The sequence below is a fragment of the Protomyctophum bolini genome (assembly GCF_963924005.1).
Source record: "Protomyctophum bolini genome assembly, chromosome: 12".
NCBI lineage: Eukaryota > Metazoa > Chordata > Actinopteri > Myctophiformes > Myctophidae > Protomyctophum > Protomyctophum bolini.
Genome location: NC_137873.1, coordinates 5107387 through 5395744, shown reverse-complemented (window position 1 = coordinate 5395744; position 288358 = coordinate 5107387). Strand labels below are relative to the sequence as shown.

Below are 288358 nucleotides of genomic sequence, written 5' to 3'. Positions count from 1 at the left end.
GGAAAAGCCAGAAAACACCACATGGCCAGTTTGGAATTGGAAATGCATCACATTTGATGCTTTTTTAAAATCTCCCCTGAAATGTACACAATTTCAACCCATCACTAAGTTGAAAAATCTTTTTAGATCACACAAGGCAGAGCACATGAAATATGTGGCAAATCCAATCGCAAAAAACCTGCCGTTTAAGTAATGATGTTAACATGAACAGTGGCTGAGTTCTCTCTGCTTGGTTGGTCATTCAGAATGGGGAAAAAAATAAACCCGCTGTCCTGGTTTACCTCTGACTCACTGACTAAGAGCGCATACCACATAAATAAGGCTATGATTCTTTTGCAGCTGACCTTGGTTCGAATCTGACCTGGTGCGCAAGAAGTCACAATACTTTGCAACCACTACGTGCAATTGCTAGTTGACAATTTGTCATTAGTCATTTTTTAGTACACTTTAGGTTGGCCTGCCAGTATGATCATTTGTATTTGGAGAAGTGAGTACGTCTCTAGACGTTCTGATTACGGACATTCTGCATGTTTGCGTGTGTGAAATGTTTTGGTATAGACTCTGGCTTCTATAGGAAGAAACTTAAATGCTGTGGCGTTAATGTTTTCCTGCCACATGGATCGCTATTCAAAACAAGGTCATTCATTGCTTACCTTTTCTCACCTGTTGTTCCAGCCAGGTATTCAATCATTAGTGATAATTAAACCTCTTTATTTATTTTATTTATATTTGATTACTATTCTTGTTGTAAAACAAAAGCGAGACTGCGAGAGCAGCTGTTCATGCTATGAAGTTTCAGACTCTGTAAAGTAAAATTAAATAATTGCTAGAGATCAATTGATAGGTGTACACTGTAGTAGTTTCACTAGTTTGCGATATTAGCAGCAGGCAGGCAGACGGGCAACAGTGACACAGTGATTACCTTTGACCTGGCAAGGTCAAAGGTAATCACAGTGAATCACAATATGCCCTCTGGGCAAACCAAGTGCTTTTGCGACCAAGAAGCAGTGATACTGTACGTGTCTACAGTGTCTACAAGGCTGTCCTCTTCCAACACCTGGCCCGTTAGGATTATGGCTGGTTATGGCAGCATCATCCATATCATATGAATGTAACTTTGCAAATGCAAATTGGTTCACAGTTTGACTAACCGATCCTCACAGCACATGTCACCCATCTTAGATTTCTCTGGCATGCAAAGCCCATTACCCTCCACCACTAGAAATAGTTTATTTAATCATCTCTGAAGCAGATGTTTTACGATGTTTAGTTCAGTCTGCCAGGAATTTAAGGAACCTGCTTGAAAATGTGACTGCTTATTCTGCTGTGAAATAATGTTCCTTGTGTTATAAACAGGCCTTTGGCAATGCCAGGACTGCGAAGAACGACAACTCAAGCCGCTTTGGGAAGTTCATCCAAATCAACTATCTTGAGAGTGGTGTTGTCAGAGGGTGAGGCACTGTTTATTATTTTTCTTTCCAAAGCAAACCCATAGAGACTCATGCCTTTGTACCTACCCATCAGGAAGCATTGTAAAAAAAACAAAAAACAGATCATGGTTTTATCAATTATTTACATTGTTTATCTTGTCTTCCTCCTGTTTGTGTTCTTTCACAGGGCAGTGATTGATAAGTATCTGCTAGAAAAGTGTCGCCTGGTCTGCAGAATTCAGAATAAGAGGTATGAACAAAGACAACTAACCCATAAACCTATCTGCTGTTAAAAAAATTACATAAACTTTCCAGAATCAAAGCACTCACTGTGGCAATTAATTATTTACATGCTTCCTTCACTCTTATGAACTTGAACTAGTATAATGAGCTTGTCCTGCATGGAAAGCAGTGGTTCCACAGTCAATTTCATATCGCGATTATCACGCTATCCAGAAATATAAGTTGATCACATGATCTCATCTCCGTAAGTATCCCTGATTGATGACCACTTGTCCCCCTCTGTGACGTGTGTAGCAACTTCCATGTGTTCTACTACATGCTGGCGGGAGCATCCAAAGAGGAGCGCAAGGAGCTTCAGCTTCTACAGCCACAAGACTACTTCTACCTCAAGGAGGTACACTTGATCCTCACAAGTTACTGTAATCATCTACTGTAATCACCCCTTCTAATGGTTGCTGTCATCCCAGGATAGACTCCCTTCTGTACCATCGCTGAACGTAGAGTGCTAACCTTTTAACAAAATGTTTTGTTTTAACTTATCATACCTTTTTTTTTAATAAAGCATCAAAATCAGTTTAACCACTAACCCTTTTTTATACTTTGACTACGCATTGTGATGTGATATTTTCGAAACATTTAGAAAAATCTTGAATGATTTTAACACAAATCTTCTCTTCTGGAGAGGCTCTACAAAACCTTTTCAGATGGGGGGGGTCTGTAGCCAAATCCATTTCAATGTATGGGTGCTTAACTTGAACCAGTGGTCTATGTCAGGGGTTCTCAACGTTTTTGGCTGGGGACCCCCGGAAATGCTTCGGCAATGTCTTTGAAAACGATTCTATATACCGTTGCTTTCAGTGAAATGCACCAAGCTCTCACAGACGCATTCCTTGTATGTGCACATACAACATTCCTGCCAATAATTCTTTTCCTGATATGTCTCCACCCTCTTCGACTCTTGTCTGCTATGTCCTCGTCTCACAGGAGAACTTCCACTTGGAAAATGAGGAGAAACTCAGACATGCCTACAAGAAGCTCCACCAAGCTATGGAGATGGTTGGCTTCCTGGCCTCCACCAAGAAACAGTGCGTATACAGGTTTTGATGTGAAAAGGAATTGATGCGATGCATGTCTGGATGAAACCTCCTTGTAGTGCCCAAAGCCCTGTACTTCTGGCACTACTGGTTACTGACGGTTAGGAGGTTGTTCAGACCTGTGTAGAAGAACTGAAGTCCAAAACGTTCCCATTCAGTCGGTATTACCGCTAAATCATATTTAGTCCAAATATATACTTCATTCTAGAAATTAAATACAATGAAATAAACATAAACGGCCATTAACGCATACAGAGACCATCAGCCTAACAAACACAGTTTAAAATGGTGTGCCTCTGCCTGTCGGCAACACCTGTGCTCAATCAGGCACTAGGCTTAAATACCCTGGGTAACCATGGCAACTTTGGCCTCGCCCATGCCCTGCTGTGATGTCATCAATATATATCAGTAGACATCGTATGGCTCTTGCACTCCTTATTGCCTTTAGAAACAAGGTTACAAGAGATTGTGTGAAATGTTCATGAACTGTATACATTGTATCAGATAAATAATATCTGTAAATGCGTGTTATAACCACTTAATACCTCTATACTTTGTTAGTTGGTTATATTCTTTCTTTCGTCTACTCTAAGACCAAATCTCTCTTTTGGAGGAGAAATTAATTTGTATTCATATTTTCAAGTTGTTTTTATAACATACAACCACACAAAACTACAAAAAATAACAATGCAAAAAACACACCAAATGTTTTTTAGCGTTGTAGTTCAGCTATTGTGATTGGCCATGTTTGGCTGATGTTCCCCCCCCTCCCAGAATATGGATGCTGGGATTGAAGTGGTTCAAATAAGTATCGAGTAACCTCATTATGTCACACTGTGAGTGACAGCTGCTTGACAATACCCACACTGTCATGATGCAGTAAACACCCTCCTTATCTGGTTGTCCAAGAACGTTAAAACAATGTAATGAATCGTTTGCATGTCCCGCTTGTTGCAGTTCTAATACAATGCACATGACCCCCAAACGATCCTTGCGGTTCATCTGTTGGACATTGTTTACGAGCACGTTGCACAGGGGTGACAATTCCTACGAGCTGTGCTTAATCACCCGTGCAAAACGTAGCGGAACGATGTACTGTCTGTATTAAAATGTAACTGTCTCCCTGAAGTGCTCTTTCTACCCTCTCTGTTGGTGACAGCAGCAGGTCAGGGCTTGTCAAGTCAAACAGGAGAAATATGCACCAAGCATATCAGTGAGCCTCTGACTGCCTCAGGCCATGGTGTGTGTATTGGGGAATGCAGCGCATTGTTCCCTACTGTAGTTCTCACCCCTAATTGAGGAGCAGTGTTGAAGCCATTCGAATATTGTTGTGTGTGTGTGTGTGTGTGTGTGTGTGTGTGTGTGTGTGTGTGTGTGTGTGTGTGTGTGTGTGTGTGTGATTCAAGAGTGTTACCAGATTGGTTTAGTGATGCTTGCGATGTCTTTGCTAACATCCCAAATACACCTGATGTTTTCTTTGTTGACACCAGTCACAAGGAGGTCCTGATTCTGGAGGTGGACTAGGCATTCCAAGATAAACATTCTAAGTATCAACCATTACTTGGAAGTATAACAAACATGGGTTATCGCTGTAGATTTGCCATACTGATATTCGGAAGCTTGGGCCATGTGCATAAACTGACCATGAGTGGCCTAATAATAGCTGGCATGACAAAAAGCAAAGCCAAACAACTTGCCAAATACTGTTCTGTTTCGGCTGTTATAGGCAGTTTGTCTGTGTGGAGGAGGAGGAGGTGCCATGTGTATCCTTAAGTGAACATGAACTGTCAACCCTGTTATATTTGTCTCAAATTAATTGTAATTTGTGGATTCAAGTGTGTGTGTGTGTGTGTGTGTTGCAGGATATTCTCTGTCCTAGCTGCCATTCTGTACATCGGTAATGTAACGTACACGTCCGCAGAGGATGGTCACGTCCTGGCGGTTGGACCTGATGACGTTCTGTCCAAGCTCTCGGACCTGCTGCAGGTACTTTCACGAAAAGAAAATCGCCACACTTACATCCTATGTTACTGATCAAAAGTATACTAATTAAACTATTGCATATTGCATGATGTTGTATCATCTAGTTCAGGGATTCCCAACCTTTCTATTCTATCAACCACGTACCGGCTGAAAGTTCATAAAATGTTTGCGGACCGGCATGGCTGGGGGGTGGGGGGCAGCGGTGCGTTACGGTCGCGCATCATTGTACCAAAACACGGAAGACGGTTGTCTGACCTCAAGTGACCTATACCGCTGCTATATTATTATATCACAACATAATGTTATATCATTGTCATTGACCATGTCATTGATCCTGGTGATTCCCTTCCCGCGCACCAGTGGGACATGTCCCGCGTACCAGCACAGGTACACGTACCAGTGGTTGGGAACCTCTGATCTAGTTGGTGTACAGATTCATATGATGTGCAGTTGTGTACAGTACTGTGTGTATGTTTACTATTCAATGATGGGAAGCACTTTCACAGCTTGTAGTTAACCCAGGGGTTTCAGTAGCAGGTTGGTAGTCCTTCAAAATCACAATTTGTCATCAGTTCCTTTAATTAATTACAGGAACTTCATTGAACTCGATTTTTCTCACATCATCAAACTATGGTTTATTTCCCTCTAGGGTAGCTTTGCTTTTGGTGAACCTCTTTTTTTTTTATGTGTGAAGTAAATGGTGCTGTAGCATATGGAACTATGCTTTCCCCAACACTATATTTTTCTCTACTGTAGGATTCTTTAGACTGTGTCTCTGTATTGTAGGTCAAAAAGGAGATGCTGGTGGAAGCTTTGACCAAGACGAGAGTGAGCTTTTTTGATGAAAAGCTAGCTATGCCATACACACAAAACCAGGTACAAATTCTTAGTTAACCTGAATTTAAACTTATCACTGATGGAATGAATTTGCTCCTCTTGGGCAGTGCGGGATCAGACCAGAGTTTATATTCATTCGAAATGTGATTTGTTGTTACCCACAGATCACTGCAGCGCGAGACTCCTTGGCCAAGTCTTTGTACAGCGCTCTGTTTGATTGGATCGTCCTGCACATTAATCACGCCCTGCTTAATAGACGAGACATGGAGGAGTCTGTCTCTGTAAGTAACAATTCTAAAGCATGAGAATGTTCATTATCAACTGCTGCCATTTCCACCTTTGAAGATCTTGCGTTTTCTTTTCTAAGAAAGATGGCCTCTTAAATTTACTTTTTGAAATGAGTGCTGGCTGGTTTACAAATTAAGCTGCAATCATTTGCAGGATTTTCTCAAATCCTAAATCATTAGCACCCTAAAGCTTCAAAGTATTGGCATTTTCACTTGTTTTACCTGCCAACTGTGTGTGATATTATGTGATGTTTTGTGTGCTGAGAGACAATTAGACATTGAAATGAAATCATAATTTCCTTAACCACAAACGGTTATTATGGAATTTGCTTCCAAACGTAATAAGTACATTTACATTGACATGAATATCTTCATCTTTCAGCCATACTGCCCTGATTTATAGAGAACGATTAACACATGGCCATCAAATAATTGACTATGCTAGAAAAGTGTATGGAATAGAAATGTTACCCTACACCAGCATTGCTGCTTTTCCCATCAACTAAGGCCACATATCTTCCAACAACTGATCATGTATCATTGCCATAGCACGGCAGTGATAGTCTAATTTGTCGGGGAGCGTTGGTGGTCACTAATATGGTTGGTGATGGGATTTAATTCTGTTTTGTTCCAGTGTTTGTCAGTGGGCATCCTGGATATCTTTGGATTCGAGAACTTTGAGGAAAACATCTTTGAGCAGTTCTGCATCAACTATGCCAACGATAAACTACAGTATTACTTTAACCAGCATGTCTTCAGACTTGAGCAGGTGAGTTGACTTTCTGACCCATCTCATTAAAAGGACTTTCCACTCTAGTGTGGAAAGCCCTCAGCAACTATTTAGCCCCAGCACGTTGCATAGCTAAATCATTCAGACCTTTTTCTGTAAGGCTAAGTTTGAAGATGAGTAGCTGTCCATTATAGAGATGGGGTGGGGTTATAAATACCAGCTCAGTGGCCTTGTGGTTAGAGTGTCCGCCCTGAGACTGGGAGGTCGGGGTTCGATCCCCGGCCGGGTCATACCAAAGACTCTAAATAATGGGACCCAGTGCCTCCCTGCTTGACACTCCGCATCAAGGGTTGGATTGGGGGTGGGAAGTGAGGACGCTGGCGTCGACTGTTCGCCGCTTCACCTCCCAATGTATGAATGAATGAACCATTGTAAAGTGCTTTGAGCACTTGGAAAAGCCCTATAAAAATGCAATTCATTCATTATTCATTATAAACTGAAAGTAGTCTTTGCTACCCCATAGATGGGTTGGTGGAGGTCTGGCAACCCACAGCGATAATGTACCATTTCTTTGTTTGCCAATAGCCAAAGACGAAGGACAAGAGAGTTTCGAGACATCTATAATGTACCGTCTGCACCAGTGTCAGCTAGAGAAAGTCCTCCATTACAGTTTATCTGATGAATACATTTTAGCTGATGAATAAAGTGAATCTGGATTCTGATGAAGCGTCTGCCTGCGTTCTTTATCGTAGGAGGAGTACCAGGCAGAGGGCCTCACCTGGCATAATGTAAACTACACTGACAACCTGGGCTGTATTGAGCTGATCAGCAAGACACCGACTGGACTGTTCCACCTGCTGGATGAGGAGAGCAAGTATGTGTAGTTGAGGCTGGCTGCAGTGAATCTCTTCTGCCCCCTTCCTTTACTTAACATTTATGTAACATGTGGAAGGACTACACCCACATAAGACGCTTTGTAGATCACCCAGTCTTCCCTGCAGTCGTGAATATTTAAATGGCATAGAATGATTTGCATGCATAGTGTTGTACCTTTTTGTAACTGCGACCAAGATGCTAGTATAAGCCACTCTTGGTCGGTCCAAAACCTTCAAGCGCTGCCACAATACAAAATTATTGACGGATATTTCAGTGTTCTGATTGGTCAAGACAGCATGTTTTAAACCCTAGATCTAAATGTATATTGAAACACTTTTATTTATTACATATTGCAGTGATGATAGTGGTGTATATTTTCTTACAATCTCACGATAGATATGTATCACGATACAGAGGCCACAATGCAATATATCGAATCGATATATCTCGATTAAACGTTTATTCAAAATAATGACCATGTTGCACAAATGCAATGAAGCACTTTCAGGCCCACAGAGATATTTAGATTAAAATAAATGTCTAAACATCCTAACAAACAGTCTGGGAAGAGAGTGCATTGCGTTAAACAGAGGTACGTTTGGCAACACTGCGTCACCCAGACAATTCATGCCGTTTATTGCTGTATCGATACAGCAGCCTCTCGATCGATTCACCTATCGTTTGGATGTTCGATCGATATATTGCCACATCAATTAATTGAATGCACCACTAAGTGATGTAAATGTGTTTTCAATGTAATGGGTCCCAGGACCCAACGGGACTCTTTTAGACATTTTATGAGTCCTACTTCAACGACAGTATAGTACAGCATTGCATCGCATGACCCCCGGAGGATGACATGATTGCATCCTTTCTTTCTTTTCTTTTTTTAACACTTTATTTAGATTTTTATTGGTGAATAAATGAAAAAAACATGTGTACATTTTGTTGTATCTGACATGTAAATATCCCCCCCTCCCCCCATATCAAGGTCAGAACAAGACAAATAAAACAAAGACAGACAGTACAAGACAGTAAAAGTAATTAGTAAACTAGTTTTGAAAGTACTAATGTACATAGTAAGAAGAGAAAAAAAAACAGCATTTTCCATCAGGGTATGGTATCTAGGTTACATACATTGTATCCATCTTTCAGTTTAGATAGTAAATTGCTCTATATCCAACTGTCTACTTACTGAGGGCCTCTAACCAGAGGTCGCCCAATGTCAGGTTTGGTGTGAGGTATCAGATTGTACAGGGGAATATGGGTTTAAGTGAAAGGTATACTTTCTACAAACTCTATGAAAGGGGTCCAAGTCATAATGTATCTATCTTTAGAACCACTACGGTTGTACCTTAGTTTCTCTAGGGGAATGATTGCATCCTTTCTCAATTGATCGAACCAGGAACCTTCCAATTCTCAGATCACCAGCAAACGCTCTGAGCCTTAAGGTGGTTGCACACTGGGTGTGTTTTTCGGAAAACCCGATGGAGAAACGCTGCTAAAAATCCGAAGATCGCGCCCGGTGTCGGCGGTGTGTAGGGACCTTTAGCCTCCCATATGTAGCATAATCCTCCCTCTCTCTGCGTTCTATTATGATATTCATTAAACTGTTGAGTGAGAGCAATCAGTGGAAACACAATTTCTGTTGTTATTCCAAAAGGAAATTGAATAAACAGGATGTTTAAATAAGTGATTGTCAGAAAATTGTAAAACAAGCTCTGAGGAGGCCTACAGCAACACTCGGCATCTATATTGTATGAGACGCATTTCTCAACCTGTTGCACTGTGTATATATAGTGTATATACTTAAGACTCTAGAAGTGTAATATTGATCCAAGCTACAGAAGACTTTGTATACTATACTAAATATGGTGAAAGTGATATTGTGGTTCTCTTCTCATTTCCTTAGCCGTCCTCAGGCTGAAGATGGCACCCTGTTGGACAGGTTTAAACAGCAGCATCAAGACACCCCCTTCTTTGTGTCAACCACAAAGATGGAGCCTACCTTTGTCATCCAGCACTTTGCCGGGAAGGTCAAATATCAGATCAAGGTGGGGCTATTGGTGAACACTGGAGACATTTCTTGCCTAATGAAGGACGTGGTGGCAGATTAATCTGCTATAATTATGTTACGTACCAGCCTTTAGCTTTGGTATTTGCTCTCTGGACGACAACCTCAGTACAAATATAATTTATGAAAAGCTACTACAGTGAAGTCTGTTCACAGAAGTTGTTGTAGGATATGTGGGGATTATCTGACGAGGTACCATTTGAGTGGGCAACCTTACTGTACATATACTAAATAATACTAAATTGTTTATATGTTCAATATAAGTAAAAAATAATATAGCCTTTCCACAGGAGTATCTTTTTATAGTTTTCCAAAAAGAACAGCTAATAGCATAACACAAAGTTATCCCCCTCACTGGTGAAAATTCCGGGAGGAAAAACTGGCAAGCACCGGGGTGAGTTGTCCAGTATTCATTGTGAATACTGTATGTGTAACTGACTGAATTAAGCATGACTTGACACTATTTGACCGCTTACCCTGTTGGTGGCTGGCTATACTTCATGCTGCTTACTCTGCCGATCTCACACTTTTGTAAGTGTCATAGCCGACTCACCCAGTGCATATAATATTATTATGCTCAATACGTACTTGTTGTCTAGGCTTTTAGTTATGTCAGAACTTCATTTAGCTTAGCGTATCGGATACAGGCATATCTTATGTGGGGAAAATACCAGTTTTTTACAGCCTCAGTTGTACCCAGGCTACGGTGCCGCGAACCCTTAACGGCATCGGCCCACCTTGGCCAGCCCCGGTCTGTGGCTCTGACACATTTTGGCTTTCAATATATTGTTGAACAGTTAAGACAAACTCAAAACTAATTTTAATCAACCTTTAATAAACCTGCTTAGTTATGACCATAGCACAACCTGGTCTGTCCACTACTAGGCTCTACTGTGTTTCACTATTCTCTTTGCTAAATCATCTGTGAATGCAGTCAAGTGGAATACAGAGTTGACACCACAACTATAACGAGTACAATGGTGAACTATATAGTTATCGTTATAGTTCTCAGTGTGAACGGGAACCCTAACTCATGACATCACACAGGTAGCCCACATGACCCCCTCGACAATCCAGCTAAATGGAAATTTGATTCACTCGTTGCATAATTATCAGTCAACATAGAATCACATTCAGCTTTGTCAAATCACAGGTTCACAGGTGTAAATAAAAATAATTGTGTGCATTTTGTAAGAACATAGAGGGTAGGAAAAAAACAAGAATGACCTGTGTATCATTAACTGCCCCCCCCCCCCCCCCTTCGTTCGTTCAATCACTGTTTTGTAGCTCCAGTTAGCTCATAACATTAACCACTGTAGAGTTATACTGCCTGCCGTTGCCATAGTCGATTACACTTCGGCTTTGCAGCCTTTCAGGGGTTAGGAGGCACTCCCATTGGCTTAGGCGGCATTTCAGAGTATGGGTTCAGACTCGGGACAGCCAAACATGACTAGGTCCTCAAAGCCAACCCGAGCAAAAATAGGCCAGGCTTCACCTGGCAAAAAAAGTGAACATTGAGTTCAGATCTGCTGGTAACAAATCACTCTGGATAAGCATGTCTACTATGTGGCAAAATAGAGCATTATCTAAGCAAGCTTTCCCTGGATAATGTATGATTTAAAAACAAAACGTATACATGGAACATGTTATGCAAAGTCAAAGTCAAGTCTTCTCTCTTATAGGATTTCCGTGAGAAGAACACAGACCACATGCGTCCTGACATGGTGGTGCTGTTGCGAAGCAGCAAGCGGGCGTTCATCCGTCAGCTGGTTGGCTCCAGTCCGGTAGCGGCATTCCGCTGGGGCATCCTCAGAGCCACCATCCACATCATAGCGATCTTCAAGGAGATTGGTCGTCAAAGGGCAGAGTCAAGTAGGAGCCTCATGTTCAGGATTCTTCCTCCTTGTCTATTTACCTGGAATTCTGCTTTGTATTGTTCTTGGATGCTCACTAGACTAGGAGACTAAAATTAACAACGTGAATGTGTTTACTTTGTTGTGTGCTTCCCTTCATCATTACTCGTTTTTCCTTTCTCGTACTCCTCGCTTGTGTTCTTGAATTCTTAGGCATGCTTTGATGTCCAATTTCTCAACAGATGCAAGCAAACGCCGCAGCCGAAAGCTGGGTTCCATAAGGAAGAGCAGCATTGCAGTGGACAGGTTATCAAGGTACAATCAATACAACTTTTGCCTAAGGCTAAGCTGAGCCACCCAATATAATAGTTCAATTATACAATCAATTATACATGCACATTCACAACTCCTTGCCTTTCGTCCCATTCATGATCTCGTAGTTAATACATACAATTTATATAGCGCTTTCCAAGGTACTCAAAGTCGCTTTTCAGAACAGAAAAATACAAACTATTTTATTAGAAAAAGAAACTAGCTAAAAGGTTAAAGTTCAACTAGAAACCAAAAGGTAGACAAACAAGGTGTGTGGGGAGGGAGGGGGATTTATGTAAGTCTGAAAAGGTGGGTTTTGAGTGCTTTTGAACGTTTCGAAGGTGGGGGCAGCTCTGATGTGAGTTGGGCGTGAGTTCCACAGTGAAGGGGTGGCTACCGCAAAGGACCTGTCACCAAGTTCAATTACACGCCCCATGAAGCGTTTAATTTATGGAGATTATTTTAGTTCTTGACGCATTCCTAAGCCAATAATTTGATGACCGGCGGAGACTCAATGTAGACCCTGCATGTCTCAGCCGGATGCACCACAGTGGATTCGACCTCTTGTGGTGTTTGGCAGGGACGTACCACTGCGAGTGCAATTTATTTTAAATTATTTGATATTTTTTTGTTTGTTTTGAAGTAGTGAAATAGTGTTTCAAAGAAACCATAATCAGCTCATCAAGGTGTCTCTCTGATATCCACAGCACCAGCCTCCACCTGGATTTCTCCTTTGATCGCTCTGATGAACATCCTCTTGATGTTTTTGAAGACATCTTTGCCAGCTATGAGAAGAAGAAGTATGTGGAACATATGCTCCTGATATTCAGCTGTTGAAAACATTCATTTAGTGAATTTGATTGAGGTGATATGCCACATCTGTCTTTAGCCGCATCATTCCATCATTTCCACTCATTTTGCATTTGTTCCCCCATAGGAAGAACAGAGGCAGCCGACCGAAACAGCTCATCCCAAAGGTATGATATTTTGATAATATGCCCTGGAAGTATACGACAGGCTGTCACCAACAGCTGTTGGCTATGTTTATTGCCTTAGATATACAGACTTGTCCCAAAGTGCCATCAGCGTGAAAGAGACCTTGTTTATTCATCTTGCATACATTTAACGCTTTTTTTATGACATTGGAAGTCAATGTTTATGACCTTTGGAGTCATAAAGCTGAGAGCTGTTATCATGTTGTTTCTCCACAGAATCTCATGGACGTGCGCTCTGTCAAATATGTCATGGGTCTCACACAGCACAGCCAAACTGCCATGTCCCTCCTCTGTCCCCGCCAGTGCAAGAAGCCCCCAAGTATTAGTGCACAGTTTGAGGTTTGTCTTCCTCTCTACATTGACAGTGGAAATGTATATGCGGAAATAGAATGTTGCATAAGAAAAGGATTGGAGTCAGTACACTATTCAGTTCACCTAATTAAGACTATAAATTGAAAGAAAAGATTGCAACTATTTATTCATTGGATGTGGTCGTGTAATGTTCAAAGATAACTGGTTTTACAATGATGAAGCAAACTGTCAAGAAGCCACTATGAGCTGTAATATGTGTCTTTCAGGCTTCACTCAAAGTGCTGCTATTGACTGTTGGCAAAGCTGAGCCGTTCTTCATCGTCTGTATACGCTCCAATGCAGAAAAGGTAAACTGTTACTACCCTGAGCTACTTACAAACTGGATTTAACGTACTCTAGTGTAATGTGTTTCATCATATTCAGGAGTTGACTAAATGGACAAGTAGTGTTTTGGAATGGAACCCTTCAGAGTCAGACTATGTTTTCTTGCAGAAGGACATGCATTTTGATGATGAGTTGGTGTTGGAGCAAGTGAAGTACATGGGCATGCTGGAAACCATTCGCATCCGCAAGTCTGGCTACAGTGCCAAGTACACGTTTAAGGTGGGCGATGACTAATGTATTGTAATGGTAAAAATAACACTACAATGGGCTTAACCACCTACTCCATATGTGATTGTATCCGGTTTCTTTTGCTGACAAAGGAATTTGTTGCGATGTTCCGAATGTTGCTACCAAGAGGCGCTGCTGCAACACAAGAGGAAATAAGTAACTTGCTTCTGAAAATGAAACTGGATCCGACCACCTACCAAATAGGGAAAACCAAGGTAATGAACTGTGGCCAAACCAGTTGTAATTATGAAGAGTAAAAAGTGCTGTTTTCCTGTATAGCTCTATGGGCAGAGCATAGTAATAAAACTGAAAGATGGGGCTCACCTACGCTGAAAGTCTATTGTTCATCTTTGCAGGTTTTCCTCAAGGAAAGGGATAGACAGCGACTCCAAGAAATGCACAATAAGGAAGTGATGCGTAACATCATCATCCTGCAGCGCTGGTTCAGAGAATGTTTGATTAAGATGCACTTCATGCAAAAGAAAGATGCCGCCATGCTCATCCAGGTGATACTGAGATAAGCTCACAGCATGCTAATCCTAATTGATTATAGATACAATCATATTCAAATAAGTTTTGCTAGATAGAGGCAAGGAAGCAACCAAGGTGCTCAGGAGGTGTGCATTGAACCGTCATGTTTCGACCTACTGTATACAGTCTTCATCAGGGCTGATAAAGACTGTATAGGTCGAAACATGTCGGTTCAATAACGTTTTCCTCCTTTTACATCAAGTGTGCCCGGATCTCCACTTTGTTCTATATCGAAGTTTTGCTAGATATTGCCTGCAAAGGCCCAGAGTTGACAGATAAACGTTGTGAGTTTCAGAGATGCTGGCGTCAGTTCGCTGTAGAGAATAAGAGCCGAGCTGCCACAGTGATCCAGTCTGCGTGGCGGACTTCACTGAAGAGGAAAGAGTATATTGGTCAGCTGGATGATGTCAAGGGGATGTCTACAAATCGCCCTGGGCGACAGAGGTACGTCATAAGCTTCTGTCACCAGAAGAGTAGTCTCGCGTAGCCAGACAACAATTCCACAATCTCCGAATGCTATATATAGAGTCTGGAACTACACCTACAAAATATATTTTAAAATATCTTTGGAATATTTTGTATTTCCATTTCTGCTAAGCAGCAAGCTATATACAGTATGCTTAGATGATAATTATTAGGATAAATTGCACCACTTTAAAACCTCTTGAGCCCCATTGCCCCTGCCGGCGGGGGCAACGGCTCAGAACCTCCGAACAGCGCTCGGCGGGTCAATGGAGACCCATTTGGTCTCCGGTTCCAACTCCGATGTTGCGGATTTTCCCCCTGGACCCCCCCTGGGGTTTAAGAGGTAAAGACAAAACTGAAGTGGGGAGGAGTCTCCACTTCCACTTTATATTTTACTTAGCTTCCAGAAGCATTTGAAAATTGTGAGAGGCATCAGTCTGGCAACACGAGACTACCAGAACAGCCAATTCAATATGTGACACAATGTGTGAAGAACTGGAATGTATAGAATTATGAACTAGTGATTCCCACACCTGGAAAAGTATGGGCATTTTGTAAAATCATGGAGAAAGTATGGAATACTGAAAAGGCCAATAAAATAAACTCTGAGATGAGTTTTGTTTTCATTTCGAACAGACTTCTGGGAATCTCAGTACAGATAACTATCACTGGTCAGAATTTATTGAGATGATTTGACAGCCCCTTGAGATGCAGAATCTCTTTTTCCTGTCTGGGTGCTCCATGTTGACCCTCTGCCAAATCATTCAGCTAACATCCTGATTTGATCTGATCACAGACCGGGAGGTTGTGTAGAAAACGAACTGACCATCTTTTCAAAAGGGTAAACCGTGCTGTAGTGAGCCAAGTCATTTATTAGATTTGCTTGGTTACAGATTAGCTATACTAATGGTTGAAAATAGGGCAGCCTACTATGTTAAGACACTCTGATTTGTCGACAAAAAGGTCGACAAATCAGAATTTTTCTACTTATCAGAAAAGTCTGGAATTTTGAAGTGTGAATAGACTAGGGCAAGAACACTCTAGGCAAGTTCATACAGCGTGTTTCAAAAACTGTTTGCTTAAACTTGGTAGCCTCTGCCCTTAGGGCAGAGATTATTATATTAAACACAGGTGACTAAAAGTAAAATATGTGTGTAGGTATTGTTATACTGTATATATATGCTGTATATTATTGAATTAATTATGTGTATCAGAACACATGAACTAGGCCTACCCAACCTGAATCTAAAGTGTGAATCTAAATTTGAACCCTGGTCATTACATTGGGGCCTGATTTATTCTTAGTTGTGCACGGAAAATGGCAAAATGAAGTATATGAAGTACAAATCACCCACCCTAGAAGGTTAGGAGGGATGATGTAGCAGCTGAGTGGTACAGTAGATGTTTAGTTCACCCATGCTGGAGATCGACAATCTAATCCAAGTACACATGGCAATGATATTCTTATTGAAAGTCATAGGTGACATCCCATGTGGTTTGTATGCATGGTTACAGTCTGTTTAGCTTGATCACACACATTGCATAATGTTTTTCTTAAGGTATTGCTCAAGTTCTCTTATCAGCCTTAACACCCCCAAAAATATTTTTGCCATTGTTGGGCAACTCGATGTCCAGATGACATATTAGGACTATTACAGTCTTACAATTCCTTATTATTTTATCATTTTAGAGCAAAGCATTTTTCATGTCTAGTTTCTTCACCCCACAGGTCTTCCCTTCCAACTGACAAACTCTAGATATTTAAGTCTGTAATGTTCTCATAAATAAAACAAAATTAAAAAGGACAAAAAGTTATTAATCTAATGCAAAAAAACATACCCATGTGTCTTCATATATGGGCATGTGATGTGCCGATTTCCACTGATGTTAGGTAGGTGGTTGTTGCGAACGCAGTGAGCACTTACTATGAGACCTAGCAGATCATGTCTGTCTGTCTGTCTGTCTGTCTGTCTGTGTGTGTGTGTCCGTGTGTCCCCCCTTTGTGCCCATATATGGAGCTGAGTGATTTGTTTGTGATTGATGCAACACACTCCATATTTGGACGTATAGCTGCTTTGGGGACTCCTTATATGGTTATGGCTAAGTTAAAAACTTAACTTAAAAATAACTTAACTTAAAAGCCCGTCATTGCTGGGGTTATTGCGTTGCCCCATTATCTGTGTGGCGTGAGCCTGCACAGATAATGGCCAAAAAATGTAACTCTACATATTGTGTCTGTGTATTTATACCCTATGTGTGTAAAGTTTCCAATTTAATATTTATTAAGTCCTACACAGTAGACACTGTTACTGCAATCTCCATTACTGGTTCTCTGACCGCACACAGCGTGGAGAGGAAAGAGTTGAAGAGACAGTCGGGAGTAGAGCAGCACAGCCCCAGCAGGAGGGGGTCCCGGCAGGCCAGTGGATCCCCCATTCCGCTCCACAGACCTATGTCTGTGCCACTGGACTGCCTAGCTGGCTCCACCAGCCCCACTAGCCCCACTAGCCCCACTTCGCCCCAAAGCGGCTCCATCCAGCAGAGGAGGAGCGAGGGAGATCACTCTGATGACCCAAGTCCAGAGAGACGGCCACGGAGGGACAAGCGGTTGGAGGGGTTAAAGTAAGTTGTATTACTCACTGATTCTGCCCCCGTCTCTGCTTCATCAAGTCATCAAGTGTCACACTTTTCTGATCTGAGCTTATCTTGATGAAGAAAAAGGAACGTCCCTCGTCCTTATCTCATATCACTGTTATTTATTTGTCGGGGGACTTTTATCTCTACGATTGGCAACAATTGTTCTTTTATTTCACTTTGTGACACAGGAACAAAGGGAAGTCGATGTCTGTTGACGAACTGTCCAAGATCAGCTCTTCAAGCTCCGATAGCGCCCCGTCTGCATCGGAGGTACCCCCGTTTATCTAGTTATCGTTTATATGGTGTATCAGCAGAGAATCAATTCTAACTACATTCACTTTAGCTTACGCTAGGGCTTTCACTGATTTTTACTAGTTGCCTAGTTCACTAGACGACTAGTTGTTTAACTAGGCCTACCGATTATGTAAAAATGTAAATAGTATAAAAAAATTATTTATTTTTAATAATAGTTGTACATTAAAAAAAACTGTACATTGGTGACTATAACTATAATCTAGCGAATCTTGAGGCCTACAAAAACCTTCTCGTCAACTAGTCAACTAGTACCAAGAAGGTCGACTAGTGGATTTACTAGTCGACTAGTTGAATAGTCGACTAGCTGCTTAAAGCCCTAGCTCATGCTATTTCTAGAGTTATAACATTGAAGTGGTAAAACGGTGATATTAAATACTGTGATAAAAATTACGTTACAACTTTTGTATTCAAAATGTGTGTGTTTTGTCATTGGAATGGATTCTCTCTCAGTGTTGTCTGATATATGAAGCGTTATTTGTTATAAACTGTAAGCTTACATCCTGCCATTGACGAGTATGAATAGAGTGTCCACAGAGCTCAAACAATGAAGGTCTTCCAATCTGTGGCCTATGCCCTCTCCTGGCCCAAATAGGACGCGGTGCGCCTCCGCACGAAGCCCAGACGCAGGCGGCGATTAGCTTACGCCCGCAGCGGGCTGGTGGTTAACTTTAGTAAATCCAAGGAACTCCAAGGATACTGGAGTTTTCCTCTGCCTCCCATGAGCCCTGACGGCGATGGGACTTGCATGAAGACCTCGGCCAGTGCGGTGGACATCCGAGTCCTCAAGCCTCGGGTCAAGGTATACCGAGTCCGACCTGAGGCACGAACTCTTGAATAACTGAAGCTGTGCTCTCTATGCATGCACGCCTCGCATGTCGCATTGGCCGTGTACCGTATGGCCCAAATGGATGACTCTGTGATGTGCTGGGTATTTCCAGCTTCTGCTGTGCAACCCAGGATTCTGAGAAATGTTGCTGTTTTTTTGCTGACATGCAAAAAATGAAACAAGAATGCAAGGACGCGAGCGGTCTTTTCCACAGCTTGTTTCAGACCTTTTTTTTGACAACTGATAACAAAGATCGTAGGTTTTATAAATGTACCTTTGGTCACCTCAAACCAAACGAGAAGGTTGTTTGTTCCTTGTGGCTAAAATAATTTTAGACTATTACTAATACATCCTGTATGAGGAGCAAATCTCAGTTTTGAAATGGGGAGAACGGTGGTGGCGTGATTAAAACGACTTGCCTAACAACATTACTAACACGAGCATCCTTATTTTGGATAATGCTAGCCCATAATCAGAGCAGGACATAGTTAATGTGAAAACAAAATATAAAACTAAGTCTAAATGTAAGTGGTGGTGGGATAAAGTACTGTGTGCAAGGTTCAGTATCTGGTACAAATGGTGAAGTGGCTCATCTAATCATTCTAATGCCCGTTACTGGTTTAACATGGTGGTGGGAGAGACTGGGATTCATGGGTGTGTGGTCATTGCAAGGGACTCTGGTGCAGAATGTGGACACCATATATGGAACCATATAGTAATTATAGTATCAACAAGTGTACTTTGCTTCATCTGCAACTTCACTCACTGGATACGAAATATTGATATTTTGTCTTGACGTGAATTTTGCATCACACAGTTTCGCATACCGGATGAAACGGAGGGAAATAGGATCAGTCTACCAGCCTATCGGTCTAAGCCCATTAATGAGCCAGGCTCTTCTCCTTCAACACCTGAGAGGTAAACCCCCTCTAGCCAATGTCTTATAACAAACATTGTCTTTTTTTTTCTCAAATAATGTTATACATTTTTTTTTGCATGGGATTCATCAAGGTCATTTCTTTGTTCTCTACAGGGTTTGGTTTAATAAATTTCTGAAGAAAAGAACGCCCAGATTCTCTCCAACTGAGGAAAGAGGAGGTAGACCAAACATTTCCTAAATTATGATGAAGCTGTAAAACTTCTCTGTCAAGCCCTGGGTGTGTTACAAAAGGAAAAGCATCCACACTACTGCCATCTAGTGGCTAAGAGCTTATCAAACCTTTGAGAGGCTTTCATAGTGTTTTTTTTGTGTGATTCTAAGAGCTTTAGAGTCTCTGCTCATTCATAATAAAAAATAATCATAATACACCAAACATCTAGAGTTATTTAAACATATTGAATAACAACTTAATTAAAGCGATAGATTAAAATCATAATCAGAGCTGGTAGCTGACCAACTCGGACGATATAATTGCAATGTGGCTGGTTTGAATCAGGCTGTACTGTAGAGCTATGTTTCTTGTCCTTCGCCTCTCTCTGCCCTCAGTTTCATATCTCTCTTTACTATCTACATGCGAGGGCAGGGTAGAGAGGCTGCTTGGGGAACAGAAGGTCTCAGGTTCGATTCCCCCGCCTGGCTATGTATCAATTTGACCACCTGAGCAGCCATCAGCTGAGTGAAGATGAAACTGAATCTCCCCCCCCCCCCACAGGATTAATAATAGTAACACGCCTAAAAATATTAAAAGGGGAAAACGGCAATAATTTCAGACCCACCTGTTGTTAATTGAGTGCAATTAATCCTGACCATGTTCAAACTAATACTCTCTCACATGGTTTGCATGCAGGCACATTACCCAATTATAAACCACATCCCTACCGCAAGTCAACGGCACAGGACAACGGACGGCGTCGGAACCCCACCATTCGGATCAGTCGGGCCACTCGCGTCGAGCTGTGGAACTCCTCTCTGGAGCGGGAGATCACGGACACCAAGGAGCTCCGCGACCTAGATGAGTTCCTGGGCGTTCAAGTGAGCTCTTTACCTTGGGGTCAAATGGAGCAGTGCTTCCCAAACGTTTTAGCCCGTGACCCAAAAGAGAAATTAGACGTTTGGCCCGGGACCCAAACTATTGAAAATAGCCGATCTACAAGCTCACAACGCGGCGCGGCGTGAGCTTGTAGATCGGCTATTTTCACTACTTCCTAAACATTTGTTTTCTAATTTATGGAATTTATTAGATATTTTTTTGGTTTCTTCATGAAATTAGTGATTTCTTTTTTTTTTCTTTTTTGGTTTTACATTTTTTGAAATAATTTAAAACAAAATGTAAGAAACAAAAAAATAAAGGGACCCATAAAAATGTGTCCACGAACCACAAATGGGTCCCTGACCCAGTGTTTGGGAAACGGTGAAATGGACCAGACATGTAGTACAGATGAGCTCATTTACTATTTACAGTTAGTAGATCTACAAGCTCGTAGCGCGCTACGAGCTTGTAGATCTGCTTTTTTTTTTTTTATCAAACTGTCAGGATGTAGAAGACATTTTTAGAATCTGATCTCGGGTCAGAATGGGTTAATTAACACCTTCTAAAGACATGATCCTCTGTATTTTTGAGTGATCCTCCACACAACCCTCCTAGTTATAATTTGGAAGTAAGCTCTTCAGGCACTTAAGACACGTAGATTTCTGTTTTATCTGGTCATTGTGTTCCTCATCATGTCTTCATATCTGTGTTCCTCATCATGTCTTCATATCTGTGCTCCTTATCATGTCTTCATATCTGTGCTCCAAGGTGATTGAGCTTCGTAGCAGAACCAACGAGCTGTCGGCCACGGAGAGCATCTTCCTTACTGCCACCATGCAGTTCAGGGATACCATTAAAAGCATGTACTCTCTCTCGGTTAGTTCAGCCTTTCTCTCTCTCTCTCCATATTAGCATGTTTTCTTTCATTATATTAGTAAGAACTTCATGAATCGGGAGCTACAATGTCTTAAATGTCTTATTTCTCTTTATTGGGATACTTGCATTTAGTGGATGTACAGTACCTACAGTCCTTCGGGACTAAATTAATGGTAAATCAGTCGGCACCACATTGACCACTTTAAAAACCTGGTCTATGAATATTTCTCCCTACATTTACAGTACCAACTAGTACAAAAGGACCAACTTCTTAGACATGGAGGAAATGACAAAGTAATGAAGGTGAAGAGTGGAGGCAAGGTGGGGCAGCTAATAAGAGGATGACTGCTCCTGGCTTCTAAGTTTTCCGCAAAGCAAAGTGTTACACCAAACTGACATATTTCTCTGCTCATGCGAACTGGCACACAGAAGCCCCAAATTGCCTACAAGGACCTCATGAAGGGATACCAGAACAAAGTGAGCAGTCTGTCTGGGCCCAAGCAGAAGACGGATGATGTCCAGCTGGTGGTCAACCTGTTCCAGTCTGTGCTGGACGGCTTCATCAGGGGGCAGCTCAAATTAGCTGAGGCTGACCCAGTCAAGGTAGAGGGAGAACATTCCTGTGACTTCTATGAAGTTACATCTACATTTTTGTAGGAAATGCAACAAGCAACACAAGTCTAATATATTGTATATTCACTGATGGATGGAAGGCCATGGTCTCCAAAGTTTTATATTCGAGATATCTTGTGTGCAAAGTTTAGCAAGTTTGGCCTGATGATGGCACTAGAGACTACATCATGCAGCCCCCCCAAAGTGCAATGGTTAGGATTCAAGTTTCATCCCAATCGTCTCATACATTTTGAGATATCTTGTATAGAAGTGGAAAATATGGCTTTATTACAGAGTTACTAAAATGTAAAAGAATTATGCATGAAACCTTGCTTAATTCTTTAGAGAAGGGTCTCTAAAGAATTAAGCAAGGTTTCATGCATAATTGAAACCCTCTCATATAGTGTTTGTAATACGTAACATTGAGGCGTTTTTGGAGGTGGTTTCACTTTGCTCCGAAAGGTGTGTGCGCCTTGGATATATAATAGCATTTGTAAAAGTATATCATTTTTTCTTCTTGAAACTCCATATTGCAACTGCATTGTAATCATTTAACTTATCATCCTCTCCAACTTTGTTTTAGTCCACCAAGAAAACAAAGAAGAGGAGGAAAACAGAAAAATGTGTAAGTTCAGTTGAGATTAACCCATTTTGGGCGGGAACCCCTTTTGGTGTTAGCATTATGTCATGCTCTAGCTATTTAAAAATAGCAGATCTACAAGCTCATAGCGCGCCACCGAGTGGCGCGCTACGAGCTTGTAGGTCTGCTATTTTTTTTTAATCGAAGAACGACTGACATCGAAACACAGCTTTTTCAGAAAACTGTCAGGATGTAGGATGTAGAAGACATTTTTAGAATCTGATCTCGGGTCAGAATGGGTTTTAATCATTTCCCCGATGTGACCATTAGTTCTCTTAGAATGGTGGCAGGTAAATGATACATTCTGTCTGATCCCTGTCTGATCCCCTACAGCCCGACAACCCTCTGGACCACATGTTCAGCACGTACCAGGTGAACATCATGCAGTCCTGTGACTTGTGTGGCTCCTACATCTGGGGCATGGAGAAGGCCTACATGTGTAGCGGTGAGTTCAAGTCCCGCACAGCCCCACACCCCCCACTAATCTGTACGATCTACAAGCTCTTAGCGTGTGACTCGTTATGATCTTGTGTAGACCCTAGAATGGCTTTTGGGGTTTTTTTCATCGTGCCGTTATCTTTGTTTATGTGCTTCTTTGCAGCGTGCAAGTTAATATGCCACAAGAAATGCCTCTCCAAAATCATCACCGATTGCTCAACACGTTGTGCCAGGAAGGTAGGAATTAACATTCATGAGTGACTCCTATGATTATTACTGTTCAGTGTTTATGTATTTGAATAACTTAATCTAGAAATGGTGTATATGGCTCAAATAGGCCTTTACCTCCCAATGTGTTTGATGATACCTGATGGTGATTTCACTGACCAACATCATTACCTTCATCTTCAACAAAACAATACCTACCTCCAAAACAACTGTTAAAAAGTTAAAGCTCTATATTCTTAATAATCTTTGCTATCTTTACTCGGTAGTGTTTGTTCAGTGACTCTGCTATACAGTAGAGTCTACTGTATATAGCGGAGAAACTATGGAATGAACTTCCCATTGCAATCAGAACTGCAGACTCACTCCCAAGCTTCCATCGCAAGGCCGGTTCTAGGGGGGGGGCAGGGGTGGGCACAGCCCACCCAAACGTGCGTCCTGCCCACCCAATCAAAAGTTGTGGGGATCCTGATAATGACAAAATGAGAAAATACGTTTCAGTGATTTTTTTTCAGCGACCTGGTCCAGAGAGGCGACCGGGGCGACAGTTGATAGTATGCTGGTAGGTAAAATAGCCCTGGTCCAGGGCTTACAGCGAGTCTCTCTCTGACAGACTCGCTGTAAACCCTGGACCAGGGCTAGTAGGTAAAACAGCACTTGAAAAGAACCGGTACTATGGTAAAAGCATTGGAGATGTTATTAAGTTTCTCTGTGTTAACGAGTTGGGGCTCCGTGGAACAAAAGAAACCTTACGTGACCACACACACCACAGCGATGCTGATGACGATCATGATGACATTGCTTCTGGTCTTTTTTTATTTTTTTATTATTTGAGTACACCTTAGCGAAGGATAATAAGCTAGCTGCTATTGCTAAGAGCATGAATAACAATGCTACAGTACATACACATCTAAGGGTATTCAAAATGAAATAATTGCAACATTAGCCAGCATGGTTCTTGCAGAGATCCAGACAAAATATTCAAAAGCTGACTCTGCAGGATTCTTTGTATACTATTGTACTTATACTCACAATATTCATTTGAAAACTTTAGTTGCTAGTTACTTTGTAGATTTGGATTATTATTACAAAACATACATTACCCACTTCAGCCCTATATACATTTTGGGTATTTGAAAATAGCCAATCTACAACCTCACCATGTGTCACGATGCGACGGATTGTGAGTTTGTAGATTTGCTATTTTCAAAAGATTATTATCGACAGGGCCATTTCAGAAATGGAAAACAGATTCTCAAAGAAGAATTTAGACCTAATGACAGCCATATCAAGCCTTGTACCCTATTCTGAGAGATTTCTAGACTCCACCTTGTTGGAGCCTTTGCATGCTCTTACTAGAACTGGAACAGACTCATTGTTGCAAAGCCAATGTTGGTCAAGTTATGTTGTCCAAACGAAACAGACCTGTTTGTGTCTAAACACATGAAGACATACGAGAAAGCATTTCCTGTGTTGCACAAGTTGTCCCAAACCCGGGTAAATGCAGAGGGCAGTGTCAGGAAGGGCAATTGCGTTAGCATACGGTTGGTCAAAGAAGGAGAAGATAGATGAACTGATATGATGATAGCATAGTTTTCTATGCATTTCGGGGGTTTGACACTCCAAATTCTGTCTGCCCACCATAGTGGGGCTGGCTAAATCCGGCCCTGTTCCATCGTAGTCTGAAAACCCACCTCTTCAGACTCCATCTTAGCCCCTAGCACTTTCTGTGGCACTTGCCCTAGCCTCGACGACCTTACAGTCGTATGCAAAACTTTGGGAATTTAGACTCCTACTGTAGTTTAATTGTACAGATATTCTAATGTTAGACAGATGTTAGGTTCTTAGCTTACTTATGATTCCTGACTATTTCTTATGTATTTGATGTATTACCATGTGTTGTTCTTGCTTACTGTAATTTTCTCTGGATTAAGAGCGGCTGCTAAATGCCTAAATTGTAACTGTAAATATTGATGACATCGGTGTACTCAATATATGGGGATTTTCTGTTTAAAGAGCTGGAAAGACGTGGAGACCCCCGTTACTGAACAAACACTGTATAGCAATGAGTCACTACTACAGTATAAGAACATAGAGCTATTTATTGAATGCTTTACAAAATATTGCTTACATGACCGTTAAAACATGCATAAATCATGTTATAAATACGAGAGTAATCTGCAGTAGAGGAAATTAAGAATAATGGCTTCTCCTTGCATTGTGTCTCTGTTTGTGCGTCTCACGTATGTGATACAGGATGACAGCGTGCCCGGCTCTCTTCACTTCGGGGTGCACGTGTGTGTCCTCACCAGCAGTATCAACCCTGTGCCCATGGTGGTGGAGATGATGCTCATGCACGTGGAGATGAATGGCCTCTATATGGAGGGCATCTATCGCAAGTCTGGCTCCGCCTCTCGGGCCAGGGAACTGCACCAGATCCTGGAGACAGGTAAGACCAGCCTTTACTATCGGAACATTGAGCTATTTAAAGCCCTAACCACACCAATGGGTCGAGGCGGTTGTCCCTGCGATGCGATATGTCCTGTTGCATGTTGACGCGCATCGTCCCTAGTGATTCTACGCATGGAATTCAATGGCCCAAACCCCACCAAAGGGTCGAGGCGGTTTTAGCGTTAACGTGATATAACGAGAATTCAACAAATGATAACCTACTACCTACAAAATGTCTAGTAGTAGTTCAGCAGTAACAACAACGTGACTTCTCCTGATGTGACCCACCGACTGTTTGTTTGATTCATTGATTGATTTATTAACAGTTTGCAGAATTACAGTACATTTCACTCAATACAAAAACTGTTAGCTGTGAGTGGATGACACCATAAGGCATAAAGCATTAAACTTGTTTACAATAGGGCCCACCATTTTCAATTCATCAAAACATTTAGAGACGTACGAATATACACAACTATATAGTCAAAACAAGAAATACACAACTATATAGTCAAAACAAGAAATCATCATAGGAGGTAAAAAGGGAAAAGAAACATAATACAGTGAGGGGGAACAGGGGTGGGTGGGGGATTCAGAATTTATGGGAGCCAGTTTCGAATTGCAGACGGCCGTAGGTGCCCTTTGAGAGCAGTTTTGAAGGAGTCATGGGATTTGCATGTCTTAATGACTGTTGGTAGGGCGTTCCACATTTTGGTGGCATAGGAGTGAAATTAATTTAGTCCCTTTGTGCCGAATCTGGGTTGCACATGTTTTGTTGAACTCCCTCTGGTGTTGTGGGTGGGTGCTGCGCTACAGCTTATAGAATTGGTACATGTTATAATGAGTGTCTTATTTATTGTTCTCAGATCCTGAGGAAATAAATCTAGAGAACTACCCGATCCACACCATTGCAGGCCTGGTTAAACGTTGGCTTCGAGAGCTGCCAGACCCCCTTATGACCTTCAACCTCTACAATGACTTCCTGCATGCTGTGGGCAAGTACATTTTATTTTATTTTAATGGGGCTGGTTTGCTGACAATGCACACGTTTTTCACCAGCTATGTCACATTAATACAATTACAAGTTAGTTCTTTATCTTGAACTGCCTTGTTTAATGGCATTAGCTTATTCACTTTCCTGACCCAGACACTCCTACTGTACCCATCAAAGAGTTAAAGCTACAGACATCTTCATCACTTCTTCAAGCTTAAATGTAACATTCAGTTAAAGTACTGAATTAGCAATTTTGACTGTCTGACAAGTTGTTGCTTATATTTATATGCTTATTTGTTTGTATACAGAGCTGCCAGAGAAGCGTGAGCAAATGCGAGCCATCTATCAAAAGCTTGATGAACTTCCCTCTGCTAACTTCAATACATTGGAACGGCTCATTTTTCACCTTGTCAAGTACGGAATGATTACTCTCACATGTGCACATTGGCCCAGTTTGCAATGAATGACCCGTCTGAAAATGTTTTGTGTCAGGGGCCACCGGAAGAGATGCTTTGTGTAAAGAATTACTTACTACATTATTATTTGTATTGAACTCATTGCTGAATTTTCTTATTTTTAATTTTTGTTTTGCTGGTGAAAGTAGATGGAAAGCCCCCCTCCCGACTAACTGACACTCTTAAAGAGACAGACAAGCAGAATGGCTCTGCGAGTACAAAGCCATTGGCGGTCACATTATTATTGCGCCATCAATATGATGTGAGAGTAAATATTTGAATGGATTAAATGTCCTGCTATAACATGTTTCTTTTGCTTAATGTTTTATGTAAAGCACATTAAAATGTGCTATAAAAATAAACATGCATGTCTTTGCCTATAAAGACTCCTGTAGCGCTAGCGTATCAGTTTATTGTGGCTTCTGCCAAAGTTATTCTAATCCTGAGAGATCCTCACTGGAGTCTTTCTTCCCAGAGTGGCCAAGGAAGAGGAGCACAACAGGATGTCTTCAAATTCTCTTGCTATTGTGTTTGCCCCCTGCATCCTGCGCTCCCCTGACACCGACGACCCCTTTCTGGGCATGAAGGATGTAGGCAAGACCACAAAGTGAGTCCTATTTCACCCACCTTTATCTCCAGTATTCTTTATGGCGATTATGCCATCTAGAACAGTGCTTCTCAGCCTGTGGGCTTTTTATGACCTGGGGAAAAAGAAAGGAAAGAAAAAGATTACTGCATCAAATGTAATTAACAAACTATACTATAAAAACAGCCCAAACATTGGCCAAATTATCAAATAATATAAGAAAGAGACGCCTCACGGGTCAAACAAAATGTAATGCCTCAACTCCTACATTACAATTGTTTGTCAGGGTGGGGGGGTGCCCAAAACAAATATGATTATTGTGGGGGGTACCCAGTTCAAACATGATTATTCTGGGGGGGTCACTGATCAAATCGGAAACATCTCTGACCATGAAAGCCTGAAATTCCTGGTAAAGTGAAACTTATGCAAAGCATCAAATTGGGTAGTAGTTTGGTTGACATCGTAGTTATGTGCACAGTATTTAGAAACAAGCCTTGCCCCTTGTTGTCTACAGGTGTGTGGAAATCCTAATCACTGAGCAGTTCAGACGCTACACAGAAAAGATGCAGAATATTCAGCAACTGGAATATGCAGAGGCCCTGGCTATCAATCAGCTCAAATTGAGGAGACAGAACACGGTGAGAAAACACAAGTCCCCGCAGTAGTAGTATGTCAAAACACTATGCAACATATATTATGTTTAAATATTAGTTTGTATCAGAACAATTCAGATACTGGGCAGGCAGCTTTCGTCACAGTGAATAAATTTAATTTACTTTTAAATACTTTTAACATTACAGTTCACAGCACACTGTGAACTGTGTTTCTGTTCAGTGTGCTTCAACATTGTTTCTGTCATGAAACCGATTAATCTGACGCTATGAGACATTTAAAACAAACGCTAAGAGTTATTTACAAATGCACTTGATGAGAGACCTGTATTACAAAGCATGATTTGGGGTTCAGATTTATCCCTGGGTTTTCAACGTTAACGGTTGTCCACATCAACTCGTGCCATAATGGGACAATGATATTATATTAAGCAGCTTGCAGAAGAGCCTGTGTTGATCAAAGCGTACATTACATTACTGCTCTAAATGGGAGCTATTTGGGGTGCAGATCTTTAGGGTATTTTCAGTGTACTGGCACTTTTTTGTGATTGGGCATTATGCTGCAGTGCAAACACTTTCACGTGAAGGCAGTAGATTAGGAAATCCTGGGTTGAAATATTGAATTGATAACCATTGTTGTGTGAATGGTTAGTGTGTTTGCGGATGTTAGGGTTAGTTAATCCAGAAAAGATATCCCGGGTGTGTTGAACATTTCATATCATAGCAAACGTCCGATTGATTTAGTAATAACCGTTAACACAGCTGGCACTGACGAGTCTGTTCTGTGTAGATCGTTGAGAAACCTTCCAGGAAGCTGGATGTTCTGGATGTTCCCCGGCACATGGACTCTGATAATGAGACGGAGACTCTTATCGAGAGGATCAAGTCCATCAAGCAGGAGAAGTGAGTTGAATTATGTTTTTATTCAAACATTTTGGTACTGTCCAAATATTTACAGTTGATCAAAGAAAATATCTACAATATGTTTTGGAGAATAAAGAGCTAAAACATTGTTTGATCTATCATCCCGATTACATTTTATTGTTATATTTACGTTTATTGCATCGTGCAAGCTTTTCTGCTGAATACTAGAATGTTACCTTGTGCGCCTTACTTCTAGGGAGGACTTGGCGTTCCGGTTGCCTGAGCTGGAACAGGATCAGTCTGATAACGACAACTTGGACTCTGCTTCATCCATGAGCTCAGAGAGCCTCCTAGACGACCGCCTGGGGAGCCTCGATTCGGAAGGTCAGTAGAGAGGTATGATACTTTCACCTTGCTCTCGCTTTGAAGAAAGTTCTACATTTGTTTGTACATGATGTTTAAAAGAAACCAGATGGACAAAGGCATAATGACCAAAGATGTGGTGGAAGTGGTAGAGGAGTTGAGTTTCATGCAGAGGATCAGTACTAGGATATCTTCAATGACGTTGCGTTTCAGCATTCTGTGCCCACCCCACAGTCAGAGGTCAATAATAATAATCTTTATTGTCCCGAAGGATATTCATTTTCAATTTCATTGTCACGGTTATTGTTACTTTAACTCTATCTTTTAACCTTTTCTTTTTACATTTTTATCCTACAAATTGTATAACTCAATTTCACCCGGTGCTAATGCCTAAACTGTAATCCTGGGTGCTATTCTCCCTCTGCCAACCTAGGGAGAGACCCGAACTGAGCTCATGCTTCCTTCAATGCATGAGGAGTGAGCCGGCCGCTTCTTATCACCGCTTTTTTTGTGAGGGTACCTATCCTAGGGGGCATGGGGAGAACAACACCACCTAGGGTATGGACGCTGATAGCGGATGCGAATGTTATCACCCATAATCACCAGTATGTTCTTATCAAGACCAGTATGGACATTTCCTACATATTGACGTTGTTGTTGTTGTTGTTGTCAGCCATTGTCTGACGGCGCGTTTTCCGACTACTAACCCTAAACCCCAACCTCAGTCTTAACCAGCCACATAAGTAAACTTATGCGAAGTTGTTGTATAGCGCACTAGTACAATGTTTTCGCTTCGGTGGCAGTCATTTCACTTCCGCATTTCCTAGTCACCTAGCGGTAAGTAGTATGTAGGAAATGTCCATACTGGCTCCATTGCATGGTCTTGATAAGAACATACTGGTGATTATGGGTTGATAACATTCAAATCGGGTGGTTCTGATTACGCTGAGGAGAGAACACACCCCCAGCACCCACAGCGTCCCCAGCGGGAATTGAACCCTTTTAGCTGTGAGGTGACAGCACTACCGACTGCGCCACCATACCCCACCCCCCTTGTTAACATTTCATCATCACTTTACCGCCTTCATTTGGGTTCTAATTTGAATGAACATCATACAGAGGTGAGGGGTTCTACGCCGAAGGTCGAGGTCATTCTTTGATTGTAAGAATGGCAATGTACATAAATGAGGTACATGTGTTGTGGCCGGGGCATATGTATGTACCGGTACCTAATTCCTTCTTGTTTTTTTAACACCAGGAAGGGTCAATGTTCGATTGAAAACAAAGAAGCCTGACTGCCCCACTAAACCCCCTGACTTGGCAGAGAGAGTTACAAATCGCATAAGCCAGCTAGATGCGGAGAGGGCATGGACAACCAGCGAGATGTCATTAGATGTGACCCAATCACCAAGGATCAGCACTGACCAAGACAGTCCCTCAAGTGCCTTCACCCATTCCTCCCCCACGCCACAGCTTACTAGCAAGAGCTTTGTTGGAAGTTTTGATGACCTAGACATTCCTTTCATTGACGATGATGTCTAATGTGAGGGCAGAACACCACAGAGTGTATAAAATAGCAATTGCCAAAACTGGAATGGTGATTAGACGAACTGTGTTATGGCGACAGGAACTGTGCACTTTCACTTCTCCAATGTCATGATCAAAGCTGCTGTGGAAAAAACGTGTCTGTAGGAGTTATATTAATTTGATGCAAGATAAAATAAGGAAGGAAGATAAAATAATCTTCCTTCAGTGTTTATCTATACATACAGTAATGTGGTGAAACACAAATAGCCAAGACTTCTCTGTCCCTTACACACAACACGAGTATAGTGTATACATACACCCCAGATATACATAAATTATAAAGGTAAGTATTCCTGGATAACGTTTTTGTCTCATGATCAGTCATTTATGTTTTATGTAACATTTGAACAGACTTGTTTTTGATTCCTTTCTAATGGACAGGTTTAACACCACTATTGCTACTAATGGAAGGGGTGAGGATTTGGTCATGTCTGTCATGTCCAAGCTTTGCACAGAAACAGTTCTCCATTTTGTCTTCTGGATATTTTGTCCTATCATAGGGTGTGTCTTAGGGATTTATTTTGTATATTTGCCTCCATCTATTGTCCTGTGATATACAGTATATGATGATTATGTTGATGATGAATGGACTATTTCTTTAGTAGACCTATAAAGGAAGTGATGGTCTTTTTGACTGAAAAGATGTTTCCCATCATCACATGACTAGTTTTAGCAAGTAAACTTGTCTATGCATGCATCTTTGGATTTTTAAGCATGCACATTTTATAAGGGGTAAGACTTTTGTATAATTGTGTTTAACATCGTCAGAGTTTGACATTTTGTGTCGAACTTAAATAAATATATTATAATCACTTCTTGCTCATGCAATAGTAATGTTATACAATGAGTTGAACAATTCAAAAATGGGACCAGAGTACCAACGAGAGCGGACGTAGAATACGCACATCGACAGGCTGGGTGCTGGGCTAAAGAAACTTCAGTAGATATTGGATGGAGCCCGCACACCACAGGTACAAGAAAGACGTTATTTATTGAAAATTCTGACAACGTTTCGATCTATTTGATCTTCATCAGGTCATGACCTTTTATATAAAGACTGCCGTTTGGGCTGCTTTGAGGATGTTCTAGTTCCCGGCATCAGAGGGCCAAACCCCTGTGACATAAGCTCCCATGCCCTTGTGTTTGTTTATTGAGGGGCACTAGCTCCTCCTACATTCAGCTATTATTACATTAAATACCCACTGATAATGAATGGAGAATTGTACGTCATAGTGTCTGAGCAAATGGGCATAGTGTCTGTTTTACGCCATGTTTTATGTTAAATATACAGTTGCAACACCAACCATTGACAGCCCACATCCAACCTGATGCCCTGAGGGCGAGGTTGCATGCACGCATCCGCCTGGGTGACGGCAGACTGCTGGGTGAGCACTGGCTCTTTGGCATGGGGGTTCAGATCAACATATGGAATGAATTCTGTACTGGCCATATATTGAGCGTGTCTTGAGTGTATAGGGTTTGATGAGGTCAGATAAACCTATGGAATGAATTCTGTATTGGCCATATATGGAACGTGTCGCGAGGCGTGACTGACGGACGAACTAACGGGTTTTGCAGGTTTTCATAGTAAAGTGAAAGTATTAAACAAAGTTAAACGAAATGAAAGGTACACGGATTTACCCTGACCAAACAGGTGCTGATTTCCAATGTTTACAGACATTCAGAATAACAGGCCTGTGTTCTGTTGTTTCATTTTAGGTTTAAAAATAAAAAAGGGAAAAAGGTTATACGTTAGTACCCGGACCTATTGTGGGTGTGGACTTCGTTGACATTAAGGAAATATTTAGACTCTTGAGGACCAGACCCATTGCAAGATGCTGTACTCTGTCGTCAACCCTAAGCCATTCATTGAATATTGTATTTCCCCTGACTTATCATTATTGCCATACGTTTCTGATATATCGATAGACAGATACTTTATTTGTCCTTTCGGAAATTTGTTTTGTGCACAGCAGTCATCAGGATATGTATAAAACATATGCAAACAAAAAGATCACACAGTACATAGACAATAAAGAAACAATGCCAACAGAAGGCAACCAGTCATATTTCCAAGAGGCATCACATCACACTTTATGCACGGAACTGAGATGGGGCCTGCTTGTTCATAAGTCCTATAGGCCTACTTATGGGAACAAACGATCTTGAGGCCCTAGCCTGCAGGGAAGGCCTGATGGTAAAAGATGGTATTCGTGTGTGTGTGTGTGTGTGTGTGTGTGTGTGTGTGTGTGTGTGTGTGAGAGACACAACTTGGCCTGTTGTAGCGCCACCATGAGGCTGATTTGAAAACTGTCAAGTGGCATTTCTTCCTCAGCCTATAGTGGGAATATAAGGCATGCACCGATGCACGGTTTGGGAAGTCGTGGATATGCACGGCTTGGGATAATATGCACGGCTTTGGATACACTGCCATGTCTTCCTTCTCAGAATGCAATTTCTTTCATGTGGATTCCAAGGCCCTAGTAATAGCTTTCCCCTTCCTAAGTACCCGGGTCTCATACATTGAGGTCATACTTTCAAATCGTACCCCAGCTATTTCGCACGTTGATGATTTTATGGAGTTTGTTCTTATTAACCAATGATAATGAGCCATACCATGAAACAAAACAAAATGTCAATGCACTCTCCACAAAGGATCGATGAAAAAGTCAGCCTCTGCTGACCTTTCTTAATATAGATGGAATGAGTGTTGGAATTCCATGTCAGCTTGGAAGTTGGAATCAATCGTTGTACCCAAGTACTTGTATTCCTCCACAATCACTACCCCATCCCCACCAATGACTATTTCCTGGTGTGCATGAGCACCAGTCCTAAGGTAAAATATGACCTCCTTTATGACCTCCTTTTATATTCAGCTGAAAGAAGTTACTCCTGCACCAACCGGAAAACTTGTCCACTGTTCTTCGATAGCTTATCTCATCATCCTCAATCAGACCGACAATAGCTGTGTTGTCTCAGAATTTAACAATACAGGTGTTGTCAGACTCACTCCTACATCATATCTGTGAAATTCTGTTATTCGTTTACATAAAGTTTATCATGACCATTTTGCAAACACTTTACAATACCATGAGATTTGCATTACAATATCAAGACCTGCAGGCAGAAGGTAACTGAACACACATTTACTGTAAACACAACTGTGTGCTGTGCTCCATACAAGGAGCTTCCTCTTTGTTCCACTGAACTGAACCCGCGATGATGGCCACCAATAACATTAGGGCATCACTAATACAAACATTGTGCTATGCCAATCACACCCACCGTTTCTACTTCCGCCTACTCGTACTGTCCAATCACTGCACTTCCACCTTGCGTGGTCTCTATTTGCAACTGCCGCTCTGATCCGGTGTGTGTAGATCCCACCTAACTGTGTCCGGTCATTTGCACGTACATGAAGCAACATCCTATGGCTCTAACGAACATGTTAGACTACTGCACTTTCTTTAGACACCGTTTCCATATCCGCTCTAGACCCAGACCGGATCTGCAACCTGCAAAGCAAATGGACCCCAGTCTAACCAGTAAGGAAGCGATGTGCTGCCGGAGGGGCGGGATTAGCACACGCTGTTCAGGAAGATGGGTCACAGAGTGAGGTGGGGTGGGATGGATGGGGGTAGATCTGTGATCATCATTGCTAGTAGTACTAGCTCGGCTCGCTGCTAGGCTAGCTGGACCTGAATAACGAGGTGGCGACACACACACAACCCGAAGACAACAACAACATATTCTGGGCGAACACAACGATGCCTCTGTGACACCAAGCATGGACATAAGTTAACAATGACGGGGGAGAAGAAGAAGAAGAAGAGGCTGAACCGCAGCATTCTTCTTGCAAAGAAAATTATCATAAAAGATGGAGCCAGTGTGAGTTAAATATTTATTTATCTTCGCTAGCATTGCCAGTACACTCCGTTGTTTGGCTTTGTGTTTGACACAGTTGACGTGCTTTCTTTTCCGAACGTCTGACCAGTGTCTTGACACTTGCCCGCGGTTTGTTTTCCAGAACGGATCGTATTGACTTGTTAGCTGGGTGGTTCAGTGACCACATATCTGGAGCTAAAGAAGCTAGCTTTAGCCTACAAAGATTCCCAGGTTGCGACAGTGATGTCACATCTAGCGGAAGTGCTTCCTACTCCTTTTATTATTATTAGTAGTAGTAGTATTCGTGGGGCTGTTGCATTGTGTCACTTTATACGTAGTCGCGTGACCCATTCGTTATTCGTTAACGATTGAATTATAAATGAACTATAGCTATGAAAATAGCAGATTTACAAGCGGAGACATGTGAGCTTGCCTTGTAGTAGATGCTGTGCTGATATCTGCTATTTTCTAAATTTTTCGTTAGAGTAGAAGTTGTAACGAACGGATTACAACCATAGACTATTACAACATACAGTGCACAATTCAATTCAAATGGCTTTATTGGCATGAGAAAACAGACGTGTACATTGCCATAGCAAAAGCGGAACAATGCAATCAAAACAAAATGTATGTACAATTGAAAGTCAGGATATCAAATAAATCAATTTATATACACAGGTCACTCGATGTAGAGAGAGTGCAGGGTGATCAATATACACCCAACGATTAGTAGTCTTGAAGGTGGTCGTGTTCGTTTCAACACACTTCCTTTTTTGTCACTATAGTATCCTTTGTGTCCTCGTCCTAGGCTGTAGCCATCGTTAGCGGCCTATCCGTTTACACGTCAGCTCAGTCCAGGCAACGTTAGCGAGCTCATATTAACATTAACATAAAAACAATTTCCTGGAGGACAAAATGCAAATAACCTAACGTTGGATACTAACAAGCACTGCTACTCCCTTTATCTTATCCGTTGGTGTTCAACACCACTTCAAATGTGTTTATTGAAATGTTTTGTTTTATCCATCTAGCAAATTAGGACTGCCGCCGCGTCCACATAGAACTAGTATATCTAATCATTATGTAAATAGTAGATTTATCATCTAACTTTGACTATCCTAGTATGTAAAAGTTTTCATTCGTCTCTTGTTGTAAGTGAAATAGTTTAAAAGTTGGACGCGATGAAACCTTCAAGTCAACACGCCATGTAAATAACGTTGAATAAATCAACAAATGCTCTACCTCAGTTTGCTGGTCTAGTGTTCAGATTGAATTGCATCCGTCATGATGTTCTCTCAAAATCACATCGGAAAGTAGTTCCAATTCTTCAGGAAATGATTAGGGGATATATAGAAAGCCTATTGTTAGCAGTTAGGTCTGTCTATCAGTTGAAGCATGTTTACTATGAACGCAATTGTGCTAGTTATGTAAGGCGCTGGTAGTCAAGTTATGTCAAATATGTTATGAATTCAGGCGCTGGAAATTGACATGAATATATGACCAATGTATTTGTAACCAAATGTGCCCAATTTTTTACTCGAAAGGTGTTGTACAGCAATACAAACACTGATGACAGTCTTTGTGCCTGTAAATATAATTAAACAGTAAACACCTGCTGATGTGATCATTTCAGACAAGGCCTCTATTTAACATTGGTGTTGTTGCTTTCCTGTGGTCATATATAATCCCTGAGTTAGGGCAGCCAAATACCAGTCCTACGACTCCTACCTAAACTAGTTTGAATGAGATAGCCCTGCTACCAGATATCAGTTTGAGAGAGTATCCTTGCTAGATAGTAGATTCCAGTTTGGGGAGCCAGAGAGACTTAAGTTTAGCCTTTAATACCATCCACCCACTGCTTTTTAGATTATCCAATGTCATTTTCAGACAGCAGTTGAGTTAATTTAGCATACTCTAAAACAAATCAATTAATTAATATTTCTTTATAAAGAAAATTGCAACACAATTGTTGGTTGGTGAGTTCCTCATTGTTCTGTATTTCTTTGGTGAAGCAGGTACTGTGTAACGGAACCAAAACACGCACGTGGGACATAATAATCGCTGACATAATTATAGATGTAAAGGAATATAGCGCTGAAGAAGTCCTGACGTCACTCGCTCATCCCCTGGTTCCAAGGGGTTCGCAGAAGAACATGGGGTCATCTTAAAATTGTCTCGTATAAGAATTGTGGTCCAAAAATAAACAAACTGTCTCGGCAATATTGTCGGGGAGGTGTCTGTATCGTTGACATATTGTCATATTTGATACAGTCTGTTTCTAGCGAAAATGTAACTAATTCGGCAGCAGTAACATTATCGTTTTCTCCCAGTCAGTTGATTCTTCATATCCATATGAGTGAAACCGGTGGGATGATTTGTTTATTTTTCAAACACAGTTCTTATATGAGGCGATCTAAGATCCCCATTATGGGGATTACAAAGCAAATAAAAAAGTACACAAACCCGTGGACTTAGCATCCTCTAGCAATATTGATGTCAGACTTCAGTGCTCTATAGAACAGATGGGTCATCATAAGCAGCCTACTTCCGTGTTCTCAGTCACCGGTTTTGCTGGAGGACACAATGATGTTTATTGCTAGATTTGCTACCATAACAATGCAGCCATCTTCATAGCAAAACAAAGGCATCATGGAGAGGCCCCTGTGGATTGATTATTTCCTCTTCCTTGTTCATCTTGGAAGCACAGTGTTGCTATAAGGGAGGCCCAATGTGATTTGCTATGGGGAACTCCATTGGTAGCCGTTTCCCCATCCGTCACACTCGCACACTGATACATTTGAAACACACCAAATAGGGAAGTGACAAACCATTTTACAAGCCTATTTTACACTCGATCCGTTTTTCACCTTGCATTGGCTTCTGCCATGGCTTTGCTCGTCGCCCCCAATCACACTATCCTATCTATCATCTTACCTTTATAGATTTGTATGGACATTGGATTGTATTGACTTGTATGGATTTTATTGTGCAGAAAAAAGTGAGTGAATTGACTATCTATCTTGGGGGACTGGGTCACTGGGTTCATAATTAAGATGGGGAGAAAAACGAATTGACCCTCTCAAGTCCCACCCGTGGTCACACCCATTGGTTGCTGTTGCTTGGCTTGACAAAAATCCTGTGTCCACTGTGATTTGAAAACGTGTGTTCTTCTGTTGCCTTGCATTGATGTTTTATTTATTCAATTCTTAATTTAAACTTTAAACTCTCAGTGAAAAGGAACAATTTGGGTGCAGCATGGTTTGAGCATAGTTTTTTTTTCTCTCTCTCTCCAAAAACAGGATATTTTTCTACTAGTTTTTAGCAAACTCAACATAAGCAACAGAAAGGAGGCGGAACCAGGGCAGAACAAGGCGAGGAAAGCCTGCTGTTTAGTCAATCAGGGACCAATCAGAAAGCTGGCAAAGGGTTGATTGGGTTGTAGTCATTATAATAGGTTTAAGCCTATATAGGTGGAATAGTTACTAAGCTGTTGTACAGTATCTATCTATAGACACCAAAGCCCAGACAACCTAACTATTTTAAAACGTGTATTTCCCAATAACGTACATTTTTGATTGGCATACAGTCCAAGTACAGCATGTTAAATTTAACAGTTAAATTATAATAAATTATTGGTCACTGTTTGGATCATTGTCTTGTTAAGATTAAAATGAAATACTTGGCTCGGACGGTTAGCTTAACCGTCTGGGCACCTAAACCATACCAGCTGGACGGCGTGCCGCGGGTTCGACTCCCGAGCCCGACGGCCTTTGCCGCGAGTCAGTCCCCATCTCTCTCCCCCTTTCCTGTCTGACTACTGTTCCCTATCAATTAAAGGCATACAAAGCCCCAAAAAACTAATCTTAAAAATAAAAAAATATAAACTTTTTTGCTGGGTCTGCAACATTGACTGCAATTAATAAAAACACCAAACATCCATCACACTAGTACAAAAGTTCTGAGATTAAGGGCCGATTCATACTCCTATTTTAGAACCGAATAAAAGTCGGTTCGGCTCTGTAGAGCCTACAATGTGTCACGTCATTTGAGGTTCGGGGGGGCGGGTACCGTCCTAAAGTCGTCTCTTCGGTGATACTGAGAATTTCTGACGAGCCGAACGGCACTACAGCACCGAAACAGCGGTAAAATAGGAGTATGAATCGGCCCTTAGTCTTTGTATCTTAATTTTCTTTGTCTCTAATTTAGACAGCAGACCATGATGTTGGGGTGGCTATTGTAATGTAAATGTTATTAGATGCATGCTGTTTGTGAAATTGATTCTAGTTCACCATGTGATCGAATGTCATCTCCATAGCCTCTCAGCTAACCATTCTCTTTGTGTCTCTTTCTTCTCTCTCTCTCTCTCTCTCTCTCTACTCTATGTCTCTTGTCCCTTCAGCCTCAGGGAATCGGTGAGCCCAGCGTTTACCATGCTGTGGTGGTTATTTTCCTGGAGTTCTTTGCGTGGGGTCTCCTCACTACCCCCATGCTCGCGGTAAGCCACGTCAAACACAAACACAATTCCTGGCACCTGACCGCCCTATAATGTCATTATAGACCGAAAGTTTACAAAAAAATAGTGAAAACAGCAGATCTACATGTTCAAAGTGTGTCAAGTTGCGAAACGTTAGCTTGTAGATTAGCTATTTTCACCATACTACATTGTATAAAATTGGGCGTCAGTGGTTTACTAGTAGTGAGTGACAATGACATCACATTTATTCTGTATTCAGGCACCCACTCACCTGTTCTTTACGACTTTACTGTGAGCTTGCCCAGAAAGTGGCATTTCCCAAACTTTCCATTGACACGAAAAAGACCCGCCACCCTCCATGAATAATTTAATCACTAATCAAATGGCATAGGGCCTGCATGACACACGTGTTTTGTTTGTGAATTATTGTATGTGTGCGTGTGTGTATATATAGTGGCAGTCCTTTTCCCCAACAATAATGGACTAAGAAATATGAAAGGGCATCAAACGGCACATTGTCTGACCACTGGCTCTTTGTTGAGAGGCTTATCGGGTAGAGAGAAAGAGGGAGGTCAGTCGTTTGTTGGTCAGACCACGGCACAGATGTATGCTAGGCAACGACTGAACACACTCACCTCGCAGCAGTTATTGTTTTGGGCAAATGGTTGACACAGATGTGTGTATTTACTGGGTTTCTGTTTTTCTCCCCTTAGTATTACTAATATAATATAAGATAAGGGAAAGGGGAGTGCACTCGCATCCAAGTGCCCAGGTAAAGGGACAAACATCAATACATGAAATGAAATAAAAATAAGGTCCACTGTTAATGGCTAGTGTATAACTATCAATAAACAGTGGATTACAGGACAGGGGAAAGAAGTACAGTAGATTCAGCATGTTGGAGAGACATCACAGTCAGACACTTCTCGTTCACTCTCTGCACGATTTGTGCCTGCTGTTACATTGTCATTCTTGAATTGCATGAAGCCCGTCAGGCTTCTATCCCATATCTGTTGGTTGTGGTTTGGCAATCTAATAATTCAAGCTTATTTTCATATGTATTTTGCACTTGATATCATCACCATCGGCTAAATGTAATGTTAATCTCAAGTATACCAACACTGTTACTTTGGATGGAGCTCTTTATCATAAGCAAATTAACATCTGTGAGCCACATCACATTGTGCAGCCTATTTATAGTTTTAGTAGTGGTGTATGTGTGCAGTGGTTTTGTGTTAATTGCTAAGGCTTGCTGCCTTTTTAAATCCAAGGGCGACGAAGGCGGGATTTGCATTTCGGCTAATCGGAGAGCGACAGAGTAGCCTTGTGTATTAGTCTCGTCCCTCTCTGTTTTTTTCTGCAATGTCCCGCCCTATATTTGCATACTGGGCCCTGGGCCTTGTTGGTTATAGCCTGGTTCTAGACGAATCTGGTTGGCTCGTCACCACTTCGGTCGTGAAGTCCTCCCACAATTGAGGGGCCAGAATTAATCTGCCTGGGGCAATGCATTGCAAAGGCAGATGAAGGCTGGCTACAGGCGGCTAGCGCCGGAGTGCTTCACTGCTCCCAATAAGTCGGACACTTCATTGGTATCCAGCACAATATCCTACCACATTCGCAATCTGAATAGTGGGTATCAGAATCCCACGACACAGAGGAGTCACTAGCCAGCTTATTGCACAAACCCAAAACAACCCAGATTGTTTAACATTTAGATTTTAGGGCATTTGTTGACACTTTTCACTTCACCCAGTGTGATTTGAAATGAGTGTCCTGCGTAAGGACCAATGCAGAGCCTGCTGTAATGATCCAGCCTTGATTTCCTCTGTGTAGTGTTATGAAAGCCGCCGTACCACCTGTTTGTGGTTCAAATGCGTTTGGTGGGATATTGAGCAAGAGGTTTATATTCCTACACCGGTGTCAATGACATCTCTGCACGCTCATACCTCAGACTTTGAACTGAACAGCAAATTGATTTATGCATATGAATGTCCTGCGTTCTGAACTTTAAAACAACCAACCTTTCATTTGTTCCATTTGACTGGACAGCAACATTTTAGACTAAACAGCCTACAAGTTGCTTATCTGTCCCGGTGGCTCATGGGGAAAGACAAACATTTATCCGCATTGGCTGCTGTTGGTAATTTTCCACTCTTGAGTGCAATCAGCTGCCTGTGAGTGATTATGAAAGGTCATGAGTGTGAAGGATGTTCTCCTCCATGGCTTTCATAGAAGCTATCGGGGGGGAAATGAGCAGGTCACAGAGAGAGACTGAACAGACAACATCCTAAAAGACCACAGGATGGTGGATATCTTTCACGTCAAACTTCCAATGCTATTTTAATGTGTATTGTTGTTGTTCTTCATTGAGCTGCTGACCCAGTGCTCTCCAAGACACACCCCTGGTAAAGTGGCATAACTGTCTGGGCAGAGTCCCAGCAGTGGTATATAGGAACGGATTAATTGTAACCATCTATAGCAGAACAGGGCACGGAGAGGATAAAGGAGTACCAGTGATTGATTTTGGACATTTCTTGAACAAATTGATGACCTGGCCTCAGTGGCCTGGCAACTGAGGGGGAAGGGTGGGCTATATGTCTGTCTTTAAGAGGTCTGACTCTGTATGTGTGCCTGAGTGTGGCGGTATTTACAAGTTTTGGAGAAAGTCCATTGAATCATTAGATAAAAATGTAACCATGATAGTGAATGAAGACTGAAGCCTCACCCACTCGCACCCTCAAATTTTAACATTGACCTTCGCACTCAAGTCCTGCCAATGAACCAATTAAAAAAACGTGGTTACACGTATAGTGTAGAATAGAATTTTGTCTTTTTTAATATAAAGCCACATAGAGAACTGCAGAATAGTATCAATACAGTAATATGATCTGTTCTCAGCAAGTAAGTTCTCTGAAATATGTAGTGTGTAAACCATATTTATATATTGTTTTGCAAAATTGCTGTAAAATGTAATCTCAGCCGCAACACGGGTAGATTTGTGTACATTGTGGTCAGACTTGGCAGGCGGTCCGGCTGTGGCCGTCCGGCTGCCTTTATCAACGTTGCAGAGTGAAATTATCCTGCTGTAGGTCATTGTGGGACAGGTGTTGTGGCCTGTGTAAGGACACAAATGCCTTCATGATGTGGCGTTAACTGGCGTTTTTTTGTTCCCCAGACTTTGCACCAAACGTTCCCCCAGCACACATTCCTGATGAATGGGCTCATTCACGGAGTCAAGGTAAGCGATAATGCTGTAACACACAACCCATGTGGTCTCCTATGTTGGATGGTTGTGAACTCGGAACTCGGTAGATCTTGTGGTGTGACATCCTCCTCTCCTCAGTTAGTTTTGTTTTCCCTGAGTTTCACAACTGTAATTTAGCTAGGGTGTGGAAACCATTTCTCAGTGAGTCGACATAAGTTAGCCTTAAGGTTTACAGCCTGGTGAAACTATACATTCCGTATGTAGTTAATTAACTCTCAAGTTATCTATTTACAGTGCTCTGTCCACTTCTTCCTTTTGAAGAACTGAAGCTAACGACACATCAGTGCATCACATTGTTAGCATTGTTATTTTCTGTGAGCGTAACCATCACGTGACAAAGTATAAATTCGGTTTAGCTCCCTTTCTCCATGGTCTTCTCTTTGTCTCTCACACACATTCCGTATTCTCTCTCCCACTCTTTCCATGTGACTATAATTGTTTCCCTCTAAAACACTTTGTGGCGCTCACCCTGCATCTGCCTCTGTCTCTCTCTCTCTCTCTCTCTCTCTCTCTCTCCCTCCCTCAGGGCCTATTATCATTTCTCAGTGCTCCTCTGATTGGAGCATTGTCAGATGTATGGGGACGCAAGTCCTTCCTGCTGCTAACGGTGTTCTTCACATGTGCACCCATCCCACTGATGAAGATCAGCCCATGGTGAGCCCCCCACACCCACACACACACACACACACACACACACACACACACACAAAACACCATTCACCACATCAGCTGCACTCAACTAAAGTCACACACGGGAGGGATTAAGCTCATCTATGGTTAGGTTCAGTGTGGTCCTTTTCTGTGGTTCTATCATCTCTAGAACATAACTCCTTCACTCAAGGAACATTTAAGGCATAGTTATTCAACTGGTGGCACGCAGGACAATTATATAATTCCAATGTGTTTATAAAAAAAAAGGATGGTTTGTTTTTATATTATATGTTGCACCCATATTTCTGTCGTTGAACATGGTTTTTAACAAGAAATCTAAGCAAATACATGCCAATGAAGTTATAACAAGGGTGATTTGAGGGGCCGGTCACACTAATTTGCGCAGTGCTGCTGGTCACCTGCAGCTGCTGCGTGCCAATTCAGTGTAAGCTACAGCCTGTCAGTGAAAATACAATAATAAAAGCAAGGTTTGTGGGTACTAGAAAGGTTGTGAGAAATCACATCCAATATATACACCTCTATAAACCAGGTTACTGTATATCGTACTGCCCAGTGCCCCCCCCCCCCTGTTATGTAAATCGGCCATTTGAAGAAATCATCCAGCGCTTGAGGTCTGTGAGAACATGGAGAATGCAAAGTCAACTGTTTGGCTGAACATCCTTTGCGCCGTTCAACTGTCATTTTGTGGTTGAACGGTTTGTGGTCCGGAGGTGTTCAGTTGCGACGTGTGCTGGAGGAGTGACACGCGTGCAATTGAAGTGATTTGACCTACTTTTGTGCACTGGCTTGAAGCAGCTGTCTAGATTCCATAATATTTGACCAAATGTCGGTAAATGTAATCCTTGATGAGTAATCCAAACACTCTGTCTGGTATAGGTTTTTTGATTCCTGCAAAAATATTCGTTCAGATCATGGATTTATTGCAAAATATGGTGTTATATAGTGCTGTGAAGATGTTTTGAAATGAAACTCCCACAGCATTCACCTAACCATTTAACCAGTACAGTTTAGGTATGGTTAACCTAAACTGTACTGGTTTTTCACATTTTGTAAAGGTTTTGTTGATAGTCCTTTGACCCCCGGCCTCAATATACATTTTTTAAAATTGGCTAATTTAATTGAATACCCCTGATTTAAGAAGAGAGAGAATGCAATTAGCAGCTGCTATAAAAGCACAGTAGTCATACTATACTGCAGCTAGGGCTGTTTGTACAAGATCCTGTATCGCTACTCTGATTAGGTCACGTAGTGTTTCCTTTGCTAGCAGTGTTACTGTCGTGAAGTCTGACTTTCCTTTTGTCCTCCAGGTGGTACTTTGCAGTCATCTCCATGTCCGGTGTCTTCGCCGTCACCTTCTCTGTGATCTTTGCCTACGTGGCCGACATCACGCAGGAGCATGAGAGGAGCACAGCGTATGGTCTGGTAAGAACGAGCTGCCATCAGAGATATGGCTATCATTGTCTCCAGCTGAATGTTTGACAGAACATTTCCATCGTTTGTTTTTGTTTGTCCCCGGCATCCAGGTGTCTGCTACCTTCGCGGCTAGTCTGGTGACCAGCCCGGCCATCGGCGCCTACCTGTCGGCAACGTACGGCGACACCCTGGTGGTGATCCTGGCCACAATCATCGCCCTGCTGGACATCTGCTTCATCCTGGTCGCTGTGCCGGAGTCACTCCCCGAGAAGATGAGGCCCGCCTCCTGGGGAGCGCCCATCTCCTGGGAGCAGGCTGACCCCTTCGCTGTGAGCAGCTCTTCTACAATACATTTAGAGTATCTGAAAATCACTTGCCACGGGCAGGGAATGTACTAGAATGTCTTGGTATAAATTAAACATTGATGACCCATCTTATAGTGTAATTTATATGCAAATCACTTATTTATGAAAATCACTTGCAGAGGACAGGACATGTACAGAAAATGTCTTGATATAAAATAATGATGGCTATGCAAACCACTTATGCAAACCACTTAATTTGACAGCATAATGAATCAATAGAAATGTGACATTGTTCAAATGTAGACTTTATGGTGTAGTTGTCGCTTTTAATTACTTTTACTTTAAAGCATATTTGGCTCCATATAGTTAAATATATGTGAGGCCAGTGTTGTTTGTGCCATTACCAAATTGCACAGCACCATCATCTAATATCTCTAGGATACTCTGTCTAGCTGGAGGGATTTTATGACGTTTCTTTGTGAGGCAATCAATAATGGCCTCTTTTACATTTGCACTACTTTAGCATGCCAAAGTAATTAATGCTGTTTCACACTGAAAGACATCAACCAGTGGCTAAAGTCGTGTCTGTGCTGTCCTGTGTCGGTTTGTTTGTGTTTCAGTCTCTGCGTAAGGTGGGCCAGGACTCTACTGTGCTCCTCATCTGTATCACAGTGTTCCTCTCCTACCTCCCAGAGGCAGGCCAGTACTCCAGCTTCTTCCTCTATCTCAGACAGGTAACGTTGCCTTCCTCCTTGCCGCCCACACGCAGTCTCTTCACCCTCCATCACAAAGGCTATGTTGACGGCTGTCGACAATAAAGGGCAAACTCTTGAGTCAGACGCTGTTTTTGTTGTGTGGCCTGCCTTCATATTTCATCTACTGTTTTTACATTTTTTACTTGGGTTGTGTTAACCCATTTTGACCTGGGAACGATTCTGCAAATGTCTTCTAAATCTTGACTGTTTTCTTGAAAAAGCTATGTTTTTCTATGTCAGTCGTTCTCAAACACTTTCATGTCACTTTTCACGATTCTTCAAAAAGAGCTAGCATAATAATAACACCAAAAGGGGTTTCCGCTCAAAATGGTTTAAGACCGTTTCTATATGTTTGTTTGTGGCTCCATACTTGGCTATCGCTGTATTTATCTCTTTCGGAAAGACCCATTTTGCTGTTGACTGTAATGGATTGTTTGTCAACAGCAACAATATGTGTTTTCAGTCACCACATGTCATACCTGGTGCTACTACGATACAAGAACGATTCTTAATTATGTTTCTGGATGCTGTGCTGAATTTCTAAGAATAATTATCACGAGGGATTGATAGGTGTATAGCTTGACGTGATGGGCCCTGGGCTCTGCCATCTTTGTTTGCAGAAATAGCTGCTGAAAAAAAACTGATTTCTGTACACCACCAGGCACGAAAAGTTGCCGACCACACACTTTTCCCCCGTACCCCGTACCCTATTACGAGATTGGATCAGCAGGTCTTGTATTTCAGAACGTGAATAAGTAGAACAATTTAAATGGGTGGATCAGCAAAAAAAGAATAATACACATTTTCACAGCAGGAAAAAGCCAAATGCATTTCAAACTGCAGCGTCCGGAAAATAACCTGCTTCAGATGCTAATCCCCGGGTTCTGTCGTCTAGAGGGAGGTGGCTGCCTCAGAATTAACTGACATACTCTGTCTCCTGCTCGTCCAAACTGCCTGGATGTTCAGGGTTGTTGCATTTGTGTAAACACGGCCTTTTCCATGTGTAACTATGTCAAAACTAGTTGGACAGGTCTGACACACAAACGCCTGACACACAAACACACAGCCACATAATTCCCTGCTGCATAATTTTGTACTTATGATTGAAGCATTGGGGATATAGCATTTCCTACCACGCCCACCTGCTCTCTTTATCCCAAGTACTTTGTTGTCTATCCCTCGCTCCTCATTTGTTGTCATGAATAAACTCGCTTCACAACACCTTTGCCCTACTACCGTATGAAAGCGGATAAAGGGAGGGGGTGAGTGTACTTGACCTGGATACAACATGTTTTTTTGTTTTTCTTCAAGGATGTTGTAAGAAAGCAGAGAGCTACAAACACTCAAACGACACCAATGACACACCTCTCGTGTTTTTAGGAATGTGCTTGCATTATGGGAGATTATATTCTGCTTGAGATATGTGCCTGTTGCTGTTGCAAGGTGGCCGTGTCCTAACCTGCGTGGTATGAATGTGCTTTCTCTCACCTTCAGGTCATACACTTCACATCGGAGACGGTGGCTGCATTTATCGCAGTGGTGGGACTGCTCTCCATAGTGGCACAGGTATGAGAACAGACCACTTCCTTTGCCTCTCACCAGCAATGTGTTCTGTAGACTGCTGAGACTAAATGTCAGAAAAATATACCGCACAATGGCTTTGCACACGTTACCGTATAGTAGTGTTTTCGTGTATGTACGTGACACCACCCCATCACACACCCTATACACTCACAGGAGAGCGTGTGCTAGGGCTGAACGATATCATTATCAGCCCACTCAACCCCTCTTTCCTTGCATAGAAGGGCTGCCACAAAGGCCGCATAGCAAGCGGAAGGTCCCAGGTTCAGTACGCATGCATGAAGTGAATAGCAAAGTGAATAGCAAATCGAGTGGCAAAGTGCGTTTAATGTCGTTTAACATGGTTTAATGCAGTCAGAAATGACTTTTCTGTTTGGATGTATGGGCCGGCCAGGCCAGAAAGTAGTTTTTTTTGCCACTCTAGGCGTTCCCGCATATAACGTCCGGGTATGATGATGATGTCACACGCATGCCCTCTATTCCCAGCCGCAGATATAATAATGTGTTGAGGTGTCACTGTCCACGAGCATTCTATAGGGTTGACTAAGCAGCCATCACCTGGGTGAAGCTGAAGCTGCATTTCCACGGGGATTAAAAAGGTCTATGTAGAGCACATTTGTGTTTGGAACACGGAAAAATATTTCCTCTGTAGTAAGAGCTACGAGGTGACAATTGTTTGACAATTCCTAGTCTGTTCATTACGTCATAATAATTAATCCTGTGCTTCTGAAGTGTCAGCAAAAAGGGATATTATAGCGTGGCTCAAGTACTTATTATATGCTGAAACCATGCATCATTCTTGACTGCTTGGAGCTGTAATTGTTTTGCTATAAATCCCCTCAAAGAAATATTTATGGAGTTAACATTTTATGTCCAATAGCCAGCGTGTGAAATGTAAATCATTGACTATTTACTGTAGATGCGTAGTAGCTAACTATATTTTGGTTGTAACTAAACAATTCTTAAATAAATAAATTATGAGATCCAAGATTAGGTCCAGTCATAGACAGACAGAGAGGAACCTTCTTCTATCTAGATGGCTCACCGTTAAGAAGCCACCATTGTTCTTGTGACATTGTAATAGCGTGGTGCTAAGGGGTGAGTTGTCTAGAAGAGTGTTCGTCTCATCTGTCTGTACTGTATGTACTGTACTGTTCATCCCACTGTTTCTGGTCTCTAAAGCCAGTAAGCATTTTAAATTTGTGTGAGTCAACAGTCTGGCGCCAGTGGCTCGAGAGACCACTCCGCATCTAACATTTTGTGACTCACATTTTGAAATCAAATTTTGTGATTTCATAATCTCACATCCATCACCCTGCTGAACTTCACGTGGGCAAGACCCACGTCATCAAGATAACATCATTAACATTACCCCATCTTGTGCTTTTTTCAGCCATAGGAGAATGTACGTTTTTAACGATCTATGCATGCAGAATCTCTTTTTACGGCATATAGTTAGTTTGCTCTCAATGCTGCCAGGGAATGTGCATTAACACATTGCTTCTAGCGCTTGTGAACAGTGATTTCCCTCTGCATTGCTGGCTTCTTACTATTTGAAGAAAACCCAAGTGGTAACCATGGAAATTGTGTTTTGTTCTTTCAGACGGTTGTTCTGGGGATCTTGATGCGTTCCATAGGGAATAAGAACACTATCCTACTTGGCCTTGGCTTCCAGATCCTTCAGCTGGCCTGGTATGGGTTTGGCTCCCAGCCCTGGTCAGTAACAAACACTGCTTCTTATTCTTACATATACACACACCTTCCTCTACAGTCATTAATGGTCAGTCACTGCTGCACAATTGCCCTCAGTACTTGAAATATTCTGCATTTCCAGTAACACTCACAACATTGGACTTATGCCACTGGATAAACCTGTGTATTGAAAGCAACACTCAATAGAAACGTTCCCTGTATCGTTTGGAATTGGATTGTTACACCCTTGTAAGTAAAATATACATTGAGGAGATTGTGCTGCATTTACAGAGATGAATTTAGCGTTGACTGAGTGAGTGCAACCATTTATTTGATACACAGAAATAAAGCTCAAGTGAAAATGTATTCATCCAGTGGTGTCTCACAGGCGGTGTTGGGCAGGTTATTCAGGAAGATTAATACGTTGCTTAATAGTTACTTATTTCTCCTTTAAAAAAAATTACCGGTATATTACATTATGTGGTATCAAGAATAATAAGTGATGTTGCAAATCCAATCTCCACTGAAAAAGTGATGTACAATTGTACATACATTCTGTTTAGCCGGCTCCTTTTAGAACTGAATCCACTTTATTGGAACGATAATTGGAAGTCACAAATCAGCGTGTCAGCAAGTGCATAACTGTACACATTAATATAGGCTATATACAAATCAACAGCCTCCTGTTTATTAGTCCTCTAGTAGGACTATAGTCCTATACTATAGTCCTACTAGACCCCAGGAAATTACATCTGGCCACAAAAGATCACAGGATCTACTGAATGTGAAGGGGGGTACTATAGGGGGCTGCCATACAATATTGTAGGCTCAACATGTCAGTTTTAGATCCTGTGATCTTTTGTGGCCAGATGTAATTTCCTGGGGTCTAGTAGGACTATAGTAAATGTTCGAATGCCCCCGCCCCCCCTGTAAAAAAATAGCTAAAATCGCTAAAACTAAAGAAAGCGGCCAATGAAGAAAAATGAACCTAAAACATGTTTTTCTTTTGCTAATTACATGCATTAGCAGAATAATATATAAAAATTCTTTGAACATTCTACTTTTGATACATTGAAGATTCAACATTGCCATTTCAATGAGATTTGATTGGAATTTTTTTGATGTGAGCTCAGGAGACGCAACAACAATACAAACCGCAACACAACAGTATAAGAATATAATTTGGAAACAATTACTGGCTCCAGCACTGAAATCATCCTCCACTTCTTTTTAAGAGAACTTTAAACGCGCACAAGGGATCGACCGATTATCGGCAACGGACGATTATCGGCTTCGATATTCATAATTTGTATTAATATCTGTATTGGTGCAAAAATATAATAATCACAAACATGGTGCAACAGCCACTCTCATTGAAAAGTGTGTGTGTGTGTGTGTGTGTGTGTGTGTGTGTGTGTGTGTGTGTGTGTGTGTGTGCATTGTCAGTGTTTGTCTTAATTTCTAATTCATATTTAGTTGCCAATAATTTAACTGTAAGCCAGTGTTTTGAGACATATTGCCTTTTATTGTTATAAAATACAAATTCTACATGCAAAACAGTGGCCAGTGGTTACAATGGTGGCGCCAGTGATCTTGAAAGTGGCAAATGTCAGTGGTGGGAGTAAAAACAACAAGGTCACATGGCTTTGGGGAGTTTGAGCAGATCTACAAGCTCTCAACGTGTTATGCTGCAATGCATTGTGGGCTTGTAGATCACCTATTTTGATAAATATTGAAAAAATAAATAGTCTTTTCCCAGATTAATTTTCTTTTTTAAATGTTCGAACAAAGCTTTGAATATTCGATTTTTGGGGCGTCAGCCCTACTGTAAACACAGCCTGCACTTCATACAGTACCATGTTGAATATGCTGCTACAGTATATGTTTGCTCATAATATCGGCTATCGGGCTCTTTTGATCTCCACAGTCTCTACTAATCGGTAATCGGCCTAAAGACCATATCGGTAGATCACTAGCACACACACAACCTCTCTCTCGCCCTCAATACCTCATCAAATTGTTAATGTACTGCCCTAACTAACCACCAGAGGGCAGAAAATCCAAATGAAAAGCACTGCCAATGACAAATGTAAAGTCTATATGAAAACAATTATCAACTACAGTGTTACACAATGCTAATGTTGCAATGTAATTTTCTTGGGGAAAATTGCAATCAGTTAGTTTTTAATTAAATGCCTTGAAATTTCATAACATTCTTTGGTAAAACATCAGCTATAGCCTGCGGGAAGGAATCAACCCAGCTGCCCAATGCCCTTAGTTTCAGTATCATGTCTCAGGAAGCGTTCATTTGTCAGTGGCAGGTGTTAGTCAGTCAACAGGTGAGAGAAAGCAGCTCTTAACTAGATAAGTTCCATAGATGTGAATTGTGAACCATGATATTGGAGTTCTTTCCGGACTTGTTCAATAATCAGGATAGAAGCCTACATTGCGCTTCTGTGACTGTGTTATTTTAAGACCGGTTTATTTATGGTGCTTCATATGGAAAAACACCAATAACCTCATTACCTCAGTAAGCATGCTGCTATTGTTGCACATCTGTATGCAAAGCTCTTACTGTATGTTCTGACTGAGTATTGTTTGTACAGGATGATATGGGCGGCCGGATCAGTAGCGGCCATGTCCAGCATCACCTTCCCAGCCATCAGCGCCATCGTGTCCCGCAATGCCGACCCAGACCAGCAGGGTGAGCTCCTCAGCCACGTGTATCTCAGGCTTCTCAGCCCTGGATTGAAAAGACAAACCTGTTCGGTGTCTGACTAGAGCCTTAGACACAGGGTTTCTCCACGGTCATTTCCTGGAAAGGTTTTGAAATTTAATTGGAAATAATGTGTGTGTACCCTGTAGACACACTCACCCATCAGTAGTACCATCACACTCGCCAATCTCAATTCTCTATAAAGCCCAGTGTCTCTGATGTCATGGACACTGGGCTCACTTACTTCCTGGACTACATCAAGGACTATTTAAAAAGGACGGGAAGCGAAGACCGTACGGTGGACTCCATGTTGCTCCCTGGAAGGAAAGAAACATGCGCAGTTGAGACCAGGAAGTTGTACATGACAAGTCATAGATATGGCACAAATTGGCCCAGCAGACGGGGTGATGCCGTGACGTGTCGTGTCATTGCATTTTACCTTTTACATTAACGTTTTAACAGCAAGTGGATAAGTAAGTCACACAGACAGTAATGTTGGTCGGACGTGACATACTGTATGTACAAGCATCTCTCCTTTCAGTGGCATCACGCCGTCTGCTGGGCCATTTGTGCCATATCTATGATTTGTCATGTACAACTTCCTGGTCTCAACTGCGCACGTTTCTTTCCTTCCAGGGAGCATGGAGTCCACCGTACGGTCTTCACTTCCTGTCCCCTTTAAATAGTCCTTGGACTACATGTTGTCTCAGTAAGACCGCCCTCCCCCTAGGAGGAGCAGTGCACCAAAGCATTGTGGGAATTGTAGTCCAGGAAGTAAGTGAGCCCAGTGTCCATGACATCAGAGACACTGGGCTCACTGCTAAAAATCTAAAATATCTAAAACCACAAATTACACACAAAGACCCCCAGGAAAGTGTTCTAAATCTTCTAAACATCATTAACTTTTTTTTTGTTGCAAAAAGGGTGAAATGTCCCTTTAATATTATCCAGCAGCACCTGTGATCTGACAAGGCTGTTTGCATGTCTCTTATAATTATGTTCTCTCTGCAGGTGTGGTTCAGGGCATGATAACGGGGATCCGGGGGCTGTGTAACGGCTTGGGTCCGGCACTGTACGGCTTCGTCTTCTACCTGTTCCATGTCGAGCTGACTGACACGGACGGCTCCGAAAAAGGTGGCAAAGCCAACATGGCCAACCCCACCGACGAGGTGAGCACAGAGAAAACGATGATTCTTCACCGATTCAGTTTATAGAACTGGTGCTGATATTGTATGTGTAGTTCTCTTTCATTAGATTCAGTAATCATTAATCACGCGCGCACTCTATTAGTGACAACACTAAGCAACAAGAAATTATATTGTTTCGAGTTGCACATAAAATGCAAGTGACATTTTGGGGAATTATTGTCTTTTCTAATCTTGACATTATAATGCACACATATCAAGTAAAGTTGCATTCTTCCAGAAACCCTTTACTCTACTCTGACTGAACCGAATAGACATACAGTACTACCATGACACAACCAGCTCAGTGGCCTTGTGGTTAGAGTGTCCGCCCTGAGACTGGGAGGTCGGGGTTCAATCCCCGGCCGGGTCATACCAAAGACTCTAAAAATGGGACCCAGTGCCTCCCTGCTTGACACTCAAGGGTATTGGGGGTAAGTCCCTGCGACATACTTCCGTCATGTCCAGGGGGTGTCCTTGTACATCAAGCTGTCTCACGCTACAGAAACAGGAGATAGGCTCCTGCCCTATGGGCCTCATGGCTCGGCAAGGCTACTTACTACTACCATGACACCACTATGAACTTTTCATCCACTTCCAGAGTTCCATCATTCCTGGCCCCCCATTTCTGTTCGGAGCGTGCTCAGTGCTGCTGTCCCTGCTGGTGGCCCTGTTCATCCCAGAGCACACGGGGCCCGGTGCGCGGCCTGGAGCCTACAAGAAGCACAGTAACGGAGCACAGACCCACTCCCACAGTCCTCAAGGCAGCGGGGCCGAAGGCAAGGAGCCACTACTGGAGGACAGCAGTGTATAACCCCAGCCTCGGTGGGGGGGCGGGCCACCCACTCACCTCACACACACCTCAGAGCATTGGACAGATGCACACATAATACCACATATGCACACTCATGCCTCAGGCACACCACGTGGCCCCTGTGTGGATGTGAGATGTCCACAGCACAACATGTTGGCCGTCTTTTCCTTGTGCAGCCCAATTTTAAAGCAGGGTGGTGTGAAAACTTTGTTATGGCCCTTTGGGGAGGAGGGGGCTAGTTTGACGAGTTTATTTGGGACTGCTGTGGGAAGGGTGTGTGTGTGTTTGTGTGTGTGTGTTTGTGTGTGTGTGTGTGTGTTTGTGTGAGGGAGAGTGTGTGAGAGAGGAGTTACTTTGACTGTGCTGGACTCTCACCCTCCGTTTCTATGAGGCGGCAACAGGGTGGAGCATTAAACAGCTTCTCGGCTCCTGTGCAGAAACACACAACAATGAAGCACACCGATAAAAGTGACTTGCTAGAGTGTGTGTGGGTGATGTTATCATAATTGTTACTAAAATCCCTGTGTGAGTCTTCGTACTCCTCCGTAGCCCGTTAAGTGACGATCATGTCCTTGTTTGTCCAACGAGAGTGTAGCCAACAGTCGAGCATGTGTCTAATGGCCCATTCCTCAAGCTAACTTCTGTTGTGATGCTTGTCGTTGTGACTAAGGCTTTGTATGAAGCCTCACTTATACTCCGTCGTGCTGCACCGGCACTCGCTTGAATAACCTGCTTTTCAAGCGACATGCCACGAGTATAAATTAGGCTTAAGTGTTCGAGAAGGGGAACCGCAGGTCTTCGCTTGCAGCGTACCAACGGAGGGGGAAAAACAACTGTATGCCTACAAGAACGGCCTCCTCAAGTCCGTGTTGGAGAGGCTCTTCTATATCTAGAATTGGTTTAGTTGAGCCAGTTCTGAAACAAAGACCTCCTTTTCTTTTTTAATGGAGGGAATTTAGTCTACTTGAACAATTCTAAAGACCACAGATTTTGACAGATAACGCACTTCCAACGGACCGAGAAGTGTTCCAGAGAGAGAGAGAGAGAGAGAGAGAGACCACTTTATATTTAGCCGCGACCGTTTTCAATGTTTACCTGCCATTCTTAAGGTTAGCAGTACAGTTTGGGTTGTATATTTTTCCTCTGTTCAGACTGAAGGCTAGTTGTGATTCAAATTTGTATTCGAAAAACAAATGTTGCCTTGAAGTGACTTCAAATATATATTGATTGATATATATATTGATATTGATATATATATATATTGATATTATGCAACCTGTATGAAGACTGAGGTCTGAGTGGGCCATGTAATCCTTTGCTATTGCTCCCATCGGAGCATCAACATACATTTGATTCAATTTCCCCCTTCATATTAGTCTGTTTTTTATGACATTTCTAAGTTTAAACAAAGGCTGGCAGAATCATACTGTAGTTTTTGTTTCTTGTTAAAGTTTCTGGAAAACCCTTAAGCTATAGTTTATCAATTTTGGCACTGACTTTGAATACAGTGTCTTTGGAAAAATATCATTCGATATCGTGTGCTGCTTCAGTACAAAATCTAAACGGTAATAAACGTGATGTGGTATGATTAAAGCAAACGCTGCACATGGTATTTGGGCCGACAGTAAAAATGGATTTCCCTGAATCCCTTGACATTTAGGCTCCCTTGTAAGTGATTACTATTGGTCAGCTTGACATTTCCGACGCAATGTCAATCCGTGATGGCAGAACATTTTAAAATACTGTAGCTACCGGAATATTTTTGCTGTTGTAATTTTGAGTGATTGATTTTTTTGTAAATGCCTCAAGTGCATTGAAATAACCAAATCACACCCTGGCGTGAATTAGCTAATAGTGGGGTTTCATGCTGTATAATGTCTATCTAAACTGCAATGTATTTTTCACTCATTATTTTGTGCCAAATTTTATTTTGGTTTGCTTTTTCATACATTTGTTTTTGTGAGTGTTGGTGCTTGTGAAGCTGCTTTGGATTTATTTGTGTTTCTTTGGTCAGTTTCTCCTGTCTTAATTACTTTGAAGTTTGAACACATTTATTTCTTTTTTTTTTTTTTTTTTTAAATTGCTTTTTAACTTCCATTCATTTGTAGGATTATTTTCAACATTGTGGCTATTTTGGGGGGGATTATCAGATTTCCAATCTTTTGTTTCCAGTAATTTACACCGGCATTTCAGTGTTACAATTTCATGATGTTTTCCTTTTCATAACGGGTATCATTGAATGTTTCAAGCTGTACATGCTGACATATGTAGGAAACATACAATGCTATAAACCACACAATGCCTGCCATAGCATTTTTATCATTTTGGAGGGATTGACATTAGATAATGAGGCCAACATTGACTTTGACTTATGTTCTCAGTCTTTTTGTATTTACGCATATATTGGACCAACACATAAGCAAACCCATGCATTCAGATAAACAAATTGGTAAGATTCTGCACCAGCCCTGTGTGCACACACACAGGTTCCCAAGCAGATGACTGTAATGTACAAAATCACCTGTACATTCAGAAAATGTATATATGTATTGCTCAAGGAGATGGCCACTTATAGGTCTGTTTGGTTGTATGGTGCAATTAAATATTTCTCAAGACTTAACCTGCTCGCCACTCATATTTTTAGTACAATGTGGTTTGTGGCCTGAGCCCCTCTCTGTGTGCCTAAAATTAGCCAAGAAGTGAATATGGCAACATGAGTAAATGGTGGATATTATGTAAATATGGGAAACTAATGACAAACTATTTATTAAAGGTTTATTGTACATTGAGCTGTTTGAATTTGTGTCTGTGCGTTTGGGTGTGGGCGCCACATGTTTCTTCATTTCGCTCTCTCTCGCTCTCTTTAATGTTTGTTCCAAGACCAAGGGTGTGTCTCAGGAAAACAAACTCGGCAAGTAACCAACAAAAATGTAGATCCAGCAAAACTTCTGAAGTAATGTTAGATTTTTGTTCCCATGAGTAGAGCTCATTGGTTTTATGCAGTGGGAAATTCCAAACAACCTATAATAGCCACATGGAGGCAGTAGTAATGTTTGGTTGAAATCCCCAACAAGTGCTTTACTATATACAGTACTCTTAAAGCATGTCACAGTACATTAAGATGACCTGACGTGTACTCGATATCAAGGAGGATCCAATAAATTGATACTAAACTCTTGACAGAGCACATGTGAGTTACTCTTGTGAGTTATTCTTGCTGTTAACCAGTTCCCTTTGCTACTTAAACCTAACCTTTTCATTTACCCAGTGTGATTTGAGCAACATTTCGACTGGCCAAGCTTGGCAGCTTGTGGCTTTTGTCACCAGTAGTTTGTGAATGTGAATGCAGCATAAGTTACTTGATGAATTTTCCAGTTTTCACTTTTTTGTAAACTCAAGGGCATGCTTGATGCTAAATTAGCATTTAGCCAAATGCTAAATTAGCATTTGGCTTCCAGGTTCTATTGACCTTATGATTCCCATTTGTCCAACATTAGGAGGATGAACTTGGCAAATCATTGTTAGGCTACTGTCAATCAAAGCTCCTGTAAATCGAAGTACCAGTAAGCACTCTTCAATTAGAGCAGCAGGTCTTAAAGAGCGACCAAAGGATAGTAGACCTTAATCCATGTCCATTGTTTTCTAACCAGCTTTGCTGAATATGTCTTGAGAGAAGTTATGATAGACTCATCGTCAGCAAAATGGGGTCTCTTATTAAGCAATAGATAATCACTGACGCAATGCCTCCTCCTCCTCCTATGGTGTGTGCAGGATGCCCACCTCAGGGTGCTTTGTTCTTCAGGGAGAAGTTTTGTTTTCCGTTTACTCTTGAGTGAGATAATATTTTAGCTGTCGATGCCCATTTCTGCACAACAAATTAAGAAAATAATGCACAGTTTCCAGATTTTCATGAATAGGGGCACACACACTGAGATTAGTTTGACGGTTCCCTGGCAGTGAAAGGATGGGCCTGTTTTAACAGGTTCTACACAGCTTGGGGCTGTAGAGAAAGTGGGAGCTCAGATCAGTGAAGTGAGGTCAAAGAGAACCCCCCCACACACATGCGAGCGCACGCACACAAACACACACACACACACACACACAATGCTTTTTGCCTGTACTCGTGTCAACGATGAAAAAGGCCATGTGACTCTCTAGAGACCGAAATGGAATGTAGTGCGATGCAGAGAGAGCTTTTTGTAGCATTTGCTTCATTAGGGTCATAGATACAGTAGGTACACAAGTCTGTAATAATTGTTACATGCTCTGAATATGGGCTTCCTCAACATACTATTAGTTCATTAACCCATGAGAGCCATCCAATCAAGCCCTGCCTCTTTATCCAAAACTCTGTTGGGTACGCTGGTTATAGCAGGAAGGTATCTTTCATCAGGACAGATACCTGGGGCCCACACGCACTCTGGGAAGAGGAAGTCAGTCGAGTGGTGGAACGTCACACTCCGGCTCCAACAGACCCCTTTTCCTGCCATGGTGGCACGGAGCGTCGGAGCACAGTGGCGCCTTGGAAGAGCCCCGGGATGAATCACAGGGCGAACCTTATTGTTCTCCCTGTCAAACAGGCTTGTGTGAAAGGAGCATGGTCACTAACCTCTGCCACACTGCCTACTTTCCCATGTTCTATAATGTAAACCACCCATGATGAACACACGGTTGACCATTAACCTGTGGGATGGGTGTGGACCTGTGAGTGCTGCCTGTTTGACACAAGACCACCACCACCCCAAGGGTTGGACACATATCCCAGGCAGCAGTAATAGTTGAGCAAACAGCCAAATACTCAGAACACCTTTTATTTTGAATCCCCTGCCTCCACTGGCCATCTCCGATATCTCTGAAAGTCAATCACTTTACAGCACAGTGGAGTGACAAAACGAACCAAAACAGTATGTACGGTAATAAGGTAGTATTAGTCAGCACTCTGCTAGAGCTTTATCAGCCTGAACCCTGACCCTGTTGTTTTACTTGTCATGCTCAAACTGGGTGCTACCTACATACGTACATGTAGGGAATAATAAGGTGAGGGTCACATGGCTATGTGTGTGATTGTAGTACTGCCAAACACTTCTTTTGGCAGTACACTTCTTTTGAAATAGCCAATCTACAAGCTCACAGTGTGTGTGTCACGTCACAAAACCTTTGAAGATTTTATTTTTTTTTACATGTTGAGAAAATGTTTTTGAAAACCTTTGCCTATATAATGACATACCAAAATAGGGATGCTAGGGTTAATGTGGTTAAGAAGCCCCTATTCTCACATAGCTGGGTAGTTCCACACTTTGTCCAGCCATCTATCCATCCTGGGTAGTTCCACACTTTGTCCAGCCATCTATCCATCCTGGGTAGTTCCACACTTTGCCCAGCCATCTATCCATCCTGGGTAGTTCCACACTTTGCCCAGCCATCTATCCATCCTGGGTAGTTCCACACTTTTCCAACTTCTGGTTATTTGTTTTAGAGCTGTCATTCTGATAATCCAAAACAGTATAGATCCTCACTTTGTAAACTTTTGGGTCGTGTTCCCAGCAGTATATTATGTTTTTCACAGCAGTGAAAGTAAATATTTGTTCTATTTTTTTGTGAAACTTTGGTCCACTGGTCCAGAAGGTTTGTATTTTGGGACATGTAAGGAAAATACGGGTGTGATCTGCATTATTCACTGCATTTGAAGACAGTGTGCGGGTGTCCCCTGTAGGTGTGCAAAAGCTTTGCTTTTTAGCTGTTATAAATCCAAACATGCAAACATAACCGGCTTTAATTACTTCAGTCTAAATTAGTAGCTTAATGAGTATTAAAACGTTATTGTCTTTTTTTATGTCCAGTGCATTCGTATTTAGTTCATAAAGTTAGCATAACTATAATTCAATTAAAAAAATACTTTTCAGGATTGCAATGAAGAAATAGCAAAACATTATTTAGGATTTCTATTCAAATATAGCTAAAATAGCTGATCTACAAGTTCAAAACGCGTCGCAGTGTCACACGTTTTGAGCATATTTTTGCTACAACACTAATGTGCAATGTGGCCCTCTGGAGTGAATGTGGAAATATAGTGGCCCACTCCATCGTCAAAGTTGCCCAATCCTGACTTACAGCATATTGTTATGTCTGGTGTTATCTAAATGCAATGAATAGGCTAAAACTGTGTGGAAACCATTCTTGACCTTTTATTTTATTTTTTATAACAGCATCACACACAGAACCAATGCAAATACTTTAAGCGGTACTTCATTTTGGTATGGTAGCCTATATCAGGACTGGTTTACAAAGCAGTGAGTTGCTAGCAGCATATACAGCTGATCATTTCTTCTGCCATTCAAGCCTGTGTTGAATTTTGATTTCCCCAGCCTGCGTGTGTATCAGTATGTGACGTGTAGGTGGAGATATCTGATTGTCTGGCTATGGGACCCCTCCCCCCTGATAGATGATCATTCTCAAAGGCTTTTGAAGTTCACAGATACAGAAATCCATATCTCTTTTGTATACTCATTCGTATTTCTGTACACATGTACATTAGTAGACTCTGGGTGAAAAGTGTATGTGTTGTAATATGCCTGTGGCTTGGCCCACATCCCAGTATCTGGATTTATACTCTTAAGCTGTGCAAGCATATAGATATGTTTCTGTAGATACTGCATGTGTAATCATATTGATGTATATTTCTGACACTTGTGTTCTTCCTCTCTGTCAAGATACTGCACGCCCAATTCTACAGGATGTTACAGTTTAAGTAGGCTACTTAAACTGTTATCTGCTTTGTTGGTTACTTCTGCATCAGTTGTCTGATGTGTGAGAAGATGGTAGAAGAAGATTGAGGCTGTAACTGCCATACACTGCAGGGACAAGTTTGTTGGCTCCTTAGGCATCAATTAGGGATGGGCAATTAACAAAAACATATATATTTAGAACCAATAATCTAAATCTTACTTAATCATCTTGCTCATGTAGGTTAATCAAGAAGCTTTATCATTTGTTTAAATTGTTTTATTTCAAAATATTCTAAAAAACCTTTATAGTGGCTAATTCAATTGCTTTGATTAACAACATAACGCTGTATTATACTTCCCTGTACAATCGTGCCCAAAAATAGCTGAATATCTACATGCTAAGAATGCATCACATCATGTGTTGAGTTTGTAGATCTGCTATTTTCACGTATTTATATGAATTAATCGTAATTGAGGTAAAGGTTTGAAATAATCATGATATTGATTTGAAGTCATATCGCCACATCAATCACGAGGGTGTCCTCGTGACTTACCTAGGGGATCGAGGATGACTGGAGATGCTGCTGGAGTGCTCGTGGAAGATGGCCTAGACTTAGAGTAGAGAGATGTGTTTAATCAACTTCAGAAGAACATGATGTATGAACCTGCCTTCAACTTGTTATAGCACATGGCAATACATTTATTTTCATTGCTTCAAGTCTAGCTAATAATGCTAGATTTGATCAGTGTCAAGTCAGCTAGGACATATTATTTAAAATTAAATGAGTGTAACAGGCGGGTGAGGCACTGTAATCTCAAACATCTCAGAGCGGTTAGAAACAACCATCTGGCCACTGGAGAGCATTCCCAGAACATTACGTAGATAGTAGGCTTCCAACAAACCTTCATATAACACAGAGTGGAAATGGGATCAGGGATCATTTTTATTTTCTTTCCTTCTTTTGGTAATGTACATTTTATTGAAGGTATAGTCACAGTGATTGCTTTTTTTAATCAGACCACCATCAACTGAACACAGACGACTACACAGACACTTTCTTCAGAGATAAGCACAGCATTCCATTCTAAGCACTGTATTACCAAGTCGACCACTTAATTATGCATCGATCCAGTTTGTCACTCTCATAATATGCTTGTTGTAACCCATTCTTTCTGATGGGGCAGGCTGTTGTAAGAGCTCAAATAATCCATGTCTTTTCAAAGGACGTGAAATGATAATACTGGAGCTCAGTGGTTGAGCCTCTAAAGTTCCGCAATTTGGAACTTTATGGTTTACGAATTCGAAACATAATCCTCTGATATTATTCCACCAGTCTTTGAGCGTTGGACATGTCCAAAGTATAATGTAATATGGTGGCACCATACTGGTATTAAGTTCCATTGCTCAACACTGTGCTCAACACACATTTGGATCATGTGTTTGTAAGTAACTTGTTTTACGTCATCATAGCATCAATAGTAATACTGCAAAACAAGCTTTTGAAAGGACAAATTCATAGAAATGTGGTTGTTATTTTGCAAAATAAATCATACATTTCCCCGGAGTCTGTTGACCCCCCTGCCACCCCCCCACCCCCCCTCCCTATTGTTATGACTTTATTTTTACAGTACGCTGTCAAGTCAGCTCTCATAGGAACAGTGGAAATAGCCTTATTATGACGCATGCACGCACGCACGCACGCACGCACGCATGCACAACACACACACACACACACACACACACACACACACACACACACACACACACACACACACACACACACACACACACACTCTCTCTCTCTCTCTCTCTCTCTCTCTCTCTCTCTTACTTGAAATTTCTTCCCTGCAGGTTACAGAGGTATAACTACAGTGTATGATGCAGCCAGAGGAAAGATATACAGAGTTTACAGAGCAGACTGTAGTTACAGCTTTCTATGCAGGGAAGACCTGGGTTTGAATCCAGGTGGTTACACATACCGTACACTCATGCCTACAGGCTGCAGACTCAATATAGGATAATATAGTATAGGCCTAGACTATATTTTAATTTAAAGCTAGTCCTTGCGCTCAAAGTTTTATGGCCATTTGAAGTGTTAAACACTGCAGTTGTGTAATTTAGTCTGTGTGTGTGTTCTGCGGTGTCCGGATGTTACGTTTGTGACGTCCACCATCATCCACGGTCCAGGCGTCCACCCGCCATTAGGCAATTTTAATTTAGGATAATATAGGTGACAACCATCAACAGGAGGGTATAATTATTTTCTTTTGTCTGGTGGTTTTTAGCACCACTGAAGCCATCAAGTTTTATGTTAGCGTGCCAGCTTTTGGAAAACAGAAATGAAACTTAACCCTGCGATATCATAGAAGGCTGTGTCTCATCTCAGATATATCTGAGATATATCAAATATATCTGATCCACAGTTACAGTGTTTAAGGAAAAGGCAAATAAAGAGAGACATTTTTTTTAAAGGGATTGTGACATAAAACGTTTTTTTTGTAAAAAACAAAATCTCAATTGCACCCAAAACAATCTGAACTTTTAACATTCAGTAGATTTTCTGTGGTCTGGGGTTTTCTGGCTCAAACAAGTACTCTGATTTTCCTGCTGTTTGTGATGTCACAGCCTGCAAATCCCATATATGACTATGGGATTTGCCAGCAGATGTCACTGTTTTCACTGTTTTGCATTGCAGCTCAAAAGGCTCCCATCCCCCAGAGAAAACTCCAGACCACAGAAAATCCACTGAATGTTCAAAGTTCATTTCTTTTGGGTGTAATTGAGGTCATGAACCCTAAAAGAAAAACGTTTAAAGTAGCACATGACTATAGATAAACTGAGACAAGGAGGAGACAATTATCTGCTATAGTACTGTAGATCTCTGCATAAACAAGAGTCTAAAGTACGATTATACGATAGCATACAATGTAGTACAATAGCTGTGTGCATTTCAGTTCTACTCCATTCAGTCAGTCAGTCAGTCAGTCAGTCAGTCAGTTTTTAGGCCTATATGTTCTACTCTGTTCTTGTGATTGACAATAAACGTGGTCATTATTAAAAACCAAAGTGTGTAGTTAGTGGTCAGTTTATCAAATAGAACTTGATATTATAGCCTATAATAACAAATTCAATAATGAATGCCTGTGTGGTACTATTTTTAGTTGGATTGTTTATTAGATGTGAAAAAACGATATACACCTCAAATGTGCTTTAGCATAATATTGTATATTTGTCGCATAGTATTGTATATTTGTCTTAATTGTCTATCATTAAATGTTTCAATTAATTGAGTACAAAAGGACCCCAATGGAAACAAGCCATTCTTTCTTGGATAAATCCTTTTAGAAGACCATGTATTGTATTTTACTTCCCTGTGCTTGCATGCAAACTGTTAAAGTAGGCCTATTCAATAAATCAAAATAGTAGATATTTTTCACTGCTTTCTTTTACTTAATTACTTATAGTGTAATGTGAAAATGAACAAAGTATTTAAAATGCTGATTGAGTGCGGTTTAAAGGCTCAGTTGTGCAATCTTGCCTTTGGGGGGAGGTGTCACTCACTGTCGGTACAACTAAGCTGTTGTTACAGACATATCTTGTAAGGGAGTGTAGTTTTTGTGTTCCTGTAAAGATAGGGTTCTATTTTAGTTGATCTGACTACAGGACACGTTCATCTCCCACCAAACATGGTGCTGCCTTGAAGGGAAGGATGTAAACAGGTAGTGCGTTAGCAGTTGTAATGGAGATGGCATTGTAACATAAGTCCAAGGACCAGACATGGCAGGAAGAATAGTTTTAGACATTTCCCGCCTTCCGTTGCGATTGTACACTGAATCGTGTAGTGCGTAATTCTATCTGGGGGATTTTTTTTTCTCTTCCTTTTAAATAAATGTTGCTGCATTATCATGTCTGAGTGTGTGAGAAGTTCATGGTCAGGGGGTTGGGACACAGGAATGAGAGTCACATAGGAAGGTATATGGGTGGATACAGGTTAATTAACAACATGAATAATCTAGAAATAGACAGATATAGGTCTACTGTACTGTATTGTGCACGGAGAAGATGTTTGGTGAATCACTTGTAGGGAAGCAGCTATGTGGAATGACTAATGTTTTTAAAGAAACAATGGTTGGCTTCCTACAAACATCTACTCCCTCATCTTTTTCCTGCTTCTTAAAGGATTTATGGATATTCTTCCCCTTTGACCTTTTGATGGCACAGAGTCCACAGAGGTTCAGTCACGTTTTTGCTTTAAAAAGGTGGACATTTTCAAACAGGGCAAAGCATTTTCGGTAACACCTTAAAGGTTGGGTCCTTTAATCGCATATTTATAATATCATTTATAAGTGCATTATAATGCATTATAAATGTGGTTAATATATCATTAGATGATCGTAAATCAATCGTAAATCAATCATAAATCAAAGTAAGATATGACAAAATATGATTTATTGATGGAAATTCAGGGCAATTGTGTGTGCCCAGTATCTTTCCGATGATAAAATGGCCACCAACGTAATTAAAAAAGTCAACCAAAGATCAAGATTCCTATACAAGATTCCTGCCCACTTTGACAGGCTGGCTTAGGGTTGACGACAGAGTACAGCATCTTGCAATGGGTCTGGTCCAAAGGATTCGATACACCACCAAGATAGTAGATATACCCATGTACCTGTCTAAATACTTCCTTAATGTCAATGAAGTCCACACCCACAACACCACAGCAAGGGCAGAATCCAGAGGGAGTTCAACAAACCATGTGTAACCCAGATTCGGCACAAACAAGGGACTAAATTCAAATTAAAAAATGTGGAACACCCTACCAACTGTCATTAAGACATGTGAATCCCTTGACTCCTTCAAAACCGCTCTCAAAGGGCACCTACGGACGGCTGCAATTCGAAACTGGCCCGTGGCCCCCGTATAATCTGAATCCCCCACCCACCCCTTTTCCCTCACTGTATATGTTTTTCCCCCTTTTACCTATAGGCTCCTTGCTCCTTGATGATTTCCTGTTTTTGGCTATATAGAAATATTTGTAGGCTAGTCTCTAAATGTTATGATGAATTGAAAACGGTGGACCCTTTTGTAAACAAGTGTAATGCTTATGGTGTTGTCCACTCACAGGTTCAGTTTTTGTATTGAGTTGTGCTTGAAATGTACTGTAATTCTGCAAACTGTTAAATACTTCAATTAATCAATCAAGTGATTGTTTTTCACAGCAGCCGCACGCACGCACGCACACGCACGCGCGCACACACACACACACACACACACACACACACACCTTTTTCATTATGTGTCATGTGACATATAATGAAATAGTATTATGTGACCACTGACCACAGAGATGCTTTTTCTAATTCCTACTGAAGACCGTCATGCAAATTGCAAAACAAACTCACTGCGGTTGCAGTAAAGTAACTTTCTTCCAACTACTTGCTGTGCAAATCCAAGAAAATCCATTCCGTGTTTTCCCTCCACCCCATGATCTGGCTCACTGGCAGGTTTGTTTACTGGCGGAGGAGAAGCAGGGAACTGAGGGAAGAAGGGGATCCTTATGGGGACTTGCATGGAGACTGCATAATCTACCTCTAGTGGGGAACAGAAAAAGCCTACGTTTCAAACTTCAAATTTGGAATATTTTCCCATTAAAACAATCGTTCACGTTTCTTGTGAAAGTGTCGCATGAAACCCTCGGAGCAGCAGCAGCGCAGTTGGATTGGTTTCCCACACCGACAGAGAGCTGATGATGATCAGCCACGACGAAGTATGATGACAGAAGAACAACACTCATTCAAATCACAGCAGCCTTGAAGACTCCACGTACAAGAGTTTGTTTTGGAGCCGTGTCTCTGCGCTTCACCAGAGCGCTGCTATCAGATCAAGACCATCCATGCGCAACAAGAGAAATGTGCTTCTTGTTCTTGGTTTATTGACGGGGATTCCATTTTCATGCTGCCCGTGTGTGTGTGTGTGAGTGAAACGCAGTGAGTTTACTACGCCACGCTGCCTGCCACGACCCTCGGCTCGGATCAGCGAACTGGCATGGTGGTCGTGTCTGTCTGCACATCTTCATTGCAAACAACCCGACACTGCACAAAGAGGACACGCGAGGACCTTAACTGACACGTTCGTGATATATTAAACCGACATGTTCTTGAACTTGCAAGTAAGCTAGTACTGTGTACAACAACAAAACTTGCGCTGTGGCCTGTTCTGCTCCCCAGCAGCAGGTCGCGTCGGTCGCATATGACTTCTCCTTTTGTCTCTGTCTCATTAGAACAGCGCACCGATGCATCTAACCAGGAACGAACACATGACTGAATATTCATATCCGATGGGAGTGAATGAATTAATGAAATGAATGAATGCTGGTGGTGAATTTCCACCCGACAGCAATTAGCCATGACGTGGCTAACGTTAGCCATCTGACTGCTGAACACGTTGGACTCTCTCCTGCTTCCTTCCCTCCGCCCATTTTCCGGGGATGATGTGTTTATATTTTTGTTTACCTGTTGGTTCGTCCTGCGTGAAGTACACATAAAACCCATCACATCCCCTGGAGCCATTTCTTTGGCTAGTTTGAAGTGCGATCACAAGGATTATTCGCAACCAGCTCCGCAGAGGGGCTATAGCCGTTGGATGTTATTGACTTAACCTGAGTCAATATGTGGCTCCGGACTTTCTTTGTGGTTTTTGTGACCAGTGTCTTCATTGTGTGTATCAGTCACCAAACGGCCGGAGAGAGTAAGTATCGATCAACAAACACCACTTGTGTCCGTGTCACATTATGTGCATTTCAACTAGAATAACGGGATTGACAGCTGTCTCATAAGAATAATAATAATGGCAGGTATAGGCAGGCAGCAGTAGCGATGTGTTGAAGGTCTGAAGGGAGTCAAGGGACAAAGGTTGTCACTTATCGGCTGTTTGGCTCCACGAGAACTGTAAACAAAATGTGTTGTTCTGAAGTGCTGCGCTGAGAATGAACAAATTATAGCCATCATTGCTGCCAAGAACGAGATTTATTGCTGCGTGGCAGCATCAATGCCGATCCTTTTATTTTCTGTGCAACCCCGATCTACATACACACAAAATCATATTAAGAGTGTAGAAAAGGATGTATGTACTTATGCACTCTCGGGGACCCGGGGTTACCGCCTGTACTAAGGGTCAATTTGGTCAGTTAACCGAGGACCCCCTGCAGCCCCCATCAAAGACCCCTGGTCGTCCACAGATTCCACGTTGGAGTTCCAGTGGTTTAAAATAAACATTCTGCAGATAATTATGGTCCAGTTTTGTATAAGGAAAGACACACTACATAGTGATGTTTGATATCACAATTCGACCTACTGTCCCATATACCGAGTAGTAGGCGACACCATTTATCACAGCATATGATTGAGGGTTACTAGAGATTTTACAGTTCATAATTGACAGCCTTTCCACCCTGATGCATTTTCTGAACAATTTGGACTTTATGACATAGTTAAATTAAATGCTGTACAGTTCATTAGAAAAATATGACACTGCTTATCCTGCACTTATTTAAAAAAAAATATATTTCTAAATTGAATACCTTCTTTGCATTTGCATTTTCCGTGTGAAAGGTATTGTTCCTGAATTTGTGAACTGTGGGATCTTTTTGATCTTGGAAAGGCACTGTGGACTGAGACATACTGCATGGTACACTGCCTACTCTTCTCTGAGAGCAATGCTCTTGGCAAGGGTATTATCATTATGGCCAGGGCTTGAATTACTTTTGATCTGTCTGTAGTGTAAAGATTTATCTTATTTTGCAGGATAATTCTAGTAACTGCATTGTGCACAGTTGGCTTATATTTGTTTTCCAGCCAGATTAACAAGAATGGCCACTCTATTGTGCTATCTTTGAAGTCTGTACTTCACATTCTGTGCTTATAACCCAGCTCTCTCAAAGGGCTAAAACCCTAATATTGTTAATTTAAATTAATATTAATGAGTTTATAAAAAAACGGAGAGAGGGGAAATGGAAGTAAACTTTGAGGCAATGTCCTCAGATCAGTTTGTGTGAGATTCTAAATGCATACAGTACATCATAAACAAGTTGTGTAATTGTACCGCTGGGGCCCCCCCTCTTGCTCCTCTCAGACTAGAGAGTGAACCACGTAAGGGAAGAGTGCAACTGAGGCCTCACACTGGCGGGTTTCATAAGCTTGTCTGACCAGTGTCGAAGTCAGGGAATTCTCTTTATTTATTTTACTTCTTTGCAGCAGTCCAACTCAGCTGAAAGGAAAAATGTTGCTAGCTAAATGCAGCTTGACGTTAACAGTGTAGCCTATATAATTTGATTTCAGATTGATGTCAGCATCAGCAAGAAGTTCACAGCTGAGATAATTTCTCCTTATAGGACTAGTATTTGTGTGTGTGTGTGTGTGTGTGTGTTGCGCTATAACTATACGTTTCACAAAATTCCACAGCCTCTGTTGTGATGCATGTGTGCACACTAGTGCACACTGCAAATTCCTGAGTGCTACACTCTCTGAGTTAACTGAACACTTATGTGTATTTTGAATCTCTGGCCCCGGCTGCCATTGTGCCAGTGGGAGAGCTCAGTTCACTTCAGGTCGCGTTTCTCCTCTCAAGCGGTCATGTTGTCAAACCGGTAGCCTATCTTGCTCATAAATTTCAGTTACGATGCAGCTACATGTTAACAGACATCCCCTTTGTCACATGTGTCACCCAAGCGGCAAGCGAGGAGGATAATGTTGCGGGATTAAATGTGATGACACAACTTACAACTGGCTTGTGGTTAAATAGGTCTTCTTCTTGGTGTAAAGCAACAGCAAAAATGAACACCGATGCCCCTTGTGAAAGGAAATGCCTGTGTTATTGTGCTCTCACACTTTGGAGGTAATTATCAACAGTGGCCTTTCCTGACCTCAACAATGGCCAATATGGGCCCAGAATTTTCAATGAACTGGAAGCAACATAACCAACACAGAGAGTCTAAACCTGTTATTCTATCTATATTATATGGCATATGCTGTATTGCATGCATGGCATATAATGTAAATCTGAGTCTTGATTGAACTCACCACATGAATCCTAGTGTCCCTATTCCGTGCATGTCACAATAGCCAAATATTCTGCGAAATTAGCCAAACTTCAACCGTGTACTTTATTGTTGTTAATTGACGTACAACAAATTACATCAGAATTTTGCAGTAATATTCGGTTGCCTTAGGATAAAGCAACACATGACATCACCAAACCAATGTGAGATGACAATTTAAAGACGAATGATACGCCCATGAAAAAGTCGAATGATAAAAGTCATACCCTTTTCTTCCGTGTTGGGCGAGGGAAATGTGGAGATGAGAGCAGCGTATGGACAGGTGAATCACCAAACGATCTCGAGGGAGCCGTATCTTCACAGGGCATTGAGTCATAAGCCTGGAGGCAGAATTGTGGTTTGCAGTCTCTGGTTTTATTTTGGAGTGGACTTGCATCCACATCGGTGTCACATGTGGCTAGTGCTGCAGAGTGACTTGCACTAAGCAAAACATTCAACAACATTGTGTTATTGCATCATCAACAACAAAGGGGGAAAAAAGTTAAAGTTTGATTAACATACTTATTTGTACATTTCTTTTGAACGTCAAAAGTCAGAGAGATTGTATCACCTGTATCATTATTCTATGCTTGTGATGTCAGAGCAAACACATTTAGATAATATGCACTAGTTTAGATAAAAAATCTTTTTTTGCTTTTACACCACTCACATGAGCATTATTGCATCCACAACAGTCAACATACCTTTTTAACAAAGCTTTTGCTTAGTCTTTTTTTCCCCCCTTAGGTCTTTTACTCTATACCTTAATTAGTTTGACCTTAATCATTCTCCACCACCCAACTTTATTTTAAAACTAAAAGCCATATATAGGATAGCCTATAGTACAATTCAACATGGTTTCGACACTATTCCCAGATATTTACATCCCTGAAGTGACATCTCCCAACACTTAACTAAGCCTTTGCTTTCCAATAAATGAATAATGATATAACCAGGCAGGCAGTAACCACTCAATGTTCAATACAATTATATATACAGTACAATTCCCAGTCATTCAAAGTCGCAGGGTTATGTGTATCGAGTGTCCCATTACAAAAAACAACCTTGAAATTAACCTTGGTTAATTAATTGTAGACAAAATATCAACGGCACGCCTTCCCTGGTATATCCTCTCATCTTAGCATTATTTTACAGAAGATCAATAAAACGAAAGTACAAAATAAATGTTTCATGTTTGATTGTTTACACTTCGCAATATGCTGATGGACGAATCAACGATTAGCTTTTACAACCGCTTTTCGACGGGGATTACATCACAGCTGTAACGGCGAGCGTGTTCCTCAGTGACCTCGGCATTCTGCAGATTGTGGTTGGTTAGAGTCTAGGTTGGAAAACAACACACCAGTGAAACCTTGAAAAGGGAAGTGTCGCAAGAGTAGAGTGTTTGTGTTCATGCATGCCTCCTGGAGGCCCAGTGATAATGTTCAGCACGGCCAGTCCACCGACAAGTAGCACAGCCCCTACCTGCCTGCCTCCGTCACAAGATTGAGTCCCTGATTGCCGTGCTGTTGTACAGAAAGTATCGATGGAGCCCATGTTTAGGCCGGCTAAACGGGCAAGCAGAGCTCCTCAGAAAGTGGGATAGTCATTTTGATCAATTTTTTTTCTTTACTGCCTACCCCTATTGTGAACATGGGCAAATATGGTCATTGGAGGGCTTGGCCAAGACAGGGGCACCACAGAGGAAATCCAAATGTCCACTGCGGCGAGCAGGAACTTTACACCTATGGCGCTTTTATGTGTTTGCATTTCATAATGCTGAAAAAATATAAGTTAGACTGCTGAGTAATGCAGTCAGCTTGAATTCTGTGTTCAAAACCTCTGTGGAGAATTTTTGTGGAGTTAATTTTTATTTCTTTAACCTTTTGGATAAAATTTAGGACCAGCTTTGATTTTGATCTCTCTTATAGGTTGGTAATTAATATCACTATGTTTTTTGATGGGAAAAGACCCATTAAAGTGGCAGTTATAGCCAGTGAAGCATGTTGTTCCATGTTTGGGGTGCTTGGTTTTAAATGATTGATAATGGATGATACACTCATTTCACACAAACTCCCCATATCAGTGCTGTGGCGGAATCTGAGTTAATACTACATTTAATACACTTTATTTGTAACAGTTTCTTCAAATCAAAGTTACAAAGTCCTTTGCACAGAAGAAGGAATACAATTAAACAAGAGCTTAAGGGAAGCAGTTCTCTGTAAGGTCAGATATCAATCAATCGATACTGCATAAATCTCACTAACCTCTGAGTCATCTCGTCTTAGATTACCATTGAAAAGTTTAGTTATTTCCGACACAACACCTTGAAGAAATTGTCCATGATGCTTGTACCGTAAATCCTTTGATGCAATCTTAGATTAGTTTAGGCTTAAATCATCTGCGGAAATGCAACGATTTGCTTATTTGGACATTTGGACAAATTAACTGCAGTATAAATCATGATGCACTGATGCAGTCTTTCATCTTGACGATACATCTTGTCTCTTTTTAATATAGCTTTATTTTCTTTGGCACAATACATCGTGAAAGCCCATATCCACATAATTCTTTTGTTTACTGGCCTGGCCTGTCAAGTGTGTCTCTGGAGAGAGAGTTGATATTATTGGTCAATGGAAATCTGCTCTCCCTGTGATTCTAATTGGCACTCTGCAATCTGCATCTGTGCTAGACCTGACTTGGAGAAGTCCATGTTCTGCAAGCTAATAAAGAGTAGCCAGCCCGGTCACCATGGAAACCCTGTTTGCCTGTGACGTCCACCAACTGTTTTTTGTTTTTGTTTAGTTTTTACCTCTATTGGAAGTGCTTAAAGTCTACACAGTGTGTGGCTTGTTTCGGATTAACTGTGTTATCTCACTATGTATCACACAAGTATGTTTATTGCATGTGGGCTGTACTCTCCAACAAAGAAAACAAAGTTTGAGCTGAGTATATAGTCGATTATTTTGCGGACGTACCATACCACCTAGGAAAAGTGGGAACTTAGATCATAATGAGCACATGCAGGAAAAGCCAGTCAGCCTTGTCATTCCGTAGCCGTCCTCTCGCTCTCTGTTGCTCTAGAATTCCTCACGTACACACCAGGGCCTGCAGTGTTCCAGTTTCCGACGCTAGTAACCACTATTGGGTACGGAGTTGGAACAGAGTGTAATAGATTCTCAATTGGGAATGTGTTGCTAAAAATACTGGCCTGGCTGAAAGTGTACACTGATTGGAGGCTGGACCCGCTGCCCTGTGATGTGCTGCCGTCTCGGTGGGGTCACTCAGTACTCTTGTCTCTTACTGCCAGGATCTCCTGGCCTAGTCTACCACATGTTCTCACACTTCCGGTCTGGGCTCCTCCTTTATTAGGCCTGTGTGTGTGTGTGTGTGTGTGTGTGTGCGCCGCATGTCTCTGCATGCAGTATTTCTGTGTCTTTGTGTATTGTGTTCAAGTGAGAGTGCAAGCATAAGAGAAATAATACATGTGAGTGAGAGACAGCAACGTAGCCCTATTTATATTATGTGAAAATAGCCGGTCTACAAGCTCACATTACGAAAATGTGATGTGAACTTGTAGGTCTGCTACTATTTAGAAAACAATTGAAAACAAATTTCACCTCTAATGACATGCACAATATAGGGATTTTGGGGTTAATATGTTCAATTATACTTAACTGTAATCGAATTGCACAGCGGTGATAGTGTCGCTTGATGACAATAACAGATTTCCAGTGAGTGACACTGTCGTGCGATGCAGCACGCTTTAAATTAGGCTTATGAGACAAATGTGCTGTCAGAGGTTGAGTCCTCTTGATTAATGGATTCAGGCTCCAGTAGGCCAGACTCTCTTCGCAGTGCCCCGGCAAACTCCATGCTCAAGGGGAAGCATTTCATTTTGAGTAGGATGTGTTGAAATTACAGGTTTTTGCCGGGATTCCAGTCATGCTTGTGTTGTGATTGCGCGGCTATACGCTCCCTGGCTGTGATTGCACTATGCACCAGTCCAAATGAGGAGTTGTAGAACCAGAGTCCCCCAAAATATTTTTTTCATCTACTAATTAATCTCTGTCGAAAACGAAATAACCATCTACAAGCTCACTGCTTGTGATTGCACTACGCTCCCTGAGTCCAAATATATATTTTTCTTTTTGCCTTTTTTCATTTTAATCTGAAGCTGAAAGCTTAATTTCCCCCTTTCATGTGGTTAAATGCCAATGTGATTGAAATCAATGTTGAGAATCTGGCTTGTATTGAAAGAAATTGGGCTCAAAGCACTTGTTTTAGTATGTAAGTCTGCAATCTTTTTTTCTTCTCCCCTCTGGCTATAAAGGTCACGGTGTTAAAGGTTGTTGTTTGTCATCACAGAGCACACATAGTGATGGGACACTGGGTGTGCCGGTTGGCCCGTACTGTTATGCAACATGAGGTGTAAAATGACCTGCTACCATAAAGAGGCGTGTGCTGTGCTGTTATACCACTTCTCCACATGGCTGAGCGGTTCGTCTGAGGTGCATGGCACCTTGATGGTGGTTGCAGGGATTCCCATATATATATGCCAGCATGGGCTGCTACCTTCGTAAGAATAGACCATATATCAACCAAGAACTTTAATAATACTATGGTATTCTTGCATTGAATTTGCGACCAATCTGTGTTTTTCAAAACGTGATTCAGTGCTTAAGCACGGCATACTCCGGTCTGTAGCTTCAATAAAGAAGTAGACGGATAGCTAATGAGCCGAGCAGCACATTGATTGACCCACTTTGTTTCTCTTATTGTGTATGATCAGACTATGTCCGTATCAGACTGTTAGCAATAATTCGTAGTCTAGTATCACTATTTACTCACCAGGCAGCACTTCTCCAAATGCACCCATGACGTGTGGACTGTGAAATGGGGCCTGGAATGTTGTTACACACTGCACCTGTAAAAGAAAATGTTTCTTTTTTAGTTTTCATGGTTATGTCACACAAGAGGCATCTCCTTGAAAGAGCCTGGTTAATATCCGCGATTCAAGTGTGTTGGGGAGGTGGGCCTCATTACGGTCAACCTTTTTGAGGGCCCCAGCTTTGTGTGTTTGTGTGTACTACAGTTTGATTGATTTGATTGGCTGAGCATGTGATGTATGATGATAAGAGCGCCCCTCATCTCACACAAAATGTGATTTTGTTTTTATCTGCAAAAAACACTCCAGGCCTGTGCATCTACCTCCTTTATTATAACAGTTGGAAAGAGTTGAGATGGAAAAATGTGGGCAGTCTGAAGAGTGGCGTAGTTGTGACATTTCTTTCTTTGAACAGGATCATGTGTCTAGGTCATGGCAGGAAATGCCGCAAACCTGCTACATACTAATGTGATCCATGACCCTGAGCACTCGAATGGGCCCCCTACAGAAGCATATTTTTAATACATTAGCCAGTGTTATTAATGGTGTGAAGTTACAGGGGCAGTGATACAAACCACATAGGAGCAGCCTGTGATGAGCAAAACTTGACACTGGTGGTGGCTCTCCACATTTAAATGGGGGTAGCAGCCAGATATGTGGTTGCTAAACAAAATGTCAGCAAAAAGCGCCTGGTTTTCATCACAGATGGAGACATAACCACATATTTTTCAGTGAAATATGCCCTCTCAATACCAAGTGTGGTCTATTTTTTTCCTCTCACCAAAGCCATCTTTAGCTTCCCTTAAAACTGGCCTTCCAATTGATGGCTGCAGCACAGACGTCTTGTGTCATGTTAGCTTTATCATCATCTGGTCTGCTGTTACAATCAGTGGTTGTCTGGACAAGATAAATACTAACTTATAACTGTTTTCATTTTGGTTTGAGATAGTGTCAGAAGAAAATGGAAACACAATAGAACACAGTGTTTGTTTGAGGAACAGCAGTTTTACAGTACAGTACAGTACAGTACAGTACAGTACAGTACAGTACAGTACAGTACAGTACAGTACAGTACAGTACAGTACAGTACAGTACAGTTACAGTACAGTAACCTTTCACCTCCAGGTTTTTAGGCCAGCCCTACGATATTCGGAATGAAAGTGCTCAGTTGTTCCAAAGAGGAATGAACGGTATTTGTGTTTGTTTTCCTTTAGACCTAGTGTAAACTGAGAAAATCCCGACTATTAGTTGTGGAGCCTAACTAGCAATTACAGTGGCTTAATCTTGTTGATTTCCATGTTCTGAGATCTCTTTACTCCATGCATGAAAGAAACCAGTCTTTAAAAGTTTGTTCGCTCTCTCTGCTCTCCCTCCTCTTTCCTATTTCTTCTGCAGTATGCCCGAGCAAGGATATCCGCAACAATGTGACCAACCTCCAGTTACTGGCGAACTGCACTGTTATCGAAGGCCACTTGAAGATCCTGCTCATGTTCAAGACAAAGCCAGAAGACTTCCGCGGCCTCAGCTTCCCCAAGCTGACCGTTGTCACCGACTACCTGCTGCTCTTCAGGGTCTACGGCTTGGAGACACTCGGTGACCTCTTCCCTAATCTGACCGTCATCCGGGGAAACAATCTGTTTTTCAACTACGCCCTGGTGATGTTTGAGATGCTCCAGCTGAACGAGATCGGCCTCCACAGCCTGATGAACATCACCCGGGGAGCAGTGAGAATCGAGAAGAACCCGGACCTCTGCTACCTGTCGACATTGGACTGGTCCAAGATCCTGGATACAGTGGAAGACAACTACATAGTGGCCAACAAGAATGACCGGGAGTGCGGAGATGTTTGCCCCGGGGCGGCCAGAGGAAAGACCACCTGTCTGACGACCACCATCAACGGACACTGGAGCGAGCGGTGCTGGACGCAGAAACACTGTCAAAGAAGTAAGTCGTATTTAAAGAAAACATTTAAAGACGAGACAATTACCGTAAACCCCCAAATGCAACCACATAGACAAAATATTTTAATTCCCATCAACTATTTTATTGGTCTCAATCTCTAAAGCTACAATGCATTTAATGAAGTGTAACCCAATATCTTTGTCACTTGTGGGCCTGATTTGAAATGGCAACAGACAGTTTGGAGAATTTAGTCCAATAATTCTCAAATTGGGCAAAATAAAAGAACAAAGCCTTGCAATATTAGAGGCATCTTTTGCCTTGTTTGCAAAGACAGTCACTTGTGTCTCTCTTGGTGTTGAAATGTCGGAGCCAAGTCATGTGCTTAAGTTTAGTAAAGTAAGCCAACATTTGTGTTAAAGCAGTTTGAACTATACTCTTTGAATATGATGCAACACCTCGAGGCTGTTATGGTCTGTTTTCCACTCTGTTTTCCACAAACTTTCCAGTTTGGATTATTTTGTGATCTGTGAAGATTTCTGGGTGAGATAGATGATAATGACAGACGATGAGATGATGATGAGATTCAATTTATTGTCAATGTACAGTACAAGTACAGCACAGCGAAAAGTATTATGATGCCAAATGTAATGATGGCCCCCAAATTAAATATTCCTGGGAATAATGGAACAGATCGTTCTTCTCTGAAGTACCTATTGTTTTAAAATGACAAGCCCACCCATTTTCACAGCGCCAATGAGTTCAAGTTTGAGCACTGACAAGAATTTTTGCGTATGGGTGCCGTCTGAACCCCTTGGCTTGCACCGTTATGCAACACCTCATGTAACTGCTCTTTTGAACCAGTTTCTCCATTGTGCAGATCTGCTTTCTGAAGTACTTATTTTTGTGTTGAAGTGCTTGAATTTGTTGTGACAGTTGCAAGCAGCCAGTTTCTGTTGAGCTACCGTGGACCTGTGTAGCACACACTCGTTCCTTTACCGCGCTGTGTTTATTTATTTAACTAATGACCATACTTGCGATTTCTGCTCGTATTTGTTGTTGAATAGATCTGCTGAATAGATCTGTACTGTAGACCGTAGACCCAGTGGAGCTGTTGTCAAGTTGTGGTGAAAATGTTATGGAGGAAGTGGTCTAAAGTAGCAGAGATGGCTCTGAATTGAGTTAACGTCATACGTGTGCCATTCCCTCATACAAAGAACGAAGACCAGAAGCCGACAGTCAAGCGCTGATCTCCCAATCATGGGCTGCAGTCGACACAGGCAGGGCCTGTGGTCTTGTGGTCTGGGGCCTGTGGTTTTTGGCCTAGTTTCACTAAAGCATGAAAAGACCTGTTAAGCCCTAGCTCGAACCACAGAACAGAGTGCGAGGCATTCAGTGCTCAGTCCCATCTCTGTTGTTTGTAGTTTGTACACACACACACACACACACACACACACACACACACACACACACACACACACACACACACACACACACACACACACACACACACACACACACACACAATGACACACCAATCCTTTATTAAAATTCGCTAATGGGAGGGCCAGCGGGCGGACCACGGGTAAGTCACTTTGCCTCAGACATAACCATAAACAAACCTGATACTCACATATACACTGTAGGCAGGACCCACAGCGCCTATGTTTTAATTCCCACAAACAACAATGTATACACGTTCTGAATGCCCCTGCCGACAGATTCAGTAGCGGAATCTGTTCTTGAGAGATTATAGCAAACATAAGTTGGCACATCCCCATTAATGGCCCGGCAGTGAGAAAACTGTATCGGCGGTGCATTCCCTGTTGCAGAGAGTGCTGCCAGAGGTAACTGTGGGTCATACTCGGTTCCTCTGTAGTCTGTGCAGTGAACACCTGCAGAAAACAGAGCTGCGCAACCATAAGGCTTGGCTTAGCTCCCGTGTTTGGAGTCACAAACCATTTCCTTCCCCTACTTCTCTAACCAGGAGTAATTGGAGCTGCTCAGCGCCTCAGCCTCAGAGTGAGCCATTGCTAATCTCGGCATCCTTTTTTGCACTAAATTGTGTTTGTCCGTTTAGCAGAGTGGCAAGACATGGTTGCAGGAGATGCTCATTACCGGCAAAAGTGATTGATTTTTCTTACTCACTGCATACACATGCACACACTATCTCCATAAACGTCGAAATAATGGCAAATTAATGGCATTGGCAGTGTCATTATTTTGTGATGTATTTGTGTTATCTTCCCTGTTAAAGTAGGTCCTTGTGGGATGAGGTTCTGTTTGTATTCAAATAATTCCTTTTGAATTCATTTCATTATTTGTCTAAGGCAAGGATGCTTCAGACATGATGTTCAGCTTTATTTAAAAGTATAAGACAACCACATCGGATACAAGTCAAGATATAGTTCATATATCAAATATAATTATACATCATAATTTTTCATAAACATTTGTATTCTGTTTTTATCTCTGAATATTCAAATTCAATTGGAACCTAAGATTCTGAAAGTCAGTAAAATCTACAAAAAAAAACCAGCCCCATCAAATGTAAAAGCGCCTAAGTTGTAATTGTGATTCAACTTAGAAGAATCATTAACACTAACACTATTGTTAGCCTGAACTTTGAATGAAGTACTCCGTTTCACCGACACTAAAGTCTAAAGATAATGGCCATTTGATCAGGCTCCGTTAGGCTTGTTAGGATGTCAGCGCACCCTGCCTCCTGCCGGGGTAGAAGGTGACACTTATCGCTTGTGACTCAATTAACATCAAGAGTTCCCCTCTAGGGTTTCAATTTTTCCACTGTAGATGCACTGTAAAAGAAAACCTGAATAATATTTAAACTATTGGCTTCAGCTCATATGAAGTTTTGAGTCTGACATGAACATTTTGCCCGTTTCACTCAGCCTTTGAATGGATGCAAAGATACAATATCGGAAAATAGTGGATGAAACAATGTTCCTTATTCAGCTCGTTTCTGGGTGAACATTGTGAATGAAACTAGGTTCTTGTTTGTTTTTTATAATGATACTCATGACCGTAGTTACATTATTTGTAATCAGTGAAAGTTACACCAGATTGACAGACGTTTTCCCTTGTTTCATTAAAAAGAAGGCTAACACTTAATTTGGGCATATGCTGATGGCCATGCAGGTGTCATGACAACCAGTGTTGTCCTGACACCTGCATGAAAACTATTAATGAGTGTAATCTTATGAATGGAACAATAGATAACACTTTAGTAAACCCTCCATAACATTGTGTCAACAGCTGATGTCGAGTTATTTTGTTCTTCTGCCCTTGGTTCTTTTCAACCTGTCTTGCCTGGCCCACTACGTTACTGCATTTACATTATTGTTTTGTTGTCGGACAGAAACCTCCTATCTCCATATTATCTTGCCTACTTGATCATACTAGGACACACGGAACAACAATTTCACTTCAGTTTATTGTGTCATTTTGAAGCTGAACATGTCATCATAACATTTTAGTATGACGGTATCATGTCAACTTTTGTCACTTGACATATAGAGGATGATGTATGTTTGACATTGAAAGTGACAAAATAACCATTTATAACATTTATATATTTTGGGTTAGGTATTATCGTGTTGTGCTTAGTTGTGAGTGACTATGTCATGTGTCATGTATACCCTTTCAAATGAAGTGTTAATTCTAGGATTAAATCCATGATTATGGCATTCGTTATCTACTTTAACCCATTCTGACCTGGAACCCATTTTGGTGTTTAGCATCATGTCATGCTTTAGCTATTGAAAAATAGCAGACCTACAAGCTCATAGCGCGCCACCGAGTGGCGCGCTATGAGCTTGTAGGTCTGCTATTTTTTTTAAATCGAAGAACGACTGACATTTTTAGAATCTGATCTCAGGTCAGAATGGGTTCATCAGACCAGTGTGTGTCCCGTGGAAACCTCGTATGAATCTGATCTCAGGTCAGAATGGGTTCATCAGACCAGTGTGTGTCCCAGTGGAAACCTCGTATGAATCTGATCTCAGGTCAGAATGGGTTCATCAGACCAGTGTGTGTCCTAGTGGAAACCTCGTATGAATCTGATCTCAGGTCAGAATGGGTTAACCACCCTGGTGTCCCTATTTTGGGCATGCCATTATAAGCTAATATGTTCTTTTCTTTTTTTAAATTGCCAATCTACAGAATAAGCTGAGTAGCTGACAAACGTGTTGCAAGATTGCAGATTGGCAAATTAACGAACAGCGCATGACGGCAACGTACTACAAAGTATGAAATAAAGTGGTTAATACAGTTTTTGCCGTGTATGTTTATTATATGGAGTGTGGCCTCGGCCCCCAGGTTGAGATATTGTCTCTCTCTTTATCCTCGTCTTGGAACAAGCCCAACGGAGTGCTTGAAATGATGCAGACTAGAGCCTCTTGGACCACCTTCAAAATGCTTGCATTGACGGCCCATTTTAACCCATTTTGACCTGAGATCAGATTCTACAGTTTTCTGTCAGTCGTTCTTCGATTTTTCAAAAATAGCGGACTTACAAGCTCGTGGTGTACTGTGTAATCACTTCCACCAATCTTTTATTTTTGTTTTCGTAATCACATTTGGTCCTCTTTGTCGGAGCAAGTGCGACTTCCCAGCGCAGGGCACCTCGCCAGGCCCCAAGAAATAAGGCTCCAAGCGAACCTGGGTTTCCCAGGCAGCTTGTATTTTACACGCGTTCTAAAACGATCTTCATTTATTATCTGTCCTCCTGAGGAGATTAGGCACCCAGCTGAGAGGAGGAGGAGGAGGTTGGTGGAGCAAACTGCAGCACGTGTTTGAGTTTACGAAAATTTGGTACATATTTAATTAGCTGTAACAGCGGGCGGTGGGGTTATAGAATGGGATTTTGTATAGCCACCCCTAACCACTGATTGGTTGGCACTGCACACTCCGTGGTATGTGTGCCTGCCTGCCTCACTGCGTGAAGGGGGGGGGGGGGGGGGGGGGTACACTAACTGCTGTTATGCTATATGCAGGCTGTTAAAACTGGAGAGCTGCTGTGAATTGTGAGTCGGGTCAGGTGAATTATCCGCACCCTTCATATGGAGGGTCTTGGCCAGTCGTTTCCAAACGTGTTAATTTCAAGGACCCTCGTAATTCTGAGAGTATACACAAATGGAACCAAATGGAACCCGTTAAGAGTGGTTCCATTTGTTATTCACTCAGACAGAGTTACAGACCTGCAAGGGTCAATTTAGAACCCCCGCATGGACGAACGCTGGGGGTCCCTGCCTGGACCCCACCGGTCTCTTGGCGCAGTGGGGTCAGACGTCACAACGTCTGTCACCACGTATCACAAGACATGAGTTTGTGTGTGTGTTTATGTGTAGGGGACATGTAACTATGACTGCAGCCACAGACACTCTGCATATAAATCACACAGATAACCCCCCGCCCCCCCGCATGTGCGTGTGTGTGTGTGCGCATGTTTGCAGACGGAGCGGACGGCTATTGTTTAGTGTTGCTGCTAGGAAACAGGAGAGTAACACGGTGGTGTAATCGGGGATGTGAACCCCCCCCCCCCCACACACACACAAGCTAGCTCTGGTGGACAGCGGGGCAGGTCAGTGGCCACCATGGGGGGCGCATGCACACCTCAATGTTGACCTTGCTCTTTAGCCCTTTCCCCTATAGTGTCCTGCCCTGGCCCCCCCACAACGCCGTGGCACACTACTGGCGCCAAGTTCATCTTCCCGTTTCTAAAGTCGAAACAATAAGCTGTCGCAGAAGTTCACAGAGCAATCTTCCCGATTGTTTCCTGCCTTTGTTGGCCTGCTTCCTCCCAGAGGTTATGAATGGAGCCTCGGGGGCCTTAAAGTGGCGTCGCCGCTGCAGCGCCGACACTTTTACGAGACCAAAATACCAACAGGTAACCTGTGGAGGTCACCGAGGCATTAAGAGGACAAACTGAGCAGCTTGTGAAAAAAACACTCTGGAGAATCGCAACGCCAACAAATTATGTTTTACTTAGTGCAGCTTAGCATAACATTTAAATGAAGCGTGCGCGCGTGTGTGTGTGTGTGTGTGTGTGTGTGTGTGTGTGGCTAAATGCGGCCAAAACAAACGGCGACCGACAACAACGGGAGGTATGATTAAATCTAACGCTACTAGCGACTGGACAGCGGGGGGCATATGATCTTTTCTTAGAATTACTAGAATAGTTTACACTATAGCGGGCGGTGACAAAGCTACAAAATGACCAGGTGAGGTGTCGAGTCACTGCATGCTGCTCAAGCCATGCTGGTAAATGAAAAGGTTAGGATTAAATAACACACGGAACAGGTTAATGACAAGAATATGTTTTTCTTTCTTTTACGGCGCAGGAATTGTGGGGAGAGAAGGGGAGTGGAAGTGGTGAAACACTTGTGATTGACACTTCATTGACACGTCATTAGTACAAAATCGTTCAAAACTAGTCTTCGAACTCACAATGTGCTCACAATTGTGCGACACAAGTATAAAAATGAAGCCAAAACATTACGGTCCATTTGCATCAACGTTTACGCTGACAAATTGTATTGTGTATGTATGGTTTTGGGATAAGAGAAACTGTGGCATCATAAAACATTGAGGTTCCATCCCCCACTGGCCCAAGACAGGTCCCACATGTCATGTTGCCGGTGTGAATAAAGAATATCTTCATAGATGGATGCTCGCCATTGGCTTTACTGACTATGTATATACCAGCTTGTCCTAGACTACCTCAAGTCGTACCTTGTAGCCTTGTAGTTCTCCCATGAGACTGGACTATGGCATGAGGACAGTCAGGACACTGCTCTTTGATGTTGTTTGATGCTCTCTGACATGTTGAGTGTCGGTGTGAGCCAATTTCAACAGCCCTGCCAGGCTTGTGTATTCATTACCCATCGTGTTGCCCTCTAAAACTTGACACATGTTTGAAAGCCAAGTCATGCCCTGTTCTCCTGCCATTAAATGAATCACTCCTCTATTTCTGGGCGGCGGTGGCTCAGGGGTAGAGTGGCTGGATGGGAACCGCAAGGTTGCCAGTTCGAACCCAGGCTCCCCCAGAGTTAGTGTCGAAGTATCCTTGAGCATGACACTGAACCCCTAATTGCTCCCGAATGTGCAGGTTGGTGCCTTGTGTGGTTTCCTCTGGCATCGGTGTATGAATGTGTGTGTGAATGGGTGAATGTAATGCACAATCTATGTAAAGTACCTTGGATAAAAGCACTATAATACTGTAATGCACCATTTACCATTTTATTTCTAGTTCTGCCTCTGAGACCCTCCCCATTTATGTGCCTCTGGGTTAGGGTTAGATTCAATGGAAATATTTTAGCCCCATTAGCTCTAAGGATGTCCATGTCAGTCAGTTTGGTGCGTCCAACATTTTGGTCCCAACAAAACTAGTGTCTGGATTGCTGTGTACTGCACCTTTATGCTCCCCAGAGAATGAACCATACTGACTTTAGTGACCCCATGGCTTTCCCCTCGCACCGTCCTTAGGCCAAAATGTCCACTCGCACACGAGATATCTCATAAAATCTAAAGGGCAGATTGCCATGAGACTTGCTGAGGACGTTCATGATGAACCCTTGCCATTGACCTGGTGACCTTTCCTCCTTTTAGTCCAAATTGACAAGATTTCGTCATTTATTTAATTTATCTTAACGGTTAGATGGCAGGATGAACCCTAATGCTGCATTCACACTAGCAGCGACAAAACCATAAGCCACAAGTCATTTTCAATGGGCGCCAGGGACGTTAAGGGTGTGACACGCTATCAAAAAGTGTTGCTATTTCAGCGCTCCAATAGCCTCGGAGACCCAGGTGATTTAGTTTCAAAAGAAAAAAAGAGAGCCTGGGCAAACGACCCAGGAAATGTGGCATAGGAGTGGGAGTAATAATAATAACAATAATAATAATAATAAATAATAAAACTTTATTTGTATACCACCTTTCATGACAAGCAATACACTGTCCCGACCAAATAAACGAATAGAGTAAGTAGTAAAATACAGTAATCACAGTAATGCAATACAGTGAGGACATGAATAACAAGGAATTTAAAAGATCAACTAAAAGCATGTAGTGTAGAAGTAGGTCTTGAGCTGTGCTTTAAAAATGTCTACAGAGGCTTTATTTAGGCACAGCGAGCAGGCCAGCAGTGGAAGACCCGAGGGGGCGGTTTGGGACATATTTAGGCAGGCAGTCATGTAGGTAGGAAGGTGCAAGACCATTGAGTGCTTTATAAACAAGTATTTTTTTTTTTTTAATCAATCCTAAAAACAACCGGAAAGCCAATGCAGTGAAGCTAAAACTGCCGTATGTAGTAAACTGTAATATGTTCTCTCATCTTAGTTTTATTTAAAACTCTGGCTGCCGCATTTTGGACAAGTTGTAATCTGTCAGTTGTTCTGTTCTTTTGTAATCCAGAAAAAAGTGCATTGCAGTATAAATCAAGCCGAGAAAAAACAAAGGCATGGATCATCGTCCAATGACAAATTGGCTCCGATTCGTGCAGTATTTCGAAGGTGAAAAAAGGCAATTTTGGTATCATGATTAATGTGTGAGTGAATCTTGTATTTCCCTAACCAATAACCGTGCAGAGGGGCGTCACTCCAAATTTGATGACGTCCGTGTTCTCCACTTGTGTTCTACTGGGAAGGGGAGGCGAACACATAGTTACAGTGTGTTGGTGAACCAATAGGGAGCTTTAGGAGATGCTACCGGTTCATTGTGGGGTCTTCAAAATAAAATAAAAGACATACAGACTGAATCAATATTGGCAGTAAGTAACACAAAGCTACTAGAGCAACAAACGACGTTGCAGCAATGTGACCTCGCGTCAACAGGCTTAATTTCCACCTCGGAGGAAAGTCTGGTCTGTGTTCCAAAATCGCCGTGTGAACCGGTCTGGAGCGGATGGTAATTTAAATATTTTCACGATTTTTCAAAAATAGTAGATCTACAAGCTCATAATGAGCTTGTAGGTCTGCTATTTTTCAATAGCTAAATTATAACAATGTTTAAAGCACCAAAAGAGGTTCACGCCCCAAAATGGGCTAGGAGGATCAATAGCCCTACTCTGCTGGACTGTATCTCAGAGAATTTACTCGAATACAAAAAAGGTACAATTAATTGTAGGAAGTTCCATAACTAAACTGGCTCTTATCTAACCTCAAACCAATTAGTGCATGTTAAGTACAGGGCAATAACATATGAACTCAGTGCACTGGAGTAATGGCGGTATAAGTACTGCCTTTAGAGGCTTCATGTCAAGTTTCATTGAGCGCTACACCTACTGTGGTTAATGAACTGTTTTATTGACGGTTTCGGCTCCACTTCATTCGCACATACCACAAAACTTCTGGTGGGGGTGAAATCATGTCAGACATGATCAGACAGATGCATACAAGTCATAAAACCCTCGCCACATTGTTCATGGCCTGGGAGAGCACCGTGTCAGCTTGCTTCACAGCTCAGCACACAGAGTTCTACTAGCCTAAATCCAAATGTCAGTCAGCCTGCCCGCTTGGCCCTGGCCCCCGCCCCCTTCCCCATTCTCCTCTCTCTCTCTCTCTCTGCAAACGCCTTTTTCTTTTGCTGATTTAACTGCTCTGGCACTCGGTGCTGCGGCTTGTGAGCCTTCGCTCCGCAGTTTGCAACTGCCGGAGTCCTTCCACTGGAATCCCAGACATTTGAGGCATGTGTTAAAGCTCGGCAGACAGGCGTTTCTTTGCTGTCGTATGCGCTCGCACTCAGCTCAGGCATTCTATTTACAAGGGGCTTATCTGCTGTTTAGATTGGCCTCTCTGGGGGAAAAGCCTTGTTGTCTAACTTTTAAAATATCCTTTGATACCTAGATGTTGTTGTAACTTGTTTTTGTATTTTTTTTGTTTTATAAGTAATAATGGGTAATTGTCTTTACTTATTGATTACCTCAGACTTGGTATTGATAGTCTCTATTTTAATACTGATCTTGGAGAAACAAGCTGATATAGACAATGACATGTATTGACATCAGTACGGTAAAACGATAAGGCTGAATAATGCCTGAATCTCTGAACGACATGGATAATTTGTTTCTGTATGAATTGGTAAAAGTGCAGTGAGCAATTCGTTTGGACTACTTCTATTAACACACACGTTGTGGCAAGTGGCACGTCACTTTTCAAAAATATAGGAAATCTGTAAAGTACGTGTGTAATCTACGTAACTCGAGAACCGTTCGCCCCACCGACTTCAAATTCGACACACGCGTTCCACCCCACCACAGGGGTTGCAGTGGCCGATGTCGAGTCGGTCGGACCCACGGTTGTCCAGAACCACCCAAAAAAGGACATGGCCCCTGCCCAGTGTCCATATATGGAGCTGGCCTGTTCTGACATCATTCTGAAATCGGCATAGACTCCATATTTGGGCATGCCTAACAAAGAACTCCATATATGGGCATATAAGAGACACAGACAAAATAACTGGGTAGGGCATTCATTTCCAACTTGCATCGTTCCAAGTAGCCACTCTAGTAATAAAAAAGTACTTTCCAAGTCACAGAAAAGCTTTAAAAATAAATCACCAAGGTAGTCGCACCTGAGTGCTGGAAGGATGTGACGGTTTTCAATGTTCTGGGCTTAATTCATCTGCTTGTCAAAGTGAGCAGTGTTTTCATCATTTCCATTCCAGTCTCAGATGAGCTGGATATCCTGCCATTACACGACAGACAGCGGCACCAGGGGTACATCAAACGCAAAAAAAGAATGTCCTTCCATGTTGTTTGCGTGTTTTTGTTCTATTAATGGAGCCTGGTTAATGAAATTGTTTACAGTTCCTGTTCAGTTGTCTCAGCTGGGCCCCACTTCTGTTGAGTCAGACCGGCTGACAAGTGGATACCAGGAAAGAATAGAACAAAATAAGCCAAGGTCATTAGGGCTTTGTATAAAATCACATAAGAGCTGAAATCCGGATTGGGAAATGCGTTTCTCGATGTATCCTCTGACGCACTTCACTACTTAGCGTTGTTTTGGTGATTATTTTATTGATTAATTTACCAATTAATCAAATTATTGAGAAGCATTTGTTATATAGTATACGTGTATATCAACGAATCGATTAACCACTTGTGATTTTATACTCTGTCTCACAACAGTCGTGCAAAGATTGTGAAAATTAATAGCGGATCTACAAGCTCACATTGTGCTGTGATACGAAACATTTTGAGCCTATAATGACATGATCAAAATAGAGATATAAAATGATTTATTACAATGTTATAATGGATTAATCGATTAGTCCGATTAACTGTTAATTTCCCATTAGTCTGATGGAAAGCACAATGTTATTGTGTCTTCTTATATAGCTTGTTCAGTGCTCTGTGGTATGAGGGCATGCTGACCCTCTGATTTGGGTACGTAGGGATCCAAGGAAGGGATGAGATAAAGTTGCTGCTCAGACCAGGTGAATTCGATCAGGCTGCCATTTTATTCTCCAAATCAATGTCTAATGTGTCTGCAGGCGTGACAAAGGACAGCTCTGCTGGAAGATGTTCAGACAAAATCCAACCTAAACATTCGATTCAGTTAGTGTAGTGTACACGTTGTCTCCAATGGAACTTGGATGTTTAATTATTTATTCTACTTTTCTGTATCTTTCTCACTCTTTCATAGTGAAACAATCAGTAGATGCTCCCTCAACAGAATTGAAAGAATCGACCGACCGATCGATGTGTGTGTGTGTGTGTGTGTAGACAGTGTAGTAGAACGTGTGTGAGCTTTTTTTATATCAAGGTCAGCCTGATTTTATTGCAATACCAGGACTTGAGTTGGAATTGTAAAATTTGAAAATGAATTGGAAAATCTTTCCATAGCTTCGGAAAATCACACTGGGTGCAGTTATATTATCCACAATGGTGGCTTTGCAATCACTGCCAGTTTCTGGAGAGTTCTCATAAAAAAAAAAAAAAAGACTGATCTCAAAGAAGGGTATTTAGAATTCCACTTTAAAGGGACACTTCACCCTTTTTGCAAAAAAATATATGTTAATGACGTTTAGAAGCTTTAGATCACTTTCCTGGGGGTATTTATGTGTGTAATATGTGGTTTTAGCTATTTTAGATTGTAGCAGTGAGCCTGTTGTCTCTGATGTCATGGACACTGGTCTCACTACCTTCCTGGACTACAATTCCCATAATTCTTTGGTGCACTGCTCCTCCTTGTGGATAGGGGGAGAGCTGTCTTACTGAGACAACATGTAGTCCAGGAAGGAAGTGAGCCCAGTGTCCATGACATCAGAGACAACAGGCTCACTGCTACAATCCGAAATATCTAAAACCACATATTACACACATAAAGACCCCCAGGAAAGTGTTCTAAAGCTCCTAAACGTCATTAACATATATTTTTTTGCAAAAAGGGTGAAGTGTCCCTTTAAGGTTGAAGTCACCATTTGCCATATCTATCTACATTACTGTCCGTCTATCTACATTACTCTTGAAGTTAGGGGAGGGAGCTGCTGTAGGCTGCCATGCAAAATAGCGGTGTGGAACACATGTTCCTCACTAATGAAGACTAAACCAGGCGTCAGCCTATTAATGACAGACATCAAGTGCTATCTTTTGCCACCCCTTATCCCTAAACTTAGTTGTCTTTATATCTATACATATACTGGGGCTCTCCAGAGAAATGGGTGCATATGCCTAGTATTTAAAAACGGACCATTTAAATGAACTCAAGCCTTACAGCAGTCAAGCACCAGTGGTAGTGGTTAATGGGGAAGTTTGAAGCCCAATGCTACTGTACAATTGATGCCGTCTATATCAATTTCTGGTGATCAGTCCATGTAAGCTGTGTTTTTTTAAAGTTTCAATCCGGGACTTATTTTAATAAAACCATTATTTCAACCAACCTTGGTAGAGCACATCTGCACGTGGTTGAAGGTGGTCTCACTACTTCCATAGAGAAATGTCAGCCCTGGTGTTAGGTAAAACACTGGTTGACTGAATACAGTTATTTGAAGCAGATGGCGTGGCGCACCATATTAGACACTGAGATGCAGCACTACACTTATCGTTGCATTTAACTCTCTCTCTCCATCTGGAGAGAGAGTTAAATGCGGTCCTAATACGTACTTTTAAGGCAACATCATTTACTGTATGTGACCCAATTGTGTTCAGTTGGCAACTGTTCGGTAGGCTAATCTATTATTTGTTTGTGCAGAGAGTAGAGATTTAAGGACTGCCTGATCTACCTCTGGTGCCAGGATTTCATATTCCCTGTTACATTCAGTAACTGAAAATATTAGTGTAATCAGTTAAAATTAGCTTAGGTTATTGTGTGCAACATTTACAATGTAGAATAGTATACCCTTTACAGTATATGTGAAGAAAATGGACTCGGATCTGTTGGCACATTTTCAAAATGTAATAGGATCCTATAGGATTTAAAAAATCCTAATACAATCCTATAGGATTTTCCAAATTTATTATAGAATTCTATCTGATTCTATTGTAAATTTTGGACAATCCTATAGGATTTTCCAAAGTTCCATTAGGATCCTATAGGATTAGGAACATTTTAAAAGGTTCCAATGGAATAGAAGAAGAAAAAAATAAATGAATTAAAATGTAATAAGATTTTGCTATCAGAATCCTATAGGATTTTTTTGACTAGGGTTTGTACCTTTTTTTTCCTTCTTCTTCTTCTTCTTCCCCGACATGCAGTTCTGGCTTAACCGTGCCGTTTTCACGTATTGTTTGGCCCCTGTTATCGCTGCCTGCAGCTATATTTGTGGTTGTACTTGATTAATGCGTCTCATTTGTTCTTCCGATTCTTCTCGTCAGAGTCTTAAATGCAATAAATTCATTCACGAGCGACTAAAGGCTAGCCAACAAAGCAGTATGAAGGAAAACAAAACCTTCTGTTCATATCCACAACCAAGCAATGAGTAAATTCCTCATTGAGACTTGGAATTCATCTGGCTTGCTGTGACATCTCCGATCATTGAATAGTCATTATTATAGCTAGTCACTGACGCTAGTCACTGCCTGGCTAGCAGAGTAAATATGTTTCTTTGCTTCTCTTATTCAAGTTGGCATTACATTTACTGTAACGGAATGCATTAATCTCATTTACGTACCACACCGGATTGATATACTTTCTGTAAATATGACTATAAAGCTGTAAAAATCCATAGATTAGCCGCACCGTTGTATAGGCCGCAGGGTTCAAAGCATGGCGAAAAAGTAGCGGCTTAATAGTCCGGAAATTACGGTAGATAAATTGTTGTTTTTATCTCTCTTCCCCTTCCCCCTCTTCTTCTTCTTCTTCTTCCCTTTTTATTTATTTTATGGAAATAACGAAAATGACAGAGCTTGCAACAAAAATGAATGTCACCCCCTGTTTTACACAATGTAAACCTGTGATGTAACGATACCGTTGACTCTGACTCAACTCCCTCACACAGGGGTCTGTACAGTAGTTGACTCTGACTCAACTCCCTCACACAGGGGTCTGTACAGTAGTTGGCATCGCCGCGTTGGTTGGTTGGTTGCTGGTGGTGGTGGTGGTGGCGGCGGTGTTGTTGTTGTGCAGCATACTGGTGAGGTTATACACATTGTTATGGCTCTGTCCAACAGAGCCATAACAATGTGTAGACCTCGCCAGTGTCCCATTAATGAGATAAAGAGCCAGACATTCCTGACGCTTTATTCCCCGTAGCTTTTATGTGATCCGCTGCAGCTTTGCATGAGTGGACTGCATGACAGGAGGTCAGACAGGCATTGACCAGAAGTATACTGTACCACAGGAGCCTGTGAAGATGAGGCGTGCGCGTGCGCGCGCGCGCGTGCGTGTGCGTGTGTCTTTTTTTTGTTGTTGCTTGGCCTTTGTGCCTCACAGTATCTATGTACTCTGAGGTCAATCACAGCTTATTCTGCTATCGATTCATTGATTGAATACTTTATTCAACGGTTTGCACTGCAGTAAAAAGCACAGGGAAGTGCAGTTCAATACAAGGTCTGCGAAGATGATTTAAAACCCAAGAAAGCACTATGGCTTGTTTCCGTTGGGGTCCTTCGTTAATTCGGTTTTTTTGCTTGTGTAATTTTTTTTACATTTTGTATTGGTTTTTACATGAATGATGTCACGAAACAGGAACTTAACAGTAGTACCCACACACTCCTGGTGTAACTAACCTGAAGAAACATCACAGCACCACATGACACTGAAGCTAAAGATTTGTTTACCAAGACCATACCTGGTAATGTGCTATGAACAGCTAACGATTGGATAGAGAGGCAACTTTATTATTAGTCTCTATAACATCTAGTCTGAGGGTGGCTAATAATAATAATTAACCCATTTAGACCTGAGTTAAAAACATTCACTTTGAAAGAATATTATATTCAAAGATTTGCGCCACATTTTTACGATTTCTCAAAAATAGCAGACCTACAAGCACCTACAACCATTTTTCAATGGCTAAATTATAACATAATGTTTAAAACACCAAAAGGGGTTCCCGCCCAAAATAGGTTAAAAAAGAACATGCATTTACACTAGCACAAAGATAATTTTCCTGTTTTATATCATGTTTTTGCTCCTTGCGTGAGTCACTGCTTCTGTCTGTCTGTTTGTGTGCAGCTAATCTCGGACACCGCTGGCACAATCAGCGTGAAACGTTGCATGCACAGTGCACACTCCCAGTAGGCCAAAGAAGAACCTCGACCCCAGATTATTTAAATCGGCCTCATGGTGGTGCTATAACACATTGTGGGGCCTATATATAACTCAAGATCTTGCTTATCTTTGGATAATTCATTTTTGCTAACTACGCTTACAAATTGTATTATCTGTGGATTCCTGTGATCAAGATGTACATTTATTGGCCAAAGGTAAGCAAACCCAGCCTGGCGGAGACATGTGCTCTCAGGAGCGCACGTTTTGTAGTTGCATTCTGTTTCAATCAAAAAAATGATGGTATTTGATGATTTATATTTATATATTTCGTTAGTTTCTGCATGAAACCCAGATAAAACGGATCTGGGTATAATTATTGGCTAAACGGGGCCAGTCTGCTGCCTCAAACTAGAAGCCTCTTCTTCTTTGTCACCGGTTGTCAAATATTAGCGGTCAACCTGATCGACACTTTCCTTCCCCAAAAGGTCCACTGATAGCTTGTTGTCTAGCGATTGTATTGAGCTCCTGTGGAAGATAAGGAGCAGAGACGATGACAGGACCACATTCAAGCTGAGCATTGCTAATTGACCCAGATTGAGAAAAGACCAGAGCTTCTTGTGGCCCCCTGGATTGAACTGCCCGACAGAGGAGCTATAATAGAGGAAAAATGTTGGTACAGCCCTGACAAATTTGCATGTTTAAAGAAAGAAGCAGTCCCGCCAGCGTCTTCTGTGCTTGGGACATCAAAGTGTGCTTGGGTCGGCCTCACTCTCAAAGGTCCTCAGGGTCCTAACCTTGAAAGCATTGTGACACACACACAAGAAAGTCTATTGCCTTCAGTGTGGCCGCCAATTCTTCTGCTGTTGATTATTGAAGCTGCTGCTGTTGAGATGTTATGTCACTGAGAGGAAAATAAATCTACTTATCCACAGCCATAGTTCCACAGGTCACTTGACCTGTTTCAACCTTCTCCCTTCATAATAAGAATTGTTTTTGATGCTGGCGTGTTCTCTCCTGCGTCATCAGTGGCCTAGTACCCTAGGTGGGATTGGCAAAAGGCGTCCCTATGCCAATCAGGTGATTCTTGGTAAATGTTAGTAGCTGAATGTTGGTGAATGAAGCAACCTGAGGTGGTATTTAGTAAGACAGTGGACCCTTTTTAGACCGTGATGTAAAACATCAAGAAGGTGACCAACAAGTGGTCAGGAGGACGCACATCCCGGGCTAATTCAACGAACAGACTGCAAAAAAAATAATAAGTCTGCACACCGTTCAGTCTCCCCAAACACTTTATTTACCAAGGCGGGGGGAAAAACACAATGTATCGGCCTCTGTGGCCTTCGCCTGATATACAGTACCTGACGAAGGCCACAGAGGCCGAAACGTTTTTTTTTTTTTACCTGACATCAGATTCTAAAAATGTCTTCTACATCCTGACAGTTTTCTGAAAAAGCTATGTCAGTCGTTGAAAATAGCAGACCTACAAGCTCGTAGCGTGCCACTCGGTGGCGCGCTATGAGCTTGTAAATCTGCTATTTTTCAAAGCATAACGTAACGCTAACACCAAAAGGGGTTCCCGCCCCAAAATGGGTTAAACGGTGTGCAGACGTATTCTTTCTTTTGCAAAAAGACAAGTTCCCAATAACCTGGTAGGTATAGTAAGCAGTGACGTGTAGTCTAATGGTTGTACAACATCACAGACCTTGAACGGGTTGTGCTGCAGCGTTTGTTGTGCAACGGGTGCATTCTGCAGAGACGCCTAATGAGCTGTGGACGTGATGAGACATGATCCATTAGGTGATGTGCTCTTCAGCACAACTGTAACAAACACATGGGTCTGCAGGTACGTTTTGTACCCATTAACTACTGTCAACCTGGCATCCCTACTTTTTGCGCATGTCATTATAGATGCATTTTCAAAAAAATGAGTTTTTCAAAACTTTTTTTCCTAATTGCAATGAGACATTGTGAGCTTATAGATCTTTTTTTTTGCACAAGGCTATCAATGTACATAGACCGTGCAATAAATCAGAGTGAATATTAAATAGGTTAGGTAGTGGATTCCAGCTTAGCTCAGTTCAGCAAACCCAGCCTGTTACTATGTGACTCTCGTGTCGGTTTTTCGGGTTGGGGGGGGGGGGGGGGTGGCGTTGGACTCAAGTCCAGCTCGGCTCAGCAGACCCAGCCTGTTACTATGTGACTCTCGTGTCGGTTTTCCGCATGCCTCCCATTACCGCCTCTCTCTCTCTCTCTCTGTGCAATGCGGGCGGTAAGCAAGGAGTTAAACAGTGCACTGCTCTTCCTTGGAGATGGGAGAGGCCATTTGAATGGCTAGCTTCCACAGCCAGCCAACACATTGGTTAAAGCTGAGGGCGGTTCTACTGCTGGCCCTGTGCTCCGACATGGAGCACTAGAGGGGATCAGGAGTGCCTGTGTGCAGCCAGAGCAGTGGCGTTAGTTGTGTGTGTGTGTGTGTGTGTGTGTGTGTGTGTGTGTGTGTCTGTGTGTGTGTGTGTGTGTGTGTGTGTGTTGAATTCGTACGTGATTTGAGAGAAAATTAGTGTACATAATATAATTGGGCATAATTATGCAGAGGCAATACACTGTAGCGGCAGGGGACCTTTTTCGAGGAACAATACAACAGAATAGCATGACGGTCTATATCTGTGGTTGGTGCAGATTTTTGAGTTTCATTGCATCAGTCACTCAGGGCTTGTCTGCACTGGGTCACACCGAGGGAGAACAAACTTTGGTATAATCACTTGTTTCCCTAGTATTGTGCACCACACAGTCACACACACACAGTCACACACACACACACACACACACACACACACACACAGACACACACACACACACACACACACACACACACACACACACACACTCTTTTTTTTTTTTTTAGGTCAGGCATTTGAGAGGCTTACCTTTGGCAAGTGCACAAGGACCACGGGTCTGTGTTGTTTTGCTGCTTAAAGTGCCGACCCCTAAGTCACATGACTGGCTGTGACACTAATGAACCCCACGCGTTGCAGCGTGCTGCTCAACTGTAGCTAGGTGACACACGGAAGCACAACAGCTTACTTTTTGGTACGATTCACACAGTATCACTGAATTTTGGAATGGAACACAATGTCCTCAACACGCACACACGCACGCACACCCTCGCACACCCTGCCATTTAGTGAGCCCTTCTCTATTTAGAACGCCTCACAGCGGTGCGTACTTGCGTGGAACTGTAGATGAATGAATGTTCGTTCACGCACGCGCCGCACACACACACACACACACACACACACACACACACACACACACACACACACAGTCCTAAGGATCTGACCTGTGACCAACCCCTAGTAACCACACACAGCCCCTTGTTATCTCTTCTGCTGTGGGCTAATCGTAATCTGGTTCTGTGGGATGAGGAGCTAATCCCACTGGACAGGACAGTAAGGCACCCATTTACACTGGCAGCCTGAATCAAGACCTGAGCCACATCCAGATTAGAAACTGATTTGTTTAAATGAGTCATGTGACATGTTGGACTCATTGAACCCCTTTTGGTGATAGCATTATGTTATGCTTTAGCTATTGAACAATAGCAGTTCTACAAGCTCATAGCGCGCCACCGAGTGGCGCGCTACCAGTTTGTAGGTCTGCTATTTTTGAAAAATCGCAGAACGACTGACATAGAAACATAGCTTTTTCAGAAAACTGTCATTTTCAAACGGACATTTTTAGAATCTGATCTCAGGTCAAAATGGGTTAAACCAATCAGATTTCAATCTCGATGTGGCATGGATCTGATTCAGGCTAGAGCTGTCTGCCAGTGTAAACGGGGCCTAACTGCCATTATATAATGACATTCACCTGTGAGTGCACAAAGTGGCAATCTGAGAACCCATCGTCAAAAAATAAAGGAAAAACTGCGCCCTCCTTTCCTTGAATTTGACGTGAGTAGTCTTGAGAGACTACACAAGTCAAAACAAAGACTCAATGTAACCTGGTGTACAGAAGGTCTGTAATCACAAATTAAAGGCCTTTTTTTTTTCAACCAAGGTTCATATTTTAGGTTGTTATTAGAGAAATAAAAATATGAGTATATTATTATTATTATTTTCATTTGCTGCTTTCTTTTGTTTTAGCTATTTTTTCTAAGTTAAAAACTTAACTTAAAAATAACTTAACTTAAAAAAAAAATAACTTAAAAAAATATCTTAAAAAATGTACGAACTGCGTTTGCTTCCCGCGTTTGCGCGTCTTACTGGTTGTTATGGACATCAAAACCTCCTACTTTGTCCTACTAAACCCCAGGAAATTACATCTGGCCACAAAAGATCAGTAAATCTGAAGGGGGATACAAGGGCGATGCCATACTGTGTCGTAGGCTCAATATGTCACTTTGTCACCTCCCCCCTTCACATTCAGTAAATCTTGTGATCTTTTGTGACCAGATGTAATTGTGTCTAGTAGGACTATAGTCAATATTAATAAAGAAATCGCTGTAGAGTTTTGAATAAAAAACATATTTAGCCACTTGTGAATACCCCCAGCCCCGTGTCAAAAATAGCTAAAATCGTCAAAACGAAAGAAAGCAGCAAATTGAAAAGATTTAACACTCATCTTTTACTTTCTCTAATAACAACTTACTGTAAAAAAATTAACCTTAACCAATACAAAGTTGTCCTTCCCTCTGTCTTTCACACAGCTCGCTTGGTCAATTGTGTCGTTTGCCAACTGGTGGCACCCCTGCTGTTTGTATGTATTATGACAGTGGCCGAATAGCAGATGCTCTTCTGCCCTGCTAGCTGGAAACTATCATCGTGCATTAGCGAGGTTCTTTAGAGCAGTCTCACTGATGAGAGAAATGCATGGAACTGCACCGTGCTGGTGGTGGTGTGGGGGGGGGGGGGATATGATATGATGATGCCGTTAAGGGGATAAAGGCTATTTTACACATACAATACACCCCCCCATCTGTAAATGGTCAATTTATATAGCGCCTTTACCTAAGGCGCTTTACATAGATTGTGCATTACATTCACACACACGCATTCATACACCGATTGCGGCGGAAGCCATGCAAGGTACCAACCAGCAAATCGGGAGCAGCCGGAGGAGCCGGGATTCGAACCGCCGACCCATGGATCATTGGACAACCTGCTCTACCTCCTGAGCCACAGTCTCCTCATCTGTATCTGTAACTCTATCTCTCTGTCTCTCTCTCTCTCTCTCTCTTCCAGTGTGCCCTGTTCATTGTAAGCAGCGGGCCTGCACCAGGGACGACCAGTGTTGCCATGACCAGTGCCTGGGAGGCTGCCTCCAGCCCAACTCGGCCGGCCACTGCGTGGCCTGCCGCCAGCTCCAGCACCAGGGCACCTGCGTGGAGCGCTGCCCGGCCGACCACTACACCTTCAAGGGCTGGCGCTGCGTCCCCTTCGCCTTCTGCCGGGACCTCCACAACAAGTGCAGGCAGGAGAAGGGTCTGACCAAGAGCTCCGACTGCCACGAGTACGTCATCCACAACGGAGCCTGCATACCGGACTGTCCGTCTGGCTACACCACCGTCAACTCCTCCGCGTAAGTGGACACGCTGGGCCGCGGGGGGGGGGGGCATGGGTTCTCATTAGTCCGGCGGCCGCAGCGGTGTGAATCTGTGATCAGTGAAGTAGGCTTGTGATCACTGTCGGGTTTGGCTGCTGCAACTTGTAGTACCTGTGTACTGTGTGTTAGTGCTGATGTGCGCACCTGCGGTACTCACTCTGTTCCACTCGTCTTCCACTCCCCTGCGTTTTTTTTCTACCCTTTCAATCATCCATAATTTACCTTAAAAGCCCACAATAATGAGAAGTCACTTAGCATTAACCATCGCCAGATGCACTCGCATGCTTTCTCGCATGGCACTCCCAGGTATCGCACGGCAAGTCATTTGTTGTCTGAACCCTGTGACTCTAGAGATGGAGAACAAGTGGTGAATCATTGAGGTGAACAGGGACACAAGAGTGTGCATGTTATTGTTATATAGGAGTTTATATCCAATTAAGGGTGTAAAGTGCGTATATCTCTGCATGAGGATGGATGCTGGGTGGCGGGGGGGGGGGGGGGTGCACTGAGTGTTCTGCACTGTTCTGCCTTTGACGCACACTCTCCATCCTCCATTCTCACTGTGCTCCTCACCATGCTAACGGGTTGTTTACTCACCACCGCCCAGGTCTGCATCGAGCTACTGGCACAGAGAACATATTCACACGTTGAGGCTTTTTGTTCTCGCTTTGAACGTCTGCTGTTTTTGGCCTGCCTGTCACCTCCTCCATGCTAGCCGCACCAGTTCAGCAGGGAACCAACCGGCTTCTAGCGCCTCGCTCTTGTTGCAGAATGTCTGCATTTATTTTGGGCTGATTAATCGAGAAGCATGTTCTATTTTTACTTTTTATTATTAATATTATTATTATATTTTTTTATTATAATTAGTATATTTCAACAAATCAACACCAAACTGTCAAAAAACTAAACTAAAAAAGAAAGTATAACCGACTGAATTGGTTAATCTACTGTAACTGTTTCAGCCCTTTTGGAATTCATGTTCCATTTATGTACCGGTACTTAAAATGACGTATACACAACATAGGATGTATTTTATTTCTGTGTATTGTGTATGTTTATATTCAACTGAACATTATCTGTAGAAATCACAAGTACTGTACTAAAGCCTAAAAGCTATAATTCATAATAATCGGGGACAGACAACCTAAACCATCTGGCCTTAGTTAATGATGTTAACTAAACAATGCGTGTGTTTACTGTATGATAATTTCATTTCAATAGGCATTACGCATGCATATACATATCCACTCCTGTGACTTCATTTAAAAAGATATGTATAATCAATTAAAATGATTTGTTTAACTGTCGCAGCCCTAGTTTGTGATACATACTGTATAGCCTGTGCAAAGGCTGAAATAAGAAACTATTGGTAACCCTTCATTTTACCACGTCACCTCATTTATTTTTTCCTCCTTGGGAATAAACAAATTAACCCATTTTGGGCAGGAACCCCTTTTTGTGTTGGCATTATGTTATGCTTTAGCGATTGAAAAATAGCAGATCTACAAGCTCATAGCGCGCCACCGAGTGGCAAGTTACGAGTTTGTAGGTCTGCTATTTTTGAAAAAATCGAAGAACGACTGACATGGAAACATAGCTTTTTCAGAAACTGTCAGGATGTAGACATTTTTAGAATCTGATCTCAGGTCAAAATGGGTTAAAGTATGACTTGTGTGTGTGTGTGTGTGTGTGTGTGTGTGTGTGTGTGTGTGTTGTGTGTGTGGCGTGTGTTGTGTGGGCGGTGTGTATGTGTGTGGTGGGGGGGGTGTGTGTGTGTGTGGGGGGGGGGGGTGTGTGGGGGGGTGGGGGGGGGGAGGGGGGGGGGGGGGGGTTGTGTGGATGCGCTCATCCACAGCTGAACTTCATCTGCCCCATCCTAGACTCCCTCTGCCCAGTGGGAGACACACTAATCATCTGCTTAGACAGAGTTTTGAACACGGTTGGCTCATGTGAGATTCTGTTGCGGCATCATGGATGTCTAGCTGAATGCATGGCTATCTCAACCGATGACTATCAGTTGAAGTCCCCAGAGGACATGGAGAGAGAGGGGCGGAAAGGCATTTGGGAGAGGCTGCCAGTCCCCCCCCCCGCCCCCCCCCCCCCCCCCCCCCCCCCCCCCCCCTAGGGGGCCTCAGCTTCAGACCTGCCTGACAAATGGCTGCAACACACTTGTCCTTGGAGACTGCCGTGCTCTAGTGTAGCACATACCAAAAGAGATAGTGTTTGTGCGCACGTGTGTGTGTGTGTGTGTGTGTGTGTGTGTGTGTGTTTGTCTTTTATTTTAACCTTTTCTTTGTCCACATAATGTGTACTGAGCACAGCAGCACAGGTGCTCTATCTAGCTATATATCTTGTGTTGTGTTCATAGCAGACTCCTCACTCAAATGTGCACTTGCAGTTTTGGGCAACTCCAAAGCAAACTCTGTGTCGGATCTGTGGTTAGACTGGCATATTCGCAGATACCGCTATGACCCGATATGACGAATAACGGCCGATCCGATACTTTTCCCGATACAGATACAGTATCAGTCCTGATACACATTCTGACTGTTGCAAACCTTCACAGGGCAGGCAGGCCGTTCAGCTTCAGCCTCTGGTCTACTGATGGCTACTGAAAGGCACCAAACGGCGGTTGAGCCATGGCTCGGCTCACACAGTATAAATTTAGATTTATAGATACAGATAGTTTTGTGCCGGTGTCACACCACCGAAAAGAAGATCATTGTCACTGCACATAATTCTCCAGTCCCTGTCTGCAGGGAGTGTTACATTCAAATAATATATTTTATAATGTCTGAACTACAAGCTTGTAGATCTGCTTTTTCTTTTTTTGCTGAATGTTAGCCCCAGAATAATAATGCTAGGGTTGTTTAAATTGTCAATAAGCAAAAGGTCTGAACAAGAGCCGTCATTTGCTGGCTCTGGGTAATGGTGGGTGATCCAAAAGAACGGGTGCTTTGTCCTCTTGTCTATAAAGGTCTTTGCATTGTAAATGAAACTATCTGTTGTTTGAACCAACTATTGTCCCTTTTGTATCTGGTCCACAAGCTTGTCATTTGATGCGGGTGGTTTGTTTTGTAGTTATAAGCTATCATTATGAACGTCAAACTAATTGGCAAGTAAAACATGAACGGCAACAATCCATCAGCACATTCTGCCGGCATTTATCTGTACAGTTCACAGGTGCACATGTTGCATTGAAAACATGCACTGCATTAACTTTAGGGAAACAAAGAGAATGAATGCATCAAACCTTACGCGTCGTGTCGCCTTCGTTAATGCCATGGTCGTATAATCACTGACCAAAAAAACAGGTTGTCGCCACGCAATGCTGCGTTCCTCCCTAATTGTACAGCCACCTTACCAGACAGTTGGTAGACAACTCCATTCTCACCTCATAAACCTGCCAGCAGAAAAACAACTTCGACACATGTGGAACCCAGAACTCTGCTTTGACCTTATTAGACTTCTGTGCTTGATCCCATTATGAGTGTGAGGAATGTTCAGACAGGTTTTCAGGAAATGGGATAATATGCAAGCTTGTGAGCCTCATGCCTGTGCTTGTTACGAGAGGCTATTTTGCTATTATTGGAGAGGCATGTCCAAGCCATGTTACTCTAGAGTTGCTTTGAAGGTGAATGGGTTTGCAGGTCTTTAGGATCCATTCACAGTGCCCTTCGGTTTCTGACAATGTGCCTCCCTGAACAATTTAGTTGAATAGCCCTGCTGTAGGGTATAAGACATTCATGACGGGTTGGTGTCATGTACATGATGCCACAACTACTGTACATTATGCCAATGTGTGGTATATTTTTGAGTGGTGCAACCACTCCTATAGGGAGCTCTGTGTGTCTCTGGCTGGCTGTGTCCCTGGGTCCCTGTGTCCAAGCACGGAAATAGCGTTTGGTTGGGTTCATCACCAAGTGTCACTGTTGTGCAGCCACACACACACACACACACACACACACACACACACACACACACACACTCACATTAACTGTATATATGATGATTTTGGGTGTGACGGGACAGTACAGTATAGTAGTCCTCTACTCATTTCACCCTGGGCTCGTTCCTGTTCCGGGGTCTCCCTGGGGACCCCTACACGGAGTTGCACCACTCACTTCACACAGGTCTGATTTTTTTTGGACGTTTATAAACCAAGAACAACGGTGCGCTGAGACTGAATTGGCTCAGCTACTGTCATTTTTGTATCATTGAGTTTTTGTGGTATATTCCAAATAAGTGAAGCATTACAAATGACAGTACAGCCACTGTACTTGGCAAATAAACTGATTGTGATTGAGTATTCTCTTCTGTCCTATACAGGCTCAATTGTACTCCCTGTGCAGGGCTCTGTCCCAAGGTATGTATGGGGTTGAAAACTGTGGATTCTGTCACGGCCGCCCAGGATCTGAGAGGATGTACCGTCCTCAACGGAAGCCTGGTCATCAACCTCCGTGGAGGAAGTGAGTATCCTTGGAGTGTTCTCAACAAAAACCTAAAAGAACAAAACAAACACATTTGATTGGGGTATTTCAGTTCCAGATCGTGTGAGAGAATCCTGAGAAAAGTGTGAGAGAGGAAGTTCTTTTGTTTAGCTATTTAAAAAAAAAACACGGACACGCACAAGATATCTGTGACAAGACTGATTGTGACAATACAAGACAAAGATTGCAGACAATGATGAATTTTAAGACGGGAACAGCAAGTGACTTGCTAGTCAAGGACAACTGTAGGAATGTCTCTGTACTGACAGAACAGCGTTGTTGAACGAAAAGCTCAGGTTTATTAAAACTGTGTTAAGAATGAGCCAAATAAAGGTGCCGCTTTTGTCATGAAAATAAAATATATTATATACATCACATTTTCCCATTATATGAAACCTCACATCAAATCAAATTGAACGTAGGTTTTCTTATTTATATTATTTTGCGGTGTGTTGACGGCGGGTTGGTTCTCAGACAAAATGAGAGTGTGCTGGTGTGACAGAATGCCTGCAATGAGACAGTGAAATAATGAAGCATGCTGCTGCACCACCAATGGTCACTCACTCAGTGGTTTGTCACTTTGCTCCTCTCTCTCTAGACAACATAGCGGCCGAGCTGGAGGCCAGCCTGGGCCAGCTGGAGGAGATCACTGGCTACCTGACCGTACGGCGCTCGTATGCCCTTGTCTCCCTCTCCTTCTTCCGCAAGCTCCGTGTCATCCGCGGCGACGTCCAGGAAGTCGGGTGAGCCTCTTGAATCTCTTCCTTTGCCATGTTACAAAACCCTCGTCCTGTAATTATAAGTTAAAAGCAGAAAGAAACTGACCTTTTTCGAAATGGGCTCTTTGCGGCGGCTGTTTTTAGTACATCTTTTCCCAAATCACATATATGAGGGTTGTAGGTTTTTTAGATTTAGGTTGGACAGTAGAAACACATAAGCCGTTTTACACTGTAAAGCAACTGGGCTACAGATGTCCACATTATAAACCAAACCGTCTTGATGATTTGTGTTGTTTTGGATAATATGCTCTTTGCCACATGCAAGCTGAAATATGCCCTGATTTGGTATTAACCGGAATTCTAAACTACTGTACTACTATATTTGAACCAGTAACCTACTTACTAATCTTGCTCAATGTAGGTTGATCTAATCATCCAGAAGCAGGCTTTTTTTTGTGAGATATTTATTTTTAATATATCTTATATCAATGAATCGACACAAAACAAATTGGCTAAAGATTAGTCTGATTAAGGCACTTTATTACTTTTTATTTTTATGTAAAGTGATTTTGAGTAAAAATAGAGAAAATAGTCAATCCACAAGCTCACAACGTGACACATCGTGAGCTTGTAGATCAGCTATTTTCACTTTTATAATTGTTCATTATTAATTGTAACCAAGGCAAAAGTTTGAAATAATCGTGATATTGATTTGAAGCCATCACCCAACCCTCATTTGGTATTCATCTGGTGTTCATTCTTCTGGGCCCCTTCATCAGGAACTACTCGTTCTATGCCTTGGACAACCAAAATCTGCGTCAGCTGTGGGATTGGTCCAAGCACAAGCTGACCATCCTTCAGGGACGGATGTTCTTCCACTACAACTCCAAGCTCTGCATGGCTGAGATCCGCAAGATGGAGGAGGTCACGGGAACCAAGGAACGGCAGGTCAAGAACGACATTGCGTCCAAGACCAACGGAGACCAGACCTCATGTAAGAACCGAAAATCATGACAATTTTCTGAAAGATTTGAGGCACATTTTAACGATTTTTCAAAAATAGCAGACCTACAAGTTCATAGCGCGCCACTCTGTGGCGCGCTATGAGCTTGTAGATCTGCTATTTTTTAATAGTTAAATTATAACATAATGTATGTAACCACCAAAAGGGGTTCTCGCCTAAAATGGGTTAAGGCTGTCAAAATGATCGTGTTAACGGCGTTAATACATTTTATTAACGCAATTAACGCATGTGCAGTGTTCCCCCTAATGTGCGCCCGTGCGCGCGGCTCAGGAACGTCCAGCACATAACAAATCTGTCACCGTGTAGCGCACAGTCATGATTGAACAACACCAGAGACAGCTTGTGTATTGTAGTTGGGGTGCCATTGCCAAGTGGTTTGATTCTGTAACTCTGTTGCGTTACTTTAAGTCTGCCTAGCAAAATTCCCTTTGCATCATCATTCATTAAGCTACACACAGTCACACACACACGCCTCCTGCAGTCTTCCTCCTCCCTCCTCTGCACGCATGCACACACGCACACTACTAGTGTGTAGCTATCGCGCTGCAAGAATCACTCGCATGTTTTATAGTACCGTCGGGTCCGTCGCAACTTGTGGACAGTTTGAAAATGCGGGTCCTGTGTACATTAAGTACATTAAGTAGGCTATTACCAAAACAAACGCATGGTACTTTTGTGTCGCACATGCAAAGACTGAACTATTGTGAACAACACAATGGATATAAAGACAGTTTCCCGTGCTGCTGTGCACAGCGGAGATAATGCACAACTCCAGGTACAAGCGAAAACAGCTGATCATTCACGACTAACTATCTCCAGAGTCCTGCAGTCCCGCAATGAAGGAGAGACAATCTCGTCTCTCACTATAGTCCACTTCTCTACAATGCCATTCTAGCTTTAAAACCTACATTTATATATGTTATTCAATATATTACTTTAGCGCAAAATATAGGCTTTTCTAAACCAAGCCCCGTTTCAAAAATCGTTATGTGCCATGTTATTGTATTTTGTGAATTAACTAAAGTCCACAGTTTAACCCATTCATTCTCAGCCATTTTAATTTCAAGGACCCCCAAATTAAATTGATAGAGAGTAGCCTAGGACATTAAATTATGATTTTCATCTCTGGACTGGGACCTCAGTCTCCGTCCATCCATCCGCTTATCCGTAGTCGGGTCGCGGGGGCAACAGCTCCACCAGAGTGTTCCAGACTTCCCTCTCCAGAGCAACATTAGTGACTTCCTCCTGGGGGACCCAAGTTTGATAATCGCTACATTTACGGAAATGCCGCAAATTGCATTGCAGTGAACGAGAGCAAATCACAACTTACCCTGGGGGTGGTGACTCCGCCCTGAATACGCGTTGTCGTGTCAGTGTATGTAGGATACAGGATACACAAGTGAAATTGGAATTGATGTAAGAAAACAATGAGTAGACAAAGTAGGAACTGGAATAGCGTAAAATAGTAGAAAAATGAGAATAGTAGAAACATTTCATCCAAACTCCTGATTGGATAAAATTGGTGTCCCATTTGGCCTGAACATTTATTTTCTGTTTACTAGACCTGGAGAGAAGAGGACACCCCTGTTAACGTAACAATAGCTGATTAAAAATAGAAAAAAAAACGAACACAAGTGAATATGATGGAGACCTCGCACACACAAAGTCAATTAGTATCAGTCAGAATGATTTCCTACTGTGGTTGTGCAGCCTTTCCTCAGTACATAACCCAGCCCGCGGAGACCAAGCTGATGAAGTTAATGTGGTTACTGCAAAGTTGTGGTCCTTTATACCCGCGCATCTCAAACCACAATTACTATCCTCGATGAGAGATCATACCAGACTACATCCTTGCTCTGTGCGCAACTAACTATTTATAAAACAACACATAGAGTCAAGGGAAGAGCCTTTTATTTAAGAAACAGAAGCAATGATGGTATTTCACAAGTTAAAAGGCCTTTGATGGCTGTATGGATTGAATTCCTTACACATTTCTAACCAAGCTATTTCCAAAAGGGTATCTCACGAGTCACAATTCATTTGGGTTAGTACTTACTTTTTCTATGTCCTCCTCATTCCTCTAATTGCATGAATGAACGACGATAAAATACATAGACAATATTAGGTATATTCTTTTGAGTTATTGAAGAGAGTTTCTCTGTCCCTCAGGTGAGAACAAGGAGTTAAAGTTCACTCAGGTCCGCACCCTGAGCGACAAGATCATCATCAAGTGGGAGCCCTTCTGGCCTCCAGACTTCAGAGACCTCCTGGGATTCATGGTACTCTACAAAGAAGCGTAAGTGATTCAACCAGAGTATGAAACTAAACCATGAACCAGCCACTGTGACTAGTAGATTTAGACCTGTGCTGGCTTGTGTTTTTAGCTGTTAAAGTGGCTTGTGAAATAAAATAAAAAGACTGATCAAACACAGGGCTGGCTTCCTGCCAGACTGGGTAGTAAATCTACAAACGGGGCATGGAGTTAAGTCTTTGATCACTGTGGCAAGTGGATTGAATCATTCATTTGGAAATTATTATAATTTTTATTACATTTTTGCTGCTTTTTTTGCTAATAGTTTTTTGGAGTCAAAACATGTAGGCTATTTTTTATTGTTCTACGATTTCGATGAACTAGGATTTATAATTAACTCTTTTTGGAAGATGTGGCTTGGTTCTTTTCAACGGATCTGATCAAACATAATGTTTGTTCCCTGCTAAAATGGCTTATAAACTGGACTTAATGGGAACACATTTTGCATTCACCATTTGGCTGGGGGGCTAATTTCAAGCCATGCTGCCTTCTCAAGGCACTCACAGGTACTTCATTAGCCCTTCACTGACACTGTTGTTGCAGTGCTGGGTTTCTAGAGCACCATGTTCTTCTGTAGGTTGCGATTAGTCATGTCAAACTGACTGAAATGTAAGTCACATGTAAATTGACAGAATTACTGTACTCTAGTTTTGTCGTTGGCACTCATTGTACTGTATTTATCCAAAATTGGGCTGTCAGCATCATCATAAACGAGAACAGAACACTATAAAGAGAAAAAAAAGGGAAAAACGGAACATAAAATTCAGAAAACAATAGCAGAATCTTAGAATAATGTTCATCCCCTCATCAGACCCTTTAAGAACGTGACAGAGTTCGACGGCCAGGATGCCTGCGGCTCCAATAGCGGGTGGGTGATCGCAGACGTGGACCCTCCGCCCAGGGCCACCGAGGGCAGCAAGGAGAAGATGGAGCCTGGCCACCTCATCCTACCGCTGAAGCCCTGGACACAGTATGCCATCATGGTCAAGACCCAGCTGTTGGCCTCCGAAGAGAACCAGGTCCACGGCGCCAAGAGCAGGATCATCTACGTGCGCACTAACGCCACCAGTAAGTCTCATTTAACCCGTTTTGACAGGTCAAACAGGTCCATTTGGCTGTCTGAAGCAAGTTCATGGCAACGGGTCCATTTGGTTCCATTTGTACACTCTCAGAGTTAAATTAACTTTGATTTTACAATATAAGTTGGTAGTCTCGGAGATAGAAATGCCATTAAATGGGGGTCCGTAGACTAATGCATGTCAAACTGAGGGTCCTTGAAATTAAACGTGTTGAGAATCACTGCTAGAGCCGTACAAATCTTCTCTTATGGGGGTCCCTGGCATATCTTTTCAAATGGGGGTCTGCAGGGCTAATTAGTGTCCATTTGGGGGTCCTTGACATGAAAAAGTTTGGGAACCACTGGCCTAGTAGGCCTACAATCAACATTCTAAATGTCAGATTGGCTGCCACGGTGCCACCAGAAAGTCCTTGGCACAAGATCAAGGAAGCGGAAGGCAGATGGCACGATTTGCCCCAGGGCACCACCAACCTACAGGGTGCTGCTTCGTGCAAGGTGCCTCAGTTATAAATCTCTTCCCTGACATCTAATTGCACTCATCACCACCACCACCACCCTGTGTGTGTGTGTGTGTGTTGTGTGGTGTGTGTGTCGCGTCGCGTCGCATCGTGACCAATAGACCAATAAAAACCACATTGTCCTGTCTGACTGGCTTCCTATTCTACAGTACATGCGTGCGTCTTTCCTCCTAGATAGACCTCGTTAAACATTGCATCCCTCGCTCGCACGAAACGAGACACGAGCGCAAGGCTGCGCTTCACCGGGGTTCACGATCTGTGTCATGCCGAGCCTGTGTGAGAGAAGCTGTCATTAGACATAAATTGGTACTGGTGAAACTTAGTCTGACAATGCGGTCAGACCAGTGCGCTGTGCCTGTCAGGTTAACGTAATCTCAAAGTGACACACACACACACACACACACACACACATTCAAGCACACCTCCTCCGTACTTCTGCTGAACTCTTTCTAATTCATAAATCCCTCATAAATCCCTGACGTAATATCACCCTATACAAGTTGGTGGCTGATTTGTTTGTTTTTTAAACACGGAAGAGATGTGAAACTATGCGAACTCTGTTACCTTTAGTTTTACTGCCTGCGTCAAACATCTGATTCATGCGGTATGAATTAGCACCTGCTCTACTATGTCCATACTGTACCAGGCGTACATGCATGGTATGATGACACCTGGCAACAACGCTCGATTTTGTGTCATTTAAAAATAGTTGGCAGTCCAGTGAAATAAACATCATGAGAGCTGAGAGGGAGGTACAGGAGAGAGGGCTCTGTTGGGCATCTGGATTCTGTCCTGGCCTGCCAGCAGGGTCTTTGTGTGTGGTTCGTTTTAACTAGTACTTCTCCAACCGTCACCAATCATCCATCGATCGAAAGTCGATCCGATTCCGATCATTTGATTTTGAGACGTACCGATCTGATTTGATGATCAAACTGAGCATCAAATACAGAAATAACACCATGAACCATAAGGCACTTGCTTGGTTAGTACATTTGTAAAGTGTTTTTTGCATCACACAATTTGGTGTCAAGTTGGCTGTCTGTGCATTGCCACAAAGCCTTCAAAAATGGATTGATTGATGAGGAAATGATGGAGAAATTGCTGCAGAGTGCCGACCCCTCCTTCACGGGCGTGTTTAGTTGAATGCCAGCATACACTGCAGCACTGCAGCAAATGTAATTCTAATCAGTGTTTCTAGATTGGACAAAATGTGTACAAAATGACGAGCTATGTTAAGAGGGACGGCCAGGGGCATTCGTATTGGCTGATGGGCAAGTTAATACAGTGCTGTATTTATCTGTTTATATGTATTCATTGTCTTTTGTTTACTGATCTATGGTGGCCTGATGTAAATGTCATTAGTATTGTGATGTTAGTACACACATGTTCTTCTTATCATAATGCTGTAACTATTTATTTATATGGATCACAATGGAATTAAGTCCTCTGACTTTTTGTGCAATCCTGATAATTATGAGATGAGATATACTTTATTAATCCCCGAGGGGAAATTGAAGCGTTACAACAGCATAATGTGACACATAAAAAGCTAAAACTACTGGACAGACAGAAGAACACAAAACAGACACTGCTCTGAATTGTATCATGAATATATCAAATAAATCAAATCAAATCAAACACTGAGCACAGTAACACCATCTAGAAACACTGATTAGAAGTATATCTCCAGGGGATGATGCGTTGATAACCCCTTCTTCCCACTGGACTAAAACTCAAATTTGTAAAATTCTCAAAATACAAATTTGTTTCTTTTGTTTTCCTTTTTGAACAGTGTGTTGCGTTCATTTCATTAATCAATATAAATATAAATAATTGCCTCCAAGTTGCTAGCAAGAGTCCACACAGTCCCTGAGGGTGATACTGTATATCTTATCTTCTTCAATAGCTCCATTGTTGTGTCAGTGACACAAGTTGGGTTTGTGTGCCCTTTTCATCAATATGAACAGAGCAACAGATCGCACAGATAAACACCCACACGCTGTGCTTTATCATGGGAATTTAACCACAAAGGAATAACAGCACAATGGCCAAAAGAGCACAACATTTGAAGGAAGCCTCAAGTCTTCGCTTGGGGTCCGGGACTGGGTTCATTTAATCTCACCATAATTCAAATCACTTGAATTGCACACTAAAATGATTACAATGACAAAGCGTATGCTCAGCCATTCAATATAACCACCATGAATCTGTTTCTTATGTACAATTATAACATTTATACCAGGGGTTTTCAACAGGTGGTCCGTGGACCACTGGTGGTCCGTGAAGGTATTGCATGTGGTCCCTGACCATGCATTTAGTAATGTAGGAAAGTGAAGATTTTCTCTTCCACGGAACAGTGCACTAACCTTTGTGCACTGTTCCGTGGAAGTGCGTCACCGTCAATGTTATCAGCATTACAGGGAAGTCTGAGGTAAACAAATTCCACAGAAAAGGCAGTTAGAATCTCAAGAAGGGTAAGTGTAGCCTACCAGTTACCTGATTGAGTCAGGAAATGTGCCCATAATAATCATGTCATCATGTGCTACAGTATATCTCGCACGTATTATTACTATTTTTACTACTATTCAAATAGCCGATCTACAAGATCATAATGTGTGGATGTAGATCGGCTAGTTGAACTATTCTAAAATACTTTTCAAGATAGTAAAATTTGGCAAAAAAGTTTAGCGATAAAGGTTAAGGCACGCCCAAGATAGGGCCACACGTGTCAGTACTGTATATCAGTTAAGTCCGTGGACCATCGTTTGAGAATCAGTATTAGACATGGCATGCATTCCATAGCAAGTGTTCCAAAAGCACTAATCTTAGCCCATATCCCATTGCAACACAACAGTGGTCCCCAGGTTGATTCTTAGTCAAGGTGGTCACAGTCAGTTAAAAAACCGCTGATTTAGACTATGCTTTCAGGGTCTCTAGGACAGAGATATTTGAAATGGGGGGGTGGGCATGACCTAATGAAATTCAGTTTGGGGGTCTGTGATGTGAACATTTTCCAATACCCCTGAGCTAGACTTTGAATACTTCAATGATGTTCTTATTCATATTGATTACATTAGAGGTTCAATGTCTTGCTCAAGTACACTTTGAGACACACACACACACACACACACAGTACGTCACGGTTGATGGACACGTTACCTAGCAGTGATCAGCAGTGATCAAACTGTGTATATCGTTTGTGATACTACACTCTGTCCAGAGCAACAACCAGCTCTATTCATTAACGCTCATTGGTGTTCCTTCCTGTGGTGTCTCCGCAGAGCCCTCGGTGCCGCTGGACCCGATATCTTCCTCCAACTCCTCATCTCAGATCATCCTGAAGTGGAAACCTCCCAACGATCCGAATGGCAACATCACTCACTACCTGGTGTTCTGCCAGCGCCAGCCCGAGGCCAGCGAGCTCTACAAGTTTGACTACTGTCAGAAGGGTGAGTCAGGTCACGCAGCCAGGCAGCGTCTGCCTGCTCCTCGCGTGCATGTCTGTAATCTGCGTACTGTAGTGTGTCTGTGTGTGTGATACAGAGACTCACTCATCACAGCCAGCCTTCCATTAGCCAGACAGCTCTTCACATTCTTCATCCCCTCGAGGAAGCACTTCAACGCCACGGTTACCCCCAGAGACACTGACCTGTGGATGACCCCTTCCTTAGATCTGGCCTCCCTGAAGAAGAGTAATGCACGTTTAACCACTCTCAACTTGGCATCTCTATTTTTGGGCATTTTGTTATAGGTAAACTCTTCCGAAAAGTAGCGAAAATAGCAGGTCGTGCCGTGAACTTGTAGATTGGCTATTTTCGCAACGTGACACCACCGTACGACAAAGTGTACAGTAGGGCTTACTGTAAGTGGTTAGGCTACAGGATTTATTTGGGTTTTTCAGATGAGGTTAATTTAAAGTACTGAGTTTAGTTGCACATCAAAGCTCACCTGGGATCTCGCATCACTTAAACAACATGTGAACATGACTCGGGTGACTTTGATGTGCGGATGTGCGGGTGTCAAACCACTGACACGGTGTCACACCCTGACAGGTGGAACGCGGACAATGGGATCTGCTCGTTAAGTGGACTCAAGTTCATGAAAAGTTCAGACAAATGGAATGGTTACTGTCATAGCCTGACCCTCATGTGAACACCGCCAGTGTAGAACTCCTGTTTGTACAGTGTGTGTGTGTGTGTGTGTGTGTGTGTGTGTGTGTGTGTGTCTCCCTCAACTCCAAGATGGTAGGCAGTGGGGAGGTTGTGTTACTGCTAGTCAATCTCATTGGGAGGGAGGTGGAGACTGACATACCCCTCCGGATGTCTGTGCACATATCTGTCTGGCTTTGCAGACAGCGCCAAGGTCAATGCAATGGCTCCAGCCATATGTTTACACTTATGCTTGTAGATTCAGTTTACAACATAACAATTGGTCATGCCCATCCGGCTATCTGTGCGAATATCTCTCAGGCCTACGGTGTGTGTTCAGCTCAGTGGCCTTGTGGTTAGAGTGTCCGCCCTGAGACTGGGAGGTCAGGGTTCGATCCACGGCCGGGTCATACCAAAGCCTCAGTGCCTCCCTGCTTGACACTCAGCATCAAGGGTTGGATTGGGGGTAAGTCCCTGCGACATACTAGCGTCATGTCCAGGGGGTGTCCTTGTACATCAAGCTGCCTCAAGCTACAGAAACAGGAGATAGGCTCCTGCCCGGCTTGGCAAGGCTACTACGGTTCAGAGTTCGACTGTACTGTATGTTTCTGTCTATCTAGGAACCCATTGGCTATTGTCTGATGAGGATTTACTGTCCGGGGGTAAGGGCCAATGGTTCTGGGCTTCCGTTGTAGCCAGTGGATATCCGGGCCACGCCTTCCACTACCATGTGTCCGGTTGGAGTTGGGAGATGACTAGAAGTTTACACCGGGATAAAAGTTCATCTGGCGATATCGATGGGTTTCGAGCTGGTTTTGACTGGATTGTATTTCAGGAATTGCATTCCGCCTCTTTTTCTCGCCACATAGACTGTTTACCTGGATGCTAAAGTCGTGTTACCAAAGCCCGTTCAATTGTAATTGGTCAGTACTACTCAACGACTACAATCTGAAACCAGAACACTTCTGAAACCAAACATATTGCACCTCGCCTTTCATACTCTGAATTCATATCCAGGATATCTGTTTATAAAAATCTATATATGTATTGACTGACTTATGGTGCGTGGATGTGTGCACTGCACATACGATACGATAAATTATTATGGAACAGTGGATCGAAAGATATTATTATCTTCATTGTAAAACATGTTACAGTTGCCTCAACTTGAATCTGTATGATTGTTCTGAATAGACATGAGAAAATTGGACTATACCGGGCCATAAATATTACAATAAGTATTAATAATAAGTCATGTTGCGTGCACTCAGTGTCAACCCTTCCTGGTCTGCAGGGATGAAGCTGCCGTCGCGCGTGCCCACCCAGGTGGACAGTGACGAGGAGCACAAGTGGAACCAGACAGAGGAGTATGGACACGGGACTCGCTGCTGCTCCTGTCCCAAGACCGACAAGGAGCTGAAGAAGGAGAAAGAGGACTCGGAGTACCGCAAAACCTTTGAGAATTATCTCCACAACGAGGTCTTCGAGATAAAGTAAGTAAGACTTATGGAGCTCTCGTTTGCAAGGAACTGGAAGCTTGTGTAGGCAGTGGTTTTAGGATGTTTAGAGTTTTAGAGTTTTATTAGGATCCCCATTAGCTGGTGCATAGCAGCAGATAATCTTCCTGGGGTCCACATAGAACATAAAAACATGACATTCGACATGGACAATGATATATAAATATCATTGTATATCCGTATTGTATATCCGTATTGTATATCATTGTATATCCGCTATCATTGTATATCCATTGTATATCCGCATTGTATATCCGATATTCCGCTTACGACTCTCATTGCACCAGGAATATTAGATTCCTTCTTCATAATTGTCAAATCTTCAAGGAAATATCAATTGGTTCCCATAAGACTGTGCTTGATGGTGTATTTATTTTTTTACCTTCCTCTGCCTCACAGCTTATTCTTCCAAATACAACAAAATTACAAATGAAAGCAAACACGCTAAAACATCATCCATAAAGTTACGTTTTTAATTGTATGTCCAATCAACCGTATGTCAACATTGTCAGTTGGTCAGTTATCTTTTGCAAGAGGCATGGATGGTGCCAGGTGCGTGATAGATAGGCTTCATTACCATGGAAACCAGACACACAAGCTGTTATTTGTTGGTCACATATTGGACATATTTCCTTGTAATGAATGGTCATGCCTCTCTGGCTGTCTGTACACAAGAGTGAATACCATATATGGAAGTCAGAGCAAAAGCTTTGAACTGTTCTTTTTACCTGCTTTGAAAGTTTTTTAGAGTGTGCCAATCAATGTAAAGGTAGTATAAGTGATTAAGTATTAACTAGCTCCATATTCTGATAGTACTCATTGATGTTTGTTCAGTAACCATAACAGGGTCTCCCCGTCTCTCCAGCTCTATATTAAGCAGAACATGCATTTATACATCAGGATACCTATTGTATCTAATCGGGAAAGAGAACTCACACAGGTTCTAGATTTAACAAGTGATTATACGAAGAATTGACCAGACGAAATTGGAACTTGAACAATATAAAATTGAAGCTGATTTTCTGTTTATGGAAGAGCTGGAAAGATGGGTGGGGGGGACCCCTGTTGCTGAACAAACACTCTATACTCTATAGCAATGAGTACTACAGTATGAGAATAATTATAGCGCTTTAAGCTTTTAACAAAACATTTGACTTTGTGCTCTGGTCACATTCCCTTGTCAGTTAAGGCTCACATGCACCCTCTTGTGTTGAGTATTAAGATCCTCTACATAATGCCATTCATGGGCAACGTGCAATAGCTTTGTCTCTGTCTGGTGCACAAGTTATACGTAATTTACAAACCAGTCAATAGATTATCACACCCTATGCACGTTCAGGTGGTAATTGTATCCACAAAACACATTCGCAAGTCACTGTTTTGGCGTCTGGGTGGTTCCTGGCACCACCACAGACACTAGGGGCTGTATTTTGCGTGCTCTTTGGCCACTCAGAATAGCCAAATGGCATTGATCACGCCTCCAGGTCTTTAGTTTACTCAAGTTAGGGAATAAGACCTGGTACTTAAGACATGCAAAATACAGCCCTAAGGGTTCAATCTGGCTTGGGTACACAATTGAACGTGTTCACAGATGGGAAGTATTAATGACACTGAGATATCTCACGTCTCCTCTATAAAATTCTTAGGAGTTTTAGTGGATGAGAAACTCAGCTGGAAAGAACACATCAATCTAGTTTCCAACAAAGTTTCTTGATCGCTTGGTGTCATCAGAAAAATGAGTGGTCTGGTCAATCAAAACTGTTTGCTTACTTTATATTACAGCTTGATTTACCCACATTTAACATATTGCAATATGGTCTGGGCCAGCGCTTATGTCTCTTACCTCCACACCATTTACCTACTCCAGAAGACATTTGTTACTTTATCAAAACAACTCCATCACTCTGCTCCGTGCACTTTTCGAAATGCTCAACTTTTTCCAGATTAACACTTATTTACAAGCTTAAACATACCCCAACTCCATCCCCAGGCCTTTTAGTTAATTACTTTCAAACATTCTCAAGTCCACAAATACAACACTAGACAGGCTACTCATCTCCATCCCCCCCCCCTTTATCGTACTAGTCATGGTCAGTTTTCTATTGGATACAGAGGTACTACACTTTGGGACAAATATCCTACTGGTTTACAACTTTCTCCTCTGAACTTGTTTAAGAACAAACTGAAGGTGGTTCTGATTGACCAAATCACTTATCAAGATTCAAGTCGGGCAGAAAGGGTGAAATCTACAGGTTGTGCTGCAGGGAGCAGAACTGACAGGAATAGCATGTTCCTCTGCATACGTTAGTTCTCCCAATGAAACTCCTCTCTGTCTGTACAGTATTTGAGAGGAATTGCACAGAGTGTTTATTTTGCGACGAGCACGTGGAACACACGGGAGGGAGGGAGAGAGAGTGAGACGGGGGAGAGAGAGAGAGAAAGAGACTCTGTACCCAGGGGAAATAAGATCTGCGTTGGGACCTCTATGGGTACCACAGGTTCCCGCTGACTTCTACTCTCGCAGGGTTCTACTCTCGGTGATGAGGGATAATATCTTGCAGTGTGTGTGATCCCTTGTGTGAGACTCATCCCTGTGATCCCGTGTGTGAGACTTATGTACTAGTGTTGAAGTGCCTTTACGATCCGATGAATCCCCGGCGACTTTAAAAGTTGTACAGGGTGTACTAGCTGCTCTTAGTTTTGCATGTGTACATGTTTATTTCCGTGAGGTGACATTTAGCCCAGAAGCCAGCATGACACGACCGCTTCTCTCCCCACACCACAGACCCAACAGACAGCGGCGGTCAGCCATGGGCATCGCCAATCGTACCCTTCCGTTCCTCACCACCGCCCCGAGCACGCCAGAAGGCAGGACGCGCAGGCCCGGGGGAGACAAGGGGCAGGAGGACGTGGAGGAGGGGGAGGAGAGCTTTGAGAGCACCAAGTCGGTGGTGACGGTGGCGGCCAACGCCAAGGAGTCCACCGTCATCTCCAACCTGCGGCACTTCACCAGCTACCAGATAGAGGTCCACGCGTGCAACCACCCCACCGACCCCTTGCGCTGCAGCATGGCCGCCTATGTCAGCGCCCGTACCATGCCCGAGGGTAAAGACTCACCTTTATTTGCCATGTGCACAGTATGTACAAGGAGATACAGTATAAACAACACATCCAGTTAGTGCAAATATAACTAGGTTCATGCATTAGCACGAGCATTAGCATTTATTTACATTTTAAATTAACAATTTAGGCATTTGGCTTATCCACGGAGAAAGCAGTCAAGTAAACACTGTGCCAAGAAATGAATCCTATACCGTATTACAAATAGCAGGTAAACATCAAGCCTAGCATCTTGGGATGTCTAGCGTCCTCTTATAATCTCTATCAGGTAATGCACTCGGGATAAAGGCAGGACGGAATGTCTTTGTAAGTTGACTTATCTAATATTTTATGTGCACATCTAACCCTAGCTTACCCTCAGAGAATGACAGTGCATGTCCTTGAGCAAATGTTTGTTGAACTGAATCTGGATAATAAATAACCATAAATGTCATGGGTTTCAATCCAGGTCCTGACCGCTGATCTCTGTTCTATGTTTTATGTCCCTGGCCTTATATTCCTACGGCACCACTATACTCTGATCTAATAAAACCAAAAGATGAAATCAGATACCTTCCTTGAAAGAGCACCACAGGAATTGATATCCTCCACACGGGTAGAGAGAGAAATGCTGAAAGGTTATCGTATCATCGGTGTGAGGCTATTGTTCGCCAATACGTCTTTGCACCCTAGAGAGCCATTCATTTTGTCTTCCTTCAGACAAAGCTGATGACATCGTGGGGTCCATCGTCTACGAGGTGTCAGAGTACACGGTGCACATCAAATGGCAGGAGCCCAAAAGTCCCAATGGCATGATCATCCTGTATGAGGTCCAGTACAGGAGACTGGGGGATACTGAGGTGAGAGGAGGCACACGCACACGCACGCGCACGCACGCACGCACGCACGTGCACACGTACACACGTACACGTACTCACAAACACAAGTTTCTATTACTAGTAGCAAGTAGGGTTGGGCAGATAAAAAAACTTTTCATAATTGATTATTGCAGGAGAAAATATTGATTTAACTAAATATGAATTAATCATTTTTGCTATTACAAAATAAGTTTAAAGGTAGAGTCAGTGATTTCACTTAATTCAAATATCACTTATTTTTTTGTTTTGTTGTGATAATCCTCTCTACTATAGAGTGTGCTGACCATATAAGGAGTTCCTCCCTGTCCCCAGTTAACCCCTGGGGGTCAAAAAACCTTAGGTTTCGTTTTCGTTCTCTATCCTGATTGGATGAAAGCTTGTGTCCCACGGCAAAAACGAAACCTAAGGGTTTTTGACTGAAATCACTGACACCCCCTTTAAATACATAGGTGGTATCTCTACTGTTTGCTTTCCTGTGAGGCAAATATGCGAAGGGCACATACATAGATTTCACCCGTTTATTGAAGGATAAAAATAATAATAATAAGAGAAATGTCAAAATATATTAACATGCACACACATTTACGCCCCCAGAGAGAGAACACACACACACACACACACACACACACACACACACACACACACTTTTATTTGCATGCATCTATCAATTTAACCAAACAAAAACAAAAAAAACACACAAACCTAGTCATTTGAGAGTTGAGAGTATAATTGCACTCATTCCGACCATGAAACCACCCACACTGGTACATGCTGCAGCTGTTTGTTCCCACAGACACTTTTGCCAGGAACAAGATGTTGTTTTGAAACTGGACCATTTGGTTGATAATGGCCCTAATGGAGCGGTGGTTCTAGCACTGCTGCCTCCGCGCACGTCTTTTAGTTACCATGGCGAACGTTGCGTACTGTCTGACTTGTTCTTGCCGACTGTTATTTGCCCTAGCCTAGAAAAACAAAATTAAAAGAAAAACAACTTTGATTGTCCTTCTGTTAAAGCACATTATATATATATACTGTGTGTGTGTGTGTGTGTGTGTGTGTGTGTGTGTGTGTGTGTGTGTGTGTGTGTGTGTGTGTAATATGATGATCTCTCCCTATATATTCTTTCTTTTCTTTTACTATATCATCTGTTTTCATTTATTTTGGGGGTTTTCTTGATTTTATTTTGTTTGTTTGTTGTTTTGAATGTACTAATACATTTTAAATGTATCATGTCGTGTAAACGGTGAGGTTCTCTCATAAGCCCCTCTAGGGTTTCTTAACCTCACCGGCACAACAACTAAATGGCCTTCTTTCCTTTGGAAATAACTAGTATATCATGTATGTTGTGCAAATCAAATAAATCAAATCAAATACAGTACATATAATATGATGCATTATATAGTATGCTTATAATATGGGTTTTGTTTGTTTCCAGGATCTAAACTATTGCGTGTCGAGGAACATGTACAAAACGGCCAATGGCTGCTTGCTGAGAGTGGTGCACCCTGGGAACTACACGGTGAAGCTCCGGGCCACGTCGCTGGCGGGCAACGGCTCCTGGACCGAACCCACCCACTTCTACGTCCAGGACCTGAGTAAGTACATGAGGTCAAACCCACCCACTTCTACGTCCAGGACCTGAGTAAGTACATGAGGTCAAACCCACCCACTTCTACGTCCAGGACCTGAGTAAGTACATGAGGTCAAACCCACCCACTTCTACGTCCAGGACCTGAGTAAGTACATGAGGTCAAACCCACCCACTTCTACGTCCAGGACCTGAGTAAGTACATGAGGTCAAACCCACCCACTTCTACGTCCAGGACCTGAGTAAGTACATGAGGTCAAACCCACCCACTTCTACGTCCAGGACCTGAGTAAGTACATGAGGTCAAACCCACCCACTTCTACGTCCAGGACCTGAGTAAGTACATGAGGTCTAGCCTGGAACTCACCTATGCTTTTTATGGCATAGGCAGCTCCCGGCAGGATCCGCCGGGAGAATATATGCGCAGCTGCGCGACATGAGACTAATTACTTAGAGCGACAGAGAGAGAGAGGAGCGTGTGTGTACATGTGTGCGTGTGTATGTCAATTTTATAAAGGTGCAGACAATCAGAAATCAGCAGAGAGTGAGCAATGTTTGCGCTACTCTATGCCGAATTGAAGTGGACTCAGACCCAGACTTTTTTTTTCTCCCTGGAAATAAAAACGTCTGGGTTTCCGAGGCTACATGAGGTCAAACCTCACACAATGGAAATCCCTTTACAATCATTCCATGTGCAGGCTTCCATGGACAGCAGGATATATCATATGGAAAATGTATTTTTTATCTGTAACGGGTCTGCAAAATAATGTTTGTGATAAAAGGCAACGGCAATTGGACGAATTGAAGTATGGTACAAAATACTGCTATATAGTATCGATCTATACTGTTTATCTATCAATTGTATTACCAGTAAGACGCGCAAACGCGGGAAGTGAACGCAGCTGAGACCCTGCAGATCATGTCTGTCTGTCTGTCTGTCTGTCTGTGTGTCTGTCCCGCTGTTACTGTATATGTGGACCTGGCCCCTTTTGTGCCCATATATCTAGCTGTTATTTCACAGGCTGTGAGGTTCTTGTGAAGAATGTTCAACATACAATGCAAGCTTGTACATCACCTATTTTAGAAACATGTGGAAAATCCTTTCCTGCCCAAAATAGGGGACACTGGATTTAAAGGGCTGTATTTTGCCTGTCTCAAGTACCAGGTCTTATTCCCTAACTTGAGTAAACTAAAAGACCTGGAGGCGTGGTCAATGCTCTTTGGCCACTCAGAATAGCCAAATGGCATTGATCACGCCTCCAGGTCTTTAGTTTACTCAAGTTAGGGAATAAGACCTGGTACTTGAGACGCGCAAAATACAGCCCAAAGTGTGTAAATGCTGTGGGTTTCATTGGGGGATTTGTTTTTGTGTTGTGATAGGGGTGGACCCCACCAATGTGATGTGATGTGGGTTTCATTGGGGAATTTGTCTTTGTGTTGTGATAGGGGTGGACCCCACCAATGTGATGAGGGTTTCATTGGGGGATTTGTCTTTGTGTTGTGATAGGGGTGGACCCCACCAATGTGATGAGGGTTTCATTGGGGGATTTGTCTTTGTGTTGTGATAGGGGTGGACCCCACCAATGTGATGTGATGTGGGTTTCATTGGGGGATTTGTCTTTGTGTTGTGATAGGGGTGGACCCCACCAATGTGATGAAGATCGTCATTGGCCCCGTCATCTGCTTCGTCCTGCTGCTGTTTGTGGCGGGAGCAGGATTCATTATGTTTAAGAAGAAGTACGTTCCCCATGTTCTTTATTCACTTCATTGGCCTTAGTGTCATTTAGGTTCTAGCTCTACTGATAATTCACCATTTAACACATATTCCAGTACTTTCCCAAAAAGTGTTTGTGAACAGTGAACAATGGGGGGGGGGGCATAATTTGGAAGGCATAATTTGCTGTTTATTTGCGTATCTATAACTCACAACGTTGTAGTACATTTTCATATAATATTGTCATTGTTTGAATGGAAACATTTGCTAATGGGTTGACAGTCAATCATAAGTAGTCCGTCCTGTCTACTCCCTCTGATATAATGTTAAAACAATCCATTTTATAAGTAAATTGTAACAGAAACGGGTCTCCAGTACATAAAGCAATTTTTCATGTCGTTTTCTGCTGAAACACTGTGTTTTCCCCATCGTATTTTATGCATTTGCCATCGTTCAGTAGTAGCATTGCATTTGATTGTTTTTAATCTCCTTTTTTTACTCTCTTAGGCAAACTCAAGTGCCCAGTGGGCCCATCTACGCTTCTTCAAACCCAGAATATCTTAGTGCTAATGATGGTAAGTAATGAGATTAAACTTTTACCCTTGATAGGGAAGCTCTCGATGGGTTAATCACTCTGCTTGAAATGTTTACCTCTATGTGGAAGAGGACAGCGCGGAACACTGCCACTAAACTTTAGTCCGTGCACATGCATATAATTGCTGTCTGGTAGAAACCACATATCTCCATATTTCATGCAAAAGTAGCGGATATGAACATGTAGATGTGCTATTTTCATTATTTAAAATCGTAAGTGAAAACGAAAGGGGTTTATTCGGTCTGTGGGTTTTATAAATATTGAACCAGTGAAAAGTATTAACAAGAACTTAAATAACAAACTACGGTTGGATCCATTGGGACACCAGTTATTTTTTTCCCCCCATTTCTTGAAAAGTAACCATTTTGGTTTCCAACGACAATAACCCATTCTGAACGGGAACCCATTTTGGTGTTAGCATCATGTTATGTTTTAGCTATTGAAAAATAGCAGATCTACAAGCTCATAGCGCGCCACCGAGTGGCGCGCTACGAGCTTGTAGGTCTGCTATTTTTGAAAAATCAAAGAACGACTGACATTTTTAGAATCTGATCTCAGGTCAGAATGGGTTCATCAGACCAGTGTGTGTCCAGTGGAAACCTCGTATGAATCTGATCTCAGGTCAGAATGGGATAATACAGCAGCAATGTCTCCGCAGTGTATGAGCCAGATGAGTGGGAGGTGCCCCGGGAGAAGGTCAACATCCTCAGAGAGCTGGGCCAGGGCTCCTTCGGCATGGTGTACGAGGGCATCGCGAAGGACATAGTGAAGGGCGAGCCGGATTTGCGCGTGGCGGTCAAGACGGTCAACGAGTCGGCCAGCCTGAGAGAGAGGATCGAGTTCCTCAACGAGGCCTCGGTCATGAAGGCCTTCTCCTGTCACCACGTGGTAAGGAGAGACCACATCATCTGAACAGAGATGTGCTCTATACACAAACACTACTCAGACACATGCGGGAACATCTAAAATATGCCTTCTGTATATATATACCAGCTATGTTTATTCTGGTACGCGGTACTTGCGTTATGCATGTTACAAGTATATTGTTATTACTTGGGGTGCCATTTCACAGTCACCATTGCCAACGACATAATTGGCTATATTTGATTCGGGAATCTAAAAATACATGGTTTGGATGCTGGGGATGAGTTTTTTCCATCTATTTATATCTCAAACTTTGCTCTTGGACTGGTTCTTCAAGTTTTGTTTCTCCATTCCTTGCGGTCAGACTGATTGTTCTACCACATCACCTGTTACAAGGTCCAACCCCACAGTGCTACTGTAGAACCCGGTGGTTCTCAGAGTTCTCCTTGGGGGAACCCTGAGGGACCGGTCTGTATCTCTGAGAGTATACAAATGGAACCACAGGTCCATTTGGTTCCATTTGTACACTCTCAAAGGTATGGTGGTCGTTGAAATTAGAAACACACTCCACACACTGATGAAGGCTGGATAGACGAAATGTTTTTTTTACATTTTTTTTCATGTAGAAAATAAAAAGAGTTAAAACTCACTCTTACCACTGTGTGACCCAGTGCCTTTTGTTTATGATGATGGTCCTTGAAATTAAAAAGTTTGAGAACCACTGGTATATATAACCCATCAAACTGTGCCTCCTCCCCCGACCCTCAGGTCCGTCTACTGGGCGTGGTGTCTAAGGGTCAGCCAACCCTGGTGGTCATGGAGCTGATGACACACGGTGACCTCAAGAGCTTCCTGCGCATGCTGCGGCCCGACTCTGAGGTAGCGCACAGTCACCTCACACTCCATGATGACGGTTGATTACGCTTATTATCCCCCTTACTTTACTTGGAGGGATGGAATGATTACATTAAGAACACTCCTTCACAACAATGTAGGTCTGCTGCTAAAGTACAGGCATCATAACGTCAACACACAATATTCCATAATGCAGTCAACTCCCAACCGGTGCTCCACTAGTGGGCCGTGAGGGTGTTGTAAGTGAGCCCCTGAATAATTGGCAAAACACTTAAGATTTTAATGAAAACAATAACATTAATATGAACATAATAATGTAAAGAAATTGCTATTTTGTATCTTTTGGCTGCATTGCTGCCAAGTTAAGTGGTCAGATGGGTGGGCCACAATGGCTTTTGAGATTTAATGTTTTTACGACGCGCCTCATTACTATAGAACAACCCGGGCCGCCCACCGCCGACTCTCAAGGAAATGATTCAGATGGCGGCGGAGATCGCAGACGGCATGGCTTACCTCAACGCCAAGAAGTTTGTACACAGAGACCTGGCGGCCAGGAACTGCATGGTGGCTCACGACCTCACCTGCAAGATAGGAGGTACGGTCAAGATGGAGTCGCAAGAGTTGTGAATCTGTTCTGTCCAGTTCTCATATATATATATATAATATATATACTCAACTTACGGCAGAGTGTAAATGAGGTCTCAGGAAGTGGGATGTGTGAAACATTTACATCAATGAATGTTTTACGGAATAAATTATCTACATGTTAAATGAAGGTTTATATGAAATTACAGCTAGAAATGTGCAATATAGTAACTAGAAATGAATAACCATATCACTGAAATAAAGAGTACAGAATATTGTACATGCACAATACAGAGCAGACAAGGCAACTGCAGTCAGGATGGATGAATGATAACTGTGAACTAGCTACATTGTAACGTGCATTTCCGTCCCTATACACACAGACTTTGGTATGACCAGAGACATCTATGAGACTGATTACTATCGTAAAGGAGGGAAGGGACTGCTGCCTGTCAGGTGGATGGCACCGGAGTCCCTGAAGGATGGAGTCTTCACTGCACACTCAGACTGCTGGTCAGTACTCAGTACTCAGTTTCGTGTGTGTGTGTGTGTGTGTGTTGATTTTTGAAAGAGATTATTGATCATAATAATCTGATACTCCGATATCTCACGTTTGGCTCATTTTACATGAGTAGAACACCTACTGCAATCAAGTACTTAATGAGGAAATGTTTCATGAGAAAGTCTTTTTACAGGTCACCGGCACGTAAATGCAGATATGAAAATCAGTTGAAAGAACCAAGGCTCATCTTTATTTATATATTTTACTTACATTTTATTATATTTCCTGAAACAAGACATAAGACAAACAAGTAGACATCAAATATGTTGCCAGACATCATCTCATATAAAATAAAAAAGACAAATGTGGTTCTATTTTAATAGGAGATTGCACACAAAAACAGAAAAGGTTTAAAACGGAATAAAGATTTTTTTAGAGAGATTTGATCTACTTTTAGTCAGTCAAACACCAGTTTCAGTAATTTATTTTTTTCCATCCCATTTATAATAAAGGCTAGTTCATCTTGTGAACAATAAAAGCCGATGTTTTCAAGGTAAAGGGTATATAGAAAGGAAGACGTACGAAGATGTACTTGTACACCACATCGTACCATATACTGTAAATATGTACAGTCAATCTACAGTGAATATAGAGAGGAATATGCAACGTATCAATGATAAAACCGCTGCAAAAACGAAATTGTTCGGTCGTACTACTAGTTGAACATTTGGCTGCGGCTTTTGGGAGTTTTCTAAACGAGCAACTTCTAGCACAAATTTCATTTATTTATTGTCCACGCCTATCCTGCCAGTCTCAGATCCCTCCTCCTTCACCGTTGTTTACCAGCTCTCGATGCTGTCTCCATGTGTCCTGAAAGCCTTAAGTTGTGTAAAGAATTGTAAAAGTGGCATTCATGAAATTGCTGTCCTAAAATGCTGATGAAGTATAGTAATACGTGTGTGTGTGTCTGTCTGTGTGTGTGTGTGTGTGTGTGTGTGTGTGTGTGTGTGTGTGTGTGCACGTGTGCGTGTGCACGCTAGGTCATTTGGGGTGGTGCTGTGGGAGATCAGTACGCTGGCAGAGCAGCCCTACCAGGGTCTGTCCAATGAGCAAGTCCTCAAGTTTGTTATGGACGGAGGTTTCCTGGACCGGCCCGACAACTGCGCAGACAGACTGTGAGTACAGACTAGTGTGACTGTTGGCTAATATCACTACTGTTCTGCTACTGCAATCATCACTACTACTACTACTATTATTACTAATACAGACTTAGAGCACTCGATTACTGGCTGCTGACACAAACTAGCGCTAGGCAATATGACTTCAAATATATATATAATTAATAATATATATAATTGAAGAAGTTGAAGAATTTTTCAGAAGATAATTGATGGCTGTATATATTTTGGGACACAAACGATCTACAAGCTCATAACGTCTTGCGATGCACGACGCCTGTTGTGTTCGCACATCAGCAATGTGTGGCGTGGGACATCATCGCGCGACTAAGTATAAATCAAGCTTAAAACAATCCAGCATCAGAAAATGTCTGCATGATAAACTACAACACCCCCCTCCCTCCCTCCACTACCCTCCGCAGACACAGCCTGATGCAGATGTGCTGGCAGTACAACCCCAAGACGCGTCCCATGTTCAAGGAGATCATCGAGATGCTCCGCGAGGACCTGCACCCGTCCTTCCAGGACATGTCCTTCTTCTACAGCGAGGAGAACAAGCCCCCCGAGACGGAGGACTTTGACCTGGACATGGAGAACATGGAGAGCATCCCGCTGGACCCCTCGTCTTACTCGCAGCGGGAGCAGTGCTCCGACCGGGACGAGGGCTCCTCCGTGGGCCTGCGGGGCAGCTACGAGGAGCATCACATCCCCTACACACACATGAATGGGGGAAAGACTAACGGACGAATACTGGCCCTACCGCGGCCCAGTCCATCATAACATACTACTCGCGCACACACACACACACACACACACACACATGCACGCACACACGCCCACACACCTCCTCATCTCCAACACCAACACACAGATGCTAGATATAAATATATATGTATATGTTTTTTTGTTTTTTTTCGTTTTGTTTTCCGTAATTTTATATAGATCTCACTCATCACACTCTTCAGAGGCCCCTCGAAGCATATCTCAGGACATTATTTTTTTTCTTCTCAGATGCCACACACTAAACCAACACACTACTGTATTGTCCAACCATGGACACCAGAGTTTTTTTTTTTTTGTATTTAAAAGATGAACGATCTGCTTCTCTCTTGTCCACGATTGTAGTATTTTTTTATATATTGCCAAGTTTGTGCTAGACTGGGCGGATGATGGAATCAACTGTGAAACAAACTCTTTTTGACAAACAAGAAGGCTGCTAAAACTCATGGTCGCTTTTCTGACTCTTTAGACTTGTCCAGCCCCCCCCCCGACCCTTACTTTAACAAAATGACGTTACCCCATCCTGGGGTTTGAAAAAGGAAAAAAAGTGCCCTTCTATTTTGTCTGTGGCCTACATCAGCTGTCATGGGATTTGTGTCTGAAACTTTGTACTCACGATGTCAACAAAACACAAGAAGACTTTTATCAAGCAACAAAGCTTGTGAACTTGTTGGATGGTCTGAGATGGTCCATCGCTGAACAAACTGTTTATTCACTGGAGCAGGTTGGAAGTAACCTGCCTCCTCACACTCTGCAGTATTCCAAAACAGCACACGGATTAAAACACATTTATGTTGGGTTATGTATGTCCTCCCCTTTGTTCTGTCGTCGTGTCCCCCCCACCCCCCTCCCCCCGTTTCATATTTACAGCTGAAGGATATTTAAACTGTTTTCAAAAGCATTTTTGACAAAACGAGTTCCTCAGATTGACCAATAGCTGCTTCTTTGGTACTGTATATTTTAGTGGGTATAGAAGATTATAAATATATATAAATATATTATTGATGTTTTTTGTACATAGTTGACATGTCATTTATGAGGTATTTCAGGTCATAGAAAAGGTTTTTACATGTTTAGTCTCTTATGTTTAATTTTTTTTCTAATCCAGAAAATCATACTAATTATCATTTTTGGACTCTCGATCAACCAACTGCACTTGGTCCTTTTTTTTGCTATTGGATGCACAGGTGAAAAGTGTTGGCGTCTTTAGCTTCAGATGTCTGCCCCTAATATCAAGATCAAATCAAATTGAGCTGTAAATAAAGCAGCAAGGTGCATTCATGAAGTGGCAGGATTCTTATTTCTTATCACCTCATTTTACAGTACATGTCCTCTTTCTGCAGCACTATCATGTTGACATGATGGTAGGTTCAGTTACTGGATCTACATTTCAATTTGTGGATATGTTCTATCTGTGGCATGAAGGTGCCACCTGTTGGCCATCATTGGCAGTGTGTTGAGGTGTGTGGTTGGTTGGTTGGTTGGTTGGTTGGTTGGTTGTAACCTGGTTGTGTGGGTGTTTAGGTGCTACAGGGGTCAAGTTCCTTCCCACCAACACAGAAACTAGCTGTTTAAATGCTCCGTGGTGTCTCCGTCTTGGCTGGGCATTTCAGCAAAAAGAATTGGGGAACTAGAAGAATGACTAAATTGGTAGTCATTATTAAATATAATTGGAAATGATTTGTGTCGTAACTAGTAAGGATGACTCAGTCCAGACACAGTTCTGTATACAAGACGAATACAAGAACCCTCGCCCCAAAACACACTCGCCCCAGTAAAATCCGTCGACCTCGGAACGTTCGGACCCACAAATCTAGCACAATTTCTGTCTACTCACTGCGTCTCATTGGTGGTTAATGAACAGTTCTGAAACCTGCCTACCAGTGCATTCATTCATTGTTGCATTCAGCAATGGGGATTCCAATGTAATAGAAACTATACAGTAGCCTTTTCCTGTTTATTGTCACATCACAGTTTTACAAGTAAAAAAGTGGGGAAATTAGTTTCTGTGCATAGTTCCCATCGTGTTATATTGGGGGGGGGGGGGGTGTAAGGAGCTCTTTTTCCTCAAAAAAGTATGCATTTATTTATTTATTTTAAATTGTCAAAGCTGCTTGATGGATGGTGTCACTGGTTGTGATGTTTCTGAACTGTCTACGACCCACTTCAGAGTGACAAACGGTACCATCTTATGATGAGCATGAAGAAGGTTCCTCCAGCAGGAAAAGACCAAAACTTCCCTTTCGGTTTTTTTTCTGGGCCATGGTGGCCCGTATATATCTGAATGATCTGAGATATCAAGCAGTGATGTCTAGGAAACAGGTGAAAGTTCAAAACGAATCAAATCTCAAAATGTTTTTCTAGTTGTCATAACATGCCAAATGTGTTCCAAGTGCTAAATCTGTTTCTCGTTAATGTAGGCTAAGTACTATCAATTCTACTATTTTTCTATGTATGATCTTTGCATTACTGATACAGAATAAATAGTTTGGGTTTTTTATTGCCAAATATCATGACATTAAACTAATAAGTGGTGTGTTATTTGAGCAGCAGGTGATATATGGTGAAAACATCCAGATTACTCTTTGGACTACACAACTGTGAACCTTGTATAATCTATTACTAATCAGAATACACATCTGGAACCAATACTGTACAATACACCTACATCAAGCACCTCCCCAAAGTATGGATTGAAAGAAAAACCCTACATTAAACATTTCAAACACATTTGAGCAAAGAGTCATCGACAGCCTCAATTGATGAGTCAGGTGATACTGGATAGTATTGTGCTGGAAATTATTTTTCCACACACTCTGGAGTCCAGTGAATGCAGTCGGTTCAACCTTCTTTATATTTATGATGATAGGCCTAATAGTGCAGAAAGAGTGATGGCTTGGTAACAGTAATTCTCCCCTATACATCTGAACGTTTTAATTGTCTCCTTGGAATATTCCAAAAGACACAATGTATAGAATACAGAAATTACTCAAGATTTATTTCAATATGAATGTTGTACACAGTAGATTTATTTCAATATGAATGTTGTACACACTGTAACAGACAATGATGATAAGGCTCTGATAATGATTTTGTTGTTAGTAATTCTTTGACACTGTCACAAGAGGTCACTGTTGAGCAAATTAAAGTACCGCGGTAAGGCTTATGTTGCAGACAGACAGATGGGAGGAGGATGGCAGGTAAACTTAAGTTCACTTACATGAACATTAACTTAACTTGTCACTTAACTGACATTAATTTCATTTCATTCATCTTTAGGCTAATTATATCGAACAAGGAAGCAATTATTCTCATTCTTTGCCAGTTCTTCGCAGTTGACTGCAGTGACTCTCTGCAAATTGGCCAACGTTCAAAAGAGCGACATCTGTAGTCAAAGAATTCGATAGGATAACCGATTTCGGTGTAACTGCTTGAGTTGGAGGGGGCTGGTCTGGTAGGTCTGCTGTGCTTGTGTGCACTTGTTCCTTAGAAGCATCACCCCTGCAGCGGATTTCGGGTGGTTGCGGATATATAAATTGGATTAAGTCATTTATGCGGTGGGATAACAGGCGGATTATAAATATGCACACTCGGATTCGGGTGACAAAAAAGCTCATCCGCTGATCTCTGATTGACATGATCATGAATTGACATTGAATTTGAAAAAAAGGACACATTTACACAAAATATGTTTGACAATATAAACGCATAATATCCAGCTTGCCCAGAGACATCTTGAAAATATAGCAAATTCGTTCGATACAATTTGTTCCTGAATAACATGTAGTTGGTATCAAGTTCAACTGTGTGTGTGTGTGTGTGTGTGTGTGTGTGTGTGTGTGTGTACCTGCAATCTGAACCAGTCCAGTCTCATGCCTCTGAAGTCAAACACATCTCCATCCTCCACTATAAGGAACAAGCATGTGCAAAATTACCACAACACTGTGTTTGATGTTATTTTTAAAACAATATTCACACACATCACATCATCCTTCAATAATTATATTCCACAACACTGAGCTGACATGGACATAAGCATTTAATCTTTGATGTTTACTGTCTGCTGGCGTTTGGCTTATGAATGTTATTCTGTTGTACCAGGTTTTTCTTTTCCTTTTAGATTTTTTTGAGAGAGAGAAACCATGAAACAGTTTTTGGCATAATATAAACACAGTACATTCCAGTATCAACCCATTTTGCGCGGGAACCCCTTTTATGTTATACAAGATCTACAAGCTCACGCCGAGTGGCGCTCTACGAGCTTGTAGGTCTGCTATTTCTTTTAAATGGTGAAAATGTGCCTCACATCTTTGAATATATATTGTTACAGAGTGAACATTTTAACTCAATTCTTTGCTTCTGTGTTGGGGTCCCTGGAACAACATATTTTCATATTGGGGTCCTTTCCTTGACATGAAATATTGAGCACAACTGAAACAGAAACATTTCAGAAAGCCGTCAGGATTTTGAAGACTTTTTTTTTAATTTCGACCTCAGGCCTAAATGGGTTAATTGAACTGAAAGACTGTATAAAGAAAGAATGACCTGTTGCAATTGTACACTCTCAGGGTTAAATGATCATACATGATTACCTCAAACCATGATTTACAGTACAGTAGTTTATGTTTACCTTGTTTGACGCTGAGAGAGGTCATCGTGTTGACGAAGGAAGACATGATGATTGATTCATCTTCTGGACACACAGAGAGGTTCTAGCATAGAAAAAACAAGTTCCATTCTTACGGTGATTAATGTTATCGATGCATGTTCCTTTAGCCATTATTCATCATTGTCATACAAATAAATATTAGGAATATGAAACCATGGGTGGTAGGGGTAGTTTCAGTAACCCCATTCCCCCCGTTAATTAAGATTTGTCCCACTGACATTTTCAATGCTTGTGTGTGTGTGTGTGTGTGCGTGTGTGTGTGTGTGTGTGTGTGTGTGTGTGTGTGTGTGTGTGTGTGTACCTGCACCAGTTCGTTGAGCACCACAGCATCGAAACCAGATAGATACTGAACGTAGTACCTCTGCATGACTGGACCATACTTCCTCACATGGGCCCTCAGCTCCTCCATGTAGAAGATCAACTCTGCTATGTGTCTGTAACACACACACACACACACACACACACACACTTAACAAGAAATTCTTGAACACAAACAATAGTGGATGCGCAAACTTGGAAAACTCTACAACAAGTGCTTCAGGATACAGATCACGGGCATCGCCTTCTCCATATATGGCGACTGCCAATTATTGCAGACACTGAACAGAATTTTGCCGATGCCTGATCAGCTCTCAGCTTGGGCATGCCTGCAATCTGCAGGCACCTCACGACTGATTTATGGACATTACCAAGGCTTCCAAATATGAACACAAGTAGTTTACATTTGTAGCCAAGCTGTATAATAGCATCTTTAAGACGCTGGTACTTAAGCACCTTAAGCCTCTTCCAGACTGTGGTCAAATGTACATGCCACTTCCAAAATGGTCACTTCTCTACTGTCATCAACACCAACAATATCTGGTGTATTAGCTGTGACATCTGAAATCATCATAGACTCAAATACCACACGACAGTGTGATTTGAGTCTGGCTACATGAACATGGCAGTTAAAACATACGAGTGCTTATACATTTTGGCAGATGATGAAACATATGAACTTAGCTAATAGGTCAACAATTCTGTCGTGCCTAGCGATGTACATTCCATTATATACATAGCAACCAAACACACATTACTGTGTGCGATCATGTATCAGTGTGTGTGTATTATTGTGCGTGTGTGTGTGTGTTTGCTTACTTGTCTAAGTCATCTGTACTTTTCTTCTGGATGTTGTCGGCGTGACGAAGGAGCCAGATGATTTCATCACGGGCAAACGATAATGCCATGAACACAAACAGCGCCTGCAGGTGGAGAACACAGAGTAAAAGAGAGAAAGGTCTCTTTTTGAACACCTACTGTACAAAGAAAAAACACACTACTTTGGTATCATTATCTTCATCAGAACATTATAGGGCCAACTCATGCAGGTGTTAAATAGAAAGTAGAAAAGTTCATCTTAAATCATTATGTTTATAAGAAGACAGAGTCACACTAGTTATCAGAACATAATGTATTCCCTTAATAAACTGTGTGATAACGTATTCTGGCCCCGATTGAAAAGGCATTATCCCAATCCCACAATGCACAACTTGGAGTAAGGGACAAAGCGCTAAAGCATTGTGTGATTTCAAATGCCCAGATTTTGAGCTTGTATAAACTGGGTACCAGTACCAGATCAGGAATCACCATTATTATTATTCGCAGTACTAACGTTGTGGTCCTGTACTTCTGGCTCTCCACAGGAACTCCATAACATAGAATATACAAATATTGCAGCACGACTCTTTAACCCAGGCCTGACGTCGGAATAAATAAAAAACGTTCGCTCTGAAAGAATATATATTCAAAGATTTGTGCCTTACGATTTTTCAAAAATAGCAGACCTAAAATATGATCTGAAGTGGGACGTGTTCCTCAGTCATGTTGCAGGTCCCTTGGTGTGATCCATGGTCAGGCAATGCCCTCTTGATTGTTTATTGTATTACTACACATTATGATACGGTTGATGATGCTGCGTTTGGTCGTCTAAATAATGTAAACTATTTTCAATTTTTTCTTATCTATCTTGTCTGTCCATGAATACGTACTCTGCTGTTGTTGCTTGTGTCTGTATTTTAGGTTGTCTGTTGTATGCGTTTGTAAAAAATCTAAAATAAAGTACTGATCATAAAAATAAGAAAATAGCAGACCTACAAGCTCGTAGTGCGCCACTCGGTGGCACGCTATGAGCTTGTAGATCTGCTATTTTTCAATAGCTAAAGCATAACATAATGCTTAGTTAAAAACACCAAAAGGGGTTCCCACCCCAAGAATGGGTTAAGTTGACATTATATATTACCTTTGGGCCCAGGAGTCCAGGCTGGTCAGCAAGGACGGTAGCCAACTCCTTCAGAGCAGAGCGGAGAAACTTGCGTCTCTCTCTGTGCATGGAGCCTCTGCACATCAAACACATAGATGATGCCCAATGACACATCATTCAATTATATATTCTATCACCTTCGGGACAACATGGTAAGATGAGAGTACCACTGACAGAAGAGGAGAGAAGGCAGGTGGTTGAGCAGGGGAGGAATTAAATATTTTACCTTTACTAGTTCAATAACTGGTCATACTATATATTTTTTTTGTTTTTTGGTAGGGTCAGTAATGTCAGCCCATTGACATTGGCCAAAGAAACTGGCCCAGACAGCCAATAAGTGGAATGTTTCTCAATAGCATTTTTTCTTCCATCCCTTTTCTGGGGTGAACACACAGATATTATTAGTGTAGCGTGAAAACATCAGGGGGCGTAAAAGCATAAGGTTTAAGTGATTAAAAAGTGAAGGGATGCAGGACTAAAAGACTAATGGATGGAGGAATGAGTGGCCAATTAGAGAAAGTGGTTAAACAAGTGCAAAAGCATGCAAGATAAAAGGATAGCAGGTTGAGAAAGAGGGAAAGGCGAGAAGAGACAAAGACAAGAGAGAAGGATGTATGGATGGATAGATAGACAGATAGAGGCAGATTAAGAGATGGAGGGCAAAGAGAGATTAGGATACGTACGCATGAGACAGTGCTTGTTCCTTGCATTCTCTTATGTCGTTGATGCGTTTGTTGTATCTGAAACACACAAATTGAAGAGAGGCACTGATTGAAAACCCTGAACCCAGTGTGTGTGTGTGTGTGTGTGTGTGTGTGTGTGTGTGCGTGCGTGCGTGCGTGCGTGCGTGCGTGCGTGCTCGCTCACAAATTGTTTCCATTTTATTATTATCCTGTCTGTGTGTGAACTCCTGCAATTATAGCATTTGTCTACTACTTTTATTTCCTGAGATGGCAACACATACTGTAATGTCCAATTGTTTGTCTTATTGCTTTCTGTATGTCTTTGTCTATTCTTGTTCATGAAAAATTAATACATTTTAAGTTGAAAACAAAAGAAAACCCTAAACTCATGGCATGAAGGTGTTAAAGATTCCAATAAATTATTATTATTATACTAATAAAGACAAACAATTGTGTAATTGAGGATGTTAAGCAGAACAGTGACAATATAGAGACATTGAATATGTTATGAGTGTGTAAAAAATTCCTAAATCGGCAAAAGAGTTTTGACATAAAAATCACAAATGCTCAACATTCATAATGTAGCTTGTACACATCAAGTCACCAAATGTACATTATAAATCAGGCATAAATGTGTGTAGATGCTTCCTACGCACACGTGTGTGTGTGTGTGTGTGTGTGTGTGTGTGTGTGTGTGTGTGTGTGTGTGTGTGTGTCTGTGTGTGTGTGTGTGTGTGTGTGTGTGTGTGTGTGTGTGTGTGTGTGTGTGTGCGAGTGTGCACGCGCGCCTACCCTCTGATGTTAACAAACAGGTCCTCAGCTGCTTTGTGAATGTGGAAGACCTCATCTCTAAACAGGCAGAGACACGTGGAACTCTGCAGAGCCAACTTGCCAGTCTCAATAATAACATTCTGTTACATCACCTTTGGTGTCCCTATACATTTATGTTACCTGTCGTCACCTGCTTCCTGGTCATGTGACTTCAGTAACCAATACACGACAGCTATGTCCCACAAAACTCCCTTCAAAATAAAAGCATTTGGCTCAAAGGAAAACGACTTGTTTCACAATAAGATCATAATAACAATGTCTGTTCACCCAGAATATAGAAAAGTTCAGTAGAAAACGTGTTTGGGTTCTTTACAGTTACAGACACAGAGAGGGGGGAGGGGGGGCTAGAGAAAGCAATATGAGATATTTTATGATCTTGTGATTGCAGTACAATACTGTTAAATCAACAGCCTACAATGGTATAGAAGAGGAGACTGACTGGCTTGCTGGCTGACTGACTGGCTGACTGACTGACTGACTGACTGACTGGCTGGCTGGCTGGCTGGCTGGCTGGCTGGCTGGCTGGCTGGCTGGCTGGCTGGCTGGCTGGCTTGCTGGCTGGCTGACTGACTGTTAGACTCATATAGGTTGGAAGGAGATGGATTTTAAACTTTGTCATAGAACATCAAAGCCTTGATTGATTGATTGAAATATGTATTAACACTTTAACAGTTTGCAGAATTACAGTACATTTCAAACACAAACTCAATACAAAGACTTTAAGCAATTAAGCATTACACTTGTTTACAAGAGGGTCCACCTGTGTGTGTGTGTGTGTGTGTGTCAAGACATTTGATTAGCAACTACACACACCTGTTGCAAGGTGTCACTGTGAGCTCCTCTCCTCTCCTCTACTCTCCTCTCCTCTCCTCTCCTCTCCTCTCCTCTCCACAAACAGACCTTTAAAACATGTTTTTTAATGTTTTTCTACGTACACTAGACGTATTCTTCATATTTGGAGCATGCCGAATTCAATGGCGGCGGTCTCAAATTTCCACGACGTTTGCAAAGGTCAAAGGTCAGCCAAAAGACTGCAAAATCTGACCATTTTCTGGAATTAATCGCTCAAGATATTTTTTTAAAATCTGAAACTTCACTCAATCCATATTGAGAGTAAGCCGGATGTAATGGCACCGGGCCTGATTTTTTAGGCCACTGATAAAGGTCAAAGATCAGCAAAAAGACTGCAAAAGCGGGCAATCTTTCCCTCTCAATAACTCCACAACGATAAGGACTTGGGGTCTAATTTGTATATATGTTGTTCAGTTTTTCGAGACGATCAAGTGGATATCTTGTTTGTCCTGGTACGACACTTTTCAAAATTTCAGATCTTCCTTCAGTATGGTGTTAGGTTGTACACCTATATGTACCTTCCGAAAGTGGAGGAAGCCAACTTAGGAGTGGCGTACCGGGACAAACAAGATATCCCCTTGTTCGTCTAAAAAAACTGAACAACATATCTCGAAATCGGAATCCAACTTCTTATCGTTTTCGAGTTATTAAGCGAGATAGCGAACCTGTAACCCTAATCAATTAAGAGAACCGTATGTCCGTGTGGGAGGAAACTTATATTGGTGTTTTCAGAGCAACGAGCTGATCAAGAATCTGGTCTCGGTTTTGCTCTACGACCTCGGCAACCATAACCCTAACCCTAGCACGTTTTGGTGGCTGGGTTAGGGTTAGAGAACAGTAAGTCTGTGTGTGAGGAGATTTATATTGATGCGTTCAGGGCGACACGCTGATCAATAATCTGGTGTTTGATTTAGTTTTCGACCATTACTTTTCCCTGTAGATACATATTTATGATTATCTCTAAGACGATTTGACAAAACTTTACAATTCTGACATATGTCAGTCTACCCTCATAATTTATGAGTCTGTCAAAAAAGAAAGTAAGTCTCTAGCACATTCCTGTCAAAAGTTATGATTTTTTAAAGAAATATAAACCAAAATACTCATTCCCAGTTCTGAGCTAGTCTGATTGCTGTCAGCTGTGCTCAATTCAATGGATTGAATGGTGACGCATGTCCCCCCCCTCTCTCTCTGCTGTTGCATGTCAGAGTACTATATACTTCTCCAGTACAAGGGTCTATAGCCGAGGGACCATTCAGTTCACAGCTTATGCCGTTATTTTACTAGAGACTGTAATTTAACAGTAGAATGCAGTATTTTATGCAAAGCCACATGGAAATAGGCCACACCCAGGTTTTCCCTTCAAAGTTCAGTTGATTGTTGTTGGCCATGCAGTGAAGGAGCCTTCTGTAATCTTTTTAGCCAACAGTTTTTTGCCAAGCAAATTAACAAAACAACACAACAAAAGAAGAAGCAGAAAGAAGACTGATAATCTAAGAAGAAAATCAGACTGATATTAAGGTAAGCAAGTTGCCTACAGTCTATATTTGTAAGTTTTAAACATCTGCTAGCTGCTAGCAACATTGCTCAAGCTACACAACTTACTTTGCCCACTTTGGCAAATCTAACCTACTTTAACAATTTCTGAAACATCAATATGTGAGCAAGATGATATCATGTGATATGTGTACATATTCTTGCTTTGATATGTTAACGTGAGGCACATGAGGACCCACAGTTGCACACCCAATGCTTCTTTTAAGTGTGTTCATCCTGCAGATGTCAAAGACATTTCCAAACATACAGAACATTTAAAGTGTATAATTTTTCCCAGGGCTTGGATGGGGATTTGACTCTTGTAATTCAGCTTCTTACAACCCATTTAGGAGAAAGCCAAGATGGACTGCTGATTTTGGCTAATGTGAGTATTGATCAATTATTGTTCAATATTGTGATTGTACACATGCTACAACATTATTATTTTTGTCCTAATTTATTTTAACTTTTCAGTGGTCTAACACAAGTGCTGACGTCGAGAGACAATTCATCCTACCAGCCAGTCCTCGACTTGTTCTGCTTGGTATGTATTTTTGTGTAAAAAAAAAATGCCCTTTGTGTAAAATGAGGCAATCATAGAACCTTCATGTGAAGATGCCATGCCTTAATTGTATTTTAAGTGAAGATACATCTTGCTCAACTGAAACTGAAATGAAAAGTAGGGAGAGTCTTCTGTTCCATATGTATTTCCTGCCCTTCTACAGATCCACCTTGCAAACCAAGCAACTGCCATTTTTCATGTTTTTGAGAAATATTAAAATGTAATCAAATGAACGTGCATGATAGTAACTACTTCTGTAGTCTCAATCTAATTTCAAACTCTGTTTGTCATGGACTCATTCCCTGTAAATAGTAAATACAGCCAGTGGATGATCAGCGTTGAGGGGCACGTGATCTGTGAGGGCATTCGGGTCAGGAGTTGCTGCACTGTTTGCGGTGTTCTACATTTTCAACCTCAAGTACCAAGACGAGGCCTCCAGAACCCTGGAATTCATTCAAAGGTATCTATTGCTGGTGTAAACATCATAGGTAATCCAAGCTCAGATATATTGTATATATCTCTGCTGCCGGGAGGAAACCTCATAACTCCAAAATGTTCATTTTCCAGGAAATGGAAATTAAGAAAACCTTATATTTTTAAAACAAAGCAATACAGCCTCATCAAAGTTGGTGTTGTAACTGTATGTCAATTACTTCCATGAGAGGGGGAGAGGTGGTGGAGTTAGTTGCTTTAGCAGACATTTTGTGGGTCCAAAGAAGTTAAGAGTTTTTGTCCAAAGCACTTTTTACTACTAAACCTCAAAAATGGAGTTATGAGGTTTCCTCCCAACAGCAGTGGTAATGGTAAAGATTAGGGCTCTTCAATGATTTTCAGGCTAACAAAGGACCCGTAGCTGAGAGAGATGCAGGTACCCACGCACACTACATAAACTTCATTGAATAATATTGTGTTTCAGATTAAACCTTTATAGGTAGATTCATAGACTTGTTTCACAGCAGTATCATCAGTGTTGTGTAAAATGTTGTTTGTTTGGCTTTTTTTTATACCAAACCTCTAATGCATATATGCAATCTACACACTGACAGTACAAAACGCCACAGTGTGATGCATTGTAAGCTTGTAGATCTGCTATTTTATACTTTTATACTTCTGTAGTCTCAATCTAATTTCAAACCTTGTATTTACTATTTAACAGGGAATGAGTCCATGACAAACAGCCAGTGGATGATCAGTGTTGAGGGACACGTGATCTATGAGGGCATTCGGGTCAGGAGTTGCTGTTTTTGGTGTTTTCAACTTCAAGTACCAAGACGAGGCCTCCAGAACCCTGGAATTCATTCAAAGGTATCTATTGCTGGTGTAAACATCATAGGTAATCCAAGCTCAGATATATTGTATATATATCTGCTGCCGGGAGGAAACCACTTCTAAATGAAAAATATCCATTTTATAAATATTTAAAATATTATTTATCAATATACACCCAAATTGTGTACCTCCCCTACTGTGTACCACCCACACAAACAGCAGGTGAGTCTCATCACTCTTGAGGAGCTGGGAATTTGACATTCTAGAATATACAAGTATACCAGAATACACAATAGCCTTTTTAAAACCAGATGAATGGCCCTTTTAGATCTATAGGTTGGCACTTGTTACCTGACTGCAACATTGTCTGTAACTCTACACTACTGGTGTGCAACCTCTATTATATACCTCCTTTCAAAGTTTTTCATTTTGAACCTTTTTAAATGTATTTAGCAGCTACATTGTTTTGCTCAATATATATATATATTTTTTTACAGGCACTCCTGATTGAGCCACGCGATGCAAACCAAACCAAGCCAAGGCCTCTTCCTTTCTCCATCGCTTCCCAATGTCTCCCTTTCATGTTAAGTATTTGCACTTCAACTGTGATGCACTGCTGTTAAAATGATTGTATTGATGCTGCATATTAATATTGCGTATGACGCAGATGATGCTGTTACCTCATGTTAAGTATTTTGCATGTTGGCTAGACTGATACAATGCTGTTAAAATATTCTTATTGATGCTGCTGTATTAATATTGCATTATAATGCAGATGCCGTTTTTGCCATGTCCTGTCATTCAGGATTTTAAATGACAGTTTGTTAATTTAAACTGTTTATCTTTTATTTATTGTTTTTTTTGGGGGTTAATTGAGACTGTTTGCTCATTGTCTACCCATGCATGAGTCTGTCAGTCAGTCTGTCATTTATTATTGATTGCATTTAAAATAATAGAAAAAAGTTTTAATGGAGACTATTGTTGAATAGCAGCTTTAATAATAAACCAACTGTGTTGAATATCTATACCTGTGTGTTTTGTATTAGTTGTATATCAATAATTTAATTTTTATTACATTTTATTGAAAACATGCATACTGGAACATACTGTAAAATGACAGTAAAACCCATAGTTATACTGTATTTTTACTGCATTTCAAAATACTGTATGCTGTTAAATTACCATGAACCCACATTTAATTTAAAGTTATATACTGTAATTGAACAGATGATATGCTGTTAAATTACCATGAACAGACATTTAATTTACAGTTATATACTGTAATTGAAAAAAAAGTATGCTGTTTAATTACCATGAACCCACATTTAATTTACAGTTATGTACTGTAATTAAAAAACGGTATGCTGTTAAATTACCATAGGCCCACATTTAATTTACAGTTATATACAGCTTTAGAGACTTACGTCCTACGCTTATCTACTGTAAAATGAATTACAGTAGATGTACTGTAAAATAACAGTAAATTGCGGGCGTCAGTGCTGCCAGTAATTTACTGTAATAGTACAGTGAAATCTCTTACAGTGGCAGACAGCCAAAAGTAAAACATAAAACATAAATGTGTTTTGGCCATCCAATTATTTACCATGCACGCCATCAAATATGAATACACGGTTTTCAAATAATTGCAATGCATACTATTGAAGAATAGCCTACTATAAAACTTCATGTTCAAACACTGATCAAGACAAAAATGGGAAATGATGGATGGTTATTTCACTATATAAATAGGCCTATTCCTGTGGAACCGGGAGTCAAGCAAAAGGGAATGCATCCCAAGTTCTTGTCAGGGTCCCCAGTTCAAACGTTATTACGCTGTAGAGACCTACGTCCTGCGTTACGTCCTACGCTTGAGAGACCTACGTCCTACGCTGTAGAGACCTACGTTACGTCCTACGCTGTAGAGACCTACGTCCTGCGTTACGTCCTACGCTGTAGAGACCTACGTCCTACGCTTTAGAGACCTACGTCCTACGCTTTAGAGACCTACGTTACGTCCTACGCTGTAGAGACCTACGTCCTGCGTTACGTCCTACGCTTTAGAGACTTACGTCCTATGCTTTAGAGATCTACGTCCTACGCTTTAGAGACCTACGTCCTACGCTTTAGAGACCTACGTTACGTCCTACGCTGTAGAGACCTACGTCCTGCGTTACGTCCTACGCTGTAGAGACCTACGTCCTACGCTTTAGAGACCTACGTCCTACGCTTTAGAGACCTACATTACGTCCTACGCTGTAGAGACCTACGTCCTGCGTTACGTCCTACGCTTTAGAGACTTACGTCCTACGCTTTAGAGACCTACGTTACGTCCTACGCTGTAGAGACCTACGTCCTGCGTTACGTCCTACGCTGTAGAGACCTACGTCCTACGCTTTAGAGACCTACGACGTCCTACGCTTTAGAGACCTACGTCCTACGCTTTAGAGACCTACATTACGTCCTACGCTGTAGAGACCTACGTCCTGCGTTACGTCCTACGCTTTAGAGACTTACGTCCTACGCTTTAGAGATCTACGTTACGTCCTACGCTTTAGAGACCTACGTCCTGCGTTACGTCCTACGCTGTAGAGATCTACGTCCTACGCTGTAGAGACCTACGTCCTACGCTTTAGAGACCTACGTCCTACGCTGTAGAGACCTACGTCCTACGCTTTAGAGACCTACGTTACGTCCTACGCTGTAGAGACCTACGTCCTGCGTTACGTCCTACGCTGTAGAGACCTACGTCCTACGCTTTAGAGACCTACGTCCTACGCTTTAGAGACCTACGTCCTACGCTTTAGAGACCTACATTACGTCCTACGCTGTAGAGACCTACGTCCTGCGTTACGTCCTACGCTTTAGAGATCTACGTCCTATGCTGTAGAGACCTACGTCCTACGCTTTAGAGACCTACGTCCTACGCTTTAGAGACCTACATTACGTCCTACGCTGTAGAGACCTACGTCCTGCGTTACGTCCTACACTTTAGAGACTTACGTCCTACGCTTTAGAGATCTACGTTACGTCCTACGCTTTAGAGACCTACGTCCTGCGTTACGTCCTACGCTGTAGAGATCTACGTCCTACGCTGTAGAGACCTACGTCCTACGCTTTAGAGACCTACGTCCTACGCTGTAGAGACCTACGTCCTACGCTTTAGAGACCTACGTTACGTCCTACGCTGTAGAGACCTACGTCCTGCGTTACGTCCTACGCTGTAGAGGCCTACGTCCTACGCTTTAGAGACCTACGTCCTACGCTTTAGAGACCTACGTCCTACGCTTTAGAGACCTACATTACGTCCTACGCTGTAGAGACCTACGTCCTGCGTTACGTCCTACGCTTTAGAGATCTACGTCCTATGCTGTAGAGACCTACGTCCTACGCTTTAGAGACCTACGTTACGTCCTACGCTGTAGAGACCTACGTCCTGCGTTACGTCCTACGCAGTAGAGACCTACGTCCTACGCTTTAGAGACCTACGTCCTACGCTTTAGAGACCTACGTCCTACGCTTTAGAGACCTACGTCCTACGCTTTAGAGACCTACATTACGTCCTACGCTGTAGAGACCTACGTCCTGCGTTACGTCCTACGCTTTAGAGACTTACGTCCTACGCTTTAGAGATCTACGTTACGTCCTACGCTGTAGAGATCTACGTCCTACGCTGTAGAGACCTACGTCCTACGCTTTAGAGACCTACGTCCTACGCTGTAGAGACCTACGTCCTACGCTTTAGAGACCTACGTTACGTCCTACGCTGTAGAGACCTACGTCCTGCGTTACGTCCTACGCTGTAGAGACCTACGTCCTACGCTTTAGAGACCTACGTCCTACGCTTTAGAGACCTACATTACGTCCTACGCTGTAGAGACCTACGTCATGCGTTACGTCCTACGCTTTAGAGACTTACGTCCTACGCTGTAGAGACCTACGTCCTACGCTTTAGAGACCTACGTCCTACGCTTTAGAGACCTACGTTACGTCCTACGCTTTAGAGATCTACGTCCTACGCTGTAGAGACCTACGTCCTGCGTTACGTCCCACGCTTGAGAGACCTACGTCCTACGCTGTAGAGACCTACGTCCTACGCTTTAGAGACCTACGTTACGTCCTACGCTGTAGAGACCTACGTCCTGCGTTACGTCCTACGCTGTAGAGACCTACGTCCTACGCTTTAGAGACCTACGTCCTACGCTTTAGAGACCTACATTACGTCCTACGCTGTAGAGACCTACGTCCTGCGTTACGTCCTACGCTTTAGAGACTTACGTCCTACGCTTTAGAGATCTACGTCCTACGCTGTAGAGACCTACGTCCTACGCTTTAGAGACCTACGTTACGTCCTACGCTGTAGAGACCTACGTCCTGCGTTACGTCCTACGCTGTAGAGACTACGTCCTACGCTTTAGAGACCTACGTCCTACGCTTTAGAGACCTACGTCCTACGTTACGTCCTACGTTACGTCCTACGTTTTAGAGATCTACGTCCTACGCTACGTCCTGCGCTTTAGAGACTTACGTTATGTCCTACGCTTTAGAGACCTACGTCCTACGCTGTAGAGACCTACGTCCTACGCTTTAGAGACCTACATCCTACGCTTTAGAGACCTACGTTACGTCCTACGCTGTAGAGACCTACGTCCTGCGTTACGTCCTACGCTTTAGAGACTTACGTCCTACGCTGTAGAGACCTACATCCTGCGTTACGTCCTACGCTTTAGAGACCTACGTCCTACGCTGTAGAGACCTACGTCCTACGCTTTAGAGACCTACATCCTACGCTTTAGAGACCTACGTTACGTCCTACGCTGTAGAGACCTACGTCCTGCGTTACGTCCTACGCTTTAGAGACTTACGTCCTACGCTGTAGAGACCTACGTCCTGCGTTACGTCCTGCGCTTTAGAGACCTACGTTACGTCCTACGCTTTAGAGACCTACGTCCTACGCTGTAGAGACCTACGTCCTACGCTGTAGAGACCTACGTCCTACGCTGTAGAGACCTACGTCCCACGCTACGTCCTACGCTGTATTTCATAGGCGTGATTGGCGTGGTTTGTTTGTGGGTGTGGTTTGTTTGTTTGTGGGCGTGACTTGATTGTTTGTGGGTTAGGGTTAGGGTTAGGGTTAGGGTTAGTGGCTTTATTGTTTGTGGGTGTGGTTTGTTTGTTTGTGGGCGTGTCTTGATTGTGGGCGTAGCATGTTTGTTTGTGGGAGTGGCTTGTTTGTGGGTGTGGCTTGATTGTTTGTGGGTGTGGCTTGTTTGTTTGTGGGCGTGTCTTGATTGTGGGCGTAGCATGTTTGTTTGTGGGAGTTGCTTGTTTGTGGGTGTGGCTTGATTGTTTGTGGGTGTGGCTTGATTGTTTGTGGGTGTGGCTTGTTTGTTTGTGGGCGTAGCATGTTTGTTTGTGGGAGTGGCTTGTTTGTGGGTGTGGCTTGATTGTTTGTGGGTGTGGCTTGATTGTTTGTGGGTGTGGCTTGTTTGTTTGTGGGCGTAGCATGTTTGTTTGTGGGAGTTGCTTGTTTGTGGGTGTGGCTTGATTGTTTGTGGGTGTGGCTTGATTGTTTGTGGGCGTAGCATGTTTGTTTGTGGGAGTTGCTTGTTTGTGGGTGTGGCTTGATTGTTTGTGGGTGTGGCTTGATTGTTTGTGGGTGTGGCTTGTTTGTTTGTGTGCGTAGCATGTTTGTTTGTGGGAGTGGCTTGTTTGTGGGTGTGGCTTGTTTGTTTGTGGGTGTGGCTTTATTGTTTGTGTGGGAGTGGCTTGATTGTTTGTGGGTGTGGCTTGTTTGTTTGTGGGCGTGTCTTGATTGTGGGTGTGGCTTGATTAATTGTGGGTGTGGCTTGTTTGATTGTGGGTGTGGCTTGTTTGTTTGTGGGCGTGTCTTGATTGTGGGTGTGGCTTGATTGTTTGTGGGTGTGGCTTGTTTGATTGTGGGTGTGGCTTGTTTGTTTGTGTGCGTAGCATGTTTGTTTGTGGGAGTGGCTTGTTTGTGGGTGTGGCTTGTTTGTTTGTGGGCGTAGCATGTTTGTTTGTGGGAGTGGCTTGTTTGTGGGCGTGTCTTGATTGTGGGTGTGGCTTGATTGTTTGTGGGTGTGGCTTGTTTGATTGTGGGTGTGGCTTGTTTGTTTGTGTGCGTAGCATGTTTGTTTGTGGGAGTGGTTTGTTTGTGGGTGTGGCTTGTTTGTTTGTGGGCGTGTCTTGATTGTGGGCGTAGCATGTTTGTTTGTGGGAGTTGCTTGTTTGTGGGTGTGGCTTGATTGTTTGTGGGTGTGGCTTGTTTGTTTGTGTGCGTAGCATGTTTGTTTGTGGGAGTGGCTTGTTTGTGGGTGTGGCTTGTTTGTGGGTGTGGCTTGATTGTTTGTGGGTGTGGCTTGTTTGTTTGTGGGCGTGTCTTGATTGTGGGCGTAGCATGCTTGTTTGTGGGAGTGGCTTGTTTGTGGGTGTGGCTTGTTTGTTTGTGGGTGTGGCTTTATTGTTTGTGTGGGAGTGGCTTGATTGTTTGTGGGTGTGGCTTGATTGTTTGTGGGAGTGGCTTGATTGTTTGTGGGTGTGGCTTGTTTGTTTGTGGGCGTAGCATGTTTGTTTGTGGGAGTGGCTTGTTTGTGGGTGTGGCTTGTTTGTTTGTGGGTGTGGCTTTATTGTTTGTGTGGGAGTGGCTTGATTGTTTGTGGGTGTGGCTTGTTTGTTTGTGGGCGTGTCTTGATTGTGGGTGTGGCTTGATTGTTTGTGGGTGTGGCTTGTTTGATTGTGGGTGTGGCTTGTTTGTTTGTGTGCGTAGCATGTTTGTTTGTGGGAGTGGCTTGTTTGTGTGTGTGGCTTGTTTGTTTGTGGGCGTAGCATGTTTGTTTGTGGGAGTGGCTTGTTTGTGGGCGTGGCTTGATTGTGGGTGTGGCTTGATTGTTTGTGGGTGTGGCTTGTTTGATTGTGGGTGTGGCTTGTTTGTTTGTGTGCGTAGCATGTTTGTTTGTGGGAGTGGCTTGTTTGTGGGTGTGGCTTGTTTGTTTGTGGGCGTAGCATGTTTGTTTGTGGGAGTGGCTTGTTTGTGGGTGTGGCTTTATTGTTTGTGGGTGTGGTTTGTTTGTTTGTGGGCGTGTCTTGATTGTGGGCGTAGCATGTTTGTTTGTGGGAGTTGCTTGTTTGTGGGTGTGGCTTGATTGTTTGTGGGAGTGGCTTGATTGTTTGTGGGTGTGGCTTGTTTGTTTGTGGGCGTAGCATGTTTGTTTGTGGGAGTGGCTTGTTTGTGGGTGTGGCTTGTTTGTTTGTGGGTGTGGCTTTATTGTTTGTGTGGGAGTGGCTTGATTGTTTGTGGGTGTGGCTTGTTTGTTTGTGGGCGTGTCTTGATTGTGGGTGTGGCTTGATTGTTTGTGGGTGTGGCTTGTTTGATTGTGGGTGTGGCTTGTTTGTTTGTGTGCGTAGCATGTTTGTTTGTGGGAGTGGCTTGTTTGTGGGTGTGGCTTGTTTGTTTGTGGGTGTGGCTTGTTTGTTTGTGGGAGTTGCTTGTTTGTGGGTGTGGCTGATTGTTTGTGGGAGTGGCTTGATTGTTTGTGGGTGTGGCTTGTTTGTTTGTGGGCGTGTCTTGATTGTGGGTGTGGCTTGATTGTTTGTGGGTGTGGCTTGTTTGATTGTGGGTGTGGCTTGTTTGTTTGTGGGAGTTGCTTGTTTGTGGGTGTGGCTTGATTGTTTGTGGGAGTGGCTTGATTGTTTGTGGGTGTGGCTTGTTTGTTTGTGGGCGGGTCTTGTTTGTGGGTGTGGCTTGATTGTTTGTGGGTGTGGCTTGATTGTTTGTGGGTGTGGCTTGTTTGTTTGTGGGCGTAGCATGTTTGTTTGTGGGAGTGGCTTGTTTGTGGGTGTGGCTTGATTGTTTGTGGGTGTGGCTTGATTGATTGTGGGTGTGGCTTGTTTGTTTGTGTGCGTAGCATGTTTGTTTGTGGGAGTGGCTTGTTTGTGGGTGTGGCTTGTTTGTTTGTGGGCGTGTCTTGATTGTGGGTGTGGCTTGATTGTTTGTGGGTGTGGCTTGTTTGATTGTGGGTGTGGCTTGTTTGTTTGTGTGCGTAGCATGTTTGTTTGTGGGAGTGGCTTGTTTGTGGGTGTGGCTTGTTTGTTTGTGGGCGTAGCATGTTTGTTTGTGGGAGTGGCTTGTTTGTGGGTGTGGCTTTATTGTTTGTGGGTGTGGTTTGTTTGTTTGTGGGCGTGTCTTGATTGTGGGCGTAGCATGTTTGTTTGTGGGAGTTGCTTGTTTGTGGGTGTGGCTTGATTGTTTGTGGGAGTGGCTTGATTGTTTGTGGGTGTGGCTTGTTTGTTTGTGGGCGTAGCATGTTTGTTTGTGGGAGTGGCTTGTTTGTGGGTGTGGCTTGTTTGTTTGTGGGTGTGGCTTTATTGTTTGTGTGGGAGTGGCTTGATTGTTTGTGGGTGTGGCTTGTTTGTTTGTGGGCGTGTCTTGATTGTGGGTGTGGCTTGATTGTTTGTGGGTGTGGCTTGTTTGATTGTGGGTGTGGCTTGTTTGTTTGTGTGCGTAGCATGTTTGTTTGTGGGAGTGGCTTGTTTGTGTGTGTGGCTTGTTTGTTTGTGGGCGTAGCATGTTTGTTTGTGGGAGTGGCTTGTTTGTGGGCGTGGCTTGATTGTGGGTGTGGCTTGATTGTTTGTGGGTGTGGCTTGTTTGATTGTGGGTGTGGCTTGTTTGTTTGTGTGCGTAGCATGTTTGTTTGTGGGAGTGGCTTGTTTGTGGGTGTGGCTTGTTTGTTTGTGGGCGTAGCATGTTTGTTTGTGGGAGTGGCTTGTTTGTGGGTGTGGCTTTATTGTTTGTGGGTGTGGTTTGTTTGTTTGTGGGCGTGTCTTGATTGTGGGCGTAGCATGTTTGTTTGTGGGAGTTGCTTGTTTGTGGGTGTGGCTTGATTGTTTGTGGGAGTGGCTTGATTGTTTGTGGGTGTGGCTTGTTTGTTTGTGGGCGTAGCATGTTTGTTTGTGGGAGTGGCTTGTTTGTGGGTGTGGCTTGTTTGTTTGTGGGTGTGGCTTTATTGTTTGTGTGGGAGTGGCTTGATTGTTTGTGGGTGTGGCTTGTTTGTTTGTGGGCGTGTCTTGATTGTGGGTGTGGCTTGATTCTTTGTGGGTGTGGCTTGTTTGATTGTGGGTGTGGCTTGTTTGTTTGTGTGCGTAGCATGTTTGTTTGTGGGAGTGGCTTGTTTGTGGGTGTGGCTTGTTTGTTTGTGGGTGTGGCTTGTTTGTTTGTGGGAGTTGCTTGTTTGTGGGTGTGGCTGATTGTTTGTGGGAGTGGCTTGATTGTTTGTGGGTGTGGCTTGTTTGTTTGTGGGCGTGTCTTGATTGTGGGCGTAGCATGTTTGTTTGTGGGAGTTGCTTGTTTGTGGGTGTAGCATGTTTGTTTGTGGGAGTGGCTTGTTTGTGGGTGTGGCTTGATTGTTTGTGGGAGTGGCTTGATTGTTTGTGGGTGTGGCTTGTTTGTTTGTGGGCGTAGCATGTTTGTTTGTGGGAGTGGCTTGTTTGTGGGTGTGGCTTGTTTGTTTGTGGGCGTGTCTTGATTGTGGGCATAGCATGTTTGTTTGTGGGAGTTGCTTGTTTGTGGGTGTGGCTTGATTGTTTGTGGGAGTGGCTTGATTGTTTGTGGGTGTGGCTTGTTTGTTTGTGGGCGTAGCATGTTTGTTTGTGGGAGTGGCTTGTTTGTGGGTGTGGCTTGTTTGTTTGTGGGTGTGGCTTTATTGTTTGTGTGGGAGTGGCTTGATTGTTTGTGGGTGTGGCTTGTTTGTTTGTGGGCGTGTCTTGATTGTGGGTGTGGCTTGATTGTTTGTGGGTGTGGCTTGTTTGATTGTGGGTGTGGCTTGTTTGTTTGTGGGAGTTGCTTGTTTGTGGGTGTGGCTTGATTGTTTGTGGGAGTGGCTTGATTGTTTGTGGGAGTGGCTTGATTGTTTGTGGGTGTGGCTTGTTTGTTTGTGGGCGTGTCTTGATTGTGTGCGTAGCATGTTTGTTTGTGGGAGTGGCTTGTTTGTGGGTGTGGCTTGTTTGTTTGTGGGTGTGGCTTGTTTGTTTGTGTGCGTAGCATGTTTGTTTGTGGGAGTGGCTTGTTTGTGGGTGTGGCTTGTTTGATTGTGGGTGTGGCTTGTTTGTTTGTGTGCGTAGCATGTTTGTTTGTGGGAGTGGCTTGTTTGTGGGTGTGGCTTGTTTGTTTGTGGGTGTGGTTTGTTTGTTTGTGGGCGTGTCTTGATTGTGGGTGTGGCTTGTTTGTGGGTGTGGCTTGATTGTTTGTGGGGGTGGCTTGTTTGTGGGTGTGGCTTGTTTGTGGATTGTTTATTTGTGGGCAAACAATAGAGCCACACCCACAAACAAACAAGCCACACCCACAAACAATAAAGCCACACCCACAAACAACAAAGCCACACCCACAAACAATCAAGACACGCCCACAAACAATCAAGCCACACCCACAAACAATCAAGCCACACCCACAAACAAACAAGCCACTCCCACAAACAAACATGCTACGCCCACAAACAAACAAGCCACACCCACAAACAATAAAGCCACTCCCACAAACAATCAAGACACGCCCACAAACAATCAAGCCACACCCACAAACAACAAAGCCACTCCCACAAACAAACAAGTCACACCCACAAACAATCAAGCCACACCCACAAACAAACAAGCCACACCCACAAACAAACAAACCACACCCACAAACAATAAAGCCACTCCCACAAACAATCAAGCCACGCCCACAAACAAACCACACCCACAAACAATCAAGCCACACCCACAAACAATCAAGCCACTCCCACAAACAATCAAGCCACACCCACAAACAAGCCACTCCCACAAACAAACATGATACGCCCACAATCAAGACACGCCCACAAACAAACAAACCACACCCACAAACAATCAAGCCACACCCACAAACAATCAAGCCACACCCACAAACAATTAAGCCACACCCACAAACAAGCCACTCCCACAAACAATCAAGACACGCCCACAAACAATCAAGCCACACCCACAAACAATCAAGCCACACCCACAAACAATCAAGTCACGCCCACAAACAATCAAGCCACACCCACAAACAACAAAGCCACTCCCACAAACAAACAAGTCACACCCACAAACAATCAAGCCACACCCACAAACAAACAAGCCACACCCACAAACAAACAAACCACACCCACAAACAATTAAGCCACACCCACAAACAATCAAGCCACACCCACAAACAATCAAGACACGCCCACAAACAATCAAGCCACACCCACAAACAATCAAGCCACACCCACAAAAAACAAGCCACACCCACAAACAATCAAGCCACACCCGCAAACGCCACACCCACAAACAATCAAGCCACACCCACAAACAACAAAGCCACTCCCACAAACAAACAAGTCACACCCACAAACAATCAAGCCACACCCACAAACAAACAAGCCACACCCACAAACAAACAAACCACACCCACAAACAATAAAGCCACTCCCACAAACAATCAAGCCACGCCCACAAACAAACCACACCCACAAACAATTAAGCCACACCCACAAACAATCAAGCCACTCCCACAAACAATCAAGCCACACCCACAAACAAGCCACTCCCACAAACAAACATGATACGCCCACAATCAAGACACGCCCACAAACAAACAAACCACACCCACAAACAATCAAGCCACACCCACAAACAATCAAGCCACACCCACAAACAATTAAGCCACACCCACAAACAAGCCACTCCCACAAACAATCAAGACACGCCCACAAACAATCAAGCCACACCCACAAACAATCAAGCCACACCCACAAACAATCAAGACACGCCCACAAACAATCAAGCCACACCCACAAACAACAAAGCCACTCCCACAAACAAGCAAGTCACACCCACAAACAATCAAGCCACACCCACAAACAAACAAGCCACACCCACAAACAAACAAACCACACCCACAAACAATAAAGCCACTCCCACAAACAATCAAGCCACGCCCACAAACAAACCACACCCACAAACAATTAAGCCACACCCACAAACAATCAAGCCACACCCACAAACAATCAAGACACGCCCACAAACAATCAAGCCACACCCACAAACAATCAAGCCACACCCGCAAAAAACAAGCCACACCCACAAACAATCAAGCCACACCCGCAAACGCCACACCCACAAACAATCAAGCCACACCCACAAACAATCAAGCCACACCCGCAAACGCCACACCCACAAACAATAAAGCCACTCCCACAAACAATCAAGCCACGCCCACAAACAAACCACACCCACAAACAATCAAGCCACACCCACAAACAATCAAGCCACACCCACAAACAATCAAGCCACACCCACAAAAAACAAGACACGCCCACAAACAATCAAGCCACACCCACAAACAATCAAGCCACACCCACAAACAATCAAGCCACACCCACAAAAAACAAGCCACACCCACAAACAATCAAGCCACACCCGCAAACGCCACACCCACAAACAATCAAGCCACACCCACAAACAATCAAGCCACACCCGCAAACGCCACACCCACAAACAAACAAGCCACACCCACAAACAATCAAGCCACACCCGCAAACGCCACACCCACAAACAAACAAGCCACACCCACAAACAAACAAACCACACCCACAAACAATAAAGCCACTCCCACAAACAATCACGCCACGCCCACAAACAATTAAGCCACACCCACAAACAAACCACACCCACAAACAATAAAGCCACTCCCACAAACAATCAAGCCACGCCCACAAACAAACCACACCCACAAACAATCAAGCCACACCCACAAACAATCAAGCCACACCCACAAAAAACAAGCCACACCCACAAACAAACAAGCCACACCCACAAACAAGCCACACCCACAAACAATCAAGCCACACCCGCAAACGCCACACCCACAAACAAACAAGCCACACCCACAAACAAACAAACCACACCCACAAACAACAAAGCCACTCCCACAAACAAACAAGTCACACCCACAAACAATCAAGCCACACCCACAAACAAACAAACCACACCCACAAACAACAAAGCCACTCCCACAAACAAACAAGTCACACCCACAAACAATCAAGCCACACCCACAAACAATCAAGACACGCCCATAAACAATCAAGCCACACCCACAAACAAACAAAACACGCCCACAATCAATCAAGCCACACCCACAAACAAACAAACCACACCGACAATCAATATTTTCTTTCTTTCTTTCTTTATTCTTTTCTTTCTTTCTTTCTTTCTTTCTTTCTTTTTTTCTTTCTTTCTTCATTCATTCATTCTTTAATTTTGTTTAATTCATTATTTATTTATTTATTTATTCATTTATTCATTTATTCATTTATTCATTTATTCATTTATTCATTCTTTAATTCATTATTCATTCTTTAATTCATTATTTATTTATTTATTCTTTATTTATTCATTTATTCATTTATTCATTTATTCATTTATTCATTCTTTAATTCATTTATTCATTTATTAATTAATTCATTCATTCATTCTTTAATTCATTATTTATTTATTTATTCTTTCTTTCTTTCTTTATTCATTTATTCATTTATTCATTTATTCATTTATTCATTCTTTAATTCATTATTCATTCTTTAATTCATTATTTATTTATTTATTTATTCTTTCATTCTTTCTTTCTTTCTTTCTTTTTTCATTTATTCATTCTTTAATTCATTATTTATTCATTTATTCATTTATTAATTCATTAATTCATTCATTCTTTAATTCATTATTTATTTATTTATTCTTTCTTTCTTTCTTTATTCTTTTATTCATTTATTCATTTATTCATTTATTCATTTATTCATTTATTCATTTATTCATTCTTTAATTCATTATTCATTCTTTAATTCATTATTTATTTATTCTTTATTTATTCATTTATTCATTTATTCATTTATTCATTTATTCATTCTTTAATTCATTATTCATTATTTTTTTATTCTTTATTTATTCATTTATTCATATATTTATTCATTTATTCATTTATTCATTTATTCATTCATTCATTCATTCATTCATTCTTTAATTCATTATTTTTTTATTCTTTCATTCTTTCTTTCTTTCTTTCTTTCTTTCTTTCTTTTTTTATTCATTTATTCATTTATTCATTTATTCATTTATTCATTCTTTAATTAATTATTTATTCATTTATTCATTTATTAATTCATTCATTCATTCATTCTTTAATTCATTATTTATTTATTTATTCTTTCTTTCTTTCTTTATTCATTTATTCATTTATTCATTTATTCATTTATTCATTTATTCATTATTTAATTCATTATTCATTCTTTAATTCATTATTTATTTATTTATTTATTCATTTATTCATTTATTCATTTATTCATTCTTTCATTCATATATTCATATATTTCATATATATATATATATATTTCATATATATTCATATAATTCATTCTTTATTTATTTATTTATTCTTTATTTATTCATTTATTAATTTATTCATTTATTCATTTATTCATTCTTTAATTCATTTTTCATTCTTTAATTCATTATTTTTTTATTCTTTATTTATTCATTTATTCATATATTTATTCATTTATTCATTTATTCATTTATTCATTTATTCATTTATTCATTCATTCATTCATTCATTCTTTAATTCATTATTTTTTTATTCTTTCTTTCTTTCTTTCTTTCTTTCTTTCTTTCTTTCTTTATTCATTTATTCATTTATTCATTTATTCATTTATTCATTCTTTAATTCATTATTTATTCATTTATTCATTTATTTATTCATTCATTCATTCATTCATTATTTATTTATTCTTTCTTTCTTTCTTTCTTTCTTTATTCATTTATTCATTTATTCATTCTTTAATTCATTATTTATTCATTCATTCATTCATTCATTCATTCATTCATTCTTTAATTCATTATTTATTTATTTATTCTTTCTTTCTTTCTTTCTTTCTTTCTTTCTCTTTCTTTCTTTATTCATTTATTCATTTATTTATTCATTTATTCATTTATTCATTTATTCATTTATTCATTCATTCATTCATTCATTCTTTAATTCATTATTTATTCATTTATTCATTCATTCATTCATTCATTCATTCATTATTTTTTTATTTTTTTATTCTTTCATTCTTTCTTTCTTTCTTTCTTTCTTTCTTTCTTTCTTTCTTTATTAATTTATTCATTTATTCATTTATTCATTTATTCATTTATTCATTTATTCATTTATTCATTCTTTAATTCATTATTTATTCATTTATTCATTTTTTTATTCATTTATTCATTTATTCATTTATTCATTTATTCATTTATTCATTTATTCATTCTTTAATTCATTATTTATTCATTTATTCATTCATTCATTCATTCATTCATTCATTCATTCATTCATTCATTCATTCATTATTTTTTTATTTTTTTATTCTTTCATTCTTTCTTTCTTTCTTTCTTGCTTTCTTTCTTTATTAATTTATTAATTTATTCATTTATTAATTTATTCATTTATTCATTTATTCATTCTTTAATTCATTATTTATTCATTTATTCATTTTTTATTCATTTATTCATTTATTCATTTATTCATTCATTCATTCATTCATTCTTTAATTCATTATTTATTCATTTATTCATTCATTCATTCATTCATTCATTCATTCATTCATTCATTCATTCATTATTTTTTTATTTTTTTATTCTTTCATTCTTTCTTTCTTTCTTTCTTTCTTTCTTTATTAATTTATTCATTTATTCATTTATTCATTTATTCATTTATTCATTTATTCATTTATTCATTCTTTAATTCATTATTTATTCATTTATTAATTTTTTTATTCATTTATTCATTCATTCATTCATTCATTCATTCATTCATTATTTAATTCATTATTTATTTATTTATTCTTTCTTTCTTTCTTTCTTTCTTTCTCTTTCTTTCTTTCTTTCTTTCTTTATTAATTTATTAATTTATTCATTTATTTATTCATTTATTCATTTATTCATTCATTCATTCATTCATTCATTCATTATTTAATTATTCTTTCTTTCTTTCTTTCTTTCTCTTTCTTTCTTTCTTTCTTTCTTTATTCATTTATTCATTTATTCATTTATTTATTCATTTATTCATTTATTCATTTATTCATTCATTCATTCATTCATTCATTCATTCATTCCTTCATTCATTCATTCATTATTTAATTCATTATTTAATTCATTATTTATTTATTTATTCTTTCATTCTTTCTTTCTTTCTTTCGGACCAGAGACGGCCGAGATACGCCCGGGGACCCCTTCGCGACCCCCTGCGGACCCCCGCGGACCCCCACCCGGGCACGGGGCTGAGTCCCCGAGGGCGGCCCGGTCGCAACGAGATTCCCGATACGCCCGGGGACCCCTTCGCGGACCCCCGCGGACCCCCCGCGGACCCCCGGACCCACCCACTGAGCAAGCATTATGGTACACACATCACTCGCTCGCTCGCTCGCTCGCTCGCTCGCTCGCTCGCTCGCACTCACTCACGCACGCACGCACGCACGCACGCATTTTACATTTGACATGAAATGCATTCAGATGTATTTTTACAATGGTTTCTAACAGTATTCTTTTTAACATGTGATTGTATAGTGGTCACACATCACACGTGCACGCACGCACGCACGCACGCACGCACGCACGCACGCACGCACACACGCACAGATAGTGTGCATAACAGATAGTCAGGGGAGACATGCATGCAAATCAAGTTTACCCAGGATACTTCAGATACTTGTTTACAGCCAAGCCCTGTTCATAGAACATTTCATGTTAGTGGTTCAATGCCTTGTCCAAGGGCACTTCAACAGTTGTAATTTTAAAATGTCGGACCGCTGATTCGAACCGGCGACCTCCCAGTATCAGGCCACGGCTGCCACAGGCATATAGTTACAGAGGCAGTAACATCCGGGGACCACATGGTGGGGCCGTAGCCTAGCTATAGAGCACCCACCCTGTTACATATGCCTCTATGCATCTATGCATCTAGCTGTCGTCTGAGAGTTAGTTGGGATTCCCCGGAGCATTATGAGAGTCATGAGAGCAGCAGGAGGGACTAGTAAAAGAAAAACAATGGATGGATGGATTTTATTTCGGTTTTGCGTCTTCTTCAGAGTCAGAGAGTAAAATATATTTCTATATTGATCCTTAATCCTTGGTCCGCGGTCTCGTGTTCTTGACTGCGGCTGCGAACCCGGGCCGTTCAAACTCAAATGGGCTGCGTTAACCAGCAGACCAACGAGACTACAAAACCCAATGGAAATTTGGTAAGGTTGTTTTTATTTTTTTCCAGAGGGAGGTCAAAATATATTCTCAAATGTTAGGAAGGGACTACTGTTTGTTACTCTAAGCTACAAGTTCTGTGTCCCGATCTGAAACTGACAGGTGGGTAATATCTCTATCTCTCTAGTGGATTCGTTTTTAGATCCATCATGTTCATTGTGTACTGTTAAAACACAACATCACTATATTGTTGTAACTGCCGGGGACACTTGCTGGTTTTATTTGTTTATTTACATTGCTTTGGGATATTTTTATTTTGAAGTGCCCAGTGTAACAGAGTTAAATAGTTAGTTAAATTGAGTTGTTCATTTGCCCCTTATTGAGCAGTACCAGACATTGTTTTGTTGTTGCAAACTAAGATAATTTATATAGCACTTTGGTTCACTGCATATCACACTGTTTGTCCTAGTGGTGTTCCCGTAGCTGCCGCTCTGTATGTCCTAGTGGTGTTACCGTAGCTACCTCAGTGGATTCCGTGTTCCTATGAGGTGAGGCGGCTCTTTGAAAACGCTGTGATGTTATTTTATGTTTCTGTTATGAAAGAGTGTTCATTTCAGCTGTAAATTGAAGCATACAGTGTCTAATATACATATGACGTTGGGTCATTATGATAATATTATCTGAGAGCAATGAATCTTTTTGTAAACAGCTTTTGGTTTATCACGGGGACTAGTGATGACGTCACGCAGTGTTATTCTTTTTGCACGAAAATAAAGTGAGTTTACTGTTTGTGTTGTGTTAACCACAGACAGTCTGAGGAAGCAGTGGACCAGTTCCAACTACAAATATGTGTTTTATTCGTCTGTTCTTACAGGTATGTGCTATATATATATTGTACCAACTATAACTTGTTATAATTTAATGTTTTGATGGTAGTTCTTCTGTGATTGCAAACTCAATGTTGAGCCCAGTATGCTGCTATGGTATTCTTATTTCAATATTGTATTTGTATTAAAGACCTCTTATAATAAAATTAAAACATGTATTAGACAGAGGCTAATGTTATTGGTTAATAGGCAAAAAGTATTGGACAGATAAGCTACTGTTATTGGTCAGGTTAAAAAAAGAGTGTTCAATAGCAGACCTAAAAGCACTACAAGCTTGAAAAATAGCAGATCTACGAGCTTGTAGGTCTGCTATTTTTTTAAACTGTCAGGATTTAAGACATTTTTGGAATCTGATCTCAGGTCAAAATGCATTAAAGAACCACCATTCTTCCATGCGTATCATCTCTTTATAATAATACAAAATATATACAGGTTGGAAACAAAAACAACAAAAGGGGGAATTTACTCACGACCCATACAAATTGGTGTGCGACCCGCATATGGGTCCCTGTTTTGGGAAACTAAGGAATAGGGTTTGGGAAGCTCACTGACTTTAATGGAACATTAATGGAACATCTGCACTCTTAAGAGTGCAGATGGACCCATATCCATGTGTTCATGTGTACATTAACCTGTGAGGGTCCATTTGGTTCAAAACTATCACTCATTTTCCTTTCCTTTCCTTTCCTTTGTTTAAATAACTTAAGTCCATGCAGGATAACACATCGAAGAAGGTAAACTCATGAGCTACGTGTCCTCCTCTCTCCCTCTCACCAGACACGGAGACATGTGACTACGGATGGCACAAGTTCCAGGGTCACTGCTACGCTACTTCCCCACCAGGAAGAGCTGGGACGCGGCTGAGAGGGAGTGTCGTGTCCACGGGGCCCACCTGACCAGCCTGCTGTCCCACGAGGAGCAACACTACGTCAACCGTACGTCCCACAAACGCTAATATGGTATCCGTTTCGCATTCGGGTTCTTGGAAACGCCCCCCAGCCACTGCGCTAGTTTGACTGAGGTTAGGTTTAGGTATGCTTTACTGAGGTTAGGTTTAGGTATAGTTTTACTGAGGTTAGGGTTAGGTTTAGGTATAGTTTTACTGATGTTAAGGTTAGGGTTAGGTTTAGGTATAGTTTTACTGAGGTTAGGGTCAGGTTTAGGTTTAGGCATAGTTTTACTGAGGTTAAGGTTAGGGTTAGGTTTAGGTATAGTTTTACTGAGGTTAGGGTTAGGTTTAGGCATAGTTTTACTGAGGTTAGGGTTAGGTATAGTTTTACTGAGGTTAAGGTTAGGGTTAGGTTTAGGTGTAGGCTGTCAATCACAGCGACTGGCCAGTCACAGCGCACCATTTACTCAAATGCGAAACGGGAACCATATCAGCCCCACAAACAGTTGCTCTTTAAACCTTTGCATGCGTTGTCTTCGGGTCAAAAAGACTGGCCGCCAGCATGTTTACCATCAAAAGAATAAAAATAAATAGTCATGTTCTTTTGTAAATGAACTCCCTCCTTGATCATGCTATGGCTTCACGCGAAAGCATTAACCCATTTAGACCTGAGTTAAAAAACATTCACTTTGAAAGAATATATATACAAAGATTTGCGCCGCATTCTTATGATTTTTCAAAAGCAGCAGACCTACAAGCTATGAGCTTGTTGGTCTGCTATTTTTTCAATAGATAAATTATAACACAATGTTTAAAACACCAAAAGGCTACACACTCCTTCTGCAGTGTCAAACTACACGCTATGCACTCCCTCTGCCGTGTCAAACTACACGCTATGCACTCCCTCTGCAGTGTCATGTTATGTTTTAGCTGTTGAACCCATTTTGGTGTTGGCATCATGTTATGCTTTAGCTATTGAAAAATAGCAGACCTGCAAGCGCGTAGCGCGTCACTCGGTTTGCGCGCTATGAGCTTGTAGATCTGCTATTTTTCAATATCCTGGGTACCGCCCTGGGTACCAGATTCAAAAAATGTCTTCTACATCCTGACAGATGTTTTGAGTTGACCAATATTTTGTAAAAAGAAACAATCGATTTGAAAATTTGTTTCTATTTGAGAACCTATCATCTCTTTTGCCTATATAATAAATAACATAACCCAAAATAGGGACACCAGATTGAAAGTGGTCAAAATCAGGACACACCAGCTGCATTATTGCAGATACTGATGAATACAATAAAATAAAATCACACGTGTGTGTGTATTCTTAATTATTATACATCATCATCATACAGTACATCATCTCATAAACAACTGAATGTATGTGATTGGTTAGCCCATTTGCTCGTCTACATATGACGTGCATTTCTCCTTTCATTGTCAATGGCCAATATGAGACGTGTGAGGACAAAAGCTGTATATAGACGCCGCTAGACTGTATATAGACGCCGCTAGACTGTATATAGACGCCGCTAGACTGTATATAGACGCCGCTAGACTGTATATAGACGCCGCTAGACTGTATATAGACGCCGCTAGACTGTATATAGACGCCGCTAGACTGTATATAGACGCCGCTAGACTGTATATAGACGCCGCTAGACTGTATATAGACGCCGCTAGACTGTATATAGACGCCGCTAGACTGTATATAGACGCCGCTAGACTGTATATAGACGCCGCTAGACTGTATATAGACGCCGCTAGACTGTATATAGACCGTGCTAGACTGTATATAGACGCCGCTAGACTGTATATAGACGCCGCTAGACTGTATATAGACGCCGCTAGACTGTATATAGACGCCGCTAGACTGTATATAGACGCCGCTAGACTGTATATAGACGGTGCTAGACTGTATATAGACGCCGCTAGACTGTATATAGACCGTGCTAGACTGTATATAGACCGTGCTAGACTGTATATAGACGCCGCTAGACTGTATATAGACGCCGCTAGACTGTATATAGACGGTGCTAGACTGTATATAGACGGTGCTAGACTGTATATAGACGGTGCTAGACTGTATATAGACGGTGCTAGACTGTATATAGACGGTGCTAGACTGTATATAGACGGTGCTAGACTGTATATAGACGCCGCTAGACTGTATATAGACGCCGCTAGACTGTATATAGACGCCGCTAGACTGTATATAGACGCCGCTAGACTGTATATAGACGCCGCTAGACTGTATATAGACGCCGCTAGACTGTATATAGACGCCGCTAGACTGTATATAGACGCCGCTAGACTGTATATAGACGCCGCTAGACTGTATATAGACGTTGCTAGACTGTATATAGACGCCGCTAGACTGTATATAGACGCCGCTAGACTGTATATAGACGGTGCTAGACTGTATATAGACGGTGCTAGACTGTATATAGACGGTGCTAGACTGTATATAGACGCCGCTAGACTGTATATAGACGCCGCTAGACTGTATATAGACGCCGCTAGACTGTATATAGACGCCGCTAGACTGTATATAGACCGTGCTAGACTGTATATAGACCGTGCTAGACTGTATATAGACGCCGCTAGACTGTATATAGACGCCGCTAGACTGTATATAGACGCCGCTAGACTGTATATAGACGCCGCTAGACTGTATATAGACGGTGCTAGACTGTATATAGACGACGCTAGACTGTATATAGACGCCGCTAGACTGTATATAGACGCCGCTAGACTGTATATAGACGGTGCTAGACTGTATATAGACGGTGCTAGACTGTATATAGACGCCGCTAGACTGTATATAGACGCCGCTAGACTGTATATAGACGGTGCTAGACTGTATATAGACGCCGCTAGACTGTATATAGACGCCGCTAGACTGTATATAGACGCCGCTAGACTGTATATAGACGCCGCTAGACTGTATATAGACGGTGCTAGACTGTATATAGACGCCGCTAGACTGTATATAGACGGTGCTAGACTGTATATAGACGCCGCTAGACTGTATATAGACGCCGCTAGACTGTATATAGACGCCGCTAGACTGTATATAGACGCCGCTAGACTGTATATAGACCGTGCTAGACTGTATATAGACGCCGCTAGACTGTATATAGACGCCGCTAGACTGTATATAGGATGGATTGGGGGTAAGTCCCTGCGACATACTAGCGTCATGTCCAGGGGGTGTCCTTGTACATCAAGCTGCCTCAAGCTACAGAAACAGGAGATAGGCTCCTGCCCGGCTTGGCAAGGCTACTACGGTTCAGAGTTCGACTGTACTGTATGTTTCTGTCTATCTAGGAACCCATTGGCTATTGTCTGATGAGGATTTACTGTCCGGGGGTAAGGGCCAATGGTTCTGGGCTTCCGTTGTAGCCAGTGGATATCCGGGCCACGCCTTCCACTACCATGTGTCCGGTCGGAGTTGGGAGATGACTAGAAGTTTACACCGGGATAAAAGTTCATCTGGCGATATCGATGGGTTTCGAGCTGGTTTTGACTGGATTGTATTTCAGGAATTGCATTCCGCCTCTTTTTCTCGCCACATAGACCGTTTACCTGGATGCTAAAGTCGTGTTACCAAAGCCCGTTCAATTGTAATTGGTCAGTACTACTCAACGACTACAATCTGAAACCAGAACACTTCTGAAACCAAACATATTGCACCTCGCCTTTCATACTCTGAATTCATATCCAGGATATCTGTTTATAAAAATCTATATATGTATTGACTGACTTATGGTGCGTGGATGTGTGCACTGCACATACGATACGATAAATTATTATGGAACAGTGGATCGAAAGATATTATTATCTTCATTGTAAAACATGTTACAGTTGCCTCAACTTGAATCTGTACAAGTATGATTGTTCTGAATAGACATGAGAAAATTGGACTATACCGGGCCATAAATACTACAATAAGTATTAATAATAAGTAATGTTGCGTGCACTCAGTGTCAACCCTTCCTGGGCTGCAGGGATGAAGCTGCCGTCGCGCGTGCCCACCCAGGTGGACAGTGACGAGGAGCACAAGTGGAACCAGACAGAGGAGTATGGACACGGGACTCGCTGCTGCTCCTGTCCCAAGACCGACAAGGAGCTGAAGAAGGAGAAAGAGGACTCGGAGTACCGCAAAACCTTTGAGAATTATCTTCACAACGAGGTCTTCGAGATAAAGTAAGTAAGACTTATGGAGCTCTCGTTTGCAAGGAACTGGAAGCTTGTGTAGGCACAGTGGTTTTAGGATGTTTAGAGTTTTAGAGTTTTATTAGGATCCCCATTAGCTGGTGCATAGCAGCAGATAATCTTCCTGGGGTCCACATAGAACATAAAAACATGACATTCGACATGGACAATGATATATAAATATCATTGTATATCCGTATTGTATATCCGTATTGTATATCATTGTATATCCGCTATCATTGTATATCCATTGTATATCCGCATTGTATATCCGATATTCCGCTTACGACTCTCATTGCACCAGGAATATTAGATTCCTTCTTCATAATTGTCAAATCTTCAAGGAAATATCAATTGGTTCCCATAAGACTGTGCTTGATGGTGTATTTATTTTTTACCTTCCTCTGCCTCACAGCTTATTCTTCCAAATAAAACAAGATTACAAATGAAAGCAAACACGCTAAAACATCATCCATAAAGTTACGTTTTTAATTGTATGTCCAATCAACCGTATGTCAACATTGTCAGTTGGTCAGTTATCTTTTGCAAGAGGCATGGATGGTGCCAGGTGCGTGATAGATAGGCTTCATTACCATGGAAACCAGACACACAAGCTGTTATTTGTTGGTCACATATTGGACATATTTCCTTGTAATGAATGGTCATGCCTCTCTGGCTGTCTGTACACAAGAGTGAATACCATATATGGAAGTCAGAGCAAAAGCTTTGAACTGTTCTTTTTTACCTGCTTTGAAAGTTTTTTAAAGTGTGCCAATCAATGTAAAGGTAGTGTAAGTGATTAAGTATTAACTAGCTCCATATTCTGATAGTACTCATTGATGTTTGTTCAGTAACCATAACAGAGTCTCCCCGTCTCTCCAGCTCTATATTAAGCAGAACATGCATTTATACATCAGGATACCTATTGTATCTAATCGGGAAAGAGAACTCACACAGGTTCTAGATTTAACAAGTGATTATACGAAGAATTGACCAGACGAAATTGGAACTTGAACAATATAAAATTGAAGCTGATTTTCTGTTTATGGAAGAGCTGGAAAGATGGGGGGGGGGGACCCCTGTTGCTGAACAAACACTCTATACTCTATAGCAATGAGTACTACAGTATGAGAATAATTATAGCGCTTTAAGCTTTTAACAAAACATTTGACTTTGTGCTCTGGTCACATTCCCTTGTCAGTTAAGGCTCACATGCACCCTCTTGTGTTGAGTATTAAGATCCTCTACATAATGCCATTCATGGGCAACGTGCAATAGCTTTGTCTCTGTCTGGTGCACAAGTTATACGTAATTTACAAACCAGTCAATAGATTATCACACCCTATGCACGTTCAGGTGGTAATTGTATCCACAAAACACATTCGCAAGTCACTGTTTTGGCGTCTGGGTGGTTCCTGGCACCACCACAGACACTAGGGGCTGTATTTTGCGTGCTCTTTGGCCACTCAGAATAGCCAAATGGCATTGATCACGCCTCCAGGTCTTTAGTTTACTCAAGTTAGGGAATAAGACCTGGTACTTAAGACATGCAAAATACAGCCCTAAGGGTTCAATCTGGCTTGGGTACACAATTGAACGTGTTCACAGATGGGAAGTATTAATGACACTGAGATATCTCACGTCTCCTCTATAAAATTCTTAGGAGTTTTAGTGGATGAGAAACTCAGCTGGAAAGAACACATCAATCTAGTTTCCAACAAAGTTTCTTGATCGCTTGGTGTCATCAGAAAAATGAGTGGTCTGGTCAATCAAAACTGTTTGCTTACTTTATATTACAGCTTGATTTACCCACATTTAACATATTGCAATATGGTCTGGGCCAGCACTTATGTCTCTTACCTCCACACCATTTACCTACTCCAGAAGACATTTGTTACTTTATCAAAACAACTCCATCACTCTGCTCCGTGCACTTTTCAAAATGCTCAACTTTTTCCAGATTAACACTTATTTACAAGCTTAAACATACCCCAACTCCATCCCCAGGCCTTTTAGTTAATTACTTTCAAACATTCTCAAGTCCACAAATACAACACTAGACAGGCTACTCATCTCCATCCCCCCCCCTTTATCGTACTAGTCATGGTCAGTTTTCTATTGGATACAGAGGTACTACACTTTGGGACAAATATTCTACTGGTTTACAACTTTCTCCTCTGAACTCGTTTAAGAACAAACTGAAGGTGGTTCTGATTGACCAGATCACTTATCAAGATTCAAGTCGGGCAGAAAGGGTGAAATCTACAGGTTGTGCTGCAGGGAGCAGAACTGACAGGAATAGCATGTTCCTCTGCATACGTTAGTTCTCCCAATGAAACTCCTCTCTGTCTGTACAGTATTTGAGAGGAATTGCACAGAGTGTTTATTTTGCGACGAGCACGTGGAACACACGGGAGGGAGGGAGAGAGAGTGAGACGGGGGAGAGAGAGAGAGAAAGAGACTCTGTACCCAGGGGAAATAAGATCTGCGTTGGGACCTCTATGGGTACCACAGGTTCCCGCTGACTTCTACTCTCGCAGGGTTCTACTCTCGGTGATGAGGGATAATATCTTGCAGTGTGTGTGATCCCTTGTGTGAGACTCATCCCTGTGATCCCGTGTGTGAGACTCATGTACTAGTGTTGAAGTGCCTTTACGATCCGATGAATCCCTGGCGACTTTAAAAGTTGTACAGGGTGTACTCGCTGCTCTTAGTTTTGCATGTGTACATGTTTATTTCCGTGAGGTGACATTTAGCCCAGAGCCAGCATGACACGACCACGCTTCTCTCCCCACACCACAGACCCAACAGACAGCGGCGGTCAGCCATGGGCATCGCCAATCGTACCCTTCCGTTCCTCACCACCGCCCCGAGCACGCCAGAAGGCAGGACGCGCAGGCCCGGGGGAGACAAGGGGGAGGAGGACGTGGAGGAGGGGGAGGAGAGCTTTGAGAGCACCAAGTCGGTGGTGACGGTGGCGGCCAACGCCAAGGAGTCCACCGTCATCTCCAACCTGCGGCACTTCACCAGCTACCAGATAGAGGTCCACGCGTGCAACCACCCCACCGACCCCTTGCGCTGCAGCATGGCCGCCTATGTCAGCGCCCGTACCATGCCCGAGGGTAAAGACTCACCTTTATTTGCCATGTGCACAGTATGTACAAGGAGATACAGTATAAACAACACATCCAGTTAGTGCAAATATAACTAGGTTCATGCATTAGCACGAGCATTAGCATTTATTTACATTTTAAATGAACAATTTAGGCATTTAGCTTATCCACGGAGAAAGCAGTCAAGTAAACACTGTGCCAAGAAATGAATCCTATACCGTATTACAAATAGCAGGTAAACTGTAAATCAAGCCTAGCATCTTGGGATGTCTAGCGTCCTCTTATAATCTCTATAAGGGATTTTTCAGGTAATGCACTCGGGATAAAGGCAGGACGGAATGTCTTTGTAAGTTGACTTATCTAATATTTTATGTGCACATCTAACCCTAGCTTACCCTCAGAGAATGACAGTGCATGTCCTTGAGCAAATGTTTGTTGAACTGAATCTGGATAATAAATAACCATTCATACCATAAATGTCATGGGTTTCAATCCAGGTCCTGACCGCTGATCTCTGTTCTATGTTTTATGTCCCTGGCCTTATATTCCTATGGCACCACTATACTCTGATCTAATAAAACAAAAAGATGAAATCAGATACCTTCCTTGAAAGAGCACCGCAGGAATTGATATCCTCCACACGGGTAGAGAGAAATGCTGAAAGGTTATCGTATCATCGGTGTGAGGCTATTGTTCGCCAATACGTCTTTGCACCCTAGAGAGCCATTCATTTTCTCTTCCTTCAGACAAAGCTGATGACATCGTGGGGTCCATCGTCTACGAGGTGTCAGAGTACACGGTGCACATCAAATGGCAGGAGCCCAAAAGTCCCAATGGCATGATCATCCTGTATGAGGTCCAGTACAGGAGACTGGGGGATACTGAGGTGAGAGGAGGCGCACGCACGCACACACGCACGCACACGCACATGCACGCACGTGCACACGTACACGTACTCACAAACACAAGTTTCTATTACTAGTAGCAAGTAGGGTTGGGGCAGATAAAAAAACTTTTCATTATTGATTATTGCAGGAGAAAATATTGATTTAACTAAATATGAATTAATAATTTTTGCTATTACAAAATAAGTTTAAATACATGGGTGGTATCTCTACTGTTTGCTTTCCTGTGAGGCAAATATGCGAAGGGCACATACATAGATTTCACCCGTTTATTGAAGGATAAGTAAAAAAAAAAAGTGTCAAAAAATGTCAAAATATTAACATGCACACACATTTACGCCCCCAGAGAGAGAACACACACACACACACACACACACACACACACACACACACACACTTTTATTTGCATGCATCTATCAATTTAACCAAACAAAAACAAAAAAAAACACACAAACCTAGTCATTTGAGAGTTGAGAGTCTAATTGCACTCATTCAGACCATGAAACCACCCACACTGGTACATGCTGCAGCTGTTTGTTCCCACGGACACTTTTGCCAGGAACAAGATGTTGTTTTGAAACTGGACCATTTGGTTGATAATGGCCTTAATGGAGCGGTGGTTCTAGCACTGCTGCCTCCGTGCACGTCTTTTAGTTACCATGGCGAACGTTGCGTATTGTCTGACTTGTTCTTGCCGACTGTTATTTGCCCTAGCCTAGAAAAACAAAATTAAAAGAAAAACAACTTTGATTGTCCTTCTGTTAAAGCACATTATATATATATACTGTGTGTGTGTGTGTGTGTGTGTGTGTGTGTGTGTGTGTGTGTGTGTGTGTGTGTGTGTGTGTGTGTGTGTGTGTGTGTAATATGATGATCTCTCCCTATATGCAATATATATATATTTGTGTGTATGTATACATCCAGTAAATTCAGTACTCTTTTCATTTCCTTTCACAAGAGTAGTAGCATTATGTCGTTGCTTTTTCTGCTCAGTACAGTATGTACTTTTATATTTGCTTCGTCCAGTTTTCTTTCTTTTCTTTTACTATATCGTCTGTTTTCATTTATTTTGGGGTTTTCTTGATTTTATTTTGTTTGTTTGTTGTTTTTAATGTACTAATGTACACTAATAATGTATCATGTTCATGTAAACGGTGAGGTTCTCGCATAAGCCCCTCTAGGGTTTCTTAACCTCACCGGCACAACAACTAAATGGCCTTCTTTCCTTTGGAAATAACTAGTATATTATGTATGTTGTGCAAATCAAATAAATGAAATCAAATACAGTACATATAATATGATGCATTCTATATGCTTATAATATGGGTTTTGTTTGTTTCCAGGATCTAAACTATTGCGTGTCGAGGAACATGTACAAAACGGCCAATGGCTGCTTGCTGAGAGTGGTGCACCCTGGGAACTACACGGTGAAGCTCCGGGCCACGTCGCTGGCGGGCAACGGCTCCTGGACCGAACCCACCCACTTCTACGTCCAGGACCTGAGTAAGTACATGAGGTCAAACCCACCCACTTCTACGTCCAGGACCTGAGTAAGTACATGAGGTCAAACCCACCCACTTCTACGTCCAGGACCTGAGTAAGTACATGAGGTCAAACCCACCCACTTCTACGTCCAGGACCTGAGTAAGTACCATAGACTGTAAAAAATATGGACAAAGCGTTCCCCGGGTCTAACATGAACGTAAAATGAAGCCTGAAATCCCTTGCACTGTAAGTCGCCATCTTTCAAGATCCGTTTGAGCCCAGTTTGACCATTGGCTGGCCCAGACAACGAGGCGGGACTTCCCCCCTTCTTCTTCGTTGGTTTTTATTTTGACTCGAGTGGGAGGGGGATCCCGTTCATAGACTGTAACGGTAGCCACGCCCCTCAGAACATGCGCGACTTTATGGTCATTTTTCTAATAAATGGGACCATAATTTTCCAAAAAGAATATTATGACATTAGAAATGAGACTTTAAACTAGTGACTGGAAGCGAAAAGTATTCATGACCATGTTTATTAAGGTAATACAGTCTAGGTGAAGTTGGGCCCAAATACATGGACTTCTATGGGGCTATGGGTTTTTTTGAGCCCAATGAGAGCGCCACAACAGGCCATTATATGAACTTTCATTTCCTTAGTGGCTTCACAAAATATCCGTCTGACTTCCCCCCTGGTCAAACCTCACACAATGGAAATCCCTTTACAATCATTCCATGTGCAGGCTTCCATGGACAGCAGGATATCATATGGAAAATGTATTTTTTTTTATCTGTAACGGGTCTGCAAAATAATGTTTGTGATAAAAGGCAACGGCAATTGGACGAATTGAAGTATGGTACAAAATACTGCTATATAGTATCGATCTATACTGTTTATCTATCAATTGTATTACCAGTAAGACGCGCAAACGCGGGAAGCGAACGCAGCTGAGACCCTGCAGATCATGTCTGTCTGTCTGTCTGTCTGTCTGTCTGTCTGTGTGTCTGTCCCGCTGTTACTGTATATGTGGACCTGGCCCCTTTTGTGCCCATATATCTAGCTGTTATTTCACAGGCTGTGAGGTTCTTGTGAAGAATGTTCAACATACAATGCAAGCTTGTACATCACCTATTTTAGAAACATGTGGAAAATCCTTTCCTGCCCAAAATAGGGGACACTGGATTTAAAGGGCTGTATTTTGCCTGTCTCGAGTACCAGGTCTTATTCCCTAACTTGAGTAAACTAAAGACCTGGAGGCGTGGTCAATGCTCTTTTGGCCACTCAGAATAGCCAAATGGCATTGATCACGCCTCCAGGTCTTTAGTTTACTCAAGTTAGGGAATAAGACCTGGTACTTGAGAGTGAGACACGCAAAATACAGCCCAAAGTGTGTAAAATGCTGTGGGTTTCATTGGGGGATTTGTTTTTGTGTTGTGATAGGGGTGGACCCCACCAATGTGATGTGATGTGGGTTTCATTGGAGGATTTGTTTTTGTGTTGTGATAGGGGTGGACCCCACCAATGTGATGAGGGTTTCATTGGGGGATTTGTTTTTGTGTTGTGATAGGGGTGGACCCCACCAATGTGATGAGGGTTTCATTGGGGGATTTGTCTTTGTGTTGTGATAGGGGTGGACCCCACCAATGTGATGAGGGTTTCATTGGGGGATTTGTCTTTGTGTTGTGATAGGGGTGGACCCCACCAATGTGATGTGGGTTTCATTGGGGGATTTGTCTTTGTGTTGTGATAGGGGTGGACCCCACCAATGTGATGTGATGTGGGTTTCATTGGGGGATTTGTCTTTGTGTTGTGATAGGGGTGGACCCCACCAATGTGATGTGGGTTTCATTGGGGGATTTGTCTTTGTGTTGTGATAGGGGTGGACCCCACCAATGTGATGTGATGAGGGTTTCATTGGGGGATTTGTCTTTGTGTTGTGATAGGGGTGGACCCCACCAATGTGATGAGGGTTTCATTGGGGGATTTGTCTTTGTGTTGTGATAGGGGTGGACCCCACCAATGTGATGTGATGAGGGTTTCATTGGGGGATTTGTCTTTGTGTTGTGATAGGGGTGGACCCCACCAATGTGATGAGGGTTTCATTGGGGGATTTGTCTTTGTGTTGTGATAGGGGTGGACCCCACCAATGTGATGAGGGTTTCATTGGGGGATTTGTCTTTGTGTTGTGATAGGGGTGGACCCCACCAATGTGATGAAGATCGTCATTGGCCCCGTCATCTGCTTCGTCCTGCTGCTGTTTGTGGCGGGAGCAGGATTCATTATGTTTAAGAAGAAGTACGTCCCCCATGTTCTTTATTCACTTCATTGGCCTTAGTGTCATTTAGGTTCTAGCTCTACTGATAATTCACCATTTAACACATATTCCAGTACTTTCCCAAAAAGTGTTTGTGAACAGTGTGAACAATGGGGGGGGGGGCATAATTTGGAAGGCATAATTAGCTGTTTATTTGCGTATCTATAACTCAGAACGTTGTAGTACATTTTCATATAATATTGTCATTGTTTGAATGGAAACATTTGCTAATGGGTTGACAGTCAATCATAAGTAGTCCGTCCTGTCTACTCCCTCTGATATAATGTAAAAACAATCCATTTTATAAGTAAATTGTAACAGAAACGGGTCTCCAGTACATAAAGCAATTTTTCATGTCGTTTTCTGCTGAAACACTGTGTTCTCCACATCGTATTTTATGCATTTGCCATCGTTCAGTAGTAGCATTGCATTTGATTGCATTTTAATCTCCTTTTTTTACTCTCTTAGGCAAACTCAAGTGCCCAGTGGGCCCATCTACGCTTCTTCAAACCCAGAATATCTTAGTGCTAATGATGGTAAGTAATGAGATTAAACTTTTACCCTTGATAGGGAAGCTCTCGATGGGTTAATCACTCTGCTTGAAATGTTTACCTCTATGTGGAAGAGGACAGCGCGGGAACACTGCCACTAAACTTTAGTCAGTGCACATGCATATAATCGCTGTCTGGTAGAAACCACATATCTCCATATTTCATGCAAAAGTAGCGGATATGAACATGTAGATGTGCTATTTTCATTATTTAAAATCGTAAGTGAAAATGAAAAGGGGTTTATTCGGTCTGTGGGTTTTTATAAATATTGAACCAGTGAAAAGTATTAACAAGAACTTAAATAACAAACTACGGTTGGATCCATTGGGACACCAGTTATTTTTTTTCCCCCCCATTTCTTGAAAAGTAACCATTTTGGTTTCCAAAAACGACAATAATACAGCAGCAATAATGTCTCCACACAGTGTATGAGCCAGATGAGTGGGAGGTGCCCCGGGAGAAGGTCAACATCCTCAGAGAGCTGGGCCAGGGCTCCTTCGGCATGGTGTACGAGGGCATCGCGAAGGACATAGTGAAGGGCGAGCCGGATCTGCGCGTGGCGGTCAAGACGGTCAACGAGTCGGCCAGCCTGAGAGAGAGGATCGAGTTCCTCAACGAGGCCTCGGTCATGAAGGCCTTCTCCTGTCACCACGTGGTAAGGAGAGACCACATCATCTGAACAGAGATGTGCTCTATACACAAACACTACTCAGACACATGCGGGAACATCTAAAATATGCCTTCTGTATATATATACCAGCTATGTTTATTCTGGTACGCGGTACTTGCGTTATGCATGTTACAAGTATATTGTTATTACTTGGGGTGCCATTTCACAGTCACCATTGCCAACGACATAATTGGCTATATTTGATTTCGGAATCTAAAAATACATGGTTTGGATGCTGGGGATGAGTGTGCTACTGCCTTTTTTTTCCATCTATTTATATCTCAAACTTTGCTCTTGGACTGGTTCTTCAAGTTTTGTTTCTCCATTCCTTGCGGTCAGACTGATTGTTCTACCACATCACCTGTTACAAGGTCCAACCCCACAGTGCTACTGTAGAACCCGGTGGTTCTCAGAGTTCTCCTTGGGGGAACCCTGAGGGACCGGTCTGTATCTCTGAGAGTATACAAATGGAACCACAGGTCCATTTGGTTCCATTTGTACACTCTCAAAGGTATGGTGGTCGTTGAAATTAGAAAACACACTCCACACACTGATGAAGGCTGGATAGACGAAATGTTTTTTTTACATTTTTTTTCATGTAGAAAATAAAAAGAGTTAAAACTCACTCTTACCACTGTGTGACCCAGTGCCTTTTGTTTATGATGATGGTCCTTGAAATTAAAAAGTTTGAGAACCACTGGTATATATAACCCATCAAACTGTGCCTCCTCCCCCGACCCTCAGGTCCGTCTACTGGGCGTGGTGTCTAAGGGTCAGCCAACCCTGGTGGTCATGGAGCTGATGACACACGGTGACCTCAAGAGCTTCCTGCGCATGCTGCGGCCCGACTCTGAGGTAGCGCACAGTCACCTCACACTCCATGATGATGGTTGATTACGCTTATTATCCCCCTTACTTTACTTGGAGGGATGGAATGATTACATTAAGAACACTCCTTCACAACAATGTAGGTCTGCTGCTAAAGTACAGGCATCATAACGTCAACACACAATATTCCATAATGCAGTCAACTCCCAACCGGTGCTCCGCTAGTGGGCCGTGAGGGTGTTGTAAGTGAGCCCCCGAATAATTGGCAAAACACTTAAGATTTTAATGAAAACAATAACATTAATATGAACATAATAATGTAAAGAAATTGCTATTTTGGTATCTTTGGCTGCATTGCTGCCAAGTTAAGTGGTCAGATGGGTGGGCCACAATGTCTTTTGAGATTTAATGTTTTTACGACGCGCCTCATTACTATAGAACAACCCGGGCCGCCCACCGCCGACTCTCAAGGAAATGATTCAGATGGCGGCGGAGATCGCAGACGGCATGGCTTACCTCAACGCCAAGAAGTTTGTCCACAGAGACCTGGCGGCCAGGAACTGCATGGTGGCTCACGACCTCACCTGCAAGATAGGAGGTACGGTCAAGATGGAGTCGCAAGAGTTGTGAATCTGTTCTGTCCAGTTCTCATATATATATATATATTATATATATATATATACCGGTATATATATATATATAATATATACTCAACTTACGGCAGAGTGTAAATGAGGTCTCAGGAAGTGGGATGTGTGAAACATTTACATCAATGAATGTTTTACGGAATAAATTATCTACATGTTAAATTAAGGTTTATATGAAATTACAGCTAGAAATGTGCAATATAGTAACTAGAAATGAATAACCATATCACTGAAATAAAGAGTACAGAATATTTACATGCACAATACAGAGGAGACAAGGCAACTGCAGTCAGGATGGATGAATGATAACTGTGAACTAGCTACATTGTAACGTGCATTTCCGTCCCTACACACAGACTTTGGTATGACCAGAGACATCTATGAGACTGATTACTACCGTAAAGGAGGGAAGGGACTGCTGCCTGTCAGGTGGATGGCACCGGAGTCCCTGAAGGATGGAGTCTTCACTGCACACTCAGACTGCTGGTCAGTACTCAGTACTCAGTTTTGTGTGTGTGTGTGTGTGTGTGTGTGTGTGTGTGTGTGTGTGTGTGTGTGTGTGTGTGTGTGTGTGTGTGTGTGTGTGTGTGTGTGTGTGTGTGTGTGTGTGTGTGTGTGTGTGTGTGTGTGTGTGTGTGTGTGTGTGTGTGTGTGTGTGTGTGTGTGTGTGTGTGTGTGTGTGTGTGTGTGTGTGTGTGTGTGTGTGTGTGTATTGATCATAATAATCTGATACTCCGATATCTCACGTTTGGCTCATTTTACATGAGTTGAACACCTACTGCAATCAAGTACTTCATGAGGAAATGTTTCATGAGAAAGTCTTTTTACAGGTCACCGGCACGTAAATGCAGATATGAAAATCAGTTGAAAGAACCAAGGCTCATCTTCTAAAAGAAAGTTTTAAAAGCTTTTATTTATATATTTTACTTACATTTTATTATATTTCCTGAAACAAGACATACGACAAACAAGTAGACATCAAATATGTTGCCAGACATCATCTCATATAAAATAAAAAGACAAATGTGGTTCTATTTTAATAGGAGATTGCACACAAAAACAGAAAAGGTTTAAAACGGAATAAAGATTTTTTTAGAGAGATTTGATCTACTTTTAGTCAGTCAAACACCAGTTTCAGTCATTTCTTTTTTTCCATCCCATTTATAATAAAGGCTAGTTCATCTTGTGAACAATAAAAGCCGATGTTTTCAAGGTAAAGGGTATATAGAAAGGAAGACGTACGAAGATGTACTTGTACACCACATCGTACCATATACTGTAAATATGTACAGTCAATCTACAGTGAATATAGAGAGGAATATTGCAATGTATCAATGATAAAACCGCTGCAAAAACGAAATTGTTCGGTCGCACTACTAGTTGAACATTTGGCTGCGGCTTTTGGGAGTTTTCTAAACGAGCAACTTCTAGCACAAATTTCATTTATTTATTGTCCACGCCTATCCTGCCAGTCTCAGATCCCTCCTCCTTCACCGTTGTTTACCAGCTCTCGATGCTGTCTCAATGTGTCCTGAAAGCCTTAAGTTGTGTAAAGAATTGTAAAAGTGGCATTCATGAAATTGCTGTCCTAAAATGCTGATGAAGTATAGTAATACGTGTGTGTCTGTCTGTGTGTGTGTGTGTGTGTGTGTGTGTGTGTGTGTGTGTGTGTGTGTGTGTGTGTGTGTGTGTGTGTGTGTGTGTGTGTGTGTGTGTGTGTGTGTGTGCACGTGTGCGTGTGCACGCTAGGTCATTTGGGGTGGTGCTGTGGGAGATCAGTACGCTGGCAGAGCAGCCCTACCAGGGTCTGTCCAATGAGCAAGTCCTCAAGTTTGTTATGGACGGAGGTTTCCTGGACCGGCCCGACAACTGCGCAGACAGACTGTGAGTACAGACTAGTGTGACTGTTGGCTAATATCACTACTGTTCTGCTACTGCAATCATCACTACTACTACTATTATTACTAATACAGACTTAGAGCACTTGATTACTGGCTGCTGACACAAACTAGCGCTAGGCAATATGACTTCAAATATATATATAATTAATAATATATATAATTGAAGAAGTTGAAGAATTTTTCAGAAGATAATTGATGGCTGTATATATTTTGGGACACAAACGATCTACAAGCTCATAACGTCTTGCGATGCACGACGCCTGTTGTGTTCGTACATCAGCAATGTGTGGCGTGGGACATCATCGCGCGACTAAGTATAAATCAAGCTTAAAACAATCCAGCATCAGAAAATGTCTGCATGATAAACTACAACACCCCCCTCCCTCCCTCCACTACCCTCCGCAGACACAGCCTGATGCAGATGTGCTGGCAGTACAACCCCAAGACGCGTCCCATGTTCAAGGAGATCATCGAGATGCTCCGCGAGGACCTGCACCCGTCCTTCCAGGACATGTCCTTCTTCTACAGCGAGGAGAACAAGCCCCCCGAGACGGAGGACTTTGACCTGGACATGGAGAACATGGAGAGCATCCCGCTGGACCCCTCGTCTTACTCGCAGCGGGAGCAGTGCTCCGACCGGGACGAGGGCTCCTCTGTGGGCCTGCGGGGCAGCTACGAGGAGCATCACATCCCCTACACACACATGAATGGGGGAAAGACTAACGGACGAATACTGGCCCTACCGCGGCCCAGTCCATCATAACATACTACTCGCGCACACACACACACACACACACATGCACGCACACACGCCCACACACCTCCTCATCTCCAACACCAACACACAGATGCTAGATATAAATATATATGTATATGTTTTTGTTTTTTTTCCGTTTTGTTTTCCGTAATTTTATATAGATCTCACTCATCACACTCTTCAGAGGCCCCTCGAAGCATATCTCAGGACATTATTTTTTTTCTTCTCAGATGCCACACACTAAACCAACACACTACTGTATTGTCCAACCATGGACACCAGGGTTTGTTTTTTTTTGTATTTAAAAGATGAACGATCTGCTTCTCTCTTGTCCACGATTGTAGTATTTTTTTATATATTGCCAAGTTTGTGCTAGACTGGGCGGATGATGGAATCAACTGTGAAACAAACTCTTTTTGACAAACAAGAAGGCTGCTAAAACTCATGGTCGCTTTTCTGACTCTTTAGACTTGTCCAGCCCCCCCCCCGACCCTTACTTTAACAAAATGACGTTACCCCATCCTGGGGTTTGAAAAAGGAAAAAAAGTGCCCTTCTATTTTGTCTGTGGCCTACATCAGCTGTCATGGGATTTGTGTCTGAAACTTTGTACTCACGATGTCAACAAAACACAAGAAGACTTTTATCAAGCAACAAAGCTTGTGAACTTGTTGGATGGTCTGAGATGGTCCATCGCTGAACAAACTGTTTATTCACTGGAGCAGGTTGGAAGTAACCTGCCTCCTCACACTCTGCAGTATTCCAAAACAGCACACGGATTAAAACACATTTATGTTGGGTTATGTATGTCCTCCCCTTTGTTCTGTCGTCGTGTCCCCCCCACCCCCCTCCCCCCGTTTCATATTTACAGCTGAAGGATATTTAAACTGTTTTCAAAAGCATTTTTGACAAAACGAGTTCCTCAGATTGACCAATAGCTGCTTCTTTGGTACTGTATATTTTAGTGGGTATAGAAGATTATAAATATATATAAATATATTATTGATGTTTTTTGTACATAGTTGACATGTCATTTATGAGGTATTTCAGGTCATAGAAAAGGTTTTTACATGTTTAGTCTCTTATGTTTAATTTTTTTTCTAATCCAGAAAATCATACTAATTATCATTTTTGGACTCTCGATCAACCAACTGCACTTGGTCCTTTTTTTTGCTATTGGATGCACAGGTGAAAAGTGTTGGCGTCTTTAGCTTCAGATGTCTGCCCCTAATATCAAGATCAAATCAAATTGAGCTGTAAATAAAGCAGCAAGGTGCATTCATGAAGTGGCAGGATTCTTATTTCTTATCACCTCATTTTACAGTACATGTCCTCTTTCTGCAGCACTATCATGTTGACATGATGGTAGGTTCAGTTACTGGATCTACATTTCAATTTGTGGATATGTTCTATCTGTGGCATGAAGGTGCCACCTGTTGGCCATCATTGGCAGTGTGTTGAGGTGTGTGGTTGGTTGGTTGGTTGGTTGTAACCTGGTTGTGTGGGTGTTTAGGTGCTACAGGGGTCAAGTTCCTTCCCACCAACACAGAAACTAGCTGTTTAAATGCTCCGTGGTGTCTCCGTCTTGGCTGGGCATTTCAGCAAAAAGAATTGGGGAACTAGAAGAATGACTAAATTGGTAGTCATTATTAAATATAATTGGAAATGATTTGTGTCGTAACTAGTAAGGATGACTCAGTCCAGACACGGTTCTGTATACAAGACGAATACAAGAACCCTCGCCCCAAAACACACTCGCCCCAGTAAAATCCGTCGACCTCGGAACGTTCGGACCCACAAATCTAGCACAATTTCTGTCTACTCACTGCGTCTCATTGGTGGTTAATGAACAGTTCTGAAACCTGCCCACCAGTGCATTCATTCATTGTTGCATTCAGCAATGGGGATTCCAATGTAATAGAAACTATACAGTAGCCTTTTCCTGTTTATTGTCACATCACAGTTTTACAAGTAAAAAAGTGGGGAAATTAGTTTCTGTGCATAGTTCCCATCGTGTTATATTGGGGGGGGGGGGGGGGGGGTGTAAGGAGCTCTTTTGCCACAAAAAAGTATGCATTTATTTATTTATTTTAAATTGTCAAAGCTGCTTGATGGATGGTGTCACTGGTTGTGATGTTTCTGAACTGTCTACGACCCACTTCAGAGTGACAAACGGTACCATCTTATGATGAGCATGAAGAAGGTTCCTCCAGCAGGAAAAGACCAAAACTTCCCTTTCGGTTTTTTTTCTGGGCCATGGTGGCCCGTATATATCTGAATGATCTGAGATATCAAGCAGTGATGTCTAGGAAACAGGTGAAAGTTCAAAACGAATCAAATCTCAAAATGTTTTTCTAGTTGTCATAACATGCCAAATGTGTTCCAAGTGCTAAATCTGTTTCTCGTTAATGTAGGCTAAGTACTATCAATTCTACTATTTTTCTATGTATGATCTTTGCATTACTGATACAGAATAAATAGTTTGGGTTTTTTATTGCCAAATATCATGACATTAAACTAATAAGTGGTGTGTTATTTGAGCAGCAGGTGATATATGGTGAAAACATCCAGATTACTCTTTGGACTACACAACTGTGAACCTTGTATAATCTATTACTAATCAGAATACACATCTGGAACCAATACTGTACAATACACCTACATCAAGCACCTCCCCAAAGTATGGATTGAAAGAAAAACCCTACATTAAACATTTCAAACACATTTGAGCAAAGAGTCATCGACAGCCTCAATTGATGAGTCAGGTGATACTGGATAGTATTGTGCTGGAAATTATTTTTCCACACACTCTGGAGTCCAGTGAATGCAGTCGGTTCAGCCTAATAGTGCAGAAAGAGTGATGGCTTGGTAACAGTAATTCTCCCCTATACATCTGAACGTTTTAATTGTCTCCTTGGAATATTCCAAAAGACACAGAATGTATAGAATACAGAAATTACTCAAGATTTATTTCAATATGAATGTTGTACACAGTAGATTTATTTCAATATGAATGTTGTACACAGTAACAGACAATGACGATAAGGCTCTGATAATGATTTTGTTGTTAGTAATTCTTTGACACTGTCACAAGAGGTCACTGTTGAGCAAATTAAAGTACCGCGGTAAGGCTTATGTTGCAGACAGACAGATGGGTAGAGGATGGCAGATTGGCAGGTAAACTTAAGTTCACTTACATGAACATTAACTTAACTTGTCACTTAACTGACATTATTTTCATTTCATTCATCTTTAGGCTAATTATATCGAGCAAGGAAGCAATTATTCTCATTCTTTGCCAGTTCTTCGCAGTTGACTGCAGTGACTCTCTGCAAATTGGCCAACGTTCAAAAGAGCGACATCTGTAGTCAAAGAATTCGATAGGATAACCGATTTCGGTGTAACTGCTTGAGTTGGAGGGGGCTGGTCTGGTAGGTCTGCTGTGCTTGTGTGCACTTGTTCCTTAGAAGCATCACCCCTGCAGCGGATTTCGGGTGGTTGCGGATATATAAATTGGATTAAGTCATTTATGCGGTGGGATAACAGGCGGATTATAAATATGCACACTCGGATTCGGGTGACAAAAAAGCTCATCCGCTGATCTCTGATTGACATGATCATGAATTGACATTGAATTTGAAAAAAAGGACACATTTACACAAAATATGTTTGACAATATAAACGCATAATATCCAGCTTGCCCAGAGACATCTTGAAAATATAGCAAATTCGTTCGATACAATTTGTTCCTGAATAACATGTAGTTGGTATCAAGTTCAACTGTGTGTGTGTGTGTGTGTGTGTGTGTGTGTGTGTGTGTGTGTGTACCTGCAATCTGAACCAGTCCAGTCTCATGCCTCTGAAGTCAAACACATCTCCATCCTCCACTATAAGGAACAAGCATGTGCAAAATTACCACAACACTGTGTTTGATGTTATTTTTAAAACAATATTCACACACATCACATCATCCTTCAATAATTATATTCCACAACACTGAGCTGACATGGACATAAGCATTTAATCTTTGATGTTTACTGTCTGCTGGCGTTTGGCTTATGAATGTTATTCTGTTGTACCAGGTTTTTCTTTTCCTTTTAGATTTTTTTGAGAGAGAGAAACCATGAAACAGTTTTTGGCATAATATAAACACAGTACATTCCAGTATCAACCCATTTTGCGCGGGAACCCCTTTTATGTTATACAAGATCTACAAGCTCACGCCGAGTGGCGCTCTACGAGCTTGTAGGTCTGCTATTTCTTTTAAATGGTGAAAATGTGCCTCACATCTTTGAATATATATTGTTACAGAGTGAACATTTTAACTCAATTCTTTGCTTCTGTGTTGGGGTCCCTGGAACAACATATTTTCATATTGGGGTCCTTTCCTTGACATGAAATATTGAGCACAACTGAAACAGAAACATTTCAGAAAGCCGTCAGGATTTTGAAGACTTTTTTTTTAATTTCGACCTCAGGCCTAAATGGGTTAATTGAACTGAAAGACTGTATAAAGAAAGAATGACCTGTTGCAATTGTACACTCTCAGGGTTAAATGATCATACATGATTACCTCAAACCATGATTTACAGTACAGTAGTTTATGTTTACCTTGTTTGACGCTGAGAGAGGTCATCGTGTTGACGAAGGAAGACATGATGATTGATTCATCTTCTGGACACACAGAGAGGTTCTAGCATAGAAAAAACAAGTTCCATTCTTACGGTGATTAATGTTATCGATGCATGTTCCTTTAGCCATTATTCATCATTGTCATACAAATAAATATTAGGAATATGAAACCATGGGTGGTAGGGGTAGTTTCAGTAACCCCATTCCCCCCGTTAATTAAGATTTGTCCCACTGACATTTTCAATGCTTGTGTGTGTGTGTGTGTGTGCGTGTGTGTGTGTGTGTGTGTGTGTGTGTGTGTGTGTGTGTGTGTGTGTGTACCTGCACCAGTTCGTTGAGCACCACAGCATCGAAACCAGATAGATACTGAACGTAGTACCTCTGCATGACTGGACCATACTTCCTCACATGGGCCCTCAGCTCCTCCATGTAGAAGATCAACTCTGCTATGTGTCTGTAACACACACACACACACACACACACACACACTTAACAAGAAATTCTTGAACACAAACAATAGTGGATGCGCAAACTTGGAAAACTCTACAACAAGTGCTTCAGGATACAGATCACGGGCATCGCCTTCTCCATATATGGCGACTGCCAATTATTGCAGACACTGAACAGAATTTTGCCGATGCCTGATCAGCTCTCAGCTTGGGCATGCCTGCAATCTGCAGGCACCTCACGACTGATTTATGGACATTACCAAGGCTTCCAAATATGAACACAAGTAGTTTACATTTGTAGCCAAGCTGTATAATAGCATCTTTAAGACGCTGGTACTTAAGCACCTTAAGCCTCTTCCAGACTGTGGTCAAATGTACATGCCACTTCCAAAATGGTCACTTCTCTACTGTCATCAACACCAACAATATCTGGTGTATTAGCTGTGACATCTGAAATCATCATAGACTCAAATACCACACGACAGTGTGATTTGAGTCTGGCTACATGAACATGGCAGTTAAAACATACGAGTGCTTATACATTTTGGCAGATGATGAAACATATGAACTTAGCTAATAGGTCAACAATTCTGTCGTGCCTAGCGATGTACATTCCATTATATACATAGCAACCAAACACACATTACTGTGTGCGATCATGTATCAGTGTGTGTGTATTATTGTGCGTGTGTGTGTGTGTTTGCTTACTTGTCTAAGTCATCTGTACTTTTCTTCTGGATGTTGTCGGCGTGACGAAGGAGCCAGATGATTTCATCACGGGCAAACGATAATGCCATGAACACAAACAGCGCCTGCAGGTGGAGAACACAGAGTAAAAGAGAGAAAGGTCTCTTTTTGAACACCTACTGTACAAAGAAAAAACACACTACTTTGGTATCATTATCTTCATCAGAACATTATAGGGCCAACTCATGCAGGTGTTAAATAGAAAGTAGAAAAGTTCATCTTAAATCATTATGTTTATAAGAAGACAGAGTCACACTAGTTATCAGAACATAATGTATTCCCTTAATAAACTGTGTGATAACGTATTCTGGCCCCGATTGAAAAGGCATTATCCCAATCCCACAATGCACAACTTGGAGTAAGGGACAAAGCGCTAAAGCATTGTGTGATTTCAAATGCCCAGATTTTGAGCTTGTATAAACTGGGTACCAGTACCAGATCAGGAATCACCATTATTATTATTCGCAGTACTAACGTTGTGGTCCTGTACTTCTGGCTCTCCACAGGAACTCCATAACATAGAATATACAAATATTGCAGCACGACTCTTTAACCCAGGCCTGACGTCGGAATAAATAAAAAACGTTCGCTCTGAAAGAATATATATTCAAAGATTTGTGCCTTACGATTTTTCAAAAATAGCAGACCTAAAATATGATCTGAAGTGGGACGTGTTCCTCAGTCATGTTGCAGGTCCCTTGGTGTGATCCATGGTCAGGCAATGCCCTCTTGATTGTTTATTGTATTACTACACATTATGATACGGTTGATGATGCTGCGTTTGGTCGTCTAAATAATGTAAACTATTTTCAATTTTTTCTTATCTATCTTGTCTGTCCATGAATACGTACTCTGCTGTTGTTGCTTGTGTCTGTATTTTAGGTTGTCTGTTGTATGCGTTTGTAAAAAATCTAAAATAAAGTACTGATCATAAAAATAAGAAAATAGCAGACCTACAAGCTCGTAGTGCGCCACTCGGTGGCACGCTATGAGCTTGTAGATCTGCTATTTTTCAATAGCTAAAGCATAACATAATGCTTAGTTAAAAACACCAAAAGGGGTTCCCACCCCAAGAATGGGTTAAGTTGACATTATATATTACCTTTGGGCCCAGGAGTCCAGGCTGGTCAGCAAGGACGGTAGCCAACTCCTTCAGAGCAGAGCGGAGAAACTTGCGTCTCTCTCTGTGCATGGAGCCTCTGCACATCAAACACATAGATGATGCCCAATGACACATCATTCAATTATATATTCTATCACCTTCGGGACAACATGGTAAGATGAGAGTACCACTGACAGAAGAGGAGAGAAGGCAGGTGGTTGAGCAGGGGAGGAATTAAATATTTTACCTTTACTAGTTCAATAACTGGTCATACTATATATTTTTTTTGTTTTTTGGTAGGGTCAGTAATGTCAGCCCATTGACATTGGCCAAAGAAACTGGCCCAGACAGCCAATAAGTGGAATGTTTCTCAATAGCATTTTTTCTTCCATCCCTTTTCTGGGGTGAACACACAGATATTATTAGTGTAGCGTGAAAACATCAGGGGGCGTAAAAGCATAAGGTTTAAGTGATTAAAAAGTGAAGGGATGCAGGACTAAAAGACTAATGGATGGAGGAATGAGTGGCCAATTAGAGAAAGTGGTTAAACAAGTGCAAAAGCATGCAAGATAAAAGGATAGCAGGTTGAGAAAGAGGGAAAGGCGAGAAGAGACAAAGACAAGAGAGAAGGATGTATGGATGGATAGATAGACAGATAGAGGCAGATTAAGAGATGGAGGGCAAAGAGAGATTAGGATACGTACGCATGAGACAGTGCTTGTTCCTTGCATTCTCTTATGTCGTTGATGCGTTTGTTGTATCTGAAACACACAAATTGAAGAGAGGCACTGATTGAAAACCCTGAACCCAGTGTGTGTGTGTGTGTGTGTGTGTGTGTGTGTGTGTGCGTGCGTGCGTGCGTGCGTGCGTGCGTGCGTGCTCGCTCACAAATTGTTTCCATTTTATTATTATCCTGTCTGTGTGTGAACTCCTGCAATTATAGCATTTGTCTACTACTTTTATTTCCTGAGATGGCAACACATACTGTAATGTCCAATTGTTTGTCTTATTGCTTTCTGTATGTCTTTGTCTATTCTTGTTCATGAAAAATTAATACATTTTAAGTTGAAAACAAAAGAAAACCCTAAACTCATGGCATGAAGGTGTTAAAGATTCCAATAAATTATTATTATTATACTAATAAAGACAAACAATTGTGTAATTGAGGATGTTAAGCAGAACAGTGACAATATAGAGACATTGAATATGTTATGAGTGTGTAAAAAATTCCTAAATCGGCAAAAGAGTTTTGACATAAAAATCACAAATGCTCAACATTCATAATGTAGCTTGTACACATCAAGTCACCAAATGTACATTATAAATCAGGCATAAATGTGTGTAGATGCTTCCTACGCACACGTGTGTGTGTGTGTGTGTGTGTGTGTGTGTGTGTGTGTGTGTGTGTGTGTGTGTGTGTCTGTGTGTGTGTGTGTGTGTGTGTGTGTGTGTGTGTGTGTGTGTGTGTGTGTGTGCGAGTGTGCACGCGCGCCTACCCTCTGATGTTAACAAACAGGTCCTCAGCTGCTTTGTGAATGTGGAAGACCTCATCTCTAAACAGGCAGAGACACGTGGAACTCTGCAGAGCCAACTTGCCAGTCTCAATAATAACATTCTGTTACATCACCTTTGGTGTCCCTATACATTTATGTTACCTGTCGTCACCTGCTTCCTGGTCATGTGACTTCAGTAACCAATACACGACAGCTATGTCCCACAAAACTCCCTTCAAAATAAAAGCATTTGGCTCAAAGGAAAACGACTTGTTTCACAATAAGATCATAATAACAATGTCTGTTCACCCAGAATATAGAAAAGTTCAGTAGAAAACGTGTTTGGGTTCTTTACAGTTACAGACACAGAGAGGGGGGAGGGGGGGCTAGAGAAAGCAATATGAGATATTTTATGATCTTGTGATTGCAGTACAATACTGTTAAATCAACAGCCTACAATGGTATAGAAGAGGAGACTGACTGGCTTGCTGGCTGACTGACTGGCTGACTGACTGACTGACTGACTGACTGGCTGGCTGGCTGGCTGGCTGGCTGGCTGGCTGGCTGGCTGGCTGGCTGGCTGGCTGGCTGGCTTGCTGGCTGGCTGACTGACTGTTAGACTCATATAGGTTGGAAGGAGATGGATTTTAAACTTTGTCATAGAACATCAAAGCCTTGATTGATTGATTGAAATATGTATTAACACTTTAACAGTTTGCAGAATTACAGTACATTTCAAACACAAACTCAATACAAAGACTTTAAGCAATTAAGCATTACACTTGTTTACAAGAGGGTCCACCTGTGTGTGTGTGTGTGTGTGTGTCAAGACATTTGATTAGCAACTACACACACCTGTTGCAAGGTGTCACTGTGAGCTCCTCTCCTCTCCTCTACTCTCCTCTCCTCTCCTCTCCTCTCCTCTCCTCTCCACAAACAGACCTTTAAAACATGTTTTTTAATGTTTTTCTACGTACACTAGACGTATTCTTCATATTTGGAGCATGCCGAATTCAATGGCGGCGGTCTCAAATTTCCACGACGTTTGCAAAGGTCAAAGGTCAGCCAAAAGACTGCAAAATCTGACCATTTTCTGGAATTAATCGCTCAAGATATTTTTTTAAAATCTGAAACTTCACTCAATCCATATTGAGAGTAAGCCGGATGTAATGGCACCGGGCCTGATTTTTTAGGCCACTGATAAAGGTCAAAGATCAGCAAAAAGACTGCAAAAGCGGGCAATCTTTCCCTCTCAATAACTCCACAACGATAAGGACTTGGGGTCTAATTTGTATATATGTTGTTCAGTTTTTCGAGACGATCAAGTGGATATCTTGTTTGTCCTGGTACGACACTTTTCAAAATTTCAGATCTTCCTTCAGTATGGTGTTAGGTTGTACACCTATATGTACCTTCCGAAAGTGGAGGAAGCCAACTTAGGAGTGGCGTACCGGGACAAACAAGATATCCCCTTGTTCGTCTAAAAAAACTGAACAACATATCTCGAAATCGGAATCCAACTTCTTATCGTTTTCGAGTTATTAAGCGAGATAGCGAACCTGTAACCCTAATCAATTAAGAGAACCGTATGTCCGTGTGGGAGGAAACTTATATTGGTGTTTTCAGAGCAACGAGCTGATCAAGAATCTGGTCTCGGTTTTGCTCTACGACCTCGGCAACCATAACCCTAACCCTAGCACGTTTTGGTGGCTGGGTTAGGGTTAGAGAACAGTAAGTCTGTGTGTGAGGAGATTTATATTGATGCGTTCAGGGCGACACGCTGATCAATAATCTGGTGTTTGATTTAGTTTTCGACCATTACTTTTCCCTGTAGATACATATTTATGATTATCTCTAAGACGATTTGACAAAACTTTACAATTCTGACATATGTCAGTCTACCCTCATAATTTATGAGTCTGTCAAAAAAGAAAGTAAGTCTCTAGCACATTCCTGTCAAAAGTTATGATTTTTTAAAGAAATATAAACCAAAATACTCATTCCCAGTTCTGAGCTAGTCTGATTGCTGTCAGCTGTGCTCAATTCAATGGATTGAATGGTGACGCATGTCCCCCCCCTCTCTCTCTGCTGTTGCATGTCAGAGTACTATATACTTCTCCAGTACAAGGGTCTATAGCCGAGGGACCATTCAGTTCACAGCTTATGCCGTTATTTTACTAGAGACTGTAATTTAACAGTAGAATGCAGTATTTTATGCAAAGCCACATGGAAATAGGCCACACCCAGGTTTTCCCTTCAAAGTTCAGTTGATTGTTGTTGGCCATGCAGTGAAGGAGCCTTCTGTAATCTTTTTAGCCAACAGTTTTTTGCCAAGCAAATTAACAAAACAACACAACAAAAGAAGAAGCAGAAAGAAGACTGATAATCTAAGAAGAAAATCAGACTGATATTAAGGTAAGCAAGTTGCCTACAGTCTATATTTGTAAGTTTTAAACATCTGCTAGCTGCTAGCAACATTGCTCAAGCTACACAACTTACTTTGCCCACTTTGGCAAATCTAACCTACTTTAACAATTTCTGAAACATCAATATGTGAGCAAGATGATATCATGTGATATGTGTACATATTCTTGCTTTGATATGTTAACGTGAGGCACATGAGGACCCACAGTTGCACACCCAATGCTTCTTTTAAGTGTGTTCATCCTGCAGATGTCAAAGACATTTCCAAACATACAGAACATTTAAAGTGTATAATTTTTCCCAGGGCTTGGATGGGGATTTGACTCTTGTAATTCAGCTTCTTACAACCCATTTAGGAGAAAGCCAAGATGGACTGCTGATTTTGGCTAATGTGAGTATTGATCAATTATTGTTCAATATTGTGATTGTACACATGCTACAACATTATTATTTTTGTCCTAATTTATTTTAACTTTTCAGTGGTCTAACACAAGTGCTGACGTCGAGAGACAATTCATCCTACCAGCCAGTCCTCGACTTGTTCTGCTTGGTATGTATTTTTGTGTAAAAAAAAAATGCCCTTTGTGTAAAATGAGGCAATCATAGAACCTTCATGTGAAGATGCCATGCCTTAATTGTATTTTAAGTGAAGATACATCTTGCTCAACTGAAACTGAAATGAAAAGTAGGGAGAGTCTTCTGTTCCATATGTATTTCCTGCCCTTCTACAGATCCACCTTGCAAACCAAGCAACTGCCATTTTTCATGTTTTTGAGAAATATTAAAATGTAATCAAATGAACGTGCATGATAGTAACTACTTCTGTAGTCTCAATCTAATTTCAAACTCTGTTTGTCATGGACTCATTCCCTGTAAATAGTAAATACAGCCAGTGGATGATCAGCGTTGAGGGGCACGTGATCTGTGAGGGCATTCGGGTCAGGAGTTGCTGCACTGTTTGCGGTGTTCTACATTTTCAACCTCAAGTACCAAGACGAGGCCTCCAGAACCCTGGAATTCATTCAAAGGTATCTATTGCTGGTGTAAACATCATAGGTAATCCAAGCTCAGATATATTGTATATATCTCTGCTGCCGGGAGGAAACCTCATAACTCCAAAATGTTCATTTTCCAGGAAATGGAAATTAAGAAAACCTTATATTTTTAAAACAAAGCAATACAGCCTCATCAAAGTTGGTGTTGTAACTGTATGTCAATTACTTCCATGAGAGGGGGAGAGGTGGTGGAGTTAGTTGCTTTAGCAGACATTTTGTGGGTCCAAAGAAGTTAAGAGTTTTTGTCCAAAGCACTTTTTACTACTAAACCTCAAAAATGGAGTTATGAGGTTTCCTCCCAACAGCAGTGGTAATGGTAAAGATTAGGGCTCTTCAATGATTTTCAGGCTAACAAAGGACCCGTAGCTGAGAGAGATGCAGGTACCCACGCACACTACATAAACTTCATTGAATAATATTGTGTTTCAGATTAAACCTTTATAGGTAGATTCATAGACTTGTTTCACAGCAGTATCATCAGTGTTGTGTAAAATGTTGTTTGTTTGGCTTTTTTTTATACCAAACCTCTAATGCATATATGCAATCTACACACTGACAGTACAAAACGCCACAGTGTGATGCATTGTAAGCTTGTAGATCTGCTATTTTATACTTTTATACTTCTGTAGTCTCAATCTAATTTCAAACCTTGTATTTACTATTTAACAGGGAATGAGTCCATGACAAACAGCCAGTGGATGATCAGTGTTGAGGGACACGTGATCTATGAGGGCATTCGGGTCAGGAGTTGCTGTTTTTGGTGTTTTCAACTTCAAGTACCAAGACGAGGCCTCCAGAACCCTGGAATTCATTCAAAGGTATCTATTGCTGGTGTAAACATCATAGGTAATCCAAGCTCAGATATATTGTATATATATCTGCTGCCGGGAGGAAACCACTTCTAAATGAAAAATATCCATTTTATAAATATTTAAAATATTATTTATCAATATACACCCAAATTGTGTACCTCCCCTACTGTGTACCACCCACACAAACAGCAGGTGAGTCTCATCACTCTTGAGGAGCTGGGAATTTGACATTCTAGAATATACAAGTATACCAGAATACACAATAGCCTTTTTAAAACCAGATGAATGGCCCTTTTAGATCTATAGGTTGGCACTTGTTACCTGACTGCAACATTGTCTGTAACTCTACACTACTGGTGTGCAACCTCTATTATATACCTCCTTTCAAAGTTTTTCATTTTGAACCTTTTTAAATGTATTTAGCAGCTACATTGTTTTGCTCAATATATATATATATTTTTTTACAGGCACTCCTGATTGAGCCACGCGATGCAAACCAAACCAAGCCAAGGCCTCTTCCTTTCTCCATCGCTTCCCAATGTCTCCCTTTCATGTTAAGTATTTGCACTTCAACTGTGATGCACTGCTGTTAAAATGATTGTATTGATGCTGCATATTAATATTGCGTATGACGCAGATGATGCTGTTACCTCATGTTAAGTATTTTGCATGTTGGCTAGACTGATACAATGCTGTTAAAATATTCTTATTGATGCTGCTGTATTAATATTGCATTATAATGCAGATGCCGTTTTTGCCATGTCCTGTCATTCAGGATTTTAAATGACAGTTTGTTAATTTAAACTGTTTATCTTTTATTTATTGTTTTTTTTGGGGGTTAATTGAGACTGTTTGCTCATTGTCTACCCATGCATGAGTCTGTCAGTCAGTCTGTCATTTATTATTGATTGCATTTAAAATAATAGAAAAAAGTTTTAATGGAGACTATTGTTGAATAGCAGCTTTAATAATAAACCAACTGTGTTGAATATCTATACCTGTGTGTTTTGTATTAGTTGTATATCAATAATTTAATTTTTATTACATTTTATTGAAAACATGCATACTGGAACATACTGTAAAATGACAGTAAAACCCATAGTTATACTGTATTTTTACTGCATTTCAAAATACTGTATGCTGTTAAATTACCATGAACCCACATTTAATTTAAAGTTATATACTGTAATTGAACAGATGATATGCTGTTAAATTACCATGAACAGACATTTAATTTACAGTTATATACTGTAATTGAAAAAAAAGTATGCTGTTTAATTACCATGAACCCACATTTAATTTACAGTTATGTACTGTAATTAAAAAACGGTATGCTGTTAAATTACCATAGGCCCACATTTAATTTACAGTTATATACAGCTTTAGAGACTTACGTCCTACGCTTATCTACTGTAAAATGAATTACAGTAGATGTACTGTAAAATAACAGTAAATTGCGGGCGTCAGTGCTGCCAGTAATTTACTGTAATAGTACAGTGAAATCTCTTACAGTGGCAGACAGCCAAAAGTAAAACATAAAACATAAATGTGTTTTGGCCATCCAATTATTTACCATGCACGCCATCAAATATGAATACACGGTTTTCAAATAATTGCAATGCATACTATTGAAGAATAGCCTACTATAAAACTTCATGTTCAAACACTGATCAAGACAAAAATGGGAAATGATGGATGGTTATTTCACTATATAAATAGGCCTATTCCTGTGGAACCGGGAGTCAAGCAAAAGGGAATGCATCCCAAGTTCTTGTCAGGGTCCCCAGTTCAAACGTTATTACGCTGTAGAGACCTACGTCCTGCGTTACGTCCTACGCTTGAGAGACCTACGTCCTACGCTGTAGAGACCTACGTTACGTCCTACGCTGTAGAGACCTACGTCCTGCGTTACGTCCTACGCTGTAGAGACCTACGTCCTACGCTTTAGAGACCTACGTCCTACGCTTTAGAGACCTACGTTACGTCCTACGCTGTAGAGACCTACGTCCTGCGTTACGTCCTACGCTTTAGAGACTTACGTCCTATGCTTTAGAGATCTACGTCCTACGCTTTAGAGACCTACGTCCTACGCTTTAGAGACCTACGTTACGTCCTACGCTGTAGAGACCTACGTCCTGCGTTACGTCCTACGCTGTAGAGACCTACGTCCTACGCTTTAGAGACCTACGTCCTACGCTTTAGAGACCTACATTACGTCCTACGCTGTAGAGACCTACGTCCTGCGTTACGTCCTACGCTTTAGAGACTTACGTCCTACGCTTTAGAGACCTACGTTACGTCCTACGCTGTAGAGACCTACGTCCTGCGTTACGTCCTACGCTGTAGAGACCTACGTCCTACGCTTTAGAGACCTACGACGTCCTACGCTTTAGAGACCTACGTCCTACGCTTTAGAGACCTACATTACGTCCTACGCTGTAGAGACCTACGTCCTGCGTTACGTCCTACGCTTTAGAGACTTACGTCCTACGCTTTAGAGATCTACGTTACGTCCTACGCTTTAGAGACCTACGTCCTGCGTTACGTCCTACGCTGTAGAGATCTACGTCCTACGCTGTAGAGACCTACGTCCTACGCTTTAGAGACCTACGTCCTACGCTGTAGAGACCTACGTCCTACGCTTTAGAGACCTACGTTACGTCCTACGCTGTAGAGACCTACGTCCTGCGTTACGTCCTACGCTGTAGAGACCTACGTCCTACGCTTTAGAGACCTACGTCCTACGCTTTAGAGACCTACGTCCTACGCTTTAGAGACCTACATTACGTCCTACGCTGTAGAGACCTACGTCCTGCGTTACGTCCTACGCTTTAGAGATCTACGTCCTATGCTGTAGAGACCTACGTCCTACGCTTTAGAGACCTACGTCCTACGCTTTAGAGACCTACATTACGTCCTACGCTGTAGAGACCTACGTCCTGCGTTACGTCCTACACTTTAGAGACTTACGTCCTACGCTTTAGAGATCTACGTTACGTCCTACGCTTTAGAGACCTACGTCCTGCGTTACGTCCTACGCTGTAGAGATCTACGTCCTACGCTGTAGAGACCTACGTCCTACGCTTTAGAGACCTACGTCCTACGCTGTAGAGACCTACGTCCTACGCTTTAGAGACCTACGTTACGTCCTACGCTGTAGAGACCTACGTCCTGCGTTACGTCCTACGCTGTAGAGGCCTACGTCCTACGCTTTAGAGACCTACGTCCTACGCTTTAGAGACCTACGTCCTACGCTTTAGAGACCTACATTACGTCCTACGCTGTAGAGACCTACGTCCTGCGTTACGTCCTACGCTTTAGAGATCTACGTCCTATGCTGTAGAGACCTACGTCCTACGCTTTAGAGACCTACGTTACGTCCTACGCTGTAGAGACCTACGTCCTGCGTTACGTCCTACGCAGTAGAGACCTACGTCCTACGCTTTAGAGACCTACGTCCTACGCTTTAGAGACCTACGTCCTACGCTTTAGAGACCTACGTCCTACGCTTTAGAGACCTACATTACGTCCTACGCTGTAGAGACCTACGTCCTGCGTTACGTCCTACGCTTTAGAGACTTACGTCCTACGCTTTAGAGATCTACGTTACGTCCTACGCTGTAGAGATCTACGTCCTACGCTGTAGAGACCTACGTCCTACGCTTTAGAGACCTACGTCCTACGCTGTAGAGACCTACGTCCTACGCTTTAGAGACCTACGTTACGTCCTACGCTGTAGAGACCTACGTCCTGCGTTACGTCCTACGCTGTAGAGACCTACGTCCTACGCTTTAGAGACCTACGTCCTACGCTTTAGAGACCTACATTACGTCCTACGCTGTAGAGACCTACGTCATGCGTTACGTCCTACGCTTTAGAGACTTACGTCCTACGCTGTAGAGACCTACGTCCTACGCTTTAGAGACCTACGTCCTACGCTTTAGAGACCTACGTTACGTCCTACGCTTTAGAGATCTACGTCCTACGCTGTAGAGACCTACGTCCTGCGTTACGTCCCACGCTTGAGAGACCTACGTCCTACGCTGTAGAGACCTACGTCCTACGCTTTAGAGACCTACGTTACGTCCTACGCTGTAGAGACCTACGTCCTGCGTTACGTCCTACGCTGTAGAGACCTACGTCCTACGCTTTAGAGACCTACGTCCTACGCTTTAGAGACCTACATTACGTCCTACGCTGTAGAGACCTACGTCCTGCGTTACGTCCTACGCTTTAGAGACTTACGTCCTACGCTTTAGAGATCTACGTCCTACGCTGTAGAGACCTACGTCCTACGCTTTAGAGACCTACGTTACGTCCTACGCTGTAGAGACCTACGTCCTGCGTTACGTCCTACGCTGTAGAGACTACGTCCTACGCTTTAGAGACCTACGTCCTACGCTTTAGAGACCTACGTCCTACGTTACGTCCTACGTTACGTCCTACGTTTTAGAGATCTACGTCCTACGCTACGTCCTGCGCTTTAGAGACTTACGTTATGTCCTACGCTTTAGAGACCTACGTCCTACGCTGTAGAGACCTACGTCCTACGCTTTAGAGACCTACATCCTACGCTTTAGAGACCTACGTTACGTCCTACGCTGTAGAGACCTACGTCCTGCGTTACGTCCTACGCTTTAGAGACTTACGTCCTACGCTGTAGAGACCTACATCCTGCGTTACGTCCTACGCTTTAGAGACCTACGTCCTACGCTGTAGAGACCTACGTCCTACGCTTTAGAGACCTACATCCTACGCTTTAGAGACCTACGTTACGTCCTACGCTGTAGAGACCTACGTCCTGCGTTACGTCCTACGCTTTAGAGACTTACGTCCTACGCTGTAGAGACCTACGTCCTGCGTTACGTCCTGCGCTTTAGAGACCTACGTTACGTCCTACGCTTTAGAGACCTACGTCCTACGCTGTAGAGACCTACGTCCTACGCTGTAGAGACCTACGTCCTACGCTGTAGAGACCTACGTCCCACGCTACGTCCTACGCTGTATTTCATAGGCGTGATTGGCGTGGTTTGTTTGTGGGTGTGGTTTGTTTGTTTGTGGGCGTGACTTGATTGTTTGTGGGTTAGGGTTAGGGTTAGGGTTAGGGTTAGTGGCTTTATTGTTTGTGGGTGTGGTTTGTTTGTTTGTGGGCGTGTCTTGATTGTGGGCGTAGCATGTTTGTTTGTGGGAGTGGCTTGTTTGTGGGTGTGGCTTGATTGTTTGTGGGTGTGGCTTGTTTGTTTGTGGGCGTGTCTTGATTGTGGGCGTAGCATGTTTGTTTGTGGGAGTTGCTTGTTTGTGGGTGTGGCTTGATTGTTTGTGGGTGTGGCTTGATTGTTTGTGGGTGTGGCTTGTTTGTTTGTGGGCGTAGCATGTTTGTTTGTGGGAGTGGCTTGTTTGTGGGTGTGGCTTGATTGTTTGTGGGTGTGGCTTGATTGTTTGTGGGTGTGGCTTGTTTGTTTGTGGGCGTAGCATGTTTGTTTGTGGGAGTTGCTTGTTTGTGGGTGTGGCTTGATTGTTTGTGGGTGTGGCTTGATTGTTTGTGGGCGTAGCATGTTTGTTTGTGGGAGTTGCTTGTTTGTGGGTGTGGCTTGATTGTTTGTGGGTGTGGCTTGATTGTTTGTGGGTGTGGCTTGTTTGTTTGTGTGCGTAGCATGTTTGTTTGTGGGAGTGGCTTGTTTGTGGGTGTGGCTTGTTTGTTTGTGGGTGTGGCTTTATTGTTTGTGTGGGAGTGGCTTGATTGTTTGTGGGTGTGGCTTGTTTGTTTGTGGGCGTGTCTTGATTGTGGGTGTGGCTTGATTAATTGTGGGTGTGGCTTGTTTGATTGTGGGTGTGGCTTGTTTGTTTGTGGGCGTGTCTTGATTGTGGGTGTGGCTTGATTGTTTGTGGGTGTGGCTTGTTTGATTGTGGGTGTGGCTTGTTTGTTTGTGTGCGTAGCATGTTTGTTTGTGGGAGTGGCTTGTTTGTGGGTGTGGCTTGTTTGTTTGTGGGCGTAGCATGTTTGTTTGTGGGAGTGGCTTGTTTGTGGGCGTGTCTTGATTGTGGGTGTGGCTTGATTGTTTGTGGGTGTGGCTTGTTTGATTGTGGGTGTGGCTTGTTTGTTTGTGTGCGTAGCATGTTTGTTTGTGGGAGTGGTTTGTTTGTGGGTGTGGCTTGTTTGTTTGTGGGCGTGTCTTGATTGTGGGCGTAGCATGTTTGTTTGTGGGAGTTGCTTGTTTGTGGGTGTGGCTTGATTGTTTGTGGGTGTGGCTTGTTTGTTTGTGTGCGTAGCATGTTTGTTTGTGGGAGTGGCTTGTTTGTGGGTGTGGCTTGTTTGTGGGTGTGGCTTGATTGTTTGTGGGTGTGGCTTGTTTGTTTGTGGGCGTGTCTTGATTGTGGGCGTAGCATGCTTGTTTGTGGGAGTGGCTTGTTTGTGGGTGTGGCTTGTTTGTTTGTGGGTGTGGCTTTATTGTTTGTGTGGGAGTGGCTTGATTGTTTGTGGGTGTGGCTTGATTGTTTGTGGGAGTGGCTTGATTGTTTGTGGGTGTGGCTTGTTTGTTTGTGGGCGTAGCATGTTTGTTTGTGGGAGTGGCTTGTTTGTGGGTGTGGCTTGTTTGTTTGTGGGTGTGGCTTTATTGTTTGTGTGGGAGTGGCTTGATTGTTTGTGGGTGTGGCTTGTTTGTTTGTGGGCGTGTCTTGATTGTGGGTGTGGCTTGATTGTTTGTGGGTGTGGCTTGTTTGATTGTGGGTGTGGCTTGTTTGTTTGTGTGCGTAGCATGTTTGTTTGTGGGAGTGGCTTGTTTGTGTGTGTGGCTTGTTTGTTTGTGGGCGTAGCATGTTTGTTTGTGGGAGTGGCTTGTTTGTGGGCGTGGCTTGATTGTGGGTGTGGCTTGATTGTTTGTGGGTGTGGCTTGTTTGATTGTGGGTGTGGCTTGTTTGTTTGTGTGCGTAGCATGTTTGTTTGTGGGAGTGGCTTGTTTGTGGGTGTGGCTTGTTTGTTTGTGGGCGTAGCATGTTTGTTTGTGGGAGTGGCTTGTTTGTGGGTGTGGCTTTATTGTTTGTGGGTGTGGTTTGTTTGTTTGTGGGCGTGTCTTGATTGTGGGCGTAGCATGTTTGTTTGTGGGAGTTGCTTGTTTGTGGGTGTGGCTTGATTGTTTGTGGGAGTGGCTTGATTGTTTGTGGGTGTGGCTTGTTTGTTTGTGGGCGTAGCATGTTTGTTTGTGGGAGTGGCTTGTTTGTGGGTGTGGCTTGTTTGTTTGTGGGTGTGGCTTTATTGTTTGTGTGGGAGTGGCTTGATTGTTTGTGGGTGTGGCTTGTTTGTTTGTGGGCGTGTCTTGATTGTGGGTGTGGCTTGATTGTTTGTGGGTGTGGCTTGTTTGATTGTGGGTGTGGCTTGTTTGTTTGTGTGCGTAGCATGTTTGTTTGTGGGAGTGGCTTGTTTGTGGGTGTGGCTTGTTTGTTTGTGGGTGTGGCTTGTTTGTTTGTGGGAGTTGCTTGTTTGTGGGTGTGGCTGATTGTTTGTGGGAGTGGCTTGATTGTTTGTGGGTGTGGCTTGTTTGTTTGTGGGCGTGTCTTGATTGTGGGTGTGGCTTGATTGTTTGTGGGTGTGGCTTGTTTGATTGTGGGTGTGGCTTGTTTGTTTGTGGGAGTTGCTTGTTTGTGGGTGTGGCTTGATTGTTTGTGGGAGTGGCTTGATTGTTTGTGGGTGTGGCTTGTTTGTTTGTGGGCGGGTCTTGTTTGTGGGTGTGGCTTGATTGTTTGTGGGTGTGGCTTGATTGTTTGTGGGTGTGGCTTGTTTGTTTGTGGGCGTAGCATGTTTGTTTGTGGGAGTGGCTTGTTTGTGGGTGTGGCTTGATTGTTTGTGGGTGTGGCTTGATTGATTGTGGGTGTGGCTTGTTTGTTTGTGTGCGTAGCATGTTTGTTTGTGGGAGTGGCTTGTTTGTGGGTGTGGCTTGTTTGTTTGTGGGCGTGTCTTGATTGTGGGTGTGGCTTGATTGTTTGTGGGTGTGGCTTGTTTGATTGTGGGTGTGGCTTGTTTGTTTGTGTGCGTAGCATGTTTGTTTGTGGGAGTGGCTTGTTTGTGGGTGTGGCTTGTTTGTTTGTGGGCGTAGCATGTTTGTTTGTGGGAGTGGCTTGTTTGTGGGTGTGGCTTTATTGTTTGTGGGTGTGGTTTGTTTGTTTGTGGGCGTGTCTTGATTGTGGGCGTAGCATGTTTGTTTGTGGGAGTTGCTTGTTTGTGGGTGTGGCTTGATTGTTTGTGGGAGTGGCTTGATTGTTTGTGGGTGTGGCTTGTTTGTTTGTGGGCGTAGCATGTTTGTTTGTGGGAGTGGCTTGTTTGTGGGTGTGGCTTGTTTGTTTGTGGGTGTGGCTTTATTGTTTGTGTGGGAGTGGCTTGATTGTTTGTGGGTGTGGCTTGTTTGTTTGTGGGCGTGTCTTGATTGTGGGTGTGGCTTGATTGTTTGTGGGTGTGGCTTGTTTGATTGTGGGTGTGGCTTGTTTGTTTGTGTGCGTAGCATGTTTGTTTGTGGGAGTGGCTTGTTTGTGTGTGTGGCTTGTTTGTTTGTGGGCGTAGCATGTTTGTTTGTGGGAGTGGCTTGTTTGTGGGCGTGGCTTGATTGTGGGTGTGGCTTGATTGTTTGTGGGTGTGGCTTGTTTGATTGTGGGTGTGGCTTGTTTGTTTGTGTGCGTAGCATGTTTGTTTGTGGGAGTGGCTTGTTTGTGGGTGTGGCTTGTTTGTTTGTGGGCGTAGCATGTTTGTTTGTGGGAGTGGCTTGTTTGTGGGTGTGGCTTTATTGTTTGTGGGTGTGGTTTGTTTGTTTGTGGGCGTGTCTTGATTGTGGGCGTAGCATGTTTGTTTGTGGGAGTTGCTTGTTTGTGGGTGTGGCTTGATTGTTTGTGGGAGTGGCTTGATTGTTTGTGGGTGTGGCTTGTTTGTTTGTGGGCGTAGCATGTTTGTTTGTGGGAGTGGCTTGTTTGTGGGTGTGGCTTGTTTGTTTGTGGGTGTGGCTTTATTGTTTGTGTGGGAGTGGCTTGATTGTTTGTGGGTGTGGCTTGTTTGTTTGTGGGCGTGTCTTGATTGTGGGTGTGGCTTGATTCTTTGTGGGTGTGGCTTGTTTGATTGTGGGTGTGGCTTGTTTGTTTGTGTGCGTAGCATGTTTGTTTGTGGGAGTGGCTTGTTTGTGGGTGTGGCTTGTTTGTTTGTGGGTGTGGCTTGTTTGTTTGTGGGAGTTGCTTGTTTGTGGGTGTGGCTGATTGTTTGTGGGAGTGGCTTGATTGTTTGTGGGTGTGGCTTGTTTGTTTGTGGGCGTGTCTTGATTGTGGGCGTAGCATGTTTGTTTGTGGGAGTTGCTTGTTTGTGGGTGTAGCATGTTTGTTTGTGGGAGTGGCTTGTTTGTGGGTGTGGCTTGATTGTTTGTGGGAGTGGCTTGATTGTTTGTGGGTGTGGCTTGTTTGTTTGTGGGCGTAGCATGTTTGTTTGTGGGAGTGGCTTGTTTGTGGGTGTGGCTTGTTTGTTTGTGGGCGTGTCTTGATTGTGGGCATAGCATGTTTGTTTGTGGGAGTTGCTTGTTTGTGGGTGTGGCTTGATTGTTTGTGGGAGTGGCTTGATTGTTTGTGGGTGTGGCTTGTTTGTTTGTGGGCGTAGCATGTTTGTTTGTGGGAGTGGCTTGTTTGTGGGTGTGGCTTGTTTGTTTGTGGGTGTGGCTTTATTGTTTGTGTGGGAGTGGCTTGATTGTTTGTGGGTGTGGCTTGTTTGTTTGTGGGCGTGTCTTGATTGTGGGTGTGGCTTGATTGTTTGTGGGTGTGGCTTGTTTGATTGTGGGTGTGGCTTGTTTGTTTGTGGGAGTTGCTTGTTTGTGGGTGTGGCTTGATTGTTTGTGGGAGTGGCTTGATTGTTTGTGGGAGTGGCTTGATTGTTTGTGGGTGTGGCTTGTTTGTTTGTGGGCGTGTCTTGATTGTGTGCGTAGCATGTTTGTTTGTGGGAGTGGCTTGTTTGTGGGTGTGGCTTGTTTGTTTGTGGGTGTGGCTTGTTTGTTTGTGTGCGTAGCATGTTTGTTTGTGGGAGTGGCTTGTTTGTGGGTGTGGCTTGTTTGATTGTGGGTGTGGCTTGTTTGTTTGTGTGCGTAGCATGTTTGTTTGTGGGAGTGGCTTGTTTGTGGGTGTGGCTTGTTTGTTTGTGGGTGTGGTTTGTTTGTTTGTGGGCGTGTCTTGATTGTGGGTGTGGCTTGTTTGTGGGTGTGGCTTGATTGTTTGTGGGGGTGGCTTGTTTGTGGGTGTGGCTTGTTTGTGGATTGTTTATTTGTGGGCAAACAATAGAGCCACACCCACAAACAAACAAGCCACACCCACAAACAATAAAGCCACACCCACAAACAACAAAGCCACACCCACAAACAATCAAGACACGCCCACAAACAATCAAGCCACACCCACAAACAATCAAGCCACACCCACAAACAAACAAGCCACTCCCACAAACAAACATGCTACGCCCACAAACAAACAAGCCACACCCACAAACAATAAAGCCACTCCCACAAACAATCAAGACACGCCCACAAACAATCAAGCCACACCCACAAACAACAAAGCCACTCCCACAAACAAACAAGTCACACCCACAAACAATCAAGCCACACCCACAAACAAACAAGCCACACCCACAAACAAACAAACCACACCCACAAACAATAAAGCCACTCCCACAAACAATCAAGCCACGCCCACAAACAAACCACACCCACAAACAATCAAGCCACACCCACAAACAATCAAGCCACTCCCACAAACAATCAAGCCACACCCACAAACAAGCCACTCCCACAAACAAACATGATACGCCCACAATCAAGACACGCCCACAAACAAACAAACCACACCCACAAACAATCAAGCCACACCCACAAACAATCAAGCCACACCCACAAACAATTAAGCCACACCCACAAACAAGCCACTCCCACAAACAATCAAGACACGCCCACAAACAATCAAGCCACACCCACAAACAATCAAGCCACACCCACAAACAATCAAGTCACGCCCACAAACAATCAAGCCACACCCACAAACAACAAAGCCACTCCCACAAACAAACAAGTCACACCCACAAACAATCAAGCCACACCCACAAACAAACAAGCCACACCCACAAACAAACAAACCACACCCACAAACAATTAAGCCACACCCACAAACAATCAAGCCACACCCACAAACAATCAAGACACGCCCACAAACAATCAAGCCACACCCACAAACAATCAAGCCACACCCACAAAAAACAAGCCACACCCACAAACAATCAAGCCACACCCGCAAACGCCACACCCACAAACAATCAAGCCACACCCACAAACAACAAAGCCACTCCCACAAACAAACAAGTCACACCCACAAACAATCAAGCCACACCCACAAACAAACAAGCCACACCCACAAACAAACAAACCACACCCACAAACAATAAAGCCACTCCCACAAACAATCAAGCCACGCCCACAAACAAACCACACCCACAAACAATTAAGCCACACCCACAAACAATCAAGCCACTCCCACAAACAATCAAGCCACACCCACAAACAAGCCACTCCCACAAACAAACATGATACGCCCACAATCAAGACACGCCCACAAACAAACAAACCACACCCACAAACAATCAAGCCACACCCACAAACAATCAAGCCACACCCACAAACAATTAAGCCACACCCACAAACAAGCCACTCCCACAAACAATCAAGACACGCCCACAAACAATCAAGCCACACCCACAAACAATCAAGCCACACCCACAAACAATCAAGACACGCCCACAAACAATCAAGCCACACCCACAAACAACAAAGCCACTCCCACAAACAAGCAAGTCACACCCACAAACAATCAAGCCACACCCACAAACAAACAAGCCACACCCACAAACAAACAAACCACACCCACAAACAATAAAGCCACTCCCACAAACAATCAAGCCACGCCCACAAACAAACCACACCCACAAACAATTAAGCCACACCCACAAACAATCAAGCCACACCCACAAACAATCAAGACACGCCCACAAACAATCAAGCCACACCCACAAACAATCAAGCCACACCCGCAAAAAACAAGCCACACCCACAAACAATCAAGCCACACCCGCAAACGCCACACCCACAAACAATCAAGCCACACCCACAAACAATCAAGCCACACCCGCAAACGCCACACCCACAAACAAACAAGCCACACCCACAAACAATCAAGCCACACCCGCAAACGCCACACCCACAAACAAACAAGCCACACCCACAAACAAACAAACCACACCCACAAACAATAAAGCCACTCCCACAAACAATCACGCCACGCCCACAAACAATTAAGCCACACCCACAAACAAACCACACCCACAAACAATAAAGCCACTCCCACAAACAATCAAGCCACGCCCACAAACAAACCACACCCACAAACAATCAAGCCACACCCACAAACAATCAAGCCACACCCACAAACAATCAAGCCACACCCACAAAAAACAAGACACGCCCACAAACAATCAAGCCACACCCACAAACAATCAAGCCACACCCACAAACAATCAAGCCACACCCACAAAAAACAAGCCACACCCACAAACAATCAAGCCACACCCGCAAACGCCACACCCACAAACAATCAAGCCACACCCACAAACAATCAAGCCACACCCGCAAACGCCACACCCACAAACAAACAAGCCACACCCACAAACAATCAAGCCACACCCGCAAACGCCACACCCACAAACAAACAAGCCACACCCACAAACAAACAAACCACACCCACAAACAATAAAGCCACTCCCACAAACAATCACGCCACGCCCACAAACAATTAAGCCACACCCACAAACAAACCACACCCACAAACAATAAAGCCACTCCCACAAACAATCAAGCCACGCCCACAAACAAACCACACCCACAAACAATCAAGCCACACCCACAAACAATCAAGCCACACCCACAAAAAACAAGCCACACCCACAAACAAACAAGCCACACCCACAAACAAGCCACACCCACAAACAATCAAGCCACACCCGCAAACGCCACACCCACAAACAAACAAGCCACACCCACAAACAAACAAACCACACCCACAAACAACAAAGCCACTCCCACAAACAAACAAGTCACACCCACAAACAATCAAGCCACACCCACAAACAAACAAACCACACCCACAAACAACAAAGCCACTCCCACAAACAAACAAGTCACACCCACAAACAATCAAGCCACACCCACAAACAATCAAGACACGCCCATAAACAATCAAGCCACACCCACAAACAAACAAAACACGCCCACAATCAATCAAGCCACACCCACAAACAAACAAACCACACCGACAATCAATATTTTCTTTCTTTCTTTCTTTATTCTTTTCTTTCTTTCTTTCTTTCTTTCTTTCTTTTTTTCTTTCTTTCTTCATTCATTCATTCTTTAATTTTGTTTAATTCATTATTTATTTATTTATTTATTCATTTATTCATTTATTCATTTATTCATTTATTCATTTATTCATTTATTCATTCTTTAATTCATTATTCATTCTTTAATTCATTATTTATTTATTTATTCTTTATTTATTCATTTATTCATTTATTCATTTATTCATTTATTCATTCTTTAATTCATTTATTCATTTATTAATTAATTCATTCATTCATTCTTTAATTCATTATTTATTTATTTATTCTTTCTTTCTTTCTTTATTCATTTATTCATTTATTCATTTATTCATTTATTCATTCTTTAATTCATTATTCATTCTTTAATTCATTATTTATTTATTTATTTATTCTTTCATTCTTTCTTTCTTTCTTTCTTTTTTCATTTATTCATTCTTTAATTCATTATTTATTCATTTATTCATTTATTAATTCATTAATTCATTCATTCTTTAATTCATTATTTATTTATTTATTCTTTCTTTCTTTCTTTATTCTTTTATTCATTTATTCATTTATTCATTTATTCATTTATTCATTTATTCATTTATTCATTCTTTAATTCATTATTCATTCTTTAATTCATTATTTATTTATTCTTTATTTATTCATTTATTCATTTATTCATTTATTCATTTATTCATTCTTTAATTCATTATTCATTATTTTTTTATTCTTTATTTATTCATTTATTCATATATTTATTCATTTATTCATTTATTCATTTATTCATTCATTCATTCATTCATTCATTCTTTAATTCATTATTTTTTTATTCTTTCATTCTTTCTTTCTTTCTTTCTTTCTTTCTTTCTTTTTTTATTCATTTATTCATTTATTCATTTATTCATTTATTCATTCTTTAATTAATTATTTATTCATTTATTCATTTATTAATTCATTCATTCATTCATTCTTTAATTCATTATTTATTTATTTATTCTTTCTTTCTTTCTTTATTCATTTATTCATTTATTCATTTATTCATTTATTCATTTATTCATTATTTAATTCATTATTCATTCTTTAATTCATTATTTATTTATTTATTTATTCATTTATTCATTTATTCATTTATTCATTCTTTCATTCATATATTCATATATTTCATATATATATATATATATTTCATATATATTCATATAATTCATTCTTTATTTATTTATTTATTCTTTATTTATTCATTTATTAATTTATTCATTTATTCATTTATTCATTCTTTAATTCATTTTTCATTCTTTAATTCATTATTTTTTTATTCTTTATTTATTCATTTATTCATATATTTATTCATTTATTCATTTATTCATTTATTCATTTATTCATTTATTCATTCATTCATTCATTCATTCTTTAATTCATTATTTTTTTATTCTTTCTTTCTTTCTTTCTTTCTTTCTTTCTTTCTTTCTTTATTCATTTATTCATTTATTCATTTATTCATTTATTCATTCTTTAATTCATTATTTATTCATTTATTCATTTATTTATTCATTCATTCATTCATTCATTATTTATTTATTCTTTCTTTCTTTCTTTCTTTCTTTATTCATTTATTCATTTATTCATTCTTTAATTCATTATTTATTCATTCATTCATTCATTCATTCATTCATTCATTCTTTAATTCATTATTTATTTATTTATTCTTTCTTTCTTTCTTTCTTTCTTTCTTTCTCTTTCTTTCTTTATTCATTTATTCATTTATTTATTCATTTATTCATTTATTCATTTATTCATTTATTCATTTATTCATTCATTCATTCATTCATTCTTTAATTCATTATTTATTCATTTATTCATTCATTCATTCATTCATTCATTCATTATTTTTTTATTTTTTTATTCTTTCATTCTTTCTTTCTTTCTTTCTTTCTTTCTTTCTTTCTTTCTTTATTAATTTATTCATTTATTCATTTATTCATTTATTCATTTATTCATTCTTTAATTCATTATTTATTCATTTATTCATTTTTTTATTCATTTATTCATTTATTCATTTATTCATTTATTCATTTATTCATTCTTTAATTCATTATTTATTCATTTATTCATTCATTCATTCATTCATTCATTCATTCATTCATTCATTCATTCATTCATTATTTTTTTATTTTTTTATTCTTTCATTCTTTCTTTCTTTCTTTCTTGCTTTCTTTCTTTATTAATTTATTAATTTATTCATTTATTAATTTATTCATTTATTCATTTATTCATTCTTTAATTCATTATTTATTCATTTATTCATTTTTTATTCATTTATTCATTTATTCATTTATTCATTCATTCATTCATTCATTCTTTAATTCATTATTTATTCATTTATTCATTCATTCATTCATTCATTCATTCATTCATTCATTCATTCATTCATTATTTTTTTATTTTTTTATTCTTTCATTCTTTCTTTCTTTCTTTCTTTCTTTCTTTATTAATTTATTCATTTATTCATTTATTCATTTATTCATTTATTCATTTATTCATTTATTCATTCTTTAATTCATTATTTATTCATTTATTAATTTTTTTATTCATTTATTCATTCATTCATTCATTCATTCATTCATTCATTATTTAATTCATTATTTATTTATTTATTCTTTCTTTCTTTCTTTCTTTCTTTCTCTTTCTTTCTTTCTTTCTTTCTTTATTAATTTATTAATTTATTCATTTATTTATTCATTTATTCATTTATTCATTCATTCATTCATTCATTCATTCATTATTTAATTATTCTTTCTTTCTTTCTTTCTTTCTCTTTCTTTCTTTCTTTCTTTCTTTATTCATTTATTCATTTATTCATTTATTTATTCATTTATTCATTTATTCATTTATTCATTCATTCATTCATTCATTCATTCATTCATTCCTTCATTCATTCATTCATTATTTAATTCATTATTTAATTCATTATTTATTTATTTATTCTTTCATTCTTTCTTTCTTTCTTTCGGACCAGAGACGGCCGAGATACGCCCGGGGACCCCTTCGCGACCCCCTGCGGACCCCCGCGGACCCCCACCCGGGCACGGGGCTGAGTCCCCGAGGGCGGCCCGGTCGCAACGAGATTCCCGATACGCCCGGGGACCCCTTCGCGGACCCCCGCGGACCCCCCGCGGACCCCCGGACCCACCCACTGAGCAAGCATTATGGTACACACATCACTCGCTCGCTCGCTCGCTCGCTCGCTCGCTCGCTCGCTCGCACTCACTCACGCACGCACGCACGCACGCACGCACGCATTTTACATTTGACATGAAATGCATTCAGATGTATTTTTACAATGGTTTCTAACAGTATTCTTTTTAACATGTGATTGTATAGTGGTCACACATCACACGTGCACGCACGCACGCACGCACGCACGCACGCACGCACGCACGCACGCACACACGCACAGATAGTGTGCATAACAGATAGTCAGGGGAGACATGCATGCAAATCAAGTTTACCCAGGATACTTCAGATACTTGTTTACAGCCAAGCCCTGTTCATAGAACATTTCATGTTAGTGGTTCAATGCCTTGTCCAAGGGCACTTCAACAGTTGTAATTTTAAAATGTCGGACCGCTGATTCGAACCGGCGACCTCCCAGTATCAGGCCACGGCTGCCACAGGCATATAGTTACAGAGGCAGTAACATCCGGGGACCACATGGTGGGGCCGTAGCCTAGCTATAGAGCACCCACCCTGTTACATATGCCTCTATGCATCTATGCATCTAGCTGTCGTCTGAGAGTTAGTTGGGATTCCCCGGAGCATTATGAGAGTCATGAGAGCAGCAGGAGGGACTAGTAAAAGAAAAACAATGGATGGATGGATTTTATTTCGGTTTTGCGTCTTCTTCAGAGTCAGAGAGTAAAATATATTTCTATATTGATCCTTAATCCTTGGTCCGCGGTCTCGTGTTCTTGACTGCGGCTGCGAACCCGGGCCGTTCAAACTCAAATGGGCTGCGTTAACCAGCAGACCAACGAGACTACAAAACCCAATGGAAATTTGGTAAGGTTGTTTTTATTTTTTTCCAGAGGGAGGTCAAAATATATTCTCAAATGTTAGGAAGGGACTACTGTTTGTTACTCTAAGCTACAAGTTCTGTGTCCCGATCTGAAACTGACAGGTGGGTAATATCTCTATCTCTCTAGTGGATTCGTTTTTAGATCCATCATGTTCATTGTGTACTGTTAAAACACAACATCACTATATTGTTGTAACTGCCGGGGACACTTGCTGGTTTTATTTGTTTATTTACATTGCTTTGGGATATTTTTATTTTGAAGTGCCCAGTGTAACAGAGTTAAATAGTTAGTTAAATTGAGTTGTTCATTTGCCCCTTATTGAGCAGTACCAGACATTGTTTTGTTGTTGCAAACTAAGATAATTTATATAGCACTTTGGTTCACTGCATATCACACTGTTTGTCCTAGTGGTGTTCCCGTAGCTGCCGCTCTGTATGTCCTAGTGGTGTTACCGTAGCTACCTCAGTGGATTCCGTGTTCCTATGAGGTGAGGCGGCTCTTTGAAAACGCTGTGATGTTATTTTATGTTTCTGTTATGAAAGAGTGTTCATTTCAGCTGTAAATTGAAGCATACAGTGTCTAATATACATATGACGTTGGGTCATTATGATAATATTATCTGAGAGCAATGAATCTTTTTGTAAACAGCTTTTGGTTTATCACGGGGACTAGTGATGACGTCACGCAGTGTTATTCTTTTTGCACGAAAATAAAGTGAGTTTACTGTTTGTGTTGTGTTAACCACAGACAGTCTGAGGAAGCAGTGGACCAGTTCCAACTACAAATATGTGTTTTATTCGTCTGTTCTTACAGGTATGTGCTATATATATATTGTACCAACTATAACTTGTTATAATTTAATGTTTTGATGGTAGTTCTTCTGTGATTGCAAACTCAATGTTGAGCCCAGTATGCTGCTATGGTATTCTTATTTCAATATTGTATTTGTATTAAAGACCTCTTATAATAAAATTAAAACATGTATTAGACAGAGGCTAATGTTATTGGTTAATAGGCAAAAAGTATTGGACAGATAAGCTACTGTTATTGGTCAGGTTAAAAAAAGAGTGTTCAATAGCAGACCTAAAAGCACTACAAGCTTGAAAAATAGCAGATCTACGAGCTTGTAGGTCTGCTATTTTTTTAAACTGTCAGGATTTAAGACATTTTTGGAATCTGATCTCAGGTCAAAATGCATTAAAGAACCACCATTCTTCCATGCGTATCATCTCTTTATAATAATACAAAATATATACAGGTTGGAAACAAAAACAACAAAAGGGGGAATTTACTCACGACCCATACAAATTGGTGTGCGACCCGCATATGGGTCCCTGTTTTGGGAAACTAAGGAATAGGGTTTGGGAAGCTCACTGACTTTAATGGAACATTAATGGAACATCTGCACTCTTAAGAGTGCAGATGGACCCATATCCATGTGTTCATGTGTACATTAACCTGTGAGGGTCCATTTGGTTCAAAACTATCACTCATTTTCCTTTCCTTTCCTTTCCTTTGTTTAAATAACTTAAGTCCATGCAGGATAACACATCGAAGAAGGTAAACTCATGAGCTACGTGTCCTCCTCTCTCCCTCTCACCAGACACGGAGACATGTGACTACGGATGGCACAAGTTCCAGGGTCACTGCTACGCTACTTCCCCACCAGGAAGAGCTGGGACGCGGCTGAGAGGGAGTGTCGTGTCCACGGGGCCCACCTGACCAGCCTGCTGTCCCACGAGGAGCAACACTACGTCAACCGTACGTCCCACAAACGCTAATATGGTATCCGTTTCGCATTCGGGTTCTTGGAAACGCCCCCCAGCCACTGCGCTAGTTTGACTGAGGTTAGGTTTAGGTATGCTTTACTGAGGTTAGGTTTAGGTATAGTTTTACTGAGGTTAGGGTTAGGTTTAGGTATAGTTTTACTGATGTTAAGGTTAGGGTTAGGTTTAGGTATAGTTTTACTGAGGTTAGGGTCAGGTTTAGGTTTAGGCATAGTTTTACTGAGGTTAAGGTTAGGGTTAGGTTTAGGTATAGTTTTACTGAGGTTAGGGTTAGGTTTAGGCATAGTTTTACTGAGGTTAGGGTTAGGTATAGTTTTACTGAGGTTAAGGTTAGGGTTAGGTTTAGGTGTAGGCTGTCAATCACAGCGACTGGCCAGTCACAGCGCACCATTTACTCAAATGCGAAACGGGAACCATATCAGCCCCACAAACAGTTGCTCTTTAAACCTTTGCATGCGTTGTCTTCGGGTCAAAAAGACTGGCCGCCAGCATGTTTACCATCAAAAGAATAAAAATAAATAGTCATGTTCTTTTGTAAATGAACTCCCTCCTTGATCATGCTATGGCTTCACGCGAAAGCATTAACCCATTTAGACCTGAGTTAAAAAACATTCACTTTGAAAGAATATATATACAAAGATTTGCGCCGCATTCTTATGATTTTTCAAAAGCAGCAGACCTACAAGCTATGAGCTTGTTGGTCTGCTATTTTTTCAATAGATAAATTATAACACAATGTTTAAAACACCAAAAGGCTACACACTCCTTCTGCAGTGTCAAACTACACGCTATGCACTCCCTCTGCCGTGTCAAACTACACGCTATGCACTCCCTCTGCAGTGTCATGTTATGTTTTAGCTGTTGAACCCATTTTGGTGTTGGCATCATGTTATGCTTTAGCTATTGAAAAATAGCAGACCTGCAAGCGCGTAGCGCGTCACTCGGTTTGCGCGCTATGAGCTTGTAGATCTGCTATTTTTCAATATCCTGGGTACCGCCCTGGGTACCAGATTCAAAAAATGTCTTCTACATCCTGACAGATGTTTTGAGTTGACCAATATTTTGTAAAAAGAAACAATCGATTTGAAAATTTGTTTCTATTTGAGAACCTATCATCTCTTTTGCCTATATAATAAATAACATAACCCAAAATAGGGACACCAGATTGAAAGTGGTCAAAATCAGGACACACCAGCTGCATTATTGCAGATACTGATGAATACAATAAAATAAAATCACACGTGTGTGTGTATTCTTAATTATTATACATCATCATCATCATACAGTACATCATCTCATAAACAACTGAATGTATGTGATTGGTTAGCCCATTTGCTCGTCTACATATGACGTGCATTTCTCCTTTCATTGTCAATGGCCAATATGAGACGTGTGAGGACAAAAGCTGTATATAGACGCCGCTAGACTGTATATAGACGCCGCTAGACTGTATATAGACGCCGCTAGACTGTATATAGACGCCGCTAGACTGTATATAGACGCCGCTAGACTGTATATAGACGCCGCTAGACTGTATATAGACGCCGCTAGACTGTATATAGACGCCGCTAGACTGTATATAGACGCCGCTAGACTGTATATAGACGCCGCTAGACTGTATATAGACGCCGCTAGACTGTATATAGACGCCGCTAGACTGTATATAGACGCCGCTAGACTGTATATAGACGCCGCTAGACTGTATATAGACCGTGCTAGACTGTATATAGACGCCGCTAGACTGTATATAGACGCCGCTAGACTGTATATAGACGCCGCTAGACTGTATATAGACGCCGCTAGACTGTATATAGACGCCGCTAGACTGTATATAGACGGTGCTAGACTGTATATAGACGCCGCTAGACTGTATATAGACCGTGCTAGACTGTATATAGACCGTGCTAGACTGTATATAGACGCCGCTAGACTGTATATAGACGCCGCTAGACTGTATATAGACGGTGCTAGACTGTATATAGACGGTGCTAGACTGTATATAGACGGTGCTAGACTGTATATAGACGGTGCTAGACTGTATATAGACGGTGCTAGACTGTATATAGACGGTGCTAGACTGTATATAGACGCCGCTAGACTGTATATAGACGCCGCTAGACTGTATATAGACGCCGCTAGACTGTATATAGACGCCGCTAGACTGTATATAGACGCCGCTAGACTGTATATAGACGCCGCTAGACTGTATATAGACGCCGCTAGACTGTATATAGACGCCGCTAGACTGTATATAGACGCCGCTAGACTGTATATAGACGTTGCTAGACTGTATATAGACGCCGCTAGACTGTATATAGACGCCGCTAGACTGTATATAGACGGTGCTAGACTGTATATAGACGGTGCTAGACTGTATATAGACGGTGCTAGACTGTATATAGACGCCGCTAGACTGTATATAGACGCCGCTAGACTGTATATAGACGCCGCTAGACTGTATATAGACGCCGCTAGACTGTATATAGACCGTGCTAGACTGTATATAGACCGTGCTAGACTGTATATAGACGCCGCTAGACTGTATATAGACGCCGCTAGACTGTATATAGACGCCGCTAGACTGTATATAGACGCCGCTAGACTGTATATAGACGGTGCTAGACTGTATATAGACGACGCTAGACTGTATATAGACGCCGCTAGACTGTATATAGACGCCGCTAGACTGTATATAGACGGTGCTAGACTGTATATAGACGGTGCTAGACTGTATATAGACGCCGCTAGACTGTATATAGACGCCGCTAGACTGTATATAGACGGTGCTAGACTGTATATAGACGCCGCTAGACTGTATATAGACGCCGCTAGACTGTATATAGACGCCGCTAGACTGTATATAGACGCCGCTAGACTGTATATAGACGGTGCTAGACTGTATATAGACGCCGCTAGACTGTATATAGACGGTGCTAGACTGTATATAGACGCCGCTAGACTGTATATAGACGCCGCTAGACTGTATATAGACGCCGCTAGACTGTATATAGACGCCGCTAGACTGTATATAGACCGTGCTAGACTGTATATAGACGCCGCTAGACTGTATATAGACGCCGCTAGACTGTATATAGGATGGATTGGGGGTAAGTCCCTGCGACATACTAGCGTCATGTCCAGGGGGTGTCCTTGTACATCAAGCTGCCTCAAGCTACAGAAACAGGAGATAGGCTCCTGCCCGGCTTGGCAAGGCTACTACGGTTCAGAGTTCGACTGTACTGTATGTTTCTGTCTATCTAGGAACCCATTGGCTATTGTCTGATGAGGATTTACTGTCCGGGGGTAAGGGCCAATGGTTCTGGGCTTCCGTTGTAGCCAGTGGATATCCGGGCCACGCCTTCCACTACCATGTGTCCGGTCGGAGTTGGGAGATGACTAGAAGTTTACACCGGGATAAAAGTTCATCTGGCGATATCGATGGGTTTCGAGCTGGTTTTGACTGGATTGTATTTCAGGAATTGCATTCCGCCTCTTTTTCTCGCCACATAGACCGTTTACCTGGATGCTAAAGTCGTGTTACCAAAGCCCGTTCAATTGTAATTGGTCAGTACTACTCAACGACTACAATCTGAAACCAGAACACTTCTGAAACCAAACATATTGCACCTCGCCTTTCATACTCTGAATTCATATCCAGGATATCTGTTTATAAAAATCTATATATGTATTGACTGACTTATGGTGCGTGGATGTGTGCACTGCACATACGATACGATAAATTATTATGGAACAGTGGATCGAAAGATATTATTATCTTCATTGTAAAACATGTTACAGTTGCCTCAACTTGAATCTGTACAAGTATGATTGTTCTGAATAGACATGAGAAAATTGGACTATACCGGGCCATAAATATTACAATAAGTATTAATAATAAGTCATGTTGCGTGCACTCAGTGTCAACCCTTCCTGGTCTGCAGGGATGAAGCTGCCGTCGCGCGTGCCCACCCAGGTGGACAGTGACGAGGAGCACAAGTGGAACCAGACAGAGGAGTATGGACACGGGACTCGCTGCTGCTCCTGTCCCAAGACCGACAAGGAGCTGAAGAAGGAGAAAGAGGACTCGGAGTACCGCAAAACCTTTGAGAATTATCTTCACAACGAGGTCTTCGAGATAAAGTAAGTAAGACTTATGGAGCTCTCGTTTGCAAGGAACTGGAAGCTTGTGTAGGCACAGTGGTTTTAGGATGTTTAGAGTTTTAGAGTTTTATTAGGATCCCCATTAGCTGGTGCATAGCAGCAGATAATCTTCCTGGGGTCCACATAGAACATAAAAACATGACATTCGACATGGACAATGATATATAAATATCATTGTATATCCGTATTGTATATCCGTATTGTATATCATTGTATATCCGCTATCATTGTATATCCATTGTATATCCGCATTGTATATCCGATATTCCGCTTACGACTCTCATTGCACCAGGAATATTAGATTCCTTCTTCATAATTGTCAAATCTTCAAGGAAATATCAATTGGTTCCCATAAGACTGTGCTTGATGGTGTATTTATTTTTTACCTTCCTCTGCCTCACAGCTTATTCTTCCAAATAAAACAAGATTACAAATGAAAGCAAACACGCTAAAACATCATCCATAAAGTTACGTTTTTAATTGTATGTCCAATCAACCGTATGTCAACATTGTCAGTTGGTCAGTTATCTTTTGCAAGAGGCATGGATGGTGCCAGGTGCGTGATAGATAGGCTTCATTACCATGGAAACCAGACACACAAGCTGTTATTTGTTGGTCACATATTGGACATATTTCCTTGTAATGAATGGTCATGCCTCTCTGGCTGTCTGTACACAAGAGTGAATACCATATATGGAAGTCAGAGCAAAAGCTTTGAACTGTTCTTTTTTACCTGCTTTGAAAGTTTTTTAAAGTGTGCCAATCAATGTAAAGGTAGTGTAAGTGATTAAGTATTAACTAGCTCCATATTCTGATAGTACTCATTGATGTTTGTTCAGTAACCATAACAGAGTCTCCCCGTCTCTCCAGCTCTATATTAAGCAGAACATGCATTTATACATCAGGATACCTATTGTATCTAATCGGGAAAGAGAACTCACACAGGTTCTAGATTTAACAAGTGATTATACGAAGAATTGACCAGACGAAATTGGAACTTGAACAATATAAAATTGAAGCTGATTTTCTGTTTATGGAAGAGCTGGAAAGATGGGGGGGGGGGACCCCTGTTGCTGAACAAACACTCTATACTCTATAGCAATGAGTACTACAGTATGAGAATAATTATAGCGCTTTAAGCTTTTAACAAAACATTTGACTTTGTGCTCTGGTCACATTCCCTTGTCAGTTAAGGCTCACATGCACCCTCTTGTGTTGAGTATTAAGATCCTCTACATAATGCCATTCATGGGCAACGTGCAATAGCTTTGTCTCTGTCTGGTGCACAAGTTATACGTAATTTACAAACCAGTCAATAGATTATCACACCCTATGCACGTTCAGGTGGTAATTGTATCCACAAAACACATTCGCAAGTCACTGTTTTGGCGTCTGGGTGGTTCCTGGCACCACCACAGACACTAGGGGCTGTATTTTGCGTGCTCTTTGGCCACTCAGAATAGCCAAATGGCATTGATCACGCCTCCAGGTCTTTAGTTTACTCAAGTTAGGGAATAAGACCTGGTACTTAAGACATGCAAAATACAGCCCTAAGGGTTCAATCTGGCTTGGGTACACAATTGAACGTGTTCACAGATGGGAAGTATTAATGACACTGAGATATCTCACGTCTCCTCTATAAAATTCTTAGGAGTTTTAGTGGATGAGAAACTCAGCTGGAAAGAACACATCAATCTAGTTTCCAACAAAGTTTCTTGATCGCTTGGTGTCATCAGAAAAATGAGTGGTCTGGTCAATCAAAACTGTTTGCTTACTTTATATTACAGCTTGATTTACCCACATTTAACATATTGCAATATGGTCTGGGCCAGCACTTATGTCTCTTACCTCCACACCATTTACCTACTCCAGAAGACATTTGTTACTTTATCAAAACAACTCCATCACTCTGCTCCGTGCACTTTTCAAAATGCTCAACTTTTTCCAGATTAACACTTATTTACAAGCTTAAACATACCCCAACTCCATCCCCAGGCCTTTTAGTTAATTACTTTCAAACATTCTCAAGTCCACAAATACAACACTAGACAGGCTACTCATCTCCATCCCCCCCCCTTTATCGTACTAGTCATGGTCAGTTTTCTATTGGATACAGAGGTACTACACTTTGGGACAAATATTCTACTGGTTTACAACTTTCTCCTCTGAACTCGTTTAAGAACAAACTGAAGGTGGTTCTGATTGACCAGATCACTTATCAAGATTCAAGTCGGGCAGAAAGGGTGAAATCTACAGGTTGTGCTGCAGGGAGCAGAACTGACAGGAATAGCATGTTCCTCTGCATACGTTAGTTCTCCCAATGAAACTCCTCTCTGTCTGTACAGTATTTGAGAGGAATTGCACAGAGTGTTTATTTTGCGACGAGCACGTGGAACACACGGGAGGGAGGGAGAGAGAGTGAGACGGGGGAGAGAGAGAGAGAAAGAGACTCTGTACCCAGGGGAAATAAGATCTGCGTTGGGACCTCTATGGGTACCACAGGTTCCCGCTGACTTCTACTCTCGCAGGGTTCTACTCTCGGTGATGAGGGATAATATCTTGCAGTGTGTGTGATCCCTTGTGTGAGACTCATCCCTGTGATCCCGTGTGTGAGACTCATGTACTAGTGTTGAAGTGCCTTTACGATCCGATGAATCCCTGGCGACTTTAAAAGTTGTACAGGGTGTACTAGCTGCTCTTAGTTTTGCATGTGTACATGTTTATTTCCGTGAGGTGACATTTAGCCCAGAGCCAGCATGACACGACCACGCTTCTCTCCCCACACCACAGACCCAACAGACAGCGGCGGTCAGCCATGGGCATCGCCAATCGTACCCTTCCGTTCCTCACCACCGCCCCGAGCACGCCAGAAGGCAGGACGCGCAGGCCCGGGGGAGACAAGGGGGAGGAGGACGTGGAGGAGGGGGAGGAGAGCTTTGAGAGCACCAAGTCGGTGGTGACGGTGGCGGCCAACGCCAAGGAGTCCACCGTCATCTCCAACCTGCGGCACTTCACCAGCTACCAGATAGAGGTCCACGCGTGCAACCACCCCACCGACCCCTTGCGCTGCAGCATGGCCGCCTATGTCAGCGCCCGTACCATGCCCGAGGGTAAAGACTCACCTTTATTTGCCATGTGCACAGTATGTACAAGGAGATACAGTATAAACAACACATCCAGTTAGTGCAAATATAACTAGGTTCATGCATTAGCACGAGCATTAGCATTTATTTACATTTTAAATGAACAATTTAGGCATTTAGCTTATCCACGGAGAAAGCAGTCAAGTAAACACTGTGCCAAGAAATGAATCCTATACCGTATTACAAATAGCAGGTAAACTGTAAATCAAGCCTAGCATCTTGGGATGTCTAGCGTCCTCTTATAATCTCTATAAGGGATTTTTCAGGTAATGCACTCGGGATAAAGGCAGGACGGAATGTCTTTGTAAGTTGACTTATCTAATATTTTATGTGCACATCTAACCCTAGCTTACCCTCAGAGAATGACAGTGCATGTCCTTGAGCAAATGTTTGTTGAACTGAATCTGGATAATAAATAACCATTCATACCATAAATGTCATGGGTTTCAATCCAGGTCCTGACCGCTGATCTCTGTTCTATGTTTTATGTCCCTGGCCTTATATTCCTATGGCACCACTATACTCTGATCTAATAAAACAAAAAGATGAAATCAGATACCTTCCTTGAAAGAGCACCGCAGGAATTGATATCCTCCACACGGGTAGAGAGAAATGCTGAAAGGTTATCGTATCATCGGTGTGAGGCTATTGTTCGCCAATACGTCTTTGCACCCTAGAGAGCCATTCATTTTCTCTTCCTTCAGACAAAGCTGATGACATCGTGGGGTCCATCGTCTACGAGGTGTCAGAGTACACGGTGCACATCAAATGGCAGGAGCCCAAAAGTCCCAATGGCATGATCATCCTGTATGAGGTCCAGTACAGGAGACTGGGGGATACTGAGGTGAGAGGAGGCGCACGCACGCACACACGCACGCACACGCACATGCACGCACGTGCACACGTACACGTACTCACAAACACAAGTTTCTATTACTAGTAGCAAGTAGGGTTGGGGCAGATAAAAAAACTTTTCATTATTGATTATTGCAGGAGAAAATATTGATTTAACTAAATATGAATTAATAATTTTTGCTATTACAAAATAAGTTTAAATACATGGGTGGTATCTCTACTGTTTGCTTTCCTGTGAGGCAAATATGCGAAGGGCACATACATAGATTTCACCCGTTTATTGAAGGATAAGTAAAAAAAAAAAGTGTCAAAAAATGTCAAAATATTAACATGCACACACATTTACGCCCCCAGAGAGAGAACACACACACACACACACACACACACACACACACACACACACACTTTTATTTGCATGCATCTATCAATTTAACCAAACAAAAACAAAAAAAAACACACAAACCTAGTCATTTGAGAGTTGAGAGTCTAATTGCACTCATTCAGACCATGAAACCACCCACACTGGTACATGCTGCAGCTGTTTGTTCCCACGGACACTTTTGCCAGGAACAAGATGTTGTTTTGAAACTGGACCATTTGGTTGATAATGGCCTTAATGGAGCGGTGGTTCTAGCACTGCTGCCTCCGTGCACGTCTTTTAGTTACCATGGCGAACGTTGCGTATTGTCTGACTTGTTCTTGCCGACTGTTATTTGCCCTAGCCTAGAAAAACAAAATTAAAAGAAAAACAACTTTGATTGTCCTTCTGTTAAAGCACATTATATATATATACTGTGTGTGTGTGTGTGTGTGTGTGTGTGTGTGTGTGTGTGTGTGTGTGTGTGTGTGTGTGTGTGTGTGTGTGTGTGTGTGTGTGTGTGTGTGTGTGTGTGTGTGTGTGTGTGTGTGTGTGTGTAATATGATGATCTCTCCCTATATGCAATATATATATATTTGTGTGTATGTATACATCCAGTAAATTCAGTACTCTTTTCATTTCCTTTCACAAGAGTAGTAGCATTATGTCGTTGCTTTTTCTGCTCAGTACAGTATGTACTTTTATATTTGCTTCGTCCAGTTTTCTTTCTTTTCTTTTACTATATCGTCTGTTTTCATTTATTTTGGGGTTTTCTTGATTTTATTTTGTTTGTTTGTTGTTTTTAATGTACTAATGTACACTAATAATGTATCATGTTCATGTAAACGGTGAGGTTCTCGCATAAGCCCCTCTAGGGTTTCTTAACCTCACCGGCACAACAACTAAATGGCCTTCTTTCCTTTGGAAATAACTAGTATATTATGTATGTTGTGCAAATCAAATAAATGAAATCAAATACAGTACATATAATATGATGCATTCTATATGCTTATAATATGGGTTTTGTTTGTTTCCAGGATCTAAACTATTGCGTGTCGAGGAACATGTACAAAACGGCCAATGGCTGCTTGCTGAGAGTGGTGCACCCTGGGAACTACACGGTGAAGCTCCGGGCCACGTCGCTGGCGGGCAACGGCTCCTGGACCGAACCCACCCACTTCTACGTCCAGGACCTGAGTAAGTACATGAGGTCAAACCCACCCACTTCTACGTCCAGGACCTGAGTAAGTACATGAGGTCAAACCCACCCACTTCTACGTCCAGGACCTGAGTAAGTACATGAGGTCAAACCCACCCACTTCTACGTCCAGGACCTGAGTAAGTACATGAGGTCAAACCCACCCACTTCTACGTCCAGGACCTGAGTAAGTACCATAGACTGTAAAAAATATGGACAAAGCGTTCCCCGGGTCTAACATGAACGTAAAATGAAGCCTGAAATCCCTTGCACTGTAAGTCGCCATCTTTCAAGATCCGTTTGAGCCCAGTTTGACCATTGGCTGGCCCAGACAACGAGGCGGGACTTCCCCCCTTCTTCTTCGTTGGTTTTTATTTTGACTCGAGTGGGAGGGGGATCCCGTTCATAGACTGTAACGGTAGCCACGCCCCTCAGAACATGCGCGACTTTATGGTCATTTTTCTAATAAATGGGACCATAATTTTCCAAAAAGAATATTATGACATTAGAAATGAGACTTTAAACTAGTGACTGGAAGCGAAAAGTATTCATGACCATGTTTATTAAGGTAATACAGTCTAGGTGAAGTTGGGCCCAAATACATGGACTTCTATGGGGCTATGGGTTTTTTTGAGCCCAATGAGAGCGCCACAACAGGCCATTATATGAACTTTCATTTCCTTAGTGGCTTCACAAAATATCCGTCTGACTTCCCCCCTGGTCAAACCTCACACAATGGAAATCCCTTTACAATCATTCCATGTGCAGGCTTCCATGGACAGCAGGATATCATATGGAAAATGTATTTTTTTTTATCTGTAACGGGTCTGCAAAATAATGTTTGTGATAAAAGGCAACGGCAATTGGACGAATTGAAGTATGGTACAAAATACTGCTATATAGTATCGATCTATACTGTTTATCTATCAATTGTATTACCAGTAAGACGCGCAAACGCGGGAAGCGAACGCAGCTGAGACCCTGCAGATCATGTCTGTCTGTCTGTCTGTCTGTCTGTCTGTCTGTGTGTCTGTCCCGCTGTTACTGTATATGTGGACCTGGCCCCTTTTGTGCCCATATATCTAGCTGTTATTTCACAGGCTGTGAGGTTCTTGTGAAGAATGTTCAACATACAATGCAAGCTTGTACATCACCTATTTTAGAAACATGTGGAAAATCCTTTCCTGCCCAAAATAGGGGACACTGGATTTAAAGGGCTGTATTTTGCCTGTCTCGAGTACCAGGTCTTATTCCCTAACTTGAGTAAACTAAAGACCTGGAGGCGTGGTCAATGCTCTTTTGGCCACTCAGAATAGCCAAATGGCATTGATCACGCCTCCAGGTCTTTAGTTTACTCAAGTTAGGGAATAAGACCTGGTACTTGAGAGTGAGACACGCAAAATACAGCCCAAAGTGTGTAAAATGCTGTGGGTTTCATTGGGGGATTTGTTTTTGTGTTGTGATAGGGGTGGACCCCACCAATGTGATGTGATGTGGGTTTCATTGGAGGATTTGTTTTTGTGTTGTGATAGGGGTGGACCCCACCAATGTGATGAGGGTTTCATTGGGGGATTTGTTTTTGTGTTGTGATAGGGGTGGACCCCACCAATGTGATGAGGGTTTCATTGGGGGATTTGTCTTTGTGTTGTGATAGGGGTGGACCCCACCAATGTGATGAGGGTTTCATTGGGGGATTTGTCTTTGTGTTGTGATAGGGGTGGACCCCACCAATGTGATGTGGGTTTCATTGGGGGATTTGTCTTTGTGTTGTGATAGGGGTGGACCCCACCAATGTGATGTGATGTGGGTTTCATTGGGGGATTTGTCTTTGTGTTGTGATAGGGGTGGACCCCACCAATGTGATGAGGGTTTCATTGGGGGATTTGTCTTTGTGTTGTGATAGGGGTGGACCCCACCAATGTGATGTGGGTTTCATTGGGGGATTTGTCTTTGTGTTGTGATAGGGGTGGACCCCACCAATGTGATGTGATGAGGGTTTCATTGGGGGATTTGTCTTTGTGTTGTGATAGGGGTGGACCCCACCAATGTGATGAGGGTTTCATTGGGGGATTTGTCTTTGTGTTGTGATAGGGGTGGACCCCACCAATGTGATGAAGATCGTCATTGGCCCCGTCATCTGCTTCGTCCTGCTGCTGTTTGTGGCGGGAGCAGGATTCATTATGTTTAAGAAGAAGTACGTTCCCCATGTTCTTTATTCACTTCATTGGCCTTAGTGTCATTTAGGTTCTAGCTCTACTGATAATTCACCATTTAACACATATTCCAGTACTTTCACAAAAAGTGTTTGTGAACAGTGTGAACAATGGGGGGGGGGGCATAATTTGGAAGGCATAATTAGCTGTTTATTTGCGTATCTATAACTCAGAACGTTGTAGTACATTTTCATATAATATTGTCATTGTTTGAATGGAAACATTTGCTAATGGGTTGACAGTCAATCATAAGTAGTCCGTCCTGTCTACTCCCTCTGATATAATGTAAAAACAATCCATTTTATAAGTAAATTGTAACAGAAACGGGTCTCCAGTACATAAAGCAATTTTTCATGTCGTTTTCTGCTGAAACACTGTGTTCTCCACATCGTATTTTATGCATTTGCCATCGTTCAGTAGTAGCATTGCATTTGATTGCATTTTAATCTCCTTTTTTTACTCTCTTAGGCAAACTCAAGTGCCCAGTGGGCCCATCTACGCTTCTTCAAACCCAGAATATCTTAGTGCTAATGATGGTAAGTAATGAGATTAAACTTTTACCCTTGATAGGGAAGCTCTCGATGGGTTAATCACTCTGCTTGAAATGTTTACCTCTATGTGGAAGAGGACAGCGCGGGAACACTGCCACTAAACTTTAGTCAGTGCACATGCATATAATCGCTGTCTGGTAGAAACCACATATCTCCATATTTCATGCAAAAGTAGCGGATATGAACATGTAGATGTGCTATTTTCATTATTTAAAATCGTAAGTGAAAATGAAAAGGGGTTTATTCGGTCTGTGGGTTTTTATAAATATTGAACCAGTGAAAAGTATTAACAAGAACTTAAATAACAAACTACGGTTGGATCCATTGGGACACCAGTTATTTTTTTTCCCCCCCATTTCTTGAAAAGTAACCATTTTGGTTTCCAAAAACGACAATAATACAGCAGCAATAATGTCTCCACACAGTGTATGAGCCAGATGAGTGGGAGGTGCCCCGGGAGAAGGTCAACATCCTCAGAGAGCTGGGCCAGGGCTCCTTCGGCATGGTGTACGAGGGCATCGCGAAGGACATAGTGAAGGGCGAGCCGGATTTGCGCGTGGCGGTCAAGACGGTCAACGAGTCGGCCAGCCTGAGAGAGAGGATCGAGTTCCTCAACGAGGCCTCGGTCATGAAGGCCTTCTCCTGTCACCACGTGGTAAGGAGAGACCACATCATCTGAACAGAGATGTGCTCTATACACAAACACTACTCAGACACATGCGGGAACATCTAAAATATGCCTTCTGTATATATATACCAGCTATGTTTATTCTGGTACGCGGTACTTGCGTTATGCATGTTACAAGTATATTGTTATTACTTGGGGTGCCATTTCACAGTCACCATTGCCAACGACATAATTGGCTATATTTGATTTCGGAATCTAAAAATACATGGTTTGGATGCTGGGGATGAGTGTGCTACTGCCTTTTTTTTCCATCTATTTATATCTCAAACTTTGCTCTTGGACTGGTTCTTCAAGTTTTGTTTCTCCATTCCTTGCGGTCGGTCAGACTGATTGTTCTACCACATCACCTGTTACAAGGTCCAACCCCACAGTGCTACTGTAGAACCCGGTGGTTCTCAGAGTTCTCCTTGGGGGAACCCTGAGGGACCGGTCTGTATCTCTGAGAGTATACAAATGGAACCACAGGTCCATTTGGTTCCATTTGTACACTCTCAAAGGTATGGTGGTCGTTGAAATTAGAAACACACTCCACACACTGATGAAGGCTGGATAGACGAAATGTTTTTTTTACATTTTTTTTCATGTAGAAAATAAAAAGAGTTAAAACTCACTCTTACCACTGTGTGACCCAGTGCCTTTTGTTTATGATGATGGTCCTTGAAATTAAAAAGTTTGAGAACCACTGGTATATATAACCCATCAAACTGTGCCTCCTCCCCCGACCCTCAGGTCCGTCTACTGGGCGTGGTGTCTAAGGGTCAGCCAACCCTGGTGGTCATGGAGCTGATGACACACGGTGACCTCAAGAGCTTCCTGCGCATGCTGCGGCCCGACTCTGAGGTAGCGCACAGTCACCTCACACTCCATGATGATGGTTGATTACGCTTATTATCCCCCTTACTTTACTTGGAGGGATGGAATGATTACATTAAGAACACTCCTTCACAACAATGTAGGTCTGCTGCTAAAGTACAGGCATCATAACGTCAACACACAATATTCCATAATGCAGTCAACTCCCAACCGGTGCTCCACTAGTGGGCCGTGAGGGTGTTGTAAGTGAGCCCCCGAATAATTGGCAAAACACTTAAGATTTTAATGAAAACAATAACATTAATATGAACATAATAATGTAAAGAAATAGCTATTTTGGTATCTTTGGCTGCATTGCTGCCAAGTTAAGTGGTCAGATGGGTGGGCCACAATGGCTTTTGAGATTTAATGTTTTTACGACGCGCCTCATTACTATAGAACAACCCGGGCCGCCCACCGCCGACTCTCAAGGAAATGATTCAGATGGCGGCGGAGATCGCAGACGGCATGGCTTACCTCAACGCCAAGAAGTTTGTCCACAGAGACTTGGCGGCCAGGAACTGCATGGTGGCTCACGACCTCACCTGCAAGATAGGAGGTACGGTCAAGATGGAGTCGCAAGAGTTGTGAATCTGTTCTGTCCAGTTCTCATATATATATATATATATACCGGTGTATATATATATATATAATATATACTCAACTTACGGCAGAGTGTAAATGAGGTCTCAGGAAGTGGGATGTGTGAAACATTTACATCAATGAATGTTTTACGGAATAAATTATCTACATGTTAAATTAAGGTTTATATGAAATTACAGCTAGAAATGTGCAATATAGTAACTAGAAATGAATAACCATATCACTGAAATAAAGAGTACAGAATATTGTACATGCACAATACAGAGGAGACAAGGCAACTACAGTCAGGATGGATGAATGAATGATAACTGTGAACTAGCTACATTGTAACGTGCATTTCCGTCCCTACACACAGACTTTGGTATGACCAGAGACATCTATGAGACTGATTACTACCGTAAAGGAGGGAAGGGACTGCTGCCTGTCAGGTGGATGGCACCGGAGTCCCTGAAGGATGGAGTCTTCACTGCACACTCAGACTGCTGGTCAGTACTCAGTTGTGTGTGTGTGTGTGTGTGTGTGTGTGTGTGTGTGTGTGTGTGTGTGTGTGTGTGTGTGTGTGTGTGTGTGTGTGTGTGTGTGTGTGTGTGTGTGTGTGTGTGTGTGTGTGTGTGTGTGTGTGTGTGTGTGTGTGTGTGTGTGTGTGTGTGTGTGTGTGTGTTGATTTTTTTAAAGAGATTATTGATCATAATAATCTGATACTCCGATATCTCACGTTTGGCTCATTTTACATGAGTAGAACACCTACTGCAATCAAGTACTTCATGAGGAAATGTTTCATGAGAAAGTATTTTTACCGGTCACCGGCACGTAAATGCAGATATGAAAATCAGTTGAAAGAACCAAGGCACATCTTCTAAAAATAAGTTTTAAAAGCTTTTATTTATTTATTTTACTTAAATTGTATTATATTTCCTGAAACAAGACATAAGACAAACAAGTAGACATCAAATATGTTGCCAGACATCATCATCAAAAAAGACAAATGTGGTTCTATTTTAATAGGAGATTGCACACAAAAACAGAAAAGGTTTCAAACGGAATAAAGATTTTTTTAGAGAGATTTGATCTACTTTTAGTCAGTCAAACACCAGTTTCAGTCATTTCTTTTTTTCCATCCCATTTATAATAAAGGCTAGTTCATCTTGTGAACAATAAAAGCCGATGTTTTCAAGGTAAAGGGTATATAGAAAGGAAGACGTACGAAGATGTACTTGTACACCACATCGTACCATATACTGTAAATATGTACAGTCAATCTACAGTGAATATAGAGAGGAATATGCAATGTATCAATGATAAAACCGCTGCAAAAACGAAATTGTTCGGTCGCACTACTAGTTGAACATTTGGCTGCGGCTTTTGGGAGTTTTCTAAACGAGCAACTTCTAGCACAAATTTCATTTATTTATTGTCCACGCCTATCCTGCCAGTCTCAGATCCCTCCTCCTTCACCGTTGTTTACCAGCTCTCGATGCTGTCTCAATGTGTCCTGAAAGCCTTAAGTTTGTGTAAAGAATTGTAAAAGTGGCATTCATGAAATTGCTGTCCTAAAATGCTGATGAAGTATAGTAATACGTGTGTGTGTGTGTGTGTGTGTGTGTGTGTGTGTGTGTGCACGTGTGCGTGTGCACGCTAGGTCATTTGGGGTGGTGCTGTGGGAGATCAGTACGCTGGCAGAGCAGCCCTACCAGGGTCTGTCCAATGAGCAAGTCCTCAAGTTTGTTATGGACGGAGGTTTCCTGGACCGGCCCGACAACTGCGCAGACAGACTGTGAGTACAGACTAGTGTGACTGTTGGCTAATATCACTACTGTTCTGCTACTGCAATCATCACTACTACTACTACTATTATTACTAATACAGACTTAGAGCACTCGAATACTGCTGACACAAACTAGCGCTAGGCAATATGACTTCAAATATATATATAATTAATAATATATATAATTGAAGAAGTTGAAGAATTTTTCAGAAGATAATTGATGGCTGTATATATTTTGGGACACAAACGATCTACAAGCTCATAACGTCTTGCGATGCACGACGCCTGTTGTGTTCGTACATCAGCAATGTGTGGTGTGGGACATCATCGCGCGACTAAGTATAAATCAAGCTTAAAACAATCCAGCATCAGAAAATGTCTGCATGATAAACTACAACACCCTCCCTCCCTCCACTACCCTCCGCAGACACAGCCTGATGCAGATGTGCTGGCAGTACAACCCCAAGACGCGTCCCATGTTCAAGGAGATCATCGAGATGCTCCGCGAGGACCTGCACCCGTCCTTCCAGGACATGTCCTTCTTCTACAGCGAGGAGAACAAGCCCCCCGAGACGGAGGACTTTGACCTGGACATGGAGAACATGGAGAGCATCCCGCTGGACCCCTCGTCTTACTCGCAGCGGGAGCAGTGCTCCGACCGGGACGAGGGCTCCTCCGTGGGCCTGCGGGGCAGCTACGAGGAGCATCACATCCCCTACACACACATGAATGGGGGAAAGACTAACGGACGAATACTGGCCCTACCGCGGCCCAGTCCATCATAACATACTACTCGCGCACACACACACACACACACACATGCACGCACACACGCCCACACACCTCCTCATCTCCAACACCAACACACAGATGCTAGATATAAATATATATGTATATGTTTTTTCGTTTTTTTTCGTTTTGTTTTCCGTAATTTTATATAGATCTCACTCATCACACTCTTCAGAGGCCCCTCGAAGCATATCTCAGGACATTATTTTTTTTCTTCTCAGATGCCACACACTAAACCAACACACTACTGTATTGTCCAACCATGGACACCAGGGTTTGTTTTTTTTTGTATTTAAAAGATGAACGATCTGCTTCTCTCTTGTCCACGATTGTAGTATTTTTTTATATATTGCCAAGTTTGTGCTAGACTGGGCGGATGATGGAATCAACTGTGAAACAAACTCTTTTTGACAAACAAGAAGGCTGCTAAAACTCATGGTCGCTTTTCTGACTCTTTAGACTTGTCCAGCCCCCCCCCCGACCCTTACTTTAACAAAATGACGTTACCCCATCCTGGGGTTTGAAAAAGGAAAAAAAGTGCCCTTCTATTTTGTCTGTGGCCTACATCAGCTGTCATGGGATTTGTGTCTGAAACTTTGTACTCACGATGTCAACAAAACACAAGAAGACTTTTATCAAGCAACAAAGCTTGTGAACTTGTTGGATGGTCTGAGATGGTCCATCGCTGAACAAACTGTTTATTCACTGGAGCAGGTTGGAAGTAACCTGCCTCCTCACACTCTGCAGTATTCCAAAACAGCACACGGATTAAAACACATTTATGTTGGGTTATGTATGTCCTCCCCTTTGTTCTGTCGTCGTGTGTCCCCCACCCCCCTCCCCCCGTTTCATATCTACAGCTGAAGGATATTTAAACTGTTTTCAAAAGCATTTTTGACAAAACGAGTTCCTCAGATTGACCAATAGCTGCTTCTTTGGTACTGTATATTTTAGTGGGTATAGAAGATTATAAATATATATAAATATATTATTGATGTTTTTTGTACATAGTTGACATGTCATTTATGAGGTATTTCAGGTCATAGAAAAGGTTTTTACATGTTTAGTCTCTTATGTTTAATTTTTTTTCTAATCCAGAAAATCATACTAATTATCATTTTTGGACTCTCGATCAACCAACTGCACTTGGTCCTTTTTTTTGCTATTGGATGCACAGGTGAAAAGTGTTGGCGTCTTTAGCTTCAGATGTCTGCCCCTAATATCAAGATCAAATCAAATTGAGCTGTAAATAAAGCAGCAAGGTGCATTCATGAAGTGGCAGGATTCTTATTTCTTATCACCTCATTTTACAGTACATGTCCTCTTTCTGCAGCACTATCATGTTGACATGATGGTAGGTTCAGTTACTGGATCTACATTTCAATTTGTGGATATGTTCTATCTGTGGCATGAAGGTGCCACCTGTTGGCCATCATTGGCAGTGTGTTGAGGTGTGTGGTTGGTTGGTTGGTTGGTTGTAACCTGGTTGTGTGGGTGTTTAGGTGCTACAGGGGTCAAGTTCCTTCCCACCAACACAGAAACTAGCTGTTTAAATGCTCCGTGGTGTCTCCGTCTTGGCTGGGCATTTCAGCAAAAAGAATTGGGGAACTAGAAGAATGACTAAATTGGTAGTCATTATTAAATATAATTGGAAATGATTTGTGTCGTAACTAGTAAGGATGACTCAGTCCAGACACAGTTCTGTATACAAGACGAATACAAGAACCCTCGCCCCAAAACACACTCGCCCCAGTAAAATCCGTCGACCTCGGAACGTTCGGACCCACAAATCTAGCACAATTTCTGTCTACTCACTGCGTCTCATTGGTGGTTAATGAACAGTTCTGAAACCTGCCTACCAGTGCATTCATTCATTGTTGCATTCAGCAATGGGGATTCCAATGTAATAGAAACTATAACAGTAGCCTTTTCCTGTTTATTGTCACATCACAGTTTTACAAGTAAAAAAGTGGGGAAATTAGTTTCTGTGCATAGTTCCCATCGTATTGGGGGGGGGGGGGGGGGGTGTAAGGAGCTCTTTTTCCTCAAAAAAGTATGCATTTATTTATTTATTTTAAATTGTCAAAGCTGCTTGATGGATGGTGTCACTGGTTGTGATGTTTCTGAACTGTCTACGACCCACTTCAGAGTGACAAACGGTACCATCTTATGATGAGCATGAAGAAGGTTCCTCCAGCAGGAAAAGACCAAAACTTCCCTTTCGGTTTTTTTTCTGGGCCATGGTGGCCCGTATATATCTGAATGATCTGAGATATCAAGCAGTGATGTCTAGGAAACAAGTGAAAGTTCAAAACGAATCAAATCTCAAAATGTTTTTCTAGTTGTCATAACATGCCAAATGTGTTCCAAGTGCTAAATCTGTTTCTCGTTAATGTAGGCCAAGTACTATCAATTCTACTATTTTTCTATGTATGATCTTTGCATTACTGATACAGAATAAATAGTTTGGGTTTTTTATTGCCAAATATCATGACATTAAACTAATAAGTGGTGTGTTATTTGAGCAGCAGGTGATATATGGTGAAAACATCCAGATTACTCTTTGGACTACACAACTGTGAACCTTGTATAATCTATTACTAATCAGAAAACACATCTGGAACCAATACTGTACAATACACCTACATCAAGCACCTCCCCAAAGTATGGACTGAAAGAAAAACCCTACATTAAACATTTCAAACACATTTGAGCAAAGAGTCATCGACGGCCTCAATTGATGAGTCAGGTGATACTGGATAGTATTGTGCTGGAAATTATTTTTCCACACACTCTGGAGTCCAGTGAATGCAGTCGGTTCAACCTTCTTTATATTTATGATGATAGGCCTAATAGTGCAGAAAGAGTGATGGCTTGGTAACAGTAATTCTCCCCTATACATCTGAACGTTTTAATTGTCTCCTTGGAATATTCCAAAAGACACAATGTATAGAATACAGAAATTACTCAAGATTTATTTCAATATGAATGTTGTACACAGTAGATTTATTTCAATATGAATGTTGTACACACTGTAACAGACAATGATGATAAGGCTCTGATAATGATTTTGTTGTTAGTAATTCTTTGACACTGTCACAAGAGGTCACTGTTGAGCAAATTAAAGTACCGCGGTAAGGCTTATGTTGCAGACAGACAGATGGGAGGAGGATGGCAGGTAAACTTAAGTTCACTTACATGAACATTAACTTAACTTGTCACTTAACTGACATTATTTTCATTTCATTCATCTTTAGGCTAATTATATCGAACAAGGAAGCAATTATTCTCATTCTTTGCCAGTTCTTCGCAGTTGACTGCAGTGACTCTCTGCAAATTGGCCAACGTTCAAAAGAGCGACATCTGTAGTCAAAGAATTCGATAGGATAACCGATTTCGGTGTAACTGCTTGAGTTGGAGGGGGCTGGTCTGGTAGGTCTGCTGTGCTTGTGTGCACTTGTTCCTTAGAAGCATCACCCCTGCAGCGGATTTCGGGTGGTTGCGGATATATAAATTGGATTAAGTCATTTATGCGGTGGGATAACAGGCGGATTATAAATATGCACACTCGGATTCGGGTGACAAAAAAGCTCATCCGCTGATCTCTGATTGACATGATCATGAATTGACATTGAATTTGAAAAAAAGGACACATTTACACAAAATATGTTTGACAATATAAACGCATAATATCCAGCTTGCCCAGAGACATCTTGAAAATATAGCAAATTCGTTCGATACAATTTGTTCCTGAATAACATGTAGTTGGTATCAAGTTCAACTGTGTGTGTGTGTGTGTGTGTGTGTGTGTGTGTGTGTGTGTGTGTGTACCTGCAATCTGAACCAGTCCAGTCTCATGCCTCTGAAGTCAAACACATCTCCATCCTCCACTATAAGGAACAAGCATGTGCAAAATTACCACAACACTGTGTTTGATGTTATTTTTAAAACAATATTCACACACATCACATCATCCTTCAATAATTATATTCCACAACACTGAGCTGACATGGACATAAGCATTTAATCTTTGATGTTTACTGTCTGCTGGCGTTTGGCTTATGAATGTTATTCTGTTGTACCAGGTTTTTCTTTTCCTTTTAGATTTTTTTGAGAGAGAGAAACCATGAAACAGTTTTTGGCATAATATAAACACAGTACATTCCAGTATCAACCCATTTTGCGCGGGAACCCCTTTTATGTTATACAAGATCTACAAGCTCACGCCGAGTGGCGCTCTACGAGCTTGTAGGTCTGCTATTTCTTTTAAATGGTGAAAATGTGCCTCACATCTTTGAATATATATTGTTACAGAGTGAACATTTTAACTCAATTCTTTGCTTCTGTGTTGGGGTCCCTGGAACAACATATTTTCATATTGGGGTCCTTTCCTTGACATGAAATATTGAGCACAACTGAAACAGAAACATTTCAGAAAGCCGTCAGGATTTTGAAGACTTTTTTTTTAATTTCGACCTCAGGCCTAAATGGGTTAATTGAACTGAAAGACTGTATAAATAAAGAATGACCTGTTGCAATTGTACACTCTCAGGGTTAAATGATCATACATGATTACCTCAAACCATGATTTACAGTACAGTAGTTTATGTTTACCTTGTTTGACGCTGAGAGAGGTCATCGTGTTGACGAAGGAAGACATGATGATTGATTCATCTTCTGGACACACAGAGAGGTTCTAGCATAGAAAAAACAAGTTCCATTCTTACGGTGATTAATGTTATCGATGCATGTTCCTTTAGCCATTATTCATCATTGTCATACAAATAAATATTAGGAATATGAAACCATGGGTGGTAGGGGTAGTTTCAGTAACCCCATTCCCCCCGTTAATTAAGATTTGTCCCACTGACATTTTCAATGCTTGTGTGTGTGTGTGTGTGTGTGTGTGTGTGTGTGTGTGTGTGTGTGTGTGTGTGTGTGTGTGTGTGTGTGTGTGTGTACCTGCACCAGTTCGTTGAGCACCACAGCATCGAAACCAGATAGATACTGAACGTAGTACCTCTGCATGACTGGACCATACTTCCTCACATGGGCCCTCAGCTCCTCCATGTAGAAGATCAACTCTGCTATGTGTCTGTAACACACACACACACACACACACACACACACACACACTTAACAAGAAATTCTTGAACACAAACAATAGTGGATGCGCAAACTTGGAAAACTCTACAACAAGTGCTTCAGGATACAGATCACGGGCATCGCCTTCTCCATATATGGCGACTGCCAATTATTGCAGACACTGAACAGAATTTTGCCGATGCCTGATCAGCTCTCAGCTTGGGCATGCCTGCAATCTGCAGGCACCTCACGACTGATTTATGGACATTACCAAGGCTTCCAAATATGAACACAAGTAGTTTACATTTGTAGCCAAGCTGTATAATAGCATCTTTAAGACGCTGGTACTTAAGCACCTTAAGCCTCTTCCAGACTGTGGTCAAATGTACATGCCACTTCCAAAATGGTCACTTCTCTACTGTCATCAACACCAACAATATCTGGTGTATTAGCTGTGACATCTGAAATCATCATAGACTCAAATACCACACGACAGTGTGATTTGAGTCTGGCTACATGAACATGGCAGTTAAAACATACGAGTGCTTATACATTTTGGCAGATGATGAAACATATGAACTTAGCTAATAGGTCAACAATTCTGTCGTGCCTAGCGATGTACATTCCATTATATACATAGCAACCAAACACACATTACTGTGTGCGATCATGTATCAGTGTGTGTGTATTATTGTGCGTGTGTGTGTGTGTTTGCTTACTTGTCTAAGTCATCTGTACTTTTCTTCTGGATGTTGTCGGCGTGACGAAGGAGCCAGATGATTTCATCACGGGCAAACGATAATGCCATGAACACAAACAGCGCCTGCAGGTGGAGAACACAGAGTAAAAGAGAGAAAGGTCTCTTTTTGAACACCTACTGTACAAAGAAAAAACACACTACTTTGGTATCATTATCTTCATCAGAACATTATAGGGCCAACTCATGCAGGTGTTAAATAGAAAGTAGAAAAGTTCATCTTAAATCATTATGTTTATAAGAAGACAGAGTCACACTAGTTATCAGAACATAATGTATTCCCTTAATAAACTGTGTGATAACGTATTCTGGCCCCGATTGAAAAGGCATTATCCCAATCCCACAATGCACAACTTGGAGTAAGGGACAAAGCGCTAAAGCATTGTGTGATTTCAAATGCCCAGATTTTGAGCTTGTATAAACTGGGTACCAGTACCAGATCAGGAATCACCATTATTATTATTCGCAGTACTAACGTTGTGGTCCTGTACTTCTGGCTCTCCACAGGAACTCCATAACATAGAATATACAAATATTGCAGCACGACTCTTTAACCCAGGCCTGACGTAGGAATAAATAAAAAACGTTCGCTCTGAAAGAATATATATTCAAAGATTTGTGCCTTACGATTTTTCAAAAATAGCAGACCTAAAATATGATCTGAAGTGGGACGTGTTCCTCAGTCATGTTGCAGGTCCCTTGGTGTGATCCATGGTCAGGCAATGCCCTCTTGATTGTTTATTGTATTACTACACATTATGATACGGTTGATGATGCTGCGTTTGGTCGTCTAAATAATGTAAACTATTTTCAATTTTTTCTTATCTATCTTGTCTGTCCATGAATACGTACTCTGCTGTTGTTGCTTGTGTCTGTATTTTAGGTTGTCTGTTGTATGCGTTTGTAAAAAATCTAAAATAAAGTACTGATCATAAAAATAAGAAAATCAGACCTACAAGCTCGTAGTGCGCCACTCGGTGGCACGCTATGAGCTTGTAGATCTGCTATTTTTCAATAGCTAAAGCATAACATAATGCTTAGTTAAAAACACCAAAAGGGGTTCCCACCCCAAGAATGGGTTAAGTTGACATTATATATTACCTTTGGGCCCAGGAGTCCAGGCTGGTCAGCAAGGACGGTAGCCAACTCCTTCAGAGCAGAGCGGAGAAACTTGCGTCTCTCTCTGTGCATGGAGCCTCTGCACATCAAACACATAGATGATGCCCAATGACACATCATTCAATTATATATTCTATCACCTTCGGGACAACATGGTAAGATGAGAGTACCACTGACAGAAGAGGAGAGAAGGCAGGTGGTTGAGCAGGGGAGGAATTAAATATTTTACCTTTACTAGTTCAATAACTGGTCATACTATATATTTTTTTTGTTTTTTGGTAGGGTCAGTAATGTCAGCCCATTGACATTGGCCAAAGAAACTGGCCCAGACAGCCAATAAGTGGAATGTTTCTCAATAGCATTTTTTCTTCCATCCCTTTTCTGGGGTGAACACACAGATATTATTAGTGTAGCGTGAAAACATCAGGGGGCGTAAAAGCATAAGGTTTAAGTGATTAAAAAGTGAAGGGATGCAGGACTAAAAGACTAATGGATGGAGGAATGAGTGGCCAATTAGAGAAAGTGGTTAAACAAGTGCAAAAGCATGCAAGATAAAAGGATAGCAGGTTGAGAAAGAGGGAAAGGCGAGAAGAGACAAAGACAAGAGAGAAGGATGTATGGATGGATAGATAGACAGATAGAGGCAGATTAAGAGATGGAGGGCAAAGAGAGATTAGGATACGTACGCATGAGACAGTGCTTGTTCCTTGCATTCTCTTATGTCGTTGATGCGTTTGTTGTATCTGAAACACACAAATTGAAGAGAGGCACTGATTGAAAACCCTGAACCCAGTGTGTGTGTGTGTGTGTGTGTGTGTGTGTGTGCGTGCGTGCGTGCGTGCGTGCGTGCGTGCGTGCGTGCGTGCGTGCGTGCGTGCGTGCTCGCTCACAAATTGTTTCCATTTTATTATTATCCTGTCTGTGTGTGAACTCCTGCAATTATAGCATTTGTCTACTACTTTTATTTCCTGAGATGGCAACACATACTGTAATGTCCAATTGTTTGTCTTATTGCTTTCTGTATGTCTTTGTCTATTCTTGTTCATGAAAAATTAATACATTTTAAGTTGAAAACAAAAGAAAACCCTAAACTCATGGCATGAAGGTGTTAAAGATTCCAATAAATTATTATTATTATACTAATAAAGACAAACAATTGTGTAATTGAGGATGTTAAGCAGAACAGTGACAATATAGAGACATTGAATATGTTATGAGTGTGTAAAAAATTCCTAAATCGGCAAAAGAGTTTTGACATAAAAATCACAAATGCTCAACATTCATAATGTAGCTTGTACACATCAAGTCACCAAATGTACATTATAAATCAGGCATAAATGTGTGTAGATGCTTCCTACGCACACGTGTGTGTGTGTGTGTGTGTGTGTGTGTGTGTGTGTGTGTGTGTGTGTGTGTCTGTGTGTCTGTGTGTGTGTGTGTGTGTGTGTGTGTGTGTGTGTGTGTGTGTGTGTGTGTGTGCGAGTGTGCACGCGCGCCTACCCTCTGATGTTAACAAACAGGTCCTCAGCTGCTTTGTGAATGTGGAAGACCTCATCTCTAAACAGGCAGAGACACGTGGAACTCTGCAGAGCCAACTTGCCAGTCTCAATAATAACATTCTGTTACATCACCTTTGGTGTCCCTATACATTTATGTTACCTGTCGTCACCTGCTTCCTGGTCATGTGACTTCAGTAACCAATACACGACAGCTATGTCCCACAAAACTCCCTTCAAAATAAAAGCATTTGGCTCAAAGGAAAACGACTTGTTTCACAATAAGATCATAATAACAATGTCTGTTCACCCAGAATATAGAAAAGTTCAGTAGAAAACGTGTTTGGGTTCTTTACAGTTACAGACACAGAGAGGGGGGAGGGGGGGCTAGAGAAAGCAATATGAGATATTTTATGATCTTGTGATTGCAGTACAATACTGTTAAATCAACAGCCTACAATGGTATAGAAGAGGAGACTGACTGGCTTGCTGGCTGACTGACTGACTGACTGACTGGCTGGCTGGCTGGCTGGCTGGCTGGCTGGCTGGCTGGCTGGCTGGCTTGCTGGCTGGCTGGCTGACTGACTGTTAGACTCATATAGGTTGGAAGGAGATGGATTTTAAACTTTGTCATAGAACATCAAAGCCTTGATTGATTGATTGAAATATGTATTAACACTTTAACAGTTTGCAGAATTACAGTACATTTCAAACACAAACTCAATACAAAGACTTTAAGCAATTAAGCATTACACTTGTTTACAAGAGGGTCCACCTGTGTGTGTGTGTGTGTCAAGACATTTGATTAGCAACTACACACACCTGTTGCAAGGTGTCACTGTGAGCTCCTCTCCTCTCCTCTCCTCTCCTCTCCTCTCCTCTCCACAAACAGACCTTTAAAACATGTTTTTTAATGTTTTTCTACGTACACTAGACGTATTCTTCATATTTGGAGCATGCCGAATTCAATGGCGGCGGTCTCAAATTTCCACGACGTTTGCAAAGGTCAAAGGTCAGCCAAAAGACTGCAAAATCTGACCATTTTCTGGAATTAATCGCTCAAGATATTTTTTTAAAATCTGAAACTTCACTCAATCCATATTGAGAGTAAGCCGGATGTAATGGCACCGGGCCTGATTTTTTAGGCCACTGATAAAGGTCAAAGATCAGCAAAAAGACTGCAAAAGCGGGCAATCTTTCCCTCTCAATAACTCCACAACGATAAGGACTTGGGGTCTAATTTGTATATATGTTGTTCAGTTTTTCGAGACGATCAAGTGGATATCTTGTTTGTCCTGGTACGACACTTTTCAAAATTTCAGATCTTCCTTCAGTATGGTGTTAGGTTGTACACCTATATGTACCTTCCGAAAGTGGAGGAAGCCAATTTAGGAGTGGCGTACCGGGACAAACAAGATATCCCCTTGTTCGTCTAAAAAAAACTGAACAACATATCTCGAAATCGGAATCCAACTTCTTATCGTTTTCGAGTTATTAAGCGAGATAGCGAACCTGTAACCCTAATCAATTAAGAGAACCGTATGTCCGTGTGGGAGGAAACTTATATTGGTGTTTTCAGAGCAACGAGCTGATCAAGAATCTGGTCTCGGTTTTGCTCTACGACCTCGGCAACCATAACCCTAACCCTAGCATGTTTTGGTGGCTGGGTTAGGGTTAGAGAACAGTAAGTCTGTGTGTGAGGAGATTTATATTGATGCGTTCAGGGCGACACGCTGATCAATAATCTGGTGTTTGATTTAGTTTTCGACCATTACTTTTCCCTGTAGATACATATTTATGATTATCTCTAAGACGATTTGACAAAACTTTACAATTCTGACATATGTCAGTCTACCCTCATAATTTATGAGTCTGTCAAAAAAGAAAGTAAGTCTCTAGCACATTCCTGTCAAAAGTTATGATTTTTTAAAGAAATATAAACCAAAATACTCATTCCCAGTTCTGAGCTAGTCTGATTGCTGTCAGCTGTGCTCAATTCAATGGATTGAATGGTGACGCATGTCCCCCCCCCTCTCTCTCTGCTGTTGCATGTCAGAGTACTATATACTTCTCCAGTACAAGGGTCTATAGCCGAGGGACCATTCAGTTCACAGCTTATGCCGTTATTTTACTAGAGACTGTAATTTAACAGTAGAATGCAGTATTTTATGCAAAGCCACATGGAAATAGGCCACACCCAGGTTTTCCCTTCAAAGTTCAGTTGATTGTTGTTGGCCATGCAGTGAAGGAGCCTTCTGTAATCTTTTTAGCCAACAGTTTTTTGCCAAGCAAATTAACAAAACGACACAACAAAAGAAGAAGCAGAAAGAAGACTGATAATCTAAGAAGAAAATCAGACTGATATTAAGGTAAGCAAGTTGCCTACAGTCTATATTTGTAAGTTTTAAACATCTGCTAGCTGCTAGCAACATTGCTCAAGCTACACAACTTACTTTGCCCACTTTGGCAAATCTAACCTACTTTAACAATTTCTGAAACATCAATACGTGAGCAAGATGATATCATGTGATATGTGTACATATTCTTGCTTTGATATGTTAACGTGAGGCACATGAGGACCCACAGTTGCACACCCAATGCTTCTTTTAAGTGTGTTCATCCTGCAGATGTCAAAGACATTTCCAAACATACAGAACATTTAAAGTGTATAATTTTTCCCAGGGCTTGGATGGGGATTTGACTCTTGTAATTCAGCTTCTTACAACCCATTTAGGAGAAAGCCAAGATGGACTGCTGATTTTGGCTAATGTGAGTATTGATCAATTATTGTTCAATATTGTGATTGTACACATGCTACAACATTATTATTTTTGTCCTAATTTATTTTAACTTTTCAGTGGTCTAACACAAGTGCTGACGTCGAGAGACAATTCATCCTACCAGCCAGTCCTCGACTTGTTCTGCTTGGTATGTATTTTTGTGTAAAAAAAATGCCCTTTGTGTAAAATGAGGCAATCATAGAACCTTCATGTGAAGATGCCATGCCTTAATTGTATTTTAAGTGAAGATACATCTTGCTCAACTGAAACTGAAATGAAAAGTAGGGAGAGTCTTCTGTTCCATATGTATTTCCTGCCCTTCTACAGATCCACCTTGCAAACCAAGCAACTGCCATTTTTCATGTTTTTGAGAAATATTAAAATGTAATCAAATGAACGTGCATGATAGTAACTACTTCTGTAGTCTCAATCTAATTTCAAACTCTGTTTGTCATGGACTCATTCCCTGTAAATAGTAAATACAGCCAGTGGATGATCAGCGTTGAGGGGCACGTGATCTGTGAGGGCATTCGGGTCAGGAGTTGCTGCACTGTTTGCGGTGTTCTACATTTTCAACCTCAAGTACCAAGACGAGGCCTCCAGAACCCTGGAATTCATTCAAAGGTATCTATTGCTGGTGTAAACATCATAGGTAATCCAAGCTCAGATATATTGTATATATCTCTGCTGCCGGGAGGAAACCTCATAACTCCAAAATGTTCATTTTCCAGGAAATGGAAATTAAGAAAACCTTATATTTTTAAAACAAAGCAATACAGCCTCATCAAAGTTGGTGTTGTAACTGTATGTCAATTACTTCCATGAGAGGGGGAGAGGTGGTGGAGTTAGTTGCTTTAGCAGACATTTTGTGGGTCCAAAGAAGTTAAGAGTTTTTGTCCAAAGCACTTTTTACTACTAAACCTCAAAAATGGAGTTATGAGGTTTCCTCCCAACAGCAGTGGTAATGGTAAAGATTAGGGCTCTTCAATGATTTTCAGGCTAACAAAGGACCCGTAGCTGAGAGAGATGCAGGTACCCACGCACACTACATAAACTTCATTGAATAATATTGTGTTTCAGATTAAACCTTTATAGGTAGATTCATAGACTTGTTTCACAGCAGTATCATCAGTGTTGTGTAAAATGTTGTTTGTTTGGCTTTTTTTTATACCAAACCTCTAATGCATATATGCAATCTACACACTGACAGTACAAAACGCCACAGTGTGATGCATTGTAAGCTTGTAGATCTGCTATTTTATACTTTTATACTTCTGTAGTCTCAATCTAATTTCAAACCTTGTATTTACTATTTAACAGGGAATGAGTCCATGACAAACAGCCAGTGGATGATCAGTGTTGAGGGACACGTGATCTATGAGGGCATTCGGGTCAGGAGTTGCTGTTTTTGGTGTTTTCAACTTCAAGTACCAAGACGAGGCCTCCAGAACCCTGGAATTCATTCAAAGGTATCTATTGCTGGTGTAAACATCATAGGTAATCCAAGCTCAGATATATTGTATATATATCTGCTGCCGGGAGGAAACCACTTCTAAATGAAAAATATCCATTTTATAAATATTTAAAATATTATTTATCAATATACACCCAAATTGTGTACCTCCCCTACTGTGTACCACCCACACAAACAGCAGGTGAGTCTCATCACTCTTGAGGAGCTGGGAATTTGACATTCTAGAATATACAAGTATACCAGAATACACAATAGCCTTTTTAAAACCAGATGAATGGCCCTTTTAGATCTATAGGTTGGCACTTGTTACCTGACTGCAACATTGTCTGTAACTCTACACTACTGGTGTGCAACCTCTATTATATACCTCCTTTCAAAGTTTTTCATTTTGAACCTTTTTAAATGTATTTAGCAGCTACATTGTTTTGCTCAATATATATATATATTTTTTTACAGGCACTCCTGATTGAGCCACGCGATGCAAACCAAGCCAAGGCCTCTTCCTTTCTCCATCGCTTCCCAATGTCTCCCTTTCATGTTAAGTATTTGCACTTCAACTGTGATGCACTGCTGTTAAAATGATTGTATTGATGCTGCATATTAATATTGCGTATGACGCAGATGATGCTGTTACCTCTCATGTTAAGTATTTTGCATGTTGGCTAGACTGATACAATGCTGTTAAAATATTCTTATTGATGCTGCTGTATTAATATTGCATTATAATGCAGATGCCGTTTTTGCCATGTCCTGTCATTCAGGATTTTAAATGACAGTTTGTTAATTTAAACTGTTTATCTTTTATTTATTGTTTTTTTGGGGGGTTAATTGAGACTGTTTGCTCATTGTCTACCCATGCATGAGTCTGTCAGTCAGTCTGTCATTTATTATTGATTGCATTTAAAATAATAGAAAAAAGTTTTAATGGAGACTATTGTTGAATAGCAGCTTTAATAATAAACCAACTGTGTTGAATATCTATACCTGTGTGTTTTGTATTAGTTGTATATCAATAATTTAATTTTGATTACATTTTATTGAAAACATGCATACTGGAACATACTGTAAAATGACAGTAAAACCCATAGTTATACTGTATTTTTACTGCATTTCAAAATACTGTATGCTGTTAAATTACCATGAACCCACATTTAATTTAAAGTTATATACTGTAATTGAACAGATGATATGCTGTTAAATTACCATGAACAGACATTTAATTTACAGTTATATACTGTAATTGAAAAAAAAGTATGCTGTTTAATTACCATGAACCCACATTTAATTTACAGTTATGTACTGTAATTAAAAAACGGTATGCTGTTAAATTACCATAGGCCCACATTTAATTTACAGTTATATACTGTAATGGAAAAAAAGTATGCTGTTTAATTACCATGAACCCACATTTAATTTACAGTTATGTACTGTAATTGAAAAACGGTATGCTGTTAAATTACCATAGGCCCACATTTAATTTACAGTTATATAATGTAATTGAAAAAACTGTATATCTACTGTAAAATGAATTACAGTAGATGTACTGTAAAATAACAGTAAATTGCGGGCGTCAGTGCTGCCAGTAATTTACTGTAATAGTACAGTGAAATCTCTTACAGTGGCAGACAGCCAAAAGTAAAACATAAAACATAAATGTGTTTTGGCCATCCAATTATTTACCATGCACGCCATCAAATATGAATACACGGTTTTCAAATAATTGCAATGCATACTATTGAAGAATAGCCTACTATAAAACTTCATGTTCAAACACTGATCAAGACAAAAATGGGAAATGATGGATGGTTATTTCACTATATAAATAGGCCTATTCCTGTGGAACCGGGAGTCAAGCAAAAGGGAATGCATCCCAAGTTCTTGTCAGGGTCCCCAGTTCAAACGTTATTACGCTGTAGAGACCTACGTCCTGCGTTACGTCCTACGCTTGAGAGACCTACGTCCTACGCTGTAGAGACCTACGTCCTACGCTGTAGAGACCTACGTTACGTCCTACGCTGTAGAGACCTACGTCCTGCGTTACGTCCTACGCTGTAGAGACCTACGTCCTACGCTTTAGAGACCTACGTCCTACGCTTTAGAGACCTACGTCCTATGCTTTAGAGACCTACGTTACGTCCTACGCTGTAGAGACCTACGTCCTGCGTTACGTCCTACGCTTTAGAGACTTACGTCCTATGCTTTAGAGATCTACGTCCTACGCTTTAGAGACCTACGTCCTACGCTTTAGAGACCTACGTTACGTCCTACGCTGTAGAGACCTACGTCCTGCGTTACGTCCTACGCTGTAGAGACCTACGTCCTACGCTTTAGAGACCTACGTCCTACGCTTTAGAGACCTACATTACGTCCTACGCTGTAGAGACCTACGTCCTGCGTTACGTCCTACGCTTTAGAGACTTACGTCCTACGCTTTAGAGACCTACGTTACGTCCTACGCTGTAGAGACCTACGTCCTGCGTTACGTCCTACGCTGTAGAGACCTACGTCCTACGCTTTAGAGACCTACGTCCTACGCTTTAGAGACCTACGTCCTACGCTTTAGAGACCTACATTACGTCCTACGCTGTAGAGACCTACGTCCTGCGTTACGTCCTACGCTTTAGAGACTTACGTCCTACGCTTTAGAGATCTACGTTACGTCCTACGCTTTAGAGACCTACGTCCTGCGTTACGTCCTACGCTGTAGAGATATACGTCCTACGCTGTAGAGACCTACGTCCTACGCTTTAGAGACCTACGTCCTACGCTGTAGAGACCTACGTCCTACGCTTTAGAGACCTACATTACGTTCTACGCTGTAGAGACCTACGTCCTGCGTTACGTCCTACGCTTTAGAGACTTACGTCCTACGCTTTAGAGATCTACGTTACGTCCTACGCTTTAGAGACCTACGTCCTGCGTTACGTCCTACGCTGTAGAGATCTACGTCCTACGCTGTAGAGACCTACGTCCTACGCTTTAGAGACCTACGTCCTACGCTGTAGAGACCTACGTCCTACGCTTTAGAGACCTAAGTTACGTCCTACGCTGTAGAGACCTACGTCCTGCGTTACGTCCTACGCTGTAGAGACCTACGTCCTACGCTTTAGAGACCTACGTCCTACGCTTTAGAGACCTACATTACGTCCTAAGCTGTAGAGACCTACGTCCTGCGTTACGTCCTACGCTTTAGAGATCTACGTCCTACGCTGTAGAGACCTACGTCCTACGCTTTAGAGACCTACGTCCTACGCTTTAGAGACCTACGTTACGTCCTACGCTTTAGAGATCTACGTCCTACGCTGTAGAGACCTACGTCCTGCGTTACGTCCTACGCTTTAGAGACCTACATTACGTCCTACGCTGTAGAGACCTACGTCCTGCGTTACGTCCTACGCTTTAGAGACTTACGTCCTACGCTTTAGAGATCTACGTCCTACGCTGTAGAGACCTACGTCCTACGCTTTAGAGACTTACGTTATGTCCTACGCTGTAGAGACCTACGTCCTACGCTTTAGAGACCTACGTCCTACGCTACGTCCTACGTTTTAGAGATCTACGTCCTACGCTGTAGAGACGTACGTCCTACGCTGTAGAGACCTACGTCCTATGCTTTAGAAACCTATGTCCTACACTACGTCCTACGCTTTAGAGACCTACGTCCTACGCTACGTCCTACGTTTTAGAGATCTACGTCCTACGCTGTAGAGACGTACGTCCTACGCTGTAGAGACCTACGTCCTACGCTTTAGAGACCTATGTCCTACGCTACGTCCTACGCTTTAGAGACCTACGTCCTACGCTACATCCTACGTTTTAGAGATCTACGTCCTACGCTACGTCCTACGCTTTAGAGATCTACGTCCTACGCTGTAGAGACCTACGTCCTACGCTTTAGAGACCTACGTCCTACGCTTTAGAGACCTACGTTACGTCCTACGCTGTAGAGACCTACGTCCTACGTTACGTCCTACGCTTTAGAGACCTACATCCTACGCTGTAGATACCTACGTCCTATGCTTTAGAGACCTACGTCCTACGTTACGTCCTACGCTGTAGAGACCTACGTCCTACGCTTTAGAGATCTACGTCGTACGCTGTAGAGACCTACGTCCTACGCTTTAGAGACCTACGTCCTACGCTACGTCCTACGTTTTAGAGATCTATGTCCTACGCTGTAGAGACGTACGTCCTACGCTGTAGAGACTTACGTCCTACGCTTTAGAGACCTACGTCCTACATTACGTCCTACGCTGTAGAGATCTACGTCCTACGCTTTAGAGACCTACGTCCTACGCTACGTCCTACGTTTTAGAGATCTATGTACTACGCTGTAGAGACGTACGTCCTACGCTGTAGAGACCTACATCCAACGCTTTAGAGACCTACGTCCTACGTTACGTCCTACGTTTTAGAGACCTACGTCCTACGTTTTAGAGACCTACGTCCTACGCTTTAGAGATCTACGTCCTACGCTGTAGAGACCTACGTCCTACGCTGTAGAGACCTACGTCCCACGCTACGTCCTACGCTGTATTTCATAGGCGTGATTGGCGTGGTTTGTTTGTGGGTGTGGTTTGTTTGTTTGTGGGCGTGACTTGATTGTGGGCGTAGCATGTTTGTTTGTGGGAGTTGCTTGTTTGTGGGTGTGGCTTGATTGTTTGTGGGTGTGGCTTGTTTGTTTGTGGGCGTGTCTTGATTGTGGGCGTAGCATGTTTGTTTGTGGGAGTTGCTTGTTTGTGGGTGTGGCTTGATTGTTTGTGGGTGTGGCTTGATTGTTTGTGGGTGTGGCTTGTTTGTTTGTGGGCGTAGCATGTTTGTTTGTGGGAGTGGCTTGTTTGTGGGTGTGGCTTGATTGTTTGTGGGTGTGGCTTGATTGTTTGTGGGTGTGGCTTGTTTGTTTGTGGGCGTAGCATGTTTGTTTGTGGGAGTTGCTTGTTTGTGGGTGTGGCTTGATTGTTTGTGGGTGTGGCTTGATTGTTTGTGGGCGTAGCATGTTTGTTTGTGGGAGTTGCTTGTTTGTGGGTGTGGCTTGATTGTTTGTGGGTGTGGCTTGATTGTTTGTGGGTGTGGCTTGTTTGTTTGTGGGCGTAGCATGTTTGTTTGTGGGAGTGGCTTGTTTGTGGGTGTGGCTTGTTTGTTTGTGGGTGTGGCTTTATTGTTTGTGTGGGAGTGGCTTGATTGTTTGTGGGTGTGGCTTGTTTGTTTGTGGGCGTGTCTTGATTGTGGGTGTGGCTTGATTGTTTGTGGGTGTGGCTTGTTTGATTGTGGGTGTGGCTTGTTTGTTTGTGTGCGTAGCATGTATGTTTGTGGGAGTGGCTTGTTTGTGGGTGTGGCTTGTTTGTTTGTGGGCGTAGCATGTTTGTTTGTGGGAGTGGCTTGTTTGTGGGCGTGTCTTGATTGTGGGTGTGGCTTGATTGTTTGTGGGTGTGGCTTGTTTGATTGTGGGTGTGGCTTGTTTGTTTGTGTGCGTAGCATGTTTGTTTGTGGGAGTGGCTTGTTTGTGGGTGTGGCTTGTTTGTTTGTGGGCGTAGCATGTTTGTTTGTGGGAGTGGCTTGTTTGTGGGTGTGGCTTTATTGTTTGTGGGTGTGGTTTGTTTGTTTGTGGGCGTGTCTTGATTGTGGGCGTAGCATGTTTGTTTGTGGGAGTTGCTTGTTTGTGGGTGTGGCTTGATTGTTTGTGGGAGTGGCTTGATTGTTTGTGGGTGTGGCTTGTTTGTTTGTGGGCGTAGCATGTTTGTTTGTGGGAGTGGCTTGTTTGTGGGTGTGGCTTGTTTGTTTGTGGGTGTGGCTTTATTGTTTGTGTGGGAGTGGCTTGATTGTTTGTGGGTGTGGCTTGTTTGTTTGTGGGCGTGTCTTGATTGTGGGTGTGGCTTGATTGTTTGTGGGTGTGGCTTGTTTGATTGTGGGTGTGGCTTGTTTGTTTGTGTGCGTAGCATGTTTGTTTGTGGGAGTGGCTTGTTTGTGGGTGTGGCTTGTTTGTTTGTGGGTGTGGCTTGTTTGTTTGTGGGAGTTGCTTGTTTGTGGGTGTGGCTGATTGTTTGTGGGAGTGGCTTGATTGTTTGTGGGTGTGGCTTGTTTGTTTGTGGGCGTGTCTTGATTGTGGGTGTGGCTTGATTGTTTGTGGGTGTGGCTTGTTTGATTGTGGGTGTGGCTTGTTTGTTTGTGGGAGTTGCTTGTTTGTGGGTGTGGCTTGATTGTTTGTGGGTGTGGCTTGTTTGTTTGTGGGAGTTGCTTGTTTGTGGGTGTGGCTTGATTGTTTGTGGGAGTGGCTTGATTGTTTGTGGGTGTGGCTTGTTTGTTTGTGGGCGTAGCATGTTTGTTTGTGGGAGTGGCTTGTTTGTGGGTGTGGCTTGTTTGTTTGTGGGTGTGGCTTTATTGTTTGTGTGGGAGTGGCTTGATTGTTTGTGGGTGTGGCTTGTTTGTTTGTGGGCGTGTCTTGATTGTGGGTGTGGCTTGATTGTTTGTGGGTGTGGCTTGTTTGATTGTGGGTGTGGCTTGTTTGTTTGTGTGCGTAGCATGTTTGTTTGTGGGAGTGGCTTGTTTGTGGGTGTGGCTTGTTTGTTTGTGGGTGTGGCTTGTTTGTTTGTGGGAGTTGCTTGTTTGTGGGTGTGGCTGATTGTTTGTGGGAGTGGCTTGATTGTTTGTGGGTGTGGCTTGTTTGTTTGTGGGCGTGTCTTGATTGTGGGTGTGGCTTGATTGTTTGTGGGTGTGGCTTGTTTGATTGTGGGTGTGGCTTGTTTGTTTGTGGGAGTTGCTTGTTTGTGGGTGTGGCTTGATTGTTTGTGGGTGTGGCTTGTTTGTTTGTGGGAGTTGCTTGTTTGTGGGTGTGGCTTGATTGTTTGTGGGAGTGGCTTGATTGTTTGTGGGTGTGGCTTGTTTGTTTGTGGGCGTAGCATGTTTGTTTGTGGGAGTGGCTTGTTTGTGGGTGTGGCTTGTTTGTTTGTGGGTGTGGCTTTATTGTTTGTGTGGGAGTGGCTTGATTGTTTGTGGGTGTGGCTTGTTTGTTTGTGGGCGTGTCTTGATTGTGGGTGTGGCTTGATTGTTTGTGGGTGTGGCTTGTTTGATTGTGGGTGTGGCTTGTTTGTTTGTGTGCGTAGCATGTTTGTTTGTGGGAGTGGCTTGTTTGTGGGTGTGGCTTGTTTGTTTGTGGGTGTGGCTTGTTTGTTTGTGGGAGTTGCTTGTTTGTGGGTGTGGCTGATTGTTTGTGGGAGTGGCTTGATTGTTTGTGGGTGTGGCTTGTTTGTGGCGTGTCTTGATTGTGGGTGTGGCTTGATTGTTTGTGGGTGTGGCTTGTTTGATTGTGGGTGTGGCTTGTTTGTTTGTGTGCGTAGCATGTTTGTTTGTGGGAGTGGCTTGTTTGTGGGTGTGGCTTGTTTGTTTGTGGGTGTGGCTTGTTTGTTTGTGGGAGTTGCTTGTTTGTGGGTGTGGCTGATTGTTTGTGGGAGTGGCTTGATTGTTTGTGGGTGTGGCTTGTTTGTGGCGTGTCTTGATTGTGGGTGTGGCTTGATTGTTTGTGGGTGTGGCTTGTTTGATTGTGGGTGTGGCTTGTTTGTTTGTGGGAGTTGCTTGTTTGTGGGTGTGGCTTGATTGTTTGTGGGAGTGGCTTGATTGTTTGTGGGAGTGGCTTGATTGTTTGTGGGTGTGGCTTGTTTGTTTGTGGGCGTGTCTTGATTGTGTGCGTAGCATGTTTGTTTGTGGGAGTGGCTTGTTTGTGGGTGTGGCTTGTTTGTTTGTGGGTGTGGCTTGTTTGTTTGTGGGAGTTGCTTGTTTGTGGGTGTGGCTGATTGTTTGTGGGAGTGGCTTGATTGTTTGTGGGTGTGGCTTGTTTGTGGCGTGTCTTGATTGTGGGTGTGGCTTGATTGTTTGTGGGTGTGGCTTGTTTGATTGTGGGTGTGGCTTGTTTGTTTGTGGGAGTTGCTTGTTTGTGGGTGTGGCTTGATTGTTTGTGGGAGTGGCTTGATTGTTTGTGGGAGTGGCTTGATTGTTTGTGGGTGTGGCTTTATTGTTTGTGTGGGAGTGGCTTGATTGTTTGTGGGTGTGGCTTGTTTGTTTGTGGGCGTGTCTTGATTGTGGGTGTGGCTTGATTGTTTGTGGGTGTGGCTTGTTTGATTGTGGGTGTGGCTTGTTTGTTTGTGTGCGTAGCATGTTTGTTTGTGGGAGTGGCTTGTTTGTGGGTGTGGCTTGTTTGTTTGTGGGTGTGGCTTGTTTGTTTGTGGGAGTTGCTTGTTTGTGGGTGTGGCTGATTGTTTGTGGGAGTGGCTTGATTGTTTGTGGGTGTGGCTTGTTTGTGGCGTGTCTTGATTGTGGGTGTGGCTTGATTGTTTGTGGGTGTGGCTTGTTTGATTGTGGGTGTGGCTTGTTTGTTTGTGTGCGTAGCATGTTTGTTTGTGGGAGTGGCTTGTTTGTGGGTGTGGCTTGTTTGTTTGTGGGTGTGGCTTGTTTGTTTGTGGGAGTTGCTTGTTTGTGGGTGTGGCTGATTGTTTGTGGGAGTGGCTTGATTGTTTGTGGGTGTGGCTTGTTTGTGGCGTGTCTTGATTGTGGGTGTGGCTTGATTGTTTGTGGGTGTGGCTTGTTTGATTGTGGGTGTGGCTTGTTTGTTTGTGGGAGTTGCTTGTTTGTGGGTGTGGCTTGATTGTTTGTGGGAGTGGCTTGATTGTTTGTGGGAGTGGCTTGATTGTTTGTGGGTGTGGCTTGTTTGTTTGTGGGCGTGTCTTGATTGTGTGCGTAGCATGTTTGTTTGTGGGAGTGGCTTGTTTGTGGGTGTGGCTTGTTTGTTTGTGGGTGTGGCTTGTTTGTTTGTGGGAGTTGCTTGTTTGTGGGTGTGGCTGATTGTTTGTGGGAGTGGCTTGATTGTTTGTGGGTGTGGCTTGTTTGTGGCGTGTCTTGATTGTGGGTGTGGCTTGATTGTTTGTGGGTGTGGCTTGTTTGATTGTGGGTGTGGCTTGTTTGTTTGTGGGAGTTGCTTGTTTGTGGGTGTGGCTTGATTGTTTGTGGGAGTGGCTTGATTGTTTGTGGGAGTGGCTTGATTGTTTGTGGGTGTGGCTTGTTTGTTTGTGGGCGTGTCTTGATTGTGTGCGTAGCATGTTTGTTTGTGGGAGTGGCTTGTTTGTGGGTGTGGCTTGTTTGTTTGTGGGTGTGGCTTGTTTGTTTGTGTGCGTAGCATGTTTGTTTGTGGGAGTGGCTTGTTTGTGGGTGTGGCTTGTTTGATTGTGGGTGTGGCTTGTTTGTTTGTGGGAGTTGCTTGTTTGTGGGTGTGGCTGATTGTTTGTGGGAGTGGCTTGATTGTTTGTGGGTGTGGCTTGTTTGTGGCGTGTCTTGATTGTGGGTGTGGCTTGATTGTTTGTGGGTGTGGCTTGTTTGATTGTGGGTGTGGCTTGTTTGTTTGTGGGAGTTGCTTGTTTGTGGGTGTGGCTTGATTGTTTGTGGGAGTGGCTTGATTGTTTGTGGGAGTGGCTTGATTGTTTGTGGGTGTGGCTTGTTTGTTTGTGGGCGTGTCTTGATTGTGTGCGTAGCATGTTTGTTTGTGGGAGTGGCTTGTTTGTGGGTGTGGCTTGTTTGTTTGTGGGTGTGGCTTGTTTGTTTGTGTGCGTAGCATGTTTGTTTGTGGGAGTGGCTTGTTTGTGGGTGTGGCTTGTTTGATTGTGGGTGTGGCTTGTTTGTTTGTGTGCGTAGCATGTTTGTTTGTGGGAGTGGCTTGTTTGTGGGTGTGGCTTGTTTGTTTGTGGGTGTGGTTTGTTTGTTTGTGGGCGTGTCTTGATTGTGGGTGTGGCTTGTTTGTGGGTGTGGCTTGATTGTTTGTGGGGGTGGCTTGTTTGTGGGTGTGGCTTGTTTGTGGATTGTTTATTTGTGGGCAAACAATAGAGCCACACCCACAAATAAACAAGCCACAACCACAAACAATAAAGCCACACCCACAAACAAGACACGCCCACAAACAAACAAACCACACCCACAAACAATCAAGCCACACCCACAAACAAGCCACTCCCACAAACAATCAAGCCACACCCACAAACAACAAAGCCACACCCACAAACAATCAAGACACGCCCACAAACAATTAAGCCACACCCACAAACAATCAAGCCACACCCACAAACAATCAAGCCACACCCACAAACAAACATGCTACGCCCACAATCAAGACACGCCCACAAACAAACAAACCACACCTACAAACAATCAAGCCACACCCACAAACAATCAAGCCACACCCACAAACAATCAAGCCACACCCACAAACAATCAAGCCACACCCACAAACAATCAAGCCACTCCCACAAACAATCAAGCCACACCCACAAACAAGCCACTCCCACAAACAAACATGCTACGCCCACAATCAAGACACGCCCACAAACAAACAAACCACACCCACAAACAATCAAGCCACACCCACAAACAAGCCACTCCCACAAACAAACATGCTACGCCCACAAACAAACAAGCCACACCCACAAACAATCAAGCCACACCCACAAACGACAAAGCCACACCCACAAACAATCAAGACACGCCCACAAACAATCAAGCCACACCCACAAACAATCAAGCCACACCCACAAACAAACAAGCCACTCACACAAACAAACAAGTCACACAGCCACACCCACAAACAAGCCACTCCCACAAACAATCAAGCCACACCCACAAACAAGCCACTCCCACAAACAAACATGCTACGCCCACAATCAAGACACGCCCACAAACAAACAAACCACACCCACAAACAATCAAGCCACACCCACAAACAATCAAGCCACACCCACAAACAATTAAGCCACACCCACAAACAAGCCACTCCCACAAACAATCAAGACACGCCCACAAACAATCAAGCCACACCCACAAACAATCAAGCCACACCCACAAACAATCAAGACACGCCCACAAACAATCAAGCCACACCCACAAACAACAAAGCCACTCCCACAAACAAACAAGTCACACCCACAAACAATCAAGCCACACCCACAAACAAACAAGCCACACCCACAAACAAACAAACCACACCCACAAACAATAAAGCCACTCCCACAAACAATCAAGCCACGCCCACAAACAAACCACACCCACAAAAAACAAGCCACACCCACAAACAAACAAGCCACACCCACAAACAAGCCACACCCACAAACAATCAAGCCACACCCACAAACAATCAAGCCACACCCGCAAACGCCACACCCACAAACAAACAAGCCACACCCACAAACAATCAAGCCACACCCGCAAACGCCACACCCACAAACAAACAAGCCACACCCACAAACAAACAAACCACACCCACAAACAATAAAGCCACTCCCACAAACAATCAAGCCACGCCCACAAACAAACCACACCCACAAACAATTAAGCCACACCCACAAACAATTAAGCCACACCCACAATCAATCAAGCCACACCCACAACAAGCCACACCCGCAATCAATCAAGCCACACCCACAAACAAGCCACACCCGCAATCAATCAAGCCACACCCACAAACAAACAAAACACAACCACAATCAATCAAGCCACACCCACAAACAAGCCACACCCGCAATCAATCAAGCCACACCCACAAACAAACAAAACACGCCCACAATCAATCAAGCCACACCCACAAACAAACAAACCACACCGACAATCAATATTTTCGTTCTTTCTTTCTTTATTCTTTTCTTTCTTTCTTTCTTTCTTTCTTTCTTTCTTTCTTTCTTTCTTTCTTCATTCATTCATTCTTTAATTCATTATTAATTTATTTATTCTTTCTTTCTTTCTTTCTTTATTCATTTATTCATTTATTCATTTATTCATTTATTCATTTATTCATTTATTCATTCTTTAATTCATTATTCATTATTTAATTCATTATTCATTCTTTAATTCATTATTTATTCATTTATTTATTCTTTATTTATTCATTTATTCATTTATTCATTTATTCATTTATTCATTCTTTAATTCATTATTCATTTTTTATTCTTTATTTATTCATTTATTCATATATTTATTCATTTATTCATTTATTCATTTATTCATTCATTCATTCATTCATTCATTCTTTAATTCATTATTTTTTTATTTTTTTATTCTTTCATTCTTTCTTTCTTTCTTTCTTTTTTCATTTATTCATTTATTCGTTCTTTAATTCATTATTTATTCATTTATTCATTTATTAATTCATTAATTCATTCATTCTTTAATTCATTATTTATTTATTTATTCTTTCTTTCTTTCTTTATTCATTTATTCATTTATTCATTTATTCATTTATTCATTTATTCATTCTTTAATTCATTATTCATTCTTTAATTCATTATTTATTTATTTATTTATTCATTTATTCATTTATTCATTTATTCATTTATTCATTTATACATTTATTCATTTATTCATTTATTCATTTATTCATTTATTCATTCTTTAATTCATTATTCATTCTTTAATTCATTATTTATTTATTTATTTATTCTTTATTTATTCATTTATTCATTTATTCATTTATTCATTTATTCATTTATTCATTCATTTATTCATTTATTAATTAATTAATTCATTCATTCTTTAATTCATTATTTATTTATTTATTCTTTCTTTCTTTCTTTATTCATTTATTCATTTATTCATTTATTCATTTATTCATTTATTCATTTATTCATTTATTAATTCATTAATTCATTAAATTCTTTAATTCATTATTTATTTATTTATTCTTTCTTTCTTTCTTTATTCATTTATTCATTTATTCATTTATTCATTTATTCATTCTTTAATTCATTATTCATTCTTTAATTCATTATTTTTTTATTCTTTATTTATTCATTTATTCATATATTTATTCATTTATTCATTTATTCATTTATTCATTCTTTAATTCATTATTTATTCATTTATTCATTTATTAATTAATTAATTCATTCATTCTTTAATTCATTATTTATTTATTTATTCTTTCTTTCTTTCTTTATTCATTTATTCATTTATTCATTTATTCATTCTTTAATTCATTATTCATTCTTTAATTCATTATTTATTTATTTATTTATTTATTCATTTATTCATTTATTCATTTATTCATTTATTCATTTATTCATTTATTCATTTATTCATTCTTTAATTCATTATTTATTTATTTATTTATTCTTTATTTATTCATTTATTCATTTATTCATTTATTCATTTATTCATTTATTCATTCTTTAATTCATTATTCATTATTTTCTTATTCTTTATTTATTCATTTATTCATATATTTATTCATTTATTCATTTATTCATTTATTCATTCATTCATTCATTCATTCATTCTTTAATTCATTATTTTTTTATTTTTTTATTCTTTCATTCTTTCTTTCTTTCTTTCTTTCTTTCTTTTTTTATTCATTTATTCATTTATTCATTTATTCATTTATTCATTCTTTAATTCATTATTCATTCTTTAATTCATTATTTATTTATTTATTTATTTATTAATTTATTCATTTATTCATTTATTCATTTATTCATTTATTCATTCTTTAATTCATTATTCATTCTTTAATTCATTATTTTTTTATTCTTTATTTATTCATTTATTCATATATTTATTCATTTATTCATTTATTCATTTATTCATTCATTCATTCATTCATTCTTTAATTCATTATTTTTTTATTTTTTTATTCTTTTATTCTTTCTTTCTTTCTTTCTTTTTTCATTTATTCATTTATTCGTTCTTTAATTCATTATTTATTCATTTATTAATTCATTAATTCATTCATTCTTTAATTCATTATTTATTTATTTATTCTTTCTTTCTTTCTTTATTCATTTATTCATTTATTCATTTATTCATTCTTTAATTCATTATTCATTCTTTAATTCATTATTTATTTATTCATTTATTCATTTATTCATTTATTCATTTATTCATTTATTCATTTATTCATTCTTTAATTCATTATTCATTCTTTAATTCATTATTTATTTATTTATTTATTCTTTATTTATTCATTTATTCATTTATTCATTTATTCATTTATTCATTTATTCATTTATTCATTCTTTAATTCATTATTTATTCATTTATTCATTTATTAATTAATTCATTCATTCATTCTTTAATTCATTATTTATTTATTTATTCTTTCTTTCTTTCTTTATTCATTTATTCATTTATTCATTTATTCATTTATTCATTTATTCATTCTTTAATTCATTATTTATTTATTTATTTATTCTTTATTTATTCATTTATTCATTTATTCATTTATTCATTCTTTAATTCATTATTCATTATTTTCTTATTCTTTTTTTATTCATTTATTCATATATTTATTCATTTATTCATTTATTCATTTATTCATTTATTCATTCATTCATTCATTCATTCATTCTTTAATTCATTATTTTTTTATTTTTTTATTCTTTCATTCTTTCTTTCTTTCTTTCTTTCTTTCTTTTTTTATTCATTTATTCATTTATTCATTTATTCATTCTTTAATTCATTATTTATTCATTTATTCATTTATTAATTCATTCATTCATTCATTCTTTAATTCATTATTTATTTATTTATTCTTTCTTTCTTTCTTCATTTATTCATTTATTCATTTATTCATTTATTCATTTATTCATTATTTAATTCATTATTCATTCTTTAATTCATTATTTATTCATTTATTTATTCTTTATTTATTCATTTATTCATTTATTCATTTATTCATTTATTCATTTATTCATTCTTTAATTCATTATTCATTCTTTAATTCATTATTTTTTTATTCTTTATTTATTCATTTATTCATATATTTATTCATTTATTCATTTATTCATTTATTCATTTATTCATTTATTCATTTATTCATTCATTCATTCATTCATTCTTTAATTCATTATTTTTTTATTTTTTTATTCTTTCATTCTTTCTTTCTTTCTTTTTTTATTCATTTATTCATTTATTCATTTATTCATTCTTTAATTCATTATTTATTCATTTATTCATTTATTAATTCATTCATTCATTCATTCTTTAATTCATTATTTATTTATTTATTCTTTCTTTCTTTCTTCATTTATTCATTTATTCATTTATTCATTTATTCATTTATTCATTATTTAATTCATTATTCATTCTTTAATTCATTATTTATTCATTTATTTATTCTTTATTTATTCATTTATTCATTTATTCATTTATTCATTTATTCATTTATTCATTCTTTAATTCATTATTCATTCTTTAATTCATTATTTTTTTATTCTTTATTTATTCATTTATTCATATATTTATTCATTTATTCATTTATTCATTTATTCATTTATTCATTTATTCATTCATTCATTCATTCATTCTTTAATTCATTATTTTTTTATTTTTTTATTCTTTCATTCTTTCTTTCTTTCTTTCTTTTTTCATTTATTCATTTATTCATTCTTTAATTCATTATTTATTCATTTATTCATTTATTCATTTATTCATTTATTAATTCATTAATTCATTAAATTCTTTAATTCATTATTTATTTATTTATTCTTTCTTTCTTTCTTTATTCATTTATTCATTTATTCATTTATTCATTCATTCTTTAATTCATTATTTTTTTATTCTTTCTTTCTTTCTTTCTTTCTTTCTTTCTTTCTTTCTTTCTTTATTCATTCATTCATTCATTCATTCATTCATTCTTTAATTAATTATTTATTTATTCTTTCATTCTTTCTTTCTTTCTTTCTTTCTTTCTTTCTTTCTTTCTTTCTTTATTTATTTATTTATTTATTTATTTATTCTTTCTTTCTTTCTTTCTTTCTTTCTTTCTTTGTTCTTTCATTCTTTCTTTCGGACCAGAGACGGCCGAGATACGCCCGGGGACCCCTTCGCGGACCCCTTCGCGGACCCCCGCGGACCCCCACCCGGGCACGAGACCCACGGGGGCGGCCCCGGTCGCAACGAGATTCCCCCCATCCAAAACGGACCAGAGATGGCCAAGATACGCCCGGGGACCCCTTCGCGGACCCCCGCGGACCCCCGGACAAACCCACTGAGCAAGATTATGGTACACACATCGCTCGCTCGCTCGCTCGCTCGCACGCACGCACGCACGCACGCACGCACGCACGCACGCACGCACGCAGGCAGGCATAACAGATAGTGTGCATAACAGATAGTCAGGGGAGACAGTGCTCAGTGCCTTTTGTTCTCTCAAAGCCGGTAGTGAATATAACAGCATTGACTCAGCCAAAAAAACAAACAGTAATGCAATACAGTGAGGACATGAATAATAATTTGTCGGACCGCTGATTCGAACTGGCGACCTCTCGGTATCAAAACCGCTGCGCTATCCACTCGGCCACGGCTGCCACTGGTATGGTGGCTACAGAGGCAGTACCATCAGGGGACCACAGGGTGGGGCCGTAGCCTAGCTATAGAGAACATTATGCCTTGATCCCGCAACTAGCTGGCTGATTGGCCAGGCCAGCATAGTCTGAGAGAGTCGGGAGCAGCAGGAGGGGGATTCCCCACAAAAAGTAAATAGAGGCGAGAAGAGACTGTCTTCTTAAACAATGGATGATGGAATGGATTTTATTTAGGTTTTGCGGCCTTCTTCAAAAGGTTAATTTGTTATGCTCCTTTGCGGCCTTCTTCAAAAGGTTAATTTGTTATGCTCCTCGCTCCTCGTCCGCAGTCTCGGATCTTGACCTGTGGCTGCGTACCCGGGCCGTTGAAACTCAAATGCGCTGCGTTATCCAGCAGACCAACGAGACTACGAAACCCAATGGAATTTTGGTAAGGTTCTTTTTCATTTTTTCCAGAGGGAGGTCAAAATATATTCTCAAATGTTAGGAAGGGACTACTGTTTGTTACGCTAAGATACAAGTTCTGTGTCCCGACCTGAAACTGACAGGTGGGTAATATCTCTATCTCTCTAGTGGATTCGTTTTTAGATCCATCATGTTCATTGTGTACTGTTAAAACACAACATCACTATATTGTTGTAACTGCCGGGGACACTTGCTGGTTTTATTTGTTTATTTACATTGCTTTGGGATATATTTATTTTGACACTTGTTGTACGTTTGGTCTACCTTTTATTTTGAAGTGCCCAGTGTAACAGAGTTAAATAGTTAGTTAAATTGAGTTGTTCATTTGCCCCTCATTGAGCAGTACCAGACATTGTTTTGTTGTTGCAAACTAAGATAATTTATATAGCACTTTGGTTCACTGCATATCACACTGTTTGTCCTAGTGGTGTTCCCGTAGCTGCCGCTCTGTATGTCCTAGTGGTGTTACCGTAGCTACCTCAGTGGATTCCGTGTTCCCTATGAGGTGAGGCGGCTCTTTGAAAACGCTGTGATGTTAGACAGTGTCTAATATACATATGACGTTGGGTCATTATGATAATATTATCTGAGAGCAATGAATCTTTTTGTAAACAGCTTTTGGTTTATCACGGGGACTAGTGATGACGTCACGCAGTGTTATTCTTTTTGCACGAAAATAAAGTGAGTTTACTGTTTGTGTTGTGTTAACCACAGACAGTCTGAGGAAGCAGTGGACCAGTTCCAACTACAAATATGTGTTTTATTTGTCTGTTCTTACAGGTATGTGCTATATATATATTGTACCAACTATAACTTGTTATAATTTAATGTTTTGATGGTAGTTCTTCTGTGATTGCAAACTCAATGTTGAGCCCAGTATGCTGCTATGGTATTCTTATTTCAATATTGTATTTGTATTAAAGACCTCTTATAATAAAATTAAAACATGTATTAGACAGAGGCTAATGTTATTGGTTAGGCAAAAAGTATTGGACAGATAAGCTACTGTTATTGGTCAGGTTAAAAAAAGAGTGTTCAATAGCAGACCTAAAAGCACTACAAGCTTGAAAAATAGCAGATCTACAAGCTCATAGCGCACCACCGAGTGGCGCGCTACGAGCTTGTAGGTCTGCTATTTTTTTAAACTGTCAGGATTTAAGACATTTTTGGAATCTGATCTCAGGTCAAAATGCATTAAAGAACCACCATTCTTCCATGCGTATCATCTCTTTATAATAATACAAAATATATACAGGTTGGAAACAAAAACAACAAAAGGGGGAATTTACTCACGACCCATACAAATTGGTGTGCGACCCGCATATGGGTCCCTGTTTTGGGAAACTAAGGAATAGGGTTTGGGAAGCTCACTGACTTTAATGGAACATTAATGGAACATCTGCACTCTTAAGAGTGCAGATGGACCCATATCCATGTGTTCATGTGTACATTAACCTGTGAGGGTCCATTTGGTTCAAAACTATCACTCATTTTCCTTTCCTTTCCTTTCCTTTGTTTAAATAACTTAAGTCCATGCAGGATAACACATCGAAGAAGGTAAACTCATGAGCTACGTGTCCTCCTCTCTCCCTCTCACCAGACACGGAGACATGTGACTACGGCTGGCACAAGTTCCAGGGTCACTGCTACGCTACTTCCCCACCAGGAAGAGCTGGGACGCGGCTGAGAGGGAGTGTCGTGTCCATGGGGCCCACCTGACCAGCCTGCTGTCCCACGAGGAGCAACACTACGTCAACCGTACGTCCCACAAACGCTAATATGGTATCCGTTTCGCATTCGGGTTCTTGGAAACGCCCCCCAGCCACTGCGCTAGTTTGACTGAGGTTAGGTTTAGGTATGCTTTACTGAGGTTAAGGTTAGGGTTAGGTTTAGGTGTAGGCTGTCAATCACAGCGACTGGCCAGTCACAGCGCACCATTTACTCAAATGCGAAACGGGAACCATATCAGCCCCACAAACAGTTGCTCTTTAAACCTTTGCATGCGTTGTCTTCGGGTCAAAAAGACTGGCCGCCAGCATGTTTACCATCAAAAGAATAAAAATAAATAGTCATGTTCTTTTGTAAATGAACTCCCTCCTTGATCATGCTATGGCTTCACGCGAAAGCATTAACCCATTTAGACCTGAGTTAAAAAACATTCACTTTGAAAGAATATATATACAAAGATTTGCGCCGCATTCTTATGATTTTTCAAAAGCAGCAGACCTACAAGCTCGTAGCGCGCCACTCGGTGGCGCGCTATGAGCTTGTAGGTCTGCTATTTTTTCAATAGATAAATTATAACACAATGTTTAAAACACCAAAAGGGGTTAAAAGTAGCAGATCCAAAATCTCGAAACGCGTCAATGAAGCAACACGTTTTTAGCTTGTCCATCTGCCATACTTTTGAATTTGAGTCCCACGAAACGTTTTCGGACATTTCCACTCGACAGAGACGATTATAATAGTTATAACGGTACAAACTCCTGAATAGGGGGAACACGGTCATGTTATCTCAGGAAGAATGATTCATGTGTACTGTAGAAAATGCTACTCTCTCTCTCTCTCTCTCTCTCTCTCTCTCTCTCTCTCTCTCTCTCTCTCTCTATCTCTCTATTGTCTCTCTTCTCTCTTATTTGTGAGAGTGAAAAGTCCTAAAAAGGGCCCAGTGTAAAGTGTTGTGTTTGGCTGGCACTAGGTCTGGGGCAGGACTACCAGTGGATCGGCCTCAACGATAAGATGTTTGACAACGACTTCCGGTGGACCGACGGCAGCCACATGGTGAGACACACACACAGACACACACACACACACACACACACACACAGACACACACACACACACACACACACACACACACACACACACACACACACACACACACGCACGCACGCACGCACGCACGCACACACGTATATAGACGCTGCTAGACTGTATATAGACGCTGCTAGACTGTATATAGACGCTGCTAGACTGTATATAGACGCTGCTAGACTGTATATAGACGCTGCTAGACTGTATATAGACGGTGCTAGACTGTATATAGACGCCGCTAGACTGTATATAGACGCCGCTAGAGTGTATATAGACGCCGCTAGACTGTATATAGACGCCGCTAGACTGTATATAGACGCCGCTAGAGTGTATATAGACGCCGCTAGACTGTATATAGACGCCGCTAGAGTGTATATAGACGCCGCTAGACTGTATATAGACGCCGCTAGACTGTATATAGACGCCGCTAGACTGTATATAGACGCCGCTAGACTGTATATAGACGCCGCTAGACTGTATATAGACGCCGCTAGACTGTATATAGACGCCGCTAGACTGTATATAGACGCCGCTAGACTGTATATAGACGCCGCTAGACTGTATATAGACGCCGCTAGAGTGTATATAGACGCCGCTAGAGTGTATATAGACGCCGCTAGAGTGTATATAGACGCCGCTAGACTGTATATAGACGCCGCTAGACTGTATATAGACGCCGCTAGACTGTATATAGACGCCGCTAGACTGTATATAGACGCCGCTAGACTGTATATAGACGCCGCTAGACTGTATATAGACGGTGCTAGACTGTATATAGACGCCGCTAGACTGTATATAGACGCCGCTAGACTGTATATAGACGCCGCTAGACTGTATATAGACGCCGCTAGACTGTATATAGACCGTGCTAGACTGTATATAGACGGTGCTAGACTGTATATAGACGCTGCTAGACTGTATATAGACGCTGCTAGACTGTATATAGACGCTGCTAGACTGTATATAGACGGTGCTAGACTGTATATAGACGCCGCTAGACTGTATATAGACGCCGCTAGACTGTATATAGACGCCGCTAGAGTGTATATAGACGCCGCTAGACTGTATATAGACGCCGCTAGACTGTATATAGACGCCGCTAGAGTGTATATAGACGCCGCTAGACTGTATATAGACGCCGCTAGAGTGTATATAGACGCCGCTAGACTGTATATAGACGCCGCTAGACTGTATATAGACGCCGCTAGACTGTATATAGACGCCGCTAGACTGTATATAGACGCCGCTAGACTGTATATAGACGCCGCTAGACTGTATATAGACGCCGCTAGACTGTATATAGACGCCGCTAGACTGTATATAGACGCCGCTAGAGTGTATATAGACGCCGCTAGAGTGTATATAGACGCCGCTAGACTGTATATAGACGCCGCTAGACTGTATATAGACGCCGCTAGAGTGTATATAGACGCCGCTAGACTGTATATAGACGCCGCTAGAGTGTATATAGACGCCGCTAGACTGTATATAGACGCCGCTAGACTGTATATAGACGCCGCTAGACTGTATATAGACGCCGCTAGACTGTATATAGACGCCGCTAGACTGTATATAGACGCCGCTAGACTGTATATAGACGGTGCTAGACTGTATATAGACGCCGCTAGACTGTATATAGACGGTGCTAGACTGTATATAGACGGTGCTAGACTGTATATAGACGGTGCTAGACTGTATATAGACGCCGCTAGACTGCATATAGACGCCGCTAGACTGTATATAGACGCCGCTAGACTGTATATAGACGCCGCTAGAGTGTATATAGACGCCGCTAGACTGTATATAGACGCCGCTAGACTGTATATAGACGCCGCTAGACTGTATATAGACGCCGCTAGACTGTATATAGACGCCGCTAGACTGTATATAGACGGTGCTAGACTGTATATAGACGCCGCTAGACTGTATATAGACGCCGCTAGACTGTATATAGACGCCGCTAGACTGTATATAGACGCCGCTAGACTGTATATAGACGCCGCTAGACTGTATATAGACGCCGCTAGACTGTATATAGACCGTGCTAGACTGTATATAGACCGTGCTAGACTGTATATAGACGGTGCTAGACTGTATATAGACGCCGCTAGACTGTATATAGACGCCGCTAGACTGTATATAGACGCCGCTAGACTGTATATAGACGCCGCTAGACTGTATATAGACGCCGCTAGACTGTATATAGACGCCGCTAGACTGTATATAGACGGTGCTAGACTGTATATAGACGCCGCTAGACTGTATATAGACGCCGCTAGAGTGTATATAGACGCCGCTAGACTGTATATAGACGCCGCTAGACTGTATATAGACGCCGCTAGACTGTATATAGACGCCGCTAGACTGTATATAGACGCCGCTAGACTGTATATAGACGCCGCTAGACTGTATATAGACGCCGCTAGACTGTATATAGACGCCGCTAGACTGTATATAGACGCCGCTAGACTGTATATAGACGGTGCTAGACTGTATATAGACGGTGCTAGACTGTATATAGACGCCGCTAGACTGTATATAGACCGTGCTAGACTGTATATAGACCGTGCTAGACTGTATATAGACCGTGCTAGACTGTATATAGACCGTGCTAGACTGTATATAGACGCCGCTAGACTGTATATAGACGCCGCTAGACTGTATATAGACGCCGCTAGACTGTATATAGACGCCGCTAGACTGTATATAGACGCCGCTAGACTGTATATAGACGCCGCTAGACTGTATATAGACGCCGCTAGACTGTATATAGACCGTGCTAGACTGTATATAGACGCCGCTAGACTGTATATAGACGCCGCTAGACTGTATATAGGATGGATTGGGGGTAAGTCCCTGCGACATACTAGCGTCATGTCCAGGGGGTGTACTTGTACATCAAGCTGCCTCAAGCTACAGAAACAGGAGATAGGCTCCTGCCCGGCTTGGCAAGGCTACTACGGTTCAGAGTTCGACTGTACTGTATGTTTCTGTCTATCTAGGAACCCATTGGCTATTGTCTGATGAGGATTTACTGTCCGGGGGTAAGGGCCAATGGTTCTGGGCTTCCGTTGTAGCCAGTGGATATCCGGGCCACGCCTTCCACTACCATGTGTCCGGTCGGAGTTGGGAGATGACTAGAAGTTTACACCGGGATAAAAGTTCATCTGGCGATATCGATGGGTTTCGAGCTGGTTTTGACTGGATTGTATTTCAGGAATTGCATTCCGCCTCTTTTTCTCGCCACATAGACTGTTTACCTGGATGCTAAAGTCGTGTTACCAAAGCCCGTTCAATTGTAATTGGTCAGTACTACTCAACGACTACAATCTGAAACCAGAACACTTCTGAAACCAAACATATTGCACCTCGCCTGCATACTCTGAATTCATATCCAGGATATCTGTTTATAAAAATCTATATATGTCTTGACTGACTTATGGTGCGTGGATGTGTGCACTGCACATACGATACGATAAATTATTACGGAACAGTGGATCGAAAGATATTATTATCTTCATTGTAAAACATGTTACAGTTGCCTCAACTTGAATCTGTATGATTGTTCTGAATAGACATGAGAAAATTGGACTATACCGGGCCATAAATATTACAATAAGTATTAATAATAAGTCATGTTGCGTGCACTCAGTGTCAACCCTTCCTGGTCTGCAGGGATGAAGCTGCCGTCGCGCGTGCCCACCCAGGTGGACAGTGACGAGGAGCACAAGTGGAACCAGACAGAGGAGTATGGACACGGGACTCGCTGCTGCTCCTGTCCCAAGACCGACAAGGAGCTGAAGAAGGAGAAAGAGGACTCGGAGTACCGCAAAACCTTTGAGAATTATCTCCACAACGAGGTCTTCGAGATAAAGTAAGTAAGACTTATGGAGCTCTCGTTTGCAAGGAACTGGAAGCTTGTGTAGGCACAGTGGTTTTAGGATGTTTAGAGTTTTAGAGTTTTATTAGGATCCCCATTAGCTGGTGCATAGCAGCAGATAATCTTCCTGGGGTCCACATAGAACATAAAAACATGACATTCGACATGGACAATGATATATAAATATCATTGTATATCCGTATTGTATATCCGTATTGTATATCATTGTATATCCGCTATCATTGTATATCCATTGTATATCCGCATTGTATATCCGATATTCCGCTTACGACTCTCATTGCACCAGGAATATTAGATTCCTTCTTCATAATTGTCAAATCTTCAAGGAAATATCAATTGGTTCCCATAAGACTGTGCTTGATGGTGTATTTATTTTTTACCTTCCTCTGCCTCACAGCTTATTCTTCCAAATAAAACAAGATTACAAATGAAAGCAAACGCGCTAAAACATCATCCATAAAGTTACGTTTTTAATTGTATGTCCAATCAACCGTATGTCAACATTGTCAGTTGGTCAGTTATCTTTTGCAAGAGGCATGGATGGTGCCAGGTGCGTGATAGATAGGCTTCATTACCATGGAAACCAGACACACAAGCTGTTATTTGTTGGTCACATATTGGACATATTTCCTTGTAATGAATGGTCATGCCTCTCTGGCTGTCTGTACACAAGAGTGAATACCATATATGGAAGTCAGAGCAAAAGCTTTGAACTGTTCTTTTTACCTGCTTTGAAAGTTTTTTAGAGTGTGCCAATCAATTTAAAGGTAGTATAAGTGATTAAGTATTAACTAGCTCCATATTCTGATAGTACTCATTGATGTTTGTTCAGTAACCATAACAGAGTCTCCCCGTCTCTCCAGCTCTATATTAAGCAGAACATGCATTTATACATCAGGATACCTATTGTATCTAATCGGGAAAGAGAACTCACACAGGTTCTAGATTTAACAAGTGATTATACGAAGAATTGACCAGACGAAATTGGAACTTGAACAATATAAAATTGAAGCTGATTTTCTGTTTATGGAAGAGCTGGAAAGATGGGTGGGGGGGGACCCCTGTTGCTGAACAAACACTCTATACTCTATAGCAATGAGTACTACAGTATGAGAATAATTATAGCGCTTTAAGCTTTTAACAAAACATTTGACTTTGTGCTCTGGTCACATTCCCTTGTCAGTTAAGGCTCACATGCACCCTCTTGTGTTGAGTATTAAGATCCTCTACATAATGCCATTCATGGGCAACGTGCAATAGCTTTGTCTCTGTCTGGTGCACAAGTTATACGTAATTTACAAACCAGTCAATAGATTATCACACCCTATGCACGTTCAGGTGGTAATTGTATCCACAAAACACATTCGCAAGTCACTGTTTTGGCGTCTGGGTGGTTCCTGGCACCACCACAGACACTAGGGGCTGTATTTTGCGTGCTCTTTGGCCACTCAGAATAGCCAAATGGCATTGATCACGCCTCCAGGTCTTTAGTTTACTCAAGTTAGGGAATAAGATCTGGTACTTAAGACATGCAAAATACAGCCCTAAGGGTTCAATCTGGCTTGGGTACACAATTGAACGTGTTCACAGATGGGAAGTATTAATGACACTGAGATATCTCACGTCTCCTCTATAAAATTCTTAGGAGTTTTAGTGGATGAGAAACTCAGCTGGAAAGAACACATCAATCTAGTTTCCAACAAAGTTTCTTGATCGCTTGGTGTCATCAGAAAAATGAGTGGTCTGGTCAATCAAAACTGTTTGCTTACTTTATATTACAGCTTGATTTACCCACATTTAACATTTTGCAATATGGTCTGGGCCAGCACTTATGTCTCTTACCTCCACACCATTTACCTACTCGAGAAGACATTTGTTACTTTATCAAAACAACTCCATCACTCTGCTCCGTGCACTTTTCAAAATGCTCAACTTTTTCCAGATTAACACTTATTTACAAGCTTAAACATACCCCAACTCCATCCCCAGGCCTTTTAGTTAATTACTTTCAAACATTCTCAAGTCCACAAATACAACACTAGACAGGCTACTCATCTCCATCCCCCCCCCCCTTTATCGTACTAGTCATGGTCAGTTTTCTATTGGATACAGAGGTACTACACTTTGGGACAAATATCCTACTGGTTTACAACTTTCTCCTCTGAACTTGTTTAAGAACAAACTGAAGGTGGTTCTGATTGACCAGATCACTTATCAAGATTCAAGTCGGGCAGAAAGGGTGAAATCTACAGGTTGTGCTGCAGGGAGCAGAACTGACAGGAATAGCATGTTCCTCTGCATACGTTAGTTCTCCCAATGAAACTCCTCTCTGTCTGTACAGTATTTGAGAGGAATTGCACAGAGTGTTTATTTTGCGACGAGCACGTGGAACACACGGGAGGGAGGGAGAGAGAGTGAGAGGGGGGAGAGAGAGAGAGAGAAAGAGACTCTGTACCCAGGGGAAATAAGATCTGCGTTGGGACCTCTATGGGTACCACAGGTTCCCGCTGACTTCTACTCTCGCAGGGTTCTACTCTCGGTGATGAGGGATAATATCTTGCAGTGTGTGTGATCCCTTGTGTGAGACTCATCCCTGTGATCCCGTGTGTGAGACTTATCTACTAGTGTGAAGTGCCTTTACGATCCGATGAATCCCTGGCGACTTTAAAAGTTGTACAGGGTGTACTAGCTGCTCTTAGTTTTGCATGTGTACATGTTTATTTCCGTGAGGTGACATTTAGCCCAGAAGCCAGCATGACACGACCGCTTCTCTCCCCACACCACAGACCCAACAGACAGCGGCGGTCAGCCATGGGCATCGCCAATCGTACCCTTCCGTTCCTCACCACCGCCCCGAGCACGCCAGAAGGCAGGACGCGCAGGCCCGGGGGAGACAAGGGGGAGGAGGACGTGGAGGAGGGGGAGGAGAGCTTTGAGAGCACCAAGTCGGTGGTGACGGTGGCGGCCAACGCCAAGGAGTCCACCGTCATCTCCAACCTGCGGCACTTCACCAGCTACCAGATAGAGGTCCACGCGTGCAACCACCCCACCGACCCCTTGCGCTGCAGCATGGCCGCCTATGTCAGCGCCCGTACCATGCCCGAGGGTAAAGACTCACCTTTATTTGCCATGTGCACAGTATGTACAAGGAGATACAGTATAAACAACACATCCAGTTAGTGCAAATATAACTAGGTTCATGCATTAGCACGAGCATTAGCATTTATTTACATTTAAAATGAACAATTTAGGCATTTGGCTTATCCACAGAGAAAGCAGTCAAGTAAACACTGTGCCAAGAAATGAATCCTATACCGTATTACAGATAGCAGGTCTAGCGTCCTCTTATAATCTCTATAAGGGATTTTTCAGGTAATGCACTCGGGATAAAGGCAGGACGGAATGTCTTTGTAAGTTGACTTATCTAATATTTTATGTGCACATCTAACCCTAGCTTACCCTCAGAGAATGACAGTGCATGTCCTTGAGCAAATGTTTGTTGAACTGAATCTGGATAATAAATAACCATTCATACCATAAATGTCATGGGTTTCAATCCAGGTCCTGACCGCTGATCTCTGTTCTATGTTTTATGTCCCTGCCTTATATTCCTACGGCACCACTATACTCTGATCTAATAAAACCAAAAGATGAAATCAGATACCTTCCTTGAAAGAGCACCACAGGAATTGATATCCTCCACACGGGTAGAGAGAAATGCTGAAAGGTTATCGTATCATCGGTGTGAGGCTATTGTTTGCCAATACGTCTTTGCACCCTAGAGAGCCATTCATTTTGTCTTCCTTCAGACAAAGCTGATGACATCGTGGGCTCCATCGTCTACGAGGTGTCAGAGTACACGGTGCACATCAAATGGCAGGAGCCCAAAAGTCCCAATGGCATGATCATCCTGTATGAGGTCCAGTACAGGAGACTGGGGGATACTGAGGTGAGAGGAGGCACACGCACGCACACACGCACGCACACGCACATGCACGCACGTGCACACGTACACGTACTCACAAACACACACACACACACACGCACATGCACGCACGTGCACACGTACTCACAAACACAAGTTTCTATTACTAGTAGCAAGTAGGGTTGGGGCAGATAAAAAAAACTTTTCATTATTGATTATTGCAGGAGAAAATGTTGATTTAACTAAATATGAATTAATAATTTTTGCTATTACAAAATAAGTTTAAATACATGGGTGGTATCTCTACGGTTTGCTTTCCTGTGAGGCAAATATGCGAATTATTGAAGGATAAGTAAAAAGAAAAAGAAGAGAAATGTCAAAATATATTAACATGCACACACATTTACGCCCCCAGAGAGAGAACACACACACACACACACACACACACACACACTCACTTTTATTTGCATGCATCTATAAATTTAACCAACAAAAAACAAAAACACGAAACTAGTCATTTGAGAGTTGAGAGTATAATTGCACTCATTCAGACCATGAAACCACCCACACTGGTACATGCTGCAGCTGTTTGTTCCCACAGACACTTTTGCCAGGAACAAGATGTTGTTTTGAAACTGGACCATTTGGTTGATAATGGCCCTAATGGAGCGGTGGTTCTAGCACTGCTGCCTCCGCGCACGTCTTTTAGTTACCATGGCGAACGTTGCGTACTGTCTGACTTGTTCTTGCCGACTGTTATTTGCCCTAGCCTAGAAAAACAAAATTAAAAGAAAAACAACTTTGATTGTCCTTCTGTTAAAGCACATTATATATATACTGTGTGTGTGTGTGTGTGTGTGGGTGTGTGTAATATGATGATCTCTCCCTATATACAGTATATATATATTTGTGTGTATGTATACATACAGTAAATTCAGTACTCTTTTCATTTCCTTTCACAAGAGTAGTAGCATTATGTCGTTGCTTTTTCTGCTCAGTATGTACTTTTATATTTGCTTCGTCCAGTTTTCTTTCTTTTCTTTTTATTATCTTATCTGTTTTCATTTATTTTGGGGTTTTCTTGATTTTATTTTGTTTGTTTGTTGTTTTGAATGTACTAATACATTTTAAATGTATCATGTCGTGTAAACGGTGAGGTTCTCGCATAAGCCCCTCTAGGGTTTCTTAACCTCACCGGCACAACAACTAAATGGCCTTCTTTCCTTTGGAAATAACTAGTATATTATGTATGTTGTGCAAATCAAATAAATCAAATCAAATACAGTACATATAATATGATGCATTATATAGTATGCTTATAATATGGGTTTTGTTTGTTTCCAGGATCTAAACTATTGCGTGTCGAGGAACATGTACAAAACGGCCAATGGCTGCTTGCTGAGAGTGGTGCACCCTGGGAACTACACGGTGAAGCTCCGGGCCACGTCGTTGGCGGGCAACGGCTCCTGGACCGAACCCACCCACTTCTACGTCCAGGACCTGAGTAAGTACATGAGGTCAAACCCACCCACTTCTACGTCCAGGACCTGAGTAAGTACATGAGGTCAAACCCACCCACTTCTACGTCCAGGACCTGAGTAAGTACATGAGGTCAAACCCACCCACTTCTACGTCCAGGACCTGAGTAAGTACATGAGGTCAAACCCACCCACTTCTACGTCCAGGACCTGAGTAAGTACATGAGGTCAAACCCACCCACTTCTACGTCCAGGACCTGAGTAAGTACATGAGGTCAAACCCACCCACTTCTACGTCCAGGACCTGAGTAAGTACATGAGGTCAAACCCACCCACTTCTACGTCCAGGACCTGAGTAAGTACATGAGGTCAAACCCACCCACTTCTACGTCCAGGACCTGAGTAAGTACATGAGGTCAAACCCACCCACTTCTACGTCCAGGACCTGAGTAAGTACATGAGGTCAAACCCACCCACTTCTACGTCCAGGACCTGAGTAAGTACATGAGGTCAAACCCACCCACTTCTACGTCCAGGACCTGAGTAAGTACATGAGGTCAAACCCACCCACTTCTACGTCCAGGACCTGAGTAAGTACATGAGGTCAAACCCACCCACTTCTACGTCCAGGACCTGAGTAAGTACCATAGACTGTAAAAAATATGGACAAAGCGTTCCGCGGGTCTAACGTGAACGTAAAATGAAGCCTGTCAGTCCTTGCAATGGAAGTCGCCATCTTTCTAGATCGTGTGTGTGGGGGATCCCGTTCATAGACTGTAACGGTAGCCACGCCCCTCAGAACATGCGCGACTTTATGGTCATTTTTCTAATAAATGGGACCATAATTTTCCAAAAAGAATATTATGACATTAGAAATGAGACTTTAAACTAGTGACTGGAAGCGAAAAGTATTCATGACCATGTTTATTAAGGTAATACAGTCTAGGTGAAGTTGGGCCCAAATACATGGACTTCTATGGGGCTATGGGTTTTTTTGAGCCCAATGAGAGCGCCACAACAGGCCATTATATGAACTTTCATTTCCTTAGTGGCTTCACAAAATATCCGTCTGACTTCCCCCCTGGTCAAACCTCACACAATGGAAAGCCCTTTACAATCATTCCATGTGCAGGCTTCCATGGACAGCAGGATATCATATGGAAAATGTATTTTTTTTATCTGTAACGGGTCTGCAAAATAATGTTTGTGATAAAAGGCAACGGCAATTGGACGAATTGAAGTATGGTACAAAATACTGCTATATAGTATCGATCTATACTGTTTATCTATCAATTGTATTACCAGTAAGACGCGCAAACGCGGGAAGCGAACGCAGCTGAGACCCTGCAGATCATGTCTGTCTGTCTGTCTGTCTGTCTGTCTGTCTGTCTGTGTGTCTGTCCCGCTGTTACTGTATATGTGGACCTGGCCCCTTTTGTGCCCATATATCTAGCTGTTATTTCACAGGCTGTGAGGTTCTTGTGAAGAATGTTCAACATACAATGCAAGCTTGTACATCACCTATTTTAGAAACATGTGGAAAATCCTTTCCTGCCCAAAATAGGGGACACTGGATTTAAAGGGCTGTATTTTGCCTGTCTCGAGTACCAGGTCTTATTCCCTAACTTGAGTAAACTAAAGACCTGGAGGCGTGGTCAATGCTCTTTTGGCCACTCAGAATAGCCAAATGGCATTGATCACGCCTCCAGGTCTTTAGTTTACTCAAGTTAGGGAATAAGACCTGGTACTTGAGAGTGAGACACGCAAAATACAGCCCAAAGTGTGTAAAATGCTGTGGGTTTCATTGGGGGATTTGTCTTTGTGTTGTGATAGGGGTGGACCCCACCAATGTGATGTGATGTGATGTGGGTTTCATTGGGGGATTTGTCTTTGTGTTGTGATAGGGGTGGACCCCACCAATGTGATGAGGGTTTCATTGGGGGATTTGTCTTTGTGTTGTGATAGGGGTGGACCCCACCAATGTGATGAAGATCGTCATTGGCCCCGTCATCTGCTTCGTCCTGCTGCTGTTTGTGGCAGGAGCAGGATTCATTATGTTTAAGAAGAAGTACGTCCCCCATGTTCTTTATTCACTTCATTGGCCTTAGTGTCATTTAGGTTCTAGCTCTACTGATAATTCACCATTTAACACATATTCCAGTACTTTCCCAAAAAGTGTTTGTGAACAGTGAACAATGGGGGGGGGGCATAATTTGGAAGGCATAATTTGCTGTTTATTTGCGTATCTATAACTCAGAACGTTGTAGTACATTTTCATATAATATTGTCATTGTTTGAATGGAAACATTTGCTAATGGGTTGACAGTCAATCATAAGTAGTCCGTCCTGTCTACTCCCTCTGATATAATGGAAAAACAATTTTTCATGTCGTTTTCTGCTGAAACACTGTGTTTTCCCCATCGTATTTTATGCATTTGCCATCGTTCAGTAGTAGCATTGCATTTGATTGCATTTTAATCTCCTTTTTTACTCTCTTAGGCAAACTCAAGTGCCCAGTGGGCCCATCTACGCTTCTTCAAACCCAGAATATCTTAGTGCTAATGATGGTAAGTAATGAGATTAAACGTTTACCCTTGATAGGGAAGCTCTCGATGGGTTAATCACTAATCACTAATAATTTCTGTCGGGTAGAAACCACATATCTCTATTATTTCATTTCATTTTTTGTAAATTAAAATTGTCATACTACATAATACTGTATAAGTAGCGGATATGAACATGTAGATGTGCTATTTTAATTATTTAAAGTGAAAATGAAAGGGGTTTATTCGGTCTGTGGGTTTTTATAAATATTGAACCAGTGAAAAGTATTAACAAGAACTTAAATAACAAACTACGGTTGGATCCATTGGGTCCACCAGTTATCTTTTTCCCCCCCCATTTCTTGAAAAGTAACCATTTTGGTTTCCAACGACAATAATACAGCAGCAATAATGTCTCCACACAGTGTATGAGCCAGATGAGTGGGAGGTGCCCCGGGAGAAGGTCAACATCCTCAGAGAGCTGGGCCAGGGCTCCTTCGGCATGGTGTACGAGGGCATCGCGAAGGACATAGTGAAGGGCGAGCCGGATCTGCGCGTGGCGGTCAAGACGGTCAACGAGTCGGCCAGCCTGAGAGAGAGGATCGAGTTCCTCAACGAGGCCTCGGTCATGAAGGCCTTCTCCTGTCACCACGTGGTAAGGAGAGACCACATCATCTGAACAGAGATGTGCTCTATACACAAACACTACTCAGACACATGCGGGAACATCTAAAATATGCCTTCTGTATATATATACCAGCTATGTTTATTCTGGTACGCGGTACTTGCGTTATGCATGTTACAAGTATATTGTTATTACTTGGTGCCATTTCACAGTCACCATTGCCAACGACATAATTGGCTATATTTGATTCGGGAATCTAAAAATACATGGTTTTGGATGCTGGGGATGAGTGTGCTACTGCCTTTTATTTCCATCTATTTATATCTCAAACTTTGCTCTTGGACTGGTTCTTCAAGTTTTGTTTCTCCATTCCTTGCGGTCAGACTGATTGTTCTACCACATCACCTGTTACAAGGTCCAACCCCACAGTGCTACTGTAGAACCCGGTGGTTCTCAGAGTTCCTTGGGGGAACCCTGAGGGACCGGTCTGTATCTCTGAGAGTATACAAATGGAACCACAGGTCCATTTGGTTCCATTTGTACACTCTCAAAGGTATGGTGGTCGTTGAAATTAGAAAACACACTCCACACACTGATGAAGGCTGGATAGACGAAATGTTTTTTTACATTTTTTTTCATGTAGAAAATAAAAAGAGTTAAAACTCACTCTTACCACTGTGTGACCCAGTGCCTTTTGTTTATGATGATGGTCCTTGAAATTAAAAAGTTTGAGAACCACTGGTATATATAACCCATCAAACTGTGCCTCCTCCCCCGACCCTCAGGTCCGTCTACTGGGCGTGGTGTCTAAGGGTCAGCCAACCCTGGTGGTCATGGAGCTGATGACACACGGTGACCTCAAGAGCTTCCTGCGCATGCTGCGGCCCGACTCTGAGGTAGCGCACAGTCACCTCACACTCCATGATGATGGTTGATTACGCTTATTATCCCCCTTACTTTACTTGGAGGGATGGAATGATTACATTAAGAACACTCCTTCACAACAATGTAGGTCTGCTGCTAAAGTACAGGCATCATAACGTCAACACACAATATTCCATAATGCAGTCAACTCCCAACCGGTGCTCCACTAGTGGGCCGTGAGGGTGTTGTAAGTGAGCCCCCGAATAATTGGCAAAACACTTTTTGTGATTTTAATGAAAACAATAACATTAATATGAACATAATAATGTAAAGAAATTGCTATTTTGGTATCTTTTGGCTGCATTGCTGCCAAGTTAAGTGGTCAGATGGGTGGGCCACAAACAATGGCTTTTGAGATTTAATGTTTTTACGACGCGCCTCATTACTATAGAACAACCCGGGCCGCCCACCGCCGACTCTCAAGGAAATGATTCAGATGGCGGCGGAGATCGCAGACGGCATGGCTTACCTCAACGCCAAGAAGTTTGTCCACAGAGACTTGGCGGCCAGGAACTGCATGGTGGCTCACGACCTCACCTGCAAGATAGGAGGTACGGTCAAGATGGAGTCGCAAGAGTTGTGAATCTGTTCTGTCCAGTTCTCATATATATATATATATATATATATCAGTGTATATATATATATATAATATATACTCAACTTACGGCAGAGTGTAAATGAGGTCTCAGGAAGTGGGATGTGTGAAACATTTACATCAATGAATGTTTTACGGAATAAATTATCTACATGTTAAATTAAGGTTTATATGAAATTACAGCTAGAAATGTGCAATATAGTAACTAGAAATGAATAACCATATCACTGAAATAAAGAGTACAGAATATTGTACATGCACAATACAGAGGAGACTACAGTCAGGATGGATGAATGATAACTGTGAACTAGCTACATTGTAACGTGCATTTCCGTCCCTACACACAGACTTTGGTATGACCAGAGACATCTATGAGACTGATTACTATCGTAAAGGAGGGAAGGGACTGCTGCCTGTCAGGTGGATGGCACCGGAGTCCCTGAAGGATGGAGTCTTCACTGCACACTCAGACTGCTGGTCAGTACTCAGTACTCAGTTTTGTGTGTGGCTTTTATTTATATATTTTACTTAAATTTTATTATATTTCCTGAAACAAGACATACGACAAACAAGTAGACATCAAATATGTTGCCAGACATCATCTCATATAAAATAAAAAAGACAAATGTGGTTCTATTTTAATAGGAGATTGCACACAAAAACAGAAAAGGTTTAAAACGGAATAAAGATTTTTTTTAGAGAGATTTGATCTACTTTTAGTCAGTCAAACACCAGTTTCAGTCATTTCTTTTTTTCCATCCCATTTATAATAAAGGCTAGTTCATCTTGTGAACAATAAAAGCCGATGTTTTCAAGGTAAAGGGTATATAGAAAGGAAGACGTACGAAGATGTACTTGTACACCACATCGTACCATATACTGTAAATATGTACAGTCAATCTACAGTGAATATAGAGAGGAATATTGCAATGTATCAATGATAAAACCGCTGCAAAAACGAAATTGTTCGGTCGCACTACTAGTTGAACATTTGGCTGCGGCTTTTGGGAGTTTTCTAAACGAGCAACTTCTAGCACAAATTTCATTTATTTATTGTCCACGCCTATCCTGCCAGTCTCAGATCCCTCCTCCTTCACCGTTGTTTACCAGCTCTCGATGCTGTCTCAATGTGTCCTGAAAGCCTTAAGTTGTGTAAAGAATTGTAAAAGTGGCATTCATGAAATTGCTGTCCTAAAATGCTGATGAAGTATAGTAATACGTGTGTGTGTGTGTGTGTGTGTGTGTGTGTGTGTGTGTGTGTGTGTGTGTGTGTGTGTGTGTGTGTGTGTGTGTGTGCACGTGTGCGTGTGCACGCTAGGTCATTTGGGGTGGTGCTGTGGGAGATCAGTACGCTGGCAGAGCAGCCCTACCAGGGTCTGTCCAATGAGCAAGTCCTCAAGTTTGTTATGGACGGAGGTTTCCTGGACCGGCCCGACAACTGCGCAGACAGACTGTGAGTACAGACTAGTGTGACTGTTGGCTAATATCACTACTGTTCTGCTACTGCAATCATCACTACTACTACTACTATTATTACTAATACAGACTTAGAGCACTCGATTACTGGCTGCTGACACAAACTAGCGCTAGGCAATATGACTTCAAATATAATTAATAATATATATAATTGAAGAAGTTGAAGAATTTTTCAGAAGATAATTGATGGCTGTATATATTTTGGGACACAAACGATCTACAAGCTCATAACGTCTTGCGATGCACGACGCCTGTTGTGTTCGCACATCAGCAATGTGTGGTGTGGGACATCATCGCGCGACTAAGTATAAATCAAGCTTAAAACAATCCAGCATCAGAAAATGTCTGCATGATAAACTACAACACCTCCCTCCCTCCACTACCCTCCGCAGACACAGCCTGATGCAGATGTGCTGGCAGTACAACCCCAAGACGCGTCCCATGTTCAAGGAGATCATCGAGATGCTCCGCGAGGACCTGCACCCGTCCTTCCAGGACATGTCCTTCTTCTACAGCGAGGAGAACAAGCCCCCCGAGACGGAGGACTTTGACCTGGACATGGAGAACATGGAGAGCATCCCGCTGGACCCCTCGTCTTACTCGCAGCGGGAGCAGTGCTCCGACCGGGACGAGGGCTCCTCCGTGGGCCTGCGGGGCAGCTACGAGGAGCATCACATCCCCTACACACACATGAATGGGGGAAAGACTAACGGACGAATACTGGCCCTACCGCGGCCCAGTCCATCATAACATACTACTCGCGCACACACACACACACACACATGCACGCACACACGCCCACACACCTCCTCATCTCCAACACCAACACACAGATGCTAGATATAAATATATATGTATATGTTTTTTTGTTTTTTTTTTCGTTTTGTTTTCCGTAATTTTATATAGATCTCACTCATCACACTCTTCAGAGGCCCCTCGAAGCATATCTCAGGACATTATTTTTTTTCTTCTCAGATGCCACACACTAAACCAACACACTACTGTATTGTCCAACCATGGACACCAGGGTTTGTTTTTTTTTGTATTTAAAAGATGAACGATCTGCTTCTCTCTTGTCCACGATTGTAGTATTTTTTTATATATTGCCAAGTTTGTGCTAGACTGGGCGGATGATGGAATCAACTGTGAAACAAACTCTTTTTGACAAACAAGAAGGCTGCTAAAACTCATGGTCGCTTTTCTGACTCTTTAGACTTGTCCAGCCCCCCCCCCGACCCTTACTTTAACAAAATGACGTTACCCCATCCTGGGGTTTGAAAAAGGAAAAAAAGTGCCCTTCTATTTTGTCTGTGGCCTACATCAGCTGTCATGGGATTTGTGTCTGAAACTTTGTACTCACGATGTCAACAAAACACAAGAAGACTTTTATCAAGCAACAAAGCTTGTGAACTTGTTGGATGGTCTGAGATGGTCCATCGCTGAACAAACTGTTTATTCACTGGAGCAGGTTGGAAGTAACCTGCCTCCTCACACTCTGCAGTATTCCAAAACAGCACACGGATTAAAACACATTTATGTTGGGTTATGTATGTCCTCCCCTTTGTTCTGTCGTCGTGTGTCCCCCACCCCCCTCCCCCCGTTTCATATCTACAGCTGAAGGATATTTAAACTGTTTTCAAAAGCATTTTTGACAAAACGAGTTCCTCAGATTGACCAATAGCTGCTTCTTTGGTACTGTATATTTTAGTGGGTATAGAAGATTATAAATATATATAAATATATTATTGATGTTTTTTGTACATAGTTGACATGTCATTTATGAGGTATTTCAGGTCATAGAAAAGGTTTTTACATGTTTAGTCTCTTATGTTTAATTTTTTTTCTAATCCAGAAAATCATACTAATTATCATTTTTGGACTCTCGATCAACCAACTGCACTTGGTCCTTTTTTTTGCTATTGGATGCACAGGTGAAAAGTGTTGGCGTCTTTAGCTTCAGATGTCTGCCCCTAATATCAAGATCAAATCAAATTGAGCTGTAAATAAAGCAGCAAGGTGCATTCATGAAGTGGCAGGATTCTTATTTCTTATCACCTCATTTTACAGTACATGTCCTCTTTCTGCAGCACTATCATGTTGACATGATGGTAGGTTCAGTTACTGGATCTACATTTCAATTTGTGGATATGTTCTATCTGTGGCATGAAGGTGCCACCTGTTGGCCATCATTGGCAGTGTGTTGAGGTGTGTGGTTGGTTGGTTGGTTGGTTGTAACCTGGTTGTGTGGGTGTTTAGGTGCTACAGGGGTCAAGTTCCTTCCCACCAACACAGAAACTAGCTGTTTAAATGCTCCGTGGTGTCTCCGTCTTGGCTGGGCATTTCAGCAAAAAGAATTGGGGAACTAGAAGAATGACTAAATTGGTAGTCATTATTAAATATAATTGGAAATGATTTGTGTCGTAACTAGTAAGGATGACTCAGTCCAGACACAGTTCTGTATACAAGACGAATACAAGAACCCTCGCCCCAAAACACACTCGCCCCAGTAAAATCCGTCGACCTCGGAACGTTCGGACCCACAAATCTAGCACAATTTCTGTCTACTCACTGCGTCTCATTGGTGGTTAATGAACAGTTCTGAAACCTGCCTACCAGTGCATTCATTCATTGTTGCATTCAGCAATGGGGATTCCAATGTAATAGAAACTATAACAGTAGCCTTTTCCTGTTTATTGTCACATCACAGTTTTACAAGTAAAAAAGTGGGGAAATTAGTTTCTGTGCATAGTTCCCATCGTATTGGGGGGGGGGGGGGGGGGTGTAAGGAGCTCTTTTTCCTCAAAAAAGTATGCATTTATTTATTTATTTTAAATTGTCAAAGCTGCTTGATGGATGGTGTCACTGGTTGTGATGTTTCTGAACTGTCTACGACCCACTTCAGAGTGACAAACGGTACCATCTTATGATGAGCATGAAGAAGGTTCCTCCAGCAGGAAAAGACCAAAACTTCCCTTTCGGTTTTTTTTCTGGGCCATGGTGGCCCGTATATATCTGAATGATCTGAGATATCAAGCAGTGATGTCTAGGAAACAAGTGAAAGTTCAAAACGAATCAAATCTCAAAATGTTTTTCTAGTTGTCATAACATGCCAAATGTGTTCCAAGTGCTAAATCTGTTTCTCGTTAATGTAGGCCAAGTACTATCAATTCTACTATTTTTCTATGTATGATCTTTGCATTACTGATACAGAATAAATAGTTTGGGTTTTTTATTGCCAAATATCATGACATTAAACTAATAAGTGGTGTGTTATTTGAGCAGCAGGTGATATATGGTGAAAACATCCAGATTACTCTTTGGACTACACAACTGTGAACCTTGTATAATCTATTACTAATCAGAAAACACATCTGGAACCAATACTGTACAATACACCTACATCAAGCACCTCCCCAAAGTATGGACTGAAAGAAAAACCCTACATTAAACATTTCAAACACATTTGAGCAAAGAGTCATCGACGGCCTCAATTGATGAGTCAGGTGATACTGGATAGTATTGTGCTGGAAATTATTTTTCCACACACTCTGGAGTCCAGTGAATGCAGTCGGTTCAACCTTCTTTATATTTATGATGATAGGCCTAATAGTGCAGAAAGAGTGATGGCTTGGTAACAGTAATTCTCCCCTATACATCTGAACGTTTTAATTGTCTCCTTGGAATATTCCAAAAGACACAATGTATAGAATACAGAAATTACTCAAGATTTATTTCAATATGAATGTTGTACACAGTAGATTTATTTCAATATGAATGTTGTACACACTGTAACAGACAATGATGATAAGGCTCTGATAATGATTTTGTTGTTAGTAATTCTTTGACACTGTCACAAGAGGTCACTGTTGAGCAAATTAAAGTACCGCGGTAAGGCTTATGTTGCAGACAGACAGATGGGAGGAGGATGGCAGGTAAACTTAAGTTCACTTACATGAACATTAACTTAACTTGTCACTTAACTGACATTATTTTCATTTCATTCATCTTTAGGCTAATTATATCGAACAAGGAAGCAATTATTCTCATTCTTTGCCAGTTCTTCGCAGTTGACTGCAGTGACTCTCTGCAAATTGGCCAACGTTCAAAAGAGCGACATCTGTAGTCAAAGAATTCGATAGGATAACCGATTTCGGTGTAACTGCTTGAGTTGGAGGGGGCTGGTCTGGTAGGTCTGCTGTGCTTGTGTGCACTTGTTCCTTAGAAGCATCACCCCTGCAGCGGATTTCGGGTGGTTGCGGATATATAAATTGGATTAAGTCATTTATGCGGTGGGATAACAGGCGGATTATAAATATGCACACTCGGATTCGGGTGACAAAAAAGCTCATCCGCTGATCTCTGATTGACATGATCATGAATTGACATTGAATTTGAAAAAAAGGACACATTTACACAAAATATGTTTGACAATATAAACGCATAATATCCAGCTTGCCCAGAGACATCTTGAAAATATAGCAAATTCGTTCGATACAATTTGTTCCTGAATAACATGTAGTTGGTATCAAGTTCAACTGTGTGTGTGTGTGTGTGTGTGTGTGTGTGTGTGTGTGTGTGTGTACCTGCAATCTGAACCAGTCCAGTCTCATGCCTCTGAAGTCAAACACATCTCCATCCTCCACTATAAGGAACAAGCATGTGCAAAATTACCACAACACTGTGTTTGATGTTATTTTTAAAACAATATTCACACACATCACATCATCCTTCAATAATTATATTCCACAACACTGAGCTGACATGGACATAAGCATTTAATCTTTGATGTTTACTGTCTGCTGGCGTTTGGCTTATGAATGTTATTCTGTTGTACCAGGTTTTTCTTTTCCTTTTAGATTTTTTTGAGAGAGAGAAACCATGAAACAGTTTTTGGCATAATATAAACACAGTACATTCCAGTATCAACCCATTTTGCGCGGGAACCCCTTTTATGTTATACAAGATCTACAAGCTCACGCCGAGTGGCGCTCTACGAGCTTGTAGGTCTGCTATTTCTTTTAAATGGTGAAAATGTGCCTCACATCTTTGAATATATATTGTTACAGAGTGAACATTTTAACTCAATTCTTTGCTTCTGTGTTGGGGTCCCTGGAACAACATATTTTCATATTGGGGTCCTTTCCTTGACATGAAATATTGAGCACAACTGAAACAGAAACATTTCAGAAAGCCGTCAGGATTTTGAAGACTTTTTTTTTAATTTCGACCTCAGGCCTAAATGGGTTAATTGAACTGAAAGACTGTATAAATAAAGAATGACCTGTTGCAATTGTACACTCTCAGGGTTAAATGATCATACATGATTACCTCAAACCATGATTTACAGTACAGTAGTTTATGTTTACCTTGTTTGACGCTGAGAGAGGTCATCGTGTTGACGAAGGAAGACATGATGATTGATTCATCTTCTGGACACACAGAGAGGTTCTAGCATAGAAAAAACAAGTTCCATTCTTACGGTGATTAATGTTATCGATGCATGTTCCTTTAGCCATTATTCATCATTGTCATACAAATAAATATTAGGAATATGAAACCATGGGTGGTAGGGGTAGTTTCAGTAACCCCATTCCCCCCGTTAATTAAGATTTGTCCCACTGACATTTTCAATGCTTGTGTGTGTGTGTGTGTGTGTGTGTGTGTGTGTGTGTGTGTGTGTGTGTGTGTGTGTGTGTGTGTGTGTGTGTGTGTACCTGCACCAGTTCGTTGAGCACCACAGCATCGAAACCAGATAGATACTGAACGTAGTACCTCTGCATGACTGGACCATACTTCCTCACATGGGCCCTCAGCTCCTCCATGTAGAAGATCAACTCTGCTATGTGTCTGTAACACACACACACACACACACACACACACACACACACTTAACAAGAAATTCTTGAACACAAACAATAGTGGATGCGCAAACTTGGAAAACTCTACAACAAGTGCTTCAGGATACAGATCACGGGCATCGCCTTCTCCATATATGGCGACTGCCAATTATTGCAGACACTGAACAGAATTTTGCCGATGCCTGATCAGCTCTCAGCTTGGGCATGCCTGCAATCTGCAGGCACCTCACGACTGATTTATGGACATTACCAAGGCTTCCAAATATGAACACAAGTAGTTTACATTTGTAGCCAAGCTGTATAATAGCATCTTTAAGACGCTGGTACTTAAGCACCTTAAGCCTCTTCCAGACTGTGGTCAAATGTACATGCCACTTCCAAAATGGTCACTTCTCTACTGTCATCAACACCAACAATATCTGGTGTATTAGCTGTGACATCTGAAATCATCATAGACTCAAATACCACACGACAGTGTGATTTGAGTCTGGCTACATGAACATGGCAGTTAAAACATACGAGTGCTTATACATTTTGGCAGATGATGAAACATATGAACTTAGCTAATAGGTCAACAATTCTGTCGTGCCTAGCGATGTACATTCCATTATATACATAGCAACCAAACACACATTACTGTGTGCGATCATGTATCAGTGTGTGTGTATTATTGTGCGTGTGTGTGTGTGTTTGCTTACTTGTCTAAGTCATCTGTACTTTTCTTCTGGATGTTGTCGGCGTGACGAAGGAGCCAGATGATTTCATCACGGGCAAACGATAATGCCATGAACACAAACAGCGCCTGCAGGTGGAGAACACAGAGTAAAAGAGAGAAAGGTCTCTTTTTGAACACCTACTGTACAAAGAAAAAACACACTACTTTGGTATCATTATCTTCATCAGAACATTATAGGGCCAACTCATGCAGGTGTTAAATAGAAAGTAGAAAAGTTCATCTTAAATCATTATGTTTATAAGAAGACAGAGTCACACTAGTTATCAGAACATAATGTATTCCCTTAATAAACTGTGTGATAACGTATTCTGGCCCCGATTGAAAAGGCATTATCCCAATCCCACAATGCACAACTTGGAGTAAGGGACAAAGCGCTAAAGCATTGTGTGATTTCAAATGCCCAGATTTTGAGCTTGTATAAACTGGGTACCAGTACCAGATCAGGAATCACCATTATTATTATTCGCAGTACTAACGTTGTGGTCCTGTACTTCTGGCTCTCCACAGGAACTCCATAACATAGAATATACAAATATTGCAGCACGACTCTTTAACCCAGGCCTGACGTAGGAATAAATAAAAAACGTTCGCTCTGAAAGAATATATATTCAAAGATTTGTGCCTTACGATTTTTCAAAAATAGCAGACCTAAAATATGATCTGAAGTGGGACGTGTTCCTCAGTCATGTTGCAGGTCCCTTGGTGTGATCCATGGTCAGGCAATGCCCTCTTGATTGTTTATTGTATTACTACACATTATGATACGGTTGATGATGCTGCGTTTGGTCGTCTAAATAATGTAAACTATTTTCAATTTTTTCTTATCTATCTTGTCTGTCCATGAATACGTACTCTGCTGTTGTTGCTTGTGTCTGTATTTTAGGTTGTCTGTTGTATGCGTTTGTAAAAAATCTAAAATAAAGTACTGATCATAAAAATAAGAAAATAGCAGACCTACAAGCTCGTAGTGCGCCACTCGGTGGCACGCTATGAGCTTGTAGATCTGCTATTTTTCAATAGCTAAAGCATAACATAATGCTTAGTTAAAAACACCAAAAGGGGTTCCCACCCCAAGAATGGGTTAAGTTGACATTATATATTACCTTTGGGCCCAGGAGTCCAGGCTGGTCAGCAAGGACGGTAGCCAACTCCTTCAGAGCAGAGCGGAGAAACTTGCGTCTCTCTCTGTGCATGGAGCCTCTGCACATCAAACACATAGATGATGCCCAATGACACATCATTCAATTATATATTCTATCACCTTCGGGACAACATGGTAAGATGAGAGTACCACTGACAGAAGAGGAGAGAAGGCAGGTGGTTGAGCAGGGGAGGAATTAAATATTTTACCTTTACTAGTTCAATAACTGGTCATACTATATATTTTTTTTGTTTTTTGGTAGGGTCAGTAATGTCAGCCCATTGACATTGGCCAAAGAAACTGGCCCAGACAGCCAATAAGTGGAATGTTTCTCAATAGCATTTTTTCTTCCATCCCTTTTCTGGGGTGAACACACAGATATTATTAGTGTAGCGTGAAAACATCAGGGGGCGTAAAAGCATAAGGTTTAAGTGATTAAAAAGTGAAGGGATGCAGGACTAAAAGACTAATGGATGGAGGAATGAGTGGCCAATTAGAGAAAGTGGTTAAACAAGTGCAAAAGCATGCAAGATAAAAGGATAGCAGGTTGAGAAAGAGGGAAAGGCGAGAAGAGACAAAGACAAGAGAGAAGGATGTATGGATGGATAGATAGACAGATAGAGGCAGATTAAGAGATGGAGGGCAAAGAGAGATTAGGATACGTACGCATGAGACAGTGCTTGTTCCTTGCATTCTCTTATGTCGTTGATGCGTTTGTTGTATCTGAAACACACAAATTGAAGAGAGGCACTGATTGAAAACCCTGAACCCAGTGTGTGTGTGTGTGTGTGTGTGTGTGTGTGCGTGCGTGCGTGCGTGCGTGCGTGCGTGCGTGCGTGCGTGCGTGCGTGCGTGCGTGCTCGCTCACAAATTGTTTCCATTTTATTATTATCCTGTCTGTGTGTGAACTCCTGCAATTATAGCATTTGTCTACTACTTTTATTTCCTGAGATGGCAACACATACTGTAATGTCCAATTGTTTGTCTTATTGCTTTCTGTATGTCTTTGTCTATTCTTGTTCATGAAAAATTAATACATTTTAAGTTGAAAACAAAAGAAAACCCTAAACTCATGGCATGAAGGTGTTAAAGATTCCAATAAATTATTATTATTATACTAATAAAGACAAACAATTGTGTAATTGAGGATGTTAAGCAGAACAGTGACAATATAGAGACATTGAATATGTTATGAGTGTGTAAAAAATTCCTAAATCGGCAAAAGAGTTTTGACATAAAAATCACAAATGCTCAACATTCATAATGTAGCTTGTACACATCAAGTCACCAAATGTACATTATAAATCAGGCATAAATGTGTGTAGATGCTTCCTACGCACACGTGTGTGTGTGTGTGTGTGTGTGTGTGTGTGTGTGTGTGTGTGTGTGTGTGTGTGTCTGTGTGTCTGTGTGTGTGTGTGTGTGTGTGTGTGTGTGTGTGTGTGTGTGTGTGTGTGTGTGCGAGTGTGCACGCGCGCCTACCCTCTGATGTTAACAAACAGGTCCTCAGCTGCTTTGTGAATGTGGAAGACCTCATCTCTAAACAGGCAGAGACACGTGGAACTCTGCAGAGCCAACTTGCCAGTCTCAATAATAACATTCTGTTACATCACCTTTGGTGTCCCTATACATTTATGTTACCTGTCGTCACCTGCTTCCTGGTCATGTGACTTCAGTAACCAATACACGACAGCTATGTCCCACAAAACTCCCTTCAAAATAAAAGCATTTGGCTCAAAGGAAAACGACTTGTTTCACAATAAGATCATAATAACAATGTCTGTTCACCCAGAATATAGAAAAGTTCAGTAGAAAACGTGTTTGGGTTCTTTACAGTTACAGACACAGAGAGGGGGGAGGGGGGGCTAGAGAAAGCAATATGAGATATTTTATGATCTTGTGATTGCAGTACAATACTGTTAAATCAACAGCCTACAATGGTATAGAAGAGGAGACTGACTGGCTTGCTGGCTGACTGACTGACTGACTGACTGGCTGGCTGGCTGGCTGGCTGGCTGGCTGGCTGGCTGGCTGGCTGGCTTGCTGGCTGGCTGGCTGACTGACTGTTAGACTCATATAGGTTGGAAGGAGATGGATTTTAAACTTTGTCATAGAACATCAAAGCCTTGATTGATTGATTGAAATATGTATTAACACTTTAACAGTTTGCAGAATTACAGTACATTTCAAACACAAACTCAATACAAAGACTTTAAGCAATTAAGCATTACACTTGTTTACAAGAGGGTCCACCTGTGTGTGTGTGTGTGTCAAGACATTTGATTAGCAACTACACACACCTGTTGCAAGGTGTCACTGTGAGCTCCTCTCCTCTCCTCTCCTCTCCTCTCCTCTCCTCTCCACAAACAGACCTTTAAAACATGTTTTTTAATGTTTTTCTACGTACACTAGACGTATTCTTCATATTTGGAGCATGCCGAATTCAATGGCGGCGGTCTCAAATTTCCACGACGTTTGCAAAGGTCAAAGGTCAGCCAAAAGACTGCAAAATCTGACCATTTTCTGGAATTAATCGCTCAAGATATTTTTTTAAAATCTGAAACTTCACTCAATCCATATTGAGAGTAAGCCGGATGTAATGGCACCGGGCCTGATTTTTTAGGCCACTGATAAAGGTCAAAGATCAGCAAAAAGACTGCAAAAGCGGGCAATCTTTCCCTCTCAATAACTCCACAACGATAAGGACTTGGGGTCTAATTTGTATATATGTTGTTCAGTTTTTCGAGACGATCAAGTGGATATCTTGTTTGTCCTGGTACGACACTTTTCAAAATTTCAGATCTTCCTTCAGTATGGTGTTAGGTTGTACACCTATATGTACCTTCCGAAAGTGGAGGAAGCCAATTTAGGAGTGGCGTACCGGGACAAACAAGATATCCCCTTGTTCGTCTAAAAAAAACTGAACAACATATCTCGAAATCGGAATCCAACTTCTTATCGTTTTCGAGTTATTAAGCGAGATAGCGAACCTGTAACCCTAATCAATTAAGAGAACCGTATGTCCGTGTGGGAGGAAACTTATATTGGTGTTTTCAGAGCAACGAGCTGATCAAGAATCTGGTCTCGGTTTTGCTCTACGACCTCGGCAACCATAACCCTAACCCTAGCATGTTTTGGTGGCTGGGTTAGGGTTAGAGAACAGTAAGTCTGTGTGTGAGGAGATTTATATTGATGCGTTCAGGGCGACACGCTGATCAATAATCTGGTGTTTGATTTAGTTTTCGACCATTACTTTTCCCTGTAGATACATATTTATGATTATCTCTAAGACGATTTGACAAAACTTTACAATTCTGACATATGTCAGTCTACCCTCATAATTTATGAGTCTGTCAAAAAAGAAAGTAAGTCTCTAGCACATTCCTGTCAAAAGTTATGATTTTTTAAAGAAATATAAACCAAAATACTCATTCCCAGTTCTGAGCTAGTCTGATTGCTGTCAGCTGTGCTCAATTCAATGGATTGAATGGTGACGCATGTCCCCCCCCCTCTCTCTCTGCTGTTGCATGTCAGAGTACTATATACTTCTCCAGTACAAGGGTCTATAGCCGAGGGACCATTCAGTTCACAGCTTATGCCGTTATTTTACTAGAGACTGTAATTTAACAGTAGAATGCAGTATTTTATGCAAAGCCACATGGAAATAGGCCACACCCAGGTTTTCCCTTCAAAGTTCAGTTGATTGTTGTTGGCCATGCAGTGAAGGAGCCTTCTGTAATCTTTTTAGCCAACAGTTTTTTGCCAAGCAAATTAACAAAACGACACAACAAAAGAAGAAGCAGAAAGAAGACTGATAATCTAAGAAGAAAATCAGACTGATATTAAGGTAAGCAAGTTGCCTACAGTCTATATTTGTAAGTTTTAAACATCTGCTAGCTGCTAGCAACATTGCTCAAGCTACACAACTTACTTTGCCCACTTTGGCAAATCTAACCTACTTTAACAATTTCTGAAACATCAATACGTGAGCAAGATGATATCATGTGATATGTGTACATATTCTTGCTTTGATATGTTAACGTGAGGCACATGAGGACCCACAGTTGCACACCCAATGCTTCTTTTAAGTGTGTTCATCCTGCAGATGTCAAAGACATTTCCAAACATACAGAACATTTAAAGTGTATAATTTTTCCCAGGGCTTGGATGGGGATTTGACTCTTGTAATTCAGCTTCTTACAACCCATTTAGGAGAAAGCCAAGATGGACTGCTGATTTTGGCTAATGTGAGTATTGATCAATTATTGTTCAATATTGTGATTGTACACATGCTACAACATTATTATTTTTGTCCTAATTTATTTTAACTTTTCAGTGGTCTAACACAAGTGCTGACGTCGAGAGACAATTCATCCTACCAGCCAGTCCTCGACTTGTTCTGCTTGGTATGTATTTTTGTGTAAAAAAAATGCCCTTTGTGTAAAATGAGGCAATCATAGAACCTTCATGTGAAGATGCCATGCCTTAATTGTATTTTAAGTGAAGATACATCTTGCTCAACTGAAACTGAAATGAAAAGTAGGGAGAGTCTTCTGTTCCATATGTATTTCCTGCCCTTCTACAGATCCACCTTGCAAACCAAGCAACTGCCATTTTTCATGTTTTTGAGAAATATTAAAATGTAATCAAATGAACGTGCATGATAGTAACTACTTCTGTAGTCTCAATCTAATTTCAAACTCTGTTTGTCATGGACTCATTCCCTGTAAATAGTAAATACAGCCAGTGGATGATCAGCGTTGAGGGGCACGTGATCTGTGAGGGCATTCGGGTCAGGAGTTGCTGCACTGTTTGCGGTGTTCTACATTTTCAACCTCAAGTACCAAGACGAGGCCTCCAGAACCCTGGAATTCATTCAAAGGTATCTATTGCTGGTGTAAACATCATAGGTAATCCAAGCTCAGATATATTGTATATATCTCTGCTGCCGGGAGGAAACCTCATAACTCCAAAATGTTCATTTTCCAGGAAATGGAAATTAAGAAAACCTTATATTTTTAAAACAAAGCAATACAGCCTCATCAAAGTTGGTGTTGTAACTGTATGTCAATTACTTCCATGAGAGGGGGAGAGGTGGTGGAGTTAGTTGCTTTAGCAGACATTTTGTGGGTCCAAAGAAGTTAAGAGTTTTTGTCCAAAGCACTTTTTACTACTAAACCTCAAAAATGGAGTTATGAGGTTTCCTCCCAACAGCAGTGGTAATGGTAAAGATTAGGGCTCTTCAATGATTTTCAGGCTAACAAAGGACCCGTAGCTGAGAGAGATGCAGGTACCCACGCACACTACATAAACTTCATTGAATAATATTGTGTTTCAGATTAAACCTTTATAGGTAGATTCATAGACTTGTTTCACAGCAGTATCATCAGTGTTGTGTAAAATGTTGTTTGTTTGGCTTTTTTTTATACCAAACCTCTAATGCATATATGCAATCTACACACTGACAGTACAAAACGCCACAGTGTGATGCATTGTAAGCTTGTAGATCTGCTATTTTATACTTTTATACTTCTGTAGTCTCAATCTAATTTCAAACCTTGTATTTACTATTTAACAGGGAATGAGTCCATGACAAACAGCCAGTGGATGATCAGTGTTGAGGGACACGTGATCTATGAGGGCATTCGGGTCAGGAGTTGCTGTTTTTGGTGTTTTCAACTTCAAGTACCAAGACGAGGCCTCCAGAACCCTGGAATTCATTCAAAGGTATCTATTGCTGGTGTAAACATCATAGGTAATCCAAGCTCAGATATATTGTATATATATCTGCTGCCGGGAGGAAACCACTTCTAAATGAAAAATATCCATTTTATAAATATTTAAAATATTATTTATCAATATACACCCAAATTGTGTACCTCCCCTACTGTGTACCACCCACACAAACAGCAGGTGAGTCTCATCACTCTTGAGGAGCTGGGAATTTGACATTCTAGAATATACAAGTATACCAGAATACACAATAGCCTTTTTAAAACCAGATGAATGGCCCTTTTAGATCTATAGGTTGGCACTTGTTACCTGACTGCAACATTGTCTGTAACTCTACACTACTGGTGTGCAACCTCTATTATATACCTCCTTTCAAAGTTTTTCATTTTGAACCTTTTTAAATGTATTTAGCAGCTACATTGTTTTGCTCAATATATATATATATTTTTTTACAGGCACTCCTGATTGAGCCACGCGATGCAAACCAAGCCAAGGCCTCTTCCTTTCTCCATCGCTTCCCAATGTCTCCCTTTCATGTTAAGTATTTGCACTTCAACTGTGATGCACTGCTGTTAAAATGATTGTATTGATGCTGCATATTAATATTGCGTATGACGCAGATGATGCTGTTACCTCTCATGTTAAGTATTTTGCATGTTGGCTAGACTGATACAATGCTGTTAAAATATTCTTATTGATGCTGCTGTATTAATATTGCATTATAATGCAGATGCCGTTTTTGCCATGTCCTGTCATTCAGGATTTTAAATGACAGTTTGTTAATTTAAACTGTTTATCTTTTATTTATTGTTTTTTTGGGGGGTTAATTGAGACTGTTTGCTCATTGTCTACCCATGCATGAGTCTGTCAGTCAGTCTGTCATTTATTATTGATTGCATTTAAAATAATAGAAAAAAGTTTTAATGGAGACTATTGTTGAATAGCAGCTTTAATAATAAACCAACTGTGTTGAATATCTATACCTGTGTGTTTTGTATTAGTTGTATATCAATAATTTAATTTTGATTACATTTTATTGAAAACATGCATACTGGAACATACTGTAAAATGACAGTAAAACCCATAGTTATACTGTATTTTTACTGCATTTCAAAATACTGTATGCTGTTAAATTACCATGAACCCACATTTAATTTAAAGTTATATACTGTAATTGAACAGATGATATGCTGTTAAATTACCATGAACAGACATTTAATTTACAGTTATATACTGTAATTGAAAAAAAAGTATGCTGTTTAATTACCATGAACCCACATTTAATTTACAGTTATGTACTGTAATTAAAAAACGGTATGCTGTTAAATTACCATAGGCCCACATTTAATTTACAGTTATATACTGTAATGGAAAAAAAGTATGCTGTTTAATTACCATGAACCCACATTTAATTTACAGTTATGTACTGTAATTGAAAAACGGTATGCTGTTAAATTACCATAGGCCCACATTTAATTTACAGTTATATAATGTAATTGAAAAAACTGTATATCTACTGTAAAATGAATTACAGTAGATGTACTGTAAAATAACAGTAAATTGCGGGCGTCAGTGCTGCCAGTAATTTACTGTAATAGTACAGTGAAATCTCTTACAGTGGCAGACAGCCAAAAGTAAAACATAAAACATAAATGTGTTTTGGCCATCCAATTATTTACCATGCACGCCATCAAATATGAATACACGGTTTTCAAATAATTGCAATGCATACTATTGAAGAATAGCCTACTATAAAACTTCATGTTCAAACACTGATCAAGACAAAAATGGGAAATGATGGATGGTTATTTCACTATATAAATAGGCCTATTCCTGTGGAACCGGGAGTCAAGCAAAAGGGAATGCATCCCAAGTTCTTGTCAGGGTCCCCAGTTCAAACGTTATTACGCTGTAGAGACCTACGTCCTGCGTTACGTCCTACGCTTGAGAGACCTACGTCCTACGCTGTAGAGACCTACGTCCTACGCTGTAGAGACCTACGTTACGTCCTACGCTGTAGAGACCTACGTCCTGCGTTACGTCCTACGCTGTAGAGACCTACGTCCTACGCTTTAGAGACCTACGTCCTACGCTTTAGAGACCTACGTCCTATGCTTTAGAGACCTACGTTACGTCCTACGCTGTAGAGACCTACGTCCTGCGTTACGTCCTACGCTTTAGAGACTTACGTCCTATGCTTTAGAGATCTACGTCCTACGCTTTAGAGACCTACGTCCTACGCTTTAGAGACCTACGTTACGTCCTACGCTGTAGAGACCTACGTCCTGCGTTACGTCCTACGCTGTAGAGACCTACGTCCTACGCTTTAGAGACCTACGTCCTACGCTTTAGAGACCTACATTACGTCCTACGCTGTAGAGACCTACGTCCTGCGTTACGTCCTACGCTTTAGAGACTTACGTCCTACGCTTTAGAGACCTACGTTACGTCCTACGCTGTAGAGACCTACGTCCTGCGTTACGTCCTACGCTGTAGAGACCTACGTCCTACGCTTTAGAGACCTACGTCCTACGCTTTAGAGACCTACGTCCTACGCTTTAGAGACCTACATTACGTCCTACGCTGTAGAGACCTACGTCCTGCGTTACGTCCTACGCTTTAGAGACTTACGTCCTACGC

At 41.6% G+C, this 288358-nt stretch overlaps 11 protein-coding genes and 5 long non-coding RNA genes across 18 annotated transcripts in view; 12 read left to right on the top strand and 4 right to left on the bottom strand.

The window, feature by feature from the left end:
• The window catches only part of LOC308325846 (myosin IXb), a 38992-nt gene extending 7094 nt beyond the window's left edge, over positions 1-31898 (top strand). The window contains exons 3-41 of one of the 3 annotated variants that reach the window (XM_080778562.1): positions 1357-1451; positions 1618-1680; positions 1968-2067; positions 2658-2758; positions 4630-4753; positions 5537-5626; positions 5752-5868; positions 6509-6643; positions 7357-7478; positions 9393-9534; positions 11237-11426; positions 11650-11722; positions 12427-12519; positions 12657-12696; positions 12931-13053; positions 13293-13373; positions 13522-13629; positions 13731-13853; positions 13995-14144; positions 14465-14613; positions 16981-17256; positions 17460-17541; positions 18179-18385; positions 19230-19330; positions 19446-19510; positions 20200-20384; positions 21151-21258; positions 21688-21861; positions 22454-22495; positions 22844-22955; positions 23112-23185; positions 25430-25622; positions 26491-26619; positions 26927-27032; positions 27549-27680; positions 28174-28297; positions 29061-29173; positions 29391-29518; positions 30756-31898. In XM_080778562.1, the coding sequence (XP_080634688.1) occupies positions 1357-1451; positions 1618-1680; positions 1968-2067; positions 2658-2758; positions 4630-4753; positions 5537-5626; positions 5752-5868; positions 6509-6643; positions 7357-7478; positions 9393-9534; positions 11237-11426; positions 11650-11722; positions 12427-12519; positions 12657-12696; positions 12931-13053; positions 13293-13373; positions 13522-13629; positions 13731-13853; positions 13995-14144; positions 14465-14613; positions 16981-17256; positions 17460-17541; positions 18179-18385; positions 19230-19330; positions 19446-19510; positions 20200-20384; positions 21151-21258; positions 21688-21861; positions 22454-22495; positions 22844-22955; positions 23112-23185; positions 25430-25622; positions 26491-26619; positions 26927-27032; positions 27549-27680; positions 28174-28297; positions 29061-29173; positions 29391-29518; positions 30756-31039 (4854 nt within the window). In that variant the 3' untranslated portion in view covers positions 31040-31898. Of the gene's footprint in view, positions 1-1356; positions 1452-1617; positions 1681-1967; positions 2068-2657; positions 2759-4629; positions 4754-5536; positions 5627-5751; positions 5869-6508; positions 6644-7356; positions 7479-9392; positions 9535-11236; positions 11427-11649; positions 11723-12426; positions 12520-12656; positions 12697-12930; positions 13054-13292; positions 13374-13518; positions 13630-13730; positions 13854-13994; positions 14145-14464; positions 14614-16980; positions 17257-17459; positions 17542-18178; positions 18386-19229; positions 19331-19445; positions 19511-20199; positions 20385-21150; positions 21259-21687; positions 21862-22453; positions 22496-22843; positions 22956-23111; positions 23186-25429; positions 25623-26490; positions 26620-26926; positions 27033-27548; positions 27681-28173; positions 28298-29060; positions 29174-29390; positions 29519-30755 lie in introns of all 3 variants that reach the window. The other 2 variants (XM_080778561.1, XM_080778563.1) reach the window with 2 other exon arrangements.
• Positions 31899-34717: 2819 nt separating this feature from the next.
• On the top strand, positions 34718-56629 carry mfsd14a2 (major facilitator superfamily domain containing 14A2). The gene is made up of 12 exons (XM_080779223.1): positions 34718-34972; positions 39369-39464; positions 42619-42681; positions 43235-43362; positions 44688-44802; positions 44904-45122; positions 45719-45832; positions 47348-47419; positions 49038-49150; positions 51733-51830; positions 52854-53011; positions 53628-56629. The coding sequence occupies exons 1-12, from the start codon at positions 34889-34891 to the stop codon at positions 53838-53840; spliced, it is 1473 nt and encodes a 490-aa protein (XP_080635349.1). The 5' UTR covers positions 34718-34888; the 3' UTR covers positions 53841-56629.
• Positions 56630-66095: 9466 nt separating this feature from the next.
• Positions 66096-128143, top strand: LOC308325583 (insulin receptor-like). Its single transcript, XM_080778120.1, has 21 exons — positions 66096-67316; positions 75947-76495; positions 97365-97701; positions 102055-102194; positions 102814-102958; positions 103714-103928; positions 106128-106254; positions 107081-107337; positions 111147-111314; positions 113308-113506; positions 116316-116635; positions 117350-117489; positions 118943-119102; positions 120730-120832; positions 121317-121384; positions 122063-122292; positions 123037-123147; positions 123559-123718; positions 124092-124221; positions 125251-125385; positions 125811-128143. Exons 1-21 carry the CDS (start codon positions 67238-67240, stop codon positions 126166-126168), a joined length of 4131 nt encoding a protein of 1376 aa, XP_080634246.1. The 5' UTR covers positions 66096-67237; the 3' UTR covers positions 126169-128143.
• A 1554-nt stretch (positions 128144-129697) lies between these two features.
• On the bottom strand, positions 129698-136893 carry LOC308325430 (nck-associated protein 1-like; the record flags this gene model as incomplete). Its single annotated transcript, XM_080777922.1, has 8 exons — positions 129698-130074; positions 130799-130880; positions 131139-131271; positions 131975-132078; positions 133116-133212; positions 133820-133876; positions 134612-134730; positions 136852-136893. The coding sequence occupies 8 exons, from the start codon at positions 136891-136893 to the stop codon at positions 129968-129970; spliced, it is 741 nt and encodes a 246-aa protein (XP_080634048.1). The 3' UTR covers positions 129698-129967.
• Positions 136894-137334: 441 nt separating this feature from the next.
• Positions 137335-138032, top strand: LOC308325590. The gene is made up of 3 exons (XR_013965045.1): positions 137335-137423; positions 137513-137582; positions 137913-138032. It is a non-coding gene; the product is annotated as an uncharacterized lncRNA (long non-coding RNA).
• Positions 138033-156952: 18920 nt separating this feature from the next.
• LOC308325585 (insulin receptor-like) lies at positions 156953-176593 on the top strand. The gene is made up of 14 exons (XM_080778122.1): positions 156953-157020; positions 157811-157968; positions 161933-162131; positions 164943-165262; positions 166000-166139; positions 167502-167661; positions 169834-169936; positions 170424-170491; positions 170932-171161; positions 171921-172031; positions 172443-172602; positions 173008-173137; positions 174401-174535; positions 174958-176593. Exons 2-14 carry the CDS (start codon positions 157833-157835, stop codon positions 175313-175315), a joined length of 2250 nt encoding a protein of 749 aa, XP_080634248.1. The 5' UTR covers positions 156953-157020; positions 157811-157832; the 3' UTR covers positions 175316-176593.
• On the bottom strand, positions 176021-186015 carry LOC308325429 (nck-associated protein 1-like; the record flags this gene model as incomplete). The annotated part of the gene is made up of 10 exons (XM_080777921.1): positions 176021-176059; positions 178013-178147; positions 179136-179194; positions 179919-180000; positions 180261-180393; positions 181097-181200; positions 182238-182334; positions 182942-182998; positions 183734-183852; positions 185974-186015. 10 exons carry the CDS (start codon positions 186013-186015, stop codon positions 176021-176023), a joined length of 867 nt encoding a protein of 288 aa, XP_080634047.1.
• Positions 186016-186456: 441 nt separating this feature from the next.
• LOC308325589 lies at positions 186457-187154 on the top strand. The gene is made up of 3 exons (XR_013965044.1): positions 186457-186545; positions 186635-186704; positions 187035-187154. It is a non-coding gene; the product is annotated as an uncharacterized lncRNA (long non-coding RNA).
• Positions 187155-206253: 19099 nt separating this feature from the next.
• Positions 206254-225746, top strand: LOC308325586 (insulin receptor-like). Its single transcript, XM_080778123.1, has 14 exons — positions 206254-206321; positions 207112-207269; positions 211237-211435; positions 214247-214566; positions 215304-215443; positions 216850-217009; positions 219102-219204; positions 219692-219759; positions 220200-220429; positions 221192-221302; positions 221714-221873; positions 222273-222402; positions 223557-223691; positions 224110-225746. Exons 2-14 carry the CDS (start codon positions 207134-207136, stop codon positions 224465-224467), a joined length of 2250 nt encoding a protein of 749 aa, XP_080634249.1. The 5' UTR covers positions 206254-206321; positions 207112-207133; the 3' UTR covers positions 224468-225746.
• A 2232-nt stretch (positions 225747-227978) lies between these two features.
• On the bottom strand, positions 227979-235167 carry LOC308325428 (nck-associated protein 1-like; the record flags this gene model as incomplete). The annotated part of the gene is made up of 8 exons (XM_080777920.1): positions 227979-228361; positions 229086-229167; positions 229434-229566; positions 230276-230379; positions 231415-231511; positions 232119-232175; positions 232933-233051; positions 235126-235167. The coding sequence occupies 8 exons, from the start codon at positions 235165-235167 to the stop codon at positions 228249-228251; spliced, it is 747 nt and encodes a 248-aa protein (XP_080634046.1). The 3' UTR covers positions 227979-228248.
• Positions 235168-235608: 441 nt separating this feature from the next.
• On the top strand, positions 235609-236304 carry LOC308325138. Its single transcript, XR_013965009.1, has 3 exons — positions 235609-235697; positions 235787-235856; positions 236185-236304. It is a non-coding gene; the product is annotated as an uncharacterized lncRNA (long non-coding RNA).
• A 17353-nt stretch (positions 236305-253657) lies between these two features.
• On the top strand, positions 253658-254699 carry LOC308325588. Its single transcript, XR_013965043.1, has 3 exons — positions 253658-253760; positions 253799-253934; positions 254684-254699. It is a non-coding gene; the product is annotated as an uncharacterized lncRNA (long non-coding RNA).
• Positions 254700-255613: 914 nt separating this feature from the next.
• Positions 255614-266160, top strand: LOC308325427 (insulin receptor-like; the record flags this gene model as incomplete). The annotated part of the gene is made up of 6 exons (XM_080777919.1): positions 255614-255727; positions 256668-256750; positions 260459-260657; positions 263471-263790; positions 264494-264633; positions 265954-266160. Exons 3-6 carry the CDS (start codon positions 260461-260463, stop codon positions 266158-266160), a joined length of 864 nt encoding a protein of 287 aa, XP_080634045.1. The 5' UTR covers positions 255614-255727; positions 256668-256750; positions 260459-260460.
• A 1912-nt stretch (positions 266161-268072) lies between these two features.
• LOC308325426 (insulin receptor-like) lies at positions 268073-273025 on the top strand (the record flags this gene model as incomplete). Its single annotated transcript, XM_080777918.1, has 8 exons — positions 268073-268155; positions 268587-268654; positions 269056-269285; positions 270041-270151; positions 270571-270730; positions 271122-271251; positions 272093-272227; positions 272643-273025. 8 exons carry the CDS (start codon positions 268073-268075, stop codon positions 272998-273000), a joined length of 1275 nt encoding a protein of 424 aa, XP_080634044.1. The 3' UTR covers positions 273001-273025.
• Positions 273026-276511: 3486 nt separating this feature from the next.
• Positions 276512-283702, bottom strand: LOC308325425 (nck-associated protein 1-like; the record flags this gene model as incomplete). Its single annotated transcript, XM_080777917.1, has 8 exons — positions 276512-276892; positions 277617-277698; positions 277965-278097; positions 278807-278910; positions 279948-280044; positions 280652-280708; positions 281468-281586; positions 283661-283702. The coding sequence occupies 8 exons, from the start codon at positions 283700-283702 to the stop codon at positions 276660-276662; spliced, it is 867 nt and encodes a 288-aa protein (XP_080634043.1). The 3' UTR covers positions 276512-276659.
• Positions 283703-284143: 441 nt separating this feature from the next.
• On the top strand, positions 284144-284839 carry LOC308325515. Its single transcript, XR_013965032.1, has 3 exons — positions 284144-284232; positions 284322-284391; positions 284720-284839. It is a non-coding gene; the product is annotated as an uncharacterized lncRNA (long non-coding RNA).
• The last annotated feature ends 3519 nt before the right edge of the window (positions 284840-288358 follow it).

What these genes read in the sequence shown, in the direction of transcription:
- LOC308325586 (XM_080778123.1), top strand. Translation starts at nt 207,134, where the DNA reads ATGGCACAAGTTCCAGGGTCACTGCTACGCTACTTCCCCACCAGGAAG. An exon ending in CCTTCTCCTGTCACCACGTG is followed by an intron (nt 220,430 to 221,191) that starts GTAAGGAGAGAC and finishes CCCGACCCTCAG; the next exon opens with GTCCGTCTACTGGGCGTGGT. An exon ending in GACAACTGCGCAGACAGACT is followed by an intron (nt 223,692 to 224,109) that starts GTGAGTACAGAC and finishes TACCCTCCGCAG; the next exon opens with ACACAGCCTGATGCAGATGT.
- LOC308325585 (XM_080778122.1), top strand. Translation starts at nt 157,833, where the DNA reads ATGGCACAAGTTCCAGGGTCACTGCTACGCTACTTCCCCACCAGGAAG. An exon ending in CTTCTACGTCCAGGACCTGA is followed by an intron (nt 167,662 to 169,833) that starts GTAAGTACATGA and finishes GTGTTGTGATAG; the next exon opens with GGGTGGACCCCACCAATGTG. An exon ending in CCTTCTCCTGTCACCACGTG is followed by an intron (nt 171,162 to 171,920) that starts GTAAGGAGAGAC and finishes CCCGACCCTCAG; the next exon opens with GTCCGTCTACTGGGCGTGGT.
- mfsd14a2 (XM_080779223.1), top strand. Translation starts at nt 34,889, where the DNA reads ATGACGGGGGAGAAGAAGAAGAAGAAGAGGCTGAACCGCAGCATTCTT. An exon ending in TCTTCCTCTATCTCAGACAG is followed by an intron (nt 45,833 to 47,347) that starts GTAACGTTGCCT and finishes TCTCACCTTCAG; the next exon opens with GTCATACACTTCACATCGGA. An exon ending in TGGCCAACCCCACCGACGAG is followed by an intron (nt 53,012 to 53,627) that starts GTGAGCACAGAG and finishes ATCCACTTCCAG; the next exon opens with AGTTCCATCATTCCTGGCCC.
- LOC308325583 (XM_080778120.1), top strand. Translation starts at nt 67,238, where the DNA reads ATGTGGCTCCGGACTTTCTTTGTGGTTTTTGTGACCAGTGTCTTCATT. An exon ending in CATCAACCTCCGTGGAGGAA is followed by an intron (nt 102,195 to 102,813) that starts GTGAGTATCCTT and finishes CTCTCTCTCTAG; the next exon opens with ACAACATAGCGGCCGAGCTG. An exon ending in CCTCACCTGCAAGATAGGAG is followed by an intron (nt 123,719 to 124,091) that starts GTACGGTCAAGA and finishes CTATACACACAG; the next exon opens with ACTTTGGTATGACCAGAGAC.